Here is a 286,529-nt window from a genome sequence, read left to right on the forward strand (position 1 = left end):
GCTCTACACAGGCCATCTGGCTGTTGAATAGAGCTCGATGTCCCCAACTTCTTAGGTGGGCAAGTGTAGATTAAGCACATTCCAGTGAGTGGGACACTTGTATTGTCCAGAGGAGCCGCCCACCGCAGGAGACGTAACCAGCGCACCCTCGCAGCTGTTCTGGCAGCGAGGGACAGCTTCCCAGTTGCAGTGACGTCGCTGCTGGTACATTAGCACAGGGAAGACAGCTCGCAGTATTGTTGACTGAGGTCGTCTCGAAGGAAGCGTCTTCACTTCTTGCAAAGTGCCGCCACGTTGGCTCAGTGGTTATGGTGTTCTGCTGCTGACCCTAAAGATGCGGGTTCGATCCAGCTGCAGCGGTCGAATTTTGATGGAGGCAAAATTATAGAGGCCTGTGTACTGTGCGATGTCAGTGCACGTTAAACAACCCCAGGTGGTCGAAATCACAGGAGCCCTTCACTGCGGCATCCCTCATAGCCTGAGTCTCTTTGGGACGTTAAACCTCCCGAAACCATATACCAAACAAGTAAAGAAGCCAAAAAAACGTGAAAACCCTGGTTAACATGACAGTTACTAAATATGATTAAGCACAAAAATGCGTTGTTTGCCAAATTCGTGAAAACAAAGGATTTAACAATAGTTGCAAAGTTTAAGCCCTATGGAAATAAATTTGCGTCTAAACTTAAGCAGGCTAAAGATGCTTACTTACCGAATGAATGTTACGTGATGAACATGCACAGCATCCGGATATAGTTTGGCGCAAACTGAACTCATTGTTGCATCCCGACAGTCATGCTTCAACTCTTGATGTCGTTACACATGAGGGAAAACTGCTATCTTGTGCTTAATTGGCAGATGCGTTTAACTGCTTCATTATTGAGCAAACTAAACACAGAGTATCTGCCGAAACTCTGCTCAGTATATGCGAGGAAATGATAGCACGCAGTCCCTCTTTTTAGCCCCAACTGATCAAGTTGAAGTCTTTGCTTGTATAAATAATATCAAGAATAGCAAGTTGCAGGACTCGAACAGTATGCAGATTGTGCTTGCAAAATATGCTCTTGACATTTTGTGCCCTGTTATCACCCATATTTACAACCTGATATTATCCCCTGGGGTTTTTTTCTAAGGAAATGCAGATCGCCCGGGTAATCACAATATTTAAGCATGGAGATAAAATTATTTAATACCTATCGACGAATTTCCATATTGCCTGTATTTTGTAAGGGCATTGAGAAAATAATACATATTCGACTGAGCTCATATATAAGACCTCTTGAAATCGTATTCAATAATCAACCTAGAGAGCTCGATGAGTCGGTAAAAACACTGGAAGTTACCTTTCCTAGCAATTTAACATGGAATGCTCATGTAGAGTACATTCGTTCAAAAGTTGCTTCAGCTGCGTATAATTGCACTTTAGAGACATTCTTCCAGTAAGAGTAAAAATAATGTTTTTATAACGTGTTAGACTTTTCTCATTTTCAATTTTATACTATAGATTGGGGCACAACGGGCATAACAAATCTTTGTATGTTATATTTGCTTCAGAAAAAAGCTGTGCGATGCATTGCAAATGTACCATTCACTTCTACCAGAAATATTTTAACATTTGATATTCCATTATTTGCGCTATATTCGTATAGGCTTCTGTTATGCTATAAATCTCATTTTAGACCCCCCAATCATCCCTTCATTTTGCTTGCACACCTCAAAGAAAACAGCAGCTGCCAGGGCCCGGATTACGGAACTCGCTCTAACCGCTCTACAATTGAGAGCGCTCTAAAATGCCCGCTCCTACTGGCCGCCGGCGCCATTTTGAAACATTGCGTCACGGGAAGCTACAATGGCGTCACGGACAAGAAAAAACGCATGACGTTGCACACCTAATTATGCCCGCGGTTTTAGACTGTTTTTTGCGACCGCGAAGAGTCGGTCTACAGAGTTTTAGAGGGAAAATGGCGGCGGCGGCGTCTGCTGTTTATTGGTGGCGGAGGCGGCAACGTCGGCGCCAGCAACGACGAAGGACGGTGTACGAGGACGCGTATGACTTGCCGGACGAGCTGTTCCGCGGGTTATTTCGACTCGATAAGGAGAAAGTGGAGCGGTGGTGCGACGAACTTGCAGATGAACTGCGAGGCGTACGGACGAGCGCTTTGTCGGTGCGGCGGCAGGTGCTGTGCGCTCTCCGTTTTTTTGCCTCCGGGGGCTTTCAAGTGTGTGTCGGCAACGAGCAGACCGTCGGCCTCGCACAACCGACGGTGAGCAAGTGCGTGCGGCGTGTGGCTGAGGCCATCTGCACAGTCGGCGCACAGAAGGGATGGGTGCGTTTCCCGGCGCACCCCGATGAAAAGGCGGCAGCGAAGGCGACCTTCCTTTCCCGCGGCACCATCCCCGGCGTCGTCGGCTGCGTCGACGGCACGCTGATTGCCATAAAAGCGCTGCGGGGAGACTCAGCAAACCGGGCAGCATTCTGGAGCCGCAAAGGATACTACGCGATGAACACCATGATCGTGAGTAGACTGGTTTTCTGACCGCATGTGTTCGAAAGCCGCGACCTCGACAATGGAAGTTCACGTCCAAGATTGTCTGCCTGTGTTTCTCGCAGATCTGCGACGCAAACATGAAGATCCTTGCGGTCGATCCTCGCTGCCCGGGGTCTTGTCACGATGCCTTTTCTTGGCGCTACTCACGGCTGCGTCGGAAGGTGGAGCACGGGCTGATGGAGGATGGAGAGTTTCTTCTGGGTAAGCAACCTATTGATCATCGGGCCACTTCGACAGCACGTATTAAGCTACAGCAGTGGCTCATACCTAAATGAGGCGGGTTATAACATGGATGATATGCAACAGTATGATGTATTGTATTTATTTTTGTGTATTTACTGTTACTGCTGGTGCAGAGGCACAAGAAACATTGTTATAAAGTGAATCGTATTTCAAGCGTAAAACACCAAGGCAAAAGAGGTGTGCACATCGTTATTGTTGTGTAGGATATCACAGTACATCATTAACCTAGAAGGCTGTGCTTACAGAGGCACCCCTTAGTCATGGATCTTCTGCATGCCTATGAATTCTGGTTCAGCATACTGGTTTTGAGCTGCTTGGTATGAATCATTTATTACATAGGCAACAACAAACTTCACTGCAAATTTTGGTCGTGCAGGAGACAGTGGATATCCACTGGAGCCGTGGCTGCTCACACCAGTGTCAGGGCATCCTGGTGCAAACACTGCAGAAGGGCAGTACAACGCAGCACATGCCTCAATGCGATGTGTTGTGTAACGCTGCATTGGTGTTTTGAAAAGCCGCTTCCGGTGCCTTCAAAGGTACCGGACACTCCACTACGAGCCGGAGCAGGCGGTGGTCATTATAGCAGCATGTGCTGCGTTGCACAACATCTGTCTTGAAGAAGCCCTGGCAGCAGACGAAGGCGACACTACTGATGACCCTGACAACAATGGACCACCTCTGCTTGCCGGGTACTTGGCGGGGACAGGATCCCGCATTACCTACCTACGTGGTAGAGCCATGCGAGACCTTATCATTGGCCTCTTTGGCCCAACCCGTCCGCAGAGGCAAGCACACCTGAAGATGGTGCGGCGACAGCGGCAGCAGCAGCACCACCGGCAGTAAGCCCTAGACCATCTGGCAGCTGTGGCTGCAATGACTCACCGTGCTGGCGTGGCGAGTTGTCGCAGCCACTCTTGCTACGGGCAGTGCCATTGCCCTGTGTTAGTGCGTGAGCCCCTGTGTGATATGATGCCCTTGGCCACTGGTAGCCACATTCCAGCATTTGTAAATTACTTTTTCTTACATGTGCTTGAAAGCCTTCAGTGGCAAGATATGAAGTGCACACACCAACTGCTGCTCCACCGACAGTGGTCACCAGTACGAATTTCAGTGCATCAGCAAGTTTGCCGCACAGCTACTGCACTTTCTGCTTCTCAAGTCGAAATACACACCGAAACAGCTCGTCCAACAAGTGAAATGTATCCTTGTACACCGTCTTTCGCCGTTGCTTACGTCGACCTGCCCATTTAGGCAAACAGTTGCCTCTGGACACTATGTGTTTGATGAATGTGCACGAGAAAAAAGTTTGGTGTGGAGACTGCTAGGCACCAGTAAAGCATTTGTTTTTGCACCACGTTTATTCATTGGTCACAATAATTTTTTTCGCCACAGCTGTTCATACTAGTTTCCCAAACTGTAACACACAGCAGGGAAACAAAAACATGCATCATCAACAGTGATTTGCATATGCCTTGTCGAGTGCTGCGCAGAGATTGCACAAGAACAGTTGTATCTTACACTGTGGCCAAACGGGCGAGTTGGCTGTACATTTTTAAGGCGAACAGTGCGAAAGACATAGCCGGAAAGCAGAGGAAACACAGGATGAGCGCTCGTCCTATGTTTTCTTTGCTTTCCGTCTAAGTATTACGCGCTGTTTGCTCTTAAAAAAAAAGCTTCATCTTGACTGCCAGCTTGAATGCTAATAATCACAGGTTTGGCATGTTGTGCATATTTGTAGGCCCGATGCAGCCCTGGTTTGCACTTTGCTGAAACACATTACATAACTGGTGGAATGCACAGCAAGTGCTACACAAGACATTCCTCTTCGTAGATTTTACTGGACTAAAAAACCATGTTACGTGTACAAGACACACGAGTATCACAGACGATGATGCCAACATGGCTGCGTTTGAAATTGTTAAGGGGCCCACAAACGAGAGCCATTAACATTGTTGCATCATACCTGTAAAGGCGGAGCTCAAGCGTCCCCCAATTTTTTTTTGCCTGCATTCAACACCAGTTCAGAAGTGACTTTGGACGAATGCTGGCAAGCCTCATTTTTCCTCGGGTCTATTCACGATAGAACTTGTTACAATGCACACAATGGACACTGTACGGAAAAGCAGGAAAATTAATGCGAAAAAAAATGACTCAGGAACATGCGAACAAATTTAACAGGCACAAAATCGAAGTGTTCAAAATGTATCCAGAATACCCATATTATGATGCCCTTTATAACTTCAGTCACTTCAGAACAACTTTGCCCCACATATTGCACTTGCCCACATATTGCAATGAAAGAAAACAAGCACTAGAAATTGCACCTTGTGCACCTGCCACAGCTACAGGTAAACATTTGAAAGGAATGGAAAATAAAAGAGTATAGGAGGCTTCCACACCTGGCAGAGCTTAAATTACATAACTGGAAGAAAATAAACAATGTCAAGCATCCGGCACTGCAGAGCTTACAAGAAATTAAAAAATGATGCTATGGCACAAGGCATAGATGATCTTGAATAAATACAAAAACAGAAACCTGACAGAGACGCAAACAATGTAAATAAAAATAAACACACAAAACGGAAATTTTAACATGCAACCTAAAAATAGTTCAATGAGTCTGTACCTGGCAGAGAAGTAAATAATGTTCTTGAATAAATATAAACATATGAAGCTGTTCTTTTATAAATATAAAAACACGCAAATAATGCAAATAAAAATGAACAATTCAATGTGGTGCAGGTGGCTCAAGCTGCTTTTGTAAGATTAGCGTCAGTAGGTTCACGTTCCGGATGAGCAGCTCTTGCTGCCCAATTGACGCCTGCACAGCACCTGTCACCTCCCTTATGGCCTGCATGTAAAAATACTTCCAATTACAAATTATTACTGACAACCAATATTGAGATCTCGCTTAAGGTTTATGTAAAATGTCAGGTGCTAGAGATATTTTGGACAAAGTATGGTTGTAGAAGACTCGTGTCAATTTCATAAACTCAGCTGTCCCAACCACCTCCCACAAGAGGCGTCAAAACAGAAGTAGAGGTGCTCAAAAGAGAGCACTGATATTTATGCTTCAGGTGATGGCTTCGACTCTGCAAAGTGCAGTGTGCGCAGCGAGTACACACCTCCAGCATGCTCTGCTGAAAAGCAGCGTCCTGGCGGTTTCGGGCCTCAGTAAGGGAATCCAAATGATGCGATTCATACAGCGTCTGGCGCAGCACCTCATTGGCCCCATTGTCTCGCCGTCGCTTCCCAAGAAGGCTAGGCGTGGCGCACGGTGAGGGCTGCGGTGGGGGCTCTGGTGTGTGCTGCTGTGAGGGCTGCGGCGAGGGCACCGGTGTAGCTGTCGGGAAAGAAAATGTGCTCATCACGTGGTGGAATAAGCAAAACATTTGGTACAATGTGTGAGAGGACTTGACATAAATATACAGGACAGCAATCTTGGGCAGCATTGTTGTAGCATATTTCAGGTGCACATTTGCTAGACTGCTAGGAGATATCACAGCCTCACTGCAAGAGAAATAAACATTCTGCGCTGCGTGGCAAAGCTAGAGAGAGATAGTTTTGTGTATACTGTAGAATCACTGCCGTATTTTGGCTACTGCTGCAAATGCTGCCAGAGAGTATAGTGCTATTACTTTCAAGCAGCTGCCAGAAAGGGTAGTATGGAGCTTGAATAATGGCAAGCCAACTCACGGTCTGTGGGGCTCAGTGTGTCTTGTCGACAACTTTCTGAGGCTCCCTGTTCATCTCCTCTGCTGTAACAGGGCAAAAGGTGCGGCTGATTGGTACTGGCAAACCATGAAACTAAAAGAGCACTAGCAAAAGTGAAGCAATCAAAAATGCTCAACCACTTGTCTATGCATTCCTGCACCTCCGCCGAGACTAAAATACACCACAGATGGAATAAACAGTGCTAGTAAGGCGCAAGGCACAGACATCATGTTTTTAAAGGGCCGACCCCTCGTTGTTGAGAATCGACTCAAGCTGGTTCCAAAGCTCGCGCTTTTCAACAGCTGTGTATGAGTTTGTTAGGTCGGCAGAAGCCCGAGCCAAGAGCGGATGGCTCTCCATAGACTCTATTATGATTAGCTCTTTCTCGCTCGACATTCTTCGTGTTGGCGCCATTTCGAGACTATAATTCCCGCTTAGAGAATTGCAGCAGCGAACACAGCGGGGAAAACAAACAGGCAAATGTTTCTGTTCCGCTTTTCGAAAGCAGGGAATAACAGGGAAAACATTTGCTCTGAGTTCGGGCTAATATGTTTTTACAGGAACATATGCGCGTGCTGCGATGCAGCAACTTATAGCACAGCCAAGAAAAAGTTGTTAGTGTGCGCCCAACCGCCTTGCTTGGTTCTTGCTCCTTCCCAACTAAATCATTTGTGCCAGACGTTTATAAGGCCAAAAAAGTTGATTTTATCCAACAAGCCGCGCTTCGTGGACGTCTTGTATTTCCTAAAGCAAAAGAAACAGAAACCAAATCATATGCTTGGCATACGGCACCTTTAAACCAATAACACAGACTTACCTCATGTTGTCTTCGTCGATGTTCGGGCCCGACGTTTCGTGCATGTTCCTTTCTGGAGGCCCGTGGCCTTCACTGGATTCGATAATTGTTATCCGCGCACTTTGTAAAACCAAATAGAACCTTGATTTCAGACGACGCTTAAAAAAGGAAAAACTAGCCGCGGGATCAGCTGTTTTCTTGAAGGCCGCCATGTTCACTGTTTACATCTGCCAGCGCGCCCTCATGGCAACAAAAGTTACACACGAAAGCAGTTATTTACAAAAGTAAATGTTCTTGTTTTGCTTCATGGCAGTGAGAGTGAAGTACACTATTATGAAAGAATAAAACAATGTTTATTTTTTTCACTGCGTGTTCTTATAAAAAAGTTAGCATACGGCCCCTTGCCGTGCAAATAGGCCTCTTGTCGTGCAAATAAACCTTTCCGGGGCGGCACCCTACTAGCCATTGGTTGATTCCGCGTTCCGTCACGCGTTGACGTCTCGCCTTGTCGTCATGCTGTCGTCATTTTGACGTAACGCTCTACAACTTTAGAGCGAGTTCCGTAATTCAGGCCCAGGACACAAGACACAGAGATATTTGCTTTACCCTGAAGGCTTAGCGCCTCAGGAGCAGAGGAAACTAGACCACTGCTACGAGCCGACTCCAGAACAGAGTTGCCTAGCCGTGGCTGCACGAGCCACGACCAGCCGTCTTTATTCTCTTCGCAGGGTGGCGCGCGCTAGCCGGGTTGTCGGCGCCGCCCAAGAGAGGGCGCTACAGGGCCCCCCGCCTAGACTGGAAGTCGAAACGGACGGAGGGCCGGCGATGGCACTCGAGCGCTAGGTCAGGCGGCGCTGGGAGTCGTTCCAGGGCTGGTCCGAGAGGCGAGGGTCGCTACAGGGCTCCCCCCTCCTTCCTAGACGGTTAGTCGGTATCAGTCAATAGTCGTGCAGGCAGGCCGGGGTCTGAAGGTGATGCTCAGGAGGGCGACTCTGGCTGTGGCGTTGAGGCCGAGCTTTCAGAGTGCATCGAGGGACGCGGAGGGGAATGTGATGAAGATGGGTCATCCGGGTCGGCCTGCGAAATGCACCAAGTGCCGGTGGTTCAGGTGCAGCAGCTGTTGGCCGACGCATGAGAGGTGGTGCAGCAGAGGGAGCTAGGTGTGTAGCGCAGCTGACGCCGGGCTGAGCTGCCTGGTACCCACAGGGGCGGCTATGGGAGGCGCATCGAGATTCCATGTAGGGAGTAGCTGTGGTGGACTGCATGTTGTGCTGAGACACCAAGAGCTTCCTTATAGATCAACCCTTATGTTATAACCATCCATTTCTGCCAAACAGATTAAGCCAGGACAATTTTGATATAACCTGCAAACCGAAATCCGTTATTTGGGATTACTGTCGGGAAAACGTTTTGTTTTTTAGTTTTCTGTATGACGTTTTTCAGTTCATTGCTTGCGCCGTTGTTTTGTTCATTCTCTTATCCCTTTGGTTCTGTGACCTTTTGCTCACTTTACAGATTATATATATATATATATATATATATATATTAGTTCTCTTTTATTTCAGGGTGTGCATATGCGGCCTGTAAATTTCACAAATAAATACATTTATGAAATGCTGTAAAACCATTGTTGCTCTTATTTTATAATCTTATCTAATATTATGTAACTACAATCTTCCTCATATGCTGTCAGTTATTTAAAGGTGCGGGGACTTGTTTTCAAGCTCTTGCCACAGTTTTTAGTCCCGGCTCCTCTTCTGTAGGAAAGGAAACAAACTTTGACTTCAAATTCTATCTTACTGCTAGCTTCTCTGCTCTCCAACGACGCCCATCTAATATCACCCTGTACCCCCTGATTTAAGGTATTGCAATGTGCTGCCAAAGCTAGCCTCCCCACGCCGCATTGTTTGATTTCTAACCTTGCTTGAACATCTGGTCTCATGCACAGGACTGCATTGCTGAAAGTCAGATTAGGAACCATCACCTCATTCCAGATCCCTCGTACCACTTCATACCTATTATAATTCCACAGCGCCCTATTTTTCATGACAACTGCATTCCTACTAACTTTAGTAATTACGTATTTTTTTCATGCTCTGTCAGATACTCAGCACCATTATTTATCCGCACCCCATGATACTTGTACTTATCCACTACCTCAAGCGTGATCTCCTGTATTCTATGCTCGCCGCCCTCATCATTCAGTGTCATGACTACAGATTTTTCCTTACTAAACTTGAAACCTAATCTATCTCCCTCTGTACTGCAGATGTCTATCAGCTTCTGCAAATCTTCCTTGTTGTCAGCCATTAGCACTATATCATACGAGTACATTAGCCCCGGTAATGAATGCTTAATCCGTTCGCCTTGTTGATTGAAACCTAGTCCGCTCCTGTCTAGCTTGGTCTCCAACCCTTGCAGGTACAACATGAACAACAAAGGAGACAGAGGACATCCTTGCCTAAGCCTCCGCTGTATCTCTACAGGCTGTGATACATTTTTTCGAGTTTATAAGCACTATGTTACCTTTATCTATATCTTTTAAAAGATTAATTACTCCATCTTCCACATCCAATGTACACAGTATGTCCCACAGATACTTTTGAATAACGTTGCCGTAGGCTTCCCAGATATGAAGAAATACTAACCATAGGGGCGTATGTTCGTTTTCATTAATCTCTATACACTGCGTCAATGAAAACAGATTGTCCTCCAACCTCCTTCGTTTCCGGAACCCAATTTGTAGCTCCCCTAGCACCCCTTCGTTTTCCACCCAAGCTTGCAGTCTGCCCTTTTTAATCTGCATCACCACCCTGTAAACCACTGATGTCACTGTTTTGGGAGGGTAGCTTATGTCATCTTTGTCCCCATTTTCCTTATATATCATGTTCATTCTACTCAATCGCCATTCATTGGGGGCTTTGCCATCCACTATAATTTTATTCACTACTTGTACTAATGTTTGGTTGGATTTTGGTCCTAGCTTCTTTATTAACATAATCGAATACCATCTGGTAGTGTCGACGTGCCACTAGGAAACTTCTCTGCTCCTTTCCCACTCTCTGTTCAAGCGAAACAACTGTGGTGACTTGTCTATAATCCTTCGATAAATTATGTGCAACATTTCTTTGTTTTTTAATTTTTTCGGTCATTCTTGTTTCTATAAGTTCCATTGCTTCATCCCATTCTAGCCCAATACCCTGATCTATAACTGTAAGCCTTTGCTCTAGCCTAGTCTTACTACTCATGGAGTTGAGATGTTTCTGAAATTTCTGAGCTCCTTTTCTATCCTTTTTATTTACTTTTGAAATCCATTGGGCACCCTTTCTGCTAATTTTATAATTGACTAAATAGGATGCTTCTCTTCTGCACTTTATGAAGGTATCCCATTTTCTGTCTACTTCAGCTTCTGGTTCTCCCCTCTTCTTGGAATGTCTGTGTTCCCTGGATGCTTCGTGATGATTCTCTATGGCCTTCTCGACCTCCTGATCCCACCATATCTTGGGTTTGCATGTTCTTTTCCCTTTTGGCCCGACGCGCACCTTAGCTAGCTCTAGCTCAAGTAATCGAGTTAATTTTGCATAAATCCATTCTGTTTCATTATCCTTAAAAATTACTTTCTCAGTTTGTTTGGCTGCTGCTTCCAATATCTTTTCTGAGTAAAAGATCCCATCTGATTGTTCATCTGGCCTTAGTCCTACATTGGTCTCTTCTGAAACTCTGCTTGGTACCTCTATGGTCTCTACCTAGACATCTGCAGCCATGTTCATCTATGCTCATTACCCCTAACCTATTATACATTCTATGTGACATTAGTGCATAATCTATTGTCGAGTGCAGACTCCCTGCCTCCCATGTTATGAGCCCTTCACACTTCTCGGTACTGTTGCATGCAACTAAACCATGCTTGTCGCACCAATCCAGCAGCATGCTTCCTGTCGAATCTGTCTACCCGCCCACATCTTCAGTGTGCGCATTCATGTCGCCTAGTATAGTTATCTCACCCTCTCCTCCTAGCTCATCGTTGTCGCTTACGATACGTTGTACCATTTTTTTGTTTTCCTCTCTGGCATTAACTCCTGTCCACAGATATACAAAGCGAAGGTGTGTTTGATCCCCTGCCACTTTTCCTATTAGCCAGAAATATTCCTTGCATTCCTGTTTGACCCTGTGCCACTTCATAAATTTATGAACGAATGCCCCAATTGGGTGAGTTCTCCATGTCCATAAGATGTGTTTCTAGTAAGCCATATACCATTCATTTGTCCTGTCTTAACTGTTCTTGTGTTTCCTCCCATTTCAACCTATTCCTCCTGCCTTGTATGTTAATGTACCCTATATCTGAATTAACTTTGCACTGTGTCTATTTCATATCCCATGGGTCCATTGTTTCTTTGATCTTGGTACCTTCCTTGGTTCGTCCTCGTCTGCACTGGCTCCCTCAGAGCTCTGGTTTCCCCAAAAAAAGCTGTTGCCTGGCGACCTATCCTATACTACCCACCCTCTTACCAGTGTCACAACCGTAGGGAATGCCATCTTGTGCAAAAGGGTGGGAGATGGCCTTGTACATGTACCTGTTAACTTCCATTACCCCGTATCTTAGTCGTCGACTCATTAACCGAATTACACGGTTAGCCTCAACGACCCTGCTTTCCGTCCCGCCAGACTGCCTCTGGACCTCTGGGATTGCGCATATGGTCACATGCACACTCCCAGAGGCCTTTATAAGCCTACGCATCCCCACTTCTGTCTTTCGAGGTTCTGGCTCCTCCCCTTCAGCACATTGTTGAGTCCAGCATGGATAATGACAAGGTGTTCATTATCCATGTTGTCCCCTACCACCTCCTGGGCTTTGGCCGCTGCATCTACAGTACACTTCTCTGACTGGGCGTCACCCTGCACCCGCCTGTCTGCCATCACTGTTGTCAAAATGCCTTCCTCAACCCTCGCTACGTTCAAGTCACTCACTACTAGTACCCTTCAGTGCTATAACCATTCACTTTCTGCCTGCGACTGTTGCCCTCCGGATCGCGCTAGCTGTCTCCCCCGCCGCTATGCGCTACTGTCACCCTTCACCGTGCCCGTCGTTACCTTTCCATCTTCTCCACTAAAAGCCTGCTGCGCTGCCATGCTGTAGGGACGACGAGCCTCTGTGTTGCTGCTGCATTCTGCCTGAGGGACTTATATTAGTGTGGGCAGAGAAAAAAGAAAAAAATAATGTTGGCCAGCCTGCACGGTTTTAAGGTGTACTACGTTGTCCTCGTCCATCATATGATGCTGCCCCGAACTGGGTTGACCTGCCGGCCGCGACCTGAGCGCCTCCACCTGCTCTTCTAGCTGGGCCCGCTTTTCCCGCTCTTCTTTCAGCTCGCCCACAATTCGCTCCAACAGGTCGGTCTTAGCACCCTCCCTCTTAAGCGACTCAGCGGCCTGACTTTCTAGCTTAATCCGTAGCTCTTGCTCCACCTTCAGGTCTCCTTCGAGTTCCTTATTCCTAGCTGCACATTCCCCTTCCATCATCCAAACGGCCAAAATCAAACTCAGGATAGATAGACAATCTTGACATACCAACGGTCAAAGAAGTCAGGATCTTGGGAATACGACTGCAAAGCAATAGGTAAAACTCTACCTTCATCAGAAATATGACTAACTACGTTGACCACACAGCCAGGCTCATAAAGAGAGTCACCAGCAAAAACAAAGGACTAAAGGAAAAGGAAACGTTCAGGTTAGTGCAAGCCTTTGTGCTAAGCCGCATATGCTACGCACTCCCAAGTCTCAGACTCACGCAAAAGGAAAGAAATAGAATATACGCTCTAAAAAGCAGGACATACGAAACGGCTTTGAGACTACCACCCAACACCCCATAGCTAGGCTCATGGGTCTAAGCATAACAAATACTGCACAACTCATTGAGGCGCAGTTGACACGGCAGATAACACGACTCTCCAAAACTGCAGCCGGCAGAAAAATTCCAGAAAGTAACAACGTAAAATGCAGGCAAAACTCACCTCGAAGCATGGATCTCGATAGAGAAATAAGGGAATGTATCATAAGATTCATAATACCACCCGTCAAAAAACATGCACCCCTCTCACAACATCAGCAGAAGGAAAGCCCGCGTGGCAAATATGCACAATAAACATCATGCCCCACAGTACTAGCCAAAATTCACCCAGATATATACTATCCATGGATAAGACGACAAGTCAGTGCTGTATATCGACGGTGCCAAGTACATGGACAAAGAGGCATATGTTGTGGCTATAGCTGACCACAAAAGAGAACGCATAGCAGCTGCGGCTATGGTAGCAAAAAGTCTGGAAGAAGCAGCAGCACCATGTGCATAAAAGTCTCGCAAGAAAATAGCATAATAAGCGACTCAAAAACTACTGTAAATGGCTTCATAAAAGGCAGAGTACACCCCCCGGCCGCAACACTAATCAGCAAATGCCGCCCAGAAACTCGAATCAAACTAATGTGGGCCCCCGTACTCTCAGGCCTCCTAGGAAATGAAAAAGTCAACAACATAGCCTGAGAACTAACTATCCGGGCAGGACCACGCGCGTTCCCAAACCACGGGGCCAGATCAGCGAGGAACCATCTACTCAACTTCGGTGAAATCACCACTTTCTATCAAAGGAGCAGAAGGGAATTTCCGCTCCCAGGCCCATGCTCACGCTAGAGCAAGCGACCACTCTCGGGCAGCTCCAAACACACACATTCCCATGCCCCACAAAACTAGCCAAAATTCAACCAGATATTAAACTCCGCAGAATGCAAAAGCATATCTTTTGCCAGCAACATTGGTTTTCGCAGCGGTTGGAAACGCGCAGCGGCGACACATTTGAAACGAAAGCTTGCGAAACGCTTCGCAGCGCCGCGCCGCTGTTCGCTCTATTTGCCGAATTGCTTGCATGTGAACCACCCTTGATGGCTTCAGAAGCGGTTGCCGCGGCGCGGCGCTGGCGTGGACTAATAGAATTATTGCGGAATTAAAATAGGTATGAAGTGGTAAGAGGGATCTGGAAAGGGGTGATGGTTCCTAGCCTGACTTTCGGTAGTGCGGTCCTGTGCATGAGACCAGATGCTCAAGCAAAGTTAGAAATCAAACAACGCCACGTAGGGAGGCTAGCTTTGGGAGCACATGGCAATACACCAAATCAGGGGGTACAGGGTGATATGCGATGGGCGTCGTTCGGGATCAGAGAAGCTAGCAGTAAGATAGCATTTGAATAGCGATTGAGAACAATGTGGGAAAAGCAATGGGCTAGGAAAGTTTTCAGATACCGGTACATGGGGAAGGTTGACACTAAATGGAGAAAGCGAACTCGAAAATTGAGAAGCGAATATCTGGACAGCAGTAGGGTGGAAAATCAGCAATTATCAGTTAATAAAAAGATTAAAGAAACAGAGAGCTCTGTTGAAAGCAGGGAGTCTGACGAAATCGGCACTGGAAACATAGAGGATCTTTATGGAAGAAATTGCCGAAGAAAATATCTATGATAAACGTAGGGGAAGCTTTTTGTTGTTTGAGGCCAGGACGGGAGTTTTTCGGTCTAAGACATATAGAGTCAGGTACCACGAGATAGACACGTTGCGCGTTGCGTGAGGAGAGGAGGAAGAAACGGCTGAACACTTGATACTTTTCTGTATAGGGCTTTACCCTACTACAGTGGAAAGCAGCGGGGCTGATTTATCCAAGGCATTGGGGTTTAAGGACACTGAAGGGAAAGTAGATTTTAAGCGGGTAGAAGTAACCAAGCGAAGGTTATCAGGTTGGTGGCTAAAATAAAGACAAGAGTAAAATTTCGTAAGTCATGGCTAGGGTGGCTTGAGCCACCGCCCGATTTAAAGGATTCAGCCGTATCCATCCATCTATCGAACAGGAGCAGCGCGCCGTCGGTACGCGTAGCGCGTGGCTACGAGGGGCTGACAGGACAGTTGCGCTGTTTGTTATGGCATTATTGCATAAATATCCCATTCTTTAATGCGTCACCACTTGGCTGGCAATGAAGATGCACGAAACGAATGAATAATTATTTTTAACCTTTCAAAGTGAAATCAGTGGCTGTGTTTCACTGACTGCGCCCACGGGAGGCAAGGGATGGCGGCCGCTACGTCGAAAATTTGCCCGCCGCTTCTTTCTGTCCCTGGAGGAATTCAGTTTGTTCGCTCACAAGCACTTAAGCTGCTTAATCTTTGTGTTGCTATGCGAAACCAATATATCGCTGTCTCTATGCCGCAATTTGTTATTTTTATTTTGTCTTGGAGAGGAACAATGCACAAAAATCAACTCCCCCTTCGACGTACGCCACCCCCGTGGGATAACCTGGGCATCCATCCTTGGAATGGTAAAGCCATAACCTAAGACTTTTGGCTTCAAGTTTGTTCTGTTTGAAAAAAGGCAACTGCCAGTCTTGGTTTTTCCAGGGTTTTGTTTCGTTATTTTTTTCCTCAAGAAGGTCAGGTGGAATATCTTCCATAAGATATCTAAGTAAACGATGAGTCCGCAAGTGCCTTCAACTATTTCGCTGCACTCGATGAGGTTCAGAACACAACACCAGATCCTTGATTTTTTTTTTCCTAGGCAATAATCTGACTGTAGTTTTATTCGTGAAAATTTTATAATGTCATAAGATATCATGCGCTCAAGGCGTTCTTATAACGCTACTAGGAGATTTTATAGCTACCCTTCCATAGTTGGACATTTTATGGCTGATGGAACGGGCGGTTATGAAGCATCAGCTGCATGGGAGTACGACGCCCACTATTTTCAAAATGAAGGCTATTCATGCAAATCACCTGAATGCGTGGTTTTTTACCCATGGTGTCAGTGCTTATTCTTTGTTCAAGTTCGCTTAAGTTGGTTGCGTCATTAATTATAATGGCTGACCCATAATGCTACTGGTTCTTCTAATACTTGCTTCTCAAAGCTTTGGTTTTCACTACTAATTAATTAATTCACACCTTATAATTTTGTTCCATGTCGCTTCTGCATGGTATTACAAATTACTGTTTTTCAATTTCAGTTTAACATTAACGTAACCACAAACAAAATAAATGCAATTTTAGAATTATAAAATACTAATTTTTATGCAGTTAACAACGCAACGAACTTCTGCTTTTAATAAAGCATTCATTTCGGGCTTGGACGTACAATCTCAGATGGGACATATTCACTTATAAAAACACCTGTTATGTTCACATGATACATGTGTGCAGAAAACTGCCCCGTTACCACTTTGTACTGGTGCTCAAGCGATGGAAAGAGTGATTCAAAGGGACCATGGCGGACGCCTTAAAGGGGTTGGGACATCAAATTTTGAGGCTATAGTAAGCTTGTTATAGGCTTCCTCTGTATGTAAGGTCACCTATGACGAAGTATTGGATGCAACAAGCGCTTAAAATATATTTTAATTAAGCTCCAAAGAGTCCCTAAGGGCTCTTACTCTCGATGGATGCTCATCGCTAGCGCTATAGGGGGTGACGTAGAGCCCTGGGAACGATACCAGTGAATAGCAGTGACATCACAACACAGTAACGTGACGTGCTATGGACGGCGACACGCGACATCGGCGAGGCGCTGCTTCGGCGACTCAGCGGTCGGTGTGCTGATCGGCATAAATGCCGTTACTGACACACCAGCCAGTACCTCATATCGGCGGCCGAGCGAAACCTTCACGTCGATGAGACGATGACTCTTTTGTTTGCACCTTCTCCGTTATACGAATAAGCGAAACGAGCGCCTACATTTCTTGTGTTCACCCTTCGGCTCGGCTACAGTACGAATATATATATATATATATATATATATATATATATATATATATATATATATATATATATATATATATATATATATATATATATATATATATATATATATTCGTACTGTCCGCCGGGTTCGTATGTGCGATGTCGGCGATTGTGGAGAGCGAGTTCACAAGTTTTAGCGGATAGGTATGGTCATCGAGCGTGGTTTTGACAACAGTGACCTTAAATCGAGGATTTTTTACATCTTAGGACGCAAATACATCAAGCGGGAAGCGCCGCTACTAGGCGGTGTGACCCAGTCTGTCGGTCAATGCTGCAGGCGCCCGCGGCGGCAGCTACGTCGGTGTCGCTTGAGAGCAGCAAATTAAGCCATTTTGTTTATCTCAAATGGGTGCCGAACATACCTCTAGATAAACCAATTTAAATTCAAGTCCTGGACACATCAGAAAAAGCAAAAAAAAGCAGCTGCAACGAGTCAGGAACGCCGGTTTTACGTGTTGTCAACAACCTGGCTATGAAGCATTCCCCATGGGCTGCCGCTCGCATTCTTCGTCGATTCTAGCAAGGTTATCGCACTGCGCAAACAAGCATGAACCCGCAGCCGGCGCAAAAAAGATGAGCTTGCTTAACATAAGTGGAACTCAGCTTGCAATTCCTGCCGAAATAACGCGCAATTGCTGCCTGTATGCAGATGAAGATATGTAAACAAAAGTAGCGCCGAGATGCAGTCGTCGTCATGAGCGCATTCCTGTAGGAGTTACGTACCCGTGCGGTAAATGCTGAATCCTGTACAATTGTCTGCAAGCATTCATTTAGCGAATACATGGACTGTCTGCTAAACAAGCAGCAGATATCGTGATCAGCAGCCACGGGTCCCTGAGCAGTCTCGCAGCGCGGCTGCGCGGGCGGCGCGAAGTGAAGACAGAGACGGGTATTGGTCGGTAGGATAAGCGAGGCACCGTGTCGCTGTAATATGACCAGGGTCAGCTACGGGCCACTGACAGACGTCCTCCGAGCATCGGCGTGGCAAAGCGAAATAGAACGCTGAAACCGTGTTGGCATACGCGGTACGGCGATTGAGATCGGCCGCAGCGAGCCGCTTGGTTTCAGGACTCAGTGTCGTTCCTCGCTCGATTGGTTTTTCTTAGCATATCGCAGATTCGCAGTACCGACCAAGTTTGTCGGCTTATCATTTCGAAAGGCGCTGCTATGCACAGCATGTGTACGAGAGCAGACGACGCAGCAATACGTGCGTCACAACTTTTGGGGCCCATGTGACCAGTGTTGCTTCTCTTCCCTGATCGTGACGTCGTAGCACACCCCGGCGCTCAGAAACCGAAATCGCTCAGTATAAATAATGCAATAAAAAATCTGAATAGCGCAGCGTGTATCACGCGTCCTCGGACAATACGCAACGTTTGAAATAAAGAACAAGGAAACCAAAAATTTGGTGTCTCCACCCCTTTAATGGTGCCACTCAGGGACTGCGGCTGCCTGCGCCAGTCATTGATAGCTGCTTAGTGATCACGAATAGTGGCCGCCTTACCAAAGAAATAACTGAAGCCGTTCAAATTACCTCTGCCGCATCAGCGAACCCTCTCTCATTATCACAGAAAGAGAAATTGTTGGAATTGTTCGTCAACTTTGCCCGCGCTCGCTGGCCGCCTGCTTGCTCTGCAGTGCACTTTCCCTGCCCCAGATGGTTTTGTAGCCAGAGCTACACTGAACTACCAGTCGAGCATTTCGCAGTACATGGGAGAGACCAGTTGTGCGCATGCGCCGTTACCATGACAACCGAGGAAGAGCAAAGTGCGGCGTGCGCTTCGCCATCGCCGCGCGCCCGCTCCACCGTCAAAGCCGAGCGTGACGTCGCGCCGATGAGCAGTTGTGCGCATGCGTCGATACCATGGTAACCAGAGAGACCCCACAGCTGCGCCGCGTTCTTTATCGCCGCACGCCCCTCTATAACCCGAACCCCGCGTCGCATGCGCAGGATTGCGTATAAGAGGCGGAGATGTAGGGGGGCTCTGTATAACGTTTGACATGCATGCTGAAAAGTGGAGTCCAGCCGCTGCGGAACGGCGATATAGAAAAGAGAAGATCGCTCTTCCGATCCTGAGGTCATCGCCTGGCAGTTAGCTTGAACCAAATAAGAACGGAATGTGTATGTACGTGAAACAAGGTATCACCGCTGTCAGACATGTCCCTTCGATCGCGGTGAATATGGTGAAGCCTGCTGTGTTCGGCTTCCGGAAAACGGCATTAGAATGTTATAAGAGAGTTATAGCATATCGTTACCGTGTTTACGTTACCGTTTACCGGGCCCGGCAAGCGACATCTGCGCGTGCACCACCACTTACCGGTCCGCAAGCACTTAGCGAAATCTCTTTTAACGTTGCGGAGAGTTAGCGTTCGCTCGTAAACAAACATGGCGGTGCCCTGCACGGCAGCTTCGGACCAAATACATCACCGCCGCCGCGTTCTTCGGCACCATTTCTCGCTATACATGAAGACATTCACTTTTAATTTGCAAACTCTCACTTATACGTTGAGGTTTGAGTAACAACTAGGCCATGTTCTTGAGATTATTTGCCCATTTTTGAGCAGTTAAGCCTGACTATATGTCGTGTACATAGCCAAATAACAACGACTGCACTGCAGCTCTTCAGTTTTGTGCGCGATTTAACGTTTTTTTATATTTTCACATTTTTTTCGTTGAAAAAAAAACAGATAATTCTCTTACTATATTCATCAGTAATTGCAGAAAATAAAAAGTTTCTCCGGCCCGGAGTTGGCACGCTTTAGCTTACTGCCACTAGATGGCGCCACTGTGTTTACGTCCAAAGGAGGATCGTTGAGGCTAACCTTGTAATTAGGCTAATGAGTCGACGGCTAAGATACGGGGTAATGGAAGTTAACAGGGAAGTGTACGAGGTCAGGCCCCACCCTTTTGCACTGGATGGCATTCACTACGGTGGTGACACTGGCAAGAGGGTGGGTAGTAGGATAGATCGCCAGTCAACAGCTTTTTTGGGGGACCCAGAGCTCTGAGGGAACCAGTGTAGAGAAGGAAGAACCAAGATCAAAGGGACGATTGAACTATAGGAAAAGAAATAGACACAAGCGCCAGGGCAAAGTTAATTCAGACATATGTTTCATTAACATGCAAGTTGGCAGGAATAGACTGAAATGGGAGGAAATAGAAGAACTGGAAACTGGGAAATAGAAACTGGGATGCAAGGAACATTTATGGCTAAAAGGAAAAGTGGCAGGGGAGCAAACACTCCTTGGCTTTGTATACATGTGGACAGGAGCTAATGCCAAAGAGGAAAACAGGAAAATGTTAGAATGCATTGCGAACGACATTGATGAGCTAGGAGGACAGGGCGAGATAATTATATTAGGCGACATGAACGCACATATAGAAGACCTGGATGGGTACACAGATACGAAAGGAAGCATGCTGCAGGATATGTGTGACAGGCATGATTTAGTTTTATGCAACCGTAACGAGAAGTGTGAAGGGGTCATAACATGGGAGTCAGGGAGTCTGCACTCGACGATAGATTATGCACTGTCACAGAAAATGTATAATAGATTTGGGGTAATGAGCATAGATGAACATGGTTCCAGAAGCCTAGGTAGTGACCACAAGCGTACAAAGTTGAGTTTCAGAAGAGAAACCAATGTAGGACTGGAGCGAGATGAACAATCAGAGGAGAATTTTTACTCAGAAAAGCAATTTGAAGCAGCAGCCAAACAAAATGAGAAAGTAATTTTTGATAATAGTGAAACAGAATGGACTTATACCAAATTAACTCGATTACTGGAGCTAGAGCTAGCTAAGGTGCGAATAAAGCTAAAAGGAAAAGATGCAAACCCAAGAGTTGGTGGGATGAGGAGGTCAAGAGGACAATATAAAAGCACCAGGAAGCGTCCAGGGAACACAGATATTCCAAGAAGAGGGGGGAACCAAAACCCGAAGTAGACAGAAAATGGGATACCTTCATAAAGTGTAAAAGGAAGCATCTTATTTCTTTTAATTAATGATAAAATTAGAAGAAAGGGTGCCCAATAGATGCCAAAAGTAAATAAAAAGTATAGAAAAGCAGCTCAAAAATTCTGGAAGCATATAAATGCAATGAGTAATGAGACTAGGCAAGAACAAATGTTTATTGTTACAGATCAGTGTATTCGACTAAAAGGGGATGAAGTGATAAAACACATAGAAACAAGGATGAGAGAAAAATTTAAAGAAATTTTGCGCATAATTTATCGGAGGATAGACCGGTTACTGCAATAGTTTGACTTGAGCAAAGAGAGTGGGAACAGGCAGAGAAGAAGGTTCCTAGTGGCACATCAACGGGACCAGATGGTATTCTCATTATGGTAATAAAGAAGCTAGAACCAACCGCAAAAAATTTAAAAAATGTAAAAAAAACGAGTGACAATGCTCGCGATGAATTCGAGGCGAGCCTTTAGGAAGAAGCTGACTGGGGATCTAAATAACAAATTTCAAGCTTCTAATTTACGCTTTGTTAAAAACAGCGGAAAGTGGGATGGGGCTCACCTTTAGGGATAGTGAAGCAGGCCTATTGAGCCTGTTGTCCTTGACGCCGGGATACAGGTGTTCCAGGCGCGCGATTGCACGGCTGTTTCCAATGTGCTCCAGTGTCGGGAGATGTAGGTTTGCTGGCAGCGGGTACTGCAGCCCGCTTGCCTGCGTCACAGTGTATGCGTAGGAAGTTAATGCGGGGGCACACAGTGTTCTAATACCTTCAACTAACTTCGGCACGCTTCTCTGGATGATGGCTGGCTCATTCGAGCCTTTGTTATAGGGTAAAATGAAGTGGATCGCAGTCACTGGCCAAGCCTGATGAAGTATTGACGTTTAGGATCCGTGTACGGGCTCCTTTTTCGCTGACCAAGTTTGATTCAGTATCGACAGTTCTGAACCGCGCACGGGTTCTTTTTTCACTGAACAAGGAACCCGTAAGCAGTTCCGAACCGTCGATACTTCAACAAACTTGGCCAGTGACCGTGACTCACATCACCCCATGCCTGACCAAATGAGCTATCGTCGAACTTAGGTGATGCTGTATAGGGTAACAGCGAGACGCACCAGCACATCCCTTCAAACATCTTTAAAAAGCGCAGCTTTTGACTCGGAAGAACATAAGAGCGGAAGCTTCGACCCCGCCATACCAGTGCGTACGTGAAGCGTTTTTGAAGGCATCAATATTTCCGCGCATGACCACGCGGAGCGGCAAATATGTAAGCGAATGGAAAGCATTTCGCACATGCTTGACGCTTGGTGCCACCATGTATGAGGAAATGGACTAATCGATGAGGGCAGCGCGGGTGTATCGAGGGTATCGAGAGCACTAGCAAAATACGCTAGCAGGAAAACAATCTCGACCCTTCCAGCACCCCAAAACATTTAGTCTGTCCAGCATGTTGACAGTCCACACAAATTCATGGAAACAGCCAAGTGGTGCAGTCAATTGAGCGGTCCAAGGCGCCATTTCTCAATGGTTATGTATTAAAAGATGCAGGGCGCTGCAAAAGGAAACCTGTAAAGTTACCATGTGCGCTACATCCTGAAGCGACATGAAGGTTACAGGTTGCGTATCGGCATTTCCTAAAGCGCGGCAGAGACTCGTTTTCTCACAAAACTGAAGGTGCAGGCTCGATGATAAATGCCGTCTTGAGCAAGGTACGTCGCTAGGCGAGTTGGTTGGCCTTTCTTATTGTTAAAAAGGTAGCGCTGGAGGACAGCAGAGGAGGACAAGAAGTGGATACAACTACGCAGTTGTATCCACTTTTTAACTGTCCTGGTCCGTCGTACGCCAGCGCTGCCTTTGTATAAATGACGACTCTTTTTTTCCTGCCTCCACTCAAGAATGAGCGGCGACGAAGCACTTTTTTGTTGGTTAGGCTGACCCGAGGTGATAATTTCCGGATGGGCGAGTAATTTTGCGTACCCGTGGCACAGGGATGTCCCGCAGCTGTCGGTCGCGCGTGTAGAAGGCGAACTGGGGCCCGAACACCATCCGGTTGGCCATGGTGCGCAGTATCCGCTCCGAGTCCTCGACGGAGCCCAAGAAAACGCGATGCGTGCCGCGGGCCACCAGGCCCCGCTTGTCCACGCCAATCTCGTTCAGGGGTTCCTCGGCGCCGAACGAGTCGTCGTACTGCAGCCCCCGATGAAGCTGCGTCGAGGCAGTTTATTATTGCTGCTGTCTGGTGTGATAAACGTGACGAACATGGAAATGGAAAAGGAAGCAGAACAGCCCCCCGAAGAGGCGCAACGCCCCGTCTGCTCCACGAGTGAAATGGTGCAGAAGTAGAATGACAGTAATAAGGCGGCACTCACAACACGACAAAAACAGGAAAACAAGGCACTTAGGATAGACACAAAAGACCAAAACATAAAAAATAAAATAAATTAAGGCACGCAGAACAAACTGAAACGACCGGCACGGTACCGGCACAGAGAATAAATCGAAGCGCACAGGTTGGTGATTACCGAAGTTTGTCAGCAATTCGCAGAACAATAACAAAACACAACCGCGTTTCGCTATTCCACAGCGTTGGTAGTATGACAAATGGCCAAGACGTTGGTTAAAGACAAACACTGCCAACAGTACGTCCACAACATGCTTTGCAGAAATCGCAGATGCAAGGAAGCAATGAAGCGCCACTAAGCATTGAAGCTGCATTTCTTTCTGCAACAGTGTGGCTTGGCGCCACTGCTCTTTTTCGGCAGCGGTCATACTTCCGGGAAACTGCAGTGCTGGTAGCCTAGTAAATAATTTAAAAAACTATACCTATCACCGCCTTGTCTATCTTAAATGCTAATCGTAAAGAAACAGCTTGTGACAGACTGATGGCGAACCGAAGTGTCAACTATGGACCGCGAATCTAAGCATCAAAACAAACCGTTTACACCTATCCTTCACCCTTAGGGGTTATGCATGCTGCCACTTTTACATGTAATTCCGAATGCATTAGGTACGATTTCATTATTAACTGAGGCTTTTAAAGCATCTTATACGACCCCTACTTAACGTTGCAGCGCAAAGGTCGTTCGCGATTCCTATGGATGAGTTGATTGTAAAAAGCACACAATAAAAGAGGCCAGTATTCAAGTTTATCAGGTTTAGCATGCCGACGTGTACCACTCAGCGAAATATGAAGTTGCTTCTTCATAAGCAAATAGTAAACATAGTTCTTACGTCAAAAACTAACTCACTCCAATTCATTCGAGCGAGCGAGGTGGGAAGCTATAGGCGTACATGTGCCACTCATTTAGTGGAGCTGAGAGGGCGCGGGAAGCACTGAGAGCGCCAAGAAACACTATAAAATGCCATACGGTGGCACGCTATTGCTCTGCCAGCGCTTCAGGCTAGTAGTCCAAGAACGCCAGTTCGTACTGCTGTTTACGCCTCTGTTCATTAGTGGCGCTTTCAAAAAACTTTTGTATATTGTCATGAGAGTGCTGCGCCATTTCCAAGCATTTTTTTAGGTTCGAACGAACAGTGTCCGTAAGCTACTTTAAATTTCCCGTGAGAAGCTGTCTCCAACAAATGCCCCACAAATGGAGGATGCAGCACTCTTGCTGTTCACAGTGCTCAGCACGGACCACTTACCATTAATTCCAGTTCGCCCTCACGCAAGCCGCTTCCGCATTGTGGTCTGTCGGGGAACACTGTCAACTGGAGGTTGTGCGACTCATTCTAAAAGAAAAGAATGCAAATAAAGACTGGTGAGCTTCTTTTCAGCAATGCTGCTTAAGTTATATTTTGCAGAGTGCACGAGATCGCTGTTAATTCGTGAGAAGCCTTTAAGAAGTTGGCAAGTTCAGAACACGGTCGCATTTTGTTTTCACTCTATCAGGCGCCGCGACTCATTGTGCTGGCGTTTAAGCGATGAATGCATACATACACGTGACGGGACATGATGCGCTCCCTGCAGTGATGATTGTCAATGCTCTATAAAAAGCGAAGTTCTTCGCAGATTGTCATGTCCTTTCAAGGTGCGTTCGTGCACATAATAATAAGTACGGAACAGCCTGTGTCGCAACTGGGCTTTATGAAGGGGGGGGGGTACATTGACGATCTCCAAAGCAGCCATCAAAAAAACACTCACAAATATTAAATTATCTTCACCAAGCCCGGTTCTCTATCTTCTGCTCCTATCGATTGCTCTTTTTCGTTTTTGTCGCCATATTTCGCGGTAAGTGTACGGAAAATCGGGATTCGCTCATTAGGAAATTGTCCATAGCCGCTCATTGGCAGCGGTGATCGCTGGCCGCCGCGTGAACCCAGCAGCCGCACGCACACTGAGATAAATCCAGGAGAAAACAGGGTAGTAGTTGTACGCAGTTGGCTCCACGATGGTCTTCGTCCAAGGCCGCTGAGCATTCCTCCTGCGCGAGGCCAATGGGGCACTGTGAAGCAGCGCGGGGGAGCCGTATATATATTCGGCACAGTTTTCCGGCTCTACGCGTTGTAAGGTTTCTGGCGACAGCCCGTCTGGTTCAGCTGCGTAGTCGGCCCGGGACGCCTGCAGCCGGGGTCACTGCACAACGATAGGCATCTTGGTTCCCACGGCCGGTCTTCGCTCGGTTTATTGGATTCGAGACGGAGGATTCTGCTGCCGTTTGTAAACAACATTGTTCCCGGAAGATGGACCGTGCGGCACGGAGGCAGTTAGCGACCGCCAGAACCGAGCAGGGGTGGCTTACCCCTTCAACTGTGCCTGCTCGCTGGCGCCTCGCCCATTCGGACTTCCCGGAAGACGTGGAAGACAACGCTCTCTCTGGTGGGGGAGATGGTCCAGCGGCACCCTCTCTCTCCGGCGAGGCATGTGACGGGGGCGTGTCCCTATGTGAAGTGGTGTGTGTGTGTGTGTGTGTGTGTGTGTGTGTGTGTGTGTGTGTGTGTGTGTGTGTGTGTGTGTGTGTGTGTGTGTGTGTGTGTGTGTGTGTGTGTGTGTGTGTGTGTGTGTGTGTGTGTGTGTGTGTGTGTGTGTGTGTGTGTGTGTGTGTGTGTGTACGACAACGGAAGTTAGGCCACGCCCAACCTGGCGAAGACCTCCTCGAACCTGGGGAATCCTAGGGACCGGACCCTTTTTAAACCGAACGACGAGTGCCGTGAAGAAGGAATCCTCGATCATCCTCAGATCTTCTAAGATCCTCCGACCTTCCCCTATCACCCGCCAATGGGTCCTAAATCTTGTAAATAATGTAAAGTAAACCCCCTGTACAGTTTCCTTCATAACCAAGTCCGACAACGTCATTCGGAGAAGGGACCTGCGGCGCTGAAAGAGCTCACTCAACAAACCCTCCTTCCCAACAACTGGTTGGCAGCAGCTGGGATGGACCGTGCGACATCGTGCTTTCTCAACCGGTAAGCGTTTCGGCACTTTCCTATAGGATTCGCCAGGCTTCAGATTTTGAGATAATAATCTAAAATCACTGGGAAGTGTATGTCAATTGAGAAAGGGTAATCTCACGACATTTTGCAGATAGCATTGCCAAAGCGGAGAAAGCGTTGTGATGGACCTTATAAAATTGTCAAAGTCGGACTTGCTGTTGTTATGCGAGGAACTGTCATAAGAAGTACAGGGAAAAATTACAAAACTTGAAATATGCAAGACAATTGAAAAACACGTAGATGACGATCAGCTGGTAGATACGCGGAATTTGGTACAGGAAGCAAAAAGAAAAAGGGAAGCGGAATGGAAAAAAGAGAAAGAACGGCAAAAGTGGGAAGCTGAAAAAGAAGAAAGAAATCTAAAGCGATTGCAGCTTGAAAGCGAAAATCGAAAGAAAGGCGACAGTACGAGAGCCGGGTCTCCTGAAAGAGCAAGCGATGTACAATCATATAGAATGAACAGATTCATGCAGCCCTATGAAAGTGGAAGGGACATAGGATTGTACCTGGGAAACTTTGAGAGAACTTGCGAAAGGGAGAACTTTGCTCGCAGTACATGGCCGCAACGGCTTCTGACACTCTTGCCATGTGAAGTAGCTGAAGTCATAGCGAGACTTAGCACACAAGACGCAGCTGACTACGAAAACTTCAAAGCCAGTCTGCTAAAAAGGTACCGGCTGTCAGTCGAAGCTTTCCGACAGCGCTTAAGGAACACAATGAAAAAGGATAGCGAGGGCTATCCGGATTTCGTGTATGGCCTAAAGACGAATCTGCTAGAGTGGCTAAAAGGAGCCGAGGTTTATGAAAGCCGAGACAAAATCATCGAGTGTTTTTGCCTTGAGCAATTTTACCGAAGCATTCCTCAAGTGGTGAAACTGTGGGTTCAAGACAGGGAAAAAGTCGACACAGTTGAAAGGGCCGCTGAGCTAGCAGAGGAGTACGTTTCGCGCAGAAGGTTGAGCACTGAAGGGGGCGCGTCACACGATCGAAACGCGATGCGAGATAAAGGGCCTAGCAGAAAGACGCGAAGTGCTAGAAGTTCGGAGCAATCGGAGGCAACGAAGGTAGCGCCAGAAAAGCGTGAAGAATAGGCGAAGAGACAAGGAGCAGACAAAGCCGCGAAAAAAGAGTTTGAGGCTAGTAGGCCATTTCGTTGCTACAACTGGAACGGTGTCGGGCACTTTGCAGCTAAGTGTGCAACGCAACGTTTGGCGTTCTCGTGCGTAGAGGATAACGCCGAGAATCTAGAGCTCCTTAAGCTATACCTGCACGAGCTGCACGTTAACGGGAAACCGTGCAGGGTGCTTCGTGATAGCGCCGCGACGATGGACGTTGTCCACCCGTCTTACGTGTTAGTGGACGATTTTACGGGAGGAGTCTCGTGGATAAAACAGGCAGTAGAAGAACACAGTGTATGCCTTCCCATAGCTAGAGTGAGAATTTATGGACCGTTTGGAGAGCTAATCACTGAGACCGCAGTTTCGAAGGCCGTGCCACTTCAATATCCTTACCTCTTCTCGAATCGATCAGACCAATTGCTACGCGACAGAGGCCAGAAACTTGGAAGCGGGGTGATGCAAGCTTTGACAAGGTCGAGAACTCGTCAGCTCGCATCTCAACTAAGTCAGATTCCCGAACCTCAGGTAGCCAGAGACGCACCAGTCAGCATATCGTTGCAATCAAATGATGAGGGAAGGGAACCAACGAGGAATGAAAGCCAGACAGCTGACCGAGTAGATGAGCGACCAGGGACTTCAACCACTAAGTCGGTAGAGGAGGCAGAAAACGCTGAAGGATCCGTTTTATCCCCAACATCGCGTAGTGTTGATCGCCTTCTGCACGTGAACAGGGAGTCCCTAATAAAAGAACAGAAGCAGGATCCCACTTTGGGAAGACTGCACCTTACAGCTAAAGAGGGCATCGCGAGACGCAACATAACGATGCATGAGAAGGGAGGCTTGCTATACCGACACTACCAGGACAGAAAAGGCAAAACATTTGATCAGCTGGTCGTGCCCGAAAAATACAGAGCGGACATTCTGAGTCTCTGCCACGGAAATGGGTGGGCAGGACATCTGGGAATCAATAAAACAAAGGAGCGGCTATTAATGGAATATTACTGGCCGGGTTGTTTCAAAGATGCAGAACGCTACGTAAAATCATGCGATGCGTGCCAGCGCGTGGGCAAGCCGGGAGAGACATGAAAGGCTCCACTGAAAATTGTTCCATTGATCTCGGAACCCTTCCGCCGGCTTGTAATAGACACAGTAGGCCCTTTGACTAAAACGAAATCAGGCTATAAGTACTTGCTTACTATGCTATGCCCCGCCACAAAATTTCCCGAAGCAATTCCGTTCAAGGAATTGAGCTCCACAGAAATAGTTGACGCCCTTTTGTCAGTGTTCGCGAGAATAGGATTTCCGGCCGAAATCCAAGCCGATCAGGCGACGGTCTTTACACGCGCCTTGACGACCCCATTCCTAGAAAGATGCGGAATAAAACTGTTACACAGCTCGGTGTATCATCCGCAGTCCAACAGTGTAGAGAAATGGCATTCGGTGCTGAAGCGGGTGCTACGCGCTCTTTGTTATGAGCATAAAGCAGACTGGGAGGATTGTCTGCCGGCCACACTTTTCGCTTTACGAACAGTCCTCCACGAAGCTACGGGGTTTACGCCAGCAAAACTCGTGTACGGAAGAGCCCTCCGCTCTCCCCTCCGAATGCTGAGAGAAATGCGGGAAGGGACAGGAGAGAACCAGACAGTGGTTGAGTGCGTTCTTCAGCTACTGGACCGCCTAACAACACGAGGGAATTAGTAAACCGAAATATGAAAGCTGCCCCGGAGGCCGCCAAGGTATATTATGACAAAAACGCGCGCCTTCGACGTTTCACCGCGGGCGATCGCGTGATGATCCTCCGGCCATCGAGAAAAAACAAGCTGGAAGTTCACTGGGATTGTCTAGTGGAAGTGTTGCAAAAACTTTCGGAGACGAATTACGCGCTAAGGGTTCCAGGCAGGGGAAAGCAGGTGAGAATCTATCACTGCAATCTGATGAAGCCGTTCGTGGAACGCAGAGGGATCGTCAATCTGACTCTAAATGAACCAGAAGAGCTGGACAGCGAGAGTCAGGGTTAGAAGGGAGGTGCGGACGCTAGTGACAACGTGGAGAACATTCTGGCTCTCTCCGTGAATGCAGATTTCCTAAGCGGGACCCAGGTCGACACGCTGAAGCAGTTGTTGAGCAAATTCGCTGACCTATTTAGCAGTCGCCCGGGAAAGACACACCTCCTGACACACGAAATCGAGCTCACCTCTGATGAGCCGGTACGGTCGAAACCCTACAGGGCATCTCCGCGGCAAAAAGAAATAATGGAAGCGGAAATTCAGCGCATGTTGGAGTTAGGGGTTGTAGAGCCAGCGGAAAGTGACTATACCTCACCGCTAATTCTTGATGAGACCCCAGGGAAAGATCCTCGTCCCTGCGTGGATTATAGAAAGCTGAATGCAATTACCTGGGATCAGCTATACCCGATTCCCAACATAGAGGAAAGGATAGAAAGGGTGAGCGGCGCGAAATTCATTTCCACCCTCGATCTCGTACGGGGATATTGGCAAGTTCCCCTCTCAGAAAGCGCGAGCAGGTATGCCGTTTTCATCTCCCCAGCGGGCACCTTTCAACCCTTAATGCTTAGTTTTTGGTTGAAGAATGCCCCCTACAGCTTCTCGAAACTCATGTACATCAAACTAAAGGACATGCAGTGCTTTGCACTCCCTTATTTAGACGATGTGGCAATTTTTTCGGAAACCTGGCAAGAGCATCTAGAACACCAAAAGACCGTGGTTTCCAGTTTACGACAGGCTGGACTGACGCTGAAGGCAGAAAAGTGTAGATTTGGTTGCGCTCAGGTGACGTACTTGGCCCACGTTGTAGGCCAGGGAACTAGGAGCCCATCCGAGTTAAAGATTGCCCCGATCGCAGCATTTCCGCAACCACGGACGAAAACGGCCATTCGCTCATTTTTGGGATTAGTTGGGTACTACCAGCGATATATTCCTAACTACTCACAGCGGGCTAGTCCCTTAACTGACGCCTTGCGAAAGGGAGCACCTACTAACGTAAGTTGGGATAACCAAAAAGAAAACGCCTTCAAAAGCCTGAAGGAAGCACTCGTGTCCCGACCCTTGCTCAGGACCCCTGACTATGGGAAAGAGTTCATAGTCCAGTGTGATGCCAGTGATAGAGGGCTGGGTGCTGTCTTAAGCCAAGTTGGCTACGACCATGAAGAACACCCAGTTCTGTACATCAGCCGCAAACTGACCAGTAGAGAGGAAGCGTACAGCGCTTCCGAAAAAGAGTGCGCGTGTTTAGTTTGGGCAGCGCAGAAGTTGTCGTGTTACCTGTACGGAGCAAAGTTTGTATTTGAGACTGACCATTGTCCTTTAATGTGGCTGCGACAGATGTCCCCCAAAAATGGTCGCTTGCTCAGATGGAGTCTGGCTCTCCAACAGTACAATTTCTCGGTGCATTATAAGAAGGGGAAACTGCACGGAAATGTTGATGGCTTATGTAAGCGGGAGAACTAAGAGAAATCTCCTCCTGTGTGAGTGTTTTTTTTACTTTGTTCCGAGTAAATCGGCTGTGGCAGTTTCAAAAGGGGATGTTTCGCGCTCAGTCGGCACAAAATTAACACAAATCTAAACACAATTTTTTAAGTGTATCGTGGTCAATGGGAGAAGCCTCGTGATTCTTTGGCGAATTCCGAGCGCTTGCGGGTGGGGCAGTGCTTTGCTGTTTGGAACGTCCCACCTGCGCTTTCCTTTGTTGGTGGTGCTTTGGGTTCTGCCTTGGAAGCGCTGATATTGCAATCCAGGGGACCAACACGGACGCCATCTCATCTCTTCCTGTCCAGTGGTCGTCAACGCTGGACATTCGAGATTTTTCGGGCCGTGGAGGAGCTGTAAGGTTTCTGGCGACAGCCCGTCTGGTTCAGCTGCGTAGTCGGCCCGGGACGCCTGCAGCCGGGGTCACTGCACAACGATAGGCATCTTGGTTCCCACGGCCGGTCCTCGCTCGGTTTATTGGATTCGAGACGGAGGATTCTGCTGCCGTTTGTAAACAACATTGTTCCCGGAAGATGGACCGTGCGGCACGGAGGCAGTTAGCGACCGCCAGAACCGAGCAGGGGTGGCTCACCCCTTCAAATGTGCCTGCTCGCCGGCGCCTCGCCCATTCGGACTTCCCGGAAGACGTGTTCGGCTTGACAGCGCGAGAACTGTCGTTCGGGCGCGAAGACAACGCTCTCTCTGGTGGGGGAGATGGTCCAGCGGCACCCTCTCTCTCCGGCGAGGCATGTGACGGGGGCGAATCGCTATGTGAGGTGGTGTGTGTGTATGTGTGTGTGTGTGTGTGTGTGTGTGTGTGTGTGTGTGTGTGTGTGTGTGTGTGTGTGTGCGTGTGTGTGTGTGTGTGTGTGTTCCTCGAACCTGGGGAATCCTAGGGACCGGACCCTTTTTAAACCGGACGACGAGTGCCGTGAGGAAGGAATCCTCGATCATCCTCAGATCTTCTCAGATCCTCCGACCTTCCCCCATCACCTTCCAATGGGTTCCTAAATCTTGTAAATAATATAAAATAAACCCCCTGTACAGTTTCCTTCAAAACCAAGACCGACAACGTCATTCGGAGCAGGGACCTGCGGCATTGAACAGAGCTCACTCAAGGAACCCTCCTTCCCAACAGCGTCAACGTCCTGAAGTTGCGACCAGGGAGCGACCATCTGCTGTAGCGGAGCAGCGAATAGTCGAGAAAATGAAGCTGCCGCCAACAAGGATGCAAGGAGTACGCTCATAGGCTCAGGCTTAAAAACGTACAGATGCAAGAACGAAAGCACCAGTGGGAAATGCGTTGCTCGTTCAGTAAGCGAACAAAAGAGGTAAACAATGACACCTGTGGGGTTAGGCATATTTCAGTGCGTTTCTACGAGGAAGGGACTGGCCCGCATCGAAAAAATCCAAAAGGACGCAGGCCTGCTAGTAGAAAACGGGGGTGTCAAAATCCTCGTCCCCCTTCTGTCCTCCCCTACGCAATCTGGCTAGCCATGTCATTTAAGAAGTGTAGTTCCCTCTCTCCGCTTAGCGCCTTCAGAGTATGTACACATCTCTTAACAACCCGCCTCCTTATAAAATGTCTTCCTTCGCTGATACTAATTACTGAAGTGTAACATCACAATTAAGGATTAGCGTTAAGCATAGAACATAGAAAAAAGTACAGCACGCTACGAGCTAGACCTTTCATCGAGCGCCTCAGCGGTAGATGGCCCCCTTCATACCCTGCATCCCCCATTTTTTTCTGCCTTTTACGCAGTTTTGCGGACCGTAGCAAACGAAAACCACAGGCGCCCTCTACCAGTCTTCGCATTCATTATGTACAAAAACATGTACCCACCGTTGTCGTCCTTGCTTGTTTTTTTTTTGAGCGCCTAAATTTAATGTTGCTACTTTATTGTCTCCGGAGGATCACTTTACAAGCCAATTGGATTTCGCTGCAGGCTGAAGCGCCGATATTAATCTAATTAAAAATGTGTTCAGCAGCGCAGGTTTGCACCAGCACCCGAGGGTTTAAATTGGAATCTGGCATTAAACGAGCTCGCCTCACGTTATGCTCGCTGAGTGGACCTTCTCTGCGGGCGAAAAGTGTAATTCTGGTAAAGACTTCGCCATCGCGCATCGGATGCTCGTCTCGCCGTGCACGGGATGACAGCCCAACGCTGAATTAAAAAAGCCCTCTTAACTATACGACTACGAGCGAATTCCGTCAGTCAAAAGTAAAAACGATGTGCCCGAGCAGCAAGTGCAATACGCGGACGGTGACATCTCTAAGTGCGGAGCGATTACAAGCGATGCTATGAAGGCTTAAAGATTGCTGCAGAGTTCGTTATTGTCCTTTGTTATTTTCATTTTTCCTGCTTCTGTACTTATGGCGGCCGCGCTGAGATCCACGATGAAATTTCGCCCTCTCCTGTCGCATTTAAAGTGCTGATCGCTAAAGGAAAAACTTAAAGAAAGTCGTTCGTCATTAACAAGAAGAAAAAAGATACGTCGGCAGATCAGAAGTAAGAATTGGCAGTAATCCTTAGAGCCAGCGAAAGGAAAAATCCATCTAAGCGATTACGGTCGAGAGGATTGGGCGAACGAGCTCCAGTGCTCCAACCCGTCAGAAATGTAGATCTTATAAGCGCCACATTGAAGAGTGAAACGGGACGGGAAAAAAATATCAACATATAGCCTTCACAATTTCACCAAAAGATAAAACTTGACTTTTAAAATGGAGGCCGCTGTTTTTCGGTCCAACTGTGCATCATTTGTAATGCTTTTCTTCTTTTTTCCTTTGCCCTTTCGGACTTGCCTGTATACAGCCTGTGTGCCAATGAGCGTCAGCGCAAAAAATTAACAACGCAACACTTTTCCTCATGCGTCGGCCCTTATGGGCGTTCCAACACGAATATCACCGCCAATAAACGCCACTCGATATGGAAAAAAGTCGGCCTTTATCAGCAGTAAGTCGCAATTTTGTTAGCGCCGGGTGCTGACAGATTTACCAGGGCGTGAGTTTCACGTTGTAACAGCCCGAACAAGGCCCCGAGGAGCGCCGATAACACGAAACGCGTGCAGTAACTGAAAAATCTACATGTTTCCATGTCCGCATGGCAGTTTTAGCATTCCAGTCATGTCGCCTAACCTTCGCTGGGCAGAAACACTCTAAGAAAAGCCAGAAAATCCGATAGCCTGTAAAAAGCTCTCACGTTCTCTTGATGTTCTGGCGTCCGTTGGAATCGGTGTGGAAGGTTTAGTTGTTCCATATGGACGTTTGAAAGCGGGAAATGGTCTCCTTGCCGCCGCTGGGTTCTCTGCCTTCACTGCAGGGAGAAATCGGTAGCAAAGTGGAGGAAAAAAAATGTACTAAAGAAACCAATGCAATGCCAAGGATGATTCTTTCCGAAACGAAAACAGCTGCTCAAATAAACAACGGCCGCAACTCACGCATAGGCACAAATTTCAACTCTCTCACTCGTTAGTGCTTTCGCGGGAAATTTTCGCGAAAAGATTTACTCCCAGCTGAGCCTCTTTTATTTTCAATATTTTCTTCTACTTCAAAGTCATTTCATTATTTTTCTCGCAGAAGGGCTTAAAGAAAATGTGCACAGCTAGTTCTACCGTAATATTTGTAGTCAGAGCTGTAGCTTCGGAGTTATCGTCAATCACGTAACAGCATATGATAACGCGACTCTTAGCGCGCTTAAGTCTCGTACTCGAGTGCTGCAATAATTGTCCAAATGTAGAAAAAAAATATATTTTCCTGCCATACAAGCAAAGGGAGAATGGCCAGTAACGCCCCTCCCAAGAGTCGGCAGCCCAGCCAGGGGAGTGGTGGGCACAATAAACAAGAGCGTCTGTCACGGCTCAAGCCCTTGACATCGGTTGCAAAAAAACACTGGCACCAAGAAACAAGCGCAAAATTCAGTCATCTGCGCGAACCCGCGGGAAGTTCAAAGAACGCCCGCCACGCGCAGCACTGACGGCGAAGAGCATGCCCAATGGAGGTGGTCATACAAATAACTCCCGAAAGAAGTATCGGGTAATAAAATAGAAGAGGAGGGAGGAGTCAGCATAAGGGCAAACACGCTGCAGTATGGCTGGAGTACTTTACGCGGAACTTAGAGCCTGTCCGTGCAGCGCGATTCTCAGATTACTGCAGCGTGGCACGAACCGCATACAGAAGAGATAACTGGGGATGACTGAAGGGGAATGTACTGCGAATGCGGCACAAATTGAACTGCGAACACTTCGTTGCAAGATAGCGCATGCCCTCCGAGCTCTGCTATTCTGTGCCCCCGTTCGTAATCGCTATGATCATCTAGGATCCCGGGAACGATACGTCTCACCAGTCTCGGTGAACGTTTTCTAATTTACAGGCGAGTGTAAAGCTATACCCTCGTTTTCTTCACCAGGCGCAGCTCCAGGCAGCACAATTACGTGCACGTTGTAAATCGGTGCCAAGGCTAAAAGGGGCAGTTTTAGTGCGCATGACTTTTCTGCAAATACACGTTCATCAAACAATTCACAAGAAACTGTGTATCATAACTTTTCCGCGTATACGCCTTCAGTGCGTTCGACAGTTTATTAGAAGCGTTAATATTAGGGGTCATATATGGCCCCGCCTCGTGTGTGACATTTGTTCACTTTGGCTTTTGCTCACTTGTACATTTTCGTTTCACAAGTATAGCTGGTTTAATAAAGATTGTTACTTTGACGTCACCGGGCGAAAACAGGCCCAGGCAGGAATCGTGCAACTGAAGCAGTTTTTGGAAGGCGTCCGGGGTTGTGCCCTCTCCACGTGCATTTGTTATGCCGTAATATCTCACGATTTCACCAGAAATAATGTTCAGTCGCGAGAAGACAGTTGTCCCACTGATCCATGAACACAAGATCATATGTACCGGAACGTGTATGCCAGCGGCGCGAAGTGTGGACGTTGGTTACAAAGAGTTTCGCAAAAGCTTATTGCTGCCATTTTACCCAGCATATCTGCGTACCTGACAGAGTCGTTAATGCGATAATGAAAACGCCAACACATCGCAGCTATAAACACAGTTCAGTGCATGTGTATGGGCGGTGTGTGCCAAAGGACTGCGCTGGTACGCCTACCTGAACGGGATAGGCCCGATGACCCAGTCAAACTCGATGAGATCTTCGTCCTTGTAGAGCCGGATGACGTGAGAGGCCCAATCATTGAACGTCTGATGAATCTCTTGAAGCAGGGGACCCTGTGGCGGTGAAAAATGAAGACGACCAAATGACGCTGCTGTGCCTGGCGCGCTGCGCATCACTAACAGTGCACGGTCATTTTCGAAAGAAAAACAGAGCAATTAGTTGACGCGAATAATCATCGTAGCCACTGCGATGTTCTATGCAGAGTTGCAATTCGTCTGAAATCCACTTAACTGCTTTCTCCTCCTCTATCCACTGGAACTCGTGAGCAGCGCCCATGGCATAAGCCGCGTTCCTCGCATATTTTCTTAGCATTGCCAGGAACAGAATCATAACCTGGGTTTCTGAAGCAGCGTAAAATGCTGACTCGTCTTGCATTGCTGCTAGAGATGAAAAGCCGCTTGCTGGAATTAAGTCGTTCAGCCCTTATCGGCGTTCCAAATAAGCTAATAAATCACGCATCCTCTAAAAGTGGCGCGCAGTTCGCAGCCTCCTTTTGCCAGGTCGGACGTTGTAACACCCAAAATTATGCACCGGCTATCCGAAAATTACAAGGAAGTTCATTGAAAAACTATCACCTTCCGGGCTGGTTCAGAACTTTAGTTAATTCCCATTGCACTGAGATCAAAACCAGTATATGACCATATATCGAAGAATTAGCGCCGTCATCCGTACTCGGTTCTAAGTTTGGTCCCAGCAACAGCCTCTTCAACTGCAGGCTGCAGCATATACTCGTATAAGGCGCTACAATTTCGACATCAACGCGTTATCACGAACGGAGATGGCGCTTCGATGCATCGGCATCGAAGTATGCGGCCAGATTTACATCCGGATAAGCTCCCACGGCATGTGGCCTTAGTAAGAGTTGTAACGAACTCCCTCATTATAAAGGGAGAGAATTACAGCGAAAACCAGTTTTCGCGTCCAGACGCATACTTATTAATTATGCGCTGAACGCACACGGAGCAGTCCATAATCGGCTTTTGGATATATTTGTGCTTCTACGCGCGTGCGATCTCGGGAACTTCATATTGCACGGAAAAAAAAAGACTGAATTACTTAGCGCCTGGCTGCTGTGGTGGAAGTTTTATCTGCTGCACATTTCGAATTAATATCTATGGCTAAAATGTCATAGTTAGGGAAATTAGGAACGCAGTACGTGTACAAGAGTAAAGGCTAAAGGTAAAGTAACTGCCTCTCCTGTATTCATTTAAGTCTCCTCCTCCTCCTAAAGTACTGGTGTTAAGGATCGCACCAGTGAAACGATTTTTTTCGCGTTCAAAGCACGCGAATACAGTGAATGGAAGCTGAGCTACCTTGGCTTGCAGGCAAACTCGTTGCAATTACTGTGTCGCAAATATAACCCGAACTCGCGTCTATTAAGGGACACGAAGGACAACTTTAGGGTGACCTGTATTCACAGGGTACCGCGTTCTAATCAGGAATAGACAACAGTCACCGAAAGTAAAAAAAAACGAAAACAGGTGTCACCACCGCTGGCCAATTTCGCAAGATAAATGCGTGAGTCGACAGAGAAAATTTTTTTTGCGCGAATCCCAGAGGCCAGGCTTCGCCGCCATTCACTTGAAAACGATGGCGACCAGTCCCAATTGGTGCAGAAGTCGCGAGTTTTCATCGTAAGGCGAAAAAAATTTTTAATTGATTTTCTCAGAAATGTATGCGCCTTCTGCAGCCGAACAAACGTCACCATGCCAAGAAAGAGGCATAGAATCTATTTTTACTACGAACAATAATTTAACGGAGTTGTCCTCAGTGACACTTTCATGTACGGGGCTGCCCTCGACAGCCACACATCGGGAAAGTGAAAAGGTAGCGGATGGCACGCGTATCTCGGGATATGCGTTTCTTATATTCAGCGCACCGAGATCGATGGCAGGCCCAGAAGCGCAGGTGAAGATCTCATTACGGTAAGCGCATGAGGGGCAGATGTGACGTACTTGAGTGCAGCTGGTGGGGGCAGACGCAAGAAAAGACCCAATTAATGAAAATATCTACAAAATAAATTACAGAAATAATAGCAGAAAATGTATTATGCAGCCATGGAGAAAAAAGTACGCAAATGATACAACGCAAACAATCACAACCGTGAAGTTAGAGAAACGAAAATATCTTTGGCTTGTGCCGAGGAACAATTGCAGATGCGAGTACGAACGCACTTTAAATTCAGTGTTGAGTGCACAGCCACGATTGTAGCAGACCTGTGGCTGCGACAGCGCACAGCATTTCTTTAGCATGTGTCGAGGCGGCACCGTCGTAGCACGGATACGGATGGACACTGAAATACACCACAGCTGTTTCTGAAGACGCCCGGCTCTGCGAGCCGAGTGGCGTACCTTAACGAGTGTCTAGTTGACTCTGCGGCCTAGGTCGACGGGCTGATCGTCCGCAGGGCTGAAAGAGTAGGCGCCAGAGGACTTCTCCACCACGCCCTCGTTGGCTATATACGCGAACAGCGACTGGCGGAAGGGCACCTCCAGGCCCGTGTTGAGCAGCATCACGCGGCTCAGCAGGCCCGTCACGGGGTCCACGAACAGCCGGCACTTCTGCTCGGGCCGCAAAGAGCGCGCGCAGTCATTCCACGAACAACACAAGCAGTCATCTTTTCTACACATCTCTGGCGAGGCCATGAAAGAACGCCTTCCATTGGCGATTATTTCATCACTTCCTTCCTCCACACAATCACAGCACCCTCCCCTCACATTCTTTCCTTTGTTTCAAGGACTATCGGTTTCTTTCGGGTACCCTATCTACGACAGGGGTATCTCATAATCTGACCAGCTTTACAATTTTCAAGTACATCTGTCTATGGTGCATGGGTGGCTCTGCGTTCAAGCTTGCAATTTCCCCACCTGGCGCGTCACCATCAGGGCTGTTCGAAAAGTTCAAATGACAAGTTCAAAATACGCCTCACTTCATGTCCCGGCAACTTCGTCCATTAGGCCAATGTTCAGCGTCGTCTGCTTGTTGCGTATACTCCTAAACAAATTCCCCAAACAGCATGTCTTTAGGAAATCTCTACAACTCTTTGCGCCAATACGCAGAATCAACAAGTTGCTTCGGACATCACGAAAGGTCACCTATACCACCGCAGAGACACTTGCTTTCTTTGTACCACACACACACACACACACACACACACGCACGCACGCACGCACGCACGCACGCACGCACACACACACACACACACACACACACACACACACACACACACGCGCGCACACATGCACACATGCACACACGCGCGCGCGCGCACGCGCACACACACGCACACACACAAACACACAAAATACTTTGAAGCTTATTATGTATTAGGAAGATGGTTTCTAGCACTGCCTCTTGCACTAATGACAGTGCGACCTGTACAGCCAACCAAGTTATATCCAGTGGATATTCATATAATATCCTCCACAAGATATCTGCTTTCCTTACGATGTTCCCAAATGCTCATATTACGTCCATGTAATGTCCATACAATGTTCATTTTGATCATAGTGGACGTCCATATAATACTCATATTGTGCCCACATGTGACGATTCCTAGACATTCAGAGGATGTTAACCAGATATTCTGTCAATCTATTTTCAGGTAGGGGGCTGGATGCTGTGTCATTTATTTTGTGTGGTGTACATCTTACAACAAAACAAATATGATGCAAGATATGACAGAGAGATGCAAAGAAAATACCAACAGTTGCTCATTACACAGGAAAGTTCAATATTTTGTACATGATCTGGGAATAACAGTTCAAATAACAGGTGCATTCTGAGAAAATTACACACTGGGCTCTGATCAATGCAATAACATAAACATGTCACAAAGAAGTGTCATTTTCAGGTATGCAAGTTACTTGAAATGTCATTTTCAGTAAGTGCAAGATAGAACATCCATGTGTAGTGAAGTCATTAGTTTGCGCTCTCTGTGACTTTGTGATCTTTCATCATACTCATTCTGTTCTTGTAAGCTCTAAAGCGCATAAAATAAAGGCTAATCAAACAGCTGCAGTTCTAGTTTCTTCAGAATATTGCACCTCGAAGCAGTACGCGGGCAAGGAATATGCACAGGCACAGGCTTCGAGTACGGAAGAATGTCAAGGAATTCAATCACTTGTTTTGCCCTCAGCCATATTTTATTGCCCAGTAGCCATAATGATCAGCGTCTGTTGCTGTCCATTCTTTTACTCCAGGTCCTCGGAGGCCTGTGAATATAACAGTGCATTGTGCTGAACAGTAGTAATGACACAGCACGAAATATGGACAAAAAACGGGTGCACAAGAATATGCAAAAGCTAATGTTTCACCCAACTGGCTTAGTATCTTTTCTGAAAAGTAATGAGGAAAAAAGCATGCGATAGAAGCCAAGTGCACAAACGTTATAACCTTTAGCCTTGCCAGAGGTAAAACTAAATCCAGAAAAGGGTTTTAAAGTACAAAGATCACATGCAATAGCCTGAATGCTTAACATGAAGAAAGAAACCCAAGCCTCAGCAAACAAACACAAGGGCGACAACCAAGAATTTCAAGTACATATATGCAACCATACGTTTGCAATGAAGTTAGAATGTGCAGAGCAATGGTGAATAATGTTGGCTGGCGACTGCATTCGGATAAAGCTCAAGAATGAAGTAGCAAATGCCTTCTCAAAGCAGGCCCTCCATCCCCTAGCATCAACAGATTCTCATGACATGGGTGTTACCCCATTTGCACCAGCTAGTGTGCCGTCGTAGATGAAAGGGGTTAACCACTTTGGCATGATAATCGATCCCCGCCTTTGGATGGAGGGACATCTTTCGCTTCGTTCTTAAGCCGTATCCAAAAAATAATGCAGTGAGACAGTGGTGCCAATCGCAGCAGGCTTTCAGCAGGAATGAGCATGCGTATACCGCCATACTGGGTGACATATGCTGACTTCAGGAGGGTGGTTGGTGCATGCAGGTATGAAGTAGCAGCTATGTCAAAGTGCAATGAGAGCCAGTTGTGGTGTATTGAAAAAGACAGAAGACACCTTATGGCAAAGAGTGAGGGAGGATATTTGGTTTTTTCTTGTCTATGATGTTTGCAGTAAGCAGGCAGGGTGAAATGCATTGAGCAAGTGTGCACATTCTTGAAGGATTTTATAAGGAGACCAGCCATGACCCACATAGGACAGGCATATCGTAGATTAAGCAGGGTATAGGTATGCCTTTTCAGTTTCACTGAAAAAATTGTGTAATAAATGCAGCAGCATGCAACTAGATTTTCATATTAGTTAGTCAATATTAAAGCCATGAATTTTTGTTAAAGGTTGTAATATCTATGTCAAAGTACTTGTATGCTAGGGAGAAGTCAAGGTGACTATATTTTGAAAATAATAGGGACAGGGTGAGTGGTTATGAGAAATGCTCAAATTTAAAAAGTAAAGCTGCACACTCAAGCGAAACCATTACACAGTGTTATTGAATTCAGTCCGAAGTGATGCAATGTCAGAACTATCAGAACAATTAGCAGCAAAAAATAGTAGAACCAGAAACAACACTGAATGAACTGCTAATGCAGGTCAGAAGCAATAAACATGCTAAGGCACATTATTGACGCATGCCTGAAAGGGTGGGAAAACCATGAGCTGGTTGCATTAGCAGTCATATGTTGTGTTGTTAAAAGAAAGTCCGTGACCCTGTAGAGATCCAAGTAGTGAATGTTGCGGTGCCTTAGTTTTGTTATAGAAATCTGGAGCTTAACAGTGAGAAATGTCTTGAAGACATCTAAGAACACAGCTCTTTCCAAACCCAGACGCTCCAAATGTATGTTAGTCATTGTTGAACATTAGAAATTCTTTTTAAAGAAAGAATTTACGAAATCGAAGTTTGGACAAGTGGTGAAACAGGCTTAAATGAAGCGAGTCAATGAGGCCAAAGAAAAGTGATTGATTGAATTTTTTGTGTGTTAAGTGAGGAAGAAAGATGTGGCAGTAGTTTGTAATTGGCCTGTAATTAATGAAGAACTAGAAAATATTCGGTGAAAGCTATTTGCTTTCCGTAGTCATGAATATAACTACCTAAAAATGAAGTACGAAAAACAGTTTCATACCAGCTGTTTGTCTTCATGACGCAAAATGCATCTACTGAGTGACAAAATGCAAGAGACTGTTTCTCTGAACATGTTCTCCAAAATATCTGAACAGGAACAGCAAAGGAAAATGGTCATGCCCTGCTGCATTATACGGGGTTTGCAACCAGCAACTCTCATTGTATACATAAGTTGTAAACCCTTGCTGGGGCACACAACCTGTAGCAAGAATTTTTACAGCACAACTTTCATTCTACACACTCCAATAAAATAAAAAATTTCAGAAAAAGCGGTCAAATCCAAGAGCTGAAACAAAGAATGTTCAATAGCCAATTATCTTGAAATGGGCTACTGAAATAAAAGGAAATTACAAGAAGCGAGAACGTCCCAAGTTCCCACAAAAGTTTAAAAGCACAAAGATGAAAAAAAGAACAATTCCGGGTACAAAAAATGCAAAGTTAGACACAAGGGCCTGACTAAACGAAGGCAGATAAGAGCGTATTTGGCGCTGTTAGAAAATTTTACAGCAACACAAGATCTGCAAAAACTGTCTTCTTGAGCCGCCGGCATATAAATTTCGAAGCTGCTCAATATCAACGCGACCGAGCGTGACTCGTAATGTGCTAAAATTAAAACGTAATTTACGAGAAACTAACGCTTGCTATGGAAAATGTGGCGATAAGTGCTAGCAGAAGACTCATAAAATACATACGTAATCAAGCCTGAATAAGTGTGAGTAAAAATTGAGCTATGATAGCGACGCTTTCTACACAGCAACTAATCTTCTCTTGGAGCACGCGCAGCTCGAAGCATGGCGGCAGAGTGCTTAGTGGCTGTATTTTGTAATGCGTCTTTCTCCAATTCATTTTTTGTTGCCCTTCCCATTAGTAACTACCGCCTGTGACGTCACGGCTGACAGCTCTTGCGCAATGTCATTCGCAGGCCATTGTGAGAGGCGATCCTGACCGGTGGTTACAGAAGAAGGAATGAATCGTGAAAAGAACCCCTGTAAAATAACGCCTTTTGGTTTAGGCTCTTTGGGATTTAGGACCCAAAGCGACTGAGGTTACGAGGGACGCCGTAGTGGAGTGCTGCGGATAATTTCGACTACCTGTATTTCTTTAACGTGCACTTACATCGCACAGTATACGAGCCTCGAACATTTCGCCTCCATCGAAAAGCGACCGCTGTGTCCGGGATCGAACGGCGTCCTTCGGGTCAGCAGCCGGGCACCATAACCAGTGAGCCACCGCGGAAGCCCTTTTATGCCATTGGAGTACGTTTCAAGTGCAGGCTGCCATGCCGGAAATTGCCAGAAACTAAACAAGTAAGCTTGGTGCGCATTCAAGCATCCTTAAATTAAAAAAAGACTTCCCTGCAATGCCTGCGCGTAATGAATAACATGTCTACAGTGGACTAGCGCTGGCTCCAGGAGCAGTAGAGCACCTGTTGGCAGCGGATTACTTCCTCAGTAACTGCGGGCCGCAGGAAGACGCCAGTAAGGTTGCCACTTATATCATGCATTGATTTGATCCCAAAGGCAGAAGGCGAACCTCTTACCTGCGCCTCCAGGACCTATTCCGGCAGTTCTTTGACTTCGTCCCTTACAAAAATCGGTGTGTTGTTTTAGTGATCATTTCGTGGACTTCCGTCAACACAGTCAATAACATGGCAACAAAATGGCTATGCAACTTATTGTTGCCAAATTCTTGCATATTGGCACACTTTTTTTGTTGACCATCTGTTGAAACCTGTTGAGTTGAGAAGTTGTTGCCCTTTTGTTGATGCACACAGAAAGATAATCTTGTTGATCCCCTGTTCAACCATTGTTAAGTTGAGAAGTTGTTGCCCTTTTGTTGATGCACACAGAAAGATAACCTTGTTGATCCCCTGTTCAACCGTTGTTGAGTTGAGAAGTTGTAGTCATTTTGTTGATGCACACAGAAAGGCAATCCTGCTGGGACATATATATGCAAATGAGGATTGTGGCACACGTACCTGCATGCACTTCAAGATGTACAAGAAAAAAATGTTAAAAATTGTTTTATTTGTAAAATATCACAGGTGCCTGACTAGAGCTGAAGTTATAATTAAGAAATAAACTAATTAAAAATTATATGTCACAGCAGGTGAATGTTGCTGCCGGCCCATTACAGTAGAACCCCGCTGTTATGTTCTTCACTGCACATTTTTCCGGCTGCTGCTCGGTTTCATCCAGTCCCAGCAATATCTCCCAAAGGATCCAATGTATTGGGAACCCCACTGTTATGTTGTAGGTGTGAAACCATTCCAGAATGATATGTCGCAACCTGGCACCCCGAACCCGTCTGGGCAATGCGCGCCAACCGCCACTTTTACTTTTGACAAGTCTTGGCCAGGCTTTGCTATGCAAGTGGCTGCAAGAAGCCGCACAAGAGCTGGAGAGGTCGCCACTAGATCGCCATCTGCCCCGTGAACATCGAACAATGTAACTGCAATTTTTGTCGTGCTTTGATGGCATCAAGAAAGTGGAAGGCGGTTCCCCTTGAGCAAAAACTGGACGTACTAAACACAGTCGACAGGCAGCCAGCGCGGAATATAGTCCACAACGCCAAGACCTTGGTCTGCCTCCCTCAACGCTTAACAGCATTGTCTCGAAGCATGCCGATAGAAGCGAATGCCGCGATGTTTGGCCCGAAAGCTAAGCAGGCTGGTGGCGCCAAGTATGGACGACTACGTCGCCGTGGATGCTGCCGTAGTGATGTCGGGGTGCCAAAGCATGATCGAAATCGTTGCGAACTCGGTCGCGAGTGAAGCCGCTGACTGAGATGATGATGAACAGCACGAGCCGCATGATTCCGGGGAGTTGGCAGATATAGGTTTTGGAGAAGCCATCGTGGCTCTGGACCACCTGCGCAGGGACGTCACACCTCAAAGCTATGCTGACAACAATGCGGCCTTCCAGGCTATTAGAAATGCGTGGCGCTTTCCAGCGCGCGAAAGAAACAGCAATCCATCATTCTCGATTTTTTATGTGGAAATAAATAGTTTTAAAGTCAAAGCTGCACTGTTTTCATTCATTTTCGGAGCTTTCCTCACTATTGCAGTTTCCCGGCTGTTATGTGGTTTTTTTCCCCGGTCTGGTGAAGAACATACGAACGGGGTTCCATGTAATGAGGCGCGTCACATGGCGTGTGACGCTATTTTTCAGATGGCCTGCTCTGGCGTTGCTGCTGCCGGGCCATTGTTGAGGCGAGCCAGGTAGCTCGCCAGGCTATTCTTGATTAGGGCTGCACTTGCATCTGGGAACTTCCTGCATGTAAAGCCTGAAAACAAAATAGCAAACTGATGTTGAACAAGTAAAAAAACCTTGTGCCAAAGCACTTGATGTGTGGTATCACCCTCACATTTCTGCAACATTCATATATGCCTTTGCCAAATCGACTTGTCCTATCCTTTTCCTTATCTGTACAGTAAATCTTGTTTGCTCCATAAAACTATCAGCAATGATATAATGAATACAGCCATATCCCTCTCAAATGTGCAGTGTGAAGCTATTGCTAATAAGGGCAAATATAATAAGTTACTTCATGCAGTTTAACAGATACGTGTCACAATAGTGCGAGCAGTATTCTTGTATGCGTGCATGCAATCTGCAATTTCAAGGCATTCAGCAATGACATTTCTCATTCTTTCCTATTCTTTTCTTTTTTTACATACCATTTGGTTTATGCTTTATGGGGGTTTAATGTCCGAAAGCGAGACAGGTTATGAGAGACGCCGCAGTGAAGGAATCCGGAAATTTTGACCACCCGGAGTTCTCTAATGTGCACCAACATTGCACAGTACATGTGCACTAGCCTTTAGAATTGCGCCTCCATCGAAATTTGACCGCTGCGGCCAGGATCGAACCAGCGTCTTTCGGGTCAGCAGCCGAACGCCGTAGCAACTCAGCCACCACGGCGGCCACATGCCATTTGGTGAGGTCTTGCTATATGCTTTGTGTTAGGTGTGCGCGAATATTAGAAAATCAGTTTGACTTGGATTGGCTAATGGGGTTTAATGTCCCAAAGCGAGTCAGGCTATGAGAGACGCCGCAGTGAAAGGATCCGGAAATTTTGACCACCTGGGGTTCTTTAACGTGCACTGACATCGCACAGTACACGGGCGTCTAGAATTTCGCCTCCATCGAAACTAGACCACTACAGCCAGGATCGAACCCGCGTCTTTCGGGTCAGCATTTGAGCACCATAACCACTCGGCCATTGCGGCCGGTGGACTATTATAAAATATCGAACAAGTCACGTAGTGTATTTTGGAAATTATTTGAACCGGATCGAATTGGCTATGAACTTTCGAACAGCTTTTGAACAATTGGCATAATGTTCAAATAAGGCTTGGCATGGTATATTCCCTCAATGATTGTTCTTTCAAAGAACAGGGCACACACTAATGCCGGGTACCATCCTGCGGTGATCAATATCTGCGTGATGAAGGGTCTAGTGCCACTACATGGTCCTTTCGTGTGGCAGCATTCGTAATGCTCATACATGACCTCTAAGACACGACAACACGGCTAGGCTTCGCCAAGTTTAACAGCCATGGAGGCCATGGCTAATATATGCTTTTGCCCCTCTCATGCCCTTAGCTGTGGCTCTGGTTTATTCTCTATCACTGTCAATAAGAAAATAATTTTTGTACACGCATAACTTGATGTTCATAGAGTTAACATAATGAATTCATGTCGCAGCACCTTAGTGGAGATCAGTGCTGCATAATTAAAACCTATAGCTTTAACTCCGTAAGTTAGAATCGTACTGCAGCGCTGCCGCTCAGTGGCGTTGCCAGAAATTTTGTTCGGGCAAGGGGGGAGGGGCTCATGTCGAGCCGCCCTGTATTGTGTGTGTACACACGCATGCACGCACACACGCACACACACACACGGTCTCGGTTCTGGAAGTCTTGATACCATAGGTAGCATAAGAGGGCTCTCGCACAGTTTCCGCCCTCGCCGTTTGATGATGTTCCAAGTCACACTCGCGGTAATAAAAGACGCGCTACATTCGCCGGTATGACGAGGGTGGCGCATGTGAACACTGTCGAGGTTCGCTTACACGCAATAAACAAATTACCCACGAGAGCAGCAGATTGGACAGCCGTCGCCGTAGCTCAATTGCAGTGGCACCGCCAGAAATTTTGTTCGAGGGGGCTCATGTCAAATTTCGAAGGGGGGGGGGGGGAGGGGGGCTTCAGCCCCCCCCCCCTCGCTACGCCCCTGCTGCCGCTATCACATCAATGTTTAACGCTATTTTTCCATTTTGTCCGATTATTTGCACAAGCAGCAAATATTGCAACAAATATTCTATTTGTTTTAAACTCGGTAGGCCAGTTACACTACTCATGTTCAATTTAAAAAAGTACCATCTGTTTCTCTAGTTTGGATTCCTGTTTTGTTTGCAAAAAAATCTCAAGTGCATTCAACCTAGGATATTGAATTTTTTTACCCTCAGCAATAGAGTTCTAAGCTCTAAATGAGCAATATGGATTTATAAAAAGTATTTCTGATGGCTTCCTACATAAAGATATGTTTGAAAAGTACACTTACCAATTACTGCCGAGACCTTCTCTTGGTCCAGAGACCCGCGTTTGGAGTGTGTGCGAGTGTTCTACTGCCCAAAGAGAGAGCTGCCCTGCACCTCCTCAGGCGAAAACAGATGGCGGAGCAGCGCACGGGCATACTTCCCAGGCCCACTGTTCGAATGGTTCAACAGCCCGAGCACCGATTTATCAACAAGAACGCCACCACCAATATCAACCTGCAAAGACAAAGCATGTTCCACCTTTGTGACAAAAGCATTCGCAAGACAGCAAAAGAGAAGAGAACAAAGTTTTATAGAAGGCCTTGTTTTACAGTGACCACACAGAAACTGCTACCTAATAATGAAACATGCTCCTACTATGGGGTTGTGCCATAAGATACAGTATAATTGGCTTATTTATTTACAATACTGCTAGTCCCAATACGAGACCATAGGAGGTGGGCAATCAGTACAATACAATGTTCAAAACAATAAAGAGAAATTGCTTCCAGAGGATGAACAGAAAGGAAACTTTGAAAATAGATGTTATATAATACTAGTAGGCAGGTTACCAAAGAATACCTTAAAAATTCAGAGCAGCAGAAAAAAAGAAAACAAAGAGAGCAGCACTCTTGTTAGTAAGCATGCTAGAAAAAGAAGGTAACAGGTCACAATGGTCCACACAACCATCTGTAAAAATAACATATCAAGAAATGGCAACACAACAAGTAATGGCTGCGCAGTCATATGGTAGAATGTAGGACTATGACCACTTTACTGATTTTTGTTGAATCCTAATCTAGAGGTGAAGGAAGATAGTGAAGTGAGTACGCACTAGTAATCAATGGATTGAGGTAATTCCATTTGCTGATGGCTAAAGTAAAGAAAGAATGCTTGAGAATGTTGGTTTGACGTGAGTATTCAGTCAGCGTATGTGCATGCTTGTGCCGGGATTGCAGTGAGTGTCAGAAGGATGCATATTTAGACACATTTACACTATAGCTGCTGCATAATAATTGGTATAAAAACTTCAGGTGAGATTCTTTTCCCCTAGGTGATAGTGATGGAAGGCCAGCTAATGCGGTAGTATCAGTAGGGGAGTCAGAGGGTTTGTATTTATTATGAATGAACCTTGCAGCTTTTCGTTGCATTCTCTCAAGCTGAGTGACATCAGTGATTGATTGCAGGAACCAAAGAGTGCTTGCATATTGTAAAATCACTCTTACAAGGGCAGTAGGCAAAAGAGCTTTGTATTTTGAGGGGCTAATCATAAGCATCTTCTGAGGAAGAACAGCTTTCACAAGGTGGCGGAATATAAACATGGCCCAAAATATAAATAATTCAAATATCAATAACATAAAAAGAGTCAAATGTGATGAACTGGTCATTACAAAAGCCTAACTTTCATCCAGCGATTATGTAGCAAAATAGAAAAACAAATTTAGGAGCACTTCCGAGAAATGGTCATCACAAAAGCCTAACTTGCATCCAGCGATTATGTAGCAAAATAGAAAAACAAATTTAGGAGCACCTTCCGAGGTAAAAGCAGCCCAAGAGCAACAACGTACAAATTAAATCAGTCAACAGTAGCACTGAGCTCCCATTTAAAGGCATATGACAAAAAAAAAGAACGCTCAAAGCGAGACATGACATGACCTCAAAAGCAATTCAGCAAACACCCCCCCAAGGTGCTCCTCTACTGAGCCAGAGTACCCAGGTTTGAACCGGACCTTGGGCGGCTGCGTTTCATTGGAGGTTTATTGTTTTTAAATCTGTAAGAAAAATATTTGAAGAAATATTTTTCCACCTAAATGGTATACAATACCCTTAATAAAGACAATTAGTTTTCCAGCGTACGATATTAGCAGGTAATCTTTTGTGGGGATGTCAAAAATTTCATTCAAAATGTCATGGCTAATGGAAATGGTACCATCGAAATGCAATTTATCAAATTAATACCATAAAAATTGCAAAAATATTTTCAATTCAGTATGTATGCATTATGCTTATAATTATGAAAGAAAAATTACAGGATTGCACTTAAGTCTGCTTAAAAGTTTCACATTTCCATTTCTTTTCTTTCTCCCTCAATTTCTCATTTCTTTAAATTTCTTGCCTTTTATTCCATTTATTTATTGTTTTTCATTTTATTTTTATTCTAAGTAAGCCTTCTCATGCATTTATATAAACTTTCTTTAAACCAGCCACGCAAAACCTGCTTCAAACACAGCATTTACAGATATTAATTCAATTAAATTATTTAAATAATAAAATTCATCAACCAAACTATTTTTCATTTCAAGACCTACTCACGTACTACCTAACACAATCAAGCTTTTCCAGATTTATCTCCACACGACATAATCATGCAGACAAAATTTGCAGACACTTTTTGCTGACGCGATGTAACCATATAGTGCTTTCGCATTTAAAAAAAGTGATGTTACTTTTGGTGGTAGATTATATGCCTCCAAAAAGATATCAAACAAGCTGCAACATTCACTGTTTCGCAAAATATAGCTTACTGCATTTGCTACATGACATAAGAAACCACCTTATTTGAAACATGAAGTATGCAAAACTTACCTGAAACAAGGAAATCACAACTAGGTGCAGCAGTCTCAGAAAAAGCTATGAGTTCGCTTTGTGCACAATTGTGTGCAAAGCATGCTAAAGGGTTATTCACATTCCTTTGGTATCCAGTTACATGTTTAAAAGGGACACAAAGTTATGACAGCAATCTGTGAGTAAACCTCAAATGTCATCATTATCCCTGAAAATAGCTGTGGAGCACTGCCGAGCTTTGTCTAGTCCGAATGCCACCTGATCAAAATCCAGTTGCAATGAGTGTCTAGTAGAAATATTAGAATGCCTACACACTGATGGTGACAAGTGAACAAGCACACATACCTTATCGGCTGGCGTGCAGGGACCAGGACTTTTTTCGAATTTGGCCATCATCCCCTTCAGCCTTTTCACCATCTTGTATGCATCTGCAACAAGCACAGAAATGGAATCATTGCCGAGTTAATCAGTGCACACGAGTTCAGCTGATTACATTCACAGTGCTAATAGGGTTGAGGGCGGCATTTTGTTTTCTTGTATTTTGAAATTTCTTCATTGAATAACTCCCATTCCTTTGCATTCCCTTAATTCTTTTTGAGTCAGCATCTACATGACAAAGAATCCATCTGAAGTATAGCCGGCATCCATTCAAGCAGTCTTTTGCACCCCATTAAGAATATTTTTACCAGCAAAATGTATTACAGTTTATGGTACGCAATTCCTCATTCTCTGGCATATCTATTGAATTTCCTGAAGAAATGGTATCAAAGCTACGCATGTAGACAACATGAAGTATGTCTGCACTGCATGAAGCAAGTTTGCCCAGTTCCCTTTGAGGCAGCTGTGTTCAGCAGTAAATGTTACTAGCAGTCTGTTCGATTCGCCTGCGGTACATGAGCTGTTTCTCATAGTCGTACATGAACTGTTCCTCATCGGTCTCAGCAGTGCAACACAGTGCCCTCTGCAAGAAGCCATTTGTTTAAAAAATGCAGACACTATGCAGGTTCAGATAAGGAAACATTCAGGTAAACCTTCTTATTGGAGAGTGCCAGAACGGTGCAGCCAGTGCAAATGTGGCAGCAGATTATGCAGCTTGCGTGTTAGGACAAAAAGTAAAAAACACATCATTGAGAACAATGCCCAAGTTGTAGCTATGCTTACATGGCACGACTAAATGCAAGCAAACGCGTGCACCATACTGGCACTTCAGTCATATTCAGAAAAACCGCACGTGTGTTTCATGCCAGCTGCCATGCAATACGCATGCACCCAGGCTGTCTCACGGCAACATTCATTGCAATGTGCTGTTTGAAAATTCCTCACGCAGTTTGGGATGTTGGCAGCTGTTGAAATGGGCAGCACACAGATGGCTGCAATTTGCCAGCAACGCTAAAACTAGCAGACAACCAGACCTGCACCCGAACTGCCAGAACTGGTGCTCAAAAATATGAGACTTCCAAATTCAAAGGCTTCAAGGACCTGTACGCACCCTCATCGTTTGGTCAAAGGCCAGTTTCAGTGACCTAGTTTCTGCTTTTTAACACAACAGCGTTAAAGACTCCGTTTCCCAAAAAATCCGATGTCAGCGTTGTGAGCGAAAAATCACAGGCATGGCTCTGGCAGGTGGTGGCTGCCAGCTGACATGACCAGGCACTGATCCGACATAGGGTTGTGCAACATCATGCGACCATGTAACATGGCTGATTTGGCAGGAACTGCGAACTCGTTCTCCTTATTTCAGATGGGAAGTGATGGGGTATGAACCCTCCAGGACCCTTGCATTCGGAGTCTGGCATGCTACCTCTAGGCCACACAGGCATGTTCATATGACCTGGTTAAGCAGGGCTTCATATCTGTCTGTGGGTCTTTCACATAATGTGGTAGCTTAGAAGTGCATGCTGAAGAGTATGTGCGAAGCGCATGTACGCGAACGAGAATCTGCAAGGGAATCCGCAGACGGAAGCCACCAAAGCTGTCGCATCATACCCTTAAAGGCGGAGCTTAAGTGACCTGTAAGGAATGCATTTTGATTATTAACTCAGAAGGTTCTATACGAACCTTCAGAGTTGCCCTTCAATAACAAGGGTACAGAAGCATGATAGATGTCGTGGCAGAGCTTAAAATAGATTGAAAAAATTAGACACCACGTGCTGAGCCACTGAGACAACATAACGCACTGATGAAAACTATTTACCAACTGTAGTCTCTGCTGACTCCAGTTTCCTTTTCAGCACCTCATTCTCTGCAGTCAACTCCGCAATTTTCGCCAGGAGTTCAGGCATTTCCAGTGCGGCACTGCAGCAGAGTTCCTCCATAACATAAGGGGGAGCAAAATCAAGGCCAAAAGAGAGAAAGAATAGACTCATAAAAGAGAACAGTAAGAAAAAAAACAGTATATAACAGTTAAATAATCTTGTGAGACGTATACAATGCAAAGTGGAATGCATGGGATCGAAACAGGAAAAACAATGCAAAAGGCATGACATAAAAAAGAAAAGCAACAATAAACAGCTGTTCAAAATGCCGAGGTGAATATGGCAGGAACTTTTTGCCCTCATAAAAAATGGTCGTTTAGTTAATACTGGAATGATTTGCGGTCAGCGCATGATGTGATGGTATTTGGCAGGCCATTGCGTAGTGCTATTGCGTCCGGAAAAAATTATGACTTTAGTGCTAAGGTGCGACAGCTGATGCGTGCAATACTATGGTCATAGCTTAGGTGGCTAGACGTCCTGTGCGGGGGTTGTAGCTTTTCGTGTCTCGTGCGTGAGTGATAATAGAAATGATGAAGGCAGAGGCAAGATATGATGCAGCGCGACTAGAGTGATGGAATGGCAAGGGAGTGTGTCAGTGCGGTGATACTGGTTTTCCTTGAATAGCAAAGACGTTATAAATTGGATGGTGCGATTCTGTACGACTTCATGGTCAGCGGCGAGGTATGCTTGTGATGGGTGCTAAATGGATGATGCATATTCTAGTATATTTGGCCGAATGAATGTTATACATGCTAGTTTTTTATGTTAGGGTATGCGGCGTTCAAGTTACGGCGCAGGTACCCGAGTGTGCGAGAGGGTGCAGCACAGATGTTTTGAACGTGAGTTACCCATGATAGCGATGGAGTTAGATGGAGGCCAAGATATCTGTAGGGTAATGTGGAGTGAATGGAAAATGAGTCAATACTGTATAAATGTCAATAATAATAACAAATGCTTATCATAATTCGCGTCCATTTCTTTTGTGCAGTCATTGCGCTGTTGCTGTTAATATGAAAGTCCGTAACCAACTCGCCCAAATTATTCTATTATGTATGTATTTTGAGACCAATTGCTAACCAGCTATGATAAGGTGCATGCATTAAACGAAAAATAAGCGATAAGAATACACATTTCATGAAAGACTGGTGACCACCCAATTTAAACCTTCAGTTAACACAACTAAAAACTTCAGAACCTAGCATTTGCAATGTCCTTAGATGCACGCACATTTCTTCCACAGCCTTAAGAAAGTAAAAATGTGAATCTGGTTTGCCTTATGAGCTTAACGCACTAAAGCAACTCAGGCTACGAGGGACGCCGTCGTGAAGGTCTCCGGAAATTTCGACCACCTGGGGTTCTTTATCATGCCCCGACATCGCACAGTACACGGGCCTCTAGAATTTGGCCTCCATCGAAATTCGACTGCTGTAGCCGGGATCGAACCCGCGTCTTTTGGGTCAGCATGGATCAGCATGTTTGACACACAATGAATGATGTTTAAAGTAAAGCCAGGAGTTACTACCTGTACAGGTGATGCTGCCCCACTCCCTTGAACACTTGTTGAAGATGCAGTCGCAATCTCTTCAGCGCTGGCCACTGCAGCAACAATTTTTTTTCTCTTCCGCTCAAGAACAGTTGGTTTCCCTGAAACAATGCATAAACAATATTATGCAGCATGGTGTAATGTTTTGTAAATAGAGGTGGTACATAATGCACAAAAGTATGTGATGAATGCCCCTAAAGGGCCTTCGGGTGGCATAAAATATGCTTGCAAGAGAGCCCTCAATCTTGATCTTAAAGCATGGTTTCAAAATCATCTGCACTAAAAACGTCACATCAGATAGCTCTTACAGTGTAGTCATCAGCGCACCAGCCTAGAGTGTTCGAGCGGTGTTCTCCGGAACAAGGGAAGCGAAATTTTAAAGAATGTGCTTAGTTTCAGAGACTGTTTGCACTAATGATATGACGCGAAGCACACAAACGCCATAGAAAATCGTCAAGCCGATAACAGGTGCACAAATATTCTGCTTTGTTAAACTGCTTGAGCACTCCAGCCTGCTTACAGTTATATATGTTAAAAAAAAATACAGCACAAGGCGCCTTTCATACAACATATGACGACAAAGGAAGTGATATTACATCGCAAGAGTTTCCGGTGTGCAAACTTTTCGACCCTAGCGAGTTATCGCGAAAACTGGCAATTTAGGCAACTAAAGAAAGCAACGTAAACAGGCCATTCGCTGGTCCAATTTCTTTGTGCGTTGACTATAGATGGTAAGGACTGGCGAGGTCCTTCTAAAACAAGCTCCAATATGAACTCAACCTACCCAGCGCTTCATTTTTGCGTAGTCATGCGCTGGGACGTTGTTACAGACAAAACTTACCGAAAGCAAGCAGCTCCGCCGGTGCAGCATCCTGACCCTCCTCCCAGCGCACCCGAACTTCTTGGCCGCGCAGTTCACTAATGGCGTTCTCCTGGGTTAACAGGCGGATGCCCACAGGGGCATCTCCGATCATTTTCACAGGGTACACGTCCCACTTATTTTCGTCCTTCCACTTCACAAGTATGTGCGTCATTTTCCGGCACAACGTCAATGCAAACTTTCCCGCGGGTCGCTGTGGGTAGACCGATGGGAGTCACGAACAAAGCAACGTTGTCACGACGACAAAGCCCGCCTACGTCTTCCCGCCAACGTCTGCCAAGCCCGCCAATTTACCGTCCGCGCTGTGTTGGTCGCTGGAGCGATGAAAAGCGTAGAGGGCGCTGGCTGTAAGAGAGTGCTAAAGCTACTATATAGATGCATATAGTAACTGCTCGGTCGCATCGGTCGCGGCGCGGAGATAACACGCGCGGCGTCTGCTTCTGTGCCTCATTGGTTTCTGCCGAATCGCGTTGTTTTACGGTCGTGCCATCGTGCAACGTTTACTAAACAAAACTGCGGAGACACGGTGGGCTAAGCGAGTCGGGCATGATCACCCGCGCATGATGGAAACCCGTAATCGTCTGCCTCGAAATCGAAGAACCGAAAGTCGCAACTCATGGTTCTCGCCAAATGGCGCTAACGGTGCCATCTGTTGTTTTCGTAAGAAAGCACCACGACGCGAGGTGCGCCGAGGTCAGCATTACAACTGTGCAGGTCATTTGATGGCACCACTTCCGCCCTTCGCGGCAATCCGGCGCTGGCGGCTTTCAGTTCGTCAATCTCGGCGAGACGATTACAGAGTTGCATTATACGCGGCTGAATTTGTAGCAGCGCATAATTTTGAGCCGGTTTTGTAACTGGAAGTGGAATCGCTACTATTTCGTCTGGGTTATGACTTGTGTTTTGTATAAAGTTCAGTTCAGCTATTCGCCGCGTGTGATCGGCCAAGCTTCGTCTCCGTGTCAACTACTCCTCTGCCAAGTCAGCGTGCGCCTCGAAGAACCGATGGGCAGGAAAGGAAAAATTTCTTACGTTTACTGAGCAGTGCCAGCACTAGTGCGGCGGTGCGAGTGATATCACCGCTACAGCGTGCAACAGGCGAACGACTGCCGCATGGCGGACAATTTACAATGTCCCGTAAGCGAGAATTCGGCAGATATCTTTGGGACGCATCCGCTGACGTTCCCTATCGCTCGAAATGCCATTTCCATCGTCGCAGCAAATCTGGCGCACTGCCTGCAAGTCCTGAAGATTCCGAGTACCGTGATTCAGAGTGATTCAGAGGTGACTCTTACCGTCATCTTCTGCCACAGAATTAATGGTGGCAACCCTTACATTCCTAATATTTCAAATAAACAGTGTTGATGGACTTCCCCAAAATTTTAATCTGTCATTACCTCTTACTTGGCTAGAAGACAGTTCTACATAATGCAGCAACTAACACAAAGCTGTTGGCACAAAAGATATATATATAGCTTTTAACTATATCACCTGTAAGTTACAGCTTGCATTTTTAAATGTGCAAGGACCTTCTTTGGGGTTTTGCGATATTACTGAATTTTTATCTACTTTGCACCTATGAACACAATAACATTGAATTATACTTTAAAGCTAACAGAATTACATGCTCAAGGACAGATTTTTGGAAATCGCCTAACTAAATGTCGCACTTCCATGGTGCTTTTTTACACATGATGCATGATCCCACCTCATCCTTTTCAAGAATCAGCAAGATATTGATAGTCTTTCCCAAGGTAAAAGAGCAGGCATGTATCAGCCTATTTGAGTGCTAATAAAAGTTTTTATATATTAAGGCATTGCTCCTTGAATACCTAAGATAAATATATATTCGGCCTAGTTTACCCATACTATGCTTCTGTAATTCAACGCGTGTTTAAGAACAGCTTTTGACAAGGTAAATATAAATCTTGACATTCACTGATTTTTGTTAGCAGCATTGACAGTGTTGATAAAGTAGAGTATAAATTTTGTTGACACCTCTCGAATGCAGTCAACAGCATCGACAGTGTTGACAAGGTTAAGCATAAATTTTGTTGGTACCCGTTGAATGCAGTCAACAGCATCAACTTTGTTGACGAGATAAATATAAATTTTGTTGACAACCGTTGACTGCAGTCAATGGCTTTAACAGTGTTGGCAAAATTTGATATAAATTTTATTGACTCCTGTTGACTGCAGTCAATGGCACTGACAATGTTGGCAAAGTTAAGCATAAATTTTGTTGATACCCGTTGAATGCAGTCAACAGCATCAACTTTGTTGACAAGGTAAGTGTAAATTTTGTTGATAACCGTTGATTGCAGTCAATGGCACTGACAGTGTTGGCAAAGTTTAATATAAATTTTGTTGACTCCTGTTGACTGCAGTCAATGACATTGACTGTGTTGGCAAAGTGTAATATAAATTTTATTGATTGCTGTTGACTGCAGTCAACAAACATTTTGTTTTTGTTGACTAGTTGTTGATTCTATAAGATGTCAACATTTGGTCAACGAAATGGCAATGCTGATTTTTGTAAGGGGTAGCCGTCGCCCGAAATTGGTAGCCGCGCATAGGTTCTCACAGGCGTCGACAGCGGGTTGTACACGAACACGAAGAACTGCACACAGGGGGACAAAAGAGCGAATTGAGAGGCGCCATCCAATACTATGACAGATAAGCCGGAGGGGTGTGTTATTAAGCATTCCTTGCAGGAGTCATGCCGGTGGCCGCCTCGCGCCTCTTGAAATTATAACAGCCTTTTACGTTGTTCTTTGTTGTTTATAACCCATACACAAAAATGGTATATAAACAGTCTATAGACTTCTTGTAGGCTTTATTGGCTTCCTATAGATAATACTTTGTGTATATTCATAGTCTATAGACTCTCTATAGATAAAAGTCTGCTAAAAGTATATGGCCATAAGTCTATAGATTGTCTATAGGATCTCTATAGGACTTGTATTGCTTATAGAGTGTCCTCTAAGGTTTGTCTACAGCGAGTCTACAGACTTTATAGGCAGAAGTCTGTGGACCATCTATAGACTGTCAAAAGAAATTTTTGTAAGGGAACGTTGTATATAAATGCCTTTTACGCTGTTCTTTGTTGTTTATATCGTTGCTTATAAATGCCTTTTACATTGTTTCTACGCTGTTCTTTATCGTACGTAACAACTTTCTGTTGTTAGATTTTACCTCCGGCTATGAAAATGCCATTCAATATTTAAAAAAGAACAGTTCACTGAGGTGCATTGAAGCACGCATTTAAATAACTGTGGAAATTATGCGCTATCCCATACTGCGTCTGCTCCGGTGCTTTCCAGCCAGGAACACGCCGCCGACAAGCAAGTAAAGCACACTCGTCGCAGTGGACCACTCACCTCGTCAGCCGTCTCGGTGATTTCGCAGCTGCTGATGTTGAGAAGCGGGCAGAAAGTCAAGCAGATGTCTTGCTGGAAGGCGGTCCCGCCACTGCTCGACAGCAGCAGTCGTCGGTACGCCTTGTTGACACGTCCTGCACACGTCCCTCGTTGTCGACAAAATACATGGTATCCAGGGCAGCAGACGTTCTTAAAAGCCTCATATGATGTGTGTTCTCTTCGTAAAACATGGACCAAAAATTTTATAGTTTTGGCGCATAACGGCGACTGGCTGCTTGCAGCCACAAAAGGCGAAATTCGGTTAGAATATAACAGAGGAAAGTCTACGCGGCGTGCTTATTAGATAATGTGACGCGGTGGTCCTTAGTTCGTTCTCCGCGTGACGGATTTCGTCGTTAAAGAGATGCAACGAAAAGTAATTCATCGTGCCCCAATTTTCCTTTTTGCTCCGGCTTTAAATGGTGTCTTTATTAAATAATCATTCGAATGAATGACGCATTGCGTCGTTTCGCGACAGAACGGCACTAGAAAGAGTTTTTTTTTTCCTTGGAAGCGGTACTGCGCACAGACAGATCTTTCACTGCAGCACCGTTACTTGTGCTCATATTTGAGAAGCCTGTGAATGTGTGGCGTCGTGGCACAGGGAGTCTCTGTCACATTCTACCGGCGCCGTGATATTGCAGAGGATGCAGAGGATAAGATTCAGAAAGCGCTACGCATAAGAAAGCGCTATGCATAAGCAAGCGCGCACTGAGCGGACGAGAATGAAAATGAGCTCCTGACGCACCTCACATTGCCTGATTCCCATGTCAGTCATGTAGACGTAGTCCTAAGCCACATGCTGCTTCTGAGTGCCCGTGAAATGAAGACGCACATTCTTGCAATGGGCGAGCAGAAGTGGGCTCTAGTATCTTCTGTTTAAGAATAGCGATAACAAGATTGCCTAGAAGCATGAGAAAATAGGAATCCATCGAACTGCCGGCTAATTACAAACGCGTCAGATGGCTTGTTCATATCTCTTTAGTTCATTCGATTATTGCAGTTAGCCTAACCAAAGCTCAATTTTTCCTCCCGCATATGTGTTCAAATTTCACATCCTCGGTAGCTGCTACTAGAGTAGATGTGGATTCAGTCTTTCTCTTAAGGCTGCTTGGCCGCAGGTGGCACCATTTTCTGACTTTTTTTCGCGTAAATTCCCTTAGAGAAATTGGGCAACCAAGGGGATAGACACAGAAACTCTGTCCATATGGCGTTCATCCCGCCTATACGATAAAAAAAGCAGCGTGTGATTACCTCCCAACGCGTGTTTAGCTCGTTTTAGTTTCTTAAAATAAAATAGTTACGTAATTCTCCACATAAACTGCAATAAAGCAATGTTTAGATCTCTGGTGCATCCTGCGCAGCCAAGTGCTTGTGCAATTTAATTGGAAAACGTTTTCAGTTGCATGTAAAAATTGAATGCGTACTTACGATATTGCGTCATGGTGCTGCAATACAGCCACGGCCCTTGCTGCATAGGGCCTCGAGAGCAAGAAATTGTAAGCACTCCTACATATTTCACCCAAAAAGTCAGCATATAATTTAAGAGGAATACAATTATTGCTTATCCTTTCATTTCTTGATATTTGTGAAATCTCTTGTGGCCATTAGCTGGAAGGGACGTGAAACGCTCCCATAAAACGTTAGTGATACGCGTTAAAGCACTTCTAAAATAATGAGCCGGCAGTGCTGCTTCAAATGTCGATAACAATAACATAGTGGGGGCCGACCTAAGCGATCATACACCTACAATCACTAATAAAAGCATCACTATACGGCTGAAATATACACCGTGCGCGGAAAACGTCGAAAACGCCACTTCAGTGGTCAGAACAGCGCTGGAGTATGGAGAGTTTCTGAAAATCGAAAGCACTTATCTTTGCACTTTCTACGTCATAGTAATTTCTAAGGCGCATTAATTGCTTGCCGCCTTAAAACACGTGGCACATGATAGTGCATGGTGGCGGTGTGACACGTTATAAAACAGCCTTTATGTGAGTCATTCAACAGGTCGTGGGCCAAGGTGACGATGGCGCGTCGCAGGGTCAAGTCCCGGGAGGCGATTCAGATGGGCCACAGTGGAGTGTGGAGAAAGAATTGGCGGAGACTGGTAGGTTGAGTAGCACTGTGTAAGGCAGTGTTCTATATCTGCGTATGTGTGAACAGTTTGAACACTGAACTGTGGAAGTGTACCGGTGAAAATAAAGTTTGGCTGGTGTATGAAGCAGGTTAAGTTCTATTCGGCGAAGGATGCGAACTTCACGGATCGATAAGGCTGGGTGTGGCGGTGGTAAATTAGCCAAGTCCAATCTTTGCTGCGTGTAGTATTCGTGGACAGTGAGTTTGTAAGCCCTGACTGCGCTCGCCGTTGGTGGGCTCGTCCATAGGGTCCCCGGCTCCCGGTTGTATGTATAGTATCGCAGGCAAGCTGTTCAGCCTGCTCATTGCCGCGAATACCCATGTGACCACGAATCCATAGAATAGTCACTGGAAATGAGTCTTAAGCTCTAGAGGCCATCTCTACGGCACCAGCCACGGTGTCCCGGCCCTGGACTGGAAGATATGCCGTCGCCCAAAGGCTGCACTGCACGCGTTGCTTGTGAAAGTGAGCAGCACCGCACATATCAGAGGGGGCAACGCAGATTCCAACCCTTCGGCCTGGAATGTTTTGTCCCTGCTCTGGCGAAGGAACCTGCGCTCAAGGAGAAGGACGACCACTGCTCACCGAGAGTGTCCACATCCGCAGAATCATCAAGCTGCCCAATGACCTTGAGCTGCTTGCACGCCTTTTCAGGTAGGGAAGGTGACAGGACATGCGAAGCGCATTGTAGTAATGCTGCGTGCAGGTTACACTTGGCAAAAACGCATTAAAAGTCATGATGGAACAGCGGCAATACCAGACAATTAATGGAACACAGGATTACCTTTGAGTTTGCAGGTGCATTTAAGTAACAATAGCAGGGGGAAAAAAAGCTCCGACTGACTTACCGTGCGTGATTTTCTGAGATCGCGCGTGTAATAAAGGACACTCACAAGACCAGCGGATATCAGCTGTCTCCTTTCGCCTTTACGCGCTCTCGTCTAGCTACTTCCTTTTTTTTTTGTTTATAAGCGATGACAGATAGTGCGCAAATGCGCCGTATAGGTTAGCCACAGTCACAAAAGCGGTGTAGGCATTAAACTCCGTGAATAATTGTGTCAGCAAATTGAGATTGATCGATACACATGGAGTAAGCGGCGTCGCTCGTAGTTCATTTCCTGGACGGATCGCTGTAGCTAGTATGCATCCGGGCCACACAGAGCAATTAAGGGAGAGGAGACATTGCACCATGTATGTGCATATGTATATAGTAGCCAACCGTATTTTCGACAAGGGGAGTGAAGGCCACAGATTGGCTACAGATTACGAGCCTTAATCGATGAGCCCGAAGTGGGAACGATGTTAGTACAACGTGTTCAGGGGAATTCCCCGAGAAGCTTCCGTGTAGCCGATCGGCTCAGACCATGCGGATGCTAACAAGCAATTACTGCTTGATTGGCTATTTCCTTGTGTGCGCTGCCCATGCCGGCCCCGGGTCACTCGTATTATTTTGTGCACACGCGTACAGGACGCGGCACAAAAGCGACTCGGCGCGCGTGAATATGTCTGGAGAATGCCGTTGGCTCGGCGCGCGAAGCACTTGAAGAAGTTTGGCCTGCTGGTGTAGTAGCCGGTCCAGTAGGCGTGTTCCTGGTCAGCGTACGGGAAGAAGTCGTCCGAGAACTCTGGCCGCCACACACCGCTGTCGTGCAGAGCCTTCAGGTAGCAGGCGAGTAGAAGGCGTGCACGCGGCTCCCGTTCGCTTGCTGCGCGCCAAGCAAACCAGGGCTCAGCGAACTGCTTCGAATGTTTCTTCTCGAGCAGTGTTAACGTCGCATAGCCAAAGCTTGCTGAATAGTAGGCGTAACAATCACAAAAGGTAGAAATATATTTTTATGATCATTTATTTAGATATAACATGCAGGCTTCAAGAGAGGCATTGTGTAAGAGGAACCGAATACAAAAGCCTGCGTAAAAAAGATCAGAAATCAAAAGCATGATGGCAAGTACAGCAGAACAGACCCAAAACTAGTGAGCTCAGGTTACAAGATATTGCAGTTCACGAGAAATGATATAAGTACAAGGCAACAGCTGTGCTTCATGGAACACAACACAATGGGGGAAATGCACAAAGTATTCTACATGCGGAAAAAACATATCGCACGTATGCGCGAGTATAACTGGGCATAAACAGAACCCAACCAAGCAACAGCCTCAACTGGTTGAAAACACTGTTATATTAATCATGAGTACAGAAATCACCTGCTAAGCGTTATCAACGAAGTAGATGTTCGCGAATTAGCTGTTGGGTGATTGAGCTGCAGGGCGATGCAGTCCGGAAGATCGTTCCACAGGCTGATGGCGTGCGGGAGTGGCGAGAAGTTAAAAACATGTGCACGGCCGTAAATGTGGGTACATTCTCCAATACACGTTCGGCAGGAAAGCACTAAAAGGAAAGCATTAAAATGCGTTGTGAACCGTTGCAGAAGTTGGCGCACGGGGGAGGTTTTAAAAAAGTGTCACTAAAACGCAGTCCAATCAAACCACTTAGAATTTTGATTTTGAAATTGGACACGACCCGCCGCGGTGGTTTAGTGGTTAGGGCGCTCGACTACTGATCCGGAGTTCCCGGGTTCGAACCCGACCGCGGCGGCTGCGTTTTTATGGAGGAAAAACGCTAAGGCGCCCGTGTGCTGTGCGATGTCATTGCGCTTTAAAGATCCCCAGGTGGTCGAAATTATTCCGGAGCCCTTCACTATGGCACCTCATTCTTCCTTTCTTCTTTCACTCCCTCCCTTATCCCTTCCCTTACGGCGCAGTTCAGGTGTCCAACGATATATGAGACAGATACCGCTCCATTTCCTTTCCCCAAAAACCAATTATTTAAGTGGACACGCTTAAATTGCCAGTCATGTATCCACGCACTGTTCGTCCTGTAATGTTGGGCCGTGGCCGCAGACACATGAACGCGCCGCGCGAAATAACCTTATATGCCTTTCGCTTTTGTTCATACGGCATGCTTCTGTCTATAGGATAGGCCCTGTAGCGTTCAGCAACGCCACTGAACGTAAAGTCTCATCTTTGACTTCCCCCTAAACGTGGCCACAGTGAAACAAACATGCTCCCTCGACAGCCAGATAAGTTTACTGGAGCGCTACGCGGTTCATTGTCACTGGCGTCGCTAATGGTAAGAAACCCGTTGCCAAATGCGGCTCACCTCAGCGTTGATGTAATAGATGAGGCTGTCAGGTTGCGAAACCACTTGGACACGTCCCTGTAGTGGAAGTCCATCCCCATGGTGACCACTGTGTGGTTCGTGGCGTAATACGTTGCCTAAGCACGTGGATAACCAACAGAAACAAAACAAAAAAAGCCTCAGCGGGATAACCGTTAGTTAGAAAGACCACCTGAGGGGACTGGGATTAGAGCTTCAAATGCTTTTGTTAAATTTCGTTTTTAAGGCAGAATGCATGCGCGTTTGGCCCGAAAGTCCCATGATTAATTACGGTGAAATAGGAATACATTGTTCAAGCTTCGTAAAGACACACCAGAAACACGTGGAAGGCACGTTTCTGAGAATACAAGTGCTCTATGGACTTATGCAGCAGCTGCATTTTACCTCGCACGCTGCATTTCATGACGTCACTAGAAGGCACAATAAAGTAAGCTCGCGGCTGTCGAGGCGGTCGGACGTGCGTTCGGCGAGCTCCGTCGACATCGGGGACGAAGTCGTGCTCAGGAGCCTGAGGACGACCCAAACTGGCTGGAATCAGCGTCGGAAGAGAACCGGAAGGCTAGGAACACCAATAACCAACAAGGTGGGCCGATTTTCCTGAATTATAGGGCCGAGAAGGCCCCAACGGGAAGGAGACCGGGCTAAGCCTAACGAGGCTTAGCCAAGACAAAGGAGAGGCCTAGGCCTCACGGCCGACGCCCGAGCCCTCCCAGTGCCATGGAGGTGGTTGAGGGAAGAGAGATAGACCCGGAGGAGCTAAAAGCCCCAGGGCAATGGTTTAGGACAAGAAAGAATGGAAGACTAATTCCGGAAAAGGAAATAGCCGACGACCCCGTGGTCGAGACAAAAGCTAAGGACAGGACGGCCGCAAGGAAGGAGGGCAGAAGACTGGCTGCGAAATCGGTGGAGAGACAAATAACGAGAATTCCGCAAGATTTCGACAAAATAATCATGCGTCCCAGAGGTGGGATAGAGAAGCTACTTGTGCACGGAGGAGAGTTTCTGGCGAACGCCATCGCCGAAGCGGCCGCGGTCGGAGAAGGCAGCAGAGAGGACATAATCACCTTCAACAGGAAACAGCAGTCCATCATGATAGCCACCGGAGATGGAAATAGAAGAGAGAAATACGCGTCGCTAACAGAGCTGAAGATAGGCGACGTAGAGACAACGCTGAACGCGTACCTGACCCCGCCGGAAAACTGCGGGAAGGGAGTGATCTACGACGCCCCGGACTTCTGGACGGAGGAAGAAATTTTCGAAAGACTAGAGCAACACGGAGCCAAGAACCCACCCATACTGGGAGTGAGAAGATTACGGAAAGAATCCAAGGCCGTCCTAATCCTGTTCGAAAGCAACAGGGTGCCATGGCACGTGTACCTATCCCCAACGCCGACGAGGTGCGTCCTCTACAAGAAAAGGTACGAAGTCTGCTACGCATGCGGACGACTGGGACACCGACAGGACGTCTGCCCGGACCCAGAAAACAAGAAGTGCAGAAGCTGCGGAGAAGAGAACCCAGCAGAAGGCCACAAATGCAAGACCAAATGCCAACTATGCGCAAAGGAACACCCACTAGGAGACCGAAGATGCAAGGAAATATACAGAACACCGTACGAGATCAAGAAGAAGATCTGGGGAAAAAGGCAGGAAGAAGAGACCCGCAGGAAGGACCAGAAGCCTACAGGAAGAACGGATCGCCGAGACGACAGCTTCCCCAGATTGGGGGAAGGCGAGGCAAGGAACCAGACGCCCCCAGGAAAACCGGGAGCCCCCAAAGGACAGGGAGGACTCGGGGAACAAAGAAGGGCGAGATCCAGATCACGGTCCAGGGACCCGGAGAGATCGAGGCCCAGGGACCCAAAGGACCCCTGGGGAAAAGGACGCAGCGACCGGAGCACAGAGCCGAGCAAGGAGCCGAAAACAGTAAGCTTTGCAGGAGGGGCCTCCCAGGCTAAAGATGATAACGACAGGGAGATAGAAAAACTTAACAGAGGGGCCTCCCAGGCTAAAGATGATAAAGACAGAGAGATAGAAAAACTTAAAAAACAGGTAGAGGAGCTACAGAGACTCCTGAAAAAGCACATAGAGGGGAGCGCAAAAGCAGCTCCACTAGAGATGAAACAAGCAGAACAGCCCAAAACAGGTACAAAGCAGACCGGACCTCTTACGCAGAAACCCCAGGCGACAGGGCAGGTAACGGAGGAGGCGGAAGAAGCAAGGAGACCCCCACTCAAACGCAAAGGGGACGAGGAGGTAGATATATGGGAAACGCTCAGGAAAGAGAGCGAAGCGAATAGGCTAGCAATCTCCACCCTACAAGCCGAGATGAGGGCATTCATGATGCAGATAACGCAGGCAATAGGACAGCTGCAGTCTGAAGTCCAGGCTCAGAGAACAGAATTACAAAGCCAGAGAGCGGAGCTGATAGCCCACGCGGAGCAACATAAACGAACGGAGGAAGCAATAGCACGAATCCAACATGGATAGAAAGGCCAAAAACAAGACCCTCATTTGGCAGTGGAACTGCCGAGGCTTCCGAAGCAAGCGAGCGGTATTGCAACAATATATCGATACATTAGAGGAAAAGCCCCTGGCCATAGCCCTGCAAGAAACTGGTAAGCGGCTAAATCTACCAGGGTATCAAGCATTCCACAGTGATAGAGGGGAGAAATCTCACGTCACCACATACGTTAAAAGGAACATAGCAACAATTGAGCATGAGCTAAACACGGCAGAGGCAGAAGTCGTCCTAGTAGAGATGATAACGGGCAAAAAGAATGAACCAAGCCTGTTCCTACTAAACGTGTACTCGAGACCGAAGCAGCAAAAAGTCAGGTTCAGGGCAATATTTCGGAAAGCAATGAAAGTGGCAAACATTAGCCCACTGATCATAGTAGGGTACTTCAACGCCCATCACGAGGAGTGGGGATACAGTACGAGGGACACGAAGGGACGACACCTATGGGGGGACATACAGGAGTTAGGCCTAACCCTGCAAACAGATCCGGGGTGCCCAACTAGGAGAGGGAATAGCGTCATGGCGGACACCACACCTGACCTCACGCTAACCAAAAACGTTAGGGCAGCCACTTGGATGAACACAGGAACGGACCTAGGAAGTGACCACCTCATTATCGCCACGACGGTACGCACGGGCATCAAAGATAAAGCGGGTAGACTGCCCAAAATCACGGAATGGGACAAATTCAGGGCCCAAAGGGACCAGCAAAATTGGGGAACCATCCAAAACATAGAGGAATGGACAGAAACCCTTAAGAAGCACGTGTCGGAAGCGACCGTAACTTTGAAGGGGCAATATGTTCTAGAACTAGCAGACAACAAACTGCTGCACATGTGGGAGGCCAAAAATGGACTCGAACGCAGATGGAAGAAGCAGAGATGAAATAGGAACCTCAGGAGAAGAATAGCAAGGCTAAATCGGGACATAGAAAAATATGCACTACAGTTGTGTGAGCAAAACTGGTGCAGCAGGTGCGACGAGATGGAAAGGGGTATGAGCTTAACAAAGACCTGGAACCTATTAAGGCACCTACTCGACCCTACCAACTCTAAAACGCAGGCGAGCATTAGTCTAGCCAAGACAAAGCACATCTATGAGGGAACGGACGAGGAGTTCGTTAAAGAAATTATACAAACATATATAGGGGACACGAAGAGGATAGAACTCCCAGAGTACCAGGGTCCCCCGATGGAGCTTTTAGACGGCCCAATAACAGAAGCGGAGGTAAGGGCGGAAATAATTAAGCTAAAGTCAAAATCGGCCCCGGGCCCGGACGGCATCACCAACCAAACCCTGAGGAGCCTAGATGATGGCTCGATAACAGCAATCACTGCATATATGCAGAAGGTGTGGGAAACCGGAAAGCTTCCCGCGCAATGGAAAGAGGCGAACATCATACTGATTCCAAAGCCGGGAAAAGCGCCGAAGCTCGAAAACTTAAGACCCATATCCCTCACATCTTGCGTAGGGAAGCTAATGGAACACGTAATTCAGACAAGGCTAACCAGATACATGGAAGACAACGAGCTCTGGCCAAGCGAGATGATTGGCTTCCGCCCGGGGCTGAGTACGCAAGACGTGATGCTGAGGCTGCAGCACGACATAATCGAATCCCAATCCAAAGATGCAAAAGTAATCTTAGGTCTCGACCTCAAAAAGGCGTTCGATAACGTCAAACACGAGGCTATACTAGAGGAACTACATAGTCTAGAGGTAGGTCCGAGAACATATAACTATGTCAAGGACTTCCTAACTGGGAGAACAGCGAGGATCAAATATCAGGACATAGAATCAGGGAACATAGAACTGGGCAGCAGGGGCACCCCCCAAGGGTCGGTACTATCCCCACTCCTCTTCAACATAGCAATGAGAGGGTTACCTAAATTACTTCAAGGAATAGAGGGTCTAAAGTTCAGTATGTATGCAGACGACATCAATGTCTGGATGAACAAAGGAGACGACGGGCAAATAGAAAGGAAACTCCAGAAGGCAGCAGACACTGTGGTAGAGTATGCAGCACAAAGAGGACTGGCATGTTCACCAGAGAAATCTGAGCTTCTGGTATACAACCCAAAAAGAAACAGGCTCAAGCAGGGTGAGGACTTTAAAATCACTGTGGAAGGAAAACTGGTGCCTAAGGTAGATATGATCAGGATTCTGGGCCTATTCATACAAAGTAACGGCTACAATGATGAAACCCTAAAAAGATTGGACAAGTTTGCCACGCAAGCCACGGGCATTTTCAGAAGGATAATGCTTAGAGGTAGAGGCCTCAAAGAGAAGAGCCTAATGAAACTAGTACAGGCATATATAATAAGTAGGATCAGCTACGCGACCCCCTTCCTCAAGATAGGGGCAACAGAAAAAAGGCAGCTTGATGCCATAATCAAGAAAAGCTATAAGAAGGCGCTGGGCTTGCCAATAAGCACCTCAAACGAAAGGCTACTAAATATGGGGCTTCACAACAACTGGAGTGAGATAGCTGAAGCGGTAAGATCAGCGCAGCTAGATAGGCTCAGCAGGACGAACACCGGCAGAGCTATACTAGAAGCGGTCGACAGGCAAACCGACAGGGGGATGCAAAAGAAACAAGACATTCCAAAATGTGCTAGGGAAAAGATCAGAGTAGACCCATTGCCCAAAAATATGCACCCAGAATTCAACAAGGAAAGAAGGGAAAAGAGGGCAGAAGCCATGGCCAGAGGACTGGACAGTCTAGATAAGAAAGCAGTGGCATACACAGATGCAGCAAGTGGGAAGCTAGGAGCAGCCGTGGCCTCAGTGGTCAACGGAAAGGGGGAACCTGAGATAGCAGCATCCATTCGAAGCCGCAACCCGGAAACGGCGGAAGAAGTCGCAATAGCGCTCGCATGCGTAGGAACGCAGGCCAAAATTATAGCTAGTGACAGCAAAACTGCAGTCTACAATTATGGCAGAGGGAGGATTGCCTTAGAAGCAGCACAAATTCTAAAAAAGAAGGAAATTGGGAGGGACGTACGCATCGTGTGGGTACCAGCTCACGCATCCATCCCTGGAAACGAGGCGGCAAACACCCTGGCTCGAGACCTCTACTTCCGAGCCAGGGGAGAGCCGCCCGACTGCAAGGACCTGGATGAGAGACTGATCAGCTATGCAGAAATAATAGAGAGCTATAGAAGTCAAAGGAGGATTTTCCCTCCGCCGGACAAAACACTAGGGAATAAAGAAGCTACAACTTGGCGTAGACTACAAGCTGGGAACTTCATAAACCCGGTGTGGGCATCACACGTATTTAGGGAAAAGGAAATAGAGGAAAAATGCAAAAAATGTGAGAATAGGGGGACCCTAGATCACATCATTTGGGAATGTACACACTCCCCAGGGATTAAAGAAGGAATAAATAGCAAGGAAGCCTGGGAAACCCTTCTGCAAAGCGCGGACCCCGCCGTGCAGAAAAAAGTCATTCACCTGGCACTGGAGGCCGCAAGAGACCAAGAACTCTATGCCTGCCTTTAGATGCGAGGCTCCCGGCCCCCACCCCTAGGCCTGCGTGCCAGAGATGGGGAGTAGGGGAGCCTCTTCTCTGGTGGAAATAAAGGTTTTTGGAATGGAATGGAATGGAATAAAGTAAGCTCTGTTCATTCTCTCTAACGCCACACTTTTATCCATTAATATAAAGAAACACGCGTTGAACGCCTTATTAGCATAAAAGACAGCCAAAAAGCTGAGAAGAAAAGCAGCCAAAAATCATAATGAATTCGGTTTCCAATGAATGCTTGGCGACTGCAATACACCCGCGAGCCACGCGCTGCTGCGGCAGCACGACAAACGCATGAAAGTGCAATAGCAGGCCGTTTTCTTTAGCAAAGCGAAATGCCCTACCTCTTGAAAGCAGTTTTCTTCCGTGACAGCAGTCCGGTACAGTTCTAAAAATTATTTGAGAAGCTTTATTTTTTTTTAATCAAAGAGAACTTGAAATGGTTACAGAATAAGTGAACAACGCAAGGCAATCAGAAATGAACCATCACATTATCAAGGATTAGGCAGATTTCTTCGAGATTATTTAGACAGCAGCGCGAATAAAATTCACCAGTCGCACATCCCCCGCGTTATCCCTGCGAGCGGAGGTGGTCTGCACTCAGAGGAAAACGAAGAGCGGAGAAAGAAGACTGGCGGAAATTGCGTCATTGCGTGTGTTTCTGCCGGGGATGGGGAGTAGGGGGTCTCATACATCGGTGGAAAATAAAGTTCTTACTCACTCACTCTCCCGGAGGATCCCGCCAACCGCGATTGCTCTCCGAGTCTTTCTCTGCGAGTTTATTTGTCGCTTGCCGTCGCTGACTATTTCTTTGTTCCTTGCGCTTATATTGGACGGTCTACACGGGCTTGCATTCGCTATAAAGAATGAGGGAAATGGCGCAGTTGCTGCAGTCACTATAGCCTTCCGAGCGGCGTACGACTTTACGAATAGCGCTCGCAGCGATGGTCTTTTAAGTAGGGTTGTCGCCAAGTGACGCGACGTTCCTTGCGAGTTTGTAGTCTGGCTAAGTACTGTGGAGCGTCAGCAGTCTCTTCCGCGCCAAGTTTTCCTTTTACTCTTGCAAAGCTAGTACAAATTGGTCTGCCTCCAAAACGCAAACAAGTGCCGGCGAACCCCCTAAGGAAGAATACGGCAGCCGTCGGCCGCTGTCGACGTCATATAGGTTGCTGCTACTTGATTTTCTTAAAATTTCTCTTAGTGAGGAAAAAATTCGGGGGGGGGCTTTGTTGACCTAAAGTGCGGCGAGGCGAATGCCTTTAGCACGGTGTTGCTGCTGTGTCACTGATGTGCGGTTAAGATATTGATTAAGTACGCAATTGTTTGTGAATCTTCACTGCTGGAGGCACAGGAGGGCGTTTGGGAGGCATCCGTCTGATTCGACGCGTTTCCACAAACACACTCCAACATCCTAGACAAGGAGAACTACATATGCGTTGGCAGGATATAGCGTAGTTGTTAGCACGCTCGGCTGCGGAACGGAAGGATGTTGGTTCGAATCCCACCGTGCACAAAAATTTTCATTCTTATCGAGTTGCTGGAAGTAACGGACACCGGACAAATCCATGGCCGCGAGTATGAGCCATTAAGGGCTCCCGCCTTAATATTGCTATGTTGTGGACAGCTGCAATCAAAAGAAGGATTTTAAGCGCTCCATGAGCAGTGTGACATTCTCGGACCGTTCCTGCAACAGCGATTTTCATCGGGACGTATTGTCCAAGGGGACTCTACATCAGGCTGCTATTATCCCTTCGGTGCGCCATCACTGCAGAATGCGACGCAGGCGCTAAGTGAAGCATCAGAAATCGAAAGTAAGGAGCAGGCATGCTCTTCTGAGAAGTCTCCTGTGCCTCAGCCTCTACAGTGACGCGCGCATGAGCCTTCATGTGCGGTTACTGACCTTGGTGGCGGCGATGCGATTCTGCGTTGACAACACATGCACTAAAGAGACCACGGTGTGCTTGGATCGAGCCCACCTTTTCCAGAATTTCCACAACCCTCGCTAAGGACATGCAAATCTTGGTGACATTTGCTGAAGACACGAGCATGTGACGCACAGTCTCCGACAAATGTCTGAAACGCTGACGTCAGACACACGTCTGACGATGCATGTGTCGTCTCAGGCAGAAAGCCTAACCATTTCAACGTGGTAGAGCATAATATCAGTTGTCATCTACAACGCATAGCGTCTGCAAGAACCGGTCCGCTCATATATTGCCGCATGCAAGAAGACGCCAAAGATGAAGACTTGGTCTACGAGCGCGAGGCACTTGGCAGCGGCGACGATAAACGGCGAGCACCAACTCTTCGTTTTGCTGCAGGTTAGTGTAAAAACTGTATCAATTTTAATTTGCCTGTGCTTCTTTTCTGACATTGTCGCTGCTACCAATTGGTGCGCTTTGTTCCCGTTCATTTTGTGTTTGCGCGTGTTTGCATTGACTTGTCTTCAACCACATGGCGAAAGACATAGCCAAACTTAAAGAGGAACTGAAGGCTGAACTAGCCAAGATGAAGGAAGAGTACAAACAGGAAGTGAAAGCTTCACGGGAGCGTATCGAAAGAGAGCTTCGAAATGAAATCAGAGATCTAAAGACTGAACAACGAAACATGACAAAAAGCCTTGACTTTGCCCATGACTCTTTAGATGAGCTAAAGAAGAAACTTGAGGCTGAAATTTTGAAAAATGTTAAGCTTGAAGAACAGAATCGGGAGCTTCACGCGAGGTGCACATCACTAGAGAAAAATCAAGATGAACTCGTGAAACGCATTGTCCTCATGGAGCAATACTCTAGAAACACGAACATAGAAATTCATGGTGTTGAGAAACATGATGATGAGAATGTGTTGCAGATTGTCACTAAAATTGGAGAGAAGATTGATGAGCCAATCATTGAAAATGACATTGAATGTTGCCACAGAGTTCCTACTAAAAATCCTGACAAGAGCATTCTTGTTGTTCAGTTCAAGTCTCGAGCAAAACGTGATAGCGCACTGAGGAAAGGGAAAAAGGCCCGTCTAACAAATGAGGACATTGGGATTAAAAACACGGCACCAATATACATTAATGAGCACCATTGTCCGGCCCTTAAAAGACTCCTGGGTATGGCTGTAAAGAGGAAGTATGCTCACAACTGGAAGTCATTGTGGACTTTCAATGGGAAAATCTTTGCTAAGCAGTCCGACACCTCGGATGCTATACAAATAACTTGTGAGGCTGACCTTGAAAAGACTGAGTCAAATCCGTGATTTTGTTGTTATTGCCTAGACACACTTTAATCAAATCAAAATGGAGTATCACAGCTTCGTCCTACCAGAACGCATCCGACCACAGCAACGTTCTCTAAAAACAGTGTTACACTTTAATGCTCGTTCTGCTTATGGAAAGCACGATGACATTATTTGTTTATTAAGTCAGTTTTCTTTTAAATTCAGCATAATCATGATGACTGAAACCTGGTACTATGAAGGCTGCGATATGCTTCATCTTGACGGGTATAATAATTTTTTCATGAATCGTGAAATTCGACGTGGTGGTGGTGTTGCGATTTATGTACAGTTATGTACAAAGTGCGAACTTCTTCCGGAATTTTGCAAGGTTACGAATGAATATGAGTTTCTCACTGTAAAAAATAACATTGAAATTATAACTGTTATTTATCGTCCACCAGAAGGAAACTTGGTATCGTATTTTGAATTCTTTGATCGGCTCCTGGAGTATTTTCGAAGCAATAACTTTCAGTTAACTTGTGGAGGAGACTTCAATATAAATACTTTGCTTAATACTCCAAATGTTGTTGATTTTACAACTCGTATTCATTCTCTGGGTTTCATAAGCGTGATTAATACACCAACCCGTGTCACTTTATCCACTTCATCTGCACTGGATTTGTTCATTGTCAACTCTGAAACCTCGATTCACAGTGCTGGCACAGTAACATCTGTCATCAGTGATCATTGCCCAATTTTTATGTTTTGTGACCCTGTAATGAAAGTGAAAAGTACCTCTGAGGAGATAACTGTCCAGCATATGACTGAGGATTCCCTGAGGGCGTTTCAGTATGACATTAGCCAACAAAACTGGTCCTCGGTGTATAGCAAAGCGAATGCCAGTGAGGCGTATTTAAGATCTCTTGAAATTTTTTCTCAAATCTATTCCAAACACTTCCCAATAAAATCCTTTAAGGTATCAAAAAAGATAAGAAAACCTTGGGTGACCCTTAATCATTTAAAAGCTGTAAAGCAGAAAAATGCTCTTTTTCATACATTTCTGAAAATGCGAAGTCCTGATGCGCTAAAAAAATTCAAAACTGCCAGAAATAAATTAAATGCTGAACTCCGACGAGCAAAGGTTGCTTACTATGAAAAACTTTTTCTAAACATCTATAGACACCAACCAGCTGCCGCGTGGAGAGTAATAAATAGTGCACTAGGAGAGATAAAAAAGATGCACTCCCTGATCAAATGATTTATAGAAACCACCCAGTTACCGGTCGTGCTCTTGCCGACTTTTTCAATAAACATTTCATCGGATCTTCTGCACACGCTAGCAGTTACATAACTAGCGAAGATATAGGACACTCACGGGCTGAAAGTATATTTCTTCAGCCAACAGATCAGGCAGAAGTATACAGAACGTTTATGTCCCTGAACAATAGTAAAGCGCTTGATATTGATAATATCCAAATTAAACCCATTAAGTATATTTTAGAGTACATAACTGCTCCACTTACATAAATTTTCAACCTATCTATTGAATCGGGAGAATTTCCCGCTGCAATGAAGAAGTCTAGAGTGTCAGTTATATATAAAGGAGGCGATAAAAACTTACGAAAAAATTATCGTCCAATATCAATAATACCTACGTTTGCTAAAGGTTTCGAAAAGATATTGCACTATCGTTTTAACCAATTCTTTGAGAAGAATCATCTCATTTCTGATGCACAATTCGGCTTCAGAAAAGGACGTTCAACTGAGCTAGCTTTATTGGGGTTAAAGAAACACGTGCTGCAAAATATACAAATGAAACTAATAACCATTGGCCTCTTTATAGACTTTAGTAAGGCTTTTGATTCCCTTGATCATGGTATCCTAACTCATAAGCTCTCAGTCTATGGGATTCGTGGCAACCCTTTATCTTTAATAAAATCTTACTTTGCTGACAGGCAACAGTGTGTATATATTCGAAACCACCAATCATCTCTACTACCTATAATCAGAGGCGTACCTCAGGGAAGTGTACTAGGCCCTCTGCTATTTAATGTCTATTTAAACAGTATTGTGAACATTGACCAAGGTTTAAAATTCATTATTTACGCTGATGATTGCACGATTTTGTTCTCTGGTCCTGATGTGAATGAACTAGTCACCAAGTGTAATCAACTTCTTAATCGGCTTCGTGAATGGTCTGATATTATTCTACTAAAAATTAATGCTGCAAAAACGAAAGTTATGTTATTTTGTGCAAGAAACAAAAATTTTCGTCTAGAAAAAAAGATCATTTGTGGTGGTGAAGAAATTAAAATTGTTCACGAACACACCATACTAGGTGTAACATTTTCTTCACACCTTACATGGGATTCGCATGTTGAGAAGATAATAAAAAACCTCTCGTTGGTAACAGGTGCAATTGCTCGTTGCCGCGCGTTCCTTCCTGGTAAAATAAAGCTACAAATATATAATGCATTATTTGTCTCGCAAATAAGCTATTGCTCATTAGTCTGGTTGACAACAACTAAGACCAACCTAGAAAAAATTTACCATCTGCAAAAGAAAGCTATACGTCACATTGCCATTCCTGATTACCTAAGCCACACACGGCAAGCTTTTGAAACATTCAGTGTGTTAAAAATTCAAAGTATGTATGAATTCCGAATATTGCTTTCATTTCATCTGTCGTCATCCTTTAGGTCTATGATAGAAGGCACTGCGCTACTGAAACAGAACGATCACACAGTTAATACTCGCAACACAGACATTTGGTTAGTTCCCCATTTTCGCACTGACTATAAGTTCCAAGCACTACAGCACAATCTTCCAGTAATTTTAAATAGATATAAAGACATAAATAACCCTACTAAGAAAGCATTGCGTGAATTATTTCTTCAAAAATCATTCCTGACGTATAATTCGCGCCCAAGTACAGCTGCTCCCTTGTATCTTATGTAAATATGTTTTCTGTATTTTCCTATTGTAATTTATTGATGATTTTGTGCTTTCTGGCTGTCCTGTGTTTTGTGAAAACTGTTACCTGACTATGTGTTCGTTTTTTTGTGTGTGTATGTAAATGTTCTCAACAAAGTCTGCTTCTATGCCTTGTAACGGCTGCCTGGGCCTCGTCAAGCTGTATACCTACAGCTTTTAGTCCAGGCAGCCGCCAGAATTTTCTGGAAAATAAATGGAATTGAACTGAAAAAAAAAGAAGCTGAAATGCGCAGGTACTTTTTCTGGTTAACCAGTAAACCGTTTTACCTTCAGCTCTCCTCGGGGTTCTACTGAGTCCTGACACTGGTGGAGCGTACTGGGTATGCACAGGACTCCTTCCGGCAGTCCACAGCGAGTCCCGGACATCGACACGCCTGTCCATCGCGCTAGCCGTCGACGTCTAGGCCTTTCCCTGGAGTACAACCATCTACGGGGCGACTCTTCAAACGTCAAAGTTCGCCGGGTCTTCCAAGCCATGGCACCTACCACCCCTATGTCGGTGACTCTTCACAACACCAAGGTACCGGAGTGCTTCCGCGGGGACGCGTTTGAAGATGTGGAAGACTGGCTCGACCAGTTTGAACGAGTGGCCAAGTTCAACCAGTGGAGCGTGGACCAGAAGCTTTGCAATGTTTATTTTGCACTTCAGGATACTGCTAGAACTTGGTATGAAAACCACGAGGGCAGCTTGTGCACATGCAATGACTTCCGCCGCCAGCTGGTGGACACTTTTGCCACTACTGATTGACGAGAGAATGCGCTGCGCCTGCTTGAAGTTCGCGTCCAGAAGCCAAATGAAAGCGTAGCTATGTTTGCGGAAGACATGGCTCGACTTTTTCGCCGTGCCGACCCCGATATGACCGAGCAAAGGAAGCTACGACATCTCATGCATGGCGTCAAGGAGCAGGTGTTTGCCGGCTTGGTGCGCAACCCACCTCAAACCGTCAGTGAGTTCGTCAAGGACGCTACAGCTATAGAGCGAGCCCTCCAAGAACGGCGTCGCCAGTACGACCGACCCTTTACCGGTGTTCCACCGACTGCGGCGGCACTCACTGCAACCGATGGGAACACTCTTCGAGACCTCATTCGAGAAATTGTCCTTGAGGAGCTGCAGCGAATTACTGTTACGAGCGTTCTGTCACCAGAGGCCGTCGCAGCAGCCGTTATAAAAGAGCTCCGGCATGCTCTGTCACCGTCTGCACCATACCACGAGTCTCATCCAGTTGACAGCGCGGCAGCCGTTTGCGAACCATACTACGTGCCCCAACTCAACAGCAACACGGCCGTCAACACGGCGCCTTACTATGAGCCGGAGCCGGAGACGCAACCCGCGAGCTATGCGGAAGTCCTTCGTCGTCCGCCGCCAGACCACGCCCCACCGAGCTCAGCGAGCCGTCAGCAGACGCGGTTCTTCCAGGAGCCTCAGTGGGCACATCCCGGCCGCCCTCAGCCGCGCCGAACTTACCTGTGGCGCTCTTTTGACAGCCGACCACTCTGCTTCTTCTGCGGACAACCTGGCCATGTGTATCGGTACTGCCGCTACCGCCAAGAGGGGCAGGCCTTTCCGCCTGGTTCTGCTCAACGCCATTTCGTCGCTGGCCGTGCCCAACTCGAGGACCCGCCGCTCAGCAGGGAAGCCGACTCACAGGGCTTCCGCCGCCGCTCCCGATCTCCACGGCGTTATTCTTCACCGACGCGTCGTAGCGATGCTGACGTTAGCGGACGGCGGACCCCGAGCCCTCGCCGGGGAAACTAACCGCCGCAACCTCGCGAGGGGAGGTTGCAACCAGTCGAAAAGTTTCAAAGCCCTCACTACCGCCGCAACTGCCGACCGCAACCCATGACTGTGACGCCTCTGTTCACATTGACGCTGCCGCACTACCACCGAAAATGCCGCCTACAATAGCGCCGAACATGCCGACCCGGATAAGCAGCCCCGACGACGAAAATAACAGCGCCGACCGTACCGCACTTCCGCCGCAAATGCTGAGAAAGAGACGAGCAACCCAGACGACGTTGTTAGCGCTGACCTCGCCGTTTGCATTGATGGGCTGGAGGTACACGCTCTGGTGGATACCGGGCGGATTTTTCAATCATTAGTCAAAAACTGGCTGACAAGCTGCGCAAAGTAAAAACCGAATGGACTGGGCCAGTAATAAAAAGTGCTGGGGGTCAGCTACTGGCACCGACTGGGAAGTGCACTGCCCGCATAGGAATTGGAAACTCAGTGTTCGTTGGCAGCTTCGTTATCCTCTCAGACTGTTGCAGACCTCATCTTGGGCATGGACTTTCTGCGCCTTCATGGGGCTGTGATCAGCTTTCGGGACAACGTCGTTGCCTTCACCAAAAATCATGGAGACCTTGGTTATGCGCAAGTACCACTGATGCCCTTACGAGTTGCCAATGAGGGGGTGACATTACCTCCGCGATCGTGCTCTCTTGTTGAAGTGAAGTGCGACGTGGCGCATACCGACGATGGCGTCGCCGAACGGGCCGTCACCCTGATACTCAACCGAGGTGTTTCTATAGCTCGAGGACTAGTCAGTTTGGCCAATGGGCACGCCGAAGTGCTGCTGACAAACTTCAGCGACGAGCGTCGGCAAATTCCGAAAGGCACAACTGTGGCCTTCTTCGATAGCGTCCCAAGTGACCAAGACTATTTCATGCTGCAACTGGAAGGATCAGTGAGCAAGGCGCCCGCACCCATAGTCGATGTGAGCCCAAATCTGTCGTCTTCAGAACGGGAACGTCTTTTGGATCTCATAGATCACTTTCAGGACTGTTTTGCTTCAGAATCGCGGGTCGGCCAAACACCTTTGACCAAACATCGCATTATCACGGATGACGCGATTCGCCCGATTCGACAAAATCCTTACCGTGTGGCTCCGAAAGAGCGAGAGGCTATTCAGCGTCAGGTGGCCGAAATGCTTCGAGATGACGTTATTCAGCCGTCACAGAGTCCCTGGGCTTCCCCCGTGGTACTTGTTAAAAAAAAGAACGGCAGCTTACGATTTTGCATTGACTACCGCAAGCTCAATCAAGTGACCAAAAAAGACGTGTACCCCCTCCCTCGCATCGATGATTCCCTTGATCGGCTACGAAATGCACGCTACTTGTCTTCAATGGATTTGAAAAGTGAATATTGGCAAATTGAAGTAGATGAGAGGGATCGGGAGAAGACAGCATTCATCACTCCTGACGGATTGTATGAGTTTAAGGTTCTTCCATTCGGTTTATGCTCGGCACCAGCAACATTTCAGAGGCTGATGGACACTGTGCTCTCAGGACTCAAGTGGCAAACATGCCTGGTGTATCTTGACGACGTGATCGTGTTTTCGGCAACCTTAGAGGAGCATCTGCGCCGTTTGGTAGCTGTTTTTCAGGCCATACGATCTGCGGGTTACGAGGAGCTGAAGTTCTTAGGACACGTCGTTAGCCAAGAAAGTGTCCGGCCTGATCCCGAAAAGGTCTCCGCAGTCGCCAAGTTCCCTAAACCTACGGACAAAAAGACGTTGCGGCGTTTCCTGGGGGCTTTGCGCCTATTACCATCCATTTATTGCTGGCTTCTCACGAGTTGCCTGGCCATTAACTTCACTGACACGCGACAACGCTGTCTTTCGCTGGGGTGAAGAAGAGCACCAAGCTTTTAATGAACTCCGTAGACGCCTACAGACGCCACCTGTCCTGGCGCACTTTGATGACGACGCCCCTACCCTTCTTCATACCGATGCAAGCAATGTGGGTTTAGGTGCTGTATTGGTGCAGCGCCAGGATGGTGTGGAAAAAGTGATTGCTTATGCCAGCAGGACTCTGTCTAAAGCTGAAGCGAACTACTCGGCAACAAAAAAGGAATGCCTTGCAGTTGTATGGGCGGTTATGAAATTCCGCCCTTACTTGTACGCTCGCCCCTTTCAAGTCGTTAGCGACCATCACTCTCTCTGTTGGCTGACGAACTTAAAGGACCCTTCAGGGAGACTCGCGCGTTGGAGCCTTCGGTTACAAGAGTTCGACATGACGGTTATTTACCAATCCGGAAAGAAACATGCGGATACTGACTGCCTTTCGCGAGCACCAGTCGGACCCTCCACAATGACCGATGAATACACTGCTTTTTAGGAGTCATAGATGACGCAACTCTTGCCCAACAGCAGAGAGAGGACCAGGAATTGCTCCCTCTTATTGGTTTCTTGGAGAAGCGAACTACGGATGTGCCTAATATTTTCGCCCGCGGCCTCTCGTCATTCTTTCTTTGCAACGACGTAATTTACAAAAAGAACTTCCGTCCTGGGGAGAACAGTCATCTACTCGTCGTCCCAACAGCTCTTCGCACGGAACTCTTGCAAGCGTGTCACGACGAGCCAACCGCCGGCCACCTAGGCTACACCCGCACTTTGGCTAGAGTACAGCGCGGATACTACTGGCCGAAACTACCGGTGACAGTGAAGCACTATGTACGGACGTGCGTAGACTGCCAACATCGTAAATCACCCCCTGAGAAACCAGCCGGTCTACTCCACCCTCTTCAAGTGCCAAAGACACCTTTCAAGCAAATTGGCATGGATCTCCTGGGACCATTTTCAAAGTCTACTCCAGGGAATAAATGGATAATTGTCGCCACCGATTATCTAACTCGCTAAGCGAAGACAAAGGCTCTGCCCAGGGGTACCGCCGCCGAAGCAGCTCGGTTCTTCGTTGAGAACATTGTCCTCAGGCATGGCACTCCTGCACTCATTATAACTGACCATTCTCCGCCTCAGCGGTACCAGTCATCGTAAAGCGACGGCCTATCACCCCCAAACCAATGGATTGACGGAACGCCTCAATAAGACAATCGCCGACATGCTCTGTATGTACGTGGACGTCGACCACAAGAATTGGGACGAAATTCTTCACTACGTCACGTGCGCCTACAATACGGCACAACAAGACACCACTCGCATGACGCCTTTCAGCCTTCTTCATGGCCGACCAGTGACGACTATGCTAAATGCCATGCTGCTCCCGAATGCCGACGGCGACGATGTCGATCAGGACGCCGAGGAATTCGCACAGCGCACAGAGGAAGCTCGCCAACTAGCGCGTGTGCGCATCAGAACTCAGCAGGAGGCTGACGCACGACGCTACAATCTTCGCCACAGATATGTCATGTATGAACCTGGCGACAAAGTGTGGGTCTGGACGCCTATTCGCCGTCGTGGACTCTCCGAAAAATTATTACGGCGGTACTTCGGGCCCTATGTTGTGCTGCGACGTTTAACCGACGTCACGTATGAGGTGGTGCCGGACGGGTTATCGACATCCAAGTGATGCCAGCAACAAGTCGACGTCGTCCATGTTGTACGTATGAAGCCATACTACTCGGACCGATCTTGACCTCCTACTTCCTTTTGTTACCATGGAGACGATGCTTCCTGAGGCCCTAGGCAAATGTCGCATGCAAGAAGACGCCAAAGATGAAGACTTGGTCTACGAGCGCGAGGCACGAAGAAGAAGCTGAAGTGCGCAGGGACTTTTTCTGGTTAACCAGTAAACCGTTTTACCTTCAGCTCTCCTCGGGGTTCTACCGAGTCCTAACAATATGCTTGTTTAGTAAAGGGTGGCGCTTGAACATGTGCGGAGAATCGGCGAGCTCTCTGGCTGGGGCAGAAGCTTCCGCAAGATAAACGGTCACAGAAAGTTGACATGTTCAATCCTTGTTCTGAACTGCTATGCAGTAGCAGCTGACAGGGAACCCATGATGCCGTCCTTAGCTGGTCGACCAACTGCGGGCACCGACGGCGTCAGGAAGTCACCCCGGCGGCTGTAGGTTTCTTTCCTTTGGCAACTAAGACTACTCAGGCTAAGTATTCAGAAATCTCTGTCTGGCATCTGCGCTGAGAGTGCAATATTTTACAGAAAGGAGGTTCCCACCTAGTATTCTCTTTAAGAAAAGTGTGTCAGCTTCCATTCAAAGCGTCACGTATGCTGCGAAACATGCAATGCCGCGACATTTCGACTCCGAACTATATTGTCCTTTGCTTTGGTCATAAAAGCGCAACACATATCTAATTTGCCCGTGTTTCAGCACGCGTACACAGCGGGTGCATCGTTCGAAAGCGCAACATGTGGTTCTGCGGGCATATCGAAACGACTACAGAAAAAATGTCACCGGCACCTCAATTACGTTTGAGTGGTTGTCGCAGACCCAAGTAATAAATGTCATGAGAGAAGCAGCGGGCGGTGCACTGTGCCTTCACTAAAACCAGCGCGAACTGCGCTGTTTGGTACAGCATACCGACTTACCTGTTTTGTGACGATCTGAATAAACTCTCTCGGCCTCCTTTGTTCATTGTAAGACTACCGGGAAGAAAAATAACTCAACGTTATCCCAGTGTGCACATCTTGGCGCATAAATCCAAGGTACATATACGCGTGCGTTGTTTCACAGGTAAGAAGATATTTCCGAACATGAACAATAGCGCAAAAGTTGGACACAGTGAGGCCACTATAGATGGAAACTCTGTCAAGCCAAGTAGGCTCTTTCCTCAGTTTCTATAGACTCGGAATAAAACGAGATATGTGCAGCTTTTGTTTCCGCCTGATAACCGCGGTGCTGGGAACGGAAGTTACGAAATGCACTCGCCGAGCCCTTTCCTGATAAAATTCGCAGAAACGACAGCCCGCTCGTCCGCAACACAAAACCTTCGCGCATTACTTTGTCGTCGGCCTGTTGACCAGTGATGAAACCTGAGATCTGCACATTCGAAATCCATAGCGGTCCCGCTCGCCGCGAATTTAGACGCGGCGATCTTTTTTCTCAGCCATTTAATATATACGACGTGAGTACCGCGGACAATGGACTTTCTCAAGTCTTGACAAGTTTCAGAGCGCTGTGATTCTAAATGCAGGAGACGAATCGACTGAAACAGAAAGACAATTTTCTGCCTTTTTCTTTTTTTTAATTCTTTCGCTCACCACGAACAAAGAGGGCGAAAATCAGCGCGCCCAGACTGCTACAGTCGCAAACCCGGACGTCAAATGGAGTAGATATACCAAATTTTTGGATGCATATTCTTTTCATTGGAGTCATGCGCTGGACAATGGAACACATGAGTCACGACGTGGGAGCCGCCGCGGTGGCTGAGTGGTTATGGCGCTCGGCTGCTGGTCCGAAAGACGCGGGTTCGATCCCGGCCGCGGTGGTAGAATTTCGATGGAGGCGAAATTCTAGAGACCCGTGTACTGTGCGATGTCAGTGCACGTTAAAGAACCCCAGGTGGTCGAAATTTCCGGAGCTCTTCACTGCGGCGTCTCTCATAGCCTGAGTCGCTTTGGGACGTTAAACTCCCACAAACCAAACCAAACCGAGTCACGACGTGGAATTCACCTACGGCAGCTGAGTAACTTGTAATTGTTTTTTTTTTCTCGTGTCGTTTCAGTTTCGGTTTCAAAAGCCGAACGAAGATTGTGACATACACGACGCGTTCAGGTGACGTGGGGCATGAAAAAATGCGATGTAATCGCTGCTTATTCATTTTTCCTCACTTCAAACTTAAAACGAAGATATAAACGACCAAACTGCAGTTTTCGTATCCCTCACGTGACCTGAACGCCCCTTGTACGTCACAACCATCGTTTGGCTTCCGAGAAACATGCACCCCACCTTCAACAGTGAGAGGAGGGAAAAGAGAGCCGAAGCCCCCATGAGACGCTTCAACGAAATGAATAAGGAGACGGTAGCATACACGTATGCGGCGAGCGGTAGACTGGGAGCAGCTGTAGCCTCAGTGGTGGATGGCAAGGGTACAGCAATATCAGCAGCTACGATACGCAGCCGCAATTCGGAAGTAGCAGAAGAGGTAGCAATAGCGCTTGCTTGCGTGGGAACAGAGGCAAACTATATAATAAGTGACAGTAAAACAGCCATCTACAATTATGGAAGAGGTAGAGTCGCATCAGAAGAGGTGCGGATTCTAACCGGGAAAAAGATGAATAGAAAAATTAGCCTAATATGGGCACCAGCTCATACGTCAGTACCATGCAATGAAGCGGCGCCCCTTCTAGCTCGAGATCTCTAGCTCCGAGCAGAAGCGGAACCGCCAGATTGCAAGGAACTCGACGAGAGACTACAAACATACACAGAAATCATAGAGAATTACAGACTGCAGAGAAGAACTGTCCCTCCTCCGGACAAGGAGCTCGGGAACAGAGAGGCAGTAACCTGGAGAAGGCTACAGGCCGGAAATTTCATAAACCCGGTATGGGCGTCACACGTCCTACAAGACGAGGACATAGAAGATAAATGTAAAAAATGTGGAGAGAGGGGAACCCTCGACCATATAATTTGGCAGTGTGTACACTCCCCAGGGGTGAGGGAAGGAATAGATAGTAGAGAAGCCTGGGAAACCCTTCTGCAAAGAGCGGACCCCGCGACCCAGAAGAAAGCCATCCATCTGGCGGCAGAGGCCGCGAAGAGCCAACAACTCTTTGCCTGCATCTAGTCGCGGAGGCCCTGGCCTCTGCCCCTAGGCCTGCGCGCCAGGGGTAGGGAGTAGAGGGCCTCCATTTCTGATGGAAATAAAAGTTTTTGGAACTGGAATTGGAAGTGGCTGTTGAAACCGCAAAGAGAATGAGAGCGAAAAAAGTCAGCTATATACTGGTATCATTCACCACTTGCTGGAGCCATCCACGGGGCTGCCTACGTTTTCCAGTGTGCTGCGCATCATTCTAAAAAGAGGAAACAGAACTAAAAAGTGTTAACCGAGTACATGCGTGAAAGCGGGGAACACATAAGCTCGGCTCTAATTGCTTTAGTGGGTTATTGCCCATTTACGCAGAAGTGGTCACTCTCTGCTTAGCATTCATAGATCGCGGCGAGTCCTCGTGCCGATACCAGCGCAGTGGCGCACAGGCCACTGCACTGGCAGCTGGCTGTTTATAAATCACAGCTACCGGTACGGGTTGTGCGACCCATGTTGCTCTTCCCGAGCAGCCTCTCGCGACCAATCATTAGTTTAACTGCCACCTGCTTCCCATCGGCTAAAGCTGGCGCGACACTCTTCCCATCTTACCCGAGCTTCCTCCCATTGGCTGCAGCTTGCGCGACGCTCCGCCGAACTTACCCGAGCTAACTCGGGTAAGCTCGGGTAAGGGTCAGTTCGGAGCACAAGACAAGACAAGATTCTTGCTCGGGGTTGGTGCGTCTGAAGTATACTGCTTTCGCGCTCGCATTTGGTGCCTATATATAGTCCTTCAAGAGTAGCGCGGAGAAAGAAAATGAAGTAGTTGTTCCCTTAAGCCGAGAGTCTCGTCCACGCACCAGGCGTCGAAGCAGAAGCCGGTTGGCGGCTAGCACACATTTGGCAACACTCCAGTGAAGATATCGCCCTTCTCACCTGCATGATCACGTCGACAGAGGCGCAACTGAGTGACGCTGGAGTGAAGCCGGACGTGGGAAGAGGCGCAGGACACCTTTTCGTGACGCTCAGTATTGACTTTGAAGCTAAAAGCATATTGGCGTTTCCGGAACGAAGCCGCTCCAGCGTGGTGCTGCACTACTTCGAACTTTGCACATGAACGGCTTCTTGATAGATGAGCCGCTTTGGGTGCGAACTGCGCCTGTTGCGGACTTGGCATAACAGTCAGTGTTTAAACGATAATGAAAATACCGCTAAAAGGAACACAGTGTAACGTACGAAGCGACACTCTGCTCACACTTACTCAGCCCTCCTTAGGAATAAGTTTGCCTTCAATTAATGCAGCAATCCTATGTCGACGAAAACAGTGCATAATATTTTGCTGAAAAGCCGAGCGTACGCAAACGAGAGTTTGTAATCGGTTTAAAATGAAGACGCTTGCATGCTCAAGCACCGCTGACGCTGGGAAACATACTGGGCCTTCGAAACAACGGCACGCTTTGAACTTTTTGTTTTCATACCTTCAGAAGATTGGCTTCATAAAGAAACGTTAGATAGCATTCGCTTCGTCACCCAGTGTCTAAATTCTGAATTTGTTCATCGCACAGCACATGGGCGCCTTAACGTTTTTCCTCCATAAAAACGAACCCGACCGCGGCGGCTGTGTTTTTATGCAGGAAAAACACTAAGGCGCCCGTGTACTGTGCGATGTCAGTGCACGTTAAAGATCCCCAGGTGGTCGAAATTATTCCGGAGCCCTCCACTACGTCACCTCTTTCTTCCTTTCTTCTTTCACTCCCTCCTTTATCCCTTCCCTTACGGTGCGGTTCAGGTGTCCAACGATATGTGAGACAGATACTGCGCCATTTCCTTTCCCCAAAAACCAATTATTATTATTATTATTATCCGCCATTTCATTTCTCACTCACCTTTTTTCTTCCACGTTTATTTCCTGCCCTCCTATTCATAGATTCACCCTCCCTCATTTCCTTCCCAGATGGAGAACTGCCCGCGGATGGTTTTTAACGGGCCGCAAAAAATGTTTGCTCCCGGGTTGGAGCCTTCGGTAAACGTCTGCAGGAAAAGTCACCAGTCCACACGATGATAGCTACGCCCGTTGTTATACACAGCTCATTACTATAGCATAGAATAAATATAAAAAATACGCCTTTCACTTGCATTACCTCCGTCATGCTAAGCTGTGATATCGAGACGGAGGCTCACTTACAAGTACCAGGGCCGGTGAGCAGCGCTATGCGGCAGTGAGAATACCGCTTGCTGAGTCACTCTCTTGGATGGCACTGGTATACGTTCGTCCTCAGGGGTGAGGTACGCTCCGGATGAACTCGTCGAATAACACCTCGACTGCAGCAACCACGGAAGTACTGGAGCGGCGGCGGCGGCGCGCGCTGCCACTTGAGCTCGGCCGTGCAACAACAATTCGGCTCAACGCCTGCCGGTTTGACAACGTTTAACAGCGACGTGGCGCGCGTAAAGAGGGGGGACACACCGATGTACTTGTCCGCTTTCCACAGGAACTCCATCTGTTTGTTGTGCTGCCGCCAGTCTTTGTCATCGAGGTGGATGCGGCCAAGGAAGAGGCCGTCGAATCCCATCTGAAAGAGGGGAAAAGCACAGAACAAGAAGAGAACGCGAGAGCGAAACAAGGCCATGAATTTCGTTTTAAGCTAGCTGCTTTCACGTATTTCTATTGGCGTTGTATATATACTCCCGCACTACGCTGAACTACCAGCAAGCGACAGTAGCACTGTTTCGCCGCTAAATTCGAGAACTTACTCTCTTACTGACCCCAAAGAGCGGCGTCTGCGGGCATTGAGGAGAGAATGATAAAGGTCTTAGCGGTTGCGGGAGTAAGCACTCCTGCGACACATCGTACTTGCCGCGCCCAGCAAGGATGAAAAGGTAAAGACAAAAAAATTAAAAGAAAGCTGCGCGATGCGATGATGCTTGCTCCTCGTTTTCCCAAACGCAGAAAGGCGCACAAAACGCGCAGAAGTGCGCCAGCAACGCTGGGATGCCACTGGCCACCGGCGACGCTCACCTGTGCGAAGAGCGCGGCCTCCTGGCGCGCGTGTCCGAGCGGGTCGATCTGCCAGGCGACGCGCGCGCGGCCGGATGCACTGGCCAAGCGCAGGCCCAGTGACATCTCGTCCACCGTGGCCGTGTAGTGCGTGGTCATTCATGCACCAGCCACCGCCCGCAAACCCCAGCCGGCCTGCAGCGATGCACACGTACCTATCAGGCGCACTACCCACTGCGCTGAACGGTTTGGTCAGCACTGGTATCACGGCAGTTGCGCGGCACCTGCACACGCGTATAGTAAGCTGCAAATTATTGGCTTCGTTGCGCTCCTGAGTGCGCAGGCGTGTTTGCGCTTACGCGCCCGATGGACACGAGCAGATATCGCATTGCCCGAGAGGCAGCTTCTCCTACGACGCTAAGATCCGGCCCACCAGTATGGCAGAATCTTCGTCCTTGGGCCAAAAGGAGAAGCGGATCGAAGGGACGAAATTCATTTGTTTTTGTAAATAATGCCGCCGTTTTTTCGCGACAAAGTATACGGAGTTTCGCATAGACGAGGCGTCTGCACCTGTAGGCAGATGTATGTCATAAGGAAATGAAAGCAGAACAAGAAATAGAGGGCGAAGCTTGTTGAACGTCAGAAAAATAGAAACGGAAATAAAACATGAAATACGTCGATCTTTATTTTTCTCCTAACCGCCTCTCATTAAGTGGCGGCGAATGGGGACTCTGGCTACATTTAGCAAACTTCCTGAGGATCGCAATCTCGATCGGCTCGCAAGTAGACATTCTGAAGTGTGAAATCGCGGAGCATTGAAAGCGCACGAAGGCGGAAAAAAACCCAAAGACACGACCGCACTCAGCTTTCCTTCCAGAAAAGAAAAAAAATATCTTCACGCGTCCTATAAAACTGAAGGCCACCTTGGATAAAAGAACAAAATCAAGACATGCGTAAGATAAATGAAGGCATATACGTACAGTTACGATGGTTTTTCGCTTTTTTAATATCTTTCGTTGATTTAAATGTGCTGGACTCTTCATCTCAGGAAAAAAATTGCCTCTGTATTTTGGTGTCATGCATGGTCGAAATGAGTATGTGAGGTACCCTCGATTGCAAGTAGAATTGTTGGCATTAAGCACTAGAAGCTCAGATTGCGGGATAAAGCTGGCAATAAATTAATAAAATTTTGCCCTCTTTCACAAAAAGAATATTCAAGCGCAAGCCTCCAACAGTAAATGTTTCATATGACGTTCCTCAACGTAAGAAGCATGTGTTCGTACTTGCTTCATTACGATTCCCAGCATCATCAGAGCTGTCCAGCGCATATACGGTCAGACTGATAATAAGTGGTGCTGAAGGCACTTCGTGTCGCTGTCGGCTACATATAGAGAACATTATTTTGTTTCATCGACTGGCCTGCAATGCTGAAAGCGGAAGGAAAGGTTCGTTGTACGTAGCATAATTTCAGAGACCGATTGCACGGAAAATGTATGCTACTCGACGTTAAGGACAAATGAAGCGTCCGATTGCCTCCGTCGGATAAGAAAGCCACCATCATTAACGCGTCAAATCAAATGATCATGACCATCAATGACCATCAATTTCCCATGTGCACATGGTGATTCTTTCGGCAGCCTACGTCTCCTGAAGTAATTTTATGAAACAAAAAAATCGTGCAGTAAAGGGTTGCTGCGAAAGCATTACATGGCTCAGTTGTGTACGAAAAACTTGTCAGCAAAACTTGCCCGCCAAATGTGTCCACACAATGGTGTGTAATAGCTTAGTGAAAACGAGTAATAAATTAATTGTTTTATGTACCATGATGAAAAAATGTGTCGTCACACCGTTAATTAGTAAAAACCGTTAAGAAATTAAACAGTACAGTTTCACAAAATCAAAAACGGTAACATTATCACTATTTAATGATGTGAAAGCGACGCCCGGCGCAAAACCGCCGTCCGTCGAAGCAAAAAGCGACGCTGGATTTAACTGAACAAATACCGCAGGAGCAGATGAAATCCCCGCCACATCATCACTGGTGGACTCCAATGTGGTGACAGTATTCCCGGCTACATGCACCAAAATTTTGATCAACCGTTCTTCGCCCAGCATTATGGGTGGTGTCATAGCATTTCTCTTTGCATGTAGCTTACATGTTTTAGTCAAGTTGGAGGCTAGCTACCGACAGCGGTTCGTACGCACCTTCAATTGCATGCTTTAAGGCGCGTAAGGTGTGCACTGAGATGTCGAGATCTGAGAGCTACTGCGTCCTTTCCTCAAAACACATGCTTTCGCATTCCTCCCTCAGATTTTTTCTTAGTGCAAAACTATATAACGCGAACCATTTGGAACACGGGTTACAGCACCCTACTTTTATTTAGAGCGCTTGCTAACCGCTCCTGGTTTCAGATACTTTATTAAGGCCCATATAGCAGCGGTAGACGACAACTCCCCTGGTCAAGAGCCCGCTGCATTGCTATGCGTATAGGTTTAAATCCACGATTAAGGGCAGTGACCAGCCCCGCTTCACAGTTCCCGAACGAAGTGCGGCGTCCCCCTCCTCGCGTTCGGGAATAGACTGCGAGACCCCCAGATCAGCAGCGGAGAGCTGGGTCCCCAGCGTGAGCGAAGCAGCCGCGCGGCACTGGCGCACCGAGCCGCAGGGATCTTCCGAGAGTTATACGCACGCCCGCGGCGGCCGTTTCAGCTAAGCGCGGGGCTTTACTTGCGCCAAACGATCATTCCTTCCCAAGAGAGCGACAACAATGCAGGCCCGCACTGCAGCGAGGCGGCGCCAAATATACGACCGGCGCCGCGTGCGCGGAGGCCTTCGCGTATCAGAGTGCGACGCCGTTCCTTACTCCTCGCTCGCTTCCTTTATTTGCCCGCGGCGTGTGTCTTTATTTGCATGGGGAACAAGCCTTTGTTCCCGCCGTCTCGGGGTTCCCAGGAGCGGGGCGCAGGCGGTCGTCCAGATTTATGGCGGCCGCTGAGTGGTCAGTCGCGTCGCAAGCGCTCCCCCGCGGCCGTCGAGGCGCGCAGGATCGCTGCTGCGACGCGGAACACCGCAAAGACGACGTGCGGCGGCGGCGGCGCGGGCACCGCACTTCTAAATCAATCAGCCGAGTAACGCGTCGGCGCTTGAGCCGCCTGGTCTGCGCTCCGCTTGGCTTCCCCCTTCTTTCTGTTCTCGGTTATACATCTTCACAGTGGGAGACGCGCGCACTCGCGCTAACCAGTACGCGGGAATTCAGGATGGTGCGGCCGATGGCAGAACGAACACATGCAGTGTTTTTGTCTTTCTATTTCTCTCTTTCTCGCTCTCTCACTCACGTGCACGCCTTTCCTTCTGTCTTCTCTTTTCGTTCTTTTTTCGGCTCATTCTACTCTTTGCCTTCTCTAGAGTGTACTCGGGTTCGTTTCGCGCGCGCTTTGAGAAAGAGATGACATGTCAAGCTCTGACTGTCGCCATACGTAACTCTGCATTGCAAGAACTCGCGGAAGCGCGCGCGGCCGCGGGGCTGATGAGCGAGCGGCACCCACGAGCCGCTGCAGTTCAAAGATTGGGCGTCGTGGTTCCCACCAGGGCAACGACAAGCGCCGTCCAACCGGTGTGCTCAGGAAAACAACGCCGCCTGCTTGCTTCTGCTTCATCGTGACGCGTTCGTCGCATTCTTGTCTCCCCATTGTGCGAACGGCTTCAGGAGAACTGCCACGAAGACTGCTTGGCAGGGTGCGCTGTGAGACTTTCAAACTGTGAGCCCTCGTTTGCCGCCCAGGTGAGGAAGTTAGCAGAGCAGACGTACATACTGGCTTAAGTCTCGAGACAAGCGCGCTGTGCCAACCACTCGTCTTCCTGTGTCCGCGCTCGCTCGCGGTCGCGCCCCCGTGAACACTCCACATATTCTTGCCGTCTGTTATGCACAGAGCTTGACTTGCTTGCAAGTGCATCACCAGTTGATCTTGTGTTGTGTGGCTGCAGGACGACATTGAAGACTATGTCGAGATTGATGAACGGGAGCAGGTGCCACAGGCAGAGCAGCGCAAGTGGGAAGAAGAGCGCATGGGCATTGCCCGCATGCGCTTCGGTGCCAAGGATGCCAAAGAGAAATGCAAGGTGAGCGCCACCTTTGGCCAGAGTGATGCAGTTGTATAGTAGATAAATCAACACAAAGCTGAAGGTGTCTAGAGAAGGCTTTAAGACTGCGGAAGGGCAAGTGCAGGAGGCAGCTCCAACGTGGAAGGGAACGCTCATGCAAAGGCAAATCCTGCTGTTAAAATGTCTCGTGGGCAGGAAGATTGTTGAGATCCCAAATAGTGCCTTTATCAGTGTATAAACGAGGATGGAGGCGTCTTCTCCCCCCGCCTGGAGTTTCTCACCTTCTTTGGGCGTTTTCGTTTCTCCTGTGCAGGAAGAGAAGTACGACCTCATTCTGGATGATGCTATTGAATTTGTCGAAGCACTTCGTGTACCGGGAACAAAGCGTAAGGTGAGTTCCTTTCAGGAAAAATGTAAATGCTGTGCAGCAGCTACTTTTGAAAGTAGATAGGTTTGTCTGGCTGCGTCATCCGCCCTGTGTGCAAAGGGAGTGATGTACCGGGAACAAAGCGTAAGGTGAGTTCCTTTCAGGAAAAATGTAAATGCTGTGCAGCAGCTACTTTTGAAAGTAGATAGGTTTGTCTGGCTGCGTCATCCGCCCTGTGTGCAAAGGGAGTGATGCTGCCAAGAGCTACTTCCATTCTTGAATGGGGCTTGTATTGTGCTTTCAAAGGTATGCACCAACAACAAGCTTTATTACAGTTGCATTGTTCATTGGTGATTGGGAATGTTTGTGCCTTGAACTCGGAAAGACTACTTGTAAAGTGGACGCAGCATAATTCAGGTCAAGTAAAAATAGCTCCATTGCTTGTGCATGTCTGTCAGTGACAAACTATCTCAGTAGTTTCTCATAGCAGAGCGTAAGTCATGAGGCCTGTGCACGTAGAATCATGCGCTGTGAAGTAGTATCATACCAACATTGATGGCTCGCTGCATGAATGAATTGGCTGTCTTGCTTGTACAGCTATTCCTCCAAGTTACTATTTGGTAAAACTGCGTTGCTACATTCAAATGGGGAGATGTCCACAATAACATGACCCAAAGCCAGTAAAATTTTTGAAAATATGTATCAAGGATTAAGTATGGCTGCTGTCAGTGGCACTTTCACTTGAAAAAGATGTTGCTTAGCATTTGTTGATGAAGGTCTGTGGTAGTGTTTGCAGGCTTTTGTCTGCAATCTAGAAGAAACTTTGCAGCGCACCCAGTCTGGTGGTCGAAAGTATTTGGGTCATCTCCTAATTGTCATTTATGTATGCACCTGTGCCCAAGGGTAGCACGGCGGAGAAGCCATTGTAGTGCTTTTCATGTCGCCTGTGTTGGTCACCACTGAATTGTGAGCATACTTGCGACACTTTTAAGGCGAAAGCCTTTATAGGCTCATGACTCGCTAGCGGGGATGTTGGCAGAAAAGTGTCACACTGTAGCTGTCAATCAAATGTAGCTGAGGTGTTTTAGCCGCCGCGGTGGCTGAGTGGTTACGGCGCTCGGCTGCTGGCCCGAAAGACCCGGGTTCAATCGCTGCCGCGGTGCTCGAATTTCGATGGAGGCGAAATTCTTGAGGCCCGTGTACTGTGCGATGTCAGTGCACGTTAAACCCCAGGTGGTCGAAATTTCCGGAGCCCTTCACTACGGCACCTCTCGTAGCCTGAGTTGCTTTGGGACGTTAAACCCTCATAAACCATAAACCATAGCTGAGGTGTTCACCGAGATTTCGAGATCTGAGAGCTACTGCATCCTTTCCTTTTCTCAAAACACATGCTTTCCCATTCCTCTATGTCAGCAGACAAGTCTCTTCACAGTTAAATAGTAATTAGCCTATTGGTAATTAGTTAACTGGTAATTTGTTAATTAGTTAATTAGTAATACTAGTTGTTGCTGTAGTATGTTGAAACTGGGAACTCAGTATAAAATAATGCACTGCGCATGCGCAAGGCACCAGCAGACAATGCACCTACGCTTCAGCCTACTGCGCATGCATGTGACGTCATGGAGTGGCAACACCATCGTCTAGAGAAGGCTTTAAGACTGCGGAAGGGCAAGTGCAGGAGGCAGCTCCAACGTGGAAGGGAACGCTCATGCAAAGGCAAATCCTGCTGTTAAAATGTCTCGTGGGCAGGAAGATTGTTGAGATCCCAAATAGTGCCCCCTTCCCCATCCCCAGGCAATCTTGCCGGATGCCTCCTAAATGCCAATCTGGAAGGATGCCACCTAAACGCTCTCCTGTGTCTCCAGCAACCAAGCATGCGCGCGTTAATGAATGTCAGCGAAATTGTCGTGAAGTGAACAATTGTGTAGTCTTTAATCAACATCTTCACCACACATCAGCGACACAAGCAGCAACACTGCGCTAAAGGCTTTCACCTCACCACATTTTAGGTCAACAAAGTGTCCCCAGAATTTTTACTGCTCGTGATTGTGTCAAGATTCTGTCAGGTGAGAGTCAAATGAGGGGTGCCCATTCCACAGGACAGCAGGCCTGAGCTGAGCGAGCAGGAACGCAAGAAGCTGACCATCCAGGAAACGCGTCAGAGCCTTCCCATTTACCCCTTCCGTGAGGACCTACTCGAAGCTATTGCTGACCACCAGGCAAGTGTCTCTGTTATCACTCTAATGCAGCTACAGCTTATGGGACCCACCTGCTGTTAATGGGGCAGCATTTTGGGCAGGGTGTGCGAATATTCAAAACAGTTCGCACTGTGCTTTCACTATTCCAGCTATTCAAACACTGTAAGCATTGAGAAATTACCAATTTGTTTTTCATCTAAACGGGTAATGGCAGTATCTTGGCACACGATTTAGCTTGTTGTTCCTCCGTAGAATTGATTGCCAGCGCACGACCATAATTGCATTGTGCCATGATGCAATTAGCTAGCTGTGAACTTGATTGGCAGTGATGCTCTCATTTTAGATCACTATGATAAGAGGCTGCTTTGTGGCTGTTATGCTTGGTCATTGTGGGAGGGACTGACGAGTTTTGAACAGAAAAGGAACTGAGGTTTATTCAGGATTGTGGTTTGGTTGCTGTTGCGTATGTGGCGCTTGCTGCGGAGCCTCATTAGGTGAGGAGTCTATGGAGAGATGGTGTGGCCAGAAGAGAAGTGGCACTGCTAATTTGTATATGCATAACAATGGGGACCGCTCTGATTGTTGTCACTTTTCATCAGTTAGAAACTGCGTACCTTAGGCCGCAGAGCACAAGAAAAAGCATATGACAGCAACATTGGGCTCCTGCCATCCTGCGCAACCACATCTGATGGCATGGTGTTGTTTCCATGCCTTCAGTTTGCAACTGCGTGTGGGTCCATCACGTGGGGGCTATGTGACATCGTGAATGCTGCTAGGGTGGCGTTCCACAGATGGCTTCAGTCGCGCTGTGTCTCCGTTTGTTGCTCTTGCATCTGTTTCCTGTTTTGCCAGCCCTTCCAACAATCATCACCCCTCCAGTAGGGAGACCACCTTACAGTGCTTCATGACAGCAGCATTCAGTGAGCTCCTTTGTTATGTGCGCATTAAGTCAAGCTGTGGTATTCAACTTCTTTCACTGTATGCAGCTGTTATCCAAGCAATTGCAAAGACCGTATTATAATGGACGTATTACAACTACTACATGAATTCCCCCCCCTTCCTTATTTAATGCTTCGTATAGGCCTTATGAGTATATTAAATTGTGCTGATGATCGGTGAAAACAAAGTTTGTTTGCAATATGTATCTCTATTTCTTTAGTAGCAGTGTATCTGTATCATAGAAAAGCATTTGTCTTCAGTTTGCCTTACATGTGCCGATATTCAAAGTTATTTGAAAATATTCGTAACTTTTAGAAAATATTTGCTTCGCAACCAAAAATTTAAATTTGGTATTTACACGCCTCTACTGCTTTTTTGCTAGCCTTTGGTCACAAAGCTGTTCTTTGTGGATTTTTGCTGGAGCCGTGTTGCCGGCATGTCTCTGTTACTCAAGTTGCTGCATTTTGTCACTCTGAGATGGGAAGCTTTCTCGACTCTCTTTCGTGGTGGACTTGCTGGTCTCATCTGCAAATTTCTCCAGCTGCATTTTTTTTCCCTCAGGTGCTGATCATTGAAGGCGAGACTGGCTCAGGGAAGACAACACAGATTCCCCAGTACCTCTATGAAGCTGTGAGTGCCCCCCTTCTTGCTGTTTTGCACCACCTCTGCAGTGCAGTCCACTCAAGAGCTGTGAATTGTTGCAAAGAGCTTGAAATGAATTGTCCTCTTGGAAGAACCAGTGTATTTATAAAACCTTTGTAGTGCCTCATGTTGACAGGGAAGTGCAGTGAATCTCATGATGGCTGTTTCATGGAGCCTTCCTGTGGCTGTGTCTTACAGCATGTTGGCAGCATGCTTTCCAAAGTATTATCACTTGCACTCAACACCAACTTGTGGCACTGTCGTCATTGTTTTACTCATTCTGTTCTATAGCATGGGAAATAGCTTCAAGGTTGTCTTTCATCAATTTCTTCACTTTGTTGCTCCGCCATGACCCTGCGGTGTCATTTCCTAGCTAATATAAGTGCACTCAAAATGCAAGCTACCATGCTTTCGTGTTTGAAGTGCCATGAAGTGTCGTGAGAAATTTGCACACACTGGAAATGTACAGTCTTCTGTGATGACTCTCGAGGTGAAAAGGATATTTCCAGGCTGGGGAGGTTCAGCTACGTTGGGCCAGTTGGCAATGATTCATCGTGAAACAGAAACGTCCTGTTCTATGTGCTGTTTCACAATGGGGAGGTTAGCTTGTGTTTTCAATGCTGTAATGCTTGTATGATATGAGTAATCTCAAAGGTTCTGCTTTGGACAGACTCAAGTGCGGGGGCAGGGTCCCACATCAATATTCCAGCCTAGGGTGGGCAGAAGGGGGAACCAGTCGGAGGTTACATTTTAGAGAACACAGTTAGCTTATGTTTATAGCATGAGTGGTCAGCACTTGTAGGATATGACTGACGACTATTAAAGGAGATTAGAGTTTTTTTATTGATGTTTAAGCATTAGACAGTTAACTGCAGGTGGCAAGAGTTCCCACTGTTAGCAATAGCAATACTCCGGTTGATGGCGCAGTTGTCAGCAAGCAAACCAACAGTAAAAGATGGCTAATGTAGATCAAGAGGCCCTAAAACAGTTCCTTGCAGCACGCATGAGATGGTAGGGGACATGGAAAACACAAGCTGTTGGAAACTAGTCAAAACATTTCGCAACCAGTCAAATGCTGTTGGGTTTAGGTTTAGGCATGAAAGTTTGGGTGCTGATGGACAACTTCATTGAAAGCTTTTTGAGCAGGTGGGTTAATATCCATATTAGAACTGATGTCCCCTTCAGGCGGGGTGTCCATATTTGTGGACGCAACTAAGCATGCTCGTATTTTCGTATACAACCACTGAGCCACTGTGACGGCTCGGGTGAAGCAACCATTGGCCCTGACTTCTGAACACGTTAAAAGCACAATGGTGCAGATGTGAAGGGTGCACATCCATATGTCGCATTCGGTGCCGGAAATGTGGAATTTGCCTCTGCTTGTCATCGCAGAATGATTGTTTTTATCTGTTTCGTAAGTCATGGACTAAAGAATAATTTTCTGAAACATATATTCTCACAGCTAAACATTTATTCATGCGTAACGATCAGTTAGAAAAGGCAAGAAAATATCGTAGGGTTTACATTCAGGTAGCAGCTTTGAGGTGCTATGTCTACACACGTGAATAAAATGTACTCAAATGTGGAAATTCTTGCATAATTCTTTACAATTGACTTCCACTTGATCCACTGATCGTGATTTATACAAAAATGTGTGGAAATTCTTGCATAATTCTTTACACTTGACTTCCACTTGATCCACTGATCGTGATTTATACAAAAAAAAAATTTTCCTCTCATCAGTTTTAATTGGTGCCTGAAAGGGATATTGTTAGTAAATAGAGCCAGTTGAGTAGAGCAGGCTAGGTTTTCAGAAATCTGTGTTGATAAGGGTGAAAAAAGTTGGCAGACTGCAAAAATTTCATGATGTATGAGTAAATTACGTGCTTCATTAATGTAGAGGGTGATAGAAACGGGACGGTAATTTTTATTTGACTATGGAGGGCCTTTTTTGTGCACTGGCATTATTTTCCCCACTTTCCAGTCGTGAGGTACAATACCACTCTCAAGTGATTACTGACATATGTGGGAAAGAAGAATAGCTACGTTTGTAGTATTCCTGAGAACTTTTACATCAATTTTTTATCAGTGCCAGCTGATCATGTTAGTTTTAGGGAATCAGTTCATTCGGTCAAAACATATCGCCAGCATAAGTCAATGGGGATTGTCAGGTTTGCTAGTTAATTCGAAGAAAACGTGTTATTCTATGTATCGGCCACAGCGGTATGTGTAACAGGGGAACCATGTTCGTCGCACAGTGGTAATGGCGGTATTGGTGTAGGGTTTATGACCTTCCAAAATTGCCTGGGGTTATTGTGAAGCATAGCTGGGTAATGCAGATGGAAAAAATGTATTCTTGGCCTGTGTTGCGTGGGAAAGAAAGTTCTTTTCAGCAGCTTGGTACTTTTTCTATGAGCTGGATTGTTAAGCAGTCCAGTTGGGTCATGGTGATGACTGCATGGCGACAGTTTTAGTGGGGATATACGTGCTGACGCATTCACACATTTTATTATTGAACAATGACCAGCTTGTTTCGACAAAGCGAAGTGAGAAGTTTGAAAGGAAAGGGCTGCAAAATTTGGTGAAGTCGTTATTCATGGTATCACAGTCACCTTGGTCATGGAGTATTAATGTTTTCATTGATTTTTTCAGGGCATGATAGGTGACTGTGATAGGCACCTTGGATTACTGAGCGATCACTGAGGCCTGATAGATGCGTAAGCGGTGAAATGTTGTCAGGATGAGTCGTAAGCAGGAGGTCGAGAATGTTAAATATTTGCCTTGTCATTGTAGTGACGAGTTGAGATATGCCAAATGTGAGGCATGTGATTTCCAAACTTGAGGGGACATTTACAGGGTATGAGAGCAAGCTTTGATTAGTGGCAATCAGGACGCCTCACCTATTCTTGGAATTGTGACAAAAGATATCATAGCAGCAGATAATTTGGAATTACCATATTCACTCGCGTAATTTGCACACCCCTTAATTTATTGCCTGGATTTATAGACAAAAACTTTTACTCTTGTATTTGGCTCTCCCTGCTGCGCAAGCACCCCAGCATGCATGCAAATGCGCGCAGTGCAGGCTTGGGAAGATCGGTGTGGCCGCCTGCGACTGCGAAAGGTGAGTAAATGTTGGCAAGTCAGTAATTTGTTTGCAAATTGGTTCTGGTAAAGAAAAGTCAATTGCACGACGTATACCTGGCTTGTTCATGTCGGCGGTCACTGTCCTGTATTAACGGCTGCGAGAGCTAACTTCTGGTATCCTACGAAGCGTGTATCGCGTCAGAATCTGAAACTACCAAACCGTTGGCTGTTCTGTTTCCTGCTACCTCAGCAGGCTGCATGCGAGGGCGCCATTTTATTGCCTTTTATTTCCATTTGCCTCTGACTGCTGGCTTTGTGATTGTATCGTTCTGCATTTATTGCTTTGAGCTGTGCACGCACCGCACCGTCATAAGCCATCACGCGGGGAACTATATGACGGCGCGGGCGGGCACAGGCGGGTGCGTGTAGGGGATGGGGGATATTCGTCTACTTTTTTTTTGCCAGCGAGGGGCGCAAGTTGCGGGGTCGACTTATACACGACAATGTGCCATATACATTTTGCGTTATTATCTTTGTAGAGTTTTTTAGGACACATTCGCGAAATCTTCACGTAAATTGCGCACCTCCTTTTTGAGGCCTTAATTTTAATTTAAAAAGTGCACAAATTATGCGAGTAAATACGGTAGTATTTAAGCAAGTTAAAACCGCTAGTTTACTTTCAATGTTGTCGTAAGGATCTGTTTTTGGTAGGATGGTTCTAATGTTTGTGCAGACCAACTCGAAGGAACCACATGTTTTATCAGAAGTTTGTCTTAACACAAGTGCCCCAAAATGAGCACGGTAGGTGCTCCTATATATATGTTATATGAAAACAGTGAATAAAGTAGCCTTTCAGATAGTGGATAATTCCAAATAGAGCATTTATTGCACTATGCATGAAGTGATCTGGAGACTTAAAGCATGAAACAAGCTCACATTGTTCTACTGGAAAGTGGCATTGTTCTATTTCTCTTTTTACACCGTCTCTTTTTTCTCGCTGTATCCCACAGTAGCTTCGAAGAGTAGCCTTGTATCTCTCTCATATCTCGCTTCTTCTGTAGCATGGCTGTTATTAACTGCACAAGCACACCACGGGCCTTTCCTTGCACCGCATGCAATGCACACGGCCATCGCTGTGCTGCAATAATGCATTGCGGCATCGCATCAGTTGAAAATGTGGCCCCAGAGTTTTTAAGCCCCAAATCAATGAGCGGGTGCACTTTGCACATGTGCGCCCTTTAGTCTGTGAGAGGAAATGTGTGGCACGTGACGCGCATGCAATGCCGTGATCTGACCCTGACCATTTTCTTGATTTTTTTGCCTCCTCTGCATCTTCGAAACATAAAATGATTCCACGGTCCCTATTGTGAGGAGGCTTGCGAAAGTATTCAGCTTAAATTGAGGACAGTTCAGCAAGCTATGGAAAGGAAAATGATAGGTATAACACTGAGGGATGAGAAGAGGGCAGAGTGGGTCAGGGAACAAACTTGGGTTAATGGCATCTAGGTCGAAATCAAGAAGAAATGGGCTTGGGCAGGACATGTGATACGAAGGTAAGATAACCGCTGGTCGTTAAGGGTAACTTACTGGATTCCAAGAGAAGGCAAGCGTATCAGGGGGCGACGGATTGTTAGGTTGGCGTACGAAATTAAAAAGTTTGTTTGTAGGGATAAGGTGGCCGTGGCTGATACAGGACATAGTTAATTGGAGAGATATGTCCTTTGTCCTGCGATGGGCGTAGTAAGGCTGGGGGCTGCGATGGTTGTATTAATCCTACCTTTAAAATTGTCTTGCAAGAATTTTAAAGATAGCCATGTCATTAGGCAGTACAAATTTCGTTGACACCTGTGAAACTGCCAGAGTTGCCTGATCATGTGACCCCCAGTGCTGCTTAGGCCTGAAAGCATTGGCGTGTCACAGTCGGCTTTTGCTGCATGCTGTGTGCCTGGTAGCAGAAGCATCTTTTTGCTGGTACAAATTTGCAGCTGAGCATATTGGGTCTTTGATGAGCCAGCTCGCAGACCAGCACGTTAAGCAGCAGAAGTGAGCCCGGCTGCTTGTGTGTTCGCAGGGCTATTCAGCTAATGGGATGAAGATTGGCTGCACCCAACCAAGACGAGTCGCTGCCATGAGTGTGGCCTCTCGAGTCTCGGAGGAGATGGGCGTCAAGCCGGGAAATGAGGTGAGTGGGCTGGCTAGCTGTTTTTGTGTTCATGAACCACAAAGAAGAAAAACACCACTGCAAGAGGCATTACTTCTCTGTGTTGTGGGGACTCGCCCTGCTCCGTCCCCTTTGGTTTGCTTCTCTGCACTGTCCTCCTTTCTAGTTAACTTCACTAACAAGGGAGGGCGCTTGCGTCGCAGCACCATGGATGGCGTGATTGCTGTGCATGCAAGGTAGACAGCTCTTTTCGGCTTGGGAACTCATCGTGTGCAGACATTTCAGCGCTCCATTCTCCGCTCTCAGCCAGCGGGTCAAGGCCTCATGGGAACATTTTCCTGCGAGCTTGTTCGATTCGGTCTCAGAGTTTCTCCCCTGTCCTAGCATGGGTGAACATTTGCTCGTAACCTTGCTGGTGGGTTGATCCATTCCTTAGTGTATTTTGTTGCTAGCTGGCATTATTGTTTGCTGGTGAGTCAGGCAACTTCAATTCCCTACCGTATCATTTTCCTAGCTGGCATTATTGTTTTTGTAGCAATTAATGACTTTTCATGTCAGCCAGTGTCGTTCCTTTGTTTTCCTCAGAGCAAGGCCCACCGTGGCCTGCGTACGCTCGGTAGCACGAGCGATCACAGGGTGGGGTCTGGTGGTTTGAACGGTCAGCCGCGGTTAAGCAGGGAGAATGTGTTTATATCCCCCTTATTACAAACCCATAGCACTGAACTGGGCTTGCCACGTTAAGGGGAATGCAGTGATCAGAGGTGAAATTTTTTATTTTTTGTGCAGAGCATTGAAATTTTGCATGCTTATTGGGAAGACCTCTCAATGCATAAATGAAAAATTTCACTGAAGTATCTGAAAAAGTTCTGATAGTATTATCCATTTTTATATGCTTTATTACTATACCAAACATGCAGAAAGGCTGGCGTGACAACGAAACATGGAATTTGCAGACGCTCTTAGGTTTTACCCACAATATACATATTTAGGTGTTGACACTGACCGCCCGCTGCGGTGGAGAACGCACACAGATTTGCATTAGTACATGCGTCGACAGCAGTGCCATGGCTGCGCCGTGGAGAAGTGGCCAAACTCTTGCGGAGCAGTGGCCGTGGCTAGGCGGTGTGCCCAGAGTTTGGTGCTGCCAGAGAGCACCTCAGTGTGTGAACATTAGGTTCTCTGCTTCTACGTTGTGGTGGGTGCCATTTACGAACAAGTTCTGCTAAATCTAGGCTTTTGTGTTGCGGTTTGCTGCCTCCCACGGTGATCGTTGCGCAAGCTACAGTGGTGGCGTGTTTCGAGCCCATGGGCAGTCGTCGTGGGCTATGCACTTGGTGGCTGTGATGTGTTGTTTGTTGTTGTGGCATACCTACGAAGCCCAGCCGGGTCCAAAAGCCAACTTGCCGTGATTATGGGCAATGTGTACTTTGTACCCAACTGCAGATCGGACAAGCCGACTTGCGTTGATTGAATGCCGCTTTTTATAGCTCCTTCGGTGCGTGCTTACCTGGACCCGTTTGGTTTGGTATAAGGGGGCTTACTATATGAACGCATGTAAGGGCCGCGCCAGTGTGGCCACACCCTGTTTTCCCGAAGGAAGTATTTAAAAAAAATAATATTCATGTAAGGTCCACACCCAAACTTTTCGCGACTCGAGCATGAATTTCGAAATGCACGTACCGTGGCCTCCACGATCAGCTCAGGCTGTGAACAATGGTGCTCTTGATCGCAGAGGTGACGCATGCGCACAGTGCCGCCCACGGATATAGGAATGTCACTATCAAAGAACACTGTGGAGCAAACCGCATGAAAATCCATGAAGCCGTTGTCATGCTGTAGTTTCTGCAAACAGGCAGTCGGGTCAAAAAACACTTTTGAGAAAACTGGCATTTTCAGGGAGATGTCAGCCAGTTTTCTGCTACCTATGGTCTTAAAAACATTTTTTAAAGTCACTTCTAGGCTCTTTTCGGGGAAAGTTTTTCGAGATATAATTAAGAAGATACAAAATCTGGTGTTTTCTAAAATTCAATTTTATTTTTTAGAAATTTTCGTGACTTCAGAGCCCTGTCCCTCTTACACCTGGATCATGGAGGTTTTCATTCAGTTTTTTGCATCAGGACTCAAATTCTGAATGAAAACCCAAATGAGAAATAAGCGTAGGTGAAATTACATCCCTCATTACTTCTAGTCATTAATGCGGAAAAACATTTTGTGATTGCCCTGCTAACGCGACCACCACCTCCACCGTGGCTTGCATGGCACTGCTATGAGTTGAGTGGGGAGATTTGTGTGGGCGGGGGCACCACAACCACAGCTCATTAAGTGCAGCCAAACAGTTGCAAAGGCTGCGCTTAGGTGGATGCTCCACCTTGAGGGGCAACCCTAATACATTGAAGTGTATTCATACCAGACTTCTGCCAGCTGCAGTGCAGGTGGTTTTCGTGTTGAACTCATGCTGCATGATGCCACAGCAGCACAATCAAAGGGGTTTGCAGGTGTGGAAATTCTTCCAATCGGGCTGGCCTTGGATGTGACCTGTAATTAGTCATACACTCCTCTTTTGAACATAGTTTGCGGGGAAGAAGATTGTGGGGATAAGGTGGCCGCAGCTGGCACAGGAGAGAGTTAATTGGAGAGATATGGCAGAGGCCTTTGACCTGCAGTGGGCATAGTTGGGCTGTTGATGATGATGGTGATGATGAAGAAGAGTGTGTGGGTTGTGAGTTGTCTTCAACAAATAGCCAAACAGTGTGAGCTTTTGAAAAGACTAAAACTCAAAAGACCTGAATGTTTGCCTAAAGGCACTGTGGTATTTTTGAAAACTAAACATTTTGACAGATTTTCCTGTCTGGTTGGGTTTCAAGACTTATAATAAACTGCACATCTCCAACCAAAAATGTTTAATTTTTTTTAATTTTAAAAACGAAAAAAAGTCGCCATTGACCGCCTCCCCGCAGTGCTACAACGTGACTGACAGCCTTAACCCCCTTCCCCACGCCTTTCGCATCACAGCCTTCGCTCCTTTGACCCCCTCCTCTCCTCCATACTCAAAACGCTAGCTACTGCTCTCAGTCACCCCTGATGAAGGAGCCGAGTCGGCTTCGAAACGTTGGGTTAAAATAAAGTTTTTGGTTGGAGATGTGCAGTTTATTATATTTTTTTAAAAGTGCTGATGTGCCAGCAAACCTGGCAAAACACTCGAAAAGGTTATTCTTTTTGTTCGGGGTGCTTGCCTGTGACTTTCTCCTCATTTGCTAACAGTACCTAGGTACTATGTACTCAGACACATTCGTATGTTTTTGGCACTTGTGATAAGCTGAGCAGAACTGTAAGCCTCTGAAGTGTTAGTCTTAAAAGGAGTCTGCTGTATATTGTTGAATAAGGTTGCTGCTAGACAACAGACATGAAATATTGATGCAAGGCCTCTATGACCTTTACAGGTGTGTGCTACGGACTTGTAAAATACTGCCACTTTGTTACAGTAAGAGCCAATCCCGTTGTTGTCTCTTTGGTGTGGGCTACATAACTTTTCCACATGGTGCCACTGCGCAACAGCTGCTATCGGCAAAAATTCAGCCCGTGTGCAGTTAGTACAGTGGAAAACTGGTGTCATGCAGGTGGGCTACAGCATTCGGTTTGAGGACTGCACCTCAGAGCGGACTGTGCTCAAGTACATGACAGATGGCATGCTGCTCAGGGAATTCCTCTCCGAGCCAGATTTGGCCAGCTACAGGTAGGTCAGCTTCTTAGTATTTTGGAATTATTTGTCTGTGCAGACGTAGTGAAAAGCGTTAGCACAACACAAAATCTTGGTGAAAGGCACTGCTATGTTTACTCAACCAGCAGCCTACAACTGGTTGTGTGGTTGAAAAAGCTATCAGTAATGCACTGGTTTCCGAGTAGAGTAAAACTACGTTAAGTGGACCGCAAGGGACTGAAACAAACATCCTAATTATTCAAAGGTCATATCATCGGATGCCTGCAAAAAAACTTCGAAAAATTGGTTTCACCTCGCACAAAATTTAATTGATTAAAAATAGGCACTGGCCGTTTGCTTCTTGATGAAAACTGCATGTCCACGGGTGGAAATATCACAGCAAAACTGCTCTAAAATAGTCAGGCTTTCACAAGTGCAATGCAGCAGCAGTTGAGCCTCCTCACAAGCAGTGGCATCCATGTTAGGAGGCTTCACCACACTAACAGCAAGCAGCTCGTGATGAGTGCATGCAGTTTCAGTGCACAATGAGGGGAATGCATATTTGCAGCGGAACGACGAGACGCCTTCTAAAAAGAAAAAAAAAAGAACGGCTGAACTAGGCAACAGCCCCGTTAAACAATCTGTGTGAGCACGGCAACAACAGCAGCGGCTCCTTCATGCTGACGCTTCCTACGCTGTCGCTCCAGCACAACCCTCCTAGCACAAACCTCGTCTAAAACGGCAGTTGCAGAAGTTGAAGCCTCACCCTTTAAGTGCTGTCGCCGCCTCTGTTCTTGCTCCTGCGAAGTCTTCATTGCTCGCCGTTCCTTGGTCTGCTACACCGCCGATCCGTTTCTTGCTTGGCGGTGGTTAACACGGGGTTTTGTCAACAGTGAGCCTTGCGAGCGCGACGAGTGTCCTTTTCATTTATTTTGTATTGTCTTCAAGCCCATCTCTCTTTCGTTTATCTTTCTCTAAAGAGGACTTCATTTCTGTGGTCACCTCCAGAGGCAGTCTTGGCTAGCTCTCTCTCACCTAGCACCGAGCTGCAGCTGCTTGGGGGTAGGAGAAGCACGGAACCAATTAGACTGGCTCATGTGGCTGATGCCCTTCGCTGCTGTGATAATGAGTGGCAGGCAGCATTACTGCACGCACTTTAAAATCAGGTCTCTTTGCAGTGGCGCCCTTTCATTTTCTCCCCTTCTTGTCTCCTTGCTTCTCACTTGTTTCTGTCCGGGCCAGCATTTTTAATCTCTCCTTTCAATCTCTCTGTCGACATGTTCTCCTGCTGCTTCTTCCCTTCTTTGTCCCCCTCCATTCGTTACCTGATCTTTCTCTCCTGGCTGCTTCGATCGGTGACTCTGGACGGGCTTGATCTGCATGACAGCACGAGGTGGGCTCCGTACAATGGCGCATGCCACAAAAAACACCAGCGACGCGCTAAACCGAAACAGTGCGCAGATGAGCTTGGCTTGCTGATACATGGCTGATGGCCAGGGCTGGGTATGATACTTCAAAAATTCTAAGGACGATTATGATTCTCTGTAATGCGGAATTTGAGCACAGCTCTTTCAGAGTCTCAGGCACTGTAGGCTCATTGTTTTGCTTTGCTGGGTCATCGGCACGTCTGGCAACGACAGTTTGATAGTAGTAGTAGTTGAAGACAACGATGTGCAATGCACAGTATGTGACAATGTGCATATTAGTTTGATAGCAGTATTAGTAGAAGAACTCGATGATGTGCAGTGTACAGCGCGAGAGTGTGTTGCAGTTTAACATGAGGCGTGATCGGATAAGGTGTTAGCCTAGTGCTCTCAGTCTGTATACGCTCATTGTTTTGCTTTACTGGGTTGTCGGCACGTCTGGCGATGATATTAGTTCGATAGTAGTATTAGTTGATGAAGACGACAACGTGCAGTGCACAGTGCGCGAGAATGCGTATATTTGTCTTATAGCAGCATTAGTTGAAGAAGACGACAATGTGCACAGCATAGCAGGAGAGTGTGTTGGAAGTTTAACGCAAGCCATGGTTGGCTGTGATTATAGCATAGTGTTCTTGTGCAGTGGCCAGCGAAGCTGACCTGTTCGTGGTGCCGTGGGTTCGAATCTCAGTCGCGGCACTTTTTATTTTTATTTATTTATTCATTTATGGCTTAGCTCGATTATACCGACAGCGGCGACGTGGCTCAACCCACAAATGAGCGCTTCAGAGCTGCACTCTAAAAAGTATCTTCTATGCCGACGCCTGATACCCTAAAAAATTGTATTTCCGATACCGATACAAGCAGTGATGGCACCGTTCCGCCAAATGTGCAATACTGCATGAAACCAGATAAGCTGTGCTAGCCTGAAAAAAATTGGGAAAATTGCACCAAACTGCTCCAAACTCACTGTTTTCAAATTGGGCGGCATTATGTGCAAAAGATCAAGGTCTGTTGAGGCACATTACAACCAACATTCAAATTCAATTCAGTTCGTTTTGAGAGGAGGAGACTGGACTAAAGGCTGTGACAACGGCTTGACATAGGTCCAGGCTCCTTACAAGTTTGTTTCGCACAGGTGCGGCTATCGTAATATTGCTTTACGGGTGAGATGAGCGCAAATATTATAACCACATGTGACAATCATAGAGCATACCGCAGTTATTGAAATTAAATACAGGAAAAAAAATGAACAAAACAGCATTGGTCACCAAGCAATAAACAACACATGAACATCAAAGTATATTACGCACATTACATAGGCAAATGTGAAGGAAACGATTTAATTGCAGATTTGGATTTACCGAACGCATCAAAGATGCTGCTTCCAACCGATTTAGCAAAGCAGAGAGGGTGTACGATAAAGATTGCTTGCAATAGTTCACCCGTAGTGTGGGCATGTTCCATGTTTCTAACACTCCGAGCTTAAGGCTTTCCCTGGGAAGCAAGGATCAGGCCACTGAATTTATGAGCACTGTGAAAACACTACTATTTACTTTCGCGTGAGATGATTAATCTCAGGACCTTGTGCATATGCTTTGCTATAAAAGAAATAAAAATGCTTTAGCTGTACTATGTTTTTTTTACTTTCATATTGTACTAGAATTGGCCACCACGGTGACTCAGTGGCTGTGGTGCCCGGCTGCTGACCCAAAAGACTCGGGTTCGATCCCGGCTACAGCGGTCCCATTTCAATGGAGGCGAAATGCTAGAGGTCAGAGCACTGTGCGATTTCAGTGCGCATTAAAGAACCCCAGGTGGTCGAAATTATCCATAGCCCTCAACTATGGCATCCGTCATAGCCTGAGCCACTTCGGAAGTTAAGCCCCATACAACAACAACAACAGCAAATTCAAATTTAGCTTATTTCTGTCAAAAACAGTGGAGGGGGCTCAAACAAAAAGTGAAGCAAGTTCACTTCATTGTGCTCAAGCCCCCCTTTTCATGGCATCTAGCAATGGCGAAATTCTATTCTAACAGTATGTACATTTATATTTTACAGAACACAGCAAGAAGTAAAAATTGTACACTCAGAACCAAGTAAAATAAGTTACATAATCAACAGATCTGCTGTTGCCTGATCCTCACCAGCTGCTTTCTTCCTTTGCATTGCTCCTAAGGCTTTCTTTACTCCGTCTTTCGTTACTGGTGGGATGTCCCATTGCTGTGCACTACTGCTTCTCTCGTTAATGTCCTGTTTACATTGGCTACTGTATAGATTTGTGTAGAACTCTTCAGCTACTTTAACTATCTTATCTATATTGCTAATGACATTGCCCTCTTTGTCTCAATGCATACATCCGGTATGCGCTCCACCAAATTATTATTCTTCTAGCTATTTCCCTCTTATGATCCGGATCAGCTGTCACTACGAGCCCTAAGTAGACGTATTCCCTTACCACTTCCAGCACCTCGGTACCATGTGGTGCTTTGCTGCCGTGCATGTCTGAAAGCAGCAACACACCACACTGGGTCACCTCTGGCCAAAACTTTTGCTGAGGTGCCAGAGCGGTTAAGGGATTTTTGTTACTCTCATCAGTTGTGGAGCTCAGCCTGCTGATGCTTGCGTGAAGGCCACAGGGCCAGCATTTTGGAATTTCTTTTTAGTGCAGAAAGACACGGCAGGAAGGAACAAACTTGACAGGACAGGATAGCGCTCTGTCCTGTGAAGTTTGTTTCTGCCCTGTCCTGTCAAGTTCGTCCCTTCCTGTCGTGTCTTTCTTGTGGTGAACAAACTTGACAGGACAGGATAGTGCTCTGTCCTGTCAAGTTCGTTCCTGCAAAAGCATTCTCGCAGTATTTTGTCACAGTTCATTTCCTGACGCCAGCCGCTGCAGTGGCTCAGTGGTTTGGTGCTCAGCTGCTGACCCAAAAGGGTTGCATTTCTATGGAGGCGAAATTCTAGAGGCCCGTGTACTGTGTGATACCTGTGCATGTTAAAGAACCCCAGGTGCTCACAATCATCCGGAGCACTCCGCCGCAGTGTTCAGAGTCGCTTTGGGACATTAAACCCCATAAAACAAACATTCTTTTCTTGATGCATCCTTTTGCCCCTCTGCCATTGGCAGCTGCTGCCTGTGACGTCACATCTGGTGGCCAACAGACAGTTTAATTCAACTGCTCAGCAAAGTAGGACCTCATGTATCAAACCCGTCCAAAATATTTTTAACAAACACATGCAATTCTTGCTGTATATGTATTGAACACGGTTGGCTATATCCAACTTCCCAGTGCCAGGCAGTAAGCTTTGCCAGACTACACAAATCACTCGTGGTGGTGCGGTCAACTCGCGTTTGCACTTCTCCCACCCTTCGACAGCACCCCGGAAGCAATGGCATGGATGGTTCTAGCCTTGCAGCAAGGTTGTCATGGCTGTCACGGGACACCACTGTAATGTGAGGAAGCCACCCTAGCTGGCGTGCGGCCACTTTGTGCTTGTGGTGCTGTACAGATAAGCCAACTTAACCGATGCTCAATTTTTTCGTGGTCTTCAAAATGGTGCTAAAGCTAGTAATGGTCACCTGAGTTGACGTCCCTTTTCCAACTAAATTTGCGCTGCTCTTGCATGTGTCGATGGGGAAATTTTATTTTACAAATTTCAGCTGTATCAAATTGTTTTGTGATTTTTTGCCTATTCGCTATAACAAGGTTTAACTGTAATGCAGCAGCAAAAGAATCCTTACAAGACTGAACCCCTGAGTTACTTTTACAGCCTAATTTTGTGCTTTAAAGATTGTAATAAAAAGAGCAATGTGTACTTATTTATATATTACTTCTGAGATATTATAGACATGCCTTATTTAGTGCCAGTACTGAATCCTTGGTTAGCTATAAAATAATATATAACCATGAAAAGTGCTCATTTTTTTCTGCACAGCCTTTTTCAGTGTTGCAGGGCCCTGAAATACTTCCTCACCTGTGGCAGGGCATGATGGTCATAATGTTTTTTGTGTGCAAACTTTACGAAGACAAAGAAAGGAGATACAGAATTTGCTGCTGAGCTTTCTGGCCCAATTAAAACTCATTTGAAGCAGAAATGAATGGAAAGTAATTATTTTAATTAATAATTTTCTAACCGCCGCACCTAGCTGCTGCCTGTGAAAGCTCACCCAATACGAGATGTGACGTCACCCCTTACTCTACGTAAGATATCGCAAGCACAGACCGCATTGAAAGTGGACACGTTTGATGTGCTTTTGCTTTGTCGTACTGTCTCTTTTGTTCGGCTTCCTCATTTCCGTGGCCCCCGTGCACAGCAACCCGCGATCTCAGCTGACGCCAAACGAGAAGAACAGAATTTCGCAGAGGTGGTATTGGTAGCGCCATGTCACGCCTGTTAGCGGAACAAGCGCTGTCACCTTCTGGGCAGGCAATGCTTCGCCTGGTCCACAGAAACCACATTGACATCTGGTTTCCATGCAGGATGCCGCACTTTGAGAGTCACCGCGCATTGATGCAATGTTCAGCATGAATGCTTGTAAACACGGCACGAGACTAGGAATCCTCAGCTGCGCACTGCCAGCCAGCTTGCCTACGGTGCTGCTGAGGGTAGGCTTGACATCATGTCCGTCAGCTCGTAGCCAGGAACTCGCTGAGTGCAGCCCAGCAGCCACTCAGGAAACATTAAAAATGCAGCCATCCGCTCAAAAGTAACCAGAATGATGTCTGTACCTCTTGAAGAAACCAAATAGGTCCTTCACCCTGACCACTAATTTGACTCGGCCAGAGGGCAAGATCACGAGAGTGGCAGAGGCCATGCAAGCATACTGAGGCACATGACTCAATTGGTAGCCAGCTCACAGGTTCCAGCAAAGAAAGAAAATATACTGGGTGGAGCATTGCAAGAGTCTACAGTGTTAGCATAGACATGGCAGTGACGAAAGGGGTCACCGGGGGGATATTTTTGAGCTTGAGCTATTAGTGATTACTAATGCACCAGGAAGAGGCCGCGGTGTCTGGGGTGACCCTGGTTTCACTTGTGCACTTGCTGTCTTGCTCCTATTGAAGTGCTTTTACTTTGTGGTGCTGCCAGCGCAAGTATTTTCTACTTGATCAAGGCGATGGATTTTTTTAGAAAGAATTTATCTTTGTTGCTAATATTCCCGCCGTTATTTCTGGGCTGGACTCCAGTCTCTTGAGATGGCGCTGTGGCCAGCGCTGCTCACGGGGGGGGGGGGGGGGGGGGGATGGCTGTGTGCTTTCTGCAGCGTGATCATAGTGGACGAGGCACACGAGCGCACACTCCACACAGACATCCTGTTTGGTCTGGTCAAGGACATTTCACGATTCCGAGCAGACCTCAAGCTGCTCATCTCTTCGGCCACCCTGGATGCTGAAAAGTTCTCGGAGGTGAGTTTTCTGTCAGCCTTCTTGGCCGAAGCCTCTGAAGAAGTGAGAAGGAAAGAGCGGGCCTGCTGAGGGCTGCTCTCCTCGGCTAGAGGGATGTAATGTACAAGATCGGATACCATACCATCATTAACACCAATGCTGATACTGTACTGAGCGATTCTAAATTCACCATACACAATTATGCGAGGGGTAGGATTTCTCAGCCAGCAATGAATATATTGGGTCAAACAAAAAACTGGGTCCCGGCTCACTCGGGGAACCCTGGTAACGAAGCGGCGCACATCAAAGCCTGAGTATTCGTCAGCCGAGCAGGGGACTCGGTAGTTACTGAGTTTCTCGAAGGACAGCCTAGCATCATATCATGACATTACTAATATTTTTAAACTAGAAAGAAGGATCTTCCCCTCTCTAGACAAAACCTTAAATAAGGAGCAGGAGACCACGTGGAGGCAACTCTCCAGACACGATCCTTCATGACTCCTTACTGTCAAAATTCTGTCCTGGGGCTTGATTACGCAACTGTCACAAATTTCGTCAAAAGTTATTGACAGTGACGTCAAAATGACGAAACGAAGAGACGTCACCGCTTGATGCAACGAGGAATCAGCCAATTACAGCAAGACGACGCCCTGAGAGCACTGATTTGCACGACGAGGGGCCTTTGCTAAATTTTTGTAAAAAGACTTAAGAAATATGCAGCGATCAAAATAACTAATATTTTATTTTGCCACAACATTGCATTTAATGTTAGAAAATTTTAAGCAAAACAAAAAGCGTTTGATATTGTGCTATTAAATTTGCTGGTGGGTAACTTTCAGTCCCGTGGGGCTGCACTGACAGCGGTACAACGTCAAGCCGTTTTGCACAAAAGCAACCGATTCCACGCCGTGTTGTTGTTTTTTTTACGCGGCGCCAGATATCAAGCTACTGTGCGGTTGACCTAAGTGCGCAGAAAAATGTGAACGAATCCAGTGAAAGCTACGTGCCTGCCGAGCGAACTTGCAAAGAGCGCACGGAACGAAATCGACGAAGACAACTTGTTGAAGTCTGTTTTTCGGCTCTTTCGATCAATGACAAAAATGCCAAAAGGTAAAGTGGTGCAGTATGTGACGAGTTGTTTGTTTCTTTTCCCTTGGGAAACAGAAGACGACCACAAAGCGCCATTTGCTCGGAAAAATAAAGTGCTTTGCCAGCATAAGCGTGTCTTATTTATATGTAGCTGTGTGTCACAGAGGTTACGACGGAACCCACCCCTTCTGCGCACTAATTTTACAAATTGCCTCCAACACCCGCTGTACGCATTTGCTTTACGAATTGGAAAAACAGCGCAATCAAAGACGAGACACAAGAGAAGCACAAAACACCAGCGCTGACTAACAACCAAATGGTTTATTGCTACAGGTGAGGCAGCATATAAATGAAATGGCACGAGTAACAACACAAAATAAGCATGAGAGAAAGATACCGCACAACCACACAACTTGACTAAAAAAGGGGGACGTCACTGATTAAGATACGCAAGTTCCTTTGATAGTAGATTTATCGATGGGCTGCTGATAGAGGTGTTACCGAGCTTTCTGATATGGAAAACCTCCGAAATGAGCCTTGTGGTCTCATCTTTATAACGGGCGATGATAGTGGTCCTATTGAGGTGCGCTTCGCAATCATCACACTCGGCACAGTGCACAGCAAGATGGTTTCTGCGAGACTTGTTCTCTATATCTTTTGCATGTTCACGCAGTCTATCATTGATGCATCGTCCCGTCTCACCGATGTAGAAACTGCCACAAGAGGTCGGGATCTTGTAAACGACACCAACACGACACTGAACGAACTTCCGCTTATGCTTCTTCTGGCAGCCTTTTCTGCTTCTATCCTCATTAACTCGCTTGCACAATCCGCTAAGTTTATTCCTGGCTGAAAAAACCAGCCTAATGCCTCCTTTGCTCACTATCTTCTTTAGATTGTGCGAAACTTTGTGCACATACGGGATGCACACTGTTCTTTTTCTTTCTGCCAGACCCTGTTACGTCTCGCCTACGACGCGCGGTATAGCCGGCGCGGATGCAACGGACGCCGCGGCTTCGTTCAAAGTGGCGGTCATTTTGGGCCCGTTCATCGCTGCCGCAACGCCTCCCGCCAAGCGCGTCCAGGCAGGTTTCAGTGCCACGTGTCGTCGTGCGTGCGTGTGTGTGTGTGTGCATGTTGGTGCCCACGCTTGTCAAAGCGCGGCAGCCGGGGAGAGGAGCTCCCCAACTGGGAGGCGAGGAGGTCTGACCGGCGCCGGCCCGGCGGACGCGCCCGTCACGTCTGGACATGTTCAAGCGTCGCCGTATCGGACGCCTCTTCCCAAGCCGTTCCTTCTTGCCCTCGACTCCGTGGGTATAAAGGGAGCTGCCCCGGACGCCAAGGAGAGACTTCGATTTCTTCCTCCGAGTAACGTGGTCGCCCTGACCGGCTGCTCTTTTGCGATGCCAGAATAAACAAGTTGTTCTGTTGCCAGTCGACTCATCCTTTGCCGGGACCTTCGGATGTTTCCAGCTTTGCCCCAGGCCACCAGGCCAACGCTACCCTTGGGGCTTGCAACCCATTTGCAACAACCCGCATCGGTGCCCTTGATCTTTCGCAGTCTAAATTCTGCAAGCAGGGACTCAGCAACATTTGACACCATCTTCGTGGGGTATCCTGCTGCAGATAGCCTGTTCACCTGTGCGTGGAAACTGCCTTTTGTCTGATGCAGACATGATCTTTGCAGTGCGGCTCTTAGGCATGCCTTAGCGATACCGCGCTTAACAATCTTCGAGTGAGCTGACCGGAAAGGGAGAAGGCTCTTCCTGGACCGCGGCGAGTATGCCCAACAAATATGGTTGTTAGAAATTGTCAGAAATTGTCAGAAAAGGCTGCCAGAAGAAGCATAAGCGGAAGTTCGTTCAGTGTCGTGTTGGTGTCGTTTACAAGATCCCGACCTCTTGTGGCAGTTTCTACATCGGTGAGACGGGACGATGCATCAATGATAGACTGCGTGAACATGCAAAAGATATAGAGAACAAGTCTCGCAGAAATCATCTTGCTGTGCACTGTGCTGAGTGTGATGATTGCGAAACGCACCTCAATAGGACCACTATCATCGCCCGTTATAAAGATGAGACCACAAGGCTCATTTCGGAGGCTTTCCATATCAGAAAGCTCGGTAACACCTGTATCAGCAGCCCATCGATAAATCTACTATCAAAGGAACTTGCGTATCTTAATCAGTGACGTCCCCCTTTTTTAGTCAAGTTGTGTGGTTGTGCGGTATCTTTCTCTCATGCTTATTTTGTGTTGTTACTCGTGCCATTTCATTTATATGCTGCCTCACCTGTAGCAATAAACCATTTGGTTGTTAGTCAGCGCTGGTGTTTTGTGCTTCTCTTGTGTCTCGTCTTTGATTGCGCTGTTTTTCCAATTCGTAAAACATGTACCAACCAGCCCGTATTTGCCCTCTTCTGGAACGCATTTGCTCACTGTTGGTTGTGCGATACAGACGTACGCTTCATTACCAACGGCAGCTTGAAAGTCGCCGGTAGCAAAGAACCGCAGTGCACATAGCGCCTGCCGTCGCACCGGCAGCGCGCTCGCACTTGCACCTCCCAGTTCATCGGCAACTTCATCGCATAGCCACTCCACAGTCTGCCTCTCCAGTCGAAAAAGGTGTTGAAACAGCTTATCCGGCAAGTCAAACGCGTCTTCGTGCGCACTCCTTCGCCGTTGCTCGCGCCACCGCTGCCACCTCAGTCGTATCGCTGCATACACCGCCGCCATTTTCTGTCAAAAACGCAACGGTCAAATTGACGGCCTCAAAACTGTGACAAAATCTGTCAAATAGCGGCTGCATAATTAGGTATGCAATGTCACCACTTCTGCCACATCCGTTTCGTAATCTGCAGCCACCCATGGTGCAAGAAAGCATAATGGCCGCCGGCCACGACCGACCATTAGGAACGAGGCTTATTGACACCTTTTTGACAAGTTTTTGACAATTTTCCTAATTGACAGTTGCGTAATCTGGCCCCTGGTGATTATAAGCCGGAATGTACACTATGTGGCGAAATAGCCACTTATGATCACATATTGCAGAATTGTAATGAGGAGCCGCCACTGGAATCTCTAATAGAAGTTCCTACTCTCGAGCAATGGGAGGCCGTGTTGGTCAGCTCCGACCTAGGCGTTCAAACTGTGGGTTTCTCAGTAGGCACAGGCCACTACCCACCGCGGGTTCGAGCTTCGCGCGAGCCAAGGGCCCCGTTCAGCCGTCACCACACGCACCCTGGGGCACCGCTGCGGCGGCGTTCAACCTCTGCAGAGAGGAGAGCGGCTCGCCGCAAGAAACAGGCCTCCAAGTTCACAAAGGAGACGTTTATTGACGCCGTCCTCCAGCGGTACATACACACACTCAACAGTCACCCCGTCCCGGGGCGCGCTCAGAGCAAGGCTCCGGTGCGCACTCGTGGCAACAAGAGAAATGCGTGCCGCTAGCACGCCGCTGCAGGAGATTGTCCCTGCGGCAGTGCTCTGATCTCTCTTGTGTCGGCCGTTGGGCCGTTTGCGAGAGAGAGTGGGCAGTCAACGCAAGGTGCGCCTGTCAGAGGTCGTTGGACCCCTGGACAGGCTCAAGCCGCGGCGGATCGAGGACCCACGCTGGCGAGCTCGAGTATGAACTGGTCCGAACGGCAGAGGCCGGCCCGGACGAACAGTAACGTACGCACCTTACGCTGTCTCGGAGGGGTCTCTCTCTCTGGGCCCCGCTCGGACGGTCGCGCACCGCGTGACCACCCCAAACGGGTCCCGAATTCCCGCCAAAAGTCACCAATGGCGAAGGCCCTTGAGAAGCCGGGGGCGGAGCTGCGGCCGAATGACAGCGATTAGCCACCAGCCGTCTCTACGCCGCCCGAGGCGGGAGAAAAGGAAAGAGGGCGACGCGGGATGCCGCGCAGACGCCACGGCGGGAATCTAGCAGGCTTCCCACATCCTCCTCTCCTTAAATGCCCTCCTACCCATCGGCGAAAGCATGCGGCAAAATAAAAAAATTAAAAAATTAATCCATATAAAACTACCACACTTCAGTTCCAGCCATAAACTCAAAAGACAAACAAACAAGAACAGAAAACAAACAACACTTGCAACACCAAACTAACTACACTGTACACGAGGCCAGCTGACAGGTGGCCTGCAGCCTCATAATGTTCGGTGGCGCGGCCCATTGGGCCTGTCGGCGGCCAACTCACGCCTTTGCTGCCTTCAGGATCCCGGTGGACGATTTATTGACGGTGGTCCCATGTCCTCCACAAGGTCATCAAAGTTGAGCATGAGGACGTTGACGACGCTCGACGATCCCGAAGAGGACCCACACGGGAAAGGGTGCTGTCCTTCCTGCCCCCCTCTCGGCGTTGCCTTTGATCTTGGGAACACGCACATAATCCCAGGCACGCACCGGCACAGAAGCGGACATTCATCACTGAACGACCCGCTTGTCGGAATCGTCCCGAGGCGCCGTGGCAGGGGTCAAAGGACACACAGACGCACTCTTCACACAAAAACCATGCCGCGAGACACTCGCTCCTTAACGAGCAAACCACTCCCCAGCCGGAAGGGGAGACTTTCGCCGACCCCTCCGCGAACCAGCCGGTCACGTGTTCGCGAGGAAGGCCACACCCGTGGGGTCAGAACGTAAATGAAAAGAAGGCGCGCTGTACAAAAGAAGGCCATCTCTGCGCTACAAGAAAAGTGCAATCGCGAGTAGGCTGAACTTTACATATGTACAAGTCTGGTTTAAAAAAACTGAACGCCAACGCAAACGTCTATTACATATGTACAGATCTCGGAACGTTAGAAGAAAAAACGAATAAACTGGAAACAAAAACATGCTACAGACTGACTAAAACAAACAAACGACTAAATAACTGCACAAAGCTGGAACTGAGCATGCGGCAAACAAAAAAAAAAGAAACCGCCGTGCTTCACCTGGGGTAGGGCCCGACGAGAAAGCTCGCCAGCTAGCTGAGGCTGCGTGCCTTCGGTTGCGGGAGAGTCCGCCATCCGGCATCAATCACATTGGTGACCTTCGCCTCAGATTGTACCGGTGCTCGGTACGGTTGCGTTCCGCAGCACCAGTTGTGCCTTTGCGCTTGCTTGTGATACCAATGGGTACCGACGCAAACTCGTCAGACCGTGACGCATAGGCCTTCAGGTCTGCGATGTGGGCACGGCTGGTTTTCCCCGTAAGGGGATCCTCCAACAGGTACGCGAGCGGCGACCAGACTCTGACCACTCGGTACGGACCAAGCCACTTAGGAGCGAGCGAGGCTGAGAACCCCTTGCTCGCATCACTAAGAACGTGGTTGCGCTTCAGGACAAGATAGCCCGCCTGAAAAGTCAGGCTGCGGTGCTTGCGGTCATACTGAGCCTTCTGTTGGGCTCTGGCTGCCGCCAAACTCTGCCTTGCTCTGTTGAGAGCCCGGCCAAGCCGGTCCCGAAGCATCGACGCATAAGCAGAGCAGTCTGCCCGCGTCTGCTCATTTCCGAGCTGGCTCTGCACGACGTTTGACATCGGATTCGCCAGCTCCCTCCCGAAATTGAGGAAGGCAGGAGAGAAACCAGTTGAGCAATTCTCAGCTGTTCGAATGGCGAACGCAAATTCGCTCAAGTGGTCTGCCCAGTCCTTTTGACACCCGGCAAAGGCCGCCAGCATTGGCTTGAGCGTTCGGTTGATTCGCTCGGTCAAGTTGGACTAGGGATGGTAGGGTGAAGTGGTGTAGTGCTCGATTCCGAGGGAACGGCACGTGTTACCGAACACCCGAGCGGTGAAATAGGACGCATTGTCCGTGATCAGTCTTTCCGGAAAGCCGAACCGACAGAACACTTCCTGGAGTTTATCCAGCACCGCTCGTGCTGACACTTTCCGAAGTGGGTACAACTCGACCCATTTGGAAAAATGGTCAGCTACTACCATCAGGTGAACGAACCCCTGCTTACTCCTTGGGAAAGGCCCCATCAGATCGCAGGTGGCTATCTGCCACGGACGCACACTGTCAATTGGTTTCATCATTCCGGGCGGCTTGCCGCCCCTTGACTTCACCGCTTGACAGACATGGCAGGAACGGCAATAGCGGAAAATGTCACGCTTCATGCCGGGCCACGTCACCGATTGACTCAGTTTTGCAAAAACTTTGGAGCCACTCAGGTGACCGACCGGCCAGTGGTTCGTCATGAGAAAATCGCAACAGTGCGCCTCTCAGACTTTTGGGGATAGCCACCTTGAACGGGTCAATGGACTCATCATCGGTGGCTATGTATTTCAGCACGAGCCCGTCATGGTCCAGCAAATATGAATCCCCCGGGGCTCGCCGCGACACACGCTGGCTTTCACCCCCTGCGCCCGCTACAATACAAGTAGCGTCCCGGCGCTCCGTCTCCCTGAGACCGTCGCTCATATCGCGACACATGGAGTCATTTTGCTGGGCTTTCAGCAGCTCTTTCCGGCTGAAAACGATTCCAGTTACCCCAGAGGGGGGCCTGGTCTCGTCCCCCTTCAGCTTTGCAGCCAAAATTTCCGCTCGCGACGGCGTCTCCGAGGCGCTCACGCGGAGCTCTGCCTCTCGCCCGCTTTGCGAAGCGCTGCTTGCCTGGTTAGCGGAATGGGTTAGCCCGTTTGCGGGCTCCCCCTCCTTGCTGCCCGGCGGCTCGTCCGCTTTTTCGCCCGCTCCGCCTGCTGGCGTCAAGGCGCCGCTGGCGAGTGGGGCACGGGATAGTGCGTCAGCTACCACGTTCGTGCTCCCCTTTCGATACTGCACCGAAAAGTCGTAATGCTGTATCAGGAGAGCCCAGCGCGCCAGCCGACCCGCAGGCTCGCGGAGCCGCATCAGCCAACTGAGCGCACTGTGGTCTGTCTGCACCACGAATTGCGTTCCGTCAAGGTAGACGTCGAACTTCCGCAGTGCAAACACGATGGCGAGGCACTCCTTCTCGGTGACGGAATAATTCCTCTCCGAGGGCAGCAAGGAGCGGCTGGCAAAGGCCAGCGGCTGCAGCACGCCATCGAAATCCTGCAGGAGAACTGCTCCTAAACCCAGATCGCTCGCGTCAGTCTGGACTACGAACTGTCTGGTCAGGTCGGGTAGCCTGAGCTGCGCTGTCTCGGCAATGGCACTAGACAGGAGGCGAAAGGATCGCTCTTGCTCGGGCCCCCATCGCCACGCGGCAGTCTTTCCCAAGAGCTTGGTCAAGGGTGCCTGCACGCGGGCACAGGACGGGATGAACGACTGATAGAAATTGGCCATGCCCAGAAAACGGCGGAGGCCGCGTATGTCCTTGGGCACGGGAAACTCGAGTATGGCTCGGAGTTTGTCCGCATCGGGCTCAATGGAGCCCTCGCCCAGCGTGAACCCTAGCAACTGAACTCGGGTCCACGCTATTTGGGCTTTCGCAGGATTCAAAGTCATCCCAGCAGCCCGTACCCTCGCGAGCACGTCGGCAATGCGGCCTAAGTGCTCATCGAAGGTTCGTGAATAAATCACGATATCGTCCAGGTAGCACATGGCGTGAGACCATTTCGCTTCCCCTAGGACGCGGTCCATGAGCCTCTGAAAAGTCGCAGGACCATTGCAGAGACCGAAGGGCATGCGAGTGAACTCAAACAGCCCTCTGTGGCACGTGAAAGCGGTCTTAGACCGGTCAGCGTCCGCCATCTGGACCTCACTCCAATTTTTCTGGCTGAATTATTAGCAGTAATCTTAGCCTTACGAAAATTAGAATCTACCGTTTCCCAGGTCGTGGTTATGACAGACTCTCTGTCCATTTGCTCTTCCTTATCCTCACCCACTGACTCTCGGCCATTACGCCTATTTAAGTTCCTGATTCCGCTCCATCTAAATTCGGTAAGGTTGCTTTGGGTACCAGGTCACATGGGCTTTCACTTAAATGAGGTTGCAGATTCCTTAGCAAGAGCCTCTCTCAGCGGCCCAATTGTTGCTGTCCTGCCATCGTGTGCATATACAGCTGCATTGAGGTTTCGCAGCTACACAATATTTCAGGAATTTGCTGCCTCGACTCTTACATCATCTCCCGAATATCAGCATCTCCTGCATCCTTGGAGTAGCAAAGACTGGCGCTCACGCAGACTAGAGGTCTATTTCACGCGCTTGCGTTGCCGGGTTCCCCTTCTAAATTTCTACCTTCACAGATCTGGCCTGGCAGCTTCCCCACTGTGCCCTTTTTGTGTTAAACCTGAGACAATAGATCACTTCCTGCTGTTCTGCCGCCGCTTTTCTCATTTGAGGAAGCGTCTTTTGCAAATTCCATTTCATCAACTGGGCTTGCCTATGTCTTCCGCGGTTGTTCTTTCCATTGGCGCTTCTTTGCTTGGACGAAGTGACAGGAGTGTGCGCTCTGCTGTGCAAAATTTTCTTCAAGAAACGCAGCGACTCCCATTCTAATTTCTTTTTCCCGCTCTCAGTCAGTACGACATTGCAACATTACAGGCATTGTGTACTATTATGCACATTAAGCAATTGTCCCGTCTTTGAACTCCAAGTTAACTGGACCCCTTTCCTTCCCTCTTCCAATCTATCAGACTACATACTATTGCCACTGCTTTTCCCGTCAAAACTTTCCTGTATCCAGTAATTAACCGCCTGTGTCTTGGCCACTCCCCCGTAGTGGGTATGTGCCAGCAACGTCCGAGGCCTTCCTTCCTTCCTCATCGACAGCCTTTAGTACACTGTCCAGTGCTGGGACTTTCCTCTTTGTGTAGTACATACTGTCCACTTTCAGACGGATGGCATGGACTGTGAAGCTGTCATTTTTGACTGTTCGCGAGCTTGAAATCTCGTCGCGAGGTCTTTTCTTGGGGGACGCCAAAGGCCCACACAGACGCTCCGCCTTGATTTTCGCAACGGTACGGGGAGATACTCCAATATCCTCGCTCGCAGCACTCAGTGCTTCCCGAACAGACTTCTCCGGAAAACGGGTCCTGGTACGGGAGTACACGTTTGAAACTAATTACTTGCTTGGCGTGTCTTGACAGCTTGGGTGTACGAACCTTCGAGGAAATGCGTACAGGAGAGGCGACCGCTGTGCTGGACGCCATTTTCTCAAAAGTGAAAGGGAGCCGGAAAAGTAAACACGACGGCCAGGGTTGCGGGAACCGCGAAAACGTGAAATGGGAAAAGACGACAACGCAAAATACAAAATCACAGATCTCAATCGATTCGCTCGCAATAAGAGCGTTGTCACGCTGATGACAAATGTATTATCTATGAAGCTTGCCGGCAAAGTATTTGTTATTTTTCGCTCACCACAGGCAACGCACTATTTTGTGTCGCGGATGCAGGTAGCGCAAAAAAAGAGTGCTAGCTTTGGCAGCGGTGCAAATGACGTTTGAAACGGTTTGATCATATTTAACAATTCCACAGATTAGCTGCTTAGAGTACAATGCCGTAACATAACCACGCTATCAGAGTGCAAATTTTGGGAGGTAAGGAAAAATTAAGCACAGATATACACGGAAAAGCACGAAAATACTGATAGGGAGAAAGGTGGGAGAGAAGTCGTGATAACGAAACGTAATGCACTGTAGGGGAACAGCCGGTATGAAGTCATTATCATCAGCCTGACTATACCCACTGCCGGACAAGCACCTCTCCGATATCACTTCTTTCTGCCACCCCATGCTAGCTTGCCTTCTACTGGTATTCAGTCCGTTAACCTTAACGAGCATCAGTACCTTGGATTCGTACTAAATGCCCTGCCCAAGCCCATTTTTTCTTGTAGACTTCGACTAGGATGTCATTAACCAGCGTGTGATCCCTGACCCATTCTGCCCGCTTCCGGTCTCTTAAAGCTACAAGTACGAAGTAATGAAAGGTATTTAGAAATGAATGGTGCTGCCATTGCTTACTTTAGGGAATGCGCTTCAGTGCCAAAGGGCAGAAGTCCTGGTCGCACACCAGCAAACAAACGGTTTTGTTTTCGCTTTATTCACTTCGAAAGATAATTTTACTCAAAAAATACCCCAATACAACGGTTAGATCCGAGCACACGACCTGCGAAGTTTGCGTACGGTATCAAGCAACTGAGCTAGAGCTGCGTCTGGTTCACCCCAACTTTACAGTGCTTCTGCTGCGTGTAGCCCAACCCTGATTGTGTTTGCCATCCTCTCCCCTCCCTCATCCCGTCTCACGCAAGCGCCACGTAGAACGTGATCGAACGGGAAGGGCGGGAGCTTCTTTAGCCTCTTGTTACGCTACTGAGCCCGCATGGGTAGATTGATGAACTGCTTGGACTCTGGCCACAAAACTAGTAGGGACACTGCGAATCAAAATGGCACAACTACGTCCGCACTGTAACGAAACGAAGGCTACATTCGCCCTGATTTTCGTCTCACCGCCTATAGCTTCTCGCCTCCGCGTATTTCATAACATATAATTCAGGAATACTCACTTAGGCAATGCGTTAATGCGCAGTCCTTCCTGTTGCGTTGATTCCTCCCGCACTCTGAAGTGTCCAAAGTAGATCGTCGCGGCCAATACAGATTGAAGCGCCGCTTTTTGAATACGACACATGCAAAAATTTCGCCATTGCGATTAAACGCATTATGCGCTGTCATCTGGACACTCACTGATCGAGGATAAAGCTGTTCTTTTAAAGCGAAAGCTTTACTGGCCTAGCGGCGCGAATTTCGCCGTGGGCTGCAGTTTGACCTTGAACGTCCTTGCTGCGCCTCTGCCATATCAACGTATCACGTGACTTCGCCGAGTGCTGCCCCGGGGCTCCAGAGCCGCGGAGCGGCTGCTGCCTGACCACGTGATCTAGCCGAGCAGGCGCGGATTGGCGTTTATGACATGTAGTCCGTTCCGCACACTGGATAGGTAGTGCGCCCACCCTGCCACCCTGAATAGCGGCACTTAATGGTTCATCGCGAGAGGCTGCTCACCCAATGAACGCTGCGGCCTAGTGCTGCAGTGCCGCGTGTCTGCCACATTAGGCGCTAAAGCATGCAGCCCACATCTCTTTCTCACTACCGCCACGTACCTCAAAGCGCGATTGTGCATGGCGTCCACAGGCCCAGGGAGCCAGTTACGTGCCCTTCCTTTCCACAAAATCATCGGAGTATAAAATGTCGTCAACGCCAACGAGCATAATGAAAACCGACAACTTCGCTTTGTATATCCTGGATCAGCCGAGCTAATCCACATTCATTTTTTATCCGTTTCTTTTTGCGAGAGCACGCGCCTCTGCCCAGTTGGCACATACAGAGTGATCGGCAAGTGCATTTTCATCTGCTCGCCGGTTCCTGGCGCATCTGGGCATCACGCAACGTTCCTCGCGGACCCCTGACTTGCTGATATGCAGAGACGGGCAGTCGACGCATGGAATATCCAGGTGTAGTGTATGCCATCCCATGTTTTCACTGCCCGTCTGTAGTCGCGTTTACATGAATGCGAGAGAAGTCGACTCCATTCAGCTTTTTCAAGGAATAGCAGGGTTTCAGAAGAAAGGGCGTGACTCGTCGTCTACTCCTTTCCCTGGGGTTTTTGCAATTTCCCTCGAAAATTGGACTGGAGCCGACTTCTGTCGCATTCATGTAAACGCGGCTTGTCTACATCAGTGAACTATGAATTAAGGTTACGTGATCATCGAAGTGGAATCGAGGACCATGCATAGATCAAAATGTACTTGGCTAGACTCGATATTTGTCACAAACAACATAAATTATCCAGACGACAAGGCATACGCCTAATCGCAATGACGAAAAATTTCCTCAATTCTACGCACGATGCCTTGGTCCCTACACGCCCCGTATTTAAAAACGCTTTAACAAGCCGCTCGTGGGGAGTCCGAAACATAAGTTCCCTCTCCCATCTTTTGGTCGCTGCCATCTACTTGCGTCACTTGTAGGATGCTTCACACAAACTGTGACAGCCGTGCTTCGCACACCCCTGCCGCCGACAATCGGCAGCGAAGGCGCATGCGCAATAAGCACGGCCGTCTGCTCTTTCCGCGCAGGCGCCTCATGCTGCCCATTCTTGCCGCCAGCGGAACAGGCTGCACCATCCCGACAAGAGGGGATTCCATCAGACCCTTCAAAGAGTCTGTTTGCACCTTGCCCCACTGTGTGCTTGTACTAAAGTTTGTATCCAGGCAGGTAATGAAACTGGAACTTGCATTCATCGTTACGATCGAGCATCCGGCCCGCACGTTCAAAACGCGTCAGCTATCGCTTCATAAACAGGACTCTCGCAACCTCTATTCTTCCTTCACCTGCCGAGTTTCTCATTGCCGGTTATAAATGTACGTCTCATAAATGGCACTCCGCCTTGGGCTATAAAGGAAAGCAAAGAAATGAGAGTCTGCCTACGGTAAAGGGCACACAGCGCTTTTAAATAAGTGTTTTATTAACATCCGCTTCGACAGGCGAAATAATCTCCAAACATTTCGCGGGCCTTCTCCGCGTTGCTGCTACGAGGGTCGGTTGGTCGGCTCGTTCTTCCAGCGACGTCTCCGGGAGCGGTCGTCGCCGTGGATGCGCGTGCGGTGGGCTGACAGGGTCCCCGACGAAGCGAACTGGCAGCCACAGCGGCTGCAGCGCAGAGACTCGGGCTGCTTGTGCGCCTTCCTCAGGTGGGCGACCATCTGGCGACGGCGCTTGTAGCACCTGCCGCAGAGGGGGCAGCGATGGGGACTGAGCAGCGCCAGGTCTTCGGCGTCGAGGCGAAGCGCAGACCCGCTCTTGGGGATCTTGCCTGTAAGGAAAGAAAAGATGGGGTTCCGCATGGGCCACACGAAAAGCGCTCGGAACAGGCGTCCGAACTAGGCATTGTCACAACTGCCGAAAAGGTTGCGGTGCCACCTTCGACCTGGACAGACAAAATCACGTGATTCTGGAGCGTACTTCCGAGTACCCACGAAGTGTACCAATGACGGACGTTGCCTCACCCATTTCATGACAACCACAACAGACGAGTCTCACGAGTTGTCTCGCCTGCTCATCGTACGCACCTGGCCGAGGGAAGCGAACCACATAGACAAAGCGTTCAAATATTATGTCGGGAGAACATGCTTACGTACCAATCAGGCTCAGGAATACTGCAGCAGTTCGTAGCTCCTTTTTACTAAGCCGGCTAAGGCACCGCTCGCCAGACAGTGGCGTCGGCGCAGTTAAACGTACCTGCCAGGGCAGGAACAGTACGGATTGTGCCAGTTTCCTTTCCTCGTAGCACTATTAACCCCCATCTCCCATCACGTGCCCTACAGCATGCAACATTGCGGAATATGCGCAAGCATTTCACACCGGCGCGTATGACTCGTACTTCTCAAATTTTCCACGAGTGTTTCGGCGAAAGAATGGTAAGGGGTAGAAACCAAGTGCAGGAGATTGCAAGTGACGGTACTTGAGATGTGTCGCAGCGTAGCATACTTGGGTCTACTCTGTAAATATGGCAAACTATTTCGGGGGCGCGAAAGTAGCCGCCGCAAACAGCCGCATATAGGGTTCGCAGTGTTGCAAGCTGTATACCATGGAAATGAGTACATTAGCGCACTGACCGCTAGCACTGCCACTCTGAGAGCACTGGTAAGGACTGTCGAAAGACAGATACAGAAAAATAAAAGATTGCTGGCCGTTTAGCTCTGGTTAACCCTGGTCGAAAGCGAAAAGCTTCATCTCCCTGGCTACGTTTGTCGTCGAGCAATTGGCGGCCTCCACGGCAGGCGTCGCATCGAAAAAACTGAGCGTTAGGCAGAACGCATGGCGTTTTATAATAATAACAATAATAATTGGTTTTGGGGGAAATGAAATGGCGCAGTATCGGTCTCATATATCATTGGACACCTGAACCGCGCCGTAAGGGAAGGGATAAAGGAGGGAGTGAAAGAAGAAAGAGGTGCCGTAGTGGAGGGCTCCGGAATAATTTCGACCACCTTGGGATATTTAACGTGCACTGACATCGCACAGCACACGGGCGCCTTAGCTGTGCGGTGTCAGTGCACTTTCATGACCTGCGCATACGATGTCGGCAGACGCCTTCCCGCTGGATCGAAGGTCGAGGTCAAGGTCACAGTCGAGATAGTTGTGACAGCCGCTGGTGTCGCTGCTGTAGCTGACGTCATGTGTCGAACCTGACTATCACCAGTTCTGCTCATGGTTTGACCTCTAGCTACATTCAAGGTCAAACTTGCGGCCCCGTTGACGGCACGAAAAGCTGGCGTAGTGAAGCTTTTCGCTTCAAAAACTTTAATAAAGATCAAATTAGGACCTCATATACACAGAGTGTTTCGCCTAAGGAATGGGCATTGTGAGTTCGAAGACCGCTTTTTTCGGAACAGCACTGCCAGCGGTGTAGCGCATTTGATTACAGCAAGCACGTCGAACCTAACAGGCTCGCTAATTAGTGTTCAAGTTAACTTTTTAATTATTACTGACAGACTCCTTACTTGATCAGCGTGTTGCCCACATATCTGCTTTTATAATTTCAAAAATGCAGTTATCTTCGGCGCTGTGGCTGAACAAATTTTGGCTATTTCGAAGAGATACGTGCACTGGAGGGGCACTTTTCCTGCAAGCTTTTCGAAAGCGGATGTATTCTGGCGCGACTTAGGCAAAATTTGTTGGGCCACAGCGCCGAGGGTAACTGTGTTTTCAAAATAATAAAAACATATCATTTACGATGGGCTACACGCCTCTCAATAAAAGAGACTAATAGTAATAGTTAGAAAGTGAACTATTCAGTGTTAGTTAAGCAGCTTACTATTTAACACGTTCTAGCTGAATTCTGATGCGCTGCATCACTGAGCATGCTATGAGGGAAAAAAAGCGCTCTTCTAAATCAAAAAGACTGCTTTCAAAGATTGCAGAACATATCAGAGGCCAAGTAACAAATACGGGTAGCGATGGTGACAGCAGTTCCGTAGAAAGAACCGTCGTACATTATTAATGCGGGAGCGCATATACATTTTCACGTCACCTATCCCGGAGATATTCGTCCGCCGGACAGAGCGCAGTCCCATGCACCGCCCATTTGCACACCTGGAAGAGCGCCCTTCTAGCCACACGAGCTAGCCAACAGCACCAGATGACCGACCGGGCTAGGCCGGAGTGACAGGACAGGGGGCTTAGCAGCACTCCCGGGAAGGTTCTTATCGTTATTAGTAAAGGTTTTTCTCCTCCTCACGAGATGACCAGATTGCAGCTTTTTCGCAGCGAGAGCAGCACCTGCTACGTCCTCCGAAAAACCCCGGGCGCCACGTACCGTGCACGAGCTGCCGGGTAGGACGCGCCGTCTCGGACCATCTGAGCAGTCGGGTGGGACGCGCGGTCGTTACACGCTGCCAGCACTTCTCAACGCTCTTCAGCCTGACCCAGCGTTCGCGGAAGCGCCAAGTGGCCGCTGGCTGTGAGGTGCAGCTGCACTGCAGCCATCTCGAGAACAATTCGTCGCCGTCCAAGGATACGGCGCCAGGGTCAACGGAAGGGGTGCGTCAAGATTTGTTCACGGACAAAACACGACGCCTTGGTTACGACTTATTCCTGCAATTCAGTTGCCGTGGCATAACACGGACTACACACCGAACATTTCACCGTTACCGGTCATGTTTGCTTTCGTTGCTCGTGTGCAGGAAACGATTCTGGAGCCATCCATTACACCCGCCGCGGTCAGTGGTTAGGACTCTCGGCTGCTGATCCGGAGTTCCCGGGTTCGAACCCGACCGCGGCGGCTGCGTTTTTATGGAGGAAAAACGCTGAGGCGCCCGTGTGCTCTGCGATGTCAGTGGACGTCAAAGATCCCCAGGTGGTCGAAATTATTCCGGAGCCCTCCACTACAGCACCTCTTACTTCCTTTCTTCTTTCGCTCCCTCCTTTATGCCTTCCCTTACGGAGCGGTTCAGCTGTCCGCCGATATATGAGACAGATACTGCGCCATTTCCTTTCCCCAAACACCACTTATACATAAGCCCTCCATTAAGGCACATTTCTCTTTCTTCTCTCAATACCACCTTCCTCAGAGCGTGGCTGAGGCGTCCGCATGAGATATGTGAAACAGTTAGTGCGCCATTTCCTTTCCTCAAAAACGACTAAATATGCATGTGCTTGGGACCCGACCCGCTAACTCGCCCAGCTCCAGCACGCGTTGCAGCGCTGCGTTTCAAACCGCTTTGCATTCCAGATCTTGAATGCAATCGTGCTTAGACGGCAGGCTTACGCGGTTGCACGGAGCAAGAAGATACCCGAACGCGTCGCCAAGGCCGCAGGAAAAAGCCCGGCGGACGGCACCCTGACCCGTGTGACCAAGGCGAAACGAAGCCATTTATTTAGTGCAGCCTGCAGGATCTCTCACTCGTTGCAACGCCGGTGTTACGAACCAATTCATCCCGACACCTGCACTCGGCAACCAAGTTGACTAAATACTTTTATGCCGGCGCCAAACATGCCGCGCGTAGCTCGCTCGCCGAGAAGGGCACTGTACAACCCCGATGCAATACGCGGGAGAAGTGCCTAATGAGAAGCGCGTACTAGGCCAGCGCAGCATTCGGGCACCGTGATTCGTAAGCAACGCGCATAGAGGAACCGACGTTTATTGGCATGCAAGAACTGATATAACCACGATTTGCGCGTGCGGAATTGTTGCGCCCTGTTTGCGTCGCAGCACGGTAAATTAATCGCTCACACAGAGCGTTTAAATGCAAAGGAAAACTCACCCATCTTCCCTGGCAGTCGTCGCTTGCAGTGACCCATTGACAAAAACGCAACGGCTTCGCTTTCTTCGCCTCCAGACGAAGAACGACGCCGACGAGGTCCGTGGAAGTGGCGTCGTGTGGGCGTCGCGTTCTCCTCTCGCTCTTCGCATGCCCGGGCCTGCCCGGGCACCGGGTGTTGCTATGGCAACAGCGAGGGATGGTTACAGGGTCCACGACAGCCTATTTTAACGCATACCCTGCTTATTGCCTTTAATTCCCGAAAGGTTAAATTGCAATTCCGCCAATTTTCTGTTGACGTTGTGCGGTAAATATTTTTAACACGAATTTTTTTCGTTTCTTTTGCGAACTGCTTGTTGGTCTGGCAACCACTAATTGGTGACGTCACGATCGCATACATGTCATACATGCCACGATCGTCTGCTGCGAGCTGTTGAGGTGCTTGCATGCACACCGTAGACAGCGGTCGCTCGAAAAGTATTTTCTTTTAGCCTAGCGAAATAAAATGCATTCTCCGTGTTCTTTTTTGGGAAGCCTTCAACTCAGTAGGCGAGCTGAGTGAACCTTGGGAAAGCGGACTTGCTCGTGGCGCCCACTTTCCGATTGTTGAGGAAACAAAAATCGATGCACCCCTGCTTTATTATTTACGCTTAGAAGCATGCTGTTCGTATGTTATGAGTGCGGTCTCTTTTGAGCAGTCAAGTGCTCCAGTATGTGAAAAGCGGCACGTGCCGTGCATGCTTTCGCCGATGTGCGCCGTGAAAGCCGCGGCGTTTTGTAGCTAGCTACCAAGTTCTTGTCCGCTATTCATCGCTCGATAATTAAACCAGTTTATCACAAATTGGCAATAGAGTAACCTTGAGACACGAAAGGAGCAGATAAAAGTGCCGAGTGCGACGACTTCCGCGCTGCATGTACGCGTTTGTAAGTCAAACATACATTTTCTTCGACTCATAGAACTTTTTTGCAGGAACCAAGCCGCTTGCAAAACCCTACGTGACTCGAATGCTTTCACTGTCTGCACCGATGAATAGTCGCCGCCGTCTAATGAGTGCTTCGAAATAATAGTACAGCATTTTGCTGTGCTTGCGCATTGTGCCCCAGGAGTGCGACGATTGCGACAACTGCAGCCCCGCGCTGAGGTTGTTTACATGGCTGTGCGCAAACAGTACTGCTCGTTTGTGTGGCATAGAACGCCATGTGGGTTATCCTTATCTTAAATATTACCTACTCGTCTCACTAATTGCACTCTTACTCATTTACACACCTATTCCAGCCGCGGCGGTCGAATTTCGATTGAGGCGAAATTCTAGAGGCCAGTGTACTGTTGTGCCCGTACAGCCAGCCCAGATTCCACATCTACAAGATGCACAATTTCTCCTGCGAACGCCCGGTGCTGCGCCGCAAGGGACAGTGCCGTAACGCTCGCTTGATCAAGCAAAGATGCTGCGCCGCCAGGCAGCGGCGCCCTATGGAGAAGCATCGGCAAGCGACATGTTCAAAAGTGCAGCAAATTGCTAGACAGCCAGGCGCCGGTTCCCCTTTCCCCCTGGGTGTCACCGCGCGCGGCAAACTTGAAGCGGGTGGCCGGCGCGCGCGCGCGAGATCGTCTCTGATCTTCATAGAGGGCAGTCGTGTTTTTTGTGCTCCTGTTCATCTGTCCGCTCCCGTCGCGGTGTCGAGTCCGCCTCCTCCACACCCCCGGTGTGAACGGTTGAGCGCGGCGCTCGCTCCCCGCCGCAGCGGCCTTTGCGTCATCGCGCGCTCGCCGCCTTCTTGTGCGCGCGTCCACACTGCCGTGTGTCCGCGGCCCTCGCTCGTTGTTTACATGCTTTCTTCGTTGCCCGCCGTGTGATACCTGTGCCTGCTCGTCATCGTGCGCTTCCCGTGTTCGCGCGTGCCCTGTGTGCTCGTGCGTGCGTCCTCTCTGTCGTGTGTCCGCGGCTCCCGCTCGTTGGTTTACGTGCACTCTTCCTTGCCGCGGCGTGTGACACCTGTGCCTAAGACTGTGCGTGTTCCTGCCCGCGTTCGTACGTGCATTGTGGGCTGTTACGCCGCCGGGGTTTTTGCGTGCAGTACCATGGCGCTCTGCCGTGTGCGGTTCCCCTCGCCCACAGAATAACAGTGCCGCTTCCCGCCGCCACATCATAGCATCATGGACGAGGACGCCCTCCACGTCCTAGATGTGCCCACCATCTGTGCCCGCATAAACAGCCGGCACAGGCGCGCGAACAGCGCAGGCTGTTCACGCAAGCTCATCACTGAGGCCAACAAAATCGTCCACTCCCATGCGGAGGCGCAGCGCCTCATTACCGCATTTGAGAATCCACAGCAGTTCACTGCTACGCCCGAGGCCCGCACAGATGCCTCTGCGCCCATAGAGGCTACCCCCGAAGTCCGCACTCCTGACCCTCCAGTCCTAAGGCGTTTTGATAGCCTCACACCAACTCCTGTCCTCACAGCTGGGCGTGCAAAGGCATCGTACTGGGCTCCCTACCTCCGCAGCGGTATGCCCTTCAAACGAGTTTCAAGAACGCAGCTACCCCCCTGCGCAGAACTTCCTCACGCCCAACCGCTTCGAATCCCTTCGAGCGCTCATGCCCTCGGAGGCCGACGAAGAAGACCATCTCGCCCCCCAAGAGCAGGAACCATCTACATACAACGACGGTCCTCCGGAAACCCACACTCAGGCCCCATCACAGCGACTGCCCACACAGCTTGCGCAGTCGGTACCCGTGGTGACGCCTCTGAAAATTGCAACACCGCGCTGCAATGGATGCTCCCACCACTTCCGAAGGCGAGAACCAGCTCAGTGCCAACTCTACACACAGTAGACGCCTTCTCGCAAGTTGACCTCCATCAAACGCCGTACCAGCTGCTTCCTTCACGCAAGAGGAATACACACAGCAGCCACGATGGGCTTCTTCTTCAACCCAGCGCTCTCCATCCCGCCCCCCCCGCGGCAACGTCGGAGAACCACAACTCTGCCCAAATAGCTCCAAACGGCTGGAAGCAAACGAACCAGCGCAACCGCTCCCAGAAAAAACTCGGTGCGGACCGCCGCAGGCACCTCCCGCCACCGCAGCGCGCTTTTCAGCGCCCGCACAACAACCGCGCCAACGCCAACCAGTGGAGACTGTCCTCTACTGACCCCTTGGCAAGAAAAACTTTCGTTTTCCAAAGAAGCCATCGCGGTCGAGCTATCCAAGCTCCCAGGCGTTCGTAACGTGCGAGTGAACTACTTCCGCAACGTCGTGGCAGTCGACGTAAGCCGCAACTCAGATCTCCAGCCTCTCCTCGCCATCGATAGTGTCTGTGGTGTCACTGTCCGCGCGAAAGAGGCCCGCACAAACACATGCTCCGGCGTCATTTTCGGTGTCGACAGATCCGACCCCATCGACGAGATCACAGCAAACATCGACAGCAATGCGCCCGTCATTGGATGCTCAAGGAGCGGCAGCAACGTAGTTGTGCACTTCGCTGGCAACACACCACCTGAAGAGATTGCCCTGTACAAGCTCCGACGCCCCGTTCGAGCACGTCTTCCGCGCCCAGTGCAGTGTATGCAATGTGGTGCTACGGTCATGTGACCGTTGTGTGCAGGGCGCAGGCGCGCTGCTTGCGTTGTGGCGGCGTCCACGGCAGCAAGGAGTGCGGTGCTCCCCGTCCGCGCTGCATCAACTGTGGCGGTACTGATCCTGCCACGGAGCTCCGCTGCCCACGGTGGCAGGAGCGGAAAGTAGCCATACTCCGCACCTCCTCTCGACGACCGATCCCGCGCCAAGAGGCCCTCCGAACCGTGCGAGAGCAGCAGCCTGCTGCCTCCCCAACCTCAAGGTGCACCAGATCCAGTGGCCCCACACCGGAAACCATCCCCTCCAGTGCAACAACGCGCTACCTATAGCGACGCACTCAAGGGCACCACCCCGAGCGTCATCGCAACGGTAAGCGACACCACCGCCGATAAAAAGGACGCTGTCATTGCAGCTCTCTCAGCAGCTGTAAAGGCGCTCATAGATTTTCTGCCCCCCGACTCTCCAGCGCGACAGCTGTGTACTGTAGCCACCATGGCTAAAAACTTTGCCCGTCGCCCGCGTATTGCTCAGTGGAACTGCAACTCCCTGCGCCGCCGGCTTGCTGAATTGCGAGAACACCTCCCCCGATGCAACTACGATGTATTCTGTTTTCAAGAAACATATGCTCGCGCGGAGGAGGTGCCTCTACCAGGTTACATAGGGTATAGTAGCCCCAGCGAGTGTGGTTCCACTGCGTGCTGTGCTTCCCCCTGTGCCGATGTTAGCCACCTTCCCGGATCGCCCCGAACTGCAGTGTATGTACGGCGCAGCCTTTGTCATGCTGTCCTCCCTGTCTCTTACTTATGCAACAGCGCGGTGGAGTGTGCCACGGTTAGGGTTCACATCGGAAATACCGATACAGCTGTTGCCAGCGTTTACGTGCGCCCGCACCACACCTATGATGCTACCTTTATAGTGCACCTAGCGCACCGTCTCGGCCGCGAATGCCTAATATGCGGTGATTTCAACGCACACCACACTGTGTGGGGTTGCCGCAAGAACAATGCCGACGGGAACAAAGTTCTCAATGCTATCATAAGTGCTAACCTCCTAGTCTTAAACACTCGCCAAGCAACCTATGTGCGACCAACGGCTGCCGCTGCTATCGATCTATCACTTGCCTCTGAGCGATGCGCCGGCCTCTACACCTGGGTGCGAGCGCCGAATACCCTCGGCTCGGACCACTACCCCATCGAGATCAAACCCTGCCCCGAAACGCACCTACAGTGTGGTGAAGTGGGACCACTTCCGCAAACTTTGCAGTGCCGAACCTCATGATGGTGACTTCTCCCATGTGGCAATGTGTGCGCGCGAGGCAACCGTTACGTGCAGTGTCCCCGCGGGCACGCCTGTGCCAGACGTAAAACTATTGAACTTACGTGCTGCACGCCGAGTCGCTCAACGCCGAGCCATCCGCGCAAACAGGCCCGAACTGTGGACAATTTATAACAGACTAGATGCCCACTACAGGAGACACGCCCGATGTCGCCGCCGCCAGAGTTGGGCTAACCTCTGCGCCTCCCTTAACGACTCGCGACGCCAACCACGCTTCTGGCGCATCGTCAATGCAATGCTCCACCCTAATATAACTTATTGTCCGGTCATTTTCATTGCCGTCACCCGCGGCATAACAACATTAGCTCTGGCCAACCTCCTAGCAGACCAATTTGCCTCCTCGGCAAACGGACTCGCAACTACCTTGGCCTCTCCCCCACTCCACACCATCCCTACCCCCCAGACGAGGGCTCTATGTTGCGCCAGTTTGACACCAAACGAGCTCCAGAGTGTACTTGACCGTTCTAAGCGCCGCAGCGCACCTGGCGCTGACGGTATAACTTACCAAATGCTATGTAACCTCGACCACCATCAGCGTAGCCTATTACTGGACGCGTTTAACAATGTCTGGCACAGTGGAAACTTCCCGCAGGAGTGGAGCTGCGCCATAGTTGCCACTGTTCTCAAACGCGGCAAGCGAGCTAACAACTTGTGCTCCTACAGGCCAATTTCACTAACCTCCGCGGCTGGTAAGACTATGGAGGCCATGGTCCTTCGCCGACTACACTGGTTGGCCGACTCCATTCAAACCCTAGCACCGCAACAGAGCGGTTTTCGACGACACCGCGCTACAGCAGACTGCATTGCCGATGTCGTCGTCACGTTAGAGAGCGGACTTGCCAGCGGTGATGTGGGGTATCTGGTTCTGCTCGACATAAGGAGCGCCTTCGACCTCGTCCCACATTCTGCCATCATAGATGCCCTTTGTGCCCTCCGGGTGTGTGAAAACATGCTGTGCTACCTCAGGGGCTTTCTCAGCGGCCGCACTTTCCGTGTTAAAGCGCACAGTGTACTAAGCGCTCCTCGTGATGTGCTGTGCGGTGTCCCCCAGGGGAGTGTGCTAAGTCCCTTCCTCTTTAACTTGACCCTGGCACGACTCCCCTACTGCCTCCCCAAACTTGTGCACCACAGTGTTGGTGTCGCAGTGTACGCCGATGACATTGCCATCTTTGTGACCGCACCCACTGCAAGGGCAGCTAGCGCCGGCAGAGCCCTCCAATCAGCCCTGGATGCAGTGAGTGAACACCTCAAGGGCATTGGCCTGGAGCTATCACCTGCCAAGTCAGAAGCACTCCTCGTGCACAAGCACCCGAGCACTGCCCGCTGCCGCACCCCCCAGCTCCGCATCGGTGACACCCCTCTACCCTGGCGCACATCTGTGAAGTATCTGGAGCTCCACATCGACGCTAGACTCAGCTGGAGCTCAGCCGTACTCAAGCTACAGAAAGAGATGACACGCATCTCCAACGTCTGTCGGCCCCTCCTGGCTAAAGGCGCAGGCTGCTCCCCCACACTATGCACCCGCATCTACGAGGCACTTGCGTCGGCTAAGGTCCTATACGCCCTGCCCATTGTCAGGCTCTCGAGAGCCAAATGGCGACGGCTGGGCATTGACCACCGCACCTTTGTCCGAAGCGTCTATGGCCTCCCACGTAGCTCGCAAATAAGGCCCACCGACGCAGAGACAAACACTTCGCCTTCGTCTCTCCGTGCGCAACAAACAGCCCTACGGCATGCATTGCGCATGCACAGTGCTCCCGAGTGCAAAGAACTCCTGACTTACCTCCAAGACAGACCCGAGACCTGGTTCGGCTGCAACGTCAACCTATTCAAAGAAATCTTTGGTGCTCCCCCGCCACTCCATTCTCACCCTCAAGCACCACAATGCCGCAGGCCCCCACGAGTCTGCGCCACCCTACCAGGCCTTACATGCAAACGCCAGACGCCTCACGGTGAACTTCAGCAACTCGTGGCTGAAAAGAACGACGACGACCTACAGGGCTGCCTCCTCGTATATACGGATGGCTCGGTTATGGACAACGGTCGATCCGCTGCTGCCGCCCGCATTGCCCCTGCCCTGTCGCACCACAAGCAGTGCAGACTCCCAACCCCGGCATCGTCCACAATAGCAGAGCTAGCCGCCATTCACTTGGCCGCAGACCTCCTTTCGGAGCTGCCAGACATCAGAAGGGCCGCCATCTTAAGCGACTCCAAATCAGCGCTCCTCGCAATAAAACACGCCTACGAGGGCGGACACACTCTCCGCCTCTTGGACCACAAGCTGGCTGCTCTCTCCGAACGCGGCTGCGACATAACCCTCCAGTGGATTCCTGCCCACGTAGGCATATCGGCAAATGAAACTGCCGATCAACTAGCCAAGCAGGTCCATGACCCAACAGTTCCTCTAACAAGTGCAGTCAGCCCATATGACTGTGCTAGACTCATCATTAAAAAACATGTGGCCCTTCATCATCCCGACGCCAGGGTGGCTGCCGATGCTCCCCCCCCCTCCCCGTCGCATTCCCGGGCGAGAATTTGAACGCGCGGATTACATCCTCCTCCTTCACCTCCGTATAGGATGTGTATGGACAGCCGAACGCCTCCATCGTCTCCGTGGCTTCACCAGTGACCAATGCACTATGTGTGGTGTCTGTGAAACCCTATCCCATCTCTTCTGTGAGTGTGCGGGACTCACCAGTGCCCGTTCCACCCTAAAGTCTTCCTACCAAAAACTGGGGCTCACCTCCGAAACTTTGGAACACTTTCTCTTCCCATCTGTCCCCAACATCTTCTGTGTGTCGCGCCCTGCGTGCAGTGCTGACCTTCGCCGAGAAGGCGAACCTTCGCGCTAAACTACATCCCCTCCAGTGAAACCATCTGGAAGTGAACTGGGTTCGGTGTCCTTCCCTTGACCTTGCCTCCTCCTTCTCCTCCCTGACCCGCCTCCCCTCTACTATCCCTATACACACCCCTCCCCCTGCACAGTGCCGTTGAGGTGCCTCTCAATGAGCCAGTTATAGCGCTGTGCTATCCCCCTTCCTTTTCCCCCCCCCCATGCGACCATTGTGTGTGTGTGTGTGAGTGCGAACATAACCTCTATAGGTGGCCAGCGCGGTCACTGGTTGGACCTCTCGGACGGCTGTCAAGTGCTGGCTTTTTATTGGTTCGTTTGAGTGACGACTGTTTCTCGGGGCTATATAAGCCCCAACGCTGCCGCGTGGAAAGACTCCGGACTCCGTTCTACCGAGCCCATTGTAGCGACACCGACCCACCGTGAGCCGTGTGCCGCTCACGAGTGGAGTGTGATGTGTGACGCGTTGGAGCTTCGCCGGACGTCGCCCTGCGAGAACAGTCACGTTTGCTGTTAGCTCTTGGCCCTCGTGCCGATCTCGTCCTGTATAATGCTCTGTACATAATGTATAAAATCCCTTTTGTTGATCTCACCGACGCCTGACTCGGAGTCTTCGCTACCGACTTGAGAGCTGGCGACGCTCGGTCACAAAACGGGTGGGGAGCGTTACGGGACCACCTCAAAGTCGCAATATTGGCGCCAGCGGTGGGATCCCCCAGTCGCAACACTAATGTGCGATGTCAGTGCACGTTAAAGAACCCCAGGTGGCCGAAATTCCCGGAGCCCTTCACTACGGCGGCTCTCATAGCCTGAGTCGCTTTGGGACGTTAAAACCCCATAAACCAAACCAATCATTTACACACCATGACAACACTGCAGTAAGTGCCGATGATGCTATATCGCCTGCTTGGGAAACGCTTCACGTAGGATACCAGCGCTTTCCGCTAATTGTATCTGCTTTCTCTTATATCACCAAAGTTTAATTTTAGATCGCTTTAGCTAAAGATACCTTCGGACATTACTTGAATTAATGAAAACAACCAGATTTGTTGTCCACAGTCGACGCCGACGGTTGCTGCCGGCTGCCTTCTGCACATGCTATGCAGACCGGGTCACATATATTCCCCCTTATTGTACTCGCGTCCTGCGATGTAGGCAGTCGTCGCTTTGAGGGCACTGTAGCCAAAACTACGCCCGACAGCTATTTGCGGGCGCTAAAACTTGCGAATTCTCTCTCTGCAATCGCCAAAATCGCGCACACAAATCCTGCGTACTCGCTAGGCCTCGTCAATAATTAAAATTGGCCGGCGGTCCACCGTCAACCGAAATTCAAGAATATGGCAAAAGTTCCTCACTGATTAGTAACAAAGTAAGATATGATATGTAGCCGCTTATATCGATTTTTTCTATACGGATAAGGTACACAAGCGCAGTTTTTCCGGCCGTCGCCTCACCGGGCGTGAAGCTTTCGCTCGGCAGCACAGGCCCAGGCGACGGCGGCGAGCGGCACCGTCGTGCGGCGTATTCTGCCCGTGTCGCTTGCCTCGCCGATCGGTTCTGTGCGCAGCCACCGAATGAAAGCACATCTTCGCTGGTGCACGCACATCGCGTATGTCGCCGTGGAATTATATCATGGGGTTCAATAAGTTTTAAAATTCTTAAGTTTATAGAGTGTCATACCAACTAGTCCCCTACCACTCTCTTCTGGTTCCCTCTAAGCTGGCTCTTTAACATTAATTACTACGATACTCGATCGTTGGTTGTGCTTGCTTTGTAGTCGGTCTAGCGTGACAGACCAGTGCGTCAGCGACGGCATTTGCGTACCGATCAGCCCACCGACCGTCCATAGCCGTCGCATCGGCCTATAGTGTGACCAGACCCTACCTATACCGAAGAAAAACTGCGTTACTGTTATTATCGCTTTTGCGGTACCAGTCAGTCATATATGGGGGACGACTGCTACTTCGATCGCCCGTGAAAGTACAGGGGGGGATCAATCCTCGTTGCGCATATTGCAGCAACGAGAGCAGACGACGTTGCTCCGTGCGTGTGCTAGTGACGTCACGAGAGCTTTCAATATGGCGGTCGCTACCGGTGGGAGGAGTCTCCAGGTCTCAATTTCGATCGTATTTTTTGGAAAATGCAGCGCGTCCAGGGCAGCCAAATTTCGGAAATTTAATCATAAGCTCTTGCGTTAGTTACTGAAGCAGAAAACTGCAATATGAAGAACGACCATGTCATGGCCCCTTTAAATGGAGGAATGAAGTTGGTTACCTCCTCGCGCCTCTACCTCCATCTTTCTATTCGCGGTCGCCGCGGCTCAGTGGGTAGGCGAGGTGATGTCGGGTAAGGGCGCTCTGTAGAAGCGAAAGCTTCGCTACCCACGAAACACATAACTTCTATAAAACGTCTTCAAACAGCTACAAACATCTAGCAACGTCTAAATCTAGATTGAAACGATGAAAAAAAAAACATCTCAGCAATGAAGGTTTATCCACAAACTTTTTAAAAACCTACTGACTAAAGAGGTTTATTCGCAAACGTTTTAAAAACATACTGACAAAAGAGGTTTATCCACAAACTTTTTACAAACTTCTCTAAATATATGTTTTCCACGCAACGTTTTAAAAATTTCTCTAAAGAGAAGTTTTCTCGGGTACGTTTTAGCCAGGTTTTAACTACAGTTTGTTCCGAACTGAAGTGATCGACGCCTAGCGCCATCTCCCTGAGGAATTACGATGCACGTCTACCCATTGTCGAGCTACACCCCCTCAGGATACGTCTCAAATGGAATTTGCTTCGTTTGGACTTTTGGTGCGATATGGTAAAACTTCAATTAGTAATTGCATGTATACAATGCTTACCTTTATGTAATAGTGGTTTTATTTCTGTGCCAACACCCATAGGGTCTTATTTGCCTACCAAATTAGGTACGTAACTGTTCGGGATGGGTGCCCCTTGTAGGAGTATATATAGCGGAACAAATGTATGCATTACAGTGTGAACATACGCAGGAGGTTGCGTACGCAACAATTCATTCATAGATAGGCGGGTTCGAAGCCCCGTGGGCCGTTTTCGGTTATAGAATATCTGATACGGGTCCCATTTGAACCCAACATATTAAACTTATTTTTGGAAATGTGGCGGAGTGCTTGAAGGTTGCTTCACTTCCGCCACCGGTTGGCCCGGTATTGCACTGCCTCCGGGATCGGCCTGGGACATTATAGCGCGCGTCTTTTCTATCCTATCTTTCTATCCTATCTTTAAACTCTCCTACTTTCCGCACGTGGTAGCGATTGTCGCTCAGCTTGAGCCAGTGGGCAGGCTTGTGCAATTTCCTTTTCATTTTTCCTGGCAACAACAGAAGAATTACAGTGTGCGCTACAAGTTTCTATGCAAGATGTGCTGTTTTCTAGTTGCTGCAAGAGATGGCGCTGTTATCTCAGGGTGATAGCGGGCCCCACGAAATCTCGAGACGTGTGATAGTAAGAGGCTCTAAAAAAGCTTGAGCACTAAACCTAATGAAATCCCACTGGTTATTTTTGGAGGATTCTAAATATTCAGCATACTGATCTTGAGCCTATAGGCTTCATATAAGCAGCCATTTCCAAAATATAAAAAAATGTGTATATATGTTCTTAACAAGTTCTTGCGAATAAGTTTTCTAGGTCTTCTTTTGGCGGAGCATTAGCAGACATTGTCACCACTTCGCGCACTTTTGCGTGCACTCCCAGACACCCTTAGAGCGTGTGGGGCTAGCGGTCTCGGTCACAAGGGAGATGCCCTCGACTCAGCGTGGCAAGCTGAGCCGAAGACCAGCTACCAAGTGACAAGGGGGTTGGTCGTTTGGTGCCCAGCTTTCACCGGTCGCAAGCCAGAGAATGGGTCGGAGCCAAAGGTTCACAAACAAAACAAAATTTATACAGCAAAGAGACTATACAGAGGAATTTACAATCACTCGTACTAGCACATACAAAGTGATTTACAGATACAATGCAACTCATGCAAAGTAACAATCGAGAGGGATTGCAATTCAACAAAATCTTTGCGCCTATAGTGCACTAACCCAGAGAGACAATCAAATAAAACACAATTTGTTCACCGGGCACTGCGACAGTCCGACGACCTGAGGAGCTCGACGGGGCCGTCCCACAGGTTGGCGCGCGTTGCCTCGCTGGTCCGGGCTGGGCGAGTGGTGTTCTCCCGGGAGTCGAGCGGGCGCGCTTCTCGGAAGCTTAAACGGCGGCTCGGGCTAACCGACAGCGGTTTAAGCTCCTCAATTATAGGCGCAGCCTGCGTCTGTTTGTTCTTCGCGCCAAGGCAGGCGCGCACATACACGCAGCTTCAACTGCACAAACTCCTTCTCCTCGCGCCGGGCGCGCGACCCCATTGGTCGAACGCGGAAACCGCCGTCTAGAACAGTCTAGGTCATTCTCGCCAGGCTGAGTCATCGGTGCAGGAGCGAAGGGGAGAGGGTATCACTTTTGCGCGGCCAAGATTACCCCCTTTCTGTCGACAACGAGCAAAAACTTCTCCGACATTTGAGAATAATCGACGCCCGCCGCGCGCGGCCATGCCCCCCTCAGCGCCGCGCCGGCGAGCTGAGTCGCAGCAGTACGCAAAGCTACGCACTCTCCGGGGGTCCTTCCCCGCTGTTTTTTTTTTTATTTTGCCGCGCGCGGGCGCGATTGCTTAGGCGAGGCGCCGGTTTTTTTCGAAAATGCGCCGAATTTTGTGACAGACATATAACACCTCTTTTTCCTCATTGTCTGCAGAACATCTGAAAATAGATTTCTTATAGACATTACCGTATACTTCTGTAGACGTTTGTTACACGTTGCGTAGCCCTTGTGTTTCGTGGGTACGCTAGGTAAATCCGATTTCGCCATGCATTCTGGGGTGACCCTGAAGTAAGCCAGAGGTCATATGTGGTCCAACATGGTGTCTCACCCTTTGACCGGTCGATTCGCTGGTATAGGGCATTAGAATAGGCCGCAGCGTTCATTGAGGTGATGCGAAGCCATGTGAGGAGTAGCCATAAGCTTTTCGCTGAATTCCAGAGTTAGCCAAGTTAAGCCACTGCCAATATGAGTGACACGGGCCTCGACTCGCCTTGTGATGCCATCAAAACTGCGCGCACATAGTCTTGTCTCTCTTCTCACCACATCGTCACCCATCATGACCCTCTTTCTTCTCCTCCCCTTTCCCAGTGCAGAGTAGCAGACCAGATTTCAACCTTCCGGGCCGACCTCTTGCCTTCGTTTCGTACAATTTATCCGTCTTCGAGAGTCTCGTCTGCTTTGACAGCATCTCCTGCAACTCGCTCCTGTAAAGTGCTATTCGCAGTGTACTACGACGACCTGAGCAACGAGGAGGATGTCGCGGCGGTTTTGATGTGCACCGCGGCCGTACAAGCGTCATGATGACAAGAGGGACGCGCTTCAAGGGCCAGCCTGCCAGCCTGTATGCTGGCCGCCGGCGTCAGCCAAATGCAGTTCATTCCAAGCACGGGGATAGAGGATTGTCAAAAGTAGGCCATTTTTGGGATCGCTGGCAAATATTGAGTTGCTGGTAGAATAAGATAACTACGATAAAAGCAAATTTCTTCCAATAGCCGTTTTTCTGCTGCCCAGTGCGCCTCGCCTTACTAGCGCACGGTCGCGCCGCGGCGCTGCGGTGTTCCCGTATATGCTCCCGCTCCCTGCGAGAGCATTTGCAGGTTTCTCTTGTTAAAAACGCTGATATGTTGATACCACTGATATCCACAAGGTGGCTGAATGCCACATTCCCGCTTTCCGAAGTGGGCCCTAGTGAAGCCACCGGAAGTTGGGCGGCATGTCCCGGACGTTCGCTGTCTGCTCTGTATTTCAATGCAAAAAGTCCCGTCTTTCGCCCTTCCGTCCTCAGTTTTTCGCGTTGTTTTCGTGCAACGTCTACTGTAAAAAGAAAGGAATAAGCAAGCTCAACGCGAGAAATGTGAGCATTGTTTGGGGAAGCCGTTAATTTCAGAGAAACCGAAGAAAACAGGCATGCAGGTCTCACCCTACCGCGGCAAAGTCTTCCGAGCGTAATAAGAAGTAGTAGAATGCCGATGAGGCTAGGTCATCTTAAAACCGAATTTTCGGGTAGCAAAGAAAAGGCCAGCGATGGCGCGGAAACCCTGACACTCGTAGAACCACTTGTTAAACAGCTACAGCAGTTTCAGTTTCGAGTTTGTGGCGGACGATGTCTCTTCTCCTCGATGGCAGGTGATGTTTGTCGCCTAGGGTGTCATTTACCTTCCAGACGTGCATTTAACCTAACTCCATGGCACTGCCATGTTTCAGCTGCACAGCGCGAGAGAAACGACTAAAGAGAAAGACGAATGGCTGCAGCGCGCGTGACAAGCGCTCTTTGGATTCTTGGCCGATCCCCCAGTGTGGATATATGTGCCATCTTTTGATAGGATAACAATAACAACAAGTAAACTGCACCAAGCATCACGAAAAAAGCCTATTCAGGCATAATTTGATACTGTACCAAACTGTACATGATAGACTCTGTAGAAAATGCGGCGTTATACCTTTTGGAGGCGCTAATTCACGTGAACCAGCAGAACGTACACCGTCGGCACCTCACCAGATAGTAGCTTCTCCCTCGCTCCCGTTCAGTGCAAACGTAATTCGATAAAGTGGTCACTGCAAATTCGGCTGCCTGGTGAAGGTTTCCACCTGTTATTTCTTACATTTATCCCCCATTGGTGGTATAACTTGGGCTTAGAGCGCGACATCATGCATCACAACAAAGACTACAGCTGGCGACGCTAGTGCAACAGGACTACACGGAGCCGAGCAGACGAGGCTCCGTACGTACTGCGTGTAGCGACGTCCTGTCGTCTGCTAGTGTCGTCCCATTGCGATGCATTGGGCCCTTATTTTTTAAACGTTTTTCCCTTTCCCGAAGACTTTGCGGTTCTCCGCATGCAGTTGACGGCGCAACAGGTAGGCATTGCCGTGGAAAAAGACGAGAACGGCAAGAAGACGAACTGCTGAGTGGAAAACGAAAACAAAGTAAAAAACCGTGCTGATGTCATATTTCGTGCACTGCCAAAGGCTGACTTCTGGGACAAGGTCGATTGACGAACGGACGGACGGACGGAGGGACGTATGTATGTATGTATGTATGTATGTATGTATGTATGTATGTATGTATGTATGTATGTATGTATGTATGTATGTATGTATGTATGTATGTATGTAGGTATGTATGTATGTATGTATGTATGTATGTATGTATGTATGTATGTATGTATGTATGTATGTATGTATGTATGTATGTATGTATGTATGTATGTATGTATGTATGTATGGGCGGACGGACGGACGGACGGATGGATGTATGTATGCAGGTATGTATGTATGCATGGACGGACGGACGGACTGGCGGGCGGGTGGACGGATGGACGGACGGATGGAAAGTAGGAGCGTCCCCTTTGAAACGGGGTAATGGCAGTTGCCATCATGCTCAGCTTTTTTTCCTTTATTTTTGTTTAACTGTGTTATAAGTTAAAATTCGCCATTTTGTTGAAGCACGAATTTCTACACTTTTAACCTTATGTCACCTCTCTGCCTTTGAGCCACCAATCTTCCAATCGCCTTTTTCAAGCTTCCACCGCAGATTTTTTGCATGACCATTTTTATCTCTAATCCCTAGGGCACCAGGAAGAGTGACTGTGCCTGGATCAACGTCGGGAAGAATACCATCACATTTTAGTATGAGGTGTTCTATTGTTTCTGCAGATTTACCACACGCAGCTCATGTGTCATCTTCGCTAAATTTCTTTTTGTAGCTGCGCGTTCTAAGACACCCTGACCAAGCTTCAAAGAGGAGGGCACTGCCCCTTGAGTTATCATAAAACGTTTCTTTCCTGATCTGCCTTCTCCAGCATCGATACAGTTCTGCACTATGCTTCTTTTCCATTGAATATATCCAATTTTTACTTTCCGCGTTTTTACCCTCCCGTTTAATGCCCTTTCTTTCTCCATCCTCGTATTCGGCGTGCTTACTGGTTACTTTCCTAGTTCTTTTTCGCCAGTGTGAGTCAACGCTCTTTCTCTATAGGTATTTAAATACCATTGCTGCCCACTTGTTATCGTCCAGTTTCCTCTGGCTTTCTTCGTGTAGTATGGCTTTGTATAGTATAGCTGAGTTTCCCGTGCTTCAAGCGATGCCCAGCCCATATCCCTCGGTACTTCCTCATTTGTGGTTTTCCCGTGGGCACCTAGTGCTAATATTCCAACAGCTCTCTGATTTACTTCTAGTCTCGAGTGAACTTCTGCCCTTAAGCACAGAACCGCATTCCCGGAAGTAAGCCCCGACACCATTATTCCTTTCCAAATACCTCTCAGTACTTCATACCTGTTGTGCCCCCACAATCTCCTATGTTTGATTATCCCGCATCTCTTCGCCCTTTTGCTATATGAGAGACTGTTCGTGCTTTTCCGTGTACATCTGCCCCTCGTTTACCCATACCTCGAGGTATTTGTATTCGGCCACTCGGGCTAAGTCATGGCCTTGTATTGTAAGCTCCTGATCAGTTCTATCGGTGAAAACCATCACACCTGACTTAGTTGCGCTAAAACTGAAACCTAGACTGTCTCCTTCGTCTCCACTCCACAGCAATTGACCAGAGGTTGCAAACCTTCGTGGCTATCTTCTAACAGTGCAATATCGTCCGCATACATTAAACCCGGTAGTCGTTGCTCAGAGAGAGAAAAAAAAGCTTTATTGAGGTCTCTTAAGAGATTGTCGGTTCGGTCTTCGTCTTCATCGCTGTCGACGCTTCACCTCTTTCAGCAAGGTTGGGCCCCTATTCCAGGGCTCCACTGAGCCTAGCTGCTTCGCTTGCGTGCTGCACTAGTGCCCTTTGGGCAGTGAGCTCGCAGCTGGTGAGCCGGCTCTCCCATTGCTCCGCACTCGGGGTTTTGTGTTGGTGGAATTCGTGGTTGCGTTCGCACTCCCAGGTGATATGGTATAGCGTGGGGGTTGCCCCGCACCACGGGCATGTGTCCCTGAATTGTGTAGGATACATTTTGTGTAGGATGTGTAAGTTAAAGAAAGTTTCCGTTTGCAGACTCCGCCGACTAGCTGCTTCTTGCTGTGTTAGAGACTTATGCGGAGGAGAGTATCTAATCCCCCTTCCTCTGTGAAAATTCAAAATCTCCGAATATCCGATCTCAACGGTATAGCGGTGACCCAGGGTTTCTGGCTGCTCAGCTCGGTACGTGATCTCGCGAGTTAAGCTATCCGCCTTTTCGTTACCCTCTATGCCCGTCTGTGCCAGATTTCCTGTGGGTTGTGTTGAGTTTGAGATGCCCTACTTTACGGAGGATATTTAGGGTGGCTCTGCAGATTCGACCTTTCGTGTAGTTTCTGCATGCTTCTTTTGAGTCCGTAAGGATGTATAGTGACTTGTTTCTCCGGTAGCCTTCAGCCGCCGCCAGCGCCACGGCGACCTCCTGCGCCTCAGCTACCGTATAGCTTCCGGTGGTTGCGCAGGTAATAAGCTTGCCTGTGTTGTCTACCACTGCGGCTATTGCTCTAATGCATGTTGAATTCCTGTTCCATGGGTATAATGTTGCGTCCGTGTACACCGTGTTTTCGAGCTTGGCTAGATGCCGCTCCTGGCCGCATGGTGATTCGGATCCATGTTTTTCGGCATAGGGATGACGTGGAGGGTCTTACGGATGTCGTCGGGTACGTCGGCGTATCGATCGAGGCGTCCACTCATGTCTCGACCTAACCTCGTCAGGAGCGCTCTTCCTGTGGCCGTGTCTCTGAGTCTTACTATTTGTGCTCCAAGCTACGCTTCCACCTGCTCGCTGAAGGTGTTGCTGATCCCCAGCTGTAGCAGCTTTTCGTTCGGTGTGTCCTTCGGTAGGTAAAGTGCCGTCTTGAAGGCCTTCCTTAGGATTGTTTCTACTTGTTCCCTTTCACCCTTGTTCATGGGGTGGTACGGGAGCGAGTAGGTCACCCGGCTGACTATTAGGCTTCTGACGAGTTTCAGCGTGTCGTCTTCTTTCATCCCGTATCTCCTTTGGGAGACTGGTTATCATGCGACTCACCTGCTCCGCTGCCTTGTTGAGCAGGCAAATCGTGTGGATACATTTTCTGCTCCCCTGCAGCCACATTCCCAAAACTCTTATCGTGTCCCTTCCTGGAATGTTTTGCCCCTCCTGCTTCACCTCGAGTGCTGCCTTTGTGGGGTGCCTTCCTACTCTCAAGAGTTCGGATTTCTCTGTAGAGCAGACTAGTCCTCTCTTCTTTACGTACTTTTCTACACAGTTTTCCGCCTCCTGTAGCCTCTCTTGTTTTTCTCCCAGGGACCCTTGTGTCACCTAAACCGTGATGTCGTCTGCGTACATCGCGTGTTGAATGCCTTGGATTTCGGCGAGTTTCCTTGCCAGGCCGATCATCGCCACATTAAAGAGCGTGTGCGAGATGACCGAGCCTTGGGGCGTGCCTTTGCTTGGAGTGGTGAAGACATCGCTTCGCAGCTCCCCCAGTCCCACTGTGGCTGTTCGGTTGGTCAGGAAGTCCACGTAATCGTGGATCCGTCTTCCGCAATTGGTGTTGTTCAGCCTCTCCATTATGGTTGCATGGCTAACATTGTCGAAGGCTCTTTTATGTCGAGAGCCATGACTATGTTTTCGCCAGCTTTGGGCATTATTTCGAGGACCTCTTCCTTGAGTTGCAGGAGGACGTCTTGCGTCGAGAGGTTACCCCTGAAGCCATACATGCTGTCTGGGTATAGCCTCTTGCCTTCTAGATGTTGTTGAATTCGTTTGGTGACGATTCTTTTGTATAGTTTTCCCAGGCAAGTAGTGAGGGAGATTGGTCTAGGATTCTCGATCTGCAGCTTCTTGCCCGGTTTAGGAATCTTTACTACGACGGCATGCTTCCATTCGGCTGGGATTCTTCCTTCCTGCCATAGCGTGTTGAGGTAGGCTGTCAGCTAGTCTGTTGCCTCATCGCTTAGGTTCCTTATGGGGAAATTCCCAATTCTGTCGGCTCCCGCCGCTGTGTTCTTCGTGATGGCTCTCATTGCCGCGGTGACTTCCTCGCGTGTTATGGGCCTGTCCATATCTGGGTTGTCTGCGCCGAGGTATTCTCTGCCGTAGCCTTTGGGCTCGTCCTTGCCGTAGCATTTGGCTCGTACCTCTTCGAGGAGCTGCTCGTCGGTACCCTCGTATTGGTGTACTAGTCTCTGGATTGCCTTGCCGCTTTCCGCCTTAACCTTTGTAGGGTCCAATAGGGCCTTGAGGATGCGCCACGTTTTGGCCGTACTGAGTGTTCCGTTCAGCGAGGTGCTGAACTGTTGCAACCCTTGTCTGGCTAGCTGCGTCGCGTACTCCTCTGCCTGGGTCGTGGCTTCCGCTATTTTCTTTTGTAGCTTCTTGTTGAATTTTTGTTTCTTCCATCTTTTGGTGAAACCGCGTCTTGCCTCCCATAGCCTGAGTAGCCGCTTGTCTACCTGCGGTGCTTGCTCGGTTCTGCCTACCTCTTGGGTGTACGTCTCTTGTATCTGTTTGAGCTGCTGGCTCCACTCCCCTATCGAGGTGATTTCGCCCTTCAGCTGTCGGCAGTGTTGCCTAAAGGCGTCCCAATCCGTGAGACGGGCTGTGCCGATCTTCCTCTTGACGTTGTCTGCTACGGTGCTGATTCTTATAATGTGGTGGTCGCTGCCTAAATTTTCCAGCAGGTTCTCCCACTCGACTTGTTTCGCTCCTTTGACAAAGGTTAGGTCTGGACACGTGTCTGGACTAACGCTGTTGCCTTGCCTAGTCGGTTGGTGCTCGTCTGTTAGGAGCTCGCAACTTATGCTTTCCGCCGCGGTGCATATGTTCCGCCCCTTCTTTTCGTCTTTCGGGTAGCCCCAGCTCGGGATTTTGGCATTAAAATCTCCTGCTATAATTAGATTGTTACGCCCGGCCAGTTGGCTCGCCCCAGAAACTAGCTTAATAAAGTCTCCTTTTTTTTGCCTAGGGGGCTGTAGAGATTCACTATGAAGGTGCTTCTGGCTCTTCTTTTCTTCCTTGGAATTACTTCGGTTATTACGTGCTCTATCTGTGTGTCCTCGATTTCATCATGCGCTATGGCTACTATTTTGTTGCTGATGAGGGTTACGGTGCGCCCACTCTCTTGACACTTATACCCTCTTAGCGTGGGTCTGCTATTGGTTTCCTGAAGCATAATTATATCCGGTGGTTTGTTTTTCGTGTAAATGAATTGCTGCAGGAGTCCCTGCTTGCGCCGGAAGCCCCTGCATTTCCACAGCCATATCTCTAGTTGGTTTTGTCCTGCCATGTTGCATTACTCCTATCGTTCGTCCCTTGGGTTTCTGATCCAAATCTCCTCTCGTTGTATAGCCTATCTCTGGCATAGTTTATAGTTTTCTGAGTATTTTGGCTCTTCACGTAGTTACGGAAGCTCTGATCTTGCAGCGCCATTTTCCGCTGCATCTGCTGCATTTGATGTTGCATGGCTAGCATGAAGTTCTTCATTTCCTCCTTGAAGCTATGCTCCTCTGATTGTTGTTGCGCGGGCTGCTCGGCCGGCGGCGTCGGCGGCGACCTAACGGGCGAACACCCTGTCTGCCTCTGCCATTGCATTTCCCTGATCAAATCGTCAATTCTTTTTTTGAGCTGGCACGTTTCCTCGCGGCATAGCTCTAGCTCTCGTTTTAGTGCCCTATTTTCCTCGGCTAGTCTCATCTCATTGTTGTCTGCATGTTGTTGTTGTGGTTATTGATTTGCCCCGAGTGCGGAACTAGTGATTTGGGAGGGCCCGCTCCCCAGCTCACCTTGACGCCGCTCTTCTTTTGTTGCTGCTGCTGCTGCTGCCCCTGCCGCTGGCCCGGGCCGCCGGTCTGCTTCGCCAAGGGAGGGTAGGACTCGTCCCTATTGGCGCCTCGACTCTGGCTCCTGCCCCGGTAGCAACTTCGGCTTCGTGACTTGTGTCCGCCGCCGCCGCTGCTCTGGCCCTGGTACGAGTCTTCTTCCCCGAACAACCGTGGCCTCCGCACGCGGCTCCTGCTCCGGCTCCGGCTGCGCCGCTGGCCTTTCTGCGTTGGTCTCCCTCGCTGCTCCTCAGCTGTCTTGAGTCGCTGCTTGCAGTCCGGTGTGCCCGTCATGTGGTCGCCCCCGCAGATCAGGCATCTGGGAGTGCACTGGTGTTGCTCCGTTGGGTTTTGCTAGCCGCACTGCTTGCAAGCCTTGGCCACGGGATTCGGGTAAACGTCTGACCGATGGCCTTGCTGGCAGCAGATATAACAGACTTGTCTTGTGGGGCGATATGGGTAGCACCACATTTCCCCGCCGTAATAGAGTACTTGCTTGGAGGTTATGGGGCCGCCAAAAGTGCTGACTGTCGTTCTTGACTTTCCCAGCATACGGGCGGCGAGAATCTTGACTCCCTGCGTCCTGACTCTTAGGTTTGCCTTGAGCTTCTCCGGTGTGGTCCCTGGGTCCACTCCGTGGATGACTCCTCTCTGCGTGCCTTCCGGCGCCGCCACGTGCGCGTTGACTGCGTAGGTGCGGTCCCCGAACGTGAGTTGGGTGATGTCTCAGGAACTGGACCGCGTCTTCGTTGTCGGTGCTCACAATTATGATGTTGGAACCGTTGCGTAGCCTAATGATTAAATCTCCCGCCTTGCATCTCGAGCCGGTGGCCGCGACGACCGCCCGAGCGACTTGGTGGGTTTGTAAATTTCTGACAATGAGCCCCTTCAGCCTGAGTACTATCTTTAGGTCGTCCTTCGGGAGCGGAGGCAGTCTTCTCCGCAGTGCTTCTCTTCGCTGCTTCGGCGCAGCTGGCGCGCCTGCTGCGCTCCTTGCTCCTTCTAGGGAATTGCCGTTCCCCAGCGTCGCCGCCCTCGCCATATGGCCGCTTCGCCCGATGTCTCGTTGGCGCCTTTTCTGTCTCCTGGACATGGCGATTTCCCAGTCTTGACCTTCGTTTTCTGCCTGAAATCTTGTTATCGGGGTGCTGCCTCTCGGGTCTTGGCTGCCTGCCTCGGGCCTGCCTCGGTCTTGCACGTGGGCGAGCTCGGCGGCTTCAGTAAAGTCTTCTTCCATAATATTCTGGGCTTCTGCCGAATTTCTGGCTTTTCCTCTCGCTAGGGATTGTTCTACGTTCGGGTTGGTAGGTCGGGACATCGTTCCGGGCCGCCTCTGCCTCGGGCCGAGGCCGGGAAGCCCGCGGAACCCCCATGCTCGCGTTAGGCCCGACCATATGGGAAATTCAAAGTCCGATAAAATCCAAAATTTCGGACCCACCGGCTTGAATTTGGTGTCCCAGTGATCCTGTTCTGTTCCGACGTCGATTCCAACCAAAATTTTGGTGGTCTGATGGGGTTCGATCAACAACCCTTCCGCCTATGCTCAACAACCCTTCCGCCTAATCTGTACGAACGATTATAACCTATACTGCTTGTAGCTTTCTTTCCATACTTATCATATAAAGCATTAAAAGCAGCAGTGATAGAGGACAACCTTGTCATTAATCCTTTGTGTACCTCGACACTTGTCGCACTCTCCATTCCTTAATTCCTCTGTTATTTCAACTGTATTTTCTCGATATATTTGCCGTAGAAAATCAATTACCTCATGACCGATACCTTCTTCTTTTAATATGTTCCACAGGAGTTCCCTGTTCACGTTGTCGTATGCACCGCTTATGTCCAGGGAGGCTAAATACAGAGGTCTCTTTTCCGCCTTAGCTATTTCTATGCACTGGGTAAGCACTAACAAGCAATCATCTAAGCGCCTACCACTCCTGAACCCGTTCTGAAGTTCTCCGAGTATTCTATTACTTTCTACCTATGACTGCATTTTCACCGCCTGCATCGCCAGCCTGTATGTAACTGATGTTATCGTAATCGGTCGGAAGGATTTTATGTTCTTCTTATAGCCCTTCTCTTTATAAATCAAATTCATTTTAGTCCGTTTCCAGTTGAGCAGAATTTACTCATTTGTTATGAGCGCCTCCAATGCTTGTAACAGTTTCCTTGCCTCTTGGGCCAAGTTCATTAATTAAGTATAATTGAAATTTCGCCTATCTCTGCGGACGGGCTTCTTGGAATATTTGCATCCCCTTTTTACAGTTAACATTGGTCATTTCTAAGCTGTTTTCTATTGTGCTATCCTGTGTTGTTCCCTCACTTGGGGCGATTACCGTATAGCTTTTCCTAAATGACTCAGCTATAACTGATGCAATGTAGTTGACAGAGTCATCTCCCTCTAAACATTTTCCCTCGGCATCTTGTATCTGTTCCTGCTTTCTGTGATTCGCTTTGCCCAGCCAGCTTATGTGGTTCCAGAATTTTCTTGGCCCCCCTTTAGTTGCGTCGCAAACTTCAGCCAGCCAGCGATCAGAGGACTGCTTTATTTTAGCCTGGACGAGTAACTGCACTTGCTGTTTCTTTTGTCGGTAAGATTCCCATTTTTGGCCTATTTCCTTTTAAGATAACTGCGCCCTCAGCTTCTTTGTGTTCCCGTGATGCCAACCGTCCGTGCTGTTCGATGGCGTCTCTAATTTCTTTATTCCACCAGCTTCGTGGCTTCCTCTTTCCTCTCCAGTGGTTTACTCCTTTTAGTTCTTTTTTTGTATTAATGAGTAGTTATAACTGATTATAATCCCACTTTTCCATGGTATTTTTCTCTATTGCTTCCTCTATGTCGGCCGCTATTAGCGCTATTTGTTCGTCATTTAATTTTGCGTACTCTTTTTGACTTCTCTGCATTTCTCGTTTGAGCAGGGCTCCCAACTGTAGGATAAAACGCTTATGATCACTTCCGAGGCTGTACTTTCTGTCTTCGTCTATTTCCATCATTGCGAGCTTGCTATACATCCCCTGCGACATTAAGCAGTAGTCAATGGCCATTTGCCTGTTACGGGATTCTCACGTGATTTGTCCCTCAGAACTAGTGTCTATATTTACAATAACTAGGTTGTGTCGCTCACAGCGGTCTAGCATCAATTTCCCGTTACAATTTGTGTATTCATCCAGATCCTCGATGTGGCCATTCATGTCACCCAAGAGAATAATATCGGCACCTTCTCCAAACTGCTTTATATCGTCATTGAGACACTTGACTAGTTCCTTGTTTTCTTGCCTGCATTTGTCCCCTGTCCCTAAATAAACTACTCCTAGCCATGTCCTTTTACCGGCAATTGTACCTGATATCCGGACGTGTTATTCGCAAGTTGACTTTATTCTTTGCCAAATTGTTCCTTGATGTATCAGCATACCTACTCCTCCTCCCGTCCTCTCCGTTGTTGTTCTGTTGCTCCCTTCCCAGACGTAGCCAGCAATAAACGGTGGATCTTCTAGATCCCTAAGATGTGTCTCGCATAGCGCGTACACACCTGCTTCTTCGTCTTTAAACTAGTTTTCTATTTCTAACCACTTCGCACTATCTACCGCCTTGCATGTTTATGTACCTGATCCTGGTGTTTGTCACGGATCTCTCCGGAGAACACTCCGACTGAAAGAATGGACTAGGCGACGGGTGTACCCACACAAACGCACATTTAATACACCCTACGTGGCACACACACTAGAATACAACTAACAAAACTAACACAAAACACAAAGACTATAAATACACACGACCCGGGCACACTGCTACTAGCGTCTACTACTAGTGTTCTACTATTAGCGGTCGGCGTTCGTGCTCACGGTTGGTTCGGTGTGGCTGCGGCGTTGTATGGATCCAGTAGGCGGCGTCGAGGCGGCGTTCGCCGTGCTTGGGATGGCGTCGCTGGCTGCGTCGTATAAGCTCCAGGTCCAAGCGCCCGGGGAGGTGATGCCGGTGTTGTTGGCGTTGGGGGCACCACCCGGATGGATGGCAACAGTGCTGGAGATACCCCTGGCCGTAGCAGGTGGTAGCGTCCTCCGTTGACTCCCCGGAACGGGCTCAGGCACGGCAGGTAGTCCACGATGCGGAGTCGTAGAACGCGAGCTCACCGGAGCAGTAGCCGGCGTCGCTCTCTTCCAGCCGATGTGACCCTGACCTGCTGGAGCCTCCGCTTCTCTGCCTCTTTCCCCCTGTGCCTCGCTCTCGCTCGCTCTTTTATAGCCTCGGTGTTAGTCCACGTAAGCCTTGTTGTCGTCTTCTCTTCTCCACCAATCATCTCTCTCCACCTCAACGAATGCTTCTTCCTCTTCTTTATTCTTCGGTTAATTCGCGTCGTCTTCTTCACACCTTTTCCTTTAAAATTTAATTTAGGCTCCTTAATATATGTGACAAGGGCCCCCTCTCTCAAGATTTTTTTTACGAAAAACTGCTCACGTCATCCTCATCTTCAAGCCATTTAGCCAACCGACTATCTTCTGTGACGATTCTGGACCCAGCACACAACACACCGCAGAGGTCCACCACACACCAAACGCACACCACTAACACAGCACAAAAAATTGCGTTTCCAGAACACCACTGCCGCTGTCCGCACAGAGTCCTTAATAAACATGTTCGTGCCCACAACACACTCCCTTGTATAATCACGTACCACCAACAGCAGCAACAACAACAAAATAAATCCTAGAGATACATTAACACAACAACAACAAGATACATGCCAGAGATACCTAGAGCTGTTCAGTTGGCTCTACTCATGAAGTCCGTTCCAACGTTATATCTGCCTTTAATATATTCAACCTGAAATGAGTATTCTTGCAAGGCCAAACTCCATCTCATAACTTTACTATTGTTCATTTTGGCCTTGGTTAAATATTCAAGCGGCTGATGATCTGTCTGAATCCTGAAATGTCTCCCATACAGATAAATGTGGAATTTCTTTACCGCCCACACCACCGCCAAACATTCCTTTTCAATGGTGGAGTAGTTGCGTTCACAAGCCGATAATCTCTTGCTTGCAAAAAATACCAGATGTAGCACGCGATTCTCTTCTTGCAAGAGTACGGCTCCTAAAGCTCGGTCTGATGCATCAGTGCGAAGCACAAACTCTTTATCCATATTCGGAGCAAGCAGAACGGGCGGTCTTGCCATATGCCCTTTTAACATCACGAATGCATTTTCATGTTCAGCAGTCCAATTCAGCTTATTGCTTGCCCCCTTCTTACTGAGTTCGACAAGCGGGTCGGCTATGTGGGCATAATCGGGAATAAAGTTCCTGTAGTATCCCGTTAAGCCCAGGAACGACTGTACCTCCTTCTTGGTCGTCGGTGTCTGGGCCTGCTGTATTTTGTCCAAGATGTCGTCTTTCGTCGCGATGCGGCCCATCCCCAGCTTGTGTCCGAGAAAAGAAACGGCTTCAAAGCCCACCTCACATTTTGCCGGCTTTATGGTCAACCTGGCTTGCTGAATTCTATCAAATAGTTTTTCCAGCGTAGTTACATGCTCTTTCCACGTATCTGTTGCCACCAGGATGTCATCAATATAGTGTTCTACACTTTGGAGCCCATCCAAAACCTTCGTCATCAGCTTCTTGAATATTGCAGACGCTGTCTTCAACCCAAAAGGCATGAATTTAAACTGGAATAAACCCGCCGAGCACGAAAAAGCAGTCTTCTCTATAGAAGAATCTTCCATTGGTATTTGCTAATACCCTTTAGCTAAGTCGAATTCAGAAAAAAATATTTTGTGAGCCACCTTAGCGAACACCACGTCCGCTCTTGGTATGGGTTCTGCATCGGGTACTATGATGTCATTTAGCCGACGAAAATCTACACACAGTCGGTTAGTACCATCGGGTTTTTTGACAACCACGAGAGGCGCATTGTATGCTGACCACGACCTCTCAATCACTCCAAGCTCCAACATATCCCGCACCTCCTTTTCTATTAATTCTTGAACTGCTAAAGGTAGTGGGTATTGCTTCACTCTGATTGGTCTATCTGTAGAAAGATCTAGTCTGCAACATATGATATCCGTTTTGCCCGGCACATCTGAAAACACACCTTCTTTGCTTTGGAGTAGGGCTTTTATCTGTGAGCTTCGGGCTTCATTCAAATTGGGGTTTATTAGCACCTTATCCCAACCTACCGTTTTCTTCCCACTGCATGTGGGCATCTCGACAACATCATCTGTCTCCTCGGCTACTAGAGAGCTAACTACCTTGGGGGCGCACTTTATGGGAACTCTTTCCTTGTACTTTTTCAACATGTTTGCATGGAAAACCTTCTTTGTGGTATTTCTCAATAACTCATAGTCCATGTCGTTTTTCTTCTGCGTCACAAGGTAAGGGCCCTTCCACTGCATCAGTAACTTATTATGATCCGTGGGTAGCAAGATGAGAACCTTGTCGCCCGGATTCAAATTCCTGTGAGTGGCTTTCTTGTCATAGTAGCCCTTATAGCGTTCGCGCGCCCTTTCCAGGCCTTGATGGGCAAGCCTGCATGTTTCTTCCAACTTGTCCCGCAACTCAAGAGCGTATGTGTAACTTGTCTTGAAATCTGATGCAATCTCCTTATTAGCCCACAGCTCCTTGAGTATTGTAAGTGGACCTCTAACGGTTCTCCCATACAACATCTCAAAGGGCGAGAAACCAAGACTCGTTTGTGGTACTTCGCGGTAAGCGAACAAAAGAGCTGGGAGATATCTATCCCAATCGGTAGGTCTCTCCTGGCACATTTTCTTGATCATATTTTTGAGGGTGCCGTTGAACCGCTCTACAAGCCCATTACACATGGAATGTTAAGGCGTCGTCAACAACTGTCTTACTGACAAAAGGCGGTTAACCTCCTTCATTAGCTCCGATGTGAAGTTCGAGCCCCGGTCACTCAAAATTTCCCTCGGGAACCCATAACGCGAAAACATTTCCACAAGACCCTCCGCCACTTGGATACTGTCAATAGTTCTCAGTGGAATAGCGTCAGGATAACGAGTGGCCACGTCAACTAGATTAAGCACATATCTATTGCCTTTGGCGGATACTGGAGAGATTGGCCCCACAATGTCAACCGCCACTCGCTGAAACGGTAGGTCGATGGCTGGCATCTTTCCCAGAGGTACGGGACCAACTCTTCCCTTCGGAACTGTGCGCTTGCACACATCACATGAGCGAACAAAGCGCTTAACGTCACTTTGAACACCCGGCCAAAAGAACTCCTCGGCGATCCTAGACACCGTTTTTTGAACACCCTGGTGTCCGGCCATAATGAAACCATGTCCTAAGCGCAGCACGGCCTCTCGCATATCTCTCGGTAACACCAGCTGTTGGACCCGCCTTCCTGAACTAAATATGCACTCCCTGTGCAGAAGACCATTTACCAATTGATATTCGAAGGACGTGCGACTCTTCTTTCTTTTCACTTTTTCCCCGACTCTTTCGAAGCAGGTCTTCAGGCTCGGGTCTTCTTTTTGCCTAATTGCAATTTCGCCCGGTGTTACGCTCAGGCACATCGTAACAGGAGCAGAGAGCGAACGCTGCGTTGCTCGGGTTGTCGCTTGAGCTCTTGTCTCCACTGCCGATGAGAAACTGACTGCACCCGTCTGACCTGTCGCGGGCCTTTCCTCCTTTAGATGTTCAACATCGAGCATCCTCCACTCGGGATCGGGGTCTTCGACACTTCTTGCACCCGTAATGTTTCCCAGGATGAGATCGTAGATGGGTTGGTCTATGCACTTTGCCACTACCTGCCCAGTATAATATGACGTGGAGACTACAATCCTTGCTTCAGGAAGGTACCTCACTGTGCTATCTACAAGAGTGACGGCCGACGCTTCCCCTGTAAGATCCTCGTCCTTCACCAGGCTTCTACGAACCAAGACTGTGTTAGCTCGCTGTCTCTAAGCACCAATATAGGACGGTCCCCTATTTGCCCAACCACCGCTGGCATTGCTGCTTTCGACTTGAGTGTTCCACTCACTCCCTCATTTTCCAGCGGCATTTGCTCTCCTTTCAGCTGTGGAACTTCGGGTGGCGTGACCAGTTCTACCCTTGAGTCGACAACGCATGCAGCTCGGTCCTGCGTTCTGTATCGGCACTCATCCAGAGTATGACCCCTCTTATTACAACCTTGACACACAATCTGTGTTTTTTGGGCAGCACTACTAGTTCGACAGTCAACTGCACGGTGTCCCACCTTGCCGCAGAGAAAACACCTTACTGGCGCCTTAGATGCACCGCCATATGATCTTGGTTTTGCCGCATCTGTCTCTAAGGTCTTTTGGGTTTCCTCCTTTGCCTTACTCAAATTTCTTAGCCCTTGAACCTCGAGGAATTGGTCAGCAGTGTCGGTGAACTCTTCCAACGAACACAACTTTCTTCCTTCAGGAATAGCGCCAGCTTTGAGCTGCAACACACTAAAAATTGCTCTGTGACCAGCTTGTCACGCACACCTTCAAAACTCTTTTCTGTGTTTGACATATCAAGCCACCTATCAAAATAGTTGGTCAGCCTGCAGGAGAACTGCTTCGCGGTTTCCGAATCCTCAGGTTTCGCGGTGCGAAATCTCTCACGAAAACCCTCAGCCGTAAGCCTGAATCTTTGGAGGAGTGCCTTTTTGACTTTCTCGTAGTCCATGGAATCAGCAGCAGGCATCCTTCCAAAAACATTGAGCGCCTCTCCGACTAAACACATGCTCAATGCCGTGGCCCATTCACAGCGCTCCCAGCCTTGCCCCAAAGCTATCCGCTCGAATCGTTGCAGATATGCGTCCAGATCATCTCTTTTGTCATCGAAAGGAGCCATCAGCTTCCTTGGACAAACTCTGGCCGGTGTAGGAGATTCTGTACCCGCTAAGAAACGCTGATCATTGTCCGTGATCTCCTCATATTCTCCCGCGACATGCGCCTGTTTCCACAAAATAAACTCCTTCTCCCGTTCTATCCTTCTTTTCTCCTGTTCTTCTGCCTCGCGAGCTCTTTCCGCCTCTTCTGCTTCACGAGCGTCTGCGCGTGCTTGCGCCCTTTCCTCTTTCTGCCTTTTGCCTCTCCTTTCTCCTCCTCAAAGTGACGCATCGCCTCTTCCTTGCTTAACCCTAGCTTGAGCGCCAGCTCTAACGTTTTTGCCAAATCCATACTTTCCGTCATCGAGAGGTCGGAAAAATCCGAGACAAAGCAAAAAAGAAAAAGGAAATGTATCCTGGCACAGGCTCGCCACTTATCTTTGTCACGGATCTCTCCGGAGAACACTCCGACTGAAAGAATGGACTAGGCGACGGGTGTACCCACACAAACGCACATTTAATACACCCTACGTGGCACACACACTAGAATACAACTAACAAAACTAACACAAAACACAAAGACTATAAATACACACGACCCGGGCACACTGCTACTAGCGTCTACTACTAGTGTTCTACTATTAGCGGTCGGCGTTCGTGCTCACGGTTGGTTCGGTGTGGCTGCGGAGTTGTATGGATCCAGTAGGCGGCGTCGAGGCGGCGTTCGCCGTGCTTGGGATGGCGTCGCTGGCTGCGTCGTATAAGCTCCAGGTCCAAGCGCCCGGGGAGGTGATGCCGGTGTTGTTGGCATTGGGGGCACCACCCGGATGGATGGCAACAGCGCTGGAAATACCCCTGGGCGTAGCAGGTGGTAGCGTCCTCCGTTGACTCCCCGGAACGGACTCAGGCACGGCAGGTAGTCCACGATGCGGAGTCGTAGAACGCGAGCTCACCGGAGCAGTAGCCGGCGTCGCTCTCTTCCAGCCGATGTGTCGTCTTCTTCTCTTCTCCACCAATAATCTCTCTCCACGTCACCGTATGCTTCTCCACCAATCATCTCTCTCCACCTCAGCGAATGCTTCTTCCTCTTCTTTATTCTTCGGTTAATTCGCGTCGTCTTCTTCACACCTTTTTCCTTTAAAATTTAATTTAGGCTCCTTAATATATGTGACAGTGTTCGATTTCTTTTTAGTAGCTTTCTTCCTGGACGTGGCGTCAGCCGCCATTGTAACACTTTCTACTTTGCTTCTACCTACCCCTACGCCCTGAGACGCGGTGGACCCCCTGAAAAAGCTACTGCGCGGCCTGCTAGGCGCCAGCCGATCTCGGCTCCTATCCTTCCATTAAAATGGATGCCATCTCATGTAAAGCCTCTTCCAAAGCCTGCTCCATGCACTTCACTCTTTATGTCCGCCACTTCAAAGCCGTTCTCCTGGCTTAACTTCCTTATCCCTTGATTAACAGCCACAACGTCCTTGGCAACTTCTCCGTTCCGTCCTTGCACCTCCGGCACTGTGCACACCATGATCTGACTTGCTGTGCTATCGCTGTTAAATCGTAAACTCCCTCCGCCAATCTTTCCACTACTTTTGCGGCTTCACCATTCAGGACATCATTTAGCCCCGCCGCTACCACTACCAAATTGTGCTCTGCAACATTCTGAGAAAGTTCGCTTTTTGTCTCTTTTCAGTACAATGTCATTGTCTTGCCTGGGAATGCCCAGACTGCTACACGCTTATCACTCTTTACACACTTCATCATAGTTCTTTTGCGCCTCCTCATGTTTGAGTCACCACCGATATGCACTAGGATATTCGCTTCCTCCCTCCTAACTTAAGGATTTTGCTGCCTCTTATCTGCGACTATGACCACGATCATTCCTTGTGGTCAGCTTGTTCCTCTCCTCTCCGTCGCCTCCAGACTTCCTAGCTGCCACCTGTGCGTAGCTGTTCCCATCTGAACCCTCCTAACTTACTTTCCTATTGCTGTCCATGCCAGCGCAGGCCCCATCCACGTGGCTGGCGCTGGAATGCCTGCCAATGTGGCTTCGCTTGGCGGTGTCAGCCAGTTTTGCTTCCAACAATTCACTAAGCTGCTCTTGGAGTTTGCGCTTCTCTGCCTTCTCTACCTGTAGCTCTCTTTCTAGAACACCCATATGTAACGCTAGGTTGGTGTTCGCTTCTTCAGTTCTGTCCAGGCGTGCATTTAATACGCAGAATTTGCACATCAAATTCGCGCCGTCGGCCTCCTCTACGGATTCGAATCGCGTTTCCTTCAAATTCACCGACGCCTCACACTTGCATTTAAACTTCAGTGCTTGACCATTTTAGCGGCACTCTATTATTGCTCCCACAAATTGGTAAATATCAACAGGCTAAAAAAGAAACGCCCGTAAGCACGTACTCAAATAAAATTCTGCCTGCCGCAAAAGCCCATCACCTAAAAAAAACAACGAATAACTACGTGTCTAAACTAGTTAAACTCAAAAATAAGTGTTACAGATCTATAGCTGCCGGCTGGAAAAGACCTGGCCTTTAGGTAACTGACCTGCTCTTTCGCGAGCACTTCACCTAACTATCCTATATCTAAAACTAGCCCAAATCTAAACTCTCAAAATATTAAACTAAAGTACTCGTCTATTTGTTGTAGTCACGGCGCACTTGCAGTCGTCCGTCCGTCCGGTCCCAGTCTTCGCGCGTAATCCGAAGAGCACCGAAACAAGGGTCCGCACCGTACGGCTGTCAGCTGTCAACTGTCACTTTCGGTGCTCGATGCGCCATCCAGCCCCCTAGTGGAGATCAGTGGTTGATACAGTCCAAAGACCTGGTAGACACTATGTCAACATTGTTTTAACCATTTCAAGCGAAAATAAATATTTCTGAAATCTGTAACTGCTTAGTTTGACTTAAAAGTATGTGATGCAGCTTTTATTGTTTTTATGTTTTTGTAATAATAATAATTGGTTTTGGGGGGGAAAGGAAATGGCGCAGTATCTGTCTCATATATCATTGGACACCTGAACCGCGCCGTAAGGGAAGGGATAAAGGAGGGAGTGAAAGAAGAAAGGAAGAAGGAGGTGCCGTAGTGGAGGGCTCCGGAATAATTTCGACCACCTGGGGATCTTTAACGTGCACTGACATCGCACAGCACACGGGCGCCTTAGCGTTTTTCCTCCATAAAAACGCAGCCGCCGCGGTCGGGTTCGAACCCGGGAACTCCGGATCAGTAGTCGAGCGCCCTAACCACTGAGCCACCGCGGCGGGGCGCTTATGTTTTTGTTCATTTTGAGTTTTAGGGACTCAGTACTTAATTTAGCCGTTTGGCGTTGCAGTCGCTAGCGGTTCATTGCCGCGCGCGAAGTGAACATTTTTCCGTGCTCTTCCTTTCGCGCGGCTGGTATTGCACTGCCTCCGGGATCGACCCGGGGCCTATGGGCCTATTAGCGCGCGGCGCCTTTTCTATCTATCTTTCCCTCCTATCCTTTAAGTCTCCTATTTTCAGCACGTGGCAGCGAGCGTGGCTCGGCTTGAGCCAGTAGGCAGGCCCGTGCTCTTTCATTTTCCTACTTCCTTTCATCCACACCAGTCAGTCAGTCAGCCGCGCGGTTGGCGCTTCACGCTGCTGTGTGCCGTTTTCCCGCGATATATTTTGCTACCAGCGCCGGGCTGAAATATGTGAACCTCGTTTTCCGAAAAAGTATCACCTTCACCACCGAATTCCATAGCCGCAGAGAAGGCTGTTCACTGATCGCGAGCATATCATAACTGAGACGCGCAGGAAGCAAATGTACTCCATCACTCAAAACTTTCGTACATGATACAAGTGGCAGCTCGTAAACAAATGTCTGTCATGACTGGTTAACAACTACCATATTTACTAGCGTAATTTGAGCATGTTTTTTCTTCAATCCTTTCTGGGACATATCTTTTTTGCAGAATTGCTTAAAAATGACTGCACAAGCAGACGAGGTGCAGCCACCAACTCGCCCCATCCTCAGTTATTCTACAGAGGTGAAGGGTTCTCAACAAATTTCATAATTTTAGGGCAAGAAGTCAAGTGGAAAAAGTGGGATATATTTGTCCCCTTCGCACGTAATAGTCCCATTGGCATAATGGGTTGAAATCGAAATTTATTCCGCAACAAAAAGGAATGTTGCGAGGAGGGCAGGTAAAAAGCTGAAAAACAGCTTGAGGAGTCTTGACCTCCCAGCATACACAGCATAGCAGCGTGTGGAGAAGGCGGTACACAACAACATCAAGCCAAAGGCTTATAGAGGTTATACAAACAAGGTACGCAGCTTCTTTGAAGAAATCGAGGAAATGTCATTCTTTGTTTCCATAAAAATATTAAAACCGTCGACAATGAATGCTTCAACATCTGTTTCCCATAGTTAGTCCGGCATTTGGTGACATTCCAGGTTCCAAATAACATAGGTTATAAGAGGTGGTGTTTATAAGTGGTGGTGTTGTAAGTGGTGGCCACAGTGAAGCCTCCAGAATGAAGCCTTCTGAACCGTTTACCCTGTTTTTACAGGCTTTCCTGCGCCATGCTTCAACTTTGGATCATGCCTCAAGTACGTGCTTTGTCGCTTCCATCTTTCGCTGCTACCTGGGACGGACCTGCGCACGTGTTCCCTTCGACGCCTACTGCGGCAATGGTTACGGACAGCATCAGCTACTTAAGCTCAGTCGACATCAATCGCCACTCTGTGGCCATGTTGAAGCCTCCAGAACGAAGCCTTCTGAACCGTTTATCCTGTTTTTACGGGCTTTCCTGTGCCATGCTTCAACTTTGGACCATGCCTCAAGTACGTGCTTTGTCGCTTCCATCTTTCGCTGCTACCTGGGACGGACCTGCGCACGTGTTCCCTTCGACGCCTACTGCGGCAATGATTACGGACAGCACCAGCTACTTAAGCTCAGTCGACATCGATCGCCACTCTGTGGGCACAGCGAAGCCTTCAGGATGAAGCCTTCTGAACCGTTTATCCTGTTTTTACAGGCTTTCCTGTGCCATGCTTCAACTTTGGATCATGCCTCAAGTACGTGCTTTGTCGCTACCAGCTTTAAAGATCATCTTTCGCTGCTACCTGGGACGGACCTGCGCACGTGTTCCCTTCGACGCCTACTGCGGCAATGATTACGGACAGCACCAGCTACTTAAGCTCAGTCGACATCGATCGCCACTCTGTGGGCACAGCGAAGCCTTCAGGATGAAGCCTTCTGAACCGTTTATCCTGTTTTTACAGGCTTTCCTGTGCCATGCTTCAACTTTGGACTATGCCTCAAGTACGTGCTTTGTCGCTTCCATCTTTCGCTGCTACCTGGGACGGACCTGCGCACGTGTTCCCTTCGACGCCTTCTGCGGCAATGATTACGGACAGCACCAGCTACTTAAGCTCAGTCGACATCGATCGCCACTCTGTGGGCACGGCGAAGCCTTCAGGATGAAGCCTTCTGAACCGTTTATCCTGTTTTTACGGGCTTTCCTGTGCCATGCTTCAACTTTGGATCATGCCTCAAGTACGTGCTTTGTCGCTTCCATCTTTCGCTGCTACCTGGGACGGACCTGCGCACGTGTTCCCTTCGACGCCTACTGCGGCAATGATTACGGACAGCACCAGCTACTTAAGCTCAGTCGACATCGATCGCCACTCTGTGGGCACAGCGAAGCCTTCAGGATGAAGCCTTCTGAACCGTTTATCCTGTTTTTACAGGCTTTCCTGTGCCATGCTTCAACTTTGGATCATGCCTCAAGTACGTGCTTTGTCGCTACCAGCTTTAAAGATCATCTTTCGCTGCTACCTGGGACGGACCTGCGAACGTGTTCCCTTCGACGCCTACAGCGGCAATGATTACGGACAGCACCAGCTACTTAAGCTCAGTCGACATCGATCGCCACTCTGTGGGCACAGCGAAGCCTTCAGGATGAAGCCTTCTGAACCGTTTATCCTGTTTTTACAGGCTTTCATGTGCCATGCTTCAGCATTGGATCATGCCTCAAGTACGTGCTGTGTCGCTACCAGCTTTAAAGATCATCTTTCGCTGCTACCTGGGACGGACCTGCGCACGTGTTCCCTTCGACGCCTACTGCGGCAATGATTACGGACAGCATCAGCTACTTAAGCTCAGTCGACATCGATCGCCACTCTGTGGCCACGTTGAAGCCTCCAGAACGAAGCCTTCTGAACCGTTTATTCTGTTTTTACGGGCTTTCCTGTGCCATGCTTCAACTTTGGATCATGCCTCAAGTACGTACTTTGTCGCTTCCATCTTTCGCTGCTACCTGGGACGGACCTGCGCACGTGTTCCCTTCGACGCCTACTGCGGCAATGATTACGGACAGCACCAGCTACTTAAGCTCAGTCGACATCGATCGCCACTCTGTGGGCACAGCGAAGCCTTCAGGATGAAGCCTTCTGAACCGTTTATCCTGTTTTTACAGGCTTTCCTGTGCCATGCTTTAACTTTGGATCATGCCTCAAGTACGTGCTTTGTCGCTACCAGCTTTAAAGATCATCTTTCGCTGCTACCTGGGACGGACCTGCGAACGTGTTCCCTTCGAATGCCTATTGCGGCAATGATTACGGACAGCACCAGCTACTTAAGCTCAGTCGACATCGATCGCCACTCTGTGGGCACAGCGAAGCCTTCAGGATGAAGCCTTCTGAACCGTTTATCCTGTTTTTACAGGCTTTCCTGTGCCATGCTTTAACTTTGGATCATGCCTCAAGTACGTGCTTTGTCGCTACCAGCTTTAAAGATCATCTTTCGCTGCTACCTGGGACGGACCTGCGAACGTGTTCCCTTCGAATGCCTATTGCGGCAATGATTACGGACAGCACCAGCTACTTAAGCTCAGTCGACATCGATCGCCACTCTGTGGGCACGGCGAAGCCTTCAGGATGAAGCCTTCTGAACCGTTTATCCTGTTTTTACAGGCTTTCCTGTGCCATGCTTCAACTTTGGATCATGCCTATAGTACGTGCTTTGTCGCTACCAGCTTTAAAGATCATCTTTCGCTGCTACCTGGGACGGACCTGCGAACGTGTTCTCTTCGACGCCTACAGCGGCAATGATTACGGACAGCACCAGCTACTTAAGCTCAGTCGACATCGATCGCCACTCTGTGGGCACAGCGAAGCCTTCAGGATGAAGCCTTCTGAACCGTTTATCCTGTTTTTACAGGCTTTCCTGTGCCATGCTTTAACTTTGGATCATGCCTCAAGTACGTGCTTTGACGCTACCAGCATTAAAGATGATCTTTCGCTGCTACCTGGGACGGACCTGCGAACGTGTTCCCTTCGACGCCTACAGCGGCAATGATTACGGACAGCACCAGCTACTTAAGCTCAGTCGACATCGATCGCCACTCTGTGGGCACAGCGAAGCCTTCAGGATGAATCCTTCTGAACCGTTTATCCAGTTTTTACAGGCTTTCCTGTGCCATGCTTCAACTTTGGATCATGCCTATAGTACGTTCTTTGTCGCTACCAGCTTTAAAGATCATCTTTCGCTGCTACCTGGGACGGACCTGCGAACGTGTTCCCTTCGACGCCTACTGCGGCAATGATTACGGAGAGCACCAGCTACTTAAGCTCAGTCGACATCGATCGCCACTCTGTGGGCACGGCGAAGCCTTCAGGATGAAGCCTTCTGAACCGTTTATCCTGTTTTTACAGGCTTTCCTGTGCCATGCTTCAACTTTGGATCATGCCTATAGTACGTGCTTTGTCGCTACCAGCTTTAAAGATCATCTTTCGCTGCTACCTGGGACGGACCTGCGAACGCGTTCTCTCCGACGCCTACAGCGGCAATGATTACGGACAGCACCAGCTACTTAAGCTCAGTCGACATCGATCGCCACTCTGTGGGCACAGCGAAGCCTTCAGGATGAAGCCTTCTGAACCGTTTATCCTGTTTTTACAGGCTTTCCTGTGCCATGCTTCAACTTTGGATCATGCCTCAAGTACGTGCTTTGTCGCTACCAGCTTTAAAGATCATCTTTCGCTGCTACCTGGGACGGACCTGCGAACGTGTTCCCTTCGACGCCTACAGCGGCAATGATTACGGACAGCACCAGCTACTTAAGCTCAGTCGACATCGATCGCCACTCTGTGGGCACAGCGAAGCCTTCAGGATGAAGCCTTCTGAACCGTTTATCCTGTTTTTATAGGCTTTCATGTGCCATGCTTCAGCATTGGATCATGCCTCAAGTACGTGCTGTGTCGCTACCAGCTTTAAAGATCATCTTTCGCTGCTACCTGGGACGGACCTGCAAACGTGTTCCCTTCGACGCCTACAGCGGCAATGGTTACGGACAGCACCAGCTACTTAAGCTCGGTCGACATAGATCGCCACTCTGTGGGCACGGCGAAGCCTTCAGGATGAAGCCTTCTGAACCGTATATCCTGTTTTTACAGGCTTTCCTGTGCCATGCTTCAACTTTGGATCACGCCACAAGTATGTGTTTTGTCGCTACCAGCTTTAAATATGATCTTTCGCTGCAACCTGGGACGGACCTGCGCACGTGTTCCCTTCGACGCCTATACTGCGGCAATGATTACGGACAGCACCAGCTACTTAAGCTCAGTCGACAACGATCGCCACTCTGTGGGCACGGTGAAGCCTCCAGAACGAAGCCTTCTGAACCGTTTATCCTGTTTTTACAGGCTTTCCTGTGCCATGCTTCAACTTTGGATCACGCCACAAGTATGTGTTTTGTCGCTACCAGCTTTAAAGATGATCTTTCGCTGCTACCTGGGACGGACCTGCGCACGTGTTCCCTTCGACGCCTACTGCGGCAATGATTACGGACAGCACCAGCTACTTAAGCTCAGTCGACAACGATCGCCACTCTGTGGGCACGGTGAAGCCTCCAGAACGAAGCCTTCTGAACCATTTATCCTGTTTTTACAGGCTTTCTGTGCCATGCTTCAACTTTGGACCATGCCTCAAGTATGTGCTTTGTCGCTGCCAGCTTTAAAGGTGATCTTTCGCTGCTACCTGGGACGAACCTGCGCACGTGTTCCCTTCGACGCCTTCTGCGGCAATGAATACGGACAGCACCAGCTACTTAAGCTCAGTCGACATTGATCGCCACTCTGTGGGCACGGCGAAGCCTTCAGAATGAAGCCTTCTGAACCGTTTATCCTGTTTTTACAGGCTTTCCTGTGCCATGCTTCAACTTTGGATCATGCCTATAGTACGTGCTTTGTCGCTACCAGCTTTAAAGGTGATCTTTCGCTGCTACCTGGGACGAACCTGCGCACGTGTTCCCTTCGACACCTTCTGCGGCAATGATTACGGACAGCACCAGCTACTTAAGCTCAGTCGACATCGATCACCACTCTGTGGGCACAGCGAAGCCTTCAGAATGAAGCCTTCTGAACCGTTTATCCTGTTTTTACAGGCTTTCCTGTGCCATGCTTCAACTTTGGATCATGCCTATAGTACGTGCTTTGTCGCTACCAGCTTTAAAGGTGATCTTTCGCTGCTACCTGGGAAGAACCTGCGCACGTGTTCCCTTCGACGCCTTCTGCGGCAATGAATACGGACAGCACCAGCTACTTAAGCTCAGTCGACATCGATCGCCACTCTGTGGGCACGGCGAAGCCTTCAGAATGAAGCCTTCTGAACCGTTTATCCTGTTTTTACAGGTTTTCCTGTGCCATGCTTCAACTTTGGATCATGCCTATAGTACGTGCTTTGTCGCTACCAGCTTTAAAGGTGATCTTTCGCTGCTACCTGGGACGAACCTGCGCACGTGTTCCCTTCGACGCCTTCTGCGGCAATGATTACGGACAGCACCAGCTACTTAAGCTCAGTCGACATCGATCACCACTCTGTGGGCACGGCGAAGCCTTCAGGATGAAGCCTTCTGAACGATTATCCTGTTTTTACAGGCTTTCCTGTGCCATGCTTCAACTTTGGATCATGCCTCAAGTATGAGCTTTGTCGCTACCAGCTTTAAAGATGATCTTTCGCTGCTACCTGGGACAGACCTGCGAACGTGTTTCCTTCGACGCCTACTGCGGCAATGATTACGGACAGCACCAGCTACTTAAGCTCGGTCGACATCGATCGCCACTCTGTGGGCACGGCGAAGCCTTCAGGATGAAGCCTTCTGAACGTTTATCCTGTTTTTACAGGCTTTCCTGTGCCATGCTTCAACTTTGGATCATGCCTCAAGTATGTGCTTTGTCGCTACCAGCTTTAAAGATGATCTTTCGCTGCTACCTGTGACGGACCTGCGAACGTGTTCCCTTCGACGCCTACTGCGGCAATGATTACGGACAGCACCAGCTACTTACGCTCAGTCGACATCGATCTCCACTCTGTGGGCACGGCGAAGCCTTCAGGATGAAGCCTTCTGAACGTTTATCCTGTTTTTACAGGCTTTCCTGTGCCATGCTTCAACTTTGGATCATGCCTCAAGTATGAGCTTTGTCGCTACCAGCTTTAAAGATGATCTTTCGCTGCTACCTGGGACAGACCTGCGAACGTGTTTCCTTCGACGCCTACTGCGGCAATGATTACGGACAGCACCAGCTACTTAAGCTCAGTCGACATCGATCGCCACTCTGTGGGCACAGCGAAGCCTTCAGGATGAAGCCTTCTGAACCGTTTATCCTGTTTTACAGGCTTTCCTGTGCCATGCTTCAACTTTGGATCATGCCTCAAGTACGTGCTTTGTCGCTACCAGCTTTAAAGATCATCTTTCGCTGCTACCTGGGACGGACCTGCGCACGTGTTCCCTTCGACGCCTACTGCGGCAATGATTACGGACAGCACCAGCTACTTAAGCTCAGTCGACATCGATCGCCACTCTGTGGGCACAGCGAAGCCTTCAGGATGAAGCCTTCTGAACCGTTTATCCTGTTTTTACAGGCTTTCCTGTGCCATGCTTCAACTTTGGACTATGCCTCAAGTACGTGCTTTGTCGCTTCCATCTTTCGCTGCTACCTGGGACGGACCTGCGCACGTGTTCCCTTCGACGCCTTCTGCGGCAATGATTACGGACAGCACCAGCTACTTAAGCTCAGTCGACATCGATCGCCACTCTGTGGGCACAGCGAAGCCTTCAGGATGAAGCCTTCTGAACCGTTTATCCTGTTTTTAAAGGCTTTCCTGTGCCATGCTTCAACTTTGGATCATGCCTATAGTACGTGCTTTGTCGCTACCAGCTTTAAAGATCATCTTTCGCTGCTACCTGGGACGGACCTGCGAACGTGTTCTCTTAGACGCCTACAGCGGCAATGATTACGGACAGCACCAGCTACTTAAGCTCAGTCGACATCGATCGCCACTCTGTGGGCACAGCGAAGCCTTCAGGATGACGCCTTCTGAACCGTTTATCCTGTTTTTACAGGCTTTCCTGTGCCATGCTTTAACTTTGGATCATGCCTCAAGTACGTGATTTGACGCTACCAGCTTTAAAGATGATCTTTCGCTGCTACCTGGGACGGACCTGCGAACGTGTTCCCTTCGACGCCTACAGCGGCAATGATTACGGACAGCACCAGCTACTTAAGCTCAGTCGACATCGATCGCCACTCTGTGGGCACAGCGAAGCCTTCAGGATGAATCCTTCTGAACCGGTTATCCAGTTTTTACAGGCTTTCCTGTGCCATGCTTCAACTTTGGATCATGCCTATAGTACGTTCTTTGTCGCTACCAGCTTTAAAGATCATCTTTCGCTGCTACCTGGGACGGACCTGCGAACGTGTTCCCTTCGACGCCTACTGCGGCAATGATTACGGAGAGCACCAGCTACTTAAGCTCAGTCGACATCGATCGCCACTCTGTGGGCACGGCGAAGCCTTCAGGATGAAGCCTTCTGAACCGTTTATCCTGTTTTTACGGGCTTTCCTGTGCCATGCTTCAACTTTGGATCATGCCTCAAGTACGTGCTTTGTCGCTTCCATCTTTCGCTGCTACCTGGGACGGACCTGCGCACGTGTTCCCTTCGACGCCTACTGCGGCAATGATTACGGACAGCACCAGCTACTTAAGCTCAGTCGACATCGATCGCCACTCTGTGGGCACAGCGAAGCCTTCAGGATGAAGCCTTCTGAACCGTTTATCCTGTTTTTACAGGCTTTCCTGTGCCATGCTTTAACTTTGGATCATGCCTCAAGTACGTGCTTTGACGCTACCAGCTTTAAAGATGATCTTTCGCTGCTACCTGGGACGGACCTGCGAACGTGTTCCCTTCGACGCCTACAGCGGCAATGATTACGGACAGCACCAGCTACTTAAGCTCAGTCGACATCGATCGCCACTCTGTGGGCACAGCGAAGCCTTCAGGATGAATCCTTCTGAACCGTTTATCCAGTTTTTACAGGCTTTCCTGTGCCATGCTTCAACTTTGGATCATGCCTATAGTACGTTCTTTGTCGCTACCAGCTTTAAAGATCATCTTTCGCTGCTACCTGGGACGGACCTGCGAACGTGTTCCCTTCGACGCCTACTGCGGCAATGATTACGGAGAGCACCAGCTACTTAAGCTCAGTCGACATCGATCGCCACTCTGTGGGCACGGCGAAGCCTTCAGGATGAAGCCTTCTGAACCGTTTATCCTGTTTTTACAGGCTTTCCTGTGCCATGCTTCAACTTTGGATCATGCCTATAGTACGTGCTTTGTCGCTACCAGCTTTAAAGATCATCTTTCGCTGCTACCTGGGACGGACCTGCGAACGCGTTCTCTTCGACGCCTACAGCGGCAATGATTACGGACAGCACCAGCTACTTAAGCTCAGTCGACATCGATCGCCACTCTGTGGGCACAGCGAAGCCTTCAGGATGAAGCCTTCTGAACCGTTTATCCTGTTTTTACAGGCTTTCCTGTGCCATGCTTCAACTTTGGATCATGCCTCAAGTACGTGCTTTGTCGCTACCAGCTTTAAAGATCATCTTTCGCTGCTACCTGGGACGGACCTGCGAACGTGTTCCCTTCGACGCCTACAGCGGCAATGATTACGGACAGCACCAGCTACTTAAGCTCAGTCGACATCGATCGCCACTCTGTGGGCACAGCGAAGCCTTCAGGATGAAGCCTTCTGAACCGTTTATCCTGTTTTTACAGGCTTTCATGTGCCATGCTTCAACTTTGGATCATGCCTCAAGTACGTGCTTTGTCGCTACCAGCTTTAAAGATCATCTTTCGCTGCTACCTGGGACGGACCTGCGAACGTGTTCCCTTCGACGCCTACAGCGGCAATGATTACGGACAGCACCAGCTACTTAAGCTCAGTCGACATCGATCGCCACTCTGTGGGCACAGCGAAGCCTTCAGGATGAAGCCTTCTGAACCGTTTATCCTGTTTTTACAGGCTTTCCTGTGCCATGCTTCAACTTTGGATCATGCCTCAAGTACGTGCTGTGTCGCTACCAGCTTTAAAGATCATCTTTCGCTGCTACCTGGGACGGACCTGCAAACGTGTTCCCTTCGACGCCTACAGCGGCAATGGTTACGGACAGCACCAGCTACTTAAGCTCGGTCGACATAGATCGCCACTCTGTGGGCACGGCGAAGCCTTCAGGATGAAGCCTTCTGAACCGTATATCCTGTTTTTACAGGCTTTCCTGTGCCATGCTTCAACTTTGGATCATGCCTATAGTACGTGCTTTGTCGCTACCAGCTTTAAAGATCATCTTTCGCTGCTACCTGGGACGGACCTGCGAACGCGTTCTCTTCGACGCCTACAGCGGCAATGATTACGGACAGCACCAGCTACTTAAGCTCAGTCGACATCGATCGCCACTCTGTGGGCACAGCGAAGCCTTCAGGATGAAGCCTTCTGAACCGTTTATCCTGTTTTTACAGGCTTTCCTGTGCCATGCTTCAACTTTGGATCATGCCTCAAGTACGTGCTTTGTCGCTACCAGCTTTATAGATCATCTTTCGCTGCTACCTGGGACGGACCTGCGAACGTGTTCCCTTCGACGCCTACAGCGGCAATGATTACGGACAGCACCAGCTACTTAAGCTCAGTCGACATCGATCGCCACTCTGTGGGCACAGCGAAGCCTTCAGGATGAAGCCTTCTGAACCGTTTATCCAGTTTTTACAGGCTTTCCTGTGCCATGCTTCAACTTTGGATCATGCCTATAGTACGTTCTTTGTCGCTACCAGCTTTAAAGATCATCTTTCGCTGCTACCTGGGACGGACCTGCGAACGTGTTCCCTTCGACGCCTACTGCGGCAATGATTACGGAGAGCACCAGCTACTTAAGCTCAGTCGACATCGATCGCCACTCTGTGGGCACGGCGAAGCCTTCAGGATGAAGCCTTCTGAACCGTTTATCCTGTTTTTACAGGCTTTCCTGTGCCATGCTTCAACTTTGGATCATGCCTCAAGTACGTGCTGTGTCGCTACCAGCTTTAAAGATCATCTTTCGCTGCTACCTGGGACGGACCTGCAAACGTGTTCCCTTCGACGCCTACAGCGGCAATGGTTACGGACAGCACCAGCTACTTAAGCTCGGTCGACATAGATCGCCACTCTGTGGGCACGGCGAAGCCTTCAGGATGAAGCCTTCTGAACCGTATATCCTGTTTTTACAGGCTTTCCTGTGCCATGCTTCAACTTTGGATCACGCCACAAGTATGTGTTTTGTCGCTACCAGCTTTAAAGATCATCTTTCGCTGCTTCCTGGGACGGACCTGCAAACGTGTTCCCTTCGACGCCTACAGCGGCAATGGTTACGGACAGCACCAGCTACTTAAGCTCAGTCGACATAGATCGCCATTCTGTGGCCACGTTGAAGCCTCCAGAACGAAGCCTTCTGAACCGTTTACCCTGTTTTTACAGGCTTTCCTGTGCCATGCTTCAACTTTGGATCATGCCTCAAGTACGTGCTTTGTCGCTTCCATCTTTCGCTGCTACCTGGGACGGACCTGCGCACGTGTTCCCTTCGACGCCTACTGCGGCAATGATTACGGACAGCATCAGCTACTTAAGCTCAGTCGACATCGATCGCCACTCTGTGGCCACGTTGAAGCCTCCAGAACGAAGCCTTCTGAACCGTTTATCCTGTTTTTACGGGCTTTCCTGTGCCATGCTTCAACTTTGGATCATGCCTCAAGTACGTACTTTGTCGCTTCCATCTTTCGCTGCTACCTGGGACGGACCTGCGCACGTGTTCCCTTCGACGCCTACTGCGGCAATGATTACGGACAGCACCAGCTACTTAAGCTCAGTCGACATCGATCGCCACTCTGTGGGCACAGCGAAGCCTTCAGGATGAAGCCTTCTGAACCGTTTATCCTGTTTTTACAGGCTTTCCTGTGCCATGCTTTAACTTTGGATCATGCCTCAAGTACGTGCTTTGTCGCTACCAGCTTTAAAGATCATCTTTCGCTGCTACCTGGGACGGACCTGCGAACGTGTTCCCTTCGAATGCCTATTGCGGCAATGATTACGGACAGCACCAGCTACTTAAGCTCAGTCGACATCGATCGCCACTCTGTGGGCACGGCGAAGCCTTCAGGATGAAGCCTTCTGAACCGTTTATCCTGTTTTTACAGGCTTTCCTGTGCCATGCTTCAACTTTGGATCATGCCTATAGTACGTGCTTTGTCGCTACCAGCTTTAAAGATCATCTTTCGCTGCTACCTGGGACGGACCTGCGAACGTGTTCTCTTCGACGCCTACAGCGGCAATGATTACGGACAGCACCAGCTACTTAAGCTCAGTCGACATCGATCGCCACTCTGTGGGCACAGCGAAGCCTTCAGGATGAAGCCTTCTGAACCGTTTATCCTGTTTTTACAGGCTTTCCTGTGCCATGCTTTAACTTTGGATCATGCCTCAAGTACGTGATTTGACGCTACCAGCTTTAAAGATGATCTTTCGCTGCTACCTGGGACGGACCTGCGAACGTGTTCCCTTCGACGCCTACAGCGGCAATGATTACGGACAGCACCAGCTACTTAAGCTCAGTCGACATCGATCGCCACTCTGTGGGCACAGCGAAGCCTTCAGGATGAATCCTTCTGAACCGTTTATCCAGTTTTTACAGGCTTTCCTGTGCCATGCTTCAACTTTGGATCATGCCTATAGTACGTTCTTTGTCGCTACCAGCTTTAAAGATCATCTTTCGCTGCTACCTGGGACGGACCTGCGAACGTGTTCCCTTCGACGCCTACTGCGGCTATGATTACGGAGAGCACCAGCTACTTAAGCTCAGTCGACATCGATCGCCACTCTGTGGGCACGGCGAAGCCTTCAGGATGAAGCCTTCTGAACCGTTTATCCTGTTTTTACGGGCTTTCCTGTGCCATGCTTCAACTTTGGATCATGCCTCAAGTACGTGCTTTGTCGCTTCCATCTTTCGCTGCTACCTGGGACGGACCTGCGCACGTGTTCCCTTCGACGCCTACTGCGGCAATGATTACGGACAGCACCAGCTACTTAAGCTCAGTCGACATCGATCGCCACTCTGTGGGCACAGCGAAGCCTTCAGGATGAAGCCTTCTGAACCGTTTATCCTGTTTTTACAGGCTTTCCTGTGCCATGCTTCAACTTTGGATCATGCCTCAAGTACGTGCTTTGTCGCTACCAGCTTTAAAGATCATCTTTCGCTGCTACCTGGGACGGACCTGCGAACGTGTTCCCTTCGACGCCTACAGCGGCAATGATTACGGACAGCACCAGCTACTTAAGCTCAGTCGACATCGATCGCCACTCTGTGGGCACAGCGAAGCCTTCAGGATGAAGCCTTCTGAACCGTTTATCCTGTTTTTACAGGCTTTCATGTGCCATGCTTCAGCATTGGATCATGCCTCAAGTACGTGCTGTGTCGCTACCAGCTTTCGCTGCTACCTGGGACGGACCTGCGCACGTGTTCCCTTCGACGCCTACTGCGGCAATGATTACGGACAGCATCAGCTACTTAAGCTCAGTCGACATCGATCGCCACTCTGTGGCCACGTTGAAGCCTCCAGAACGAAGCCTTCTGAACCGTTTATCCTGTTTTTACGGGCTTTCCTGTGCCATGCTTCAACTTTGGATCATGCCTCAAGTACGTACTTTGTCGCTTCCATCTTTCGCTGCTACCTGGGACGGACCTGCGCACGTGTTCCCTTCGACGCCTACTGCGGCAATGATTACGGACAGCACCAGCTACTTAAGCTCAGTCGACATCGATCGCCACTCTGTGGGCACAGCGAAGCCTTCAGGATGAAGCCTTCTGAACCGTTTATCCTGTTTTTACAGGCTTTCCTGTGCCATGCTTTAACTTTGGATCATGCCTCAAGTACGTGCTTTGTCGCTACCAGCTTTAAAGATCATCTTTCGCTGCTACCTGGGACGGACCTGCGAACGTGTTCCCTTCGAATGCCTATTGCGGCAATGATTACGGACAGCACCAGCTACTTAAGCTCAGTCGACATCGATCGCCACTCTGTGGGCACAGCGAAGCCTTCAGGATGAAGCCTTCTGAACCGTTTATCCTGTTTTTACAGGCTTTCCTGTGCCATGCTTCAACTTTGGATCATGCCTATAGTACGTGCTTTGTCGCTACCAGCTTTAAAGATCATCTTTCGCTGCTACCTGGGACGGACCTGCGAACGTGTTCTCTTCGACGCCTACAGCGGCAATGATTACGGACAGCACCAGCTACTTAAGCTCAGTCGACATCGATCGCCACTCTGTGGGCACAGCGAAGCCTTCAGGATGAAGCCTTCTGAACCGTTTATCCTGTTTTTACAGGCTTTCCTGTGCCATGCTTTAACTTTGGATCATGCCTCAAGTACGTGCTTTGACGCTACCAGCTTTAAAGATGATCTTTCGCTGCTACCTGGGACGGACCTGCGAACGTGTTCCCTTCGACGCCTACAGCGGCAATGATTACGGACAGCACCAGCTACTTAAGCTCAGTCGACATCGATCGCCACTCTGTGGGCACAGCGAAGCCTTCAGGATGAATCCTTCTGAACCGTTTATCCAGTTTTTACAGGCTTTCCTGTGCCATGCTTCAACTTTGGATCATGCCTATAGTACGTTCTTTGTCGCTACCAGCTTTAAAGATCATCTTTCGCTGCTACCTGGGACGGACCTGCGAACGTGTTCCCTTCGACGCCTACTGCGGCAATGATTACGGAGAGCACCAGCTACTTAAGCTCAGTCGACATCGATCGCCACTCTGTGGGCACGGCGAAGCCTTCAGGATGAAGCCTTCTGAACCGTTTATCCTGTTTTTACAGGCTTTCCTGTGCCATGCTTCAACTTTGGATCATGCCTATAGTACGTGCTTTGTCGCTACCAGCTTTAAAGATCATCTTTCGCTGCTACCTGGGACGGACCTGCGAACGCGTTCTCTTCGACGCCTACAGCGGCAATGATTACGGACAGCACCAGCTACTTAAGCTCAGTCGACATCGATCGCCACTCTGTGGGCACAGCGAAGCCTTCAGGATGAAGCCTTCTGAACCGTTTATCCTGTTTTTACAGGCTTTCCTGTGCCATGCTTCAACTTTGGACTATGCCTCAAGTACGTGCTTTGTCGCTTCCATCTTTCGCTGCTACCTGGGACGGACCTGCGCACGTGTTCCCTTCGACGCCTTCTGCGGCAATGATTACGGACAGCACCAGCTACTTAAGCTCAGTCGACATCGATCGCCACTCTGTGGGCACAGCGAAGCCTTCAGGATGAAGCCTTCTGAACCGTTTATCCTGTTTTTAAAGGCTTTCCTGTGCCATGCTTCAACTTTGGATCATGCCTATAGTACGTGCTTTGTCGCTACCAGCTTTAAAGATCATCTTTCGCTGCTACCTGGGACGGACCTGCGAACGTGTTCTCTTAGACGCCTACAGCGGCAATGATTACGGACAGCACCAGCTACTTAAGCTCAGTCGACATCGATCGCCACTCTGTGGGCACAGCGAAGCCTTCAGGATGACGCCTTCTGAACCGTTTATCCTGTTTTTACAGGCTTTCCTGTGCCATGCTTTAACTTTGGATCATGCCTCAAGTACGTGATTTGACGCTACCAGCTTTAAAGATGATCTTTCGCTGCTACCTGGGACGGACCTGCGAACGTGTTCCCTTCGACGCCTACAGCGGCAATGATTACGGACAGCACCAGCTACTTAAGCTCAGTCGACATCGATCGCCACTCTGTGGGCACAGCGAAGCCTTCAGGATGAATCCTTCTGAACCGTTTATCCAGTTTTTACAGGCTTTCCTGTGCCATGCTTCAACTTTGGATCATGCCTATAGTACGTTCTTTGTCGCTACCAGCTTTAAAGATCATCTTTCGCTGCTACCTGGGACGGACCTGCGAACGTGTTCCCTTCGACGCCTACTGCGGCAATGATTACGGAGAGCACCAGCTACTTAAGCTCAGTCGACATCGATCGCCACTCTGTGGGCACGGCGAAGCCTTCAGGATGAAGCCTTCTGAACCGTTTATCCTGTTTTTACGGGCTTTCCTGTGCCATGCTTCAACTTTGGATCATGCCTCAAGTACGTGCTTTGTCGCTTCCATCTTTCGCTGCTACCTGGGACGGACCTGCGCACGTGTTCCCTTCGACGCCTACTGCGGCAATGATTACGGACAGCACCAGCTACTTAAGCTCAGTCGACATCGATCGCCACTCTGTGGGCACAGCGAAGCCTTCAGGATGAAGCCTTCTGAACCGTTTATCCTGTTTTTACAGGCTTTCCTGTGCCATGCTTTAACTTTGGATCATGCCTCAAGTACGTGCTTTGACGCTACCAGCTTTAAAGATGATCTTTCGCTGCTACCTGGGACGGACCTGCGAACGTGTTCCCTTCGACGCCTACAGCGGCAATGATTACGGACAGCACCAGCTACTTAAGCTCAGTCGACATCGATCGCCACTCTGTGGGCACAGCGAAGCCTTCAGGATGAATCCTTCTGAACCGTTTATCCAGTTTTTACAGGCTTTCCTGTGCCATGCTTCAACTTTGGATCATGCCTATAGTACGTTCTTTGTCGCTACCAGCTTTAAAGATCATCTTTCGCTGCTACCTGGGACGGACCTGCGAACGTGTTCCCTTCGACGCCTACTGCGGCAATGATTACGGAGAGCACCAGCTACTTAAGCTCAGTCGACATCGATCGCCACTCTGTGGGCACGGCGAAGCCTTCAGGATGAAGCCTTCTGAACCGTTTATCCTGTTTTTACAGGCTTTCCTGTGCCATGCTTCAACTTTGGATCATGCCTATAGTACGTGCTTTGTCGCTACCAGCTTTAAAGATCATCTTTCGCTGCTACCTGGGACGGACCTGCGAACGCGTTCTCTTCGACGCCTACAGCGGCAATGATTACGGACAGCACCAGCTACTTAAGCTCAGTCGACATCGATCGCCACTCTGTGGGCACAGCGAAGCCTTCAGGATGAAGCCTTCTGAACCGTTTATCCTGTTTTTACAGGCTTTCCTGTGCCATGCTTCAACTTTGGATCATGCCTCAAGTACGTGCTTTGTCGCTACCAGCTTTAAAGATCATCTTTCGCTGCTACCTGGGACGGACCTGCGAACGTGTTCCCTTCGACGCCTACAGCGGCAATGATTACGGACAGCACCAGCTACTTAAGCTCAGTCGACATCGATCGCCACTCTGTGGGCACAGCGAAGCCTTCAGGATGAAGCCTTCTGAACCGTTTATCCTGTTTTTACAGGCTTTCATGTGCCATGCTTCAACTTTGGATCATGCCTCAAGTACGTGCTTTGTCGCTACCAGCTTTAAAGATCATCTTTCGCTGCTACCTGGGACGGACCTGCGAACGTGTTCCCTTCGACGCCTACAGCGGCAATGATTACGGACAGCACCAGCTACTTAAGCTCAGTCGACATCGATCGCCACTCTGTGGGCACAGCGAAGCCTTCAGGATGAAGCCTTCTGAACCGTTTATCCTGTTTTTACAGGCTTTCCTGTGCCATGCTTCAACTTTGGATCATGCCTCAAGTACGTGCTGTGTCGCTACCAGCTTTAAAGATCATCTTTCGCTGCTACCTGGGACGGACCTGCAAACGTGTTCCCTTCGACGCCTACAGCGGCAATGGTTACGGACAGCACCAGCTACTTAAGCTCGGTCGACATAGATCGCCACTCTGTGGGCACGGCGAAGCCTTCAGGATGAAGCCTTCTGAACCGTATATCCTGTTTTTACAGGCTTTCCTGTGCCATGCTTCAACTTTGGATCATGCCTATAGTACGTGCTTTGTCGCTACCAGCTTTAAAGATCATCTTTCGCTGCTACCTGGGACGGACCTGCGAACGCGTTCTCTTCGACGCCTACAGCGGCAATGATTACGGACAGCACCAGCTACTTAAGCTCAGTCGACATCGATCGCCACTCTGTGGGCACAGCGAAGCCTTCAGGATGAAGCCTTCTGAACCGTTTATCCTGTTTTTACAGGCTTTCCTGTGCCATGCTTCAACTTTGGATCATGCCTCAAGTACGTGCTTTGTCGCTACCAGCTTTATAGATCATCTTTCGCTGCTACCTGGGACGGACCTGCGAACGTGTTCCCTTCGACGCCTACAGCGGCAATGATTACGGACAGCACCAGCTACTTAAGCTCAGTCGACATCGATCGCCACTCTGTGGGCACAGCGAAGCCTTCAGGATGAAGCCTTCTGAACCGTTTATCCAGTTTTTACAGGCTTTCCTGTGCCATGCTTCAACTTTGGATCATGCCTATAGTACGTTCTTTGTCGCTACCAGCTTTAAAGATCATCTTTCGCTGCTACCTGGGACGGACCTGCGAACGTGTTCCCTTCGACGCCTACTGCGGCAATGATTACGGAGAGCACCAGCTACTTAAGCTCAGTCGACATCGATCGCCACTCTGTGGGCACGGCGAAGCCTTCAGGATGAAGCCTTCTGAACCGTTTATCCTGTTTTTACAGGCTTTCCTGTGCCATGCTTCAACTTTGGATCATGCCTCAAGTACGTGCTGTGTCGCTACCAGCTTTAAAGATCATCTTTCGCTGCTACCTGGGACGGACCTGCAAACGTGTTCCCTTCGACGCCTACAGCGGCAATGGTTACGGACAGCACCAGCTACTTAAGCTCGGTCGACATAGATCGCCACTCTGTGGGCACGGCGAAGCCTTCAGGATGAAGCCTTCTGAACCGTATATCCTGTTTTTACAGGCTTTCCTGTGCCATGCTTCAACTTTGGATCACGCCACAAGTATGTGTTTTGTCGCTACCAGCTTTAAAGATCATCTTTCGCTGCTTCCTGGGACGGACCTGCAAACGTGTTCCCTTCGACGCCTACAGCGGCAATGGTTACGGACAGCACCAGCTACTTAAGCTCAGTCGACATAGATCGCCATTCTGTGGCCACGTTGAAGCCTCCAGAACGAAGCCTTCTGAACCGTTTACCCTGTTTTTACAGGCTTTCCTGTGCCATGCTTCAACTTTGGATCATGCCTCAAGTACGTGCTTTGTCGCTTCCATCTTTCGCTGCTACCTGGGACGGACCTGCGCACGTGTTCCCTTCGACGCCTACTGCGGCAATGATTACGGACAGCATCAGCTACTTAAGCTCAGTCGACATCGATCGCCACTCTGTGGCCACGTTGAAGCCTCCAGAACGAAGCCTTCTGAACCGTTTATCCTGTTTTTACGGGCTTTCCTGTGCCATGCTTCAACTTTGGATCATGCCTCAAGTACGTACTTTGTCGCTTCCATCTTTCGCTGCTACCTGGGACGGACCTGCGCACGTGTTCCCTTCGACGCCTACTGCGGCAATGATTACGGACAGCACCAGCTACTTAAGCTCAGTCGACATCGATCGCCACTCTGTGGGCACAGCGAAGCCTTCAGGATGAAGCCTTCTGAACCGTTTATCCTGTTTTTACAGGCTTTCCTGTGCCATGCTTTAACTTTGGATCATGCCTCAAGTACGTGCTTTGTCGCTACCAGCTTTAAAGATCATCTTTCGCTGCTACCTGGGACGGACCTGCGAACGTGTTCCCTTCGAATGCCTATTGCGGCAATGATTACGGACAGCACCAGCTACTTAAGCTCAGTCGACATCGATCGCCACTCTGTGGGCACGGCGAAGCCTTCAGGATGAAGCCTTCTGAACCGTTTATCCTGTTTTTACAGGCTTTCCTGTGCCATGCTTCAACTTTGGATCATGCCTATAGTACGTGCTTTGTCGCTACCAGCTTTAAAGATCATCTTTCGCTGCTACCTGGGACGGACCTGCGAACGTGTTCTCTTCGACGCCTACAGCGGCAATGATTACGGACAGCACCAGCTACTTAAGCTCAGTCGACATCGATCGCCACTCTGTGGGCACAGCGAAGCCTTCAGGATGAAGCCTTCTGAACCGTTTATCCTGTTTTTACAGGCTTTCCTGTGCCATGCTTTAACTTTGGATCATGCCTCAAGTACGTGATTTGACGCTACCAGCTTTAAAGATGATCTTTCGCTGCTACCTGGGACGGACCTGCGAACGTGTTCCCTTCGACGCCTACAGCGGCAATGATTACGGACAGCACCAGCTACTTAAGCTCAGTCGACATCGATCGCCACTCTGTGGGCACAGCGAAGCCTTCAGGATGAATCCTTCTGAACCGTTTATCCAGTTTTTACAGGCTTTCCTGTGCCATGCTTCAACTTTGGATCATGCCTATAGTACGTTCTTTGTCGCTACCAGCTTTAAAGATCATCTTTCGCTGCTACCTGGGACGGACCTGCGAACGTGTTCCCTTCGACGCCTACTGCGGCTATGATTACGGAGAGCACCAGCTACTTAAGCTCAGTCGACATCGATCGCCACTCTGTGGGCACGGCGAAGCCTTCAGGATGAAGCCTTCTGAACCGTTTATCCTGTTTTTACGGGCTTTCCTGTGCCATGCTTCAACTTTGGATCATGCCTCAAGTACGTGCTTTGTCGCTTCCATCTTTCGCTGCTACCTGGGACGGACCTGCGCACGTGTTCCCTTCGACGCCTACTGCGGCAATGATTACGGACAGCACCAGCTACTTAAGCTCAGTCGACATCGATCGCCACTCTGTGGGCACAGCGAAGCCTTCAGGATGAAGCCTTCTGAACCGTTTATCCTGTTTTTACAGGCTTTCCTGTGCCATGCTTCAACTTTGGATCATGCCTCAAGTACGTGCTTTGTCGCTACCAGCTTTAAAGATCATCTTTCGCTGCTACCTGGGACGGACCTGCGAACGTGTTCCCTTCGACGCCTACAGCGGCAATGATTACGGACAGCACCAGCTACTTAAGCTCAGTCGACATCGATCGCCACTCTGTGGGCACAGCGAAGCCTTCAGGATGAAGCCTTCTGAACCGTTTATCCTGTTTTTACAGGCTTTCATGTGCCATGCTTCAGCATTGGATCATGCCTCAAGTACGTGCTGTGTCGCTACCAGCTTTCGCTGCTACCTGGGACGGACCTGCGCACGTGTTCCCTTCGACGCCTACTGCGGCAATGATTACGGACAGCATCAGCTACTTAAGCTCAGTCGACATCGATCGCCACTCTGTGGCCACGTTGAAGCCTCCAGAACGAAGCCTTCTGAACCGTTTATCCTGTTTTTACGGGCTTTCCTGTGCCATGCTTCAACTTTGGATCATGCCTCAAGTACGTACTTTGTCGCTTCCATCTTTCGCTGCTACCTGGGACGGACCTGCGCACGTGTTCCCTTCGACGCCTACTGCGGCAATGATTACGGACAGCACCAGCTACTTAAGCTCAGTCGACATCGATCGCCACTCTGTGGGCACAGCGAAGCCTTCAGGATGAAGCCTTCTGAACCGTTTATCCTGTTTTTACAGGCTTTCCTGTGCCATGCTTTAACTTTGGATCATGCCTCAAGTACGTGCTTTGTCGCTACCAGCTTTAAAGATCATCTTTCGCTGCTACCTGGGACGGACCTGCGAACGTGTTCCCTTCGAATGCCTATTGCGGCAATGATTACGGACAGCACCAGCTACTTAAGCTCAGTCGACATCGATCGCCACTCTGTGGGCACAGCGAAGCCTTCAGGATGAAGCCTTCTGAACCGTTTATCCTGTTTTTACAGGCTTTCCTGTGCCATGCTTCAACTTTGGATCATGCCTATAGTACGTGCTTTGTCGCTACCAGCTTTAAAGATCATCTTTCGCTGCTACCTGGGACGGACCTGCGAACGTGTTCTCTTCGACGCCTACAGCGGCAATGATTACGGACAGCACCAGCTACTTAAGCTCAGTCGACATCGATCGCCACTCTGTGGGCACAGCGAAGCCTTCAGGATGAAGCCTTCTGAACCGTTTATCCTGTTTTTACAGGCTTTCCTGTGCCATGCTTTAACTTTGGATCATGCCTCAAGTACGTGCTTTGACGCTACCAGCTTTAAAGATGATCTTTCGCTGCTACCTGGGACGGACCTGCGAACGTGTTCCCTTCGACGCCTACAGCGGCAATGATTACGGACAGCACCAGCTACTTAAGCTCAGTCGACATCGATCGCCACTCTGTGGGCACAGCGAAGCCTTCAGGATGAATCCTTCTGAACCGTTTATCCAGTTTTTACAGGCTTTCCTGTGCCATGCTTCAACTTTGGATCATGCCTATAGTACGTTCTTTGTCGCTACCAGCTTTAAAGATCATCTTTCGCTGCTACCTGGGACGGACCTGCGAACGTGTTCCCTTCGACGCCTACTGCGGCAATGATTACGGAGAGCACCAGCTACTTAAGCTCAGTCGACATCGATCGCCACTCTGTGGGCACGGCGAAGCCTTCAGGATGAAGCCTTCTGAACCGTTTATCCTGTTTTTACAGGCTTTCCTGTGCCATGCTTCAACTTTGGATCATGCCTATAGTACGTGCTTTGTCGCTACCAGCTTTAAAGATCATCTTTCGCTGCTACCTGGGACGGACCTGCGAACGCGTTCTCTTCGACGCCTACAGCGGCAATGATTACGGACAGCACCAGCTACTTAAGCTCAGTCGACATCGATCGCCACTCTGTGGGCACAGCGAAGCCTTCAGGATGAAGCCTTCTGAACCGTTTATCCTGTTTTTACAGGCTTTCCTGTGCCATGCTTCAACTTTGGATCATGCCTCAAGTACGTGCTTTGTCGCTACCAGCTTTAAAGATCATCTTTCGCTGCTACCTGGGACGGACCTGCGAACGTGTTCCCTTCGACGCCTACAGCGGCAATGATTACGGACAGCACCAGCTACTTAAGCTCAGTCGACATCGATCGCCACTCTGTTGGCACAGCGAAGCCTTCAGGATGAAGCCTTCTGAACCGTTTATCCTGTTTTTACAGGCTTTCATGTGCCATGCTTCAGCATTGGATCATGCCTCAAGTACGTGCTGTGTCGCTACCAGCTTTAAAGATCATCTTTCGCTGCTACCTGGGACGGACCTGCAAACGTGTTCCCTTCGACGCCTACAGCGGCAATGGTTACGGACAGCACCAGCTACTTAAGCTCGGTCGACATAGATCGCCACTCTGTGGGCACGGCGAAGCCTTCAGGATGAAGCCTTCTGAACCGTATATCCTGTTTTTACAGGCTTTCCTGTGCCATGCTTCAACTTTGGATCACGCCACAAGTATGTGTTTTGTCGCTACCAGCTTTAAATATGATCTTTCGCTGCAACCTGGGACGGACCTGCGCACGTGTTCCCTTCGACGCCTATACTGCGGCAATGATTACGGACAGCACCAGCTACTTAAGCTCAGTCGACAACGATCGCCACTCTGTGGGCACGGTGAAGCCTCCAGAACGAAGCCTTCTGAACCGTTTATCCTGTTTTTACAGGCTTTCCTGTGCCATGCTTCAACTTTGGATCACGCCACAAGTATGTGTTTTGTCGCTACCAGCTTTAAAGATGATCTTTCGCTGCTACCTGGGACGGACCTGCGCACGTGTTCCCTTCGACGCCTACTGCGGCAATGATTACGGAGAGCACCAGCTACTTAAGCTCAGTCGACAACGATCGCCACTCTGTGGGCACGGTGAAGCCTCCAGAACGAAGCCTTCTGAACCATTTATCCTGTTTTTACAGGCTTTCTGTGCCATGCTTCAACTTTGGACCATGCCTCAAGTATGTGCTTTGTCGCTGCCAGCTTTAAAGGTGATCTTTCGCTGCTACCTGGGACGAACCTGCGCACGTGTTCCCTTCGACGCCTTCTGCGGCAATGAATACGGACAGCACCAGCTACTTAAGCTCAGTCGACATTGATCGCCACTCTGTGGGCACGGCGAAGCCTTCAGAATGAAGCCTTCTGAACCGTTTATCCTGTTTTTACAGGCTTTCCTGTGCCATGCTTCAACTTTGGATCATGCCTATAGTACGTGCTTTGTCGCTACCAGCTTTAAAGGTGATCTTTCGCTGCTACCTGGGACGAACCTGCGCACGTGTTCCCTTCGACGCCTTCTGCGGCAATGATTACGGACAGCACCAGCTACTTAAGCTCAGTCGACATCGATCACCACTCTGTGGGCACAGCGAAGCCTTCAGAATGAAGCCTTCTGAACCGTTTATCCTGTTTTTACAGGCTTTCCTGTGCCATGCTTCAACTTTGGATCATGCCTATAATACGTGCTTTGTCGCTACCAGCTTTAAAGGTGATCTTTCGCTGCTACCTGGGAAGAACCTGCGCACGTGTTCCCTTCGACGCCTTCTGCGGCAATGAATACGGACAGCACCAGCTACTTAAGCTCAGTCGACATCGATCGCCACTCTGTGGGCACGGCGAAGCCTTCAGAATGAAGCCTTCTGAACCGTTTATCCTGTTTTTACAGGCTTTCCTGTGCCATGCTTCAACTTTGGATCATGCCTATAGTACGTGCTTTGTCGCTACCAGCTTTAAAGGTGATCTTTCGCTGCTACCTGGGACGAACCTGCGCACGTGTTCCCTTCGACGCCTTCTGCGGCAATGATTACGGACAGCACCAGCTACTTAAGCTCAGTCGACATCGATCACCACTCTGTGGGCACGGCGAAGCCTTCAGGATGAAGCCTTCTGAACGATTATCCTGTTTTTACAGGCTTTCCTGTGCCATGCTTCAACTTTGGATCATGCCTCAAGTATGAGCTTTGTCGCTACCAGCTTTAAAGATGATCTTTCGCTGCTACCTGGGACAGACCTGCGAACGTGTTTCCTTCGACGCCTACTGCGGCAATGATTACGGACAGCACCAGCTACTTAAGCTCGGTCGACATCGATCGCCACTCTGTGGGCACGGCGAAGCCTTCAGGATGAAGCCTTCTGAACGTTTATCCTGTTTTTACAGGCTTTCCTGTGCCATGCTTCAACTTTGGATCATGCCTCAAGTATGTGCTTTGTCGCTACCAGCTTTAAAGATGATCTTTCGCTGCTACCTGTGACGGACCTGCGAACGTGTTCCCTTCGACGCCTACTGCGGCAATGATTACGGACAGCACCAGCTACTTACGCTCAGTCGACATCGATCTCCACTCTGTGGGCACGGCGAAGCCTTCAGGATGAAGCCTTCTGAACGTTTATCCTGTTTTTACAGGCTTTCCTGTGCCATGCTTCAACTTTGGGTCATGCCTCAAGTATGCGCTTTGTCGCTGCCAGCTTTAAAGATCATCTTTCGCTGCTACCTGGGACGGACCTGCGCACGTGTTCCCTTCGACGCCTACTGCGGCAATGATTACGGACAGCACCAGCTACTTAAGCTCAGTCGACAACGATCGCCACTCTGTGGGCACGGTGAAGCCTCCAGAACGAAGCCTTCTGAACCGTTTATCCTGTTTTTACAGGCTTTCATGTGCCATGCTTCAACTTTGGGTCATGCCTCAAGTATGCGCTTTGTCGCTACCAGCTTTAAAGATCATCTTTCGCTGCTACCTGGGATGGACCTGCGAACGTGTTCCCTTCGACGCCTACTGCGGCAATGATTACGGACAGCACCAGCTACTTAAGCTCAGTCGACATCGATCTCCACTCTGTGGGCACGGCGAAGCCTTCAGGATGAAGCCTTCTGAACGTTTATCCTGTTTTTACAGGCTTTCCTGTGCCATGCTTCAACTTTGGGTCATGCCTCAAGTATGCGCTTTGTCGCTACCAGCTTTAAAGATCATCTTTCGCTGCTACCTGGGACGGACCTGCGAACGTGTTCCCTTCGACGCCTACTGCGGCAATGATTACGGACAGCACCAGCTACTTAAGCTCAGTCGACATCGATCGCCACTCTGTGGGCACGGCGAAGCCTACAGGATGAAGCCTTATGAACTGTTTATCCTGTTTTTATAGGTTAGTAAGCATGTAAAATGTTTTAGAAGTGATGACAGGCTCATCATTGTTCTGCCGTGTCCCGCATTGTGTGCTGATATTGTGCTGGAGTGCATTTCATTGTTGTTGATGCTTTCCTGGGATATTGAGCTAAACCCTGGGCCAGAAACTCTCGAGCAAATGTTTAGTCAACTTATGAACGGGCAGAAAACGCTAATGGAAGATGTCAGGGAAATTAATGAAAACCAGAGTTCTCTTTCTAAACAACTGGAAAAAAGTCACTGCAAAGATGGATGAGATTGAAAATACATTAATTAATGAACATGCATGAAAATGCAGGACGACTAGATCCTTTGGTACAGAACATGCGAGCCACTCTCCGTTCACTGCAACAGAAAATAATTGAGCTGGAAGATAGAAGCCGCCGAAATAACCTTCTTGTGTTCGGCATAACCGAAACAGATGCCGAAACCACAAATGATCTCTAGAAGAAGGTGTTGCATGACGTCTTCCATGAACGCCTTGGTATCAAAATTAACACAGAGCGGATACACAGACTTGGAATGAAGCGTATGGACAAGGCGCGTCCAGTGATAGTTAGACTTTTTGACTACAACGAAAACATGAAATTATTGGATAACTGCCAGAAATTAAAGGTCAGCAAATTTCCGTTATCACATGATTATTCTCAGGCAACTTTACAAAAGCGTCCTTCCACGCCAAACGTCCGAGGCGTTGCGCTCGATCATCCTAAAAAAATTCATGAAAACTTATCGTAATGTGCGTAATGAAAGCCTGAAACATTTCGGCCGAAAAAAATTTATCTGTGAAGTGAGGGCAGTTTGAATATTTAGATATGGCGAGAAACCAGACACTGCTCATTAATTAATAACGAAATTAAGTTCGTCTTTACAAAACACTTCAAAATTTTTTTCATTGACATTTTCACACATTCTGTCTTTTGATATAACTAGGAGCATGCAGCTTTACACAGCATAAATGTTTTTAAAAAATTGAAAAAAGTATGGAAATGCACAATTTTTGCCGTTTTTTTTTGTTTTAAATATCAACTTGGTCTCGGAAATTCTGAAATAGTCGTTTTATTTCTCTAGAACCCCAGTTTGAAATTAACGAGTTTGTCTGGCTCAAAACCCACTTTTTGCAAAGTTAGTATCTTTTTTTTACTTTGGCGTACGCAGTTTCATCCCCTGTAACATTTATTATAGATACTAGACATCTAGGGGAACAAAACGGCTATTTCAGAATTTCTGAGAGCAAGTTGATATTTAAAACAAAAAACGGCAAAAATGTTACATTTTCATACTTTTCTTCGATTTTTAAAAAAAAAAATATTTATGCCGTCTAAAGCTGCATCCGCCGAACTATATCGAAAGACAAGATATGTGCAAATGTCAAGTAAAGAATGTAATAATAATAATAATAATAATAATAATAATTTGGTTTTGGGGGAATGGAAATGGCGCAGTATCTGTCTCATATATCGTTGGACACCTGAACCACCCCGTAAGGGAAGGGATAAAGGAGGGAGTGAAAGAAGAAAGGTAGAAGAGGTGCCTTAGGGAAGGGCTCCGGAATAATTTCGACCACCTGGGGATCTTTAACGTGCACTGACATCGCACAGCACACGGGCGCCTTAGCGTTTTTCCTCCATAAAAACGCAGCCGCCGCGGTCGGGTTCGAACCCGGGAACTCCGGATCAGTAGTCGAGCGAAGTGATTACTAAAAATTTGGTCTTGTTATTAATAATTGAGCAGTGTCTGGTTTCTCACCTTTTCTGAATATTCAAACTGCCCTCACTTCACGAATAAGTTTTTTTTCGCCAAAAATATTTCACGCTTTTATACGGACATTACGATATGTTTCCATGAATTTTTTTAAGAAATTTGAGATGGTCGAGCGCAACGTCTGGGATGTTTGGCATGTAATGACCCAAAAGCGTAACGAACTGCGGGATAGTGCGAAACATGAAAATGACAATGGCCCAAAGGTTCGGCTCGAACGCGACAGGATTTTTATCGACAAAGAAGCTTTTTTCTGGAATGACGAAAACAACTGCCGTGTCAAGGCAGAACGGGCGCTCGTAACTGATAGTAAATCAGCGTGACAGTGTGGGAGGGAAGAAAGGAATTTTGTTCTGATAAATGTCAGTGCGCGCAGCCTCCTGAATAAAACCGCTGAACTCGAACACATTATCATGATTCATCAGCCAGACGTCATTGCAGTTACGGAAACGTGGTTGCGTCCTGAAATTGCTGATAGGGAGATCATACCGCCCACATATGGAATGATTCGGAAGGATCGTGCTTCACATGGTGGTGGTGTAGCTCTTATTTTTAAAGAAGGAATTGCATTTGTTAATTCCCATGAAAGATTGCCCCAACACAGAGAGCATCTGGTGCAGGCTAAAACTTGGCGTTTCTTTCTGTGTCTTTGCAGCGGTTTATAGGCCCCCTAACGCCCCTGTCATGTTTCTTCAGGCGTTGCAAGACTATCTTTCAAGTAATGTATCTGCCAATGCAAGAGTAATATCATTGCAGATGATTTCAATTTGACACACGTCCGTTGGGAGTCGCTATAGACACAGGTACAACTGATGCTAAACACTGTGATGCCTTGCTAAACATCGCTTTTAATAATGATTTCACGCAAATTGTTAAACAAGAAACAATTAAGGGTAGGGACAACTAGAGAATCAATATTGGACTTGGTTTTTATAAGCAGTAAAATAACCGAATATGAAGTGTCTACTCAGGAAGGGCTTTCTGATCATAAGCTTGGCTTAGTCACTCTAAAACAACTTAGACCTCCAAAGCTTGAAAAAAGGCGGGCTATTTTTGTTAAGGATTTTTCAAGAGCTGAAGATGAAAGCATCTTAGACTATTTGGAAATGTCTTTAGACTCATTTGGTGCAGGATGACGTCAACACATTGTGGGCAAAGTTTAAACGTATTGTCAACGTTTGTCTGCAAAATATCGTTCCCCATCGAATTAAAACTGTCAGAAAGCAGAATCCTTGGATAAATGGTGAAATTGGGCAACTAAAGCCGAAGATAAAACGTAGAAAACGCAAGCGAGAAAAGAATCAAAATGAAATTTCCTGCCTTTCGTTGATGCTTGAACAGATGTTGATGACGGCGAAAGAGCAGTATTTTCAAAAAAGCTATCAGAATTATGAAAACTTCCCCACAGCGTTTTTGGCGTCACCTTTCACCCTCGTATGAACAAATGAGGTTTATTGAAGTGGATGGTCATGTTATTACTGATCAATCAGAAATTGCTAACAGGGGCAATACTTATTTTCAGTCTGTGTTCAGCCCCGCCACGGTGGCTCAGTGGTTAGGGCGCTCGGCTACTGATCCGGAGTTCCCGGGTTTGAACCCGACCGCGGCGGCTGCGTTTTTATGGAGGAAAAACGCTAAGACGCCCGTGTGCTGTGCGATGTCAGTGCACGTTAAAGATCCCCAGGTGGTCGAAATTATTCCGGAGCCCTCCACTACGGCACCTCTCTCTTCCTTTCTTCTTTCACTCCCTCCTTTACCCTTCCCTTACGGCGCAGTTCAGGTGTCCAACGATATATGAGACAGATACTGCGCCATTTCCTTTCCCCCCAAAACCCCAAAACCAATTATTATTATTAGTCTGTGTTCAGCCGCCCTACATCTTCGCCTGAGAATTCTAGTAGCGGAAAGTGCATACCGCCGTCAGACATGGCAGATGTTACTTTGTCTGAGCAAGGCATATTTTCCCTTCTGCTTAATTTAGGCACGAAAAAGTCTTCTGGTCCTGGTTCTATTCCAAATGAGTTCCTTAGACGATATGCCGAATGGGTAGCTAAATATTTACTCATCATATTTAAGGCATCTCTAGAGCAGCATTCTTTACCAAATGATTGGCTGCAGGCTAGGATAATACCAATACACAAATCTGGAAACAAGCACATTCCCGGTAATTACAGACCTATTTCTATCACTTGCGCCTAGCTGTTGCAAGATGCTCGAGCATGTCTTGGCAAACTGCTTATCCGACTATCTTGAGGGCAACACCAAGCTAAATCCCAATCAGCATGGTTTGAGACGGAGGTTATCTACTGTTACCCAGCTTGTAGAAACGGTGCACGATTTTTCTAAAGCAATAAACAACAGGGATCAAGTGGATGCAGTTTGCCTGGACATGTCTAAAGCATTCGACCGTGTCCCACATGATGAACTTATTGATAGGCTGTTCGAGCTTGGCATAAACAGGAATATTGTACGGTGGATACAGGCTTATATAACTAACAGAACCCAGTTCGTGGAATTAGATGGCGCTAAATCAGACGTCCTGGGGGTACCCTCGTGAGTCCCTCAGGGGTCTGTGCTGGGTCCCTTGTTATTTTTATGCTACGTCAATGATATCGCAGTTTCTATTCCGCCCCATGTTACAGTCCGACTTTTTGCGGATGATTGTTTAATTTACTCTGTCATTTCCAAACCAAGAATACCAGTTACTACTAAATTCGGCATTGAGTGCTATCAATCAATGGTACACATCATTCAAAATGAAAATCAATTGCGCAAAAACTTCATTTGTTACAATTTCCAATAAAACCAAAAATATATTTTCTTTCGTTTATGAAATAGATGGGCACTATATAACTCGAGTCAACCATTTCAGATAACTAGGCGTCACTATAACTTCAAATCTAAACTGTCATACACACATCAATATATAACATATGCTCAAAGGCCGAAACAAAAATGTGGCTGATAAGAAGAAAGCTGAAGCTTGCTTCCACAAAAGCAAAACTAACAGCCTATCTCGCGCTGGTACTACCGACACTGGAATATGCGAGCATCGTATGGGATCCGCATCAGAAAAACCAAATTGACAGGATCGAAAAAGTTCAGAGAAGGGCGGCGAGGTTCATTTTGTCAAAATACAGATTTACAGATTCAGTGACTGACATATGCAACGTGAACTAAACTTGCCTCAACTTTCAAAGCGAAGGAAGGTTGCCAGGCTAAAAATGTTTTATCTGTTATATAATAATAATAATAATAATAATAATAATAATAATTGGTTTTTGGGGAAAGGAAATCGCGCAGTATCTGTCTCATATATCGTTGGACCTGAACTGCGCCGTAAGGGAAGGGATACCCGCCGCGGTGGCTCAGAGGTTAGGGCGCTCGACTACTGATCCGGTGTTCCCGGGTTCGAACCCGACCGCAGCGGCTGCGTTTTTATGGAGGAAAAACGCTAAGGTGCACGTGTGCTGTGTTACAATTCCCCAGGTGGTCGAAATTATTCCGGAGCCCTCCACTACGGCACCTCTTCTTCCTTTCTTCTTTCACTCCCTCCTTTATACCTTCCCTTATGGGGCGGTTCAGGTGTCCAACAATATATGAGACAATTACTGGCCATTTCCTTTCCCCAAAAACCAATTATTATTATTCTTATTAAGGGAAGGGATAAGGTAGGGAGTGAAAGAAGAAAGTATGCCGTAGTGGAGGACTCGGGAATAATTTCGACCACCTGGGGATCTTTAACGTGCACTGACATCGCACAGCACATGGGCGCCTTAGCGTTTTTCCTCCATAAAAACACAGCCGCCGCGGTCGGGTTCGAACCCGGGAACTCCGGATCAGTAGTCGATCGAGCGCCCTAACCACTGAGCCACCGCGGCGGGTTCTGTTATAAAATAACCACTTCTACTTGAAACAGCGTTCCTCTAGAGCTGTGAGATCTGACAAAAATCAGGTTACACCCATGACAGCCCGAATCAATTCCTTTAAATACTCCTTCTTTCCCAGAACCATAGCTGAATGGAATTCCTTGGCTCAGGACATTTTACAAACAGACAATCCACCAATTTGAAACATCTCTCCCGGTATTTATAATAATTATAATAATAATAATAATAATTTTATTTCCATCACCGTACAGCGTTGGAGGGGATGGAAGTAAAAGCGGTTGTCACTTGAGAAGGCCCCCACCCCCTGTACAGCAAGTGGGCAGTGGTATGCGACGACGGCACTTCTTTGAACAGACAAGTACACAATCACCAGCGTGTGTAGAAAATTAATACGGGTTGAAGCAAAAAGAATAAAAGCAGCAAAAAAAACGAAAAAGAAACGCTGTTATAAAGATTATAACAAGATCAACCAATACATAAAAAATTGTTCAAAGTATAAATACTAGGCAAATGTGTCTTCAGAAATTAAGTAATCGAGGAGGTCAGAGCAACTAATGTTTCCTGCAATATAGCATCACGCAGGAATGACACAACAAGAAGGAACGATTTATTCAGGCAGCCCCTTTTATAGCCCGCCGGTGAGGTGACGTTGTGATCACGTGGTCAAGCCAAGGTTTGCCGACGACGCATCATCTCTCCCCCCTTAAAGAGGAAAGCGTACAGGTGGCCGTCGCTGTCTGGTTGATCTTCGCAAACCAGGCGGGCCAGTTTCCGTCCCGGATGCTTCTGGGCTATCTTGCGACGTGGTCGGAGCGTCGTCCGCAGGTTCCCGCTTGCCAACTTCTCCAGGGGCTCTGTCTTCTGATTCAGTCCGAGGTCTCAGTTGGTCCAAGTGCCGCCGCTGAAGACCTTGCTCCGAGTCAACGGAGACCATCCTGGAGCCCTGTTGACCATGCACTACTCCTGGAATCCGGAATCCACCTGCGACCTGCTCCGAAACTGCGCATCCAGACCGGTTCTCCCACATCCAATTTAGTCGCACCTACTCTTCGCTGGCTTTCTGCCGACTTCTCACCGGGCGTGATGCAATCCATCTTTGTTCTTATCTGGTAGCCGAATAAGTGTTCCGCGGGCGACTTGCCATGCTTAACAGGCGTTCGGCGATATCGGAACAAAAACCGAGCTATACGCATTTCCAGGTCTTTTCCAGGGTTTTTCTTTAGCCCTTCCTTGAGCGTGCGCACAGCTCTTTCGGCTAAACCATTCGATTGTGGGTGATAAGGGGCTGTTGTGAGTTGCTTTACGTTGTTTCGTGCCAGAAACTCGCGAAAAACGGCGCCCACAAATTGTGGACCGTTATCTGAAACGAAGGTTTTTGGAAGGCCGAAGCGTGCAAATATTGACCGTAGTGCGTCCACCGTTGTTTGCGATGTGGCAATTTTCATTGGAATTGCTTCTATCCATTTTGTTTCAGAGTCTACGACGACCAATACCATATGTCCGTCCATTGGGCCTGCGAAATCTGCGTGTAGTCTGCTCCATCTTTCCCCGGTTGCTGGCCACGCCAAAGGTATCTGTGCCGGTGGCATCGCAGCGGCCTGTGCACAAATAGAGCATGATTTCACCAGTCGCTCTATCTCAGAATCCAGACCCGGGTACCAAAACAGCGTTCTCGCCGTGCTTTTCATGGACGTCATACCAGGGTGCGTCTCATGGAGCAGCCCCAACAAACGCTTTGCCGCCGCCATAGGTAGAACAATGCGATGTCCCCAGTACACCAAATTGTGGCTCACGGTTAGCTCTGTTCTTCTGTTGAAGTATGCCCGGAGATGCTCAAGATCCTGCGGTAGATACGGAGGCCATCCGTCGGCAATCCACCTTTTGACCTGTTGAAGAGTGGCGTCTCGGTTTGTCATTTGTTCAACCTCCCGGGCGCCGACCGCCGTTTCCTCAAGACACTGGGCATACAAAACGTACTCGTCGGGAGCGACATCCCGCGGCTCCGTAACCGGCAATGGCAAGCGACTGAGGGCGTCTGCATTGGAATTCTCGCTGCCCTTGCGGTAATGCAATGTGTAGCTGTAGTTGCCAAGGAACAAGGCCCAGCGCTGGATTCTCGCAGCCGCCATCGGTGGTATTGGTTTGCCTGGATTGAATAAACCAGTAAGAGGCTTGTGGTCGGTTACTAACACGAACCGATGTCCATACAAGTAGTCCTTGAACCGTGCGACGCCGAACACCAGTGCTAGTGCTTCTTTTTCTAACTGAGAGTAGTTACGCTCTGCCTTTGTGAGTGTCCTGGACCGGAATCCGATGGGGTAGTCAACACCGTTCACACGGTGGGACAAAACGGCCCCAATGCCTACTGATGACGCATCGCACTCAAGCCGCAGTGGCTTATCCGGGTCGTAATGAGCAAGGAACTTGGAAGCCACAATTGCCTGCTTAACTTTCTGAACAGCTTTTTCTTGTTCCTTGTTCCACTCCCACTTGGCCCCTTTAGCTAGGAGGGCGTACAGCGGAGCCAGCACAGTGGCCAGATTGGGCAAGAACTTGCCGTAATAATTTACAAGTCCGAGAAAAGCTTTCAGCTCACTCACTGAAGTAGGTTCTGGGGCTTCGATAACAGCCTTGATGTTATCGTCCTTTGGTCGCAGACCCTTAGCGTCGATCCGATGGCCGAGAAAAGTGACTTCGTCTTGCCGGAATTTGCACTTATCCTTGTGCAGTCGGAGACAGTACTCCCGCAGGCGTTGCAGCACCCTCTTCAGCCTTGATACATCGTCCTTTTTTTCAGCGATGATAATATCATCCAGGTACACCTGAACTCCTGGAATATCGCCCAGCAGCGCGTCCATCCGCCTCTGGAATATAGCTGGAGCAGAACTTATGCCAAAAGGTAATCGGTTGAAACAGAAGAGGCCTTTCTGAGTGTTCAGCACTGCTATCTTTTTGGCATCCGCGTCTAAAGGTAGCTGGTTGTAGGCTTGGCGTAAGTCCAACGTCGTAAATACTTCTCCGCCATTCAGCTTAGCAAAAATGTCGTCCACTCGAGGCAACGGGTACTGTTCCATCACTGTGGCTGCATTCACTGTCATACGAAAGTCTCCGCACACTCGGAGAGACCCATCGCCCTTTAAAACGGGTACCACTGGTGTTGCCCATTCGGCGGTTTTCACAGGCGCCAGGACATCTTGCGCAACCAGTTGGTCCAGCGCTTCAGACATCTTGTCCCTCAAAGCGTAGGGAACCGTACGGGCCTTAAAAAACTTTGGACACGCATTCTCTTTCAGCTGCAATGTGACCGGTGGTCCCTTGCATACGCCGAGTCCTGGAGCAAACACGTCAGCATATTCGTTGAGCAGCTCTTGCAGTTCCGTGCTGTCAGCTTTTATCTCGACTGGTTGCACACTCGCGACCACACGCGACAGCATTGCCACCCCAGCCTCGTTGAATGCCTTGATTGTGTCTCTGCCGCACAAAGATGGTCCGACGCTGTCGACCACTACGACCGTACCCGGAATGCCTTTCCCGTCGCATGTAGCCGTCATACTGAGCTGTCCGACAACTGGAAGTTCGCCCAAGAGGCACAATAGCTTAAGCTGTGATTTGCGCAACGGCGGCCACAGCGCCTCGTACTTCCGGAACGTCGCTACGGAGATGACACTCACGGGTGATCCTGTGTCCACCAGCATAGTAAGAGGGACGTTATTCCAATTAATGTCCTTGTAAATTGGCCGAACCTTACGGATGCTGGCTTCTTGGTGGAGAACCGCTGCAATAGTGTACAGGGCTTCGCTGTCGTCCGAGCTCGTGTCCCCTGCTGCTGCCATTGCGTAGGAGCCCTGGCGTCGTTGGCCTCCCGGGTGCGATGCGTGCCGAAGGAAACTTGTGCTGGACTGGCACATTCGGCGCAGATGTCCTCGTTTGCCGCACCGGTAGCACACCGCGTGAAGGTGTTTGCATTCCGCCTCGGTGTGCGACTCGCCACCACACCTGTCACATGTATCGCACTTCTCCAGCCTTGGGCGCGGCTTCGATGAACGACTCTTTTGACGGGCAAAATGTACCTCTCCTGGCTCTGAAGAGTGCATGCTTTTGGCGTTCTGGGAGGCTTTCTGTGCCGAGACAACAAAGTCTTCCGCCTCTTCTAGTGTAAGCTTCCGTTGAGTCAGTAAGTGTCGCCGGACGTCTTCATCTTGCACACCGCACACAATTCTGTCCCGTAACATGCGCTCCAGTGACGTTCCGAAGTTGCACTTCTCCGCTAGCCGCCTAATTTCCGCAATGAAGTCCTGGGCAGACTCCCCGTCTTTTTGCGAGCGCCTGAAGAAAGCATAACTTGCAGCGATCTCGTTAACTTGCGGAGCATAGTGGTCTTCCAAATGCTGGACGACTTCTTGGTAACTCAGCTCATTCACTTGTTTTGGATGACACCGCCCCTGCACCACTCGCACCGCACTGTCTGCGAGCGAAGCTATGAGCAGCGCTCGCTTCTTCGTTGGTTCCGCGATGCTATGGGCTTCGAAGTAAGCCTCCAGCCGAACACGATACGTAGGCCACGTACCTTCTGCATCCGTGAATTCCGGTGGCCGCCCGGCACTCATTCTTGCGCACGTAAGTTCGCCTAGCGCCGGCGCGCTATCTCGTCGCCACTGCAATATAGCATCACGCAGGAATGACACAACAAGAAGGAACGATTTATTCAGGCAGCCCCTTTTATAGCCCGCCGGTGAGGTGACGTTGTGATCACGTGGTCAAGCCAAGGTTTGCCGACGACGCATCATTTCCTAGGTCAATATTTGCAGCAATTAATCTATTCAGGAGTGAGGGTAGTTGGAATGTTACCATTTGGCACCCATAGTTTGTTCTCACTACAGGTACTACACAGTGTGGTTTGCGACAAAGTGGGTAAGTGCACTGAAATAACTTAATCGGGGCTAAGTCAGATATATTTGTTATGCATCTTTTGTTGTGTTTTATAGGTGCACAATAGTTTATAAGCATAGAGGTCGAAAACGTTAATAATCTTGTGCCTGGAAAATAGGTTTTTAGATGAGTACCTATTTGGCAGGTTATGAACAATTCTAAGGGCCATATTTTCAAGAACAGCAAGTTTTTTCTGACTCATTTGTGTAGCAGTACCCCATACTAAAGAACAGTAGTTTAGATGTGAGCGAAATAATGTACGATACAACAGAAGTTTTACCTTTTGTGGGAGACAACATTTAAAACGGGTCATAAATCCTATGGCTCAAGATGTCTTTAATGCTATATGATTTATGTGGTCGTCCCATTGCATATCTTCGGTGAATATTACGTCAAGCGACCTGAATGATTTTGCTAACTCAATCTGACCTCGGCTGTAACGTAGCTCACCGAATTCACTGCACTTTTTGTTTTTTGGGTGAAAGAGTATTGCCTTATATTTTGTTGCATTAACTGAAAGAAGATTGTTATCGAACCATGTCTTTATTTTTTCCAGGAGTATGTTTGCATTTTCCAGTAACTTACTACCAGAACCGTCGGATAAAAGCAAACTGGTGTCATCAGCGTAAATTATAAACGAGCATTATTATCCACATTAATGATGTCGTTAATATGCAGGTTGAATAGCAATGGTCCAAGGAGACTTCCTTGGGGCACTCCGCGGGTGACTGTTCGAAGAGTTGACTTGTATTCATTTATTTGGACATACTGTTTTCTATTGGACAAGTAAGATTTAAGTAAGAGTAATGCTATGCCTCTCATTCCATAACATTCAAGTTTTTCCAACAAGATGCTATGGTTTATGCAATGAAATGCTTTGCTATAATCTAAGAAAATTCCCAAGACCAGCTTCCTATTTTCAAAATTCCTCAATATATGTATTCCTTCTGGTGTAAAAGAGCAAGTTCCGTTGAGCGGTTTTTTCTGAAGCCATACTGGCAGTCGATATAATTATGGCGTGTTTATTTAAAAAGCTTTCAACTCATTTAAGAATCAGTTTCTCGAACGCTTTGAAGAAGATGGGCAAAATACTAATTGGTGGATAGTTTCCAAAACTGTTTTTGTTTCGTTTTTTGTATATGACTGCTACTCTAGCAATCTGCATTCTTGCAGGAAGGTGGAAGTTTGTGTGCACAGGTTGTATATGTGCTCCAATGGCGCAGCGATGATGTCGATGACATATTTAACTGGACGCAGCTGGATATTATGCGCATCACACGAGGTACTGTTTTTTAGGTCACTAAAAGTCGACAAAATTTATCTGCTAGAGACAGGTTCAAGGAACAAAGAAGGGGGGCGCCTGTCAATGGATATGTGAGATGTATCAGCAGAGGGGTTCAAGGCAGAAGTAAAATACTTATTAAACTATTCTGTGAGACGGTTACCTATGTATTCTATGCCATTGTTAGTAAGTTTATTGGGATTACCAGCCTGTGAAACGCTAATGTCAAGTGACCGCATTTTACGCCAGAGTTTATCAGGGCGATTGGTTGTATCTGCGAAGTAGTTCTCGTAATACCTCAATTTTGCCATTCGTATGTCAGAATTTAATTTCTTTCTATACTTCTTGAAGCGGCCAAAAAATAAGAGTATATTTGGTGTGAATAAATAGATGATATAAATTGTGCTTTTCCTTAATACGCGGATACAGTTCGCGTGATATCCATGGCTTTCTTATTCTTTTATGTAGCCTCTTTGATTTTGAAACAAAGTATATGTTGTAAGCATGAGTAAAGTTGTCAAGGAATAAGTCATAAGCGCTCTTTGCACTGGCCTCTTTGTACATACCGGACCAGTCCACACCTAGAATATGCGCTCGAAATCTTTCTAAAGCTCCTTCAGTTATACATTGGCACATAACCTTCTCACGAGGGTCGCCCTTTGGAACCTCCTTATGGCAAAACAAATGTATGCCCATATGGTCACTTATGTCACAGCATGTAACTCCTGAGTGAATAAGTGCAGAATCAATGTTTGTTAAGAATAGATCTACGCATGTTTGGGAATTGGGAGTTATACGGGTTGCTCTAGTTATAATGTTTGTAACGGTATGACACCTAGGTAAGACATCAAATTCCACACTGCTGCTCTTTGAACATGACATATCTATGTTAAAATCTCCTCCAATTATTACATCGTATTCATTCCTAAATAGAAAACCTTAATAAGATTCCAATATTTCAAGAAACATACCCATATCACCAGACGGTGGCCTGTACACCACAGACATTACAATGTTTTCTATTTTAACTGAAAGGATTTCAATGTCATCCAACAGGTAACACAAATCGTTCAAAGTTTCGCACTGAAAGTAGACATTAACAAGTATGCATAAACCCCCTCCACGAGAAGTTTTTCGACTTAAAGAAAATGTTGAAAATGAAGCCTATAGAAACCATTTGCCATTGCTGTCATTCATTATGCTCTTTACCTGTGGTTCCGATCCTCGGTGGTCTGAAACTGAGCGTATTATTATGAACACTTACCTATCTGACGCACTTGTGGCTTTATCTGCCGGAAAGATGATTTCATATAAGTTTGTATAAATTTTGTACTTGTGGCTGTGTGTACTTCTTGAGTTGTATGCATCCACCCTGTAACGGCCTTACGGCTGGCAGTATCAATAAATAAATAAATGAAATAAATAAATCCTGCTAGGTTAGTTAATGCATCATTATTCTTTAGTATTCCCAGTTTACAAAGGCGGGATAGTTTGTGAATTTATAGTGATGTAATAGGAGCGATACTGTGTTTTCTAAATAGGTCTGCAGTATGGGAGTGATACGGAACATTGCAGACCAGACGTAAGACCCGTTTTTGCAATATTAACAGTTTGCTAATTGTATACAAGAGACCGACACGTGCGATAGCCATGAAACAACTGCCGTTTATTGCCCGCTCACCGGAAGTGCCCGAGCACGTTGCCAGACTGGCTGGCGTGCACCGTACAGTTTTAGCGGTCACCGATACATCCTCTTTTCTTTAAACATTGAGAAGGTGACTACAGAGTAAGTCCTTCACAATAGGGAGCGGGTGATATGCAGGACGGGGCGCCTTAATCCTGGTGGGCCAACCGGCGGGGAGGCCTTCTGAGTCTTGAGGACCGTCTTAGTTCTGCACCAACCACTCTAGTCGGTCCAGAGGATGTAGTGTGTTCTGTAGCAGTCTCTGCTGCTCCCCCTTGAGGTTGCACCGCTGGCCGCTCTCCTGTTTGTTGCTTGGGCGACACGCTTGGTTCGGTTGCCCCCAACGCTCCAGCTGGTCTAGGGTGTGTGAGAGGAACGAACTCCGCGGAACCCCTTTCTCCTGCTGCTGGCGAGGATGCTGTAGGCGGTCTTAGTAGTCTAGGTGGTGTACACAGCTTCCTTGCTGGGGCTGTTGATCTTGCACTCGATAACGGAGTGTCAACACGCATGAGGGCCTGTTGGGGTCTTGTCGCTCTCTGCAACACTGGGCGACTTTCCACGTCTCCAGCGCTGCGTCCTGTAGGATGAAGCTGTTGTGATGTTGGGTTGCAAATCTCTCTCGTTTTTCGCAAGTCTTGACGGTTCCTTCTAAATTCGCTTCCATCCTCTGTTATTACTCTGTATGATCGGGGGGCCACAAGATCTAAAACTATAGCTTTTGTGCCCCACTTGCTTCCAGACCTAATCCGAACGCTGTCTCCAGGCTGTAATGGCGGGAGCTGCTGTCCTTTGTTCGTATCCTGCTTATGTTTTCGAGGTTTTGAGAGCTGCTGAGCTGAATCCGAGCAGGGGTCCGGGAGCGGCGTTCTGCTGTCGCGACCCATGAGATACTTGGATGGTGAGACACCGTCTTCCAGCGGAGACGCACGATAGTTGAGGAGGCCAAGCCAAAACTCCTCCTTTGATGATCCTGCCTTCTTGAGTAGCCTCTTGATTATTTGTACGCCTTTCTCCGCGAGTCCATTCGATTTCGGATAATAAGGGCAGGAAATGATGTGTTCAAAGTCAAACATCACTGCAAAGTCCTTAAATTCCTTGGCTGTGAATTGGGGACCTCCATCAGTGCAGACCTCGTGGGGGATGCCATAACGTGCAAATATCCGAGATAGTTTGTTTATGACCTCAGTAGTTGTGGTGCCGTTCAACTCCTCCACCTCCGGATAGTTAGAGTAGGCATCGTACACAACAAGGTAATGCTTCCCAGCATGCTCGCATAAGTCGGCTCCCACCCTGTACCATGGGCGACTGGGCGTATCCCGTAACAGCAGAGGTTCAGCAGGCTGTTTGTAAGCATGTATCTGACAGGTCGGACACCGCTCAGCCATTTCTCTTATTTCAGCTGCCATCCTGGGCCAGTACATGAGGCTGCGTGCTCGTGATGTGCATTTCGCTATGCCCAGATGCCCTCGATGCAACCGACAAAGCATTTCCTTTCGAAGCTCGGAAGGAATGACAACTTTGGTACCTTTCAACAACACACCTTCCACCACTGACAGTTCACTGGTGTGCGTTTTCCACTCCCCGTTCAAAGACTGTGACGCCTGCAGTTTTGCCATGATTTGCTGCAGCTCCGGGTCCCTAGCCGTGGCATCTTTCAATTTGTCCATTGTTCTCTTGCTCACCCGGTCCTCCAAGACACTTATGGCGTGTATTTCCAAGTCATCTGATAAGTTATCTGACAAGCGTTTCCCTTGCATCCTGGAAAGAGTGTCAGCAATGACCAGTTTCTTCCCAGGGACAAATTGCAACAGGTAGTCGTATTTCAGCAGTCGCAGGAAGAGCCTTTGAAGTCGAGGCGGGATGTCTCCGAGTCCTTTCTTCGAGATAGATATCAATGGACTGTGATCGGTCTCTATAGTGATTCTTCGGCCCAAGACAAACTCATTAAACTTCTCACAGCCAAACACTATTCCAAGGGCTTCCTTTTCAATCTGTGCGTATCTGCGCTCGGTCTCTGTCAGGGCCCTTGACGCATAGCCTACAGGCCGCCAGTCGCTACCATGCTGCTGGGAAAGGGCTGCACCCAATGCAAAGGCGGATGCGTCAGTGGACAGCTTTGTAGGTAAAGATGGATCAAATATAGCAAGTACAGGAGCTTGCGTGAGCATTTCGTTTAGACGGGCCCACTCGATGTCGTGCGCTCTAGTCTATTCAAAGACAAAGTCCTCCCGCAACAGACCACGAAGTGATTCTGTCTGACTTGCTAAGTTCGGCAAGTACTTGCTGAAATAGTTGACTGCTCCAAGTAGCCTCTGGACTTCATTTTCGTAGCTGGCTTCTGGCAATGGGCTAGGCACTCTACCAGTTCTGGGTTTGGTTTGATGCCTTGTTCACTTATTCTGTCTCCAAGGAAGTCGATCTGTTTCACTCCGAACCTACATTTGTCCCAATTAATAGTTAGGCCAGCAGCACTGGCCGTTTCCAAGGCTCTGTACAGTCTCTCCTGGTGCTCTTCGCATGAGGCACCCTAAACCAAAATGTCATCGATGTAGATGCGTACCCCTGGTAGACCGTCGAAAATCTCTGTCATTGTCCTTTGAAATATCTCTGGAGCCGATGAAATACCAAAGGGCAGCCTTAGGAACCGGTAACGACCAAATGGACTGCTAAATGTGCAAATTCTCGAGGACATGTCATCAAGCGGGATTTGGTGGAATCCACTATTGGCGTCAAGCGTGCTGAAATATTTCGCTCCTGCCAGTTCACTTTCGATCTCTTCCCTGCGCGGAAGCTGAAAGTGTTCCCTCTTCAAAGCCTCGTTCACTTTTTTGGGGTCCATGCAGACGCGAAGTTAGCCGTTCTTCTTTCGAGCAATAACAAGTGGGCTTACCCAGTCAGATGGCTCTCGCACCTTGGCAATGATTCCTGCAGCCTCCAGGCGATCAAGCTCCTCTTTCAGCCGCGATCGAATTGCGTGAGGTACCCGCCGCGCTGGCTCGGCGACTGGACGGGCGCCATCTTGAAGAGTCATGCTGTATTCCCGCTTCAGTTTTCCGATGCCCGTGAACAACTTGGGATACTGCCGGCGAACGCACTCGGACAAAGCCTCATCTTTTTTTACTGCTCTGATTCTGTTGACAAGACCAAACTGCTCACAAGCCTGCAGTCCCAAGATCGCTTGACGGCCCTTCTTCACAACAAAGAATTCCACTAGTCGAGTGTCGGCGCCAATCCGAACCGGGAGGCATACCTTTTCCATGTGCACGATTTCATTCCCGACGTAGCTGCGTAGTACAGCCCTGGCTGGCTCTGGCTGCTGCTTGGTTCCCAGGGCTTCAAACAGACCGCGCGGCAGCAGGTTGGCCTGCGCGCCGGTGTCGACTTTCAGCCGCACTTCCCGTCCCGAATTACGAGTCGCTACCTCCCAGTCGCGCGCATCAGCAGCGCTCGCTTTCTTGCATGCTGTAGATACGTGCAGCACGGTAAAGTCGTCGTCGTCGTCCGGCTGCTCGGCAACCTCGTTAACATCCGCTGCTCTTGCTTTGCAGCAAACTGCGAAATGATTCTGCCTTCCGCACCTAGCACATTTTTTCCCATATGCTGGACACTCGCGAGGCCTATGCGAGCGGTTGCAGTAGCCGCATTTCTTTTCTTGGTGTCTCCCTTTGCCGTAACCCAGCGCGTCATTCCTGTGCTGCTGATGCTTGTTTTTCTCTTCACCCACTGCGTCGACGCTTTTGTCTTCACTCCACACTTTGCTTTGTGCGGCAGTGATTTCCTCAGCCTTTGCCCACTCGACGGCTGTGGTGAGTGTCAAGTCCTTTTTGGCTAGAAGCTTTTCCCTCAACGTCTTACTAGATATGCCGTACGCTATTTGGTCTCGCAGCATCGATTCCCGAAGGTTGTCAAAATTGCAGGTCTTGGATTTCAGTTGCAGGTCTCGATAGAATTGCTCGAACGGCTCACCTTCGGCATGCGTGCGGTTCCGAAACACGTAGCGCTCGAACGTCTCATTGCTCTGAGGTAGGCAGTAGGCTTCAAAAGCTTGCACTAGCTTGTCGTAGTCCTTCTTGTCTTCAGCGGTAAGATCGAAGGTGTTGTAAACATCTATTGCCTCTTGACCGGCGAGGTGAAGCAAAATGGCGGCTTTCTGGGCGTTGCTGCGTTGTCGTCCTGGCTCTGTTGACTCAGTGGCGATGAAGTAGTGCTCTACCCGTTGCTTGAATCGAGTCTAGTTGTCCGCCACATTAGCCCCGAAACGTAACGGCTCTGGGGGCGGAAGCTCCGTCATTTTTTTTTTTTTGGCGCGGGAACTGGTCACTTCTGACACCATGTATACAAGAGACCGACACGTGCGGTAGCCATGAAACAACTGCCGTTTATTGCCCGCTCATCGGAAGTGCCCGAGCACGTTGCCAGACTGGCTGGCGTGCACCGTACAGTTTTAGCGGTCACCGATACTCTGCATGTGCCGCGCATGTGCCAGCTCGAAAACTGAGGAGTCAGCTTGTGCACGTCAAAGACAAGCTAAAGAAAGAAACGTTCCCAGGTGTTGTGTACTCGATACCCTGTGCGGACTGCCCATCTGTGTATATCGGCGAGTCGGGTGACTTTGAACGAAGAATACGGGATCACCAGAGTGACGTCAGAAACCGGCGCGCAGGTCAAAATGCGCTTGCCGAGCACTCGGTCTCCGCCGCACACAACATAGACTGGGCCGAGGCACGTGTGATTGCAAAAGAAAGGGACAGCAAGTCATGGCTCTATCTGGAATCACTGATTATTCAGACGACAGCGCACACGCTCAATCGAAATGACGGGAACTTGCCCCCAATCTACGCCAGGTGTCTGGGGTCGCTCATGCGCCATGTATAAATAAAGGACGAAGCTACGTTATGCCTCATTGTGAACAAGGCTCCCGTGGGGGAGCCGAAACGTCATTCCATCTTTTCTTTTGGTTGGCGCCTTCTTCTTTCGTCATGTACCATCCCGACCAGACGTGTTTCCGTCAGACTCTAGACGTCAAGCATATTCGCCAGATGTATGGCCAACCCATCATCACTGAGACACGACGCTACGTTTCGTTGACAACCCGGATCACTGCTTTCAAGGGGCACCTTCAGTTCAACCTCGCCTGCAAAGCCCAAGGTTTGATTCCCCGTTCCTTACTTCTGCATCAGCCTGTTTGCACAAGGTTTGGGTTGAGTGTAGTCTCAAAAGTGGAACGACAGCTTCTACAGGCTGGGATCCTGGAATGCAAAGACAAAATCAGAAAGCTGGAAAACGATGCGTTTTTCGCAAGACGACGGTTAGAATTCAACAGCCCGGAAGAATTCCCTAGCATACAACTGCATGCAAACTTCCAAGCTGGCCTTCGGACGCGACAAGCTAAGCTTGCTCACGAGAACAAAGTGGAGAGGCTGAGGCAGAGCCGGGGAGGCAGCTCTTCGGATGCCCCGAAAGCGTTTGTGCGAAACCTTTCGTCCTACCAGCTGAACCGGGCGGAAATTTCTGTTTTGAGCCTTGGCCTGAATTTCAACACTGGCCCCGCTCCCGACATCAGAAAGGTTATATGTGCTGCAGAGACTGCTTTAAACCAGGTTGACTCGTCGCGCCGAGACAAAGCCTGCACACGCGTGGTGAGCGTCCTTTCCAAGCTACGTTCGCATTCATCGGTCTCTCCTCTTATGCGCCAAGAAAAAGAAGCTATTACAAGCCTCCGCACCAATCCAGACATTGCGATACTTCCGGCTGACAAGGGGAATGCCACTGTACTTTTAGATAAGTGCAATTACAAAAAGAAAATGCTGATCCTCTTGGAAGACGCTAATACTTACTCTCGTCTCGCTCGAGATCCGACGGCCAAGGTGCAGAGAGAACTACAAAAATTGCTGGCCGACGTTTTTCGAGTGGTGCCCCCGCAGCACAGGTCGCTGTATTTCTACCTATTGTGCCACCATGGTTCAGCCCCGGCGATCTACGGCCTGCCAAAGATTCACAAGCCTGACGTCCCTCTGCGCCCTATAGTGGATTTTACGCCCTCGCCGCTTCAGAAACAGTCCAAGTTTCTGCACAGAGTTATCTCTCCTCTCGTCGGCAGGAGCCCTACGCACCTGCGCAACGCCCAGCACTTCATCGAAAAGGTTCAAAACCTTAAAATCAACGCCGGAGAAATCATGGTTTCATTCGACGTAAAGTCACTCTTCACAAGTGTGCCGAATGACCTTGCCGTGGAAGCATGCACCGCTGCCCTTGTATCAGACCCATCACTGCCAGAAAAAACCCCCGATAGACGTGCATGACCTGACCCGCCTTCTGAGATTTTGCCTGTCAAACACATACCTCACTTTTGAGGATGTCCCGTTCAGGCAGATTCACGGAGCCGCCATGAGTGCATCGATTTCTGTGACAGTTGCGAACTTGGCCATGGAAGAAATCGAAGGCCGTGCTCTTGCGTCCTTCACGCCTGCCCCAAAAGTATTCCTGAGGTACGTGGACGACTGCTTTTGCATCCTGAAGAAAGAGGCATTGCATGACTTTACTACTCACCTCAACAGTTTGGAGCCTAGCATACAGTTCACCGTTGAAGAGGAAATCAACGGCCGCCTCCCATTTTTAGATATACTCGTTTCCAGACAGTCCTCCCGTCTAAATTTCACCATTTACAGAAAGCCCACGCACACCGGCCGGTACCTACATTTTAAGTCCGTTCACCCTGATTGCCAGAAACGTTCGGTGGTGTCATCGCTCCTCCGTCGAAAAGAAATGTGTTCCAGAGGAGAAGACCAGATTGCTGAAGATGTGCGTGTACGGCGTGGCTTGTCCACATGTGGCTATCCTGTACACGTCATGGACTCCGTACAGCGCCAAATGGAACGTCCTAGGCTGCAAGCTAGTCCCGGTACCCAGAAACGAGCCGCGATTCCCTATGTTCCTGGCATCAGCGAACCTTTGGCGCGCATATTACGGTCCTACGTAGTTAAGACCGCGCATGTGCCAGCTCGAAAACTGAGGAGTCAGCTTGTGCACGTCAAAGACAAGCTAAAGAAAGAAAAGTTCCCAGGTGCTGTGTACTCGATACCCTGTGCGGACTGCCCATCTGTGTATATCGGCGAGTCGGGTGACTTTGAACGAAGAATACGGGATCACCAGAGTGACGTCAGAAACCGGCGCGCAGGTCAAAATGCGCTTGCCGAGCATTCTGTTTCCGCCGCAGACAACATAGACTGGGCCGAGGCACGTGTGATTGCAAAAGAAAGGGACAGCAAGTCACGGCTCTATCTGGAATCACTGATTATTCAGACGACAGCGCACATGCTCAATCGAAATGACGGGAACTTGCCCCCAATCTACGCCAGGTGTCTGGGGTCGCTCATGCGCCGTGTATAAATAAAGGACGAAGCTACGTTATGCCTCATTGTGAACAAGGCTCCCGTGGGGGAGCCGAAACGTCATCCCATCTTTTCTTTTGGTCGGCGCCTTCTTCTTTCGTCGTGTACCATCCCGACCAGACGGGTTTCCGTCAGACTCTAGACTTCAATTTTTCAAGTGTGCAACAGCTAGTGCTCTGCACCACCACTTTCAACCTCAGCACTACAGTTCTTGAAATGGCGAAAATGTGCGAGACTAGCCTTGGAGCTTGCACCATTTTTGTTCGTTGAAGGTTCTTGAAGCTTGAACTGTGCATTCTTGCATCAGTTTTTTTTTAGTTTGTTTGTTACACAGTGTCAGCAGCACATTGGCTTGTTTGTTCGCGCTACGCTTAGTTCGATACTTTGGACTTCAACGCTGATAATAAGCGCAATTCACAGCTCTTATTGCACTTAGCCTGGCAATGAAAGTCGAGGTTTCAGAGAACTAGAGAAAAGAGGCGCTGCCAGGCAAGACATTGCACGCAAGCACTGGTTTAATGCAAAGCATGTTCTCTAACATCGTCAAAAAACAAACGCTCAATACTGGATGCTTTTGAACACGACCAGTTTTATATGTTCTGGGAGTGAATGCACACCGGTGCCTACCCACAGTTAGAGAAGGGTTGCTGGTGTGAATCAGGGAAGCACGAAGCAACAAACTTCCCCTCAGCGGTGTGGCCACTGTGGCGAAAGCCCAATTGCCTGTAGCAATGCTGGAGATGGTCAAATTTGTTTATAAGCACTCTGATGGAAGGCTGACATGCTTCAAATATCATCACGAATGGGTTTTCAAGAGCGGGAGAGGGCACAAGTCAACTAGGAAAGAAGTGCAACATGGAAAGAAGAGAAGCTTCATGAGTACTTGAAAGAACATCAACCTGAAGACATTCTTAATGCAGACGGGATTGCGCTATCTTATTGGCCCCTAAAAGAGAAGACCTTCAAAAATGACGTCTGTGCTAGGGGTAAATAGAACAAGGAGAGGGTGCCTGTCCTGATCATGGCTGACCGGCACAGAATGATGTCACCTGCTTGTGGTCATAAAAGCTGTCAAGGTAAAACGTTTCAAAGGCTTGAAGATGTTTCCTGTTGACTACGTGTCCAACAGAAAGGTTTAGATGGCATCCAACACTCTCAGGGGTTTGATAACGAAGCTGAATCAAAAGCTTTTGCATCATGAAACCACAAAGTGTTGTTCCTTGGCGACCAGTGCAGTGCTCACATGAATGTTACAGTCTGGAGTATAGCCACCTGCCATCTTTGCCTGCATACACAATTCCTGGGTTGCAGCCCATAGATCAGGGCATAAATAGGAATGTTAAGATGGTGTATAAACACCACCTCCTTGAACACATGATTTTGTACATGGGCAACTCCTCGCAATATGAGGCAAGTCAATTCAGCAGACAAGGGAATGGAAAGAAAAGCTATTCCTGTGACCTTAGGGATCGCGTGAAGCAAGAGACTATTGTGTACTGCTTCAGGGCATGCGGTTTCGTGGCAGCTGCTTACTCACGACAGCTGATCACTCAAGCACACCTACAGCTTGCAAAACTTTCTCTGTAGCATGATTCTGCAGGCAAAAGCGAACCAAGATGAAAGATTTTTTTTTTTCGCAGAAAACTGCTATGCCAGCACGATTTCATGACTAGCAAATGTGCTGTTCTGGTGCTTTCTTCTCAATTAAAAATTAGTTTAATGCAAAGTTTTTGTTGGCTTGCATGAACTGCACATTAATGGGAGTCGACTGTACTGTCAAACAGCAAAAGTCAATTTCTAGGGTCTTCTACTCCAACTTTGAGTCGCACCAAACTGAGGAGTGCTGCACGTCAGCCTGTCAGGATAACGTGTGTTGCTGAGCTAATAAATGAAGGTATAAAAAGCTACCGAAAGGACTGATGGTTCCCACAGGGTGGTAGAGTAGGTTCCAAGAGAAGGCAAATGTAGCAGGACGCGGTACATAGTAATCTGGATGGCCCTGAGATAAGGATGCTTGCCACCTAGGGGTTAGGTGGCCGCAAATGGCACAGGAAAGCGTTAATAAGAGATCAATGAGCAGGGCCTTTGTCCAGCAGTAAGCGCAGTAAGGCTGACCAATGATGAGTTGAAATGCAGATGAGGAGAAAATGCATGATAACAGAATTTTCTTTTTCCAGCAGGTGAGTTGATGATCAGCAAGCCCCCCCCCCCCCCCCCCCCCACCACCCCCTTCTTTTTTCCTCTGTTCTCTCCTGGAGAGTTTGTTTACTATGACTCAATTCTGCGAGTGCTTGTCTGTTGAATCTTTAATACTGTTGCCTGAAAGATTATCCACCTCAAGCGTGAAAAAAGCATATGCTGAAAATGGTCCGCACTTTCAACTATTCTTGAAGAGCTGTCGCAAGAGCCTGTTAAGCGAAAAGGGTGGTAACCCAGTCAAGCTTGGCCCAGAGCAGCTTTTTGTCTCTGCTCTCTGCATTTTTATCCGTATAACAACGCAATAAACACTGAGTTCAATAAACGGACCAAAGAAAGAGAGACCAGCTGCGTAGTTTTGTTTTCGAAGCTCTACCTCGAGCCTGCGGCAATGTCTATTATCAGCCAGTCGGCCTGATTTTTTGCTTTGTTTTTCGAAGGAATCTTGCCCCCATGGCACCAATGCACACTTCCCTTGCTTTCATCTGCATAGTACTTCCATTATTCTGGCGCGCCAAAACTGCGCGCTCGTCACATGCTGTTCGTTGATAGTGCAGTGAAGCCTCCTCCCACGTGACGCCACATTGCATAAGAGAAAAATTTAAATATTTTTAAATACTCATATTTTTTTCAATGTAATTAAAAAAAGAAATTTAAAAAGAAAAAGCTGCTCTTGAGGGTGGCTTTTCCTCGGTGCATGCCATTGTGCTGGGTTACAAGGAACAAAATGTGTTGTATTTATCTGATCCGATATGCTCTAACACACTGCAAAGTGCATAGACGTCCTAACACAAACAAGGTTTCATCACTAGTAGTCAAGCTTTGTGTGACATATCCTGAAGCAGGGTATTGCACAAAGCCCAACTTGGCATTCCTCACACCAGGTTCTCGTTTTTTCACAATAGCGTTTGCAGCTCCTTCGGATGAAAAGCCGTCGGAGTAGTAGAAGTCGGCACCACATGTCGGACATAATCGGGGCTGCGTAACAAAAAATCGTATCATGGTAATTTGTGGATCTAGTGATGATTGGTGTGTGATAGGTGATAACGAGTTAATTACATCATTGTAATTAAAGAAATGAAAAAATTGGAAGAAAGGAGTTCAAAGGTGTAAAAATGCTCAGAATGAAAAGCCAATGCTTAATGATGCTAACTAAAACAATTTAAAGAGCACTTGATCAATTAACTAATTGAAAAAAAAAAGAAATATGCACTCGAAAATCTCAAACTGCTCAGAATGGAAAGTCAATGTTTGCTGATGCTAAGTATCGATGTATATCGTCGTTCTGATAAAAGACTCTTGTAAAAAAAAGATTCTAAAGAGTCGCATAGGTGACGCACCAAACGGCGTATGCTATTGCGTTAACTCATAAACGAAGCATAGGAGTTCTCCGACATTTTTTTACTGTTGTCAGGCTTAAAACACACGCTAAATGAAACACGTCTTTCTGAGACAACTATCACCCTCTAGTGTTGAAGATTGTAACCAACACAATTGGCAACCACAACTAGTTTTTGGTGGTGGGAGCGGTGGAGTGTCAGTCGTCATTGGCGATATTGGTACAATCTCGCGCGACGTGAGCAGCTCGGGGTGAAAACCTCAACAAACATTACAACATATGCTGAACACAGCACCCGTGGCCCACCTGCGATTGCTCGAGTAGGAGCAGTAGGCACAGCGGTGGTTCCCCGGGAAGCTTTGAGGGTGCTTGTGCTGCCGATGCTCGTCCAGGAACTGTCGAGTGGTGAACAGTTCTCCACACATATCACAGGAGATGAATGCACATCGTACAGGAACACCAGTTGCCGAGTATGAGAAAGAACAAATCACAGTGCAGTTGTTTGACCATTAGTAACCAGATAAGCTATCTATCCCCAGACTGGAACGTTTTCAATGCCCACTGCAAAAAAAGACACAAGAAGTAAGAGGAGATGCAACATTCTCCAAATGTAGGTCTCCCCAGAAGAAGAGAGATTTTACAAACTGCAGTTCAAAAAAGTCAGGTAAGATCACAGCAGCTTATTGGAAATATTACCAGTGTTTCCTGTAGAACTATAGAGGACTCACAGATCGTAACAAATTATTTTTTAGCACAACAAATGGGACAGCAAAAATAAATGGCGTGCTATTGTTTTTTTTTCATTGCACAAATATACCCTTCGGCATAAGAGAGTTATATGTATATTTGCAGGCCAGCGTTGGCTATAAATGATAACAAGGCCTGGTATTGGAACCCATGGGTCCGGATTCGAGTGTCTCATTCTCATGGTTGGCTTGGGTGGTAATCCTGAATGCCTAGGTATCGCTTGTTTGTGGGGACATGCCCTACTCGTCCCCTCTTATTTGCTTTCCCGCAATGCACCCTCCCTGGTTAGTTTCTGTGACTAACAAGAGAGGGCATCTGTGCCGCAGCGACAATAGCACCACAGACGGCGTGATTGCTGCGCGCGCACTCAAGGACGGTTGTATACGGATGGTCCGGTGCTCCGCTCTTCGCCTTGTGGGAGAGAACATTCTCCCGCATCTCGTCCCATTTGGCTCATAGAGTATCTAACCTGCCCTAGCGTGGGTCAACGTTTGCTCGTAACCATGCCGGACAACCTTGATTCCCTAGCACATTTTGTTGCTAGCTGGCACTGTTGTTGTAGCAATAAATGCCTTGTTTGTGTCAGCCAGAGTGTCATTCGTTTGTTTCCCTCACAGCAAGACCAGCACTCGGTAGCGTATGGGGTGGGGTCCGGCGATTTTGAATTGTCACCGCGGTTAAACGGGGAAAACTTATTTTTCCCTTTCTATTACAAACTCCACATGCTTGCGTGCCGCCCTAAACCCGGGGCAAGATAGCATGAAGTGAGCTAACATCGCCTCTAAAGCAGAATCGGGCAGTTCAGAAGCAGGGTCTGTCATGTCCAGGAAGTCTTGACTGCACGCGTTAGCCCAGCATCCATCCGGATTCTAAACCCCACCTCCTCATGGCAAAAATAGTGTACTTTGCCCTCTTTTGTACTTCTTCGTGCTGCCCCGCGTGCTACATTAAAAAATAATCTGTCCTGAAACAGAAATATTGCCCCAGCTAGTAAAACAATCACTGTGGACCAGCACTAATAACTACACATCTGACAATATGCAGCTCGAGCCTGGAAAGCCCCTGATTCAGCTGACAATGTAGAACCCTTGTCAACATCATTTAGCACAAGCACTTTGTACAGCTGCTTTAGCAGATGCAGCAAATCATAATTAAAAAAACTAGGGCCTCTTCTGGTGTGCATATAACATGCATTCAAAGGGCTCAGCCTTTCTCAACTGAACACTGTCGCTCTGTTGGCTTCCCTTCCACTACGATCTTTTCAGGCCAAACAGGCAGTTGGGCCCAACGAAAGCCAATGTGTTCATGAACATGTAATTTGTCCAGCTATCACATCCTTAACCCTGTCATGACCAGGCAATGAAAACATGAGGTAAGAGGCAGTTAGTTCCTGCTTGCCAAAATGCACAAATGTAAACAAATACAGTAGAATCTCAGTGATTCTAAGACGGCTGATAGAAATTTGCAAAAATCTCCAGACAGAATGTATTCTGCACAATATGCACAATTTCGGATGTTCTGAAACACTCTCCTATGCAACTACGGGTAATACGAACGCTCGAGCTACGAGTGCATCTGTGAGACGTAAGCGCTGCCTGTACACCACTGACGCCGAGATTGAGATTGCTAGGCCTAACGTACGCACCACTATCAGTACATCAGTACACACCACTATCAGTACGCACCACATGGCCCACGTACTGCTGACGTCACGAGTAAGCGTGGGCAAAGGCAAGGCAGGTAGGTACAACGCCAACGCCGTGATAGCCGATCATGCTATACACATCACAAGTAGTGAGTTGAAGTTCTGCGGCTGACAAAAAAATTCCATCAGCCATAAAGAAATCTGCATGAATGCATTTCCTATGCACATAAATTTAGTTTGTTTTTGATGACACAAATATTTTTCGCGACCCCGTGAGATTTGTATTATCGAGATTCTACTGTAGTAGATTTTTTGAGAAAGGCATGAAGATTGAATGAGTGCAATTAGCAAATCGGGCTTATTAAAGATGACTTTGGACATAATCAATATTTGCTCTGTGCCATTCATGCTGATTGCAAGCTGGTTCTACCATAAAATAAATTAATAACAAAATTCAAAATACAGCAGAATCTTGATTTTTTTTTTATTCGAAAATGAAACTGAGCACAATTCAATATGTACAATAATAACTGGACCCATAGCCAGGGGCTAGTTTCGGGTCCAACACAATACAATACAACATATTTGCAGCACGCGGAAACGAACATTTCTATTCCTAAAATGAAAATTAGAACGTTATAAGATTTGCGGAGAAAAAATACAGGAATGATAACGGCTGATACAAATTTCGGGGTATATATTTGTAAAATTCCCTGGGCATATTGTGTACAATGTGCGGAATTTCAGATGTTCTGAACGCTCTCCCATGCCACTATGTATGATAAGAACCCGTGAAAGCGCTACCCACATATGATCAATGCCTTGATCGCGGACGCTTGCGAGTGAGGAGTGGCTCGTACATCGCCGACTTCACAATCGCCAGTATGCCGGCTGCGAGGAGTGAGCAGCGGCGTAGCCCTAAATAAATCCTGTCAGCAGAAGCCACATCTGTGTGAAAGCATTTCCCACACTTCTGCATACGAATTTAGTTTGTTTTTGATAATATGAACACTTTTCGCGGCCTCTTTAGATTCATATCAAGATTGTAGTGTAACTGCAAAACCTGGTAATGTTGCATCAGGCCCTGAAAACATTTAGGTGGTGTAACAAAGAGGTTACCTTTTCATGTAAGTGATCTCATAGAATACCTTCAGGAACTCTGGCAGCAGGCACCAAGACCTTGGTTTGAGAAATACATTAGATAATGTACTACACTAATGCTGTGAAGATTTGATACTATTTTGAGCTGAAATAAAAATGACTAATATCTGTACAGTTTAAGTAGTGTGCAACCCACCTGCAAGGGCATTACAGTGTTAATCTGCAGCTGCTGAGGATGATTATGCATTTTTATGGCACAAGGGCATCTGTGGCCAAACAGTGTCATTGCACAATTGTGTTTTCAACTGCTTAAGGTGGGGGTCAAAGACCCATTTCCCAAGCACAGCGCCCCAAAGAAGCCCAACACCAGGCCAGGGGATAGTTGTATCCAGCGTATCACCGGTGGATACCAGGTGGCACTGGGGATCAAAGCACGCACCTCCCGCATGTGATGCGAATGCTCAACCCACCAGGCTATCACTATGGTATGGCTATTGAGGACTGTGGGACAAGCTCCCCATTTACCTACTGTTACCGCCCCTGGGCCATGCCGCTTGCCGAGGAGCCCCTTGGTAAATGCTGTGTTGTATGCCACGAGTAGCTCCTCGCCAGCGATAATGGACCTCCGTGTCCGGTAGTAGATTTCACCGTCCTTCAGAATGGCCACCAGGTTCTGCTCCTGCCGGCTGGGCGCGTAGTTCACGTAGTGCATCCAGCTGGCCCGGTGCGGTTGTGGGCCGTCCACTAGAAACACCTCTCCACTTCTGCGTACCTGAGTGATGAAACATGACTTCTATGTGAAGGAAAAGGGCTACACCTCGAGCTTGATATGTTCAGCTACCGTAACATCTTGTAACGGAGAACACACAAGCAGTGCAGGTGTGGACTTCTAATGTTTTCCAGTACCTTGCGAAGCCATCGTCTGGCCTCCCAGCTGTGGAATTCACGCATTAAAATCTACACAGGTGAGGCTCTTCCAGCTGAACTGTTGGTCTTGCTGGATGGCAGCAGCAAGTATACATCAAGATTTGATCAATTTCGTTAACAGCAAGGCAAACTAGCTGATACGATACCACACATAATTCGGCAAATTTACATCGGTGACAGCACATCTTGACCTTGGATGTTTATATGGCATCGGGATCTTCCAGAATGAAGAGGAGCTGTCAGAGATGACAGGCTTGTGAACGAGCACATCACTGTTTGTGCATGGCAATATTTTTGCACACTTGCTGAATACCTTCAAAGCAACACTAACTAATCGAAAGCTCTAATGTTAATTCCAAAAGGAAATGATTTCTTGAAGCTCTCACAGAGCGGCTGAAGTGGTCAAAAGCCGATATGCCGCTAACATGCTCCCCAAAGAGTCACTGGACATCGCTACCACACATTTGATTCGGCAACCCCCTTTCTCACAGCTTGGCTGTCATTACTACAGACTAGGCTAAAGCATCGAAGGTTGCAGAACAGTGCAAATTCCGGAACAACTGCTTCTGGTGTCTAAGTGACTCGGACGTTGCTGCAGCTACGTAGCAGCTTCAATCAAAGGGTCGAATTTTTTATTAATTTTGGCAATGAGCAAAATTATATTTCCAGGCATATTTTAAAGAGATAATTGTACTAGCACAAGATTTTTTTTCTTTTGGAGTGTTCTCCTTCTAGCCTGAAAAAAAAAACAGCTTACAAGACTGTGGCACTCTTCAGGCTGTTTAACTATTTCCTTAGTGTGGGAAAACAGGTAATTAAGAGGTGCATAAAAAGAAAACTGGTACAAAAAATATTTTTCACCCATTAATTTCAATTTTTCTTTCCTGCAGCAGATCATAGCATAGCTTTCAATGATAGAAAGAAACAGAATAGAATATAAGTTGCTAATGAATGAAAGAAACCTTTGAATGGCAAAAACCGAGAGACTCGCACAAAGTCACAAAAATATTAGACACATCCAGTCGGGAAATAGAAGAACAAAAATCTGGATTATAAATTTTTTTTCAGTACTATGCTAAAATATAGTATTCAGAGTGACAGAACTCTTCATGCTGAGCTTTCCAGCCAGCAAAAAAAAATGAGAGAATGTTTGCAACATTCGATTCAGTGTGAAAGCACGGGCTTCTGGCCTTCTCTGATAGCAATGTTTTAACTTGGCTTAATTACTTTATTTACACTAGACTGAGCTGATTGTCTGGCAATTTTGGGGGTGGGTGGGCCAAATTTGGTGCTCATTCGTGTTGAGCACATTTAAGTTAATCTGGATACCAATTCCGTCCAAATTGGCAGAGGTCAAATTTTGGGGCTGGGGCAAATTTCGTGGCTACCATTGTGTTGGGCACACTCAAATTAGGCTGGACCCCAATTCTGGTCCAAATCGGCCGAGGTCAATATTTTTGGCTGGGTCAAATTTAGTGGTCACCAGCGTGTTGGGCACACTCAAATGAGTTGGGACACCAATTATGGTTCAAATTGGCCGAGGTCAAATTCGATGGTAGGCCAAATTTTGGAAATGAGTGGGCCAAATTTGGTAGCCACCATCATGTTGGGCATGCTCGAATCAGATTGGACATCAGTTTTGGTCCAAGTCTGCTGAGGTCAAATTTCAGGGATGGGGGTGAGCCAAACTTGGGGCCACCATCATGTTGGGCATACTCAAATTAGGTTGCACACCAATTTTGGTCCGAATCGGCCGAGGTGAAATTTGGGAGGTGGGCGGGCCAAATTCGGTGTCCACCATCGTGTTGGGCGAACTCAAATATGAGGGTATCCATTTTTTCCTTTTATTTTTTTCTGCTCTTTTTCTATGCTCCCGTGGTGCACATAAAAGAAATGATCTTGCTCGGGTCTGAACCTTCAAAGTAGTTCTTTCGAAACCAAAAATCTATTGCTCACGTGCAGCGCTTTGGGCTACTCTTCAGTGCAGTGCCAACATGGACCTGAGGCTGTCCTGCAGGTAACTGTCTGCTACACTGCCGGCTGCATAAAACCATTCAGAACATGCTTGGTACCTTAAGAGAGGCCCTGAAAGCAGTAAATCTATTCAGCAACAGCAGACACGAAAGTTACTGACGAGTACCTGTCAACAGTCCGGGATGAGAAGAGCAATTTCATTTACTTATTTATGAATACTGTGATCGTGATACAAGATCATAGCAGGAGGGACATTGCTCTGCCAAAAAAAAAATACAGGCACGTATAAAATACACAAATGCATACATACAGGATCAGCAGAAGCAATACAGCAGCAAGTTAATCAACAACAATCATTTATAAATTCTCTTCGAATAAATACAATGAATTCTGCCCCCCACACACAAATCAGTGAGACCATTCTAGACAGAGATGGTCCTTGCAAAAAGAGTATTTAAAACAATTAACCCAAAACTTCATGGTTTAATGCAAGAGAGTGGAAATTTCTAGCATGATACCTCGAGGAATAATTTAAGATATTTGAGGGATAATCTGTCTGCCCGGACGAATGCAAGTCACCTTATCACTAAATGCCGTCGCTTGCACTTACAGAGTCAAAGTGTTGATACTCCGAAATTAAGAAAACGTCATTGCTACTGAGCAGGGCAGCGCGAGAAGAGGACGTCACCTTGGGCGCCATGCTTGCGCGACTGCTCCGTGTTGACAAATTTTGCATGCGGTCTAAAAGTAGTCCCTCGCATGGCTTACAAAGAAAATTACGATTCCAAAACTGAAGTACAATTCATTTTTAACATACTGAATGACGTTACTTTCCCAGAAGCAGCCCTGATTGCTCAGAATAGGGCATTTTGAGTTACCGTTCAAACTAAACAAATTGAATAGGCATGGTAAGAACGGGTTAGCTCGCAAACACCCCGCATATCCAGACAATGGAAGTGAACCACTGGGCTTTCTGTCACTAATGATAACCACAACTACTTGCTTGCTACAACCGATCAAAGAATACTTGCAGCAACTCAAAGGATCAAATTTAGATTATGTATGGCACCTGGTTTGCCTTGAGTAAAGGCAGAACTTCATGCTCATTCACAGCTTAAAATGCAACGTGTAGCAGCACCCAGCCATGCCATATTCTCTAATGCAGGAACATTTTCTAGCGTCTTTGTGCCCACCTTAACAGCAAATGACCTTCAACTAATCAATCTGTTATACCAAACAAATTCCCCGCAAGCCTAGCTGACAAATACTGTTACAGGCATAGAATGTGTTTGGGAACTAATGCAAACAGCTTACTGTTGTCAGAGCTTTAGCATTTTAACTATTATCTCAGTCAGCTTTATAACCCCAGCTTGAGTGCTTTGCACATACTCTCAGGCGTACATACCTGCAAGGTGTGTCCACTACCTCCTCCGTTGTCCACCTTGACACAATGAAATGGGACAAAGTGCAGTCCCTTAGGTAGTGGCTTGAAAGCAAACACACCATACTGGACACCCTTGACACTGGACTCACTGATGGACAGGCCGTCAAACAAGCCGTTTTTGAGAAGAGAGAGGCCTTCAGAAAGCACCTGCAAACAACAGTGAAACCTCGCTACAATGAAATCTCTGATACAAAAAGAGCATTTCTGATTCTCGGACAGCAAACGATATAAGCAAGTGCAATTATTTTCCCTACAACAAACTTTATTTGGAGCATAATTTCACTTAATTAAGTTGTTGAGAAGTAGTAAAAGTGATCATAATTTTATTTTGCAATTAAAAAATATACCAGGCTGCCAGTTCATTAGTTTTGCACATCCAAAGGCAGCTGCAGAGTTTGTTATCCAGTTTCATTTCACTATAAACAGCCACTGAAGTCAGTATGCAATTCAAGTAGTGCCGTTGACATACCTCACTGACTTGCACACACCACTCTGCACCATACTTGAAGGCAAGCTCGAACTGGTTTCGTTTGGTTTGTGAGGGTTTTTCCTCCCAAAGCGACTCAGGCTATGAGGGACGCCGTAGCAAAGGGCTCCGGAAATTTCGACCACCTGGGGTTCTTCAATGTGCACTGACATCGCACAGTACACGGGCCTCTAGAATTTCGCCTCCATCGAAATTCATCCGCCGCGGCCGAGATCGAACCCACGTCTTTTGGGTCAGCAGCCGAACGCATAACCACTGAGCCACTGTGCCGGCTGAGCTCGAAATGTTTCTGCATGTCCTACACTGAGCGAAGTTGAGTACACTTCATGTAAACGAAGCACCGAAACCAAACAGCACTGAAGAATGTTTCTAAATTTGCGGGGTTGATCAATAGGAAAACAATGGCATAATTATTTAATTGTTTAAAGATAACTGATTAGAAAGTAGAATGCACGGGACGCGAAATTCAGAGGTCGTTGGTCCGGATCCCACCGGTGACATGGGAATTGATTTTTTTTACTAAGAAAATCAAAATCAAAATAGATGCCTTACACGTCTACAACTGGCCACAAACGAAGTGCAGAGTAACACACCTCCATTTACTTTTTCATGTGGACTACTTCCGCGCCTTTCACAGCATTGTAGCTGATGTAGGAACACAGTCATAGTTGAAGGAACATGTCCAAGTCGAGCCTTTACTCCCTAACAGAAAAAAAAGCAAACCGAGTGGCAGGCTACTATGAATGGATAGAAATGGCACGGCTCTGGTAAACCTGACCCTCCATCAGAGGTGCTAAATAGTATTTTGCATCCTCTAATTGCATTCAAGCCATATAGCATAAAACTAATGGTCTTCTAGCTTCAAGGCTCAGCTTAACATCCTAAAGCCTAATTACAAAAGCAAATGCTGGCAGTGCACATGCTATAGGCACGTTGGCTGCTACAGATTCTCTTTCTCGCTATCTCTGCCTCCTCGTTTCAGGCCGTTCAGACGTTCTGTACAACAGGCACTGTGCACTTCCCATCACGGTGTGCTCGCTTTCACACCTGGGCTTTGCCCGATCACATGCGCCCGTTGACGACTGTGCTATGGTGAAACAGTACAATGACGGCGCAATGTTGGCTAATATCCGGAATAATGCGATCACACGGAAGCATTAAGACGCACCAAAAATTATCGGCCTGAAGTTCAATTAAAGATATTTTTCAGCTGATTTTCTGAGGGGCCCCGAGAGACCCAGACAACTCGAAACTTATTGAGCATCCTTAAATGTTTCAAATCTCAACTCGAACGGGGACTCTTCAAGACCTTTTGACTGCATCAATACCAAAGTGGCCTCAAAAGGCTGTCCTCAGTTTGTACACTGCTGTGAGAAGAGATGATGAAAATTTCTCGAAATGTCCTACAAATGTCCTCTTGCGGGGAAATATAAAGGTATGCACTGAAATCAAGTCTGTTATCTCGCACACGCAGTTCTCATTACAATTAGAAGTGCAGATTAGTTTTTAAAAATTTGTGCGCATAGTGATATAATAAAAAAATTATCCTGACCCCAGAAACGACCCCTGAAACGGTATGTCTCCAGGACATATCTTAAAATACATTTGGTGTTTGCCAGGACTTATTCACTGCATGTTTTTGGTGAGGTTGGCTCATAGGAGCTGTACTTGCCTAAGTAGCTTTGCCACTGAGGTGGTATAATTGAAGTCCAGAGAGAGCTATAGCTGTCAATGCATGAGAATACAGCACAAGTCAGACTTTCTAAGCATGACCAAACTTTTATGAGATTAGTTTTTGCCAGGATCGAGCACAAAATAAGGAAAAGAGATTGTTTTGTGAATTGCGCCTCTAAGCAAGCAAATAATGTGCAATCTCTACACAAAATCATCATCTTGTGTCCTGAAAACAAACCAGAAAGATCCTCCAGTAAAATTTTGACAATTTTTTGAGGGTGTACTGGGGCCGGACAGCAGGGCCAGGCGAGGACTTGAGGATCGGTAGGGAACATACTCAGGATGAAGCAACATCCTCAGCAATAAATTCTCAGGATGTCCTGAGGATGTAGTTGTGTTGTCTGAGGCCGGTTGGAGACATTTACAGGACATCACGATGCAACAGTAAACTGTGAAAATCAAGCTGTACGATGCTGCTAAAGGAATTATGAAATCTGTAAAAGTTGACTAAGTATAGAAATAAATGTTGCTCAAGAACTGTCCAGTCTTATCTGACGCAGTTCCTAGCAGATTTCACGACAACGAAATTTCCGCTTCAAGAAAATTTTTCACACATCTCGTGAATTTCACTGTAGCTGGACTGAACTGTACTATCCACTTCAGGAGCTGCTGCCTTGGAGTCTGTAGGCATGCGTTTACTTTCAAGTGCCAATTTTGCTTCGTGGTGAGAACCACTGCTGTGGACTTGCCACAGCGAACGCATTAAATCCGACAGCTGGAGTAGGCAAGACTGCAGGAGTGAGCGGGCAGACCACAATCATGCATTCAAGGACACATCCCACTGGCCTGAAAACCCTCCTTGTCAAAACACAAAATTTTTTACCATAAAAGCAATTGCCATCTTTGAGCTTTTGTAATAAAAGAGCAAACAAAAGTTCCTCTTGCCCGCTCAGACATGTATATTGTTTCTACTTTGACAGTCACAATCATTATGTGAAAGACCACATTTATATGCACCAAACCGTACCTGAGTAGCTTAGGGGCAATGTGTCTGACTTGCACCTCAAGGGTGAGAGGTATGATTCCCGACTAATTACCCTACTTTTCTTTTCAGTGGAATTCATTTATTTATATACTTGCAAGCTCTACTGATGTTTGAGTAATGCTGCAACCTTCTAATCATCAGCTTTCTAGTGCTTTAATCGCTTCCCACATCCACTGCTCCACGTGTGACATAGCCACCTTTTTAGCCAATGCGGATTTTTTACTCAACTACAATGCCGGATTTTCTGCTGAACGGGACTCTCGATGCTCTCGCATTAACAAATCGCTCAGTGCAGAAATGCGGCCATTATGATCCTCTCAGCAAAACGTTAGAGCCATGCAGGCCCCGAAAGGTAGTGAAAACTCAAATCAAAGTACATCCAGACTCTTGACAGCACAAATTTGCAAGGCATGCCTGTGACGACACAGCCACTCAATATTTCACTGGTCTGATTCATGGATAAAATGTCTTTTGCTAGTTGCTGACACTCTTTTGCACTGCATCATTTATTCCTGTCTCTACGGCATGGTATCATTTATTGTTCCCTTTTTCCTATTTACCATGCTTGCAGGTGCATTATCTTTGAAGAAGCTGTTTTTGCATTTCTGCGCCCCTCCACAATGCACCACGACATGCTGCCTCGAGATGACAAGTGCACAACAGCAAGTGTACAGAAGCGCTGTCATAAATACACCAGGCAGCAAATTGGAGTAAAAATACCTGGTGACACACAGCTATGATGCAGGCATCTGATGCAGTCTCGCCTCACCCCATGGGCAGGTGAGAGAAACCAACTTAGAAGAGGAAGCAACAGAGAGAAGTGCGGTGAAATAGCTTGATTGCAATGGCCTCGTCTCGAGTTTCCAGACCACGTACTAGCATGAGCAGTTGGCATCCATGAATGGCAATGGCTAGAGAACCAGTTCAGTTTCTCTTCAGTCTGCAATAGTAACACTGCTGTTAAGACTATATTTACCTTAATTTAGTTGAGTGCTTTTTTTTCCTGAAATGATGCGTTAGACATTAGAATACATGGATCACTACTACGTCCACTAAATCATTTATATCCGAATTTCTTTTCACATGTTGTTTTGGTTTCATGAACCGAATGCTGGCTGTGATATGTAGATTGCCTCTAGATCACACAAGATAAGAAAAGAAATGTAATGTAAATTTTGATAGTTTTAATTCACTACAACACTTACGCGAGCATGCTTCAAGAGCTACAATGACAACAAATGATGTATCAGCAAGCTTACTGCCAGTTTTTTCGTGCCTCCCATGATCTAAAAACCAACTACGTGCCACAGCCATCACTTGCTTGATGAAACCGAAACAGCACTAAGAAGAAATTCGGTTATAAATTATATAGCGATCGTAGGCAAATATCATGAGGTGATCCATGTATATTAATGTCTACTGCATCATTTGAAATAATAAAGCATGAAAGCAAAAATGTGGTAACTATAGTCCTTTAAAGGGGCCCCGAAACACCTGAGGTGATTATATTAACTTGCTCAATCACTGCATTGTGCCGTCATGAATACCTGTTTACAGTGAACGGTTGGTGGAATTTGCAGGAACCAAGATTTGGAATGGTTTAATTAACACCAGAGATAAAACAGTCTGATGAAACATGTAAAACACTGAAAACATTTTATGACCCATGTTTGACCAATGTGATTGTTGTTTCCGGTTTGTATCTGTTGTGCTGCGTTGCTTTGGTTAGATTTTGTTAACTGTACTAAAACATGCAAATTAATGTATTTCATCCCAACTCAATGCTGTGTTTTGGTCTTTTTGCTGGAAATATTGTACTTTTAATTTCACACAAGAGCCGTGTCTTTGCCTAAATACATTTTTTTTGTACCCCACATTAGCCTCTGGGTAGGGGTTTAAACAGCGTCTGGTAATTTTTAAGGCAAAAGCAGAAAAATAAAGGAAATAAAATGAAACAATGTTTCTGCATGCAACAGAGAACCCAAAATCACGTGCAAAAGTTGGCAAGTCTTTACCAGCGACTTTTTCATATTCGTGCCCTCCTCTGTTTCACGCTCCTGCGTACCCCGGTTAACGAGACGGCTAATAGTTATTTTTCAGATGTCACGCAGCTACCACTGCCGTGGCCATTCAGCCCCCTCACCCCAGCACGTCAGGTAGCTCCCCCCAACTCCAAGGAATTCCCACATGCATCGACAGCTAGGGATGGGACAGTGGAGGAGCGCTAATTTTCAGTATGCAGTCACAAGAGGAGAGAACAATGTACAAAAAGGCAGAAATTCATGTTCTGACAACAGATAACCCAGCTTCTAGTAAATGCATTAAAAGAATTCTTGACTGAGGATATTCGTGAAGTGGTGTCTGTTAACATACCAGGCATACCACAAGTTTATTGAAAGCCCTTTTAAGCACCTCTTCAAAAGTCTGGGACTTCGTGTTCCATGGACATTGCCTGGCAAGTGTCAGAATAAAATAACTCTCAACTATAGCATGATCGTTGCTTTTAAAGGGCAAGTATACAGCAATTTTTTCAGTGTTCACAGGCCTCAATAAAATTAGTACGCGCTGCTGCGGTGGCTGAGTAGTTATGGCGCTCGGCTGCTGACCCAAAAGACGTGGGTTCGATCTCAGCCGCGGCGGATGAATTTCGATGGAGGTGAAATTCTGGAGGCTTGTATACTGTGCGATGTCAGTGCACGTTGAAGAACCAACGGGGGTCAAAATTTCCAGAGCCCTTCACTACGGCGTCCCTCATAGCCTGAGTATGCACCGTACGAAAAAAATTCCATAAAGTATAACCAATGTATGTGCCAGCTATGTTGCCGCACGTGTGTGTATGGAGTGGCACAGAACATCGTTCAGCAATAATGTTAGCATACATATTTACCATACATTATCAAAATGCCGCAGTTTGTGATGGAAGATGTGCTGTGCAGCACAAGATAAACAGTAATACTATACCAGCGCACAAGTTTTTTTCTACAATTTCGCATTTCGTTTCACCCCATCAGGGCTTGTTAAATAGTGGACCAGTACAAGGCTAACGTCATAGGTCTCATAATACTCCAGAGCAGCCTAGGTTGTTTTCTACCAACTAAACAGATTCAAATTTGTGCTTAATGACGCATTTCTCTTCACGCACATGTAAACACACTCGGTTTTGTTGGTACATTACAATCCTATAATTTCTGATCAAGGCCAGGGACAAGTGCAGCTCCCAAGCACACTCCGCATGGTAAATTTGTAATGTCTGAACGCTGCCACTTGTACCTGAGTGGCTGATGATGACCGTGCATTTTTATAGTGCAAGGGCATCTGGGGCCAAATTGTGCCATAGCACAAGGTGTTTTCATTTTCTCAAGGTGGAGTCCGACCTATTTCCCTAGCATTTCACCCTAAAGAAGCCGAGCACCAGGCCAGGGGAAAGCTTGTACCCACTGTACCACTGGTGGGTGCCTCCCGGCACTGGGGATCAAACACCGCACCTCGTGATGCGAAGCTAAGACCACTAGGCCACTGACTGCGGTATACTCGACACATTTGCTGCAGACATAAAAAACATGCTTTTCTGTGTGTGCCCTCCTTTGTTGTCTCGTTTTGTGCTGTTCAATCCCAATGAAAAATGAAATGAAAGTTGTTTTTTGGGGGGGAAAGGAAATGGCGCAGTATCTGTCTCACATCTGGGTGGACGCCTGAACCAACCAGCCAGTGGTGCGGCGCCCGCTGTAAAGAAAAGGATAAAGGAGAGACTGAAAGAAGAGAAGAAAGAGGTGCCTTAGTGGGATCTCCAATGTGCATTGACATCCCACAGCACATGAGCGCCTTTGCGATTCGCCTTCATTGAAATCCGGCCGCCATGGTTGGGTTCAAACTTGAGTACTCCGGATCAGTAGCCAAGCGCAATGCATGTACAACACTGAATGCATGTGAAAACTGTTTTTGACCCCACCTAGCTCAGGCAGCAATTAGATATCGGGAATTAAGCATCAATAGAGTCAAGCAAACTGCCTCATGTGCATGAGGACCAGGGTTCAAATCCCGGTGCTGCGCAATTCTCCACCGGGTTTGAAAAAAAGAAAACTCCTTGTGTCAATGGAATTGCATAAGCAGGCCTGGGGTGTGGCCTGTTCTTGGTGACCACAACCGACAACGCACTCCCTCACCAGAAGAGGATCTGGCCACCCTGGTGCAGTACTTGGCCACAACCTTCTATGAACAAACCAATTAACTCTCGGCCCTCAGTCCACAGCGGCTGCAGAGCAACTGAAAAAGGCGGTGGCCAGACCTGTGACGCAGCGGAGGGTGCTAAGAATTTTTGGCTCCGGACAGGCCGCTATTGGAATCTGAACCTGAAAACGTTTAATGCTAGTACCTTATCTAGTGAGGCTAGCCTAGCAATGCTGTTCGAGGAACTAGCGGGAATTAAATGGGATGTCATAGAGCTTAGTGAAGTTAGGAGAACAGGTGAGCCGTATACAGTACTAAAGGACAGACACATACTATGCTATCACGGATTAGCGGATAGACGAGAACTAGGTGTGGGATTCCTCATTAATCAGGATATGGCTGGCAACGTAGAGGATTCCCATAGTATTAATGAAAGGGTGGCAGCTATCGTAATTAGGCTTAATAAGAGGTACAAGCTGAAGGTGGTGCAGGCCTGCGCGCCTATATCCAGTCATGATGACTAGACTGTTGAAAGTTTCTATAAAGACAAGGAATCGGCAATGAACAAAGTAAAATCACAGTACACCATACTGATGGGCGATTTCAATGCGAAGGTGGGCAAGAAGCAGGCTGGCAATCAGGCGGTAGGCGACTATAGGATAGGTTTTAGGTATAGCAGGGAAGAGATATTAGTAGAGTTCGCAGATAGAAATAATTTACGGATCATGAATACCTTCTTCCGAAAACGAGAGAACAGGAAGTGGACCTGGAAGAGCCCCAATGGTAAGACTAAAAATGAAATAGACTTCATACTATGTGCTCAACCTAGCATCGTTCAGAATGTGGCCGTCCTTGGAAAGGTGCATTGTAGCGACCACAGAATGGTAAGGTCTCGAATTAGCTTAGACTTGAAGAGGGAACGGAAGAAGCTAGTGAAGAGGAGGTCCATTAACGAGCTAGCGGTAAGAGGGAAAATAGAGGAATTCAGGATATCACCGTAGAACAAATATTAAGCTTTAACTGAGGAAGACTATCTTAATATATTAGAGAGAGACGGACAAGTTGGTGATTATTAGTAGAGTGCATCTTGAAACCACATGAAAAAAGACGAGACGAGGAAGAAACCGCGCTCTGTCCTGTTGGTCTCTTCCTCGTCTCGCCTTTTTTTGCGCGGTTTCAAGATGCACTCTACTATCTTAATGTTCGTAGAATGTACAATAATCTGACAGCTATCATTACGGAGTGCGCAGTAGAAATAGGTAGGTGGTAGGATGGCTTGACAGGATATCGGCAAGCTATCTCAGAAGACGAAAGAGCTTATTAAGAAACGTCAAGACATGAGGGCATCTAACCTATACAGACAGAACAGAATTAGCAGAGCTATCGAAGTTAATAAATAAGCGAAAGGTAGCCGACATAAGGAAGTTTAATATGGATAAAATCGATCATGCTCTAAAGATCGAAGGTAGCCTAAATGCGATGAAGAGGAAACTAGGCACAGGTAAAAACCAGATGTGTGCATTAAGAGAGAAGGAAGGCGATGTCATTAGCTATATGGATAAGATAGTTAAATTATCCGAAGAGTTCTACACAAACCTGTACAGAAGCTAATGTAATCGGAATGTTAATGATAGAGACACTAGCAAACAGCAATCCGTCATCCCGCCCGTACCGAAAGATTGGTTTGGTTTGTAGGGGTTTAACGTCCCAAAGCAACTCAGGCTATGAGAGACGCCGTAGTGAAGGGCTCCGGAAATTTCGACCACCTGGGGTTCTTTAACGTGCACTAACATCGCACAGCACACGGGCCTCTAGAATTTCTCCTCCATCGAAATTCGACCGCCGCGGCCGGGATCGAACCCGCGTCTTTCGGGCCGGCAGCCGAGCGCCATAACCACTCAGCCACCGCGGCGGCCCTCGTACCGAAAGAGGAAATAAAGAAAGCCTTAGGAGCAATGCAAAGGGGAAAAGCAGCTGGTGAGGATTAGGTAACAGCAGATCTGTTGAAGGACGGAGTGGAGATTGTGCTAGAAAAACAAGCCGCCCTGTATGCGCAATGCCTTATGACCTCGACTGTACCAGAAGCCTGGAAGAATGCAAACATTATCTCAATTCATAAGAAGGGAGACGCCAAGGACTTGAAAAATTACAGACCGATCAGCTTACTATCCGTTGCCTGCAAAGTATTTACTAAGGTAATCGCTAATAGAGTCAGGGCAACCTCAGAGTTTAATCAACCAAATGATCAGGCAGGCTTTCGTAAAGGATATTCCACAATATATCACATTCACACTATCAATCAGGTGCCGGAGAAATGCACAGAATATAACCAACCGCTAAATATAGCCTTCATTGATTACAAGAAAGCATTTGACTCAGTGGAAACCTTAGCAGTCATACAGGCATTGCAGAATCAGGGTGTAGATGAGCCTTATGTCAAAATACTGGAAGATCTATATAGCAACTGCATGGCTACTATAGTCCTCCATAAAGTCAGCAATAAAATTCCAATAAAGAAAGGCATCAGGCAAGGAGACACGATCTCGCCAATGCTATTCACCGCCTGTTTACAGGAGGTACTCCGAGGCATGAATTGGGACCAGTTGGGAATAAGAGTAAATAGAGAATACCTAAATAATCTGTGATTCGCTGATGACATTGCCTTGCCAAGTCACTCAGGAGATGAACTGCAAATCATGATCGATGGGTTAGAAAGACAGAGCAGTACAGTGGGTCTTAAAATTAACATGCAGAAAACCAAAGTTATGTTCAACAGTCTAGCAAGGGAATAGCAGTTCACAATTGGAAGCGAGGTGCTGGAAGTCATAAAGGAATAAGTCTACTTAGTGCAGGTAGTGACAGCTGATCCGAATCATGAGAGGGAAACAACTAGAAGGATAAGAATGGGGTAGAGTGCATACGGCAGGTTATCTCAGATTATCAGATTATGAATAGCAGGCAACCAATATCCCTCAACAGCTGCATCTTACCGGTACTCACCTGCGGGGCAGAAATGTAGAGACTAACGAAATGGGTTCAGCTTAAGTTAAGGACAACGCAGCGAGCTATGGAAAGAAAAATGATAGGTGTAACGTTAAGGGACCGGAAGCGGGCAGAGTGGGTGAGGGAACAGACTTGTGTTAATGATATCCTTGTTGGAATCAAGAGGAAGAAATGGGCAGGGCATGTACTGCGAAGGCAAGATAACCGCTGGTCCTTAGGGGTAACGGAATGGATTCCAAGAGAAGGCAAGCATAGCAGAGGTCGGCAGGAGGTTATGTCGGCGGATGAGATTAGGAAGTTTGCAGGCATAGGGTGCGCAGCTGGCAAAGGACAAGGGTTAATTGGAGAGAGATGGGAGAGGTCTTTGCCCTGCAGTGGGTGTAGTCAGGCTGATGATGATGAAACTAAACCTCATAAACCCTTTGCGGTCCAAAATTTTACCCTCTTTGGGGCCATTCCTGTCTGAACCTATCAGTAGTTTTAGGCACCATGAAAGAAAACAAGTGTGCAAGAACAGCTTATGGAATGTTTATTTCTGGTATTTCTTTGCGTCCAAGTCTTTCAAAGATATTCCGGGAGCGTGTGGTTTGAGATGGTGCATGGTGCAATGAGGCAAACGTGCACAATTCAACCATGGTAAACTTTGTCGGGACCAGAATGACAGCATTGTGCTGTCAGGACGGGCCTGACTAGGGACCACAAAGGGTTAAAGTTTAAAGAATGTAGGGAATGTGCTATAGTACTATCATGGCGACAGCAGATACAGTACAGACCTAGTAAGTAGTGTAACAACGCTAAATGCCACTGAAGCCTTCAAGTGAAATCAAAGACAAATTACAGTAGGGCACTTGAATATTTGTCATCACCAGATTATACAACTGTAAATATTAATCATGTGTCTCTCTTAGCTTCTTACACACAGTTTGCATTCAATAAAAGAGTTCCTAAGTGAGCAGAATAACCACAAAGCCTACACATCTTTGTAGGAAAAAATGTGTCTGCTGTGCAATTAAAACGTTACTTGCAATACACATGCAAACAGTGAAGAAATGTGGGTAACATAACATTCATGTCCTCGGATGCAAATGATATCAAATGAACACACTTTGAAAGAAAGCTAATGTCTTGCAGATGTACATTTCGATCTCCTTCGGGAATGTTCAGATAGAAACACTATCTATAGTCGGATACAACTTAAGCCTGTAGTGAAGCTCCACCCACATTCGGGGCCACTGCACAGAATTCTTCCATGACAAAAGAGTAGTCCATTGTTAAAACTTTTCTTGCTACCCAACAATAAGCTAAACACAAGAAGAAAAAATAAGCTCTAGAATTCTTATACGTGGCTTGCATAATGAAGTAAAACATAAAAAAGGAGATTTCGTTTACTGTTGCAATTGGGTAACGGAGCAATACAGGACGGCTCCGACTCTGACCCAGTGTTAACTGCAATTTTTTTTAATTGTATCCTACTGTAATGCCCCTGTCACATGGCCAGTTTCAATGGACATCAAGTCAAAAGCTTTCGAAATTCTCAATTGCAATCGAACTCGAAGGAGTTGTGTCGCTGCTACATGGCAGATCGCAATGGCCATTGAAATGATTTTCGTGTCTTACCAGTGTGGCGCCCCAATTGTTACTTTTGATTTTGCGCAAATAAAACCACTTTTATCAATCTGAACTAAATGTTGAAATACCCTTTTTTGGGGTCATAGGAGGTCATTAATTATTGTTAAAGACCAGTTGTGTTGTCTTGAAAGACACTGCTTTTTGTACGGTTTGCTGTTGCAGTTTTGTAATGCTCTAGCAACACTGATACCACTCCTGTTTCGCCTTCAGCGATGGAGAGTATAAAATTAATGCACTCTAAACCACGCAGATACAATTTTTAAATTATTATACAGACTAATATTTTACTGCTTGCATTAAAGTTAATGTGTGCTCATGCTTTTGTGCTTTGAACGTAATGTGCATGAAAGTGCATGATGGCGTCGCTCAAAGCAACGCTAGAAATCTTCTGCAATGCTCAAAGGCCCTCGAAATCTTGATAAAGTTCCGTGATGCTTTGTTGGCTTGCTAGACTATTGAATTGATGGCGACTGAAACTGTTCGCATAGCAACACTTAATAGCCTCTCAGTCGACAGACCATCAGTTCAAGAGCCTTCGAAATGCCCAAGTGAAAGGGTTATGAGTTGTAAAAAAACCTCGTAAAAATGAAACAGTATAAAGATTTTTTATTAAGATGAAAAAAAATAGGTACAAGAAGTAGCGCTGGCAAGATATACAGAGAATATATATGTATGATAACACAATTATCTGCACAAGCTGCAAAAGTAGTCCACAAAAAGAAGCTGTGCATTCCTGCCACTTTCTTCTGGACCTGTCAAGTAAAGGAAGAGTGCTACACACTTTAGGGCACATTGTGGAGATCTGGCGGGACAATTGCCGGTTGCCTTCTGCTGGGTTCACACCCACCAGCTGCCTGAAAAGAAAAGTCATATTGAGAAGCTCGATCATCCTATTTAGACAAGCAGAATTTCAGGGCTAGCCTAAAACTAGAGCTGCCTCCTTAGTACAGCCACTGGAATAAGATAACTTCGTGGCATTCAAGCATTACTGTAGCCATGAAAGTTATGAAGACTGAAATACTTCATTGCATCGAGGATTTTGTTACATTGAAGTTCATTACATCAAGGTTCAATTGTAGTTCACCTTTTAGAGATGGCACTCTGCAGTATTCATCATCATCATAGGAACATTACATAAGGGGGGGGGATACATAGTGTCCGACGGCCATACAACTAGAGTACTGTGTTTTTGTTTCAGTGTCCAAAAAAAGAGCGCCTTGCAAGTGTTCAGTATCACCATCAGCAGAATGGTAATGCTGAAAAAAAGGGGTGCATTTACTACGTGAGGGAACAAAAAAGTTTTTTGACAGAAGTAGGGGTTGTGTTTATAAGCCATCTATAGAGCGCAAGAAGAATCTGCAACCAAGGCATCTGATCCAGTGTGCATTAAACGTTCCTACTTTGAAGGGGCCATGATACCAAGCTTTTAACATAAGCTGCATGTTGTATATTCTGTTGACGAAGAAGAAGGAGCGCCGACCAAAGAAAACAAAAAACATAAACAGACGTTTCGGCTCCCGCACGGGAGCCTTGTTCACATTGAAATGAAGCAAGCAGCTCAGTGGCATTACATATGCTTGAAAAGAGGGCGCAGGGAGCGTGCGTAGATTGGGTTAAGATTTCCATCGTTGCGGTTGAGGGTGTGACTAGTAGTTTGGATGATTAATGATTCCAAGTGCAGGCGAGGGTATAGCTTGTTTTCGGTTGAAAGCACGTGTGCCCGACCCCAGTCGATGTCATGGCCTGTAGATACTGCGTGCTCGGCGATAGCATTTGAATCCACTTTTTTGTTACGTACATCGTTACTATGTTCTTTTAGCCGCCTCTCGAAATTTTCTGTTTCGCCAATGTATGCGTAGTCACAGTCGGAACAAGGAACCTTTTACACTACGCCTGGATATTTTTCTTTGGGAAGGGGGTCTTTGACATTTACCAACGCATGGCGCAGTTTTCTTGTCGGAACCCTGAAGAATTTGCCAGCATTCAACTGCACGCTAACCACAAGGCAGCTGTACAGTCCCGGTGTGCTGACCTTGCACACAAAAACAAATTGCATCGCCTTCTTCCGCAACGCCCAAAAACTGAAAAAGCTACGCCCACAACCGTCGTCAAAAACTTCTCCTCGTACAAACCTAGCAGCGCTGAAATTTCTGTTTTAAACCTTGGCCTCAATTTCAACACTGGACCTACTCTTGACCCCAAAAAACTTGTGTGTGCTGTGGAAAACGCGGTGAACCAGGTGGAAGTGTCGCGCCGCGATGAAGCAAGGACTCGCGCAGTCAGCGTCCTCTTCAAGTATCGCCCAGGACAACACCTGTCCCCGCTTACCACAGAACAGCAAAAAGCCGTGAAGAGCCTGCGAGACAACAAAGATCTCGTTATACTCCCCGCTGATAAAGGAAACAGCACAGTTCTCTTGAACCGAACTGACTAAATAAGCAGAATGGAAAGCCTCCTGGAAGATGAAAGCACCTACTCCCGTCTTAACAAGGACCCAACCTCGAAAGTTCAGCGCGACTTGCAGAAACTTCTTTCAGACGTCTTTCGTTTCGTTCCCCTGACCTACAAGCCACTCTACTTCACTCTGCTGTGCACCAACGGCTCAGCCCCTGCTCTCTACGGTCTACCGAAGGTGCACAAACCTAGTATGCCCATGCGGCCCATCGTAGACTACTGTCGGTCCCCCCTTCACAGTCTATCCAGCTACCTCCATCGTATCCTCTCCCCTCTTGTCGGCCTTGGCTCAACGCACGTTCGCAACTCGACTAATTTCATCAAGAAGGTAAGCGACATAGCACCTGACGACGACGAGCTCATGGTCTCGTTTGACGTCAAGTCGCTTTTCACATGCGTTCCTGTCGACCTGGCCGTACAAGTCTGCTCTGCTGCTCTCGAAGCTGACAAGTCTCTACCTAAACGAACCCCCATTGAAGTTCAGGATCTCTGTAGACTCCTGCAGTTCTGCCTGGATAATACTTATTTCGTCTTTCAAGGACGCTTTTACCGTCAACTTCAGGGCACACCAATGGGTGCCTCTATATCAGTGACCGTCGCTAACCTCTGTATGGAATCCGTCGAGCGCCGTGCCCTTGAAACGTTTGCATCACCTCCTAGAATTTTCCTGAGATATGTTGACGACTGCTTTTGCCTGATTCGTAATTCTGACTTAGCCGCCTTCTCGCACCATTTGAATTCTATAGAACGAGCAATAGACTTCACTACCGAAGAAGAAGCGAATGGTGTGTTGCCCTTTCTGGATGTATTGATAAGGCGGGACAGCAATAAGCTCAGTTTCAGCGTTTATAGAAAACCAACCCACACCGGAAGATACCTTAACTTTAATTCGGTTCACCCTGCTACACAGAAGAAATCAGTCGCTATGTTCTTGTTCAAACGATCGCAACGCATCTGCAGCTCCCTTGAAGACCAGACCATTGATTTTCAAACTATACGACAAGAACTTTCAAGCAACAACTACCCGACCTCATTTGTGCAATCCGTGGAAAAACAGTTATGTCGCCCAGCAAGCGATACTCCTCTGTCACCCTTGAAACGTGCTGCCGTGCCCTATGCTCCCGGACTAAGCGAGGCTTTAGCACGCATCATGCGCACCTTTGGTGTTCATATCGCCCACGTTCCTACAAGAAAACTGCGCCATGCGTTGGTAAATGTCAAAGACCCCCTTCCCAAAGAAAAATATCCAGGCGTAGTGTACAAGGTTCCTTGTTCCGACTGTGACTACGCATACATTGGCGTAACCGGAAATTTCGAGAGGCGGCTAAAAGAACATAGTAACGATGTACGTAACAAAAAAGTGGATTCAAATGCTATCGCCGAGCACGCAGTATCTACAGGCCATGACATCGACTGGGGTCGGGCACACGTGCTTTCAACCGAAAACAAGCTATACCCTCGCCTGCACTTGGAATCATTAATCATCCAAACTACTAGTCACACCCTCAACCGCAACGATGGAAATCTTAACCCAATCTACACAGCTCCCTGCGCCCTCTTTTCAAGCATATGTAATGCCACTGAGCTGCTTGCTTCATTTCAATGTGAAGAAGGCTCCCGTACGGGAGCCGAAACGTCTGTTTATGTTTTTTGTTTTCTTTGGTCGTCGCTCCTTCTTCTTCGTCAACATGTTTGTCCCCGACCAGACGAGTTTTCGTCGAACTCTCGACTTCATGTTGTATATTCCCTATATGTCAATTTCTTACAAATTTGAGCTTAATGTGTAAAGACATCAAATTTTGGTTGGATGCTTTTTGTTTGTAATAGCACACAAGACATTAATTAGAACACATGGATCACCATGGGAAATTTGCCTAAGGTCACAAAAAAATTAACAATTCAATTTCTTCTTTCCAGTTTGTTTTGCATTAAGCAGCCTAACAATGGCTATGATCTCAGAGGTCAGAAAAGGACATGAGAGGAATAAAAAAACTAATAATCACTGCTCTTCATTCGTTATCATTCCGGCTCTTAAGACATGCTGGCTTTAGCATTGCAGCAAATTAAAACAATAATGTAGCCATTATATTGCATTTTTTTCATAACTGATGCGACCTACACACTGATCTTTGACGTCAAAGCCATCGCTCGGCTCTTGAAACTAGAACAGAAACTGGTGAAAGAAGAAATTCAAAAGTAAGCTACTTAGTGGTTGTAGGCGAATACCACAAGGTGATTCATGCACAAAAAAAAATTGGTGTCTATAATCCTTTAAATTTGGAGCAGCAGGTATTTTAAGGCGAAAGCCTTTATAGGCTCATGATTTGCCAGTGGGGATGTTCACAGAAAAGTGTCAAACTACAGCTGTCAATCAAACTGATGACATCATCGAAATAAAACAAAAAATAAAACATAAATAAATGAAAAAAAGAAAAAATAAAAATAAAAAATGAATCACAAAATAAAAATTTAAAAGAAAAATTTCTGAGGGGACATCAATGACACAAGCAGAAGCACCGCACTAAAGGCTTTCGCCTCACCGCACTTTAGGTCAACAAAGTGACCCCTGAATTTTTTTTCACTATCAGTTTTTTTTAACAAGAATAAAAGCGCAACAACACGACACAAAGAAGGAGGAAACCGACAGGACAGGCGCTAACTTGCAACAGTTTACTGTCTTCATAAACCGCCGCGTATATATCAACCACAGGGGGGGGGCTTCTTTTGCCTGATCATGGGTGTGATTGACCATGAGCCCAATAAGGTGTGGCATGCTAGAACTCTGTGTAATCGTCATTGAGAGAGAAAAGCAACAACTGGGAAAATTTAGAACTCAAAAATAAGAGATGACCTGTGCCTTGAGCAAACAAAAATAAAGAAAAGGAGCCATTGGGATTTCAAACCAAAGCCCAAAGCATAGTGCTCTACACACTAGGGCACGTGGCCAAATGAGACCTGACAAGTGTCGGTGTAGTTAGTTGGTGCTCTTTTTACTGGGTGTAGAATTTTTATGACTCTCATTTAAACATGCAGTGAAGGCTTCCGACCGATGCCACCAATGTTCTAGAACTCGATGCATCACACAGCAACCATTCAAACGTCTGGATATGTTGTATAATGTGATAACGTGACGCTGTGTTGTGACGTCATCGTGGTCTTGCGAACCATGATTCCGTGCTGCGCTATCACACAGCTCGGCCCTATATATTCCTGCGTGCTTTACAATAAACGTTCTTCATTCGTCATCCACGTCTGGCATCAGTCATATCATCTGGCGATGAGGTACTTCAGCCACGCATGGGGCCGCCTCGGCACTGCGGAAGCAACGTTCTCCGCAAAGAAGACCAGCCAGTGCACGTTGAGTGCTTGGACCTTGACTGAGCTGTCACTGTTTAAAGAGAGTGACAATGACGAAAAAATGTCAGCTGAAGTCCAGAGGGAGTGCTGATGAAGGGAAGACAGCTGCAGCGTGTGAAGATTACTGCCAAAATGCCTTCTTATGGGAAGATGGCGGAATTTGACACTAAAACTCAGAACTTTGAATCATACGTGGAACGTTTTGAACTTTTTGTAGGCGCGAACAAAATTGTTGAAGGAAAAAAAACTGACTGTTATTGGCATGGAAGCTTATAAGGTGCTGTAAAGTCTGTGCGTTGCAAAAACGCCGTTAAGCAAACGTATGCTGAGGTAAAGCGACTGCTTCAAACTCTTTACTGTCCTAAAAGCTCTGTGATTGCCGAACGTTCCAAGTGCAATCGCCGTGTGCAATTAGAGCATGAAGGTGTGGAAGAATTTACTGTCGAACTGAAACACTTGGCTAGGAAGTGCGACTTTGGCATATTCTTGCAAGATGCGTTACGGGACAGGTTAGTTGCAGGTTTGCAGAACGAGGAAAGCCAGCGTGCATAGTTCGCTGCCAAGAAATTAACGTCTGAGGGGGCGTGCAAAATTGCATTGGACCGAGAGTTGGCAGCAAAAGATGCCGCTGCAATGCAAGCGAGAGAAGCAAACTTATCGTTGCATTCCTTGCAGGCTAAAAGCAAGAGCACAACGAAAGAAAGATTGCTGAAGTCGAACCCAACCAAGTGCCAGTGAAAGTGTCTTGTGAAAGATGTTGCAGGAAGCATGAATCACAGCAGTGCTGGTATAAAAATTTTATAAGCATCTAAAGGTCGGTCACTTGCAAAAAATGTGCCCAAAGGCAAGGCACCTGAATACAGTGGATGGAACTAAGGGCGAGGAAGAAGAGATAGACGTGTACCATTTTAAACACTTCACTCAATCAAGTTATGAAAGCAAGACCACTTTTGATAATTAACACTAGTTTGGGGCTTTTCGAATTTCAACGCCTTCCTACGGGGTGGCTAGCGCTCCAGCCATTTTCCAAGCCTTGATAGATGAAGTGTTGAAGGGCATTCCGAGAGTTGGATGCTACATTGATGACATCATTGTGGCAAGCTCGGACATGAATGACTGCCAGAAGACATTAGAACGTGTCTTGCAGCGATTGTGTGCCTACAACATCACAATGAGTGTCGAGAATTGCCATTTTTCCCTAGGCTCGGCGACTTATTTGGGTCACAAAGTCATGGCGGAGGGCATTTACCCTACTGATGCCAAAGTAAAGGCAATTCTGGAAGCCAGGTTCAGTCTCCAAAATGAAGGTGTATCTGAGGATGTTGAGTTTTTATTCAAAGTTATCGGATAACACGGTCACAGCAGCACAGCCACTTTACCAGCTTCTACAGAAGGACCAAAAGTGGTCATGGTCTAATGAATGCAGTGACTCTCCGCTCCACCCACAAGGAGCAAAGTGTTGACATCCTATGACATCAATACGCCGATCGACATGCTTTGCGACGTGTCATCTTATGGCCTGTTATTTTTCATGAGACAGCAGACGGCAGCGAACGTCCCATAGCTTTTGCCTCTCGAACACTGAAAGCTGCAGAAAAGAAGTACCCGCAATGTGAACATGAGGCCTTGGCTTTGGTTTTTGGGTTGAAGAAATTCCATCGGTACTTATACGGCAGGGAATTCACACTTTACACTGACCATCAGCCATTGCTGGGAGTAGTTGGCCAAGGACAAACCTACGCCTACTTTGGCCGCAGTGCGCATGCAGCGTTGGACCATGCTGCTTGCTGCTTACAGCTATCGGCTTAAGTATCGCAAAGGCAAGAACCTGGAAGTAGCGGACGCACTCTCCAGATTACAGCAGGCTGGGAAGGCAACTGATGTAGCAGAAGATTGCCTAGCAGTGTTCAAGAGCCTGCCGTTATATGCTGCTGATGCTGCTAAGGCCACAAAACGGAACCTGACTTTGAGTTGTGTGTATGAATACACTGAATGTTTGGCCAAACCAATACCCTGAGGAAATGAAGGCGTATCACATGCGCCATTATGAGCTGTCACTTCAGCAAGGATGCCTAACATGGGGTACTCGAGCGGTAATACCGGATCAGTTGAGGGAACGCGGGTCGGATTTGCTTCATGATGAACATCCAGGTAGCACCCGCATTAAAATGCTTGCCAGAAGCTTTGTGTGGTGGTCTGGTATGGATCAAGCTATCGAGATGCACGTCAGAAAGCGCAAAATCTGTCAAGCAGTTCAACCATCTGCCCAGCCCCTGCCGCTGCATTCGTGGAGCTACCCGTCAAAATGTTGGGCGCGAGTTCACGTTGATTTTGCTAGTAAAAATCCTAATGTGTTCCTTGTTGTAGTTGATTCTTTCTAAATGGGTGGACGTTTGGTCGATCGATATCATCAACGTCTACCATGAAGACAATTGAGCAACTAAGGAATGTCCTTGCAGCCTACGGACTGCCTGAAATATTAGTCAGTGACAGTGAGCCGCAGTTCACGTCTACAGAGTTCTGCAACTTCGTGGAGAACAATGGTGTAAAGCATGTCCTAACCCTGCCATATCACCTCGTGTCCAATGGTGTAGGTGAACGCACCATGCAGGCAACGAAACGATCGCTGTTAAAGCAGATCATGGAACGCGATGACACTCGCGCGCGTTTGCTTCAGGAGTGCACTGATTTTCTTGTGGCCTACAGAAATACATCAAGTAATCTTATGGGACAAACACCTGCACAGTTGTTTCTAAAGCGTCTACTGTGCACAAAGCTTTCTTTGCTCAAACCCAGCTTTGTCAGTGACATACAGCAAAAACAAGTTGACATGAAAGAAAAGCGTGATGTGTCGCGTGGTGCTGAGCGCGTGTTTCGCGAAGGTGCTTGCGTATGAGGACAGTGCGCGGGAAACATGCCTCTTGGGAGGCAGGTGTGGTTCACCAAATTGTGTGTTCTGTGATATATGTTGTCAAAGTGCAGGGGCATCTGCAATTCACCCAAGCTGACCATCTATGGCCAGACTATGCTGATCCTGCAGCAGCCTCAGAGTGACCATGTGCAAAAGAAGCACCAACTGGACAGTCTCCACTCAGCGGCCCTCTGCGTAATGACAGGGCGCAATCAGCTCAAGTCTCGGCAGAAAGGAATCCGACCACCCCTCAACGTCCTCTCACCACCCCTCAACCTCTGCTGGTGCAGACTTGTCACCGCAGCAAAGCCCAGGGCAGCTGGCAGCATCGGAGCCGACGCCATCCACTGCGGGAGACAAATCACCGCTTCGTAGAAGCGCTCGTATGTGCAGGCAACCAGACTGGTTCAGACACGAGAACTTTAAGTTGAGCCCGTGGGAGGGGGGAAGAAAATGTGATAGCATGACGCTGTGTTGTGACATCATCGCGGTCTTGAGAATAATGATTCCATGCTGCGTTATGACGCTGCTTGGGCCTATATATTCCTGCGCGCTTTTCAATAAACGTTCTTTGTTCATCATTCATGTCTGGCATCAGTCATATCATATAATTTCACAGTGCTGGCCCTGCTCTCATGGTGCACATATTTCGCACTGCTCACTGAGTCTACCGCAAAAATTTCTGGCATGATAAACCAGGCAGCTTGCGAGACTGGCCAACGAGGTAGCGAAAAAAACAATTCCCTTCCTGTAAAACATTTCAGCAATGTAAATGCACTTTCAAATGCAGGATCACTGACAGCAAGAAACATGTAACAATTACAGTAAGAGCTCGTTAATTTGAACTCGAAGGGTACCGGAAAATTGTTCGAATGAAGACACGTTCGAATTAAGCGACATTTTAATTATTGAATGTGCGCTAGAATGAGTGGTTACAGTGCCCTGCCGCGCGGGCAGAACCTGAAGCAGCCAAATCTAGACTCGTTATTGCGAGCTAGGCGCTACTACACGTTTGCAGCGTGCATATTCTGAGAATTGAATTCATCTGGTCCTAATGGCAAATGAAATAAATTGATCGGCCAGTTATGCGCCAGAAACAGGTACTGGAATGCATTCGTGTGAGCAGCGAGCTTTAGTGCTGGGATATATGATGCTATCTATGCTCCAAACCATGTTTATTTACGGGGAAGGGTTGTCAAAATCGGCAAAGTGCACTTGCTTGCGTTTCTTCTGCTGAGACTTCATCAGCATCATCTGCAGCTTGCCCAAAGCTCCTGCGCAATGTCAGAGTTCTCATTGAGAGAGAAGTGGCGTGCTGCAACATCGAGTGCCGATGCTACTTCATGTGCACTTGGCAGTGGCATAGTCTCGTCGCCGCCGTCAGACTCATCACTGTCTACTCTTCTCACCGCATGTGAGCCCTGCGACATCTGCTGGGAGCATGCAGCCTCAATTATATTGGCGCCACTCAAGGGTTCCAATGTCTCCACGCTGCTGTCCACGTAACTCGCGCTCGCAGCACCAACAGAAGCCGTCACCGCCCGAACTGCCATACTACGTTTTTTATACCACGTGATCATGACCCAGCGACCATGGCACAACGAAAACGTGGAATGGCTCGTGCCGAAGCACCAACAGCGCGGGCGAGTGCTCTGGCAGCAAAAACCTGCTGTGGCATGCACCAGAACGTGGGCTACGTGAGCCTCATGCACTCGGCATTGTTTTTTTTCTCCATTGTTTTACATCTCTGGTAAATTTGGAGCTTTTTTTACTAGCTATGGGTCAACTTCTATCTACGAGAAGCCGTGTCAGCCAGTGGCTCCTAGTTCAAATTAACCATACCGGATGCCGACTTGTTCGAATTATCGGGAGTTTCCCCCCATAGAAATATACAGGGCTGTGCCGGGACCCGGGTGTCAGTTCGAACTAACAGTAAGTTCTAATTGACCAAGTTCAAATTAACGAGCTTTTACCGTAGTGAGAGAAAGGCACATTTTTTTCTTATTTTCCTTGCACACTGGTTGCAGCTTGCTACCGACTTTCTCTCCGTGCTTCACTCATTGTGTGCTGTCATTCACAATTTCGTAGTGTTCAAAGTAATTGTGGTTATGCTCGCTACTTCAACCACTACACAGCCTCCGAAGAACCAAGCCGAGCGTATTTCACTCTCTGTCGCAGTATTTTCAAGCACTTTACAGGCAAAAAGCTATGCTACTGTGTTCACCTCGGCACGGTAAACTTGTTGAACAGTCGCTCATTTATGCGGAAGAACCGCAATTTGGATTCCCTACAAAAGGTTACGAGTTATATCGTGTGACCTCGTAGTCTGCATTGCAGATGTCGTGGTGTAAATGCCCTTGAGATCACAGCTCTCTGATATTGTCAGTTGTGAAACTTCACATAAGGTCCATACACCAAAAACAGTAGCCCAAGTTGATCACAATTTGGGTGTTTACGGATTGCCACATTGCCCATGGTCAGTAACGTAAACTGCGCTCAAGTTGCAAACTTCAAGGTATTTGATAAACATACAACCATCTGGCAACAAAATCATTGAAACAGAGGCATTAAAAAAAATGCATAGATACAACAGGCCGAGCGATAAATTAAGAGGTATAGAAGGAAAAAAAAAACTCTTCAGAAGACAATAACAACAGCTTTGAATGGCCGCTTCCAGATGGTGCCATCATCCATAAGCACTCGGAAAGTGAAGCAGTTTCTCGAACTAGTATAGCCTAAGAGCTCTGCTTGTGGCATCACACGAGCATTTCATTACGCCATTTGCTGTTGGTGGGAGCAATCTTCTGGTCCCAATTTTGATTGCCTTTTTTTTGGGATACACATTGCATCCAGGGCACAAAAATTTTGGTATTAGTATAAGCCCTCTCATTATTTACTGGAATGCAAATCTGAAATTTGCTGGACAACTCTCATGGCCCGTTCAACTGAAAACTGAAATTCGTTTTAGCAGTCCTTCTGCATTTCATTGTGAAAATGATAACATTATTCATCAACTTGTAGTCTTGCTAAGGAATCTAAAATAGCAACTGCTATTTCTGCACACAAAAGAGGAAGCAATCTTCAATCTTACTCAAATACTAATTAGCATATAAGGATACTCCCCATACCTTGTAAAAACAAGTTGTCTGCTCAGCTAATTCACAAGTGAGGAATTTTTGTGGGTACCTATGAATGAACTCCAATGCGCCTGGCACCTCAACACTGTACTTCGTGTTCAGAAAGAAGTAGGAGGCACACAGAAGCTCCATGGCAGCCAGAAAGCGGACGCTTTCGAAGCAGCTCATCCCGTCGAGCGTCACAACGCACCTGCAGTCAGAGATGCTTCTGCCTGGAAAGAGACCATGGCCAATCAGAAACTGAGTCTCATTACATGCTAACAGCTGTCGTGGAATTCTTTTTTTAAATGCTGCAGCTCAGACGATTATTTTTGGTATGATAGTATGACCATAGGGCACCCACATCCCTGGCCATATCAGCATAGCTCACAGGAAACGCTATCTCAGCATCACCAAGTGCTACATACTGGTGGTGCCGAGACAAGAAGGGCAGATGGAGATTCTGGCAGCGCAAGTGGTATTTTGTAAAGGCGATCTTGAAGTTAATGTTGGGGACCACAGACCATAATTTTAAAGCCTCACCACCAACAGTGGGTGCCAACAGTCCATAAGGACGGCCCGCACCACCTCTTTGTGCGGCATGTGGTGTGGAAAGAGCAACTCTGTGGTTGAGTTAAACTGCTGCATTACCAAAGCTGCACTGAGCGACTGCTTGGCTCATCTTGTGTGAGGGAAAGCAGAACGGCCATCGTACACAGCGCTTGTGAAAGCAGTCATCACCTGTCACCTGTGCACATAACTACTGACCCCTTCTTCGGGCACACTGGAAATAAGTTAAAGTGATTTCTTCGGCGATTTTTTAATTTTTCGGACAATTTTTCATTCTATAGAGAGTCCGAAAAATCGATCGTTGGCTGTATTTGCACAAAAAAAAATGGTTTAAAGCAATGTGCGAGGCTGGACAGAAAGATGAGAACCCATTCCCAGTGCACCTGCGAGCCAGTCGTTCACACGCACATACAGACACAGACAAACACACACATACAAACACGCATGCACAATGTCATTCCAGCTGTTTGATGAAGGCATGGAGCAGGTGCTGCGTCTAGCAAGGGAGAAAGGGTATGCGGCCATCTCAAAGGCAGTCACTAAAACAAGCATGGCCACAAAGCCATCTGTTACTTGTTAGCCACAGAACGTGCCAAGCACCATTTACTATACCTGCACGGGAAGAGAACCTGCTCGGAGGCTAGAGGAGAAAAACTCATGCAACACAGTCAAGTGCCAAGGTGCAGGTGGTACTAGCTGCGTTGACAAATCAAGTGCAAGAGTGCTGCACCACCTGAAATGGTGCAGAAAGTCCAGCCAAACCGAGCAGTCCTTTTGCAATTGGAATGCGGTACCCTAATTGATCCAGGCCAGCTTATACTTGTCCTCAGTGCCCTTTGGTCCATTTTAGCCAAATTGCTAATGACACTAAACTCCACACCTTCCATACAAGTGATTTTTGCCATTTGCCCATGCTCTCTTAGCTGCTTCGAGGCAAACTCTCCATACTTTACTTTCCCATGTTGCTAACATTGAGCTTATCGATTACCTTCGCCATCTTAACTAGATCTTTCTTACCAACAAGGTTTGATAATTCCTTGCTCTTTAATACGTTTATGGTTCAATGTCTCACAGTTATTCAGGCTGTGAGGGACGCTGTAGTGGAGAGCTCCAGAAATATTGACCACCTGGGATTCTTTAATGCGCGCTGACATCGCACAGTACATGGCACTCGAGCATTTCGCCTCATCGAAATGGAATCGCCGTGGCCAGGATCGAACCTGTGTCTTACGGCGGCGGCTACTTTCTAGTTTTAGTAAGTGACATTGCAATTAGCTGCTCCAAGCATAAAAAGAATTATGAGAGCCTCACCAAGTACAACCACCAATAGTGTCAAGGGCAGGTCGGTAATCAGTTCATCAACACTGGTTGATGCCTGTAGAGGTTACAAGTCATCATCACAGATAAGCACATGCATGCATGAAACTGCATGTTCAGTGAGTGGGCACACGGGTAACAAGTTCGATGAAGCAAGCCAGCTTAACTTTGAACAAAGGAGGGCGGAGGACAATGCTAAAGGTGGAGATTCTCAAAAAGAATAATCGCCATATTTACTCGTGCAAGACCCGCACCCCCACTTTAGCTGTAGTTAATTAATATGAATGTACTAACCTTATGTGTCCAATAAACTTGAAATTTGGGATACAGGAATCGGGGAGAAACAATAAATACAACTGAAACAACCATAACTTAGTTAAATGCACTAATGAATCACACTAGTTTTTTTTCTGCCATCCATCATCATCGCTGTAGCTAGTACTTGGTCGCTGGCTTTTCCAACATAATGGACAGGCATGGAATAAGACTCTGGAAGCGCGCAGGTGAGGTGAAGTCACTGGATAGCAACGAGAGCGAAATCGGTGAGGATCAGTGATTAAAGTGCTTTTAACTTCTCATCAGATGTTGCAGTATTCTGTGCAGAAGTCATAGCAATGCTACACTGTTTCAACAGGTACTCTATGGTACATGAAGACCCGACTTGTGTAAGGCCCCCACCCAGGCAAAAACTGGAGGGAACACTTAAGCTCTGTCTTACAGGTATGACATGATAGCTTAATGAATTAATGCCCATATATGCAGAATTCTCTACTTAAAGTACAGTGTGGGAGATACACATGAATCCCCTGCCCCATAGTAGTAATAGTCGCGGGCAATTATCACGCGATGTTATGCGCGTGCCATTCGGGAAGTTTGTGAGGAGGGCACTAACGCCGCCCCAGTTGCCTTTCATACTCTGCCGTGATGCCACTGTAGAGACTTTCCCTCTTTCCCCTCGTAGAATGGAGAGATCTTTCCTGCACAGCCCGGGAAAAGGCACGTTTCTCCTGAGGCGTCCTACAGTTTTTCATGCTGCATACTCAAATGTGCAGCATGACCAAATCTGAATGGCCTTTCTTAGCAGAAATATGCAGCCGGCATTGTGGGGCACACTGTGCGTCACGCCGCCGACCGTTATTTGTTAAGAGATTGTGATGACGCATTCAGGACCGGACAAGCTGCCAATACGGATCATCAGGCACTGAGCTAAGTGCAGATCCCAGCTTCCCGCAATGTTGTAAAAGTGATTATGGTGACTGTTATTGCGCTGACCTCGAAAGAAAAGGATACCCCAGTCTGTTCATGCCACGTATCATTTCAAACAAAAAAAAAACGCAATCAAAACAATTCTACGCCTAGCCCAAGCATACACCAGTGGGAAAGACGTGTATGCATTCCATGCTTAAAAGGTGTCAGCGAAACCTCGACTCGTATTCTCGGAAGGAAAGGAGTGCGAACAATACTCAAGCAGATTGCTACCATTGGACACCTCCTCCGCCACCCGAAAGACCGTCATCCTAAAGAAAAGGTCCAAGGTGTTGTGTACGAAACAACCGGCTCTGAGTGCCCGGCATTATACGTTGGGGAAACAAAGTACTCCATGGAAAGGATGAAGCAGCACAACGCTGACTCAGTGCGAGCGAAGCATAGTGGCCAAGCACTGCGAGGCATGTGACCACAGGAAAGTCTTTGACAGAACTATTACGCTTGAGACCAAGCCAAATCTGCACACAAGGCTGCTGCTTCAGTCATGGCAGGTTCAGCAGACGCCGGGAAATATTAATTGCTCCCTCTGAAGCCTTTCTCCGTCCTAAATCCACAGTTTAAATTCAGTACCTGGCAGTCACCTACATGTGTGTCTAAAAGCAAATCTTCACCTTGCCTGCAGTCACACCTTGATAAAGAAACAAACTAAGATTTTGAAACGTGTTTTCTTACAAGAACTTGGTTGACTTTCTTCTCTCACTCAAATTTTCATTGCAAACCAGACAGACCTCTGTCGAACGTTTTCATTTTAATCACGTGGCACGCCAGGTGCGTGCCATGCGGGAACGCATCTCGCACAGCCATCAAGACGTCCGAAACAAATGGGCTCTTCTCAATGGTCTGTCTGCACACGAATAATCGTGTCACTGATGGGTTGTGCGACTATTAGCACTGAGGCCTGCAGTGTGTCCCCTTGCGTGAAAAAGGAGACACTTTCTCACAAAGGTGTGTGAAAGTCTGGTTGGCATCTGCTGCAATTCAAATTACTACGCTGCTTCATTTACTGAATTCACTACTGTTATAGAGAATTTCAAATTAAAATTGTCAACCCATATTTGGTTTCATTTAGTTTTGCAACTTAATGTTCACTGGTTTATAATGCTGTGGTTCCTCATTATCATAACCACTTATCACACCTGTTCCAAATTTAGCCTTGACTTGGAATACGGCATTAAAAATGCCTTAATGGAATATGTTGCTTGCCCTCCACATACTGCACCAAGCATAACAACAACACGCAATGCATAACATAATTAGTTTCCCTAAAACCTAAAATACTATTTCAATTCATGGACGCGAAGAATTCAAGAACAGCTGAACACGTGCCTTTTAAAGTGGGCCAGGAAGTGGTGCCGTGTGAACAGCAAGGGCCACTTTTTCCGCACGTCACAGGCACGCTTGCCCATGGTGTTGATGGCCATTCAGATCGCTGCGTAAGAATGCATCAACAGTTCGTCTTGGAGATCAATGTTTTGCTGCTCTCGAGCTTTCAAGCTTTCGGCATCAAGGATTCTTTTGGTTTCCTCGCATTCGCTGAAGTCGATGGTGCTGACTGGTGGCTGCCATTCTGTGCAGCCATAAGCCGTTCTTGGTGTTGCCCTCTTCATGGACCCTCTGCAGAGTTCTTAAGAGAGCCGTTTAGAGTCACGCGTCATGTTATCAATTCTGCAGTGGATTCTGTCTGCGAGTCCATGAAATGTCCTGCCCCCTGAAGAGGTGAGGAGCGGATCGCAGAGTGCCAAGGAATATGAGATGCTACACAGAATATGAGATGCTACAGTAGAAAACTCCAAGTCCATTCTGGTCCCCCATGGTTTTCTTGCTATGCATTAGCATCACACAGTGCGCAGGTAGTTCGGTATTCGCCTCCATTAATCTGAGCACCATGGCCAGGAATCAAACTGGTGACCTTGTTCGCAACAGCAGAATGCTAGAGCCAATGCATCACAATGGCAAGTAATTTAAGCTTTTGCAACGACAAACAAAAGAAAACTGACCTTTGCAGAGGAAAGTGAAATGTCAGTAAAACAGTAAGATGGGGTTAATGAAAAAACTTGGGGGCTTCTCAAACCACAATCTTAAGAAGAAAATGTGATAGCTTTTATGTTGCCTGCCATGGTGTCTACAATGAGTCTATAATGTTGTTGCGGTTTTCCCACCAAAACTCTAGTTGGAACCATTGCCCTCAAATGGTATGTACGAGTTATCACTCGAGTATCTTGCACTGGATTATCATACAGGATCATACTAATCCAAGCCATTAATACAGCTTAATCCATTTCCTGGGGTGGGCCGAGTTTCAGAATTTTGGGGTGGGCCAACTTCCAGGTTGCCACCTGCCATGGTGGGCATGTTGCGATGTCACAAAGTTGCGCGACTTCTTTCGACCAATCAGGTTGGACCTTCAGGGCAGTTCGTGATGACGTCACAAGGTCACACGAGCTCTCTTGACCAATCAGGGAATTTCGTTACAGAGAAGCTGGAAACTGCATGAAGACAACCTAAATGCTATCGCATTAAAAACAAATAATGGGCACTTAAGCTGCATCTTGAGGGTCTCGTAGCGGACTCTCTTCACACATAGACACGGACACTGTTCTTTTATCACGATGACACAATTCAGCACAATACGGTAACCACGCTTCTTGTCTTTCACACTCCTCTCACACATCAGTTCACATGTGTTCTTTGAGCTCTGAAACACTCACCGTGATCAACCATAATCCTGTTGTATTCTTTGACATCGATTGTTTCCAACATCCTTTCACTTTCATATTCACCACTGTCGTCTATTGTTTCTAGCTCGGCACACCATCCACCTTCGGTGCTTCCAGTCTTGATGACACCTCCTGCACAGACACGCACTTCACTGTCGTCGAGGCTCATATCCTTAGGCTGTTCGATGGCCTCATCATCGTGGTGCTGCTCCTACAAGGCTTCTGGTCTCCCAGCGCCAGCAGCACGGCCTTGCGAGTGCTTAAATGGCAGCCGAGTACGTCGCTAACGCTGTCAGGAACATTAAGTCCATACATGTGTTTCTGCTGGTAGAGATGACACTCCTCGGTGTCAGAAGCTTGAGGCCGGCATGTTGATGCAGTATTTCAGGAAGCTTCTCACCAAAACTTCTAATTTCAGGAAACAGCGTGCCAAGGTAGATCTCCTCAGCGTGCTTGTCAAAGATAATGCTCACAGGAGTTCTCTCCTCGTCGGGTGCCACGTCTAAGATGTTGCTATCATCCAGCACCACCATCTGCTGGCCAAATGACACGGCAACAACCACTTGCATCGCAGTGTACTCATCGCTGGGACCGTCCACACGCCCCTCATTCTCATTGATCGGCTTTATGAACCTGCCGCAGACCTCGTCCACCTTCTCCCTGCTAATCTTGGTAACGCAAAATAGAGAACGTAACGACTCTTGTAAATTACACTGCCCTTGATGTGTACACATAAGCAAGATGGCGAGTTGTACATTATTCGTCTCAAAAGGGAAGCGCAAACCAGACAACCACAAAAAGGAAGGAAGGCAATGACACAAGCTTCTTATTCAGATGAATAATGTACAACACGCCCAACTAGCACTGTGTTGTCACCTTCGTTCCTTTTTGCAACTGTCTGGTTCCCGCTTTCCTTTTGAGATGCACACACAGATCCTGACCCTGTTCCACAGCTTGCTCCAACATCTACATGGTAGCATCCACATCTACTGGCATAATGACAATGGGGCCTTTGATGCCAGATTGACCCCTGTCGATGTAGAGGAGGCCATGTATAAGCATAGAGGTCAGCCTATGTGATACAAGCCACTCATTCACCAGATAGAGTTTAGGCGGATATACACAATCGTTCGTGGTGACAAAGTTTGGGACACGGTCCTGCCGTATGGACTGCATACATGTGCGACACATGCTGAACCCAGACAGGCCCATTTGAAACAGCTCTGCTGCAACCCCAGAGTATGCTTCTGGAAGTGGCTTTAGGTCATTTTTGTGGCCCAACCGGTCACACACAGAACAGGAAGAGCCAAACGGGCTCATGACGAAGCATTTCTACACAGTATCTTGCAGCTACACATTGGCATGCTGCATCATTATGGTGGCCCTGTTCCGAGCACCGTTCTTCCGCCTCCACCTGCCGCTTCAACCACTTAGCCTCCACTTCTCGTCCTCACAGTGCAGGGTCTTCTTGACGCCCTGTCACTTGGCCTGTGCCTCTAGTGCCTGCCGTTCATTGTCCGTCTCTTGTCCCCTGGTTTTGACTGCTCTCTCGCACCGCACACAGTTTTGCTTTTGTTGCTCGGCCTCTATTTCTGTTGTTTGCAATGTTTCGCCACAGCTTTTCTAGCTTTAAGTTCGGCCCCTTGGTGCCGTTTTTGATGCTTGGCCTGTGCTTCTCGTGCACGTAGCTTGGCATCTTGCTGTTGCCTCTGGCGAACGGCTGCAGCTTCTAGAGCACGAAGTTCAGTGTTTTGCTGCCGTCTTCGACACTTGGCCTCAGCTTCTCGCGCACGCAATGCGGCGTTTTCGCGTCGCTTACACCGCTTTCGTTCGCGCCTTCTCTGCATCTGTCTTGCGCGGTCTGCCTGTACGCCGAGGCACTGGCACAGAACCACCACACGGGCCACCACACGATCCAGACGATGATCCAGCCCACGACACCAACAATACAGCACTCGTAAATGGCACACCATCCACAGCAGAACTGACAGCAGCACGCGTACGCTGCACGGAATATACAGTGAAACTGACTGCACTGCCACTCTCACTAATTTATACTTCAGGCGAGTGCTAACATCCGACACACGCCGTAACACTCCCCATCATGCCTGACGCGTGATGCCATGGAACTTTCCAGCGCCACGCACATACCACGTGATCGCAAACCACCTAATGAAACATTCCACTTCCCATAATGCACCGAGAGCGTCCGTGACCTCATGGAAGTTTTCACAGGCATACAGAATGTCTGACACTCATTAGCATGCTGCCAATCATGTGACACATCAGACCAGAAACGACGACAGCCAAAATGGAAGTGAAACCGAAAGTGACACCACCAGACTGGAAGTAACGTCAGTTAAGCCTGAAGTGACATGGCTCAGTTTAGAACAGCGCGCCTGACACCCCAAACTGCCGCATAAGTACGGGGCCAGTTGCAATCAAATCTGTGCGAGATGTAGCTCAAACCTGATAGCAGCCTGTGGTCCTCTGGGATGCTTCTACTGAGAAATCAAACAAAATGTGCAATTTATACTGCAAAGGCTCCTTAAATAATACTTCTAAAGTTAGAGCCTCTCTAATCCCACACATACTCAGCATATATTCGTAAGATACCACTTAACATGACAGACCACACAACACATATAAAAATCCCGCTTGTACCGAAGCTGTACGAGCATGCCTGCATTAGCCTAGGGCACGGAGGAAAACTATATAGGAGTAAAAACTCCGCTGTCTGCGGCGACCAGAAAAGGTCACAAGCCCACGGCGCCACTATCATGCTGGCGGCGTCTGGAGGCCTGGAAAGAAACTACTGCCGTTTCGGTTGCCAAGGCAACCGGTCGAGCATGTTGCTCCCGTTCGGCTGCGTTACAGTGCTCTAGAATATGGGTAGTGGGTTCAGGAGCCGGCGCGCTCCATGCGATGCAGTGAGGCGGCGAGTGTCGACAGGTCCCGGATGTAAGCGGTGGCGCTGTTGTAGCGTGGGCTGTAGGCTCGGCGCGCCCGCGCGCGCGGCTAGCAGTCCCGCCAAGCTGCCTGCAGCTGTTTGTTGCTTTTTGTGCGGTGCATTTTTCCTCTTTGTGAGTTCGCGGCGTTAAGACTACGGTAATGCCGAATCGTCGGCGTCAACGGCATTGTTTTGCTCCCGGGTGCAAAACGGGATACCAGTGGACGAAAGGCGATCAGCCGTCGCTCTTCGCTGTGCCAAAGGATGAGAACCGACGGAAGCAGTGGGAACGCAACCTTCATCGAAAAGATAAGGTTTTGGACGAAAACTGCTGTATGTGTGAGCTACATTTCGAGCCATCATGCATTGTGAGGGACTTTATACACATCATTGACGGCAAAGAAGTCCGCATCCCGCGTGGAAAGTCGGAACTTTTACCTGATGCGGTGCCAACTTTGCTGCCGAGCTATCTGTCAAAGAAAACACCGCTACAGAGACCACCTAGAAAAAGGAAAAGCACAAGTGCATATCCTAATGAAGCGAAAAGACCACAAAGTAATGCTTACGACGTTAACAAGGAATCGAGGTGTCCGGGCATTGACACTGGAGAGTAGCGTGTTGGCGAACGACCAAGACCCTTGTGAAGTTGACGAAGCATCGGTGCCGGACGATTTTTCTAAACTGGATGTTCCTTCAGAATACTGGAGCTGCCATCGCATACCTGATTACAGTGGTACTGTGTACTGCAAGCTAAGAATGGGCGAAAATCAATGCGTGGAGCCAGAGAGTTTGCAGTGAGTTTACTGCAATTTGTGACAAAGGAGGGTTGCTCTACCCGTCTCGTATGCTTTTTTTGATGGTGAGAAGGCTGGAAAACCTTTTCATAACTTTTTTTAGTCAGGAAAAGCTGTGCAGTAACAGCATAGTAGATGTTATGGTGCTGGGAAAATCTCAGATTTCATGTTGTGTAGGGTGCAGCCAGCACTCAGAAGCGCTCACAGTCAGCATTCTCAAGTTTTATGTTTTGACAAGGCTGCATTTTTATGTTAAATCAATCAATGAGTCGCGATAAGCTCGCAGGAAAAAGAAGCTTCATGCTAAGATGGGCAAATAAGTGCTCATAGTCGCGCGGCTAAATGTACTGTGCAAACAAGAAAACACGGCATTCCTTTGAGAAAATCAAGCATATGTCTCACACTGTGCATAGTTGGAGCGCTGCAATAAAGGAGTGCTTTGTTTTATAAAAGTTATTTTATCTTGTCTTGCATTCATCAGCGTTTATACATCGGCGGCAATTGACCCTTCGTTTTGATGAAAAAAATGCATGCATCAAAACAACAATTAAAACAGGGGCATGAAATCTAAAGTTCGACGAAAACTCGTCCGGTCAGGTAGAAGATTCATGTAAAAAGGAAAGGAACGCCGACCAAAGGTTGTTAGAAAAAAAGACTTTTCGGCTTCCCTACGGAAGCCTTGATCAGAGTTATCAAGGCCTCCATAGGGAAGCCAGAACGTCTTTTTTAACAACAACCTTTGGTCGGCGTTCCTTTCCTTTTTACAAAACCGAGGCATGCATACCACACTTAAAATTATCGCATTCACAAGTAGTACGCTGTACACACAACGGTCTCTAAGTGAAGCGTTTTTTTTTATTCCAATTTCTTGTTGCCCCGCCCCTCTACTAAAACACTTCCGATGGCTCAAGCTGGAGTACACTCGGCCACGTTTGCCGACAGCTTCGAGTTGGCCGCTGGATAACCCCGATGATCGATAGAATGTTTGCTCCTCTCCCTGTACTCAGCCTTTCCTATGGGTGGCGATAATACTAGTATGCACTAACGTTGAAATATGGGAGCCGTACCTGCAAAAGAGCACGATCAGCGTTGCGAAGCATTAACGGGGCCGCTCGTCCGCACCACCGCGCTATCGGCTGTTGGCTACTACTACATCTAATTTTCTTTATTCGCCGACAATATCTGTGTACAGCTTCACCTATTTGTAGGACCTGTTTTAAAAGACAGAGCCTTGCTTATTTCAAGACGATTCTATGCACAGCGCGCATCCAAGGCGCGGCGCGCCGCATTTCATACAGCCCATGCTCTGGTGGCGCCATCAGGTATCGTCGACACAAGTCGCCTCACCGCTGGCCGCTCCCTGAACCCACTACCCATATTCTAGAGCACTGTAGCTGCGTGCACCTGACTTCTATTGAGGGCGCTCTCGGGCGCTTCTTTACCGCTGGTAGCCCGAAGAGCAACCGGTGCTACGCTTCAACCATTTGAGCACAGTAAAAAATAAAATGCGTTCTTTTCCATAACCGCTATAAGATGATCTGTAGCTTCTGGTTGTATGCAGGGCTTTCGTTTGACATTCGCGCGATGACTTTGATTGGATGGGTATAAGCGCTGCTGGCATTTGTCGAAGGCAAACATGCCTTCACGTTCGTCGAGTATGTGACCACGCTAATGTGACGGCGCAGCGTTTATGACTACACGTCAGCTGAGAAGGCAACAAGTGGCAACAACTTCTCACATTGCTCACCTTCTGCCTGCAACACTTGTAACCGCTTTTGAAATTTCGAACAAAACACCTGCATCCCATCTTAGTCTAGCAAATTCAGAAGGAGGCCGCACAGCGTGTAGCAGTGCTGTCAGTATTACGGCCCTCAAACAGACACCGACAAGAACTGTTGCTGTTTGATTTAAGGGCGCAGAAATACAACGTCACAGCGTGCGCGCTGAAGCAAACACCCGTGCCGTCTGCTTGTCATCTGCTCTGGGGCGCTGCATTTTTTTTTTCGCTGCAGCTTCCATGAGGCGCGCATGGCGCCGCCGCTGCATACAACCCCGTCGGCGCGCACAATTGTGACTTTATCTTGTCGCCTGCACTCGCTCGTGCCGACGGGAGTTCCACCTCCTATGTAGTCTTGCTCCGTGGCCTAGGGGTAGCATGTCTGACTTGCAACCCAAAAGATGCAGATTCAAACCCGAGTAAAATGTTGAAATTTTTCTTTGATCAACACTCATTTATTTTACTCAGTTGCATCATTTGAGACATGCAGCATCCTTTAGTTCGCACTACATGTCTATTTTTAATTACTTTTATTCCACAGACCCATGTGTGATGCGAGTTTCTCTGCACAATGCCGCTGAAGGGACGACACCGCTGCACAATGCAGCTTTTTCCACTGTCGCGTTAAAATATCACCTGCAGAAAGCCACAAATTAGTGTGAATATAGAAGTGAAATCGTGACGATACAAATCTGAATCTGAGCAAGTCGTGAAACGATTCATATCACTTAGAATGCATGCAAAAGAATAGGAAATGCATCCACGCAGATCTTTTTACCACTGACCAGATTAATTTTTGGCCATGCAGCCACAGTTCATGACTAGCAATCGTGGCGCAAGTGCTCGAGGGTCTGGTCGCGGCTCACACATTCATATCGTCCATAGTGGCGTAGGAGTGTACAGAACATCCAAGACTAATCACTGTGCACATTTCACTTCGAACAGGAAATTTTATGGGTTAGTATCAACCATGTTCAATGTCAAGCAGGAATTAATAATGTCAAGCAAGTGCAGTCATCAGAAATGAGGTACCAAAAAATGCACATAAAATACGATTTCTTTTCCCAGGTTTTAGCATGCAAAATTTATGCCTTGTATTACATCTAAATCCAAAAAATTCAGCCCAAATTTGCAGTTTTCGCCTGGTTCTTATTCAGTGCTATCAGATTGAGTTTATTGAGTACAAGTGTATACAAAAGGTAGTACAGAGGGAAACCCCAAAGTAAAACCATATGGGGACTTTCTGTTTAAAAACCATTCGGGCAAATGAAAATTTTAGCAAATAAAAATGGAAATAACATAATAATCACAAGATGTATGAACACAAGAGCATATCAATTAAATAACATTATGCAATGTTAGCAAGTCACTGAAGCACAGAAAGAAAAGTTAAAATGTTGTTGTTTTGGTGTGGAAGTGAGGTTTGTAGTGTAGTAAAACTTCGTTAATTCGGACTTCAAGACAGTGGAAGAATCACCTGAATTATCCGAATGTTGAATTATCGAATGGAACACAAAACTTCCAAAACACGTTCACGTGTAAGAAATTTATTTCGAGAAAGCCTGGGTAGTGGACATCTCAAAAACTGCGTGACAGCAGTGATTTTTCACTGTTCCGTCAAATGCTTTAATTTCATGAATGAAATTGGAAGTGTCATAACCCGAACAGCTCAGAATGGTAACGGTATCAGCAGCTTCTTTCAGAATGCGATGCAGTAGCGCTGGAGCATTTTCGCATGTGGCATCGCTCGTGAGGAGGCTTCACCGCACAAACAGCAACAGCACGGCCCAAGCACAGAGTTTCGGCCAGGTGGAAGAATGAAAACACCACGAGAACAGAAGCAAGGGAAGCGTACATTGGTGCCTGAGAGGCAAGATGCCTTTGAAGAGGAAGAGAAAAAAACAGAAGAACGAAAAGGCAGGGAGGATAACCAGGCGATGCCCAGCAGGCTACTCTACATGTGGAGAAGAGAACAAAGGAAAAAAAGGGAAGAAAGAGCGGCAACGAAATGAGTTTTTCACTGTCCATCGACCACTATGACAAGGGGACCGAGTGCGCACACATAAAGCTTAAAGTTTATAGTCGAGAACTCAACCCTGAGTCCTTTAAGAACTTCAGGAGTGCCTTCACCGCTGTCCTTTGAGATGAAAGATTTGTCCAAGGCCCCAGAATCTTGGTTTCTGTAAGAGGATGAGAGTCCAAGCTGTGGAGTGTAGCAGCCAGGAAGGCACGCTCTCGCTCAAAATAAGGGCAGTCACAGAGCAGCTGCCCGATTGTTTCATTGCAACCGCACTGTTCACATGCTCGAGAGTCTGCCATTGCGATGAGATGGGAATAGGCATTTGTGAATGCCACTCCCAGCCACAGGTGGCAAAACAGCGTAGTATCACAGCGAGGTTGGCCTAATGGTATTTGAAGTTGATTTGATTTATGGGTGTTTAACGTCCCAAAGCGACTCAGGCTATGAGGGACGCCGTAGTGAAGGGCTCCGGAAATTTCGACCACCTGGGGTTCTTTAACGTGCACTGACATCGCACAGCACACAGGCCTCTAGAATTTCGCCTCCATCGAAATTCGACAGCCGTGGCCGGGATCGAACCCGTGTCTTTCGGGCCAGCAGCCGAGCGCCATAACCACTCAGCCACTGCGGCGGTTACGGTATTTGAAGTAAAGGGTCGAAGTGGTGCGAGAGGGGTGTCCAGCCACCATGGATAGACCTCTACTGTACAGTCACATTTTGGGCGAGCAGCTGAGGGTGCCTTGTTACGTCAGCTTTTGTTAGCGGTATGCAGACAATGTTGGCTGTATCGTGAGCTGATCGAGCAGCATCATCAGCTAAGGCGTTGCCAACAATGCCACTATGGCCTGGTACCCACTGGAAGATGATCTCGTGAACCTCTTCTATTGCCTGATTGGTGCAGATGTCGTACCTCCGCTACAAGTTGCTCATGGCTGCTATGGCTCAAGGCAGATTGAAGACATTGTAGGCCAGCTTTATAATCGCAGTAAACAGCCCATTTTTGAGGTGATTGTTGAGAGATGTACTTTACCGCCACAAGAAGGGCGACCAATTCTGCTCCAGTAGAGGTAGTCCTATGTGAAATTGGTTAATTTTGGTCTGTCTCGGAGAACGAGTAGAGGTTACGGAGCTATCCGTATAGACACGAGTACGGTCGTGTAGCATGGACAGTGTCGATTGCTTAAGGGCTGGTGCTGATAAATTCGATTTCTTCACTATCCCCGGAATAGCAAAGCACACACATGGGAGCCGCAGGCACCACAGTGGAGAGAGAGGTCATGCTGCCGGGGTGAATTATTTTGGGATAGACCACTGTTGATACTGTTGCAAATCAGAATGTGGTCTCAGCAGAAGCATAGGCGCAAGGTGAATTTGTGGAATCCTTGAAATATGACGTATGTGCATTCGCAAGGAGTCCAGGAAAATATACGTCGAAATCAGGTGGTCTTTGGCGAGTGCAATGCTTCTCAGTGTTGATGCGCTCTGAGGGAGACCCAGGCATGTGCGAAGGGCCTGACCCTGCACTGTCTGGACGGCAGGCAAATTAGTCTTGCACGTGTATGAAGGTGTACTTTATCGCAAGAATCCCAGAAATAGTGCTCTGTACAGCTTCAGCATTGACTGGACTGACGAGCACCATGATTTTCCGCCTAGAAATCGGAGTAAGTGAGCTATAGATGTTACTTTTTGTTTCCGGCAGGGTGCAATGCGGGTTCCATGATAGACTGTGGTCTATCACGATCCCCAAGAAACGATGAGATTTGCAGTAAGAAATTATGTGACTGTCGATGTATAACTAAGCCCGTTATACTTAGTGGCATGGGCAAGGACACTTTCTTTTTCGTTCTTTTTATCGTCCCACAATAATTTTTGTCGATGTATACCGGATATGGAGTCATACATTTGCATGTAAATGCCACTAGCGCGCACTTTTCCGGTGAAAAGCTGAGACAGATGCCTTTGAAAAACAAAAAAAGGGACAAGCCAGTCATAGTTCTAAACGGCGGGCTTGACTGGCTGGCTGGCTGATACGCGCGGCCGATAACCATCGCAGGGTGGCGACGAAGCCCCCAAAACGAAGCTATGCTGCCGAACTGTCTCGGTTTATTAATGGGGGAGGGCCTGCCACTATGGCACCTCAGAGGGGCAGGAGAAACAATGTGATATGCATGCAGTTCAGGCCGAAGGACAAATATTTGGACGATTGCTTGTCGAGCAGATTATACCTAGACATGGCACCACTTCAGAAGTCCATCCACATTAACTGATGCCAGCCCCGGAACATCCGAATTAACTATCTTCTGACACCATAGAGTTACATGGGTGTATGGCGGAAATAGGAGGAAGTCCAAATTAACTGAATTATAATTGGGGTTGCAATAATGAGGTTTTACTGTAAATGTCATTTGAAGCATTGTTTAAAGGGGCTCTAATAAAGCTGCGGTAAACCTGGCATCTTAAAGCAGTTCGCTTCACGAATATTGTCCACCAAGAATTTTTTTTAATTCGCTTTGTAGAAGCTGAGTTATCTGTTGTCAAAATTTGAATTTCAGAGTCTTCGCACCTTTCCCTCTTCTCTAGTCACACTTTGCACGCTGAAGATTGGTGTTCTTCCGCCGGCCCCATCTCCAGGGGCTGAGCTTCCGAGCCACCGCGGCTACGCAGCTTACTGGCTGCAGCGCCTGACATCTGAAAGAATCTAACGAATAACCATCTCTCAACTTGTATACGCAGGTGCGAGTGATGAAGGAAGGTGCGCATATGAAAAAGTTGCTGGAAAGGACTTGCAAACTTTCGCACGTGACTGTGGGTTTTCTGCTGCGTGTAGAAGTGTATTACTTGGCTCAGGTATTCATGACAACACAATGCAGTCATTGAGCACGTCCATGTGCTCTACTCAGAAGGTGTTTCAGAGCTCCTTTAAACAAATGTGCCGAATTAGATGATTTAGTCAATATGGGCAATGTATTCCAAAATGACACAGCAGCAAACAATGTTGCGTGTTTGCTGTAATTTGTGTTTATTTTGGCAAAAGCAGATCAGTATGTGCTGAAAATCTTGTGACATTACTGTTCTGGAGTTGAGACGGATTGAAGGTACGATTCATATGGTTTTGTTGCGTGATCGATATATGAGCAAACCTAATCTTGCTTTTAGTAGAGATAATAACAGCAAGAAGTTAAGGTTTTGATAAATGGGAAGAGAAGGTGCTATGTATGGGCTGAAGGTGATGATCCTAACTGCTTAGTTCTGCAGGTGTGTAAGGCATCCTAGATGTGAAATGTACGTGTTACCCCATAATGATATGCAATAATTGATAAAAGCATAGGAAAATGACAGGCACAACCTGTGGGAAGTAGCTGCTTGTGCAAATTCATGCACAAATGTCAAAACCAATTTTTTTCATTATTAATGCGACATGATTGTTGAACTACAAATGTGAATTCCTAGAAATGCTACAGAGGGCGAAGGATAAATTACATGTTCGGCAAAATAAACCAAAATAAATGTTAGGTATATTTACGGGCTGTCTGTGCTGGGAGTGAACCATCATGAACATAGTTTAGTTAGATTTGTTTCAATCCCATCATTTCTGTACCACAAAGCAATATTTTGCAGGTCAGCATTTATTTTCGCAGTTAGTAATTCAATATCATTACTAGTGGAATACAGTTGAATCCCGCTACAACGAAATCGACGGGGCGCGCGAGAAATTTTGTTGTCGTGAAATTTCGCTGCCGAGAAATTAACCAAAAATGCAAGGCAATAACTCCAGCAAAACAGTTTTATTGCCAGAAATCTGCGTGAGTTTGACCTGCTTGCGTTTCACTGCCAGGCTGGCGACTAGAGTTGGATTCATCTTTAACCTTCGTACGGCCGGCGGCCTCCGCACTGCGCCAACAAATCCCCTCGCTGCTTCTCTATGACGAATAAACGACTCCCAACCAAATTTTTTAATAACGAATACATGAAAATGTATTAAACATACATTCCGTGCATTATTTAGCTGCTCCAAGCCACTGGTTTAGCAGGGAATAATCTCTTACAACAACCAACTTTTGAAGAAAGGCGGGCCACTGACCGGTGAAGGCTCCCGAAAAACTCGTAGAAGCGAATGAGTGCTCACAAAGTAATTCGTTTTTGAGGAAATTGTAATACATTAACTCCTATGGGGATATCGCAGAGAATGAAAAATACTTCGTTGTGGCGAAAATTTCGTTGAAGCGGGATTCGTTGTGCCGGGATTCAACTGTATATGATTATATATTATCATCACATAAAACGCATTTAGTATGAAGTCGTGAAGTTGGTAGAAAAGTAACATATACGGAGAAGAGTAATGGGCCCAGAAGAAAATCTTGTGGTATACTGCTTAACTAACAATAATTGGGTAGGATTATGAATTTTCAAAGTTCTCGACTTTTGTCCTGTTGCGAACGAGGGTTACTGGCGGTACACAAACTCCTAATGCTCCTAATTCTAAAAAGAGTACGTTATGTGTGATTCTGCAAAATATTTTTGTGCAGTCAGTGAATACTGCAGCTGCCCACAGCAAGGCATTGTTCAAAATTATTAGTAAGTTCTACTGGACCAAGTCTTAAGGGGTAACTGAGACAAAACCGAAATTGCTAATGTGGAAGAAGAAAATATATATGAAAATAGTTTGTTAAACTATCGGCAGCAAGTTTTTTCTATCAGTTTGTTGGAAAAGGGCAGTATAGTTATAGGACGATATTTAGGTACATTACTGGGACCACCCATTTTCTTCCAGCGAGACTTTTAGCGAGGACAGGCATTATGTAGGGGTGATGTGACATTTCATCCGAAAAAAGCAGTCACAGTGTGTCAGCCAGCCTTCCTTGTTGGTTGATAAAGAGGTCTCATTTCTATTCTAACTACATAGACATGCTAAATAGACATGTTAAATAATAGACAGAAATAGACAATAATAATATTAATAGACAATAATAATAATATTAGACAATAATAGAATAGTACCAGAATAATAACGGTAATATGAATAATAACAGACTACACGTTAAACAACCGTGGTTCTATTTTGGATTTCTGCCTACCCAGAAAAACGTGAACTGCCGGGAAATTTGTTTTTGATAAACATAAGTTTCCTTTTCATTATGCCAATGTTAGCTTCCTTTTACGTGTTTGCTTGACATCAGCGAATGTTCAATGTCATTTAAAAAAAGCACCTGTGACGTCGTCTCCTATGCCTTCTGTCCGTGTTTTTTAAGTGCTGTCAACAAAATAATTAAAAAACGGTTCACAGTGGCTGAGTAAGTAGAGCCATACTGTGTAGAATGCTTGTGCGGCTTCTCTGTTCCTATTTATTGATGTCAGTTATTGTACCAGCTCTCTGATGTACTGCTCTAAGCCGCTCCCTTTGTTATGGGGCAGAGACATCGTCAGGCAACCATGCCTTCAGTCTCTGCCATCCGCAGGAAGATACGATTTTCCTGCGATTAAAAACTGACTGACTGGCTGACTGAAAAACAGTCTAGCTGGCAGCAGCATTTATTAGTAGCAAAGACTTTAGGCTAAAGGATATGATGACTCAAATGCCCGGTAGAAAGTTGCAGAATGGGTTTAGAAACAGGTAAATGATCTGGTTGCAGAAGTCAATGGTTAAGTAGATAGCCCACACTACATAGCCGCCACAGAGGCTCGGAGGCTTTGGCATTCTTTAACAGATCCAAAGTTTTCGGGATGAAATCATAGCCGTGGCAGCCACATTGACATGAAAGCAAAATGCGAAAGCACCCGTGTTCTGTGCAGCATTAGTGCACGTTAAAAAATCCCAGGTGGTTGAAATTATTGAGGAGTTCTCCAATACGGTGTCTCTCATAGCCAGTGCTCAGCTTTGGGACATTAAACCTCACAGACCATATCGGACCACAGAATGTAAAGCAAATGTGCTACAACACACATCGACACAGAATCCAGATACCGTATTTATGCAAATATAATGCAAGTTTTTCTCCTCAGTTCATCGCATTCAGAACACATCTCCCATTATATTTGGAAGTAAGATTATAATTTTTGTTCTTCTTTCTCGCAGCTGAAGGCAGCCACAGCGACCTACACCACAAGACTTGCAAGCTGCTTCCAACTTTCTGACGACCTCGGAGCTGTGAACAGCGCATGGGGAAGGGTGGATATCAACGTGTAAAGAAGGCAGTGTGAGCCGCTCAGAAAGAGAAGGCACTGCAAGAGTTGCATGCAGTACGGAAAGGAAAGAAAGGAACAAGACTGGAGAGCACAAAACACGAAGCAACGGTACCACAGCAGGTGACGGTGGCCATGGCTATGTGGGAGACCATGCGTTACGCATCCAAGGCTTTGTTGCAGTGAATAGCATACGCACATTTCTGAAATGCAGCGTCAAAAATGATACTGATGTATCCGCTTATTCCGTATATTTGCCTGCCATCGCTGCCTGTTCTGTGCCCTTGTCTGAAGTTAGCTTCAACAGGCTGAAATCTCATTATAATCATTTTTTTATTTTTGTGCCCTCGCGTTATGTACATGAAAATAGAGTAAGTTATCAACCTTATCTCTGGCGTGCTGTGAGCAACAGGGCTTTACATTTATGCTAGCCATGAGATAGGTCATAGATCTATATGCGTAAGGACAAAAGTGCTGGATGTATTTTGCTGATATGAAACTCCTATGGAGCAAATTGCAAGTGTATCATTCACCACTGACGTCTACATTCCAGCCTGCCTCAAGGGTAGCAAACAGCCCAATATCCTGAATAATGCATTTAATATTGCACTGCAGTGTACCTGCCCTATACCTGCACTGGAAGCATCAGCAGTGGAAGCACTGGAGCCAACTATGAATATGCAGCCCAACTTGCCACCAAAGTTCTCTTGCATTTATATAAAGCTTTCCTCACCAATCTCTGTGTCATCTTCTAGAAATACCTGGGACAACGACAACAAAAAAAAAGGCATTCTGAAAGATGAGTTTTCAAAGCAAGGCTTTGTCATTGCAATCCAGCGGACTGGCCAACCACAAATGGCCACAAGAGGAGATGAGAAGAATTCAGTGCTGACAAGTGATGTTCTATATTCAGCAAAATCCTGAAACTGCCATCAAACCAAGGCATGCTCCAAGCAAAAACACATAAAAAGTGGCAAACAAAAGACCAATAAGACACTGAAACTAAGCCACATTACTAAGAAGAATTAGAGAATTTACGATGAAATGCCATACTGATATACTTGTTGATGTAAAGCCTACAGTTACTAATAAAAACCCCACAAATCTCTCATGCCCTTGCTTTTTTTGTAGTACTAAGCTTTTTTTTTTCTCCAAACCCGAAACGCACCATCAGATACTGTAGCAGATTTCAGGATTCTCTAAAATTACTTCCCCAGTGTTGTGCTGACGTTTCTTAAGCCTATCAGTTTCATATCTTGACAAATTTGGGTGAGGTAAATTATACCACCCCGAATTGAGGAAGGAAATTTCTACATGCAAATGCTTCCATGTCTTAGAAGAAGGCCGCATGCCAAGCAAACCAGGCGACGCATAGACAAGAGGCTAAAAAGGAAAACCGTAATTAATCAGACTGGCTCCAGGGGCACCTTGGAATGTACTACTGCAGTGGCATGCACAGTCCCAGGCAGGAAAGAGAACTAGCCCTTTATTCAAACACGTTCAGTGCACAGTGCTCGTGAGAACAGAAAAGAATTCCAGTTCTTCAGGCTTTTTCGCAAAAGTGGGAAAAATGATGGCCCATAGATATTTCACTGCAGACATGGCTACTTCGTTTCTTTTCATTTTGGTAACACCTGGCGAAATAAGTGCTCAAGGAAGGTCATTAAAAGCCAGCCACCCCATAAGTGAATAGATATAATGATTCAAATACACTTTACGACTTTCAGTAATTAAAATTCAAAGAGGACTGAAGATTAAATCATATGGATTGAATTAAGCGGGGCCTTCTTAATACGCACAATATTGGTGGGAGCAATTCATTACATACCCCCTCTATGCACAAAGGCAATAAACATTGCTTAAAAAAACTAATCAAGTTAGATGACCCACACATCTGAATTAATCAATTCCAAATAGATTCAACTGTACTCAGCAAATCATACTAAATGAAAACGAGAGCACAAGAAACTGGCTGGGCTAGTCACAAGTAACAGTGCACTGTCAGTAGCCTCATCAACAAGAAGCACCCGAGATGTATACAAACAAGATATATTCACAAAATGCCCTGATAAGTCATTGCATTGCTTGAGTTGCAAACTTCTGTTCTGGCGATGTTTTTGACCACATGCATGAGAGATGTGTAAATATAAACATCAATGTTGGCACTTGACAGATCTCTCCAGGCTATTGTCAGCTGTTACTTGCCTGAGAAAGAGAAAGTTGTTTAAAACTTGCCTTGACATCACTGCTTGAGACACCAGGACATATGCAGTGTGGCCTTTTTGTGTGGCCTTTCTCTTCGTATCTTCAACACTTCCAACTGCCACAAGCTTTTTGATCATGTGATCTTGGCTCCAAATTGTAACTAGCATCTGCAAAACAAAAGAAGAATGCGGTGTTATCCCTGCAGAACCATAAATGTCTTCAATGCAGTGTGGTTATTGCACCTGATGAATATTTCATCAAAAAATGTGCAGACGATGCTATTACAGAAGCTGCCTATGGACAACGCACCTTTCTCGTAATATGATGCATCACAGTCAGCACATATCTTCAAAGCTAAAGCAGATATAATAGAACTCTGATTATGCGTCCCCCATTCATACGACGACCCGCATTTCACGAAGAATTGGCACGGATCCGAAGAATCTTTCATAGGGCCAATGCATTAAAAGCCTACATCATACAATGAAAAATTATGCACGCCCCCACTTTGTACAATGGCTAGTGGGGTCCGTAAGCTTTGGAGACTCCAAGGTCAATCAATTTAGGAGTAGATGTTCTCAGAGGTAGACCCTGCGCTGTCTTACACGCCTTCTGTAGCACAGCCTCTCTTGGGATGTAAGGATTTGGTAAGGTAGGCTGCGCGTGGCTCTACTGACGACAAGAGCTTGTATCAGTTTGACTGTGTCCTCTTCCTTGAAACCGTGTCTTCTGTTGGATACTCGGTTGATCATCCAAGTCACTTGGGCTGTAGAGTAGGAGAGGAGACTGAGCGTGTGATTGGGTTATAACCACATGCCCAGGATCCCTAGTGTGGCTACTTCAAAGATCTCCTGTCTGTCAAGATGAATGTTGAGTTGGGTGTTCTTGTCGTACCTACATGAGTGAATGCATTTAACTTCGGACTTTTCTGGTGAGCAGGAGATGTCGCATTCTCTGGCGAACTGGCTAATGCAGGTCACGACTTTTTGGAGTTGGTCGTTTTTTCCCCCCGAGGGATCCGTCATTTGACCACACCACGATATCGTCAGTGTAGATGGCATGGCTGATGCCTTCGATGCAGTCGAGTCTTTCAGGCAACCCTGACGTCGCTATGTTGAATAGGAGAGGGGAGATCATTGAGCCTTGCGGGGTGCCTTTATTGGGTATTGCCAGCTTGTCCAACCTCCGTTCTCCTACTCCGATGGTTGCTGATCAGTCCTTTAGAAAGGCTCCAACGTAACCATGGGTCTTCTTGAAACTGCCTAGCTGAAGCCCCGTTAGGACTGCGCCATGGTTGACGTTGTCAAAGGCTGCTTTGAGGTCTATGGCTAGGACTATGTTCCCGCAAATCTTTGGTATGTTAAGACTTACTCTATAAGTAGTAGGAGGATGCCTTGCGTTAACACATGGTTTTGGGCAGAAGGTCACTGTTCTCCAGGTAGTTGTGGAGTCGGGTTGTCACAACCCTTTCATAGAGCTTCCCTAGACACGATGTCAGGGAGATGGGTTTGAAGTTGTCTAGGCCTATATAATTTAATAACAAGAGATCTTACGGCTAAACTTGCTACCATTCGACATCTACAATATGCCATCTATGTGAATGACATCATGCTCTGGTGTGCACAAGGTAACCCAGGATGCCAAGAAGCTGCCATTCAACAAGGCCTGCCCATTATCCAAGCCCATGCTGCAGGCATGGGTATCAATTGCTCACCTAAAAAATCCACCTCCACCACAAAAGGAGGGCCACTAACTCCCAGCTCTCTCATTACTCTGAAAATTAATAACCTGCCTATTCCATACCACGCACGCGTTCACATCCTTGGCTTTATCTAGCAACACGACGGTAAAAGCATGGTGTCAACATTAACAATCCTCTGACATGCGAACAACCTCCACCCCATTCTCATACACATTAACCACACCAACACCAGATTCTACGAACACGAGCTCCACAAGACTATCGAAGCAACACGAGTTGTGTGTGCTTAACCAAACTTTAACCCAAACAAAAGCTCCTAACAAAATTGAAACAGTTCCACCAATGCTTGATGAGGTTCACTGGTCACTGACCAAGGTCAACAAAATATTGACGTTTCGGGAGCGCTACGGCTCCCTTGTTCACAATCTGATTGTGAACAAGGGAGCCGTAGCGCTCCCGAAACGTCAATATTTTGTTGACCTTGGTCAGTGACCAGTGAACCTCATCAAGCCATGATTCCTGACCAGACGGTATGCCGTCGAACCCTCGACTACATCATTCCACTAATGCTAACTACATTTGGAACAAGGAATCCTGGTATATGTTGCTAACTATCCCACCAATCAGACCACTTTGCATAACACACTAGAGGTGAAGACTGCTGCACATCATGAAGCTCAGCACCACCGTTTGGCTACCCATCGTCAAGGCTGTCGCATCTCCTATGAATCCCCAATTCATGGCCATCGTGGGACTGCTTGCCTCGCGACACCATTCTGCCTATAGCCCGCAACATGGACCCAGAGAGGGCTTCTGCACGCCGAGACGAAGAGCTTGTCAGCTCAAGACCCTACCTTATGACACTCACTAGAAAGACGCAATTTTCACAGACTGGCCCCCAGCATCAGGAAGTCTGTCATTCCCCCAGCGTTCATGACCCTACCTCAGCTGAAACACAAGCCGCCATCGAAGCAATCCTTCACCGCCCTCATAGAGTACTCATGTATGAAGAAAAAGGAACGCCGACCAAAAGGTTGTTGTTTAAAACGAAGACGTTTCGGCTTCCATACGGAAGCCTTGATCACTGGGCGGAAAGCCCAAAGCACAAAGCTTATGTACGTCGCAGTAATCGCCCCAAGCATCTTGCGTACGTAGGCGGGAGATTGCCTGCGTTGTGGTTAAGGGTTTTGTCTGTAGTTTGGATTATCAGGGATTCCAGATATCGACGTGACAGCCAATTCTTTTCTCTTGCGATGACTGATGCTTCTTCCCAAGCTATATTGTGCGTCGCGGCTTCCACGTGTTCCGCAAGTGCATTAGATGCAATCTTTTTGTTCCTGACGTCGTTCTTGTGGTCCCTCATCGCCTTTCGAAATTCCCGCTCTCGCCGATATAGCAGTAGTCGCAGTCTGCGCAGAGAATCTTATAGATGACACTAGGAAACTTCTCTTTCTTTATCTTGTCTTTGGCGGCCACCAGCTCATGCCTCAGCTTGCACGCAGGAACGTGAGCGACGTGCACACCGTCAGTGCGCAGAACGGCTCTGGCTGTGGAGGTGTGCCGCTCAGCGCTGCAGAATGACGACGGATTGTGTGAAAGAACCCCTATCGAAGCATCGGATGTTCTGAAGCTATTGCAGTTCTGCCTTGAGAACACTTATCTTGTTTTCCGGGGTACAGTCTATAGACAAGTTCATGGCACTGCTATGGGCGCATCTATATCGGTGACAACCGCAAACCTTACCATGGAAGCAATAGAAGCTCGCGCACTGGCTACTTTCGAACCGCGCCCAAAGGTTTTTGTGCGTTACGTCGACGATTGTTTCAGTATTATCTAGAAGAATGCGTTAGGTCCTTTCACCGATCACATCAATAGCATGGAAGATTCCATTCAATTCACTGTAGAGGAGGAGGCTGCACGCCGTCTTCCTTTTCTGGACGTTTTGGTGGAACGCCGTGGAAACCGCCTTTCTTTCAAAGTTTATAGAAAAGAAACCCACACAGGCCGGTATCTTCATTTTAATTCTGTCCACCCGGTTTTCCACAAACGCTCCGTCGTGGCTTCCCTCGTCCGACGTGCCAAAAACATCTGCCCAAGGCCAGAAAATCGGGCTGCTGACCTACGCCAAGTGCGCCGAGAATTGAGTGAATGCGGCTACTCCAAGCACTTCGTGGATTCTGTTCTTCAACGGTCTTCACGCCCATCAGAACCAGTTGGTCCTCCTTGCCGAGCCCAAGCTTCTATCCCATATGTGCCGGGCGTGAGCGAGTCTTTGGCTCGCGTTCTGCGCACTTACGGTGTGCACGTCGCTCACGTTCCTGCATGCAAGCTGAGGCATGAGCTGATGGCCGTCAAAGACAAGATAAAGAAAGAGAAGTTTCCTGGCATCATCTATAAGATTCCCTGCGCAGACTGCGACTACTGCTATATCGGCGAGAGCGGGAATTTCGAAAGGCGATTGAGGGACCACAAGAACGACGTCAGGAACAAAAAGATTGCATCTAATGCACTTGCGGAACACGTGGAAGCCGCGACGCACAATAAAGCTTGGGAAGAAGCATCAGTCATCGCAAGAGAAAAGAATTGGCTGTAACGTCGATATCTGGAATCCCTGATAATCCAAACTACAGACAAAACCCTTAACCACAACGCAGGCAATCTCCCGCCTACGTACGCAAGATGCTTGGGGCGATTACTGCGACGTACTTAAGCTTTGTGCTTTGGGCTTTCCGCCCAGTGATCAAGGCTTCCGTATGGAAGCCGAAACGTCTTCGTTTTAAGCAACAACCTTTTGGTCGGTGTTCCTTTTTCTTCATACACGAATCTTCTTCCCGACCAGACGAGTTTTCGTCAGACTTTAGGTTTCCTCATAGCGTACATCGACAGCCCTCCGAGACCTCGTGACCAACATGCTCCCGGGACATATCCATGCCAGATAAACGCCTATCTTCACCAACACCCACACCTACAAGTTTTTCTGGAATGGGTCCCCAATCACAAGCCCTTGCTTGCGACACATCTTCGAGCAACCCTTCCCCTTGCCCAGATGACTACAACTAAAGCCCCTCTATTGTCGCTGGCGCTTTTTTAAGTAGTGCCAAACTTTGAAGTTTGCTGCTGCCTTCTTTCCATATCCGCATACGATTTTTCAGGTTCCAATTTCCGTTTTGCACCGGAAGTCGACAGCCATTTTGTATCTGCTCGCATGGACATTGGACCCCGTCAAGTTGCTATCCGTCGCACAGGTTAATCATGGTCGTGCACATTGTTCTGCCAATACGTTGCTCTACTAAATACAAGTCTGGGATGCAAGCACATAATTCGAGAGCTCCAGTGTTATCAATGAGGTGCGAAGGCACACCACGGCGCCAGCAAGCACCGGCTCCGATCCCAGTTCCTCATAGTCGGTCAACTTCGCGGATTGAACGCTCAGAAATTTCTACGCTTTTCACATGGTGTAATCATTGCATGTGGACAAGAACCACTAGTGCGATATGCTTCTTTTTCCAACATTGTTTGAAAAAATAGCACCCAAACAGCAATACAACCCAATACGGCAATGGATGAAAACAACAGCAATGCAACACAGCCATAGTCTTACCCCGAGAACTGAGAAACAAAATGGCAGCGCATCCAGTCAACACTCGAGGTCGGAAAGCTATGTGAGGAGGAGCCATGGGGGAGGGGAGGTTGGCGTTAACCTCGTCGGAAGGAAACGCCATGGAGGGGCTTTAACTACAACCACAAGGATGATTTACTGGAATTCATTATAGCGCAGAAAGACACCACAGGAAGGAACGAACTTAATAGGACAGAGTGCTAGTGAAGTTCATTCCTTCTTCTGGTGTCTTTCTGCACTAAAAAAAAATTAATCATGCACCAACTAGCCTGCAAAGACAAAGTCACAAGGATGAGCCCGCTATGCACCGCAAACACTGATGAGACAGACAAAAAACTACAACACACCTACCTCCTCCTTCCTTTCCCTTGTCCACATCTAACATGCCGTGAATCTACTTAGCGTATTTAAGTCGACCTATATTTCAAAATTTGAAAATCCTAAGTGGGGGTGTGTCAACTTATAATCGAAACCAAAGCATCGCCCCATAAATAAAGGCGAGACAAATGAGATATCAGGCATGCTACACTGTGGTTGCATTTATTGCTGCGCGGCACCGTCGCATCACTCTTGGTGCTGGCCTTTAGCAGCTGCTATGTCAACAGGCAAAACCACCAACCCCACCCCTGCGCGCGGCGGCCAATGGTGGCTGTTGATAAGCAGCAAATCAGCACCACACTTGGCCGCAGATAGCGACTACTGATAAGCGGCTGCGGCCTGATAACGCATCCGCACTGTACTCTTAAAAGGCATCGTCTAAGTTTATTTGTTTACTTTCAACTACGCACTCGGCGCTCAAGGGAGCGTCGATAGTTGATGGAAGGGCCGCTGCTCCAATCGCGGCGGCACCGCCACTCAGAACCACAGTGGCACCGGGAGGTGTCGGTAGCCGACGGAAGAGCCGACGCCGCTCACGCATAGTTTCTCTTTGGCTGTGACATTTTGAAACAAAAGCCTCACTATGCCAGGTTTTCAAGAAGGTAGTGTAGTTCCGTTTTAGGACCTTGAAAAGCTTTAGAGGTCAAACTGTGGAGCAAAGTCCCGTAGGCCATGGAGCCAAGTCACGTAGGCCATGGTGAGCCACTCCCAAATCTCTCGAAGGTCAAGGCCAAAGGTTGAAGAGCTGAGAAAACTTGTGATGCTGTATGATGGTGACGTCATATAAAAGGAATTTGAGTAAACAAGCACATCAATCATGGAGATAGACACTCTGCTTGACAACGGGGGCGGAGCCACTGTCTGTGACGTCAGTGGAGAGCTGTGTATATATACCAACGGCGAGCCAGTGGGGGTAGAAACCGGTTTTGCGATGGAGGAGGAAGAACATCCTGCCGTGATAGTGCACCGGGAAGCGAAGCTTCAACGTTTCACTGAAGCTAGGAAGAAATGCCATGCCGAAGAGACAGAAGAAGAATGTACGACACGCGTCGAGAAACGACAGAAGAGTGCTACTGCGAAGAAACCGCAAAAAGTACTTCAGGCGGTACGTCTAACCAGCGACGCAGAGTCGGAGGTTGCTTTCGCTTCTCACCAGTTTTAGCCAAAGCTAAACCACAGCTAATTTAGTTTTTAACGTAGTGCTTCGTCATTTGTGCTCTGGGTCCGGTAAGCAACCAGCACTTGTTCACGGCTACATTCAAGATTGCTGTCGTTCCTTAAGATGAAGAAACGAACAACTGAGTGCCGGGCCGCAAGTTCGACGTTCGCAACGGGTGATATGGCTGTGGCAGCTGCAGCTAGGCAAAATTTTCAGCTGTTCCGCGCGATGTCGTGATGTAGCTGTATGCGAAGTGCGGAATTTTGCTGCGTGACGATGTTAGAACGACGAGCTGTGGGACTGCAGCAGCGATTACGATGGCAGCGCTAGTGAGTAGTGAGAACGAAAGCGCAAGTGCGGACGAGTAGTCCAGTGACCAATACATTTTCGTTTTGGAATGTGCCCACGGCGCACTATAGCGGCTGGCGATAAGCGGAGGCAGCATAGTGCTATCGCGTTGTGTTATTAAAGGCCGAGTGTAAACGACCTCCAGGTTTGTTTGTTTTTTTCACAAAGGTGATGTGGGGGGGCCTACTTACATTCTAGTCGGCTTACAATCGTGTAAATTCGGTACACCAGTCAAGCACGAACTAATTCTCTAAATTCTCTACCATGTACAACTGCACAGACTCACCCACACCTTGGCCACCCAAACTGTCAGGTGTGTGGCACCTACCCTTTGCTGGGCGCTTTATTGTTGCTGCCCAGTGTGGCTCGCCTGTTGTCAGCTAGCTCTGCTGCTGAAGGCGTCGCGGAAATTGAGCATATCTATATCTTATTATGAGACTAAGTTCACGTAAAGCGGTGAGAGTAGCATGTTTATTACAGCGCTGGCCAGTTTCAAAGAGCCTTCAGCTGTGGCACCAAACTGGCTAGGCTTAGCAACGACTAGGGCAGGGCAGCCTGGGAGCGGCACAGTTCGTCACTTGGTGTGCCTGTAAGTGACGTTGTCACCGAAGGTTCGGCTTGCTCGCTGATTCGTTCAGCAGTTGGCGACTCGCAGTGGCAAGGCTGGAAAATCGGGCAGCGAGCGACTGGCTGTCACTTTTCGACCAAAACGGTCTCACAACTTCTGCGAATCGCAAGTGCAAATGGGCCATACTACAGTGAACTAGAATACTTGGTATAAAAATGTCTTCATATGTGAACGTCACCAATGTGAACAAAAACGTGAAGTGACCCCTGAGAAGCGTGCAAGCCAGCGCAAAACCGCACAATGGAATAACGAGCCCACAAATACACACGGCACAGTGACAGCGACGGCAAATTCTATTGTGAAGTCTACTGTGGCACCACTTCATGGAGGCACCTCATTGGCTCGTCACGTACGAGATGATCACTGTTGTGTTCCATTAGGGTGCTGTAATCACCAAGAACTGCACAGCGGCCAGCCAAAGACGTGGGCAGTGTGCACTTCACAAGTCCATGGCATCTGCTCACGACTTCATTAAGTTGCAAAACCCTGAAAATACGCTGTGCAGTCCGTCATCAACACACCAAGATGCATGCCTAGCCGCTCCCTTTTGAAGTAAACAAAAGTTGAGGAAAGCCTCTTGTGGAAGAAACTTTTTATCACATACTCCGCATCTGTGTTGCATGTGAGAAAAAAAACTGTAGCGGACACTTAAGCTCCACCTAAAGGTATGAATACAATAGCATTAATGGGGTAATGTCCATATATGTGGAATCGGTAACGTGAGTTTACATTCACATTTGAAGATGTAATGAAAACGGCACGATGAATGAGGACAAAGTAGAATTCACACGACAGGACCTGTGACAGGCACTGCTACTGTTGTGTGTGTTCTACTTTTGTCTTTGTTTGTTGCGCTGTTTTCATTACATCGTCAACCATGAGCCAACTAACCCAAGCAAGAGTTTTACATGGTTACATTCATAGATCCCTGGAAGTCGTCCTCATACCACTCCTTGCCCACTTGTGCAGAAGTTAAGGAGTGCGCCACTGCCCTATGATGGCAGGTGCTGCCACCGGTGAGGCTTGTGCGAACTAGGTTGATCTTCCTGAGCAACCTCTTGCAGCCAATCATTAATTCATTTCCACCTGCCACGGTGGTCAGTTACTTACAATCTGGTGGACAGGCTGTGATTACGCAAGGTCACGTGGCCTAGCTGGTCTATCTAGGTTGCCGGAGTGGCCAGTTGCCCCGGCCGCTCCGACTGCGTGGGTTCAAACGGCCACCAACAACAATGCCGGACAGTTTTTTTGACATGGGGATACTAACGCTTTGCAACAGCATTATGCTGTTGCAAAGCTAATGACAGCTAAACATGTTCATTTGTGAGCTGGAAGCAATTTTTCAGGAACACATTCCCCTATGCACACTCACTGAATCTGAAGTACTTGTTAAAATCCTTGACCAAAAAGGCCACATAGCAGCCCAAGAACAAAGCATTGCCTTGAACAGGGGCGTTTCTTTAGCATTAATTAAAATCAAAGCTAGCAGTGTAAGAAGTGTACACCAAAGCAGAGCTTACATGTCCAGTGGACAGTTGTACTGGGCCTTCAGACATCTCAGGATTTCAACTGTGCCATACAGCTCACACGTTTCATTTGCTTGAAGTGTACAGCCAGTTGCACGCTCAACATGCCATCTGCGGCTGCTCTACGAAAGGCCGGCGAGAGAGCCGGCCCTTTCGCAACTGTTGCAAATGGGTTGCAAGCCCCAAGGGTAGCGTTGGCCTGGCGGCCTGGGGCACAGCTGGAAACATCCGAAGGTCCCGGCAAAGGATGAGTCGACTGGCAACAGAACAACTTGTTTATTCTGGCATCGCAAAAGAGCAGCCGGTCAGGGCGACCACGTTACTCGAAGGAAGAAATCGAAGTCTCTTTGGCGTCCGGGGCAGCTGCCTTTTATACCCTCGGAGTCGAGGGCAAGAAGGAACGGCTCGGGATGAGGCGCCCGAGACGGCGACGCACGGACATGTTGAGACGTGAAGTGACGCGTCCGCCGGGCCGGCGCCGGACAGACCTCCTCGCCTCCTAGTTGCGGAGCTCCTCTCCCCAGCTGCCGCGCCTTGACAAGCGTGGGCACCAACATGCACACACACACACACACGCACACACGACGACACGTGGCATTGAAACCTGCCTGGACGCGCTTGGCGGGAGGCGTTACGGCAGCACTGAACGGGCCCAAAATGACCGCCACTTTGAACGAAGCCCCGGCGTCCGTTGCATCCGCGCCGGCTATACCGCGCGTCGTAGGCGAAACGTAACAGACCGCCCCGCCGGGAGAAGGAGATCCCGATGGTCAGGGGACTGCATCCGCTGTCCGGAGGGATGTCGCTCGATGATGCTCGTAATCGAAACCGGTCGTCCCTCGACGTTGCTTGAGCGCAGCGCACAGAGAAGGCCTCGTTCTCAGGTTCAGGATCACACAGGACACTGCAAAGTGACTTCGGGAGAGTTGCCATTTTCTCGTTCCCAGCAAGCGTTAGAACTACGCCGAAACGCAACTGCTCAGTCAGCAAGCACGAGACAACCCTCCCTAAGCTCTGTCAGGCTCTTTCCCCTTTTATACTACTGCCTAGTTCCTTACAGTAGTCAAGCAGCACTCAGAACGCGTCCACAAATTGGAAAATTGCACTAGAAAGCACATCATCACTTTGAAACACTAAACAAAAGCAATATGTTAAAAATCCTGCCTCAGGAAGAAAACATCAGTAACAAACAACTTTGAGGCGGATTCCTACGTTAGGGGCTTCGACTTAAGCCATCGGCGTTACCGTTGAGACTCCCCTTTTTGTAACGCACCTCAAAGGAATATTGTTGCAAAGCGAGGCTCCAGCGCAGGAGGCGGCCATTTTTGGGAGAGATGGTCTGCAGCCATTGGAGAGGGCAGTGATCCGTCTCAATGATAAACCTCGAGCCGGCTAGGTAGCATGACTATTTCTGAACGGCCCACACGAGACACGCACACTCTTTCTCGGTGGCGCTGTACGCCTGCTCACGACAGGTCAGCTTACGACTAGCATACAGGACGGGGTGTTCCACTTCTCCATTTTCCCGTTGGCACAGTACAACGCCCATGCCTCGCTCACTAGCATCGCACTGAACAACGAACCCTTTTGTGTAGTCTGGCGATCGTAGCACAGGCTGGCTTGTTAGGGCGCTCTTTAGGGCGCTAAAAGCTCTTTCCTTTGTCTCGCTCCAGACGACTGTTTGGGGCTCTGTTTTTCTTAGAGCATCCGTCAGGGGAGCCGCGATATCGGAGTACCTGGGGATGTACCTCTGATAGTAGCCGGCGACACCTAAGAACGACCGAATATCGGTCTTCGTGCGCGGTCTCGGGAAGTCTCGCACAGCGGCCACCTTTATTTCAGAGGGGCGGCGACGACCCTGTTCAATAACGTGACCGAGGTAGACAACCTCGGCCTGTGCTAATTGGCACTTGGGAGCCTTGACTGTCAAGCCCGCTTCGCGCAGGCGGGTTAGCACTGCCCGCAAGTGTGCCATATGCTCAGACCAGGATGCGGAGAATATCGCTACGTCGTCTAAATACGGTAAAGCGAATTCTTCCTGTCCCCGCAACACTTTGTCCATGAGGCTTGAAAAGCAGTATGGCGCGTTCTTCAAACCAAAACTCAAAACTTTAGGACGGAATGTTCCCATTGGTGAAATGAACGCCGCATACCTACTAGCCTCTTCTGTAAGTGGAACCTGCCAATAACCCCTGACAAGATCTAGGGTGGAAATAAACTGAGCGCTACTAACTTTCTCAAGGCGCTCCTCGATGTTAGGGATCGGATAAATTTGATCCTTAGTGATGGAATTAAGCCTGCGGTAGTCGACGCAAGGACGAGGTTCCTTGCCCGGTACCTCAACTAAAATCAAAGGGGAGGTATAATCACTCTCACCCGCCTCAATAACACCGAGCTGTAGCATTTTCTTTACCTCAGCCTCCATAATATCGCGCTGGCGGGGTGACACCCGGTACGCCTTGGATCGTACTGGCTCTGGGGAGGTAAGTTCTATTTCATGAGTAAGGACAGAAGTCCTACCAGGCCTCTCAGAGAACTGACCTTGAAACTCTTGTAAGAGTTGGTGTAGTTCGGTTTTCTGCTCAGCCGACAGCGGTGCTTTAATGATTAAGTCACTAATGACCTGATCAGTGTCTTCCCTGTTCGTCACTGAGCCTAGTCCCGGAAGCTCGACCAGAAGCTCTTCTAACTTTCCCGTGTCGGGCATTTCCTCTCCAGTACCTGGTGCCTTCAACGCTACAGGCTCAATTTTATCCAGTTCGGACGTGCTCGGAATATCAGCTTGCTGCGCCTCCGACCCTTTTTCATTGTTCGACAACGTCGGCCCCGCAACTACCGCCTTTGCAGCGAGCTCCCGAACTCTCGATCTGGTTAAGGCCTGAACGCTAGCCTCACCAAACAAAAGCCCCTTCTCGCGCAGGAGGTGATCTGACCTGTTCGAAAATAGGTACGGGTACTGGGGGGGCAGCATAGATGACACCGCGGCCTCCGTCTCAAGTGCTCCGAAAGGTCCTTCAATAAGCACTTTTGCTACGGGCAGACACACGCTATGAGCTTCCACGGCTTGCTTGATCCATGCGCACTCGCCCGTGAACATATCGGGTTCTACGTAAGAGGGGTGAACTACATCCATTGTAGCTGCGGAATCACGAAGCACTCGGCACTCTTTCTCGTTCACGAGGAAGTCTCGCATGTAAGGCTCGAGAAGCTTCATGTTCTCGTCAGTGCTGCATAATGACAAAAACACGACTTTTGTTTTTGTTTCTGGACACTGCGCCGAAAAGTGACCCGGCTTCTGGCACGTATAACACACGCGCGCTTGCCTCTTCTCGAACCGCTTTCTGCGTTCGGCTTCGGCTGCCGCCGTCTCCTTACGTTCGGTAGGACTGCTTTCACTCGCATCCGCACTACGTGTGTCCCCCCTTGCTCTCATGGGTGTGAACTTCGGCCTCTCAGACTTGGAGCCAAATTCACCCTTTTGACCGTCCTTAGCTCCGCGAGCCCGACGCGTCACAAACTCCTCGGCTAGCTCGGCGGCTTTAGCCATTGTACTAACGTCTGGCCTATCCAAGACCCAGTACCGCACGTTCTCAGGTAACCGACTATAAAACTGTTCCAGCCCGAAACACTGCAGAATTTTCTCGTGGTCACCAAACGCTTTCTCTTCTTTGAGCCACTCCTGCATGTTTGACATAAGCCTGTAGGCAAACTCTGTATATGACTCACTTCTGCCTTTTTCATTTTCCCGAAACTTCCGACGGAACGCCTCCGCTGACAGCCTGTACTTTTTTAGCAGACTCGATTTCACTTGGTCGAAACCCTCTGCCTCCTCTCTCTTCAAGCGAGCGACTACGTCGGCCGCCTCGCCGGGTAACAAAGTGAGCAAGCGCTGTGGCCACGTTTCCCGAGAGAACCCCTGCTTCTCGCACGTTCGCTCAAAGTTAACCAGGAACAAACCAATGTCCTCTCCAAGCTTAAACGGCCGCATCAGGTCAGTCATTTTGAACGATACTCGTTCTCCTGCACCGTGTGCCTGACTTACATTACGAGCGCGTTCCATCTCTACCTCGAGACGCTTCATTTCCAAAGCGTGTTGACGGTCGCGCTCTTCTTTCTCTTTATCTTTTTGTTCTTTACGTTCGCGCTCGTCTTTCTCTTTTTGCTCTTTACGTTCGCGCTCGTCTTTCCCTTTTCGCTCTTTACGTTCGCGCTCGTCTTTCTCTTTTTGCTCTTTACGTTCGCGCTCGTCTTTTTGCCCTCTCCTCAATGGTCTAAAGGCATTCCGACAGCTCGTCATCCTCAGCCTCCAACTCAAGAATAGCCCTTAGCAGTTCTGGTTTTCTGAGTTTGTCTGAGACATCCAGACCCAACTCTCTTGCAAGCTCCAGCAATTTCGGTTTGCGCAACGACTTCAAATCCATGGCTGCTCCGAATGCTGCTTTCTCTACTGCCTACTATTGTCTTGCCGCAAACTAACCCGGCAGCAACGACAACCACAATTACCAGCTCTGTTTCTGACACTAACAAAAGCCTGGCAAAACTCAGAAGAAGGAAGTCCCGCACTCACCAAACCTCGCAGCCAAGAATTCAGCGCAGTCGTTCCGCTGCAGGCAACCAGTCATCACACAGGGCTCGTTGCACTGCTCCCGGATGGTCGTTGTGCTGCTCAGCATACAGTCGACCGCATATCTTCGCTGCTGGCCTCCGTTGTCGCGATCTCACCGCTGGCAACCAGTTGTTGCAAATGGGTCGCAAGCCCCAAGGGTAGCGTTGGCCTGGCGGCCTGGGGCACAGCTGGAAACATCCGAAGGTCCTGGCAAAGGATGAGTCGACTGCCAACAGAACAACTTGTTTATTCTAGCATCGCAAAAGAGCAGCCGGTAAGGCCGACCACGTTACTCGACGGAAGAAATCTAAGCCTCTCTTGGCGTCCGGGGCAGCTGCCTTTATACCCTCGGAGTCGAGGGCAAGAAGGAACGGCTCGGGATGAGGCGCACGAGACGGCGACGCACGGACATGTTGAGCCGTGACGTGACGTGTCCGCCGGGCTGGCGCCGGTCAGACCTCCTCGCCTCCCAGTTGAGGAGCTCCTCTCCCCGGCTGCCGCGCTTTGACAAGCGTGGGCACCAACATGCACAAACACACACGCACACACGAAGACACGTGGCATTGAAACCTGCCTGGACGCGCTTGGCGGGAGGCGTTGCGGCAGCGCTTAACGGGCCAAAATGACCGCCACTTTGAACGAAGCCCCGGCGTCCGTTGCATCTGCGCCGGCTATACCGCGCGTCGTAGGCGAAACGTAACAGGGGGTATTCGACGGGGTTGAGAATTTCTCGATCGAGTTGTAGCAGAATGTCCTGTGCGGATCGGTGCGGGCGAAAACCGTACATGGTGTCAGCGAATGCGTTGTGGTCTTCCAAAAACTCGGACAGTCTATCTCGCACCATCGTTTCCATAAGCTTTCCCGCACAAGACGTAAAGGAGATGGGGCGAAGGTTGTCCGTGTTTATGGCTTTGCCGGGTTTGGGAATGAAAGAGACCAGAGCGGTCTTCCATTCGATTGGGAGGGGTTCCTCGCCTAGCCACATAGAATTGATGTACGCGAGGAGGTCTTCGTAGGCGGGGTCGGGGAGGTTGGCAAGAAGTTTCACGGTAATTTTGTCCCTTCCCGGCGCCGTTCCTCGCTTCATTTTACCCAGTGCCGCCTTCAGGTCGTACAGTTGGAACGGTCGATCCAACTCCGCGTTCTCGGAACCTGCATAATAGTACGCGGGCCCTCGGGGGTCCTGTTGAGTGCAAAGGTATTGGTCTCGTAGTTGTTCTGCCAATTGAGAAGTATCTCCATCGAAGCTGTGGATAGCCCGTTGGAGATGCTTTTGTGTCTCTGCACGAGTCTGTGTTGGGTCGATTAGGGTGCGAAAAAGACGCCACATACTTCGGTTTGACATTTGCCTAGCTGCCGTGTTACAGCGATCCACCCAGTTCGAGTCGGCGAGTTGGGCCGCGTACTCTGCCGCTCGCTGGGTGAGCTCGGTGATCCGGGCTTTAAGTTTCCTGTTGTGTTTCTGTCGGCGCCATCTGCGGACCAGGCTATGCCGCGCCTCCCAGAGGTGCAGGAGGTGGTTATCCACCTCCGGCGTGGCCTCCGAGAGTTGAATTTCTTTCTGTGTCGAACGAAGGTGTGTAACCACTTCCTGAGTCCACGCGTGGTATCCTCGTTCGCGAATGGGGGTCGGGTTTGTGTAAGATTGCCGGAACTCATTCCAGTCGAGGAGTCGGGCTTGCGCGTGGGGTCTTGCCAACGGTTTAATCCTAACGGTGATTTAAATGAAGCAGTGGTCGCTGCCGAGTGGTCGCTGCCGAGATGCAGGAAGAGGGGTCCTGCTGGAAAGTGATATAATTTGTAAGAGTGGCGCCACTCCCTGGCTCCTGGAGGGCAACCACTGCCGGGAAAGAATCGAGGGTTGATAGGAAACGTCTGAGGTCCGCCCGCTTAGCACGGGAGCGGAACCCGCGGAAGTTCCATTGGACAATTTGGACAGGGGAGACCGAATTGGGTTTGGGGGGTTGTTTAGTCTTAGGGTTGTTGCAAGCCATGATTGTCGTTTATGTTAGCGAAAGGACGTAACGGTGCTATCCCGGGGCCAGTGCTGTTGGAGGTTTGAGTGTCCTCCGAGCCGGTGAGCGAACAGCTATCGTCCTCGTCTTCTGAAATAATGGTTTTGGTAGTAGTTTTGCGGCGTTTATTCGAGGCGATTTGTCGAGTAATCATCCCGGGGACCGTCTGGGCAAACTGGGTGATTTGCTGGGCGATCATCTTGGGGATTTGAGCAAATTGTTGGGTAACTTGCTCTTGAAAAGTGGAGCAGGCTTGAACGAGCTTTGAAATTTGGTTCTCGATAGCGGTGAATCGTGCCTCTAAACGTGCTTCGAGACGGGCCTCGAGTGAGGTTTCTGCTTTTGGGTCGCCTTAGGCGCCGCGGGCTCACTCTCCATAACCTCGACCGCAGGGGGAACTGAGGTAAGAGGAGGGGGAGTCTGATTCATTTTGGACTCTAGTTAGGTGATTGTCTTTAACAGTAGCGCATTTTGGTTCAGCAGCTTCTCATTTTGGGCCCTGAGTGCTGCCATTTCTTGGTTTTGACCGACACTTTGTGTCTTAAGGAGGGGAGTGGAAGGAGAGGGGGAGGGAGAAGCAGCCCCGCTCGAACCGCTCACCTGGTGTCCGTTTTTGGCGACGTTGGCCCAGGCCCTGGGGGCTCCGTCTTGCGTCTGCGTTGTTTGCCGTTTCTTCTCCGGGCCGTTGTGTGGTTTAGGTGGCCCCTCCGGTGGTTGTTTCCCATCGGTGGGGAGTTGCGGCTGTTTGTTGGTATTGGAGGTTCCCTGGCTGGCCTCTTCACCTCCTCCTCCGGGAGGGCCCGAGGTGGCGGCTTTCCTTTTGGGCGCCGTCTTGTTGCTCTTTGCCCCCATGAGGGCAGCCATTTTTGGTGTGCGGTATTTTGCCGCAAATTCGCGAGAGTTGGTGACGTGGGCGCCACCGCACATGGAGCATCGCGGATTGCATTCATGAGGGGCCCGCACCCCCTCCACTAAAGGGACTGGGGTTCCACAGGTTCCGCAGATGTCCGGTCGCAGGTTTGGACACGTGTCCGATCGATGCCCTACTATTCCACACTTGTCGCAGGCAGGGATGGTCTTGTAATAGTTTCGCACAGGTGTAAGGACGCTTTCGTAGTGCACGTATCGGGGCTTCTCCTTCCCTTCGAAAGTGATGCGTGCTTTGTTTGACTTGCCGAATTTTCGGATTTCTTTGATGGTACCGGTGCGCCATTGTATCTTATGTTGGAGGGTTTCGGAGGTGTCCTCGTTGAGGACCGTGATTACTCCGTGGCAGAGGTCTTCGGAGTCCTGTTTAAGGTACCCGTAAAGTGGGACTGATCCATTGCTGGTTTCTAATACAAACTCCCCGATGAGTCGGCTCGCCGCCTTGACATTCGAGGTGTACACGACAATGATGTTTTGGTCTTTCGAGGGTATGATGGTGCTGGCTTGGGCCAGTTCCGGTCCGAGGTGTGCCGAAAAAGGAGTACCGTAGCCTTTCTTCATGAAAGCCTCGTGAAGAGAGAAATGCGTTCTTGGTTTGATGATGATGACGAAGTCTTCGGGTGTAGGCTTGCACATTGGCCGTGGTTTCCACTTTGTTAGGATCTTGCCCTTGCTTCCCTTGGTGCGCGTCGCGGGAGCGTCCGTGTTTTTGTTCGGCAGGTTGGCTCCGGTAGTGTCGTCGGGAGCTGCTGACTTCTGCGTTTTAAGCTGAGTGCGACGTGCAATCAATGGGGTTAGGTCTGGATGAATGGAATCCGGGGGCGTGTTCGGATTTACGTCATCGGTGACGGGGATCGAAGTCCACGCCATCGTCTCAGGATCGTAGCCACGCGATTGGGGCACGTGGGTTGTCATATTGACCTCAGAGAGTCGGTCCCGCCCGGCCGAGGGTAGGCTTCGTCGCTAGGCTTAGCGATGGCACCCACGTGGTCGGGCGAAAAACGGCCGTAAAGATAGGTGAAGTGGACCCACCTGGCTGAGAGTGGTGTCAGGTTGTGCCGCTTGGTATTCCGGATCGATGGATGCCAGAATTGATGGAGTAGGATGCTTTGGGCCGCGGCCCTGGGGGGCGCTGCTGTCGCGCGACTGAGCAGACGTGTGCGGTATCGGCTCCGCCGATTTTCGGTCCGTGCAGAAGATATATGCTCGTGCCGCGAGAAACTTGCCCGAGCTTCCCCTTTTCTATGAGAAGCTAGTTTGCGCACACTATAGGTGCTGGCTCTCGGCATGTCTTGGCGTTACGCTTACAGATTTTGCGAAGAAAAACATGAATTAGAAAACAAGACCTCTCCTACCACAAGTAAGAGACGCCCGTGTTCCTGCTGACTAGTGCAACATGCGGGTATTTGTTTGAAATAATTTATGAAGTGGAAGTCGTTCCTGCATGCAATGCGCGGCCACCGCCAGTCTTCGAAATGAATCAAACGCAATCCTCGGCGAGCACGGTTGTCATAACTTGCGGTTATCGAAGTGCTTAATTTGGGCTTTTAAATTGTCTCCGAGACTCCTACGAGAAATGCGCACAGTGGTCATATAAGCGGACTGTTGCGTTGCCAGTTCACATAAAATAAAAACTTGTTCACTTCTTTCACACTTCAATTCAAAGCTAGCACAGGTTCCCGCTGAGCGAAACCCAGCTTGCTGCATAAATGCTCCCAGTGAGGGGGCAAACGGAAGTTAGGCCTAGCAGGCACCGACTACTAGTTCACTATACACCAGATACTGTGCTCTGCTCACTTCGAGTCAAGCACCTTCGGATGTTTCGGATCTCAAATGAACTGCGTAGTAGCTACAGTACACTACCACAAAGCTCACAAAACTCCAGTGAAAACTGCAGTACTGAAAGCGAAACCAAACAACAACAAAAAATGCAATTCCGTAGTACAGTTAACAAGCCACCAGATATCAATCCAGTTTTCTGTCTTCCCAGCATGAATCGGGCGTCCATGGTGGATGAGGTGAAAAGCCATAAAGGAGGCGTAGTGCAAAGCCGTAAAGGAGGAACTCTACGGGTGGAGCCATGGAAGAAGGAAAGCTCACTAAGGAACTCTGCGAGTGGAGACATGGAGGAAGGAAAACTCAAGGCCCTTCCCATGCAACAACATGGAAGAAAAGTGTGGTGGCTAGGAAGTCATGTGGCTTTTCTCGATCGGGAGGCCATCTTGTCCGGGCAGCTTAGCAACGGCGTCGTAGTTGCTGTTTACGAACCGGGCGGCAGCAGCGGGCCGGGGCGTACCATTTGAGGTGCGGCGTAGGCGTACTTTCCTTAACTGCTCGAAGTTACGTTTTGGGTCGTGCTTACAGGCTGACGTTGACGGCGTTCAACCATATCTCAAGATGGAATTCAGTGCAACATTCATGTTGCATGACGCGCTCGGCGGCAACGATAGCGCGGGCGTTTCTTTTACTGCGAAGCTGCTCGGAGCCGTCGGGATACTGCCGCTGTTCACTGGGGGGCAATCGCGCAGTTCGTTCACCAGTGATTCAATACGACGCTCGCTACAGAGCGTTAGTCGGCGTATTGTGCGAATGGTTTGTGTCTTGTGCGTGCAGTATGCGTGTGCCATTCGCACTCCCGTTTCGATAAGCAGTGAAAGCTCCTTCCTACTTATGCTTGTTCTTGCAACGCTCCAACGATTGCAACTGGTGTTGATTATAATACAGCTGCCAATTTTGTTTTTCGGCGATTGCGCTTGTGTGAGCGGCGAGGGCCATGACATGGGCTAAGAGCGATATAATGTAAAGGAAAAAGCTGCGCTCGCTTTGTTCTTAGTATACAGAAAATTTGTTGCATGCCTGTTTGAAGCGTGTAACGTTTCAAGTGTCGAGTAAGCTATTTGCCTTTGGGCGTGCCGGGCTCATACGTTTATTCGTTCATATCGAGATAAAGTCTGTATTTTTGGTCGTGCGCTATTTTTAGATCCGTTCCCTGTAGCAGGTTGAGTAACTTCTGTTTTCGCTGAGCTAACGGTGAAGTGCGAAAAAGGCGAAGCATTTTCGCACTTTATGACAGCGAAAGTGTTTCATCTGTCTATATGGGTTCTGGATTTCGTTTGCCACCGTTCGTATATATTGTACGAACGTTAAGTACTGTGAGCTTTCACAGTCTAATGAAGCTCTAACTGAATTTGGAGGCATTTCCTCACATGTGTTTACTGTACCCGTGTCCTGTTATAGTGTCGTTTCTATTAAAAAGTACTAAGTGAAATGAGAATGCAGATGTGCATTCGATTTCAATGATGCCTGTGATTGTGTTGAAGAAAAATAATTTGATACTTTCATTGCGTTGACTTTCATTGTCTGTATTGGGGATCGCAAGTAAAGTGTGCTAATATGCAGTGACATTGCAAGCTAGTATTTCACTATGTAGAGAAAATCTTGGGGGATATTGGCAAACTGCCGTTCATGACCTGAAAGAACCTGTCATATGTGCTCCACCCCATATAGTAGGTTCTCTCAGATCACTAATTGCAGTTTAGGTTATACAGTGCCAAAGGGCGGGCGCATACAATGCAATCGCGGATTAGCGGACAGACGAGAACTTGGTGTGGGATTCCTCATCAATCAGAATATAGGTGGCAACATAGAGGAATTTTCTAGTGTTAATGAGAGGG

The 286,529-nt window shown here is 47.9% G+C and overlaps 3 protein-coding genes and 1 pseudogene across 3 annotated transcripts; 2 read left to right on the plus strand and 2 right to left on the minus strand.

The window, feature by feature from the left end:
• Positions 1-8,280: 8,280 nt before the first annotated feature.
• Positions 8,281-87,720, minus strand: LOC144127494 (lysosomal alpha-mannosidase-like). Its single transcript, XM_077660488.1, has 15 exons — positions 87,583-87,720; positions 87,031-87,136; positions 62,178-62,417; positions 61,297-61,407; positions 58,533-58,666; positions 57,737-57,772; positions 55,114-55,345; positions 50,820-50,902; positions 38,664-38,852; positions 36,226-36,344; positions 25,423-25,510; positions 24,732-24,818; positions 23,064-23,273; positions 21,650-21,799; positions 8,281-8,379 (listed from the first exon to the last, which is right to left on the minus strand). Exons 1-15 carry the CDS (start codon positions 87,718-87,720, stop codon positions 8,281-8,283), a joined length of 2,022 nt encoding a protein of 673 aa, XP_077516614.1.
• A 2,986-nt stretch (positions 87,721-90,706) lies between these two features.
• On the plus strand, positions 90,707-224,601 carry LOC144116085 (putative pre-mRNA-splicing factor ATP-dependent RNA helicase mog-4). The gene is made up of 9 exons (XM_077650747.1): positions 90,707-90,822; positions 91,547-91,681; positions 91,977-92,054; positions 94,130-94,249; positions 95,729-95,797; positions 100,968-101,078; positions 104,675-104,790; positions 111,443-111,584; positions 224,086-224,601. The coding sequence occupies exons 1-9, from the start codon at positions 90,820-90,822 to the stop codon at positions 224,098-224,100; spliced, it is 789 nt and encodes a 262-aa protein (XP_077506873.1). The 5' UTR covers positions 90,707-90,819; the 3' UTR covers positions 224,101-224,601.
• Positions 124,993-129,473, minus strand: LOC144116086 (zinc finger protein hangover-like). The gene is made up of 2 exons (XM_077650748.1): positions 129,315-129,473; positions 124,993-125,362 (listed from the first exon to the last, which is right to left on the minus strand). Exons 1-2 carry the CDS (start codon positions 129,349-129,351, stop codon positions 125,079-125,081), a joined length of 321 nt encoding a protein of 106 aa, XP_077506874.1. The 5' UTR covers positions 129,352-129,473; the 3' UTR covers positions 124,993-125,078.
• Positions 140,159-140,294, plus strand: LOC144116684 (U2 spliceosomal RNA; annotated as a pseudogene).
• Positions 224,602-286,529: the final 61,928 nt, after the last annotated feature.

This window comes from Amblyomma americanum, chromosome 1, assembly GCF_052857255.1.
Source record: "Amblyomma americanum isolate KBUSLIRL-KWMA chromosome 1, ASM5285725v1, whole genome shotgun sequence".
Lineage (NCBI taxonomy): Eukaryota > Metazoa > Arthropoda > Arachnida > Ixodida > Ixodidae > Amblyomma > Amblyomma americanum.

What these genes read in the sequence shown, in the direction of transcription:
- LOC144127494 (XM_077660488.1), bottom strand. Translation starts at nt 87,720, where the DNA reads ATGACCACGCACTACACGGCCACGGTGGACGAGATGTCACTGGGCCTG. An exon ending in AGGCCGCGCTCTTCGCACAG is followed by an intron (nt 87,137 to 87,582) that starts GTGAGCGTCGCC and finishes CCCCTCTTTCAG; the next exon opens with ATGGGATTCGACGGCCTCTT. An exon ending in GAAAGCGGACAAGTACATCG is followed by an intron (nt 62,418 to 87,030) that starts GTGTGTCCCCCC and finishes CTTGGCGCGCAG; the next exon opens with CAAGCGAACGGGAGCCGCGT.
- LOC144116085 (XM_077650747.1), top strand. An exon ending in ATGCCAAAGAGAAATGCAAG is followed by an intron (nt 91,682 to 91,976) that starts GTGAGCGCCACC and finishes TCTCCTGTGCAG; the next exon opens with GAAGAGAAGTACGACCTCAT. An exon ending in TACCGGGAACAAAGCGTAAG is followed by an intron (nt 92,055 to 94,129) that starts GTGAGTTCCTTT and finishes CCCATTCCACAG; the next exon opens with GACAGCAGGCCTGAGCTGAG.
- LOC144116086 (XM_077650748.1), bottom strand. Translation starts at nt 129,351, where the DNA reads ATGGGTCACTGCAAGCGACGACTGCCAGGGAAGATGG. An exon ending in ACGACTGCCAGGGAAGATGG is followed by an intron (nt 125,363 to 129,314) that starts GTGAGTTTTCCT and finishes CTTTCCTTACAG; the next exon opens with GCAAGATCCCCAAGAGCGGG.